We start from the raw sequence: 288,358 nt of genomic DNA, 5'->3' as shown, positions 1-288,358 counted from the left end.
AGTAATGGGGGCCTCCCTGCTGGCACAGGGGTTAAAATCTCAGCACTATCAAGCTATCACTAGCCACTGCATGAGTTCAATCCCCGGACAGGGAGCTAACACATATGGCACAGCAGCCCTCTCCTGTCTCACCTGCTGCTCCCCTCAGCAATGTTTTTCAGTCAATCTGCCTGTTCTGCTCCCCACTCTGTCTCTGGTGAATCCTCTCACCACACCCCCCAAACCTATGGCCTACAGCACAGTTCTTGTATGCATAAATAAATGAAAATAAATCTTTAAAAAAATTTCTGATATTCTGAAAATGTATTTATAACTGTATAGCACTGTTGTAAAGAATTCTTTCTTTCTTAAGAAGGAGGGTTTCTCTAACATGTAGGTTTTTTAAAAAAGTGACTATTGTTCTATGGATAATTCATTTTAAAATAAGAACCATAGTAGGATACTCTAAATATCAAAGATAAATATTTTAACTTACTAAAACACTAGATATAAAAGGTTTGTGTCATTACTTACAGAAAAAAAATTAACTTACATTTGAACTGTAACAACAGTAAAAATTCAAGAATTAGCAAGTCTCTGCAAAACTTTTTAAACTTAGAGGCGAACATTTCTACTTGCAGTATGAGTCCTAAGCCCTTTGTCCTGGTAGTCTAATTGAATCTATCACTTGCTCTCTCATCACTGCCCTGCAGAGAAAACCAGACTGAGCGTAAGATTTTGTGTTGTGCCTCCCTCGTGGCCCACAGGTTAAGTCTCAGCATTATAAATGCTATGGCCTGAGTTCAATCCTCAGCCAGGGAGTCTCACCTGCTGCTCTCCTTAGCAGTGTATTTCAGTCAATCTGACTGTTTTGCTCTCCACTCTGTTTCTACTGAATCCTCTCACCACCATATCTCTGGACTGCACCCCAGTTCTTCATAAAAATAAGTAAAATTTTACAAAAATATTGTTTTGTGTTTAGTTTGCCTTGGTCCATGATTAATATCATGGAAGTAAACAGTGGGACTGACCAAACAAACAGAATGTTATTTCATGGAGTGATTTCAAACATAAAAGGAAAAATTGTTTCCTAAACTTTCCCTACTGATTATCTAAAACTATATAATTAAAAACCTACCTAATAGATTATTGTGAGAGAATTAAATGAGTTGACATTTATAAAATACACAAAGCAGTGAGGTGATCTTTTTTTCCATTCCATTGACCTGCACTGTGTTTTAAGAGATAAAACATTAAACCTTATCATTCATTTTCACCTCAGGAATTTGTTTCATCAATTCTGTCTGCAGAGCTAAAACTAATAGGGAAAATTGGAGAAGACAGGAAAGAATTGGGTATTCTCAAGGCAAAATAAGGGTGTAGGGAAAGAAAACAACACTGAAGGTAAAAGACTCAGAACAAAGAGTACTCCTTCTAAAATACAAGTTACCAACATCCCCTACTTGACAAATTTGCCCAGTGTCAACCTGCCTCCCATGCAATCAGGCAATGTCAAGCAGCGGTCTCATAGCCTGTTCAGTTCTTCTGCAAAGCATGCAGAAACGCACATTCATCTCTGTATAAATTCAGAGGTTTAAAGGACAAAAATAGTATGTATTTCATTGACGCAATGCGTTAGTGCCAAATGTAGGTTATGTTAATTTTAATTTTCTTTTGATTATCAAAAACACCTTTCCTCACACAATTAGACATAAGGCAGAGCAAAATTGTCACTTATTTAATAGTAGGGTTAATGTGTTTGTACAGTCATGTACCATATACAGCAAACATAATTCCAAAGTACATTTCTTTCCATGATATTAAGGATAAAACTTCACACAGATACAGGCACCAGAAGCAAAAATAAATGGAACTACATCAAACTAAAAGTTTCTGTACAGAAAAAGTAACAAAAGTAAAATGAAAGACAATCTACAGAATGGTAAAAAAAAATTAAAATATGGGTCAAAAAAAACCCTATTTCTGATAAGGGGTTAATATCCAAAATATATAAGAAACTCAGACAACAAAGAATAACAAATAGCAAAAAACAAATAATTCAATTTTAAAATGGTCAAAAGGCCTGAATAGATTTTTTTTTTCCAATGACATACAAATGACCAACAGGTATATGAAGGTGCTCAGTGTCACTATCATCAGAGAAATGCAAATCAAAGTCATAAGGAGATATCACCTCACACTTGTTAGGATGGCTATTATCAAAAAGACAAGAGATAACAAGTGTTGGTGAGGATGTATAGTAAAGGGAACCCCTGTGCACTATTGGTGGGAATGTAAATTGGTACAGCCATAACGGAAAGTAGAGAGATTCCTCCAAAGAAAATTAAAAATAGAACTGCCCTATTATCCAACAATCCTACATCTGGGTATGAATACAAACGAAATGAAGTTAGGATCTTGAAGATATTGCACTCCCTTATTCACTGAAGCATTTTCCATAATAATTATAATATAGAAACAACCTAAGTGTCCATAAACAAATGAATAGATTAAGAATATTTGGGGGGTGGGCGTGTGTGTGTGTGTGTATTCATTCCATGGAATATTATTAGGTATAAAAAAGGAGGAAATATTGCCAATTATGGCAAAATGGATAAACCTTGTGGATATTATGCTAAGTGAAATAGGTCAGACACAGAAATACATGTATGATATGATTTCACTTGTATGTGGAATCTAAAAATGTTAAACTCCTAGAACCAGAGAGCAGAACAATGGTTGCCAGGGGTTGGGTGCAGGGAAAATGGGGGTGGGGGTTGCGGGTGGGGGTGGTGGGAGGAATGCTGGTCAAAGAATATAAACTTTGAATTATAAGATTAATAAATTCTGGAGATCTAATGTACAACATGGTGACTATAGTTAATAATACTGTGCTATATACTTGAAATTTGCCAAAAGAGTAGATTTTATGTGCTCTCTCTGTACACACATACACACATAATGGTAACTGTATGAGGTTATGAATGTAATTAACTTGATTGTGGTCATTATTCACAACATATATGTTTATTAAATCATCATATTGGAAATGTTAAATATACACAATTTTTATTTGTCAACTATACCTCAATAAAGCTGGAAAGAAAATTCATAGATAAAATGTTAAATTCAAGCACTGAAAAACTATAAATGTAGACTTAATTTCTAAAAATGTAAAATTTGCAGTATGAAGTGATTGTTTATGAATAATAATGCTATGATACCATGGCAGCTGAATGACTGATGAAATAGTCAATTCATTTTGTAGACATTAGGTTTCTTTCCCTCATCTGTTTTTTTTTTTTTCCTTAAATAACCTGGCATTTTGATAAATTATGAATTCAAAGCATTCAGGTTTCACTAATCTGAGATTTTCTTAATTATTGAGATAGGCAAATCATAATATTTTCCAATTGGAGCTTTTGCTTATTTAAATGTTTATACTTACCTGAATTTTATGCATTCCTTGTTTTGTCTTCCCACCCACCTTTTTTTTTTTTTTTTGCTTGTTTTAACTAAGTTTCCCAAGCCTCAGTTTCTGACCTTGAAAAATGAAGGTAACATAAAGCAAAAAGTTTTTGTGATTATTATATGAAATGACATACTTTAAGAACCCAACACAGTGTCCAACGCAATCAATAAATCTTTTCTTTTCACCTCTTTTTAACTTGCCAGTTCCAGAAATTGTAATGGGTGGGAAAGAAATGTTTTTTCATATTCTTGGTTTTTTCCCAATTTGGACACTGATTAGGAATATATTTGAGGTTCAAAGTTTTCTTTACAAGATGCTATTAAGAAACGACATTTATTTGCTCACTTACCTAACTGCATAATCCTCTATCTCCATTCTACTAGGGGATGCTTCCTGCTATCACTGCTATAAAATTTCCTCTGAAATTTTAGGGGAGCAGAGTTGCTCAAAGATGGACAATCTAAACGAAAGGACTAGTTTTAGAACTAGAGAGAAATTGACAGTATCACAGAATGTCTGATTTAAGTAAACTTATAGAAGGATAAATGGTAAGAATTAATTAAGGGGGGGCCTCCCAGTTGGCACAAAGGCGTTAAGCATGAGCACTATGAAGCAATCCCGCAGCTACTGCAGCACGGGTTGGATCCCCAGCCAAGTAGGTGACCCACATGGCATAGCAGACCTCTTCTGATTCGGCCCGCTGCTCCCCTCAGCAGTGTATTTCAGTCAATTTGCCTGTTCTGTTCCCTGCTCTGTCTCTGGTGAATCCTCTCACCCCCACCCCTCTGGCCTGTACCCCAGCTCTTAAATGCATAAATAAATAAATCTTTTTTAAAAAGAATTAATTAAGGGGGTTTCAGCAGAATACAGACATCAGTTACTAATCTGTCTGCTAACAGAAGGACTGTTTGGACATTGGGTCCGCTGCTGTTGCTGTTCATGTTGCAGTAGCAGGACTCCATTGGACCAATTTAAGGAGATACCGGCATCTCTGATTCCATGAGAACACTGTCCTGAATTTTTTGACTATATACATGTTTGGAAGTTAACAAGATTACTGATGATGGTTCAAGTAAAATTTAGAAACCAGCTAACTTGTGAGTGGAGACCACTAATTTTCTTGGCATTTTGAAAGTTGGTCAAGTACACAGGGTTGTGAGCAGAACAGTTTACAAATTATGCTATAGTTGTGAATAACTCAACAGTTCCGAGATACTTATTGATTTGTTTAAATCTGATCTTTGTATACATTTGATGTTGTATTTTAGAGAAAAATGAAATAGCAGAAAAATGTTCCTAAGTTCAATGTAATTATAATCTGAGCCACTATCACATAAGCAAAGTAATTCAATTTTAATTTTAAAAGTTTCCAAACTTTAAGAAACTGCTAGTAACCTCAGGGGAGTAAAACTCAGAGGATTGAACCTACTTTTTACTATATACCTCGGTGCAACTTTAACTTTTTAAAAGGATGTGCCTGTGTATGTTTTTTTTTTTAAATTATTATTAAGGTTGTTAAAGAGTTTCAGTTCTGAATGTAAATTCCCAAAACTACATTAAGCACTTGATTAGAAAACAATTATTTCTCCCAAGTATGATGTAGACAGTTAAGAAATGCCTTGAAAATAAAAATTTTACCTGATAAACTAAGTTAAAAATTTTATGGTACATCAAAATAGAAATATATTAAGTGTGAAAAGAAATATCCTTGTCAACAACCCCTATAGGTTGACAAGGTGTATATAAATTATAGTTACTAATAAGAAATTAGAATAATGAATTGAAATGTTTCAACTCCTGACTTTTTGGTTCATTACTATTCTACTGTTGCACCTAAAATATCTTAGCCCAAATTCCAATCGCTATTCTTGAATAACATAATTCCCCAGCCAATATCTCTGACACCTGTGATGACACTTCAAAAATATAAATTTCTATACAGATGTCTGATATTATTGCCAGGACTGTTTTATTAAATAAACATTCTGTCATGATGCAGTTTAAAAGGCTTGAACAAAATGTCATGCTGACTTCTAAAAGGCCTTTTAAAAAATGGACTCTGAAGTTTACAGAGGAAATACAGAGGAAAGAAACCATCTTCTTTATGAACTTGGATACATAATTATGGAAGCACACAGAGTCCCATTCATGTCATAGCGTCTTCCTCTCTATCCTTCCCTGTCTTTTATGTTTCTCAATAGAGAAACAAAAACATCAATATTTTTGTTGCTATGAAACCTATGTATGTTAATTAATCTTATGCAAATTGACAACTATATGTATTCCTTTATACACTAAAATAGTGAATTATACTTTTATGTATTAAGGTATTATTTTAAATATTTACTTCTTTCTTTAAAGATGGTATTTATTTGTGCATACAAGAACTGGGGCACAGGCCAGAGACGCGCAGGGGTGAGAGTATTCACCAGAGATGGAGTGGGGAACAGGACTGGCAGGCTGACTGAAATACACTGCTGAGGGAAGCAGCTGGCAAGACAGGAGAGGTCTGCTGCACCGTGTGGGTAGTTCCCTGGCTGGCTGGGGAATCGAACTTGTGCTGCAGAGGCTGCGGATACAGCAGATAGCTTCATAGTGCTGTGCTTAACCCCTTGCGCCACCAGGGAGGCCCTATTTTAAATATTTCTTCCTCAGGTAAGCCTTGCAAGATCACCCAATCTAAAATAAGCCCACGGGCCTCCCCGGTGGCGCAGCAGTTGAGCGCTGGGTGGCGAAGCTGCCTGCAGCCTCTGCAGCGCCTGTTCGATCCCCAGCCACCAGATGAGGGTCCCACACCTCTCCTGCCGCCCGCTGCTCCCCTCAGCAGTGTACTTGTCAGTCTGCCTGCTCTGCTCTCCCCTCTGACTCTGGTGAATTCTCTCACCCTCCTGCGCTTCTGACTGTACACGGTGCTTGTATAAATAAATAAATAAATCCTTTTAAAAAAATAAAATAAGCCCATGATCTTGCTTTATCACAACACTTATATCTGATATTTACTTGCTTATTGATTCTCTCACTTCTTTCAATATAGATTCCACAATCAAGATTAAAATCTATAGGACCAAGACAGTACCCTACACATAAGCTTTCAAGAGGTACTTATAAATGCAGGAAAAAGTTTAGATTTTTCTCAAAATAATTCTATGAACTAGAGCATATATTGGGTGACCTGGTAATTGTTTTACATGAAATCCTTATGAATCATTACTAAAATTGCAATTATTTCTGGAATTATCTGAACAAACTCTCCAACTCTTCTCCTTTTCTTTCCTTACTCCAAAGCAAAATGTTCTTAAATGTGACAAACTACAGATATTTTAGGTAAGAACTCTACTTATTTCAATAGTTGAACACACTAAAAAGCTAAAATTTAAGTTGTTTCAGATGGAAATTAATGAGAGTGACTGTATTTCCAAATACAAGCTAACCCATGGATGACACCTGCTTGTTCCTTCCACCAATTTCAGCACTGGTGCCTTGGTTTGTTACTGTCCAGTTTCTATACTCTTCATTCACAAAGCCTACATATTTTATGACTTTAATCCAGTCACAAATCTCTATTGATCACAAATCTCTATTGATGCCCACGTAAAATATATCACATTCTTACATCTGCATTTTCTTTTTTTTTTTTAAGATTTATTTTATTATTTATTTTATACAAGCATTGGGTTCAGTCAAAAGCGCGGGAGGGCGAGAGAATTCACCAGAGCCAGAGCAGGGAGCAGAGCAGGCAGAAGGACCGAAGTACACTGCTGAGGGGAGCAGCGGGCGGCAGGAGAGGTCTGCGCGCCATGTGGGACCCTCACTCCCGTGGCCGGGGAGCAGCCAGGAATCGAACCGGCGCTGCAGAGGCTGCGGGCAGCTTCGCAACCCAGTGCTCAACCGCTGTGCCACTGGGGAGGCCCTACATCTGCATTTTCTATGTAGCTATCTAACACTGCAAACTCAACACTTGAAATGAGTGACTCCTTTTTTCCTCTCCATCCTATTTCTGTCTTCTAGCCACTAAAGTCACTAAAGTCACTAAGACTTAAAACTTTTGAGTCAAAAACCCTTAGCTTGTTCTTTTGAAATGTTTCTAATTGTGTCTTCTCTTCTCTATTCCCAATTATAGGTTCCATCACCCTGGATTATTGCAATAGTGTCCAATTGCTTTCTCACCTCATTATGAGAACTACATTGGTCCACTTGAATAGTGATGACAATGAACCCTACTTTAAATACTACATTTTTCATTTTGTCTATTTGGTCACTTTTGCCACATAAACATTTGCTTCACTCCATGCAATCTCTTAATTCAACTATTACTGGTTTTAATTCAACTATTAACTGGTTTCCCTCACCCACTCTTGCCTTCATTCAATCCATACTACAGTCAGAATCAATTTTTTTTTTTTAATTTTAAGCAAGCATTCCCTTGCTTAAAATTATTCAGTAACTTTTACCATGTTCTATTTGGTTCACCTATCTAATTTTAGACCTCATTTTAGACCATCCTACCAAGTTTTCTGTCCTTTTGTAGTCTAGACATGACATGACATGACATGACAGGCTTCTTCCTGCCTGTGGGCTTTAACATGTGTTGTCCTCTGACTATAGAAACTGTCACTCCCTTTTCCCTTTGCTTAGCCATCTCTACTCCTCCTTTAGTTTGACTCACACATTAATTCTTAAAATTTGCTTCCCAACTGTCCCCATGATATGCTGTGCTATTTCTTGGCAGAATTCATCACAGCCATAATTAGTCAGTGGTGTAATTAGTTTAGCTTGCCTGATAGAATACAAATTTTAAGATATTGAGCAAGAGTTGAATTTGCCTACTTCCCTTGCTTAAAATTATTCAGTAACTTTTTACCACGTTCTGTTTGGTTCACCTATCTCTCTAACCTCAGTTTAGACCATCCTACCAAGATTTTTGTCCTTCTGTAGTTGAAACATGTCATGATATGACAGGCTTCTCAGCACTTGGCACATATTTTACACATAAATGATGCTCAATGAATATATCTTGGCTATATCAAAGAAGAATTCCAGAGTAACAATCCATAATTTCCATCACGATGTTTATCTCTAATGACCAAGTGCTAAGACTAAATAACCTGGCCTTATTCTACATATCCACAAATATTAATCACCATTCTTGAATAGGAATCTCTTTTCCCTTCTCACTCCCCAAAACATGCTATGTTCATTACGCATCCAGATCAACATCAATCACTTTGTTTTTCACGTCCAGAATACTTTCTCTTCAATCTGTCTCAATTCTACAACTCTTTGAAACTCAAATTCAACACTGCAAATATTATTTTATCTGCTAATCCTTCCTTGACTATTCACACTGATTTATCTTTACTGTATATTCCTATAATATTGTTAATTGGTATCCTACAATTAAATATTATCCTTTATTACTCACTAATCTTTCATACTTACTCATCCAGATCTTAAGTTTCTTAAAGTTAGCACATTGCTCATAGCACTTTTCCCTTAGCATTAATTCTTATACTTCTTCTATATCCAAAGCTATCCATTTCTGCATGTTCCAATCCTACACTCCCAAATATATAGTCTCGTGCCCTGTATATACTTATAAAGACAACACTTGCTGATTAACAACTTTTCTATTGAAAGCCCAGAAATTCTTAGTTCATTCCCTCACATTTATCTCTATCTTTAATGTAGCAAACAGTATGACCACTTACATAGTAGAGACTTCTAATTAAAAGACAAAAGCATGAAAATGACTCAGATAAGATATGTAATCTGAACTCTCTGCTTTGCTTTGTGATAGTCTGTTGACAACATGAGTCTGGACCCATATTTTACCATATTCAGTCAGTCAAAATGTTCAAGGAAGATGACTTGTAAAGGCTATTTTATCTCTCAGGGTATCATTTGGTGCCTATTTTGCACCAACATAGAATCCACTGTAGTGACCAAAAATATGTTCAGAACAAAAATAATACCTTAATATTCTGAAAGAATTAATGAAGTTAAAAATGCTTAAATCCAATTCCCAAATCAAAGCATTCTTTCTCAAAGGTAAATAAATAGAAAAGGACTGTACTTTTCTATAACTACCTGGTTTTGTGAATATATTTTCATGTTGCTTAAGATCTACCGTAGGTTGTTTTCCAAGAACTTCAGAACCTTATTGATGGAAACATAGTAAGGGCCCAAAAACATTTCACTGATTTGAGTTTCCCATCTTACATTTGTTACTTTAAACTCATGTTGTATGAAAAGACAAATTTTTACTGTTCATACCAAATCATTTTTCCAATATCTGCTTGGAAACACAATCAGTGGATTAAATTTTTCATTCAGCTCTTGGATTACAGGTTTTTCCACAAAATGGTTAATTTTTAAGTCTCAAAGGTAATTTTTAAGGCCCTAACTTAGTCAAAAGACAATGCAACTCGGTTTTATTTCTTCTATCATTTGTTAAAATTGTAAACATTTTAAGTCATTTATAAAAGTAAGCTTTCATGAACTAGGTATTTTAATCAAAGTAAAATAAAAATCCTAAAATTACTTGCAAATTAATTTTATTTAGAATGTGGATTTAATGGGGCCTCCCTAGTGGCACAGCGGTTGAGCTCTGGGTTGCAAAGCTGCCCGCAGCCTCTGCAGCGCTGGTTTGATCCCCGGCTGCTCCCTGGCCACTGGAGGAGGGTCCCATATGGCGCGCAGACCCCCCCTGCCACCCGCTGCTCCCCTCAGTAATGTACCTCAGTCCTTCTGCCTGCTCTGCTCCCTGCTCTGGCTCTGGTGAATTCTCTCACCCTCCCGCGCTTCTGACTGTACCCAGTGCTTGTATAAATAAATAAATCTTTAAAAAAAAAAAGAAGAAATTAAGCAGCTGAAAATATTTTAAAAAAAACAGAATGTGGATTTAATAATTCTATCTTCTAAGACTTAATTCCTATATACCCAGTTAACTTGGGCTTCTCCAATAAACTAATGGCTATTTTTTATATCAAGAATGGTATCACAAATACATACAAAATTCTTCTACAAATGGACTTTGACATCTAGTTTTGGAGTTGCTTGCAATTATCACTCACCCTCGAAACAAACAATGGTCTTTTTTTCTAGAAAGGGTAACCTCTTCAGCAAAACCAGGCAACTCCATATCCCCTATGTTGGGGGATAAACTGCTTCCCCAACACACAACCCTTAAATCCACAGGACAATAATGATATCAGAAAATGCAATCTGTGCCTCCCTGGTGGCCTAGGGGTTAAATCTCAGCACTGTCATCATGATGCCCCTGCCCCTGTGAAAGTGATTTTGATACCCAGTCAGGGAGCTAACTCACATATGGTACAGCAGACCTCTCCTGCCTTGCCTGTTGCTCCCCTTAGCAATGTATTTCAGTAGATTTGCCTGCTCTGCTCTTCATTCTGTCTCTGGTGTATCCTCTCACACCCCACACCTCAGCCTTGCACTCCAGTTCTTCTATGCACAACTAAATAAATAAATAAATAAATAAATAAATCTTTAAGAAAAAGTGCAATCTCATGTTTAATTCTCTTACTGACAAATAATCATTGAGCATATACTGTGTCTAGGCGGAGGATACTTAGCAGTGAGAAAGACAAGTTCCCTACACTATAAACCTTATATTTTGAGAGTCTATACAGAGGGAAGGGGGATGAGCATAATAAACAAAGAATGATGCTGGTTTTAAGGAAGATAAAATTAGAAATTGAAATAAAAATATTTTCAAATTAAAAACAAGCCATACATCAGGAGCACACTTTTGTTACACAGTAGACTATACACATATACCCATTATTTAACTAGCTAGCTAGCTAAAGCTACACAGATATAAATTCATATCTACACATTTAATTCACACAATCTTTCTAAATCCAAAATATCCAGGTATTCACTAACCCAGTTAATAACAGAATCACATTTTATAGATACTCTTTATATCAGTATCTATAAAAAATAATTACTTATAAAAGTAAAATGTTATAATTTTATAATATTATAATCCTTAATTAGAGAGCAATTTTTATTATAGATGCTATATAGTCAATTACCAAAGATAATTAATAAATAGAATCAGTAAAATGTTCTATATGAACTTTAAAAATGTTTGTTCATCAATTTTATTTGAATATATATACATGTTTATGTGTATACTACTTACTCACCTACCCTGAATTTTAACTATGTGAAATCCAATTAAATTCATACAAATTTACAAATATATGTACACAGTATAAATACATATAAAGAAAAGTAGTCCAGTGAGAATAATTACTTATAATAAACAGCAAATATTACATAAATAGTCTATTCCTGTTTTCTGTTTCATTTTATACCTTCGAAAATATATTTAGAGTCACATGCACTTTTGGCTAATTGTCTATTTACACAAATGTAGTAGAAAATATAAACTTGTAAAAAATAATTTATTACTGTTATATTAAATATCATTCACATTCCAAAAAAGAATGTTGTATTTCATACTGCACTAGACTAGGAAAGCCCACTTGCATTGTTAATGCATCCATACACATCTGTATACATGGTTTCATAAATACACCACTATATTAGAAAAATATACCCTCTTAAAGACGTTTTAATTGGCAGAAACACTTTTTAAGGAGTATGCAATTAATTTGTGACCATGACAGGTATATGTAGACTAGAAAATTAATGAAAAAGCATCTTAAAGAGGTTTTTAATGTTATCAGTTTGATTTTTCAAGAATACGTTATTTATTTTAAAATAGAATGGTAGAAATACTTTCTAGATTCTATCAATTATATTTAGAATTAAGATACTCATAACTTTCTAATACAGCTTTTACCAGTCATCACTTATCATTAAATGTAACTATATTCGAGAGCTTTCTAATAATAGCCTTTAATTAAACCAAGGACTGTTAGAGGGTTTCCGTTGCCCTTTGAAGTTCTTAATTATTACTTGTATCCAGCCTTTTATGGTACACTTAAGGTTAAATTAAATAATTTAAATATATCTTGAAGAGAAATATGAAGACTTTTGCCTGTTTTAATTAAATCTCTGAATATCAGAACTTGAAAATAATAACATATGTTTTGATCATTTTCATGGCCGAATGGTAAAATGTTCGCTATATCAAACAACAACAACAAAAAAAAGGTATCTTTTTATGGGACTAATCGCTAAGCAGATGCATGTAAATGAGCTATTTTCTATGCATGGCTTCCAAAAGTGCTAATTAAATAGTTGGTATTCAAGGCTATGCTCGCTCATTGTTTAGTGACACACAAATCCAGCGATGTGTGCCAGCAGACATTTTAAGTTGAATGTTTTCTCCTCTACGGCCTTTGTCATGAAATGGTGGCACCATGATGAGAACACTAGTGTAAGCAAAACATTGAAATATGCTTTAATAATGTTTTAACCATGTAGTGACACTAGTCTAGTTTTCTAATGAATTTTTAATTTCTTTTTTCTTATAAGGGTGGTATGAGTTATCGCTGATGCATATTAAATCATATACATGAGTCATTTTCTCTAAATTTGCATAAAATGGCTAAATGCTAATGCACCAAATGGAGCTTACTATGTGTAGTACAGCAAATATTCCCTTGAAGATTTTCTGCCATCAATCTCCTGTATTTCATTAGCAACCAGATAAGGTGTGGTCTGCAGAATAAAAAAGAAAAGTGTGTAGCTCATGAACTTATGAGGCTTCAGATGATTTCTACATGGTGATTAGAGTGGATTCTGCAATTAGAATTTATGTAGGTAAAACACACGTTTCATTTAAAGGCACAGTGCAACAAGAGTTCTGAACACGGCTTACAATGTGAAACAATGAAAAGGCACCCTTTGATTATTGTGATAAAGGAAAGCCATACTTTAAATTTTATATTACTTGATTGTATAACCCTTACTTGAATTTTATAATTTAAGATTATAATTTCTCCACTGTATTTATAAAAGAACTTAGACAATAACCACAGGCAAAATGCTTTTGTTTGCTAACTTTTCCCTTTCTCCTTGTCCAGTAATAGTGAGGAATTTTCTACAGTAATATTTAACATTTAAATATGGTTTCCTCTACTACCAAAATATCCTTACTGAACTGATCTTAAGATCTCTTGCCATAAAAAGCATCAGGGTAACAATATCAATATTTTTGGGCAAACCAGAGGTATTTACTTGAAGGATAAACTTGCTGCTTACTCAATCTACTCAACCATTTTTTTCATCTCTCCATATTTTCACCATCTGGAATACTTTTTAAACTGGTGCAGAAAAAAATTGGGGAAAGGGATGGCTATTTAAAAATAAATGTATGATTTACCCTACAGTTATTTTGAATTAGTCTTGATAAATAATTTAAGAATGCATAATATATTATTTAGATGCCATGGTCTTAAGAATTTGAGTGGTATTTCAAGTACAATTATAGTCATTTATTTATCAGTAGAAAATTTACATAATCACACTTCAAAATCCAGTGGACTGGAGAGATATCAGAAAGACACCCATGAATGTGGTAATGACGCTGAGCATTAGATTAAGTTAATAATGTATTGATGCACATGATATTCTGCTATCTGGCAGTGCAGTATTTGATCACTTAAAATGATAAAAGCATAAATATTTTTCCCTTTTTAAACTACATTTTATACAGAAGGACTCTTTATGATTTAAAATACAATCTGAAAAATCAAAATTGAATTAGACAATCTAGTAAAATGGAGCTAGTTGAAATTAAATAATGCCAAGTCTCTATTCCCATTGGCTAAGAAAATAATTTTGTCTTTATAGTAATTACTGGTTACAAAAAAATATTGCTCACTTCATAGATTTTGAATTGACAATATAGACATAGACTTTAAGGTTGAAGTCCATTAAAATGACAAAAATTCAAGTCCTCTCCTGTCAGTGAGCACAGCATGCAAATGGAAGGGTTACCTATTGGAAAGGTAACACACTTTCTGTTAGCTCAGTCATGCTATGGATTCTTCCTTAGCAGCCAGTCCATCTGAGACAAATTTGGCAGAAATATATGCAGTATTTGTACTGTGCTGTTTGAATCACTGGAATCTCATGTCATATCTGCAAACTCAGATTTTAGACTATAATTGAGCATGAATCTTCAGTGTGAAAATCTAAGCTACTCAGCAATTTCTAACTTTATTTGAAGACAGCTAGACTTTTTATTTCTTATATTAATCTAAATACCTGCAAATTGTGATGAGTTACTTTTAGAAACAAGGCAAATACAGTTTCATCGATTAATTCTTATTTCCTTGCCAGCTAGGTATTTTCAGCACTAGAATCGTGTAAGAGGCAAATAGTACAAAACCTAACGATGAAGACCCATTTCAAGTTATTTTTCTTCCATCCATTAAAATCCCACTTGCCATGAGTCGTGGTGATAACTTCATATTTAAAGCTCTTAAACAGTTTTTAAGCTATTCCACAGACCATTCAACATCCTCAACTTCAGATTCCCATCAGCCAATGCTAATTTAGCTTTTTTATAGATCATATAGTTCAAGGACAATTCAATACATTATATATATGTGTATATATATATATTGAGCAGCTACTATGTACAAGCTATGTGCTTTCTAGAAAAAATAAGGAAGGCCTAAAAATCCATTATTTGAATTCTTTTCAAAGACTTTTAAATTCATGCAACAGTTTCAAGTCCCTTCATAAATCTCACTGAATTAAAAATAAGGACTAAGTACACTTCTGTTATTACTATACAAGAGTTCTAGCTTTGACAGGAAGGAAGTCCATGGATTCTGAATTTCAATGATATTAAATCTATGATTGTCTTCATGAAGGTATTACTTCCACATAAATTACAGTAAGGTTTTTTTTATTAGACAAGGGTTGATAAATACATAAATTAATTATATTTGAGATATTTAGAAATTTTTCCATTTCAGCAAACTTCACTCATACATGTGTGTTTTCTTTTTCCCAAAAAGACAAAGACTTAAGAAATATCTTGGTTAATATTCTGTAAATCACTTTTTCTGGACTAAGTCACAGAAAATGGCGGGATTTTTTTACACACATCCATTCTCCCAAGTTCTTTTACAGGTTTTCATCAATTATTAAAGTGATTAATATGTATAATCATTTCCAATCTCCCACTAGCAATTAATGATATGAGACATAAACATTTTAATCTAGCCAAGTCTAAATCTGAAACTATAAAACAACTCCATGAGCCAGGTTGCAGTTAAAATTCTGATATCTGGTTTTCTCAGGGCCAATAGCTATTAAAAGAAACCCGGAGACCATAAGAAATCTGTTGAACAGCTACTTAGTGACAGAATCAAATGAATATTGTTAGATGAGTATTTTAATGCTGCAGCATTTTCGCAATTGGTCCTGTCATAAAGTAGTCGCAAACTGCCTTAAAATAGTAATCAGTCTGAAACCAGTTGAGCAAGCCAATGACAGGAAGTTGTTAATAACTTGCTTCAAAATTTACCTGTGAAATACGGAGCTTGACTACTCTTGTAAAAGCAGAACAGAAAGTAAACGACCTTTGTAGTGCAATCCATCAGTAATGAAAAGTTACCACCTTTGGAAACCCGCAACCTCTTCTGAGCTTGCAACAGACCTTAATGCACCCTTCGGTTATTGGAGTCAACCTGTTTTTAACACGTAGGCAGTGCCCTTCGGTGTAACTAAAACAGTCTCTGGGAAGCCTGGGCCCTGGGTCTCACGCTCTGCCCACCTAGTAGCAGGACCGCCCGCAGCCTCACAGGACAAGTCTTCCTGTTTCAGCCATCCTAGTGCACCTTCAAGACCCTCCAGTTTCCCAGCCTCACCCGAGGGCCACAGAGCCCGATCTGCGCGGGCGAGGTGGATTTAGCCTGGTTAGAGTTAAGATGGTATCATTAGCTGCGCACAGCGTGACTTCCCACTAATCCTCTCTGCAACTTACAACAAGTTTAAATGTCCATGCATGATGTTATTAACTGGCTTTAGTAAGTGCTTAAGACCCAGATCTCTTTTTAAAGTAATTTCTGAACAAGTTCTACTGTATCCATCCAAGAAGGAGATTAATTAATAATTCCAGCAAATCTGAAAGGGGGAAGATACATCCTGAGTCCCTAAAAGGCAATGGGTGTAGAGGTGAAAGTGATGGAGGGAAGGGGCCACGGGGGAGTCCGCTCACCAACTCTGGCTCTGGATTCACAAAACTTCCACCCTCAAGTGCTAGCCGGGTGGAGGAGGCAAGGGGAGGGCGTGGGGGGAGGGGAGGGCGAAAACAATTTTTCACCAAGTTAAAAAAAAAAAACAGGTTTAGGGAGGCGCGCACTGTTGCTTTATCAATGATATTGATCACACCCCGGAAAGATGCCTGGGCAGAACTTGAAAAACTGAGTGTCAGCAAAAGCAAGCCCCTTAATCACAAGTTGCCTGCTAGTCTGAGGAAGGGGCCCTGGAAAAGGGGTGGCAGCCGCGAGATGCCTGTCTCCAACGAAAGTGCTGGCGTGACTAAATCCCGACGCCACCCCCATTTCCAAGTCCAACCCAGGGATTCCCAAGCAACCGCCGACCCGAGCAGACGCAGTGGCGGGGTCGAGGCGGCTGGTCTGGGGCCGAGGGGCGGGCAAATCAAAAAGCACAGAACAACCCTAGAGCACGCAACCCTGCACGGCCGGCAGAGGCAGGCGGGTGGCCGCCCTCGCTCGGGGCCTGCGGCCTCGCGTCCCACAATCTCCAAGCCCTGGAGGGCGAGCGCCAGAACTTGTGCTCGCGCGCACCGGGGCGGCCTCCCAGCCCGCCGCCCCGGCCGCAGATGCTCCAGCCGCCTCGCCGAGCACCAGCTCGGAGCGCGCGCCGCTCACGGGAGCGCGCGCGCCGGCGCACCAGCTCCCGCGGCTGCAGCCCGTCTCCCGGGAAACACCAATCAGGCTGCCGCTTTCAGAGGGGGCCGCGGCGGCCGCGGCTGCGGGGGATTCGGGCTGTTGGCGGTCACCCGGGGGCGTCGTGCTGCCCGGCGGCGTCCCGGCCGCCGTCGCCGCAGCCACTGCCTCGCCGAGCCACTTCCTCAGCCAGTCACAGAATCGGAAGCTGTCTCCGCTGGGCACCTCCCACGCCCGGCACCTTGCTCTGCGGTTGCTAAGCCTGGCTATTTTTAGATCTCAAGAATACGTGGTGCCCAAGCTCAGCTAAAACGAGTCAAACTCCAAACACAGTGATGTGCTTCTTTGAACAAATAGGGCTTAGAACTCCCTAGCTCCCTAAATAAAGTCGATTATTTTCACTTTTTAAAAAAGTCCTGTCCCCTGTGTCTGACAGTTGACTGCAAAAAGTCACAAGCTCCCAAGCCAAAGACGGGCTTCACCTCTCCAAGCAAGTGCACTAGCTCTAAGCTCTGATTGAGGGGTGACAGATTTTTTTTCCTCAGCAGCAATTATAACTATGTATTTTTCATTTCCATTCACTATCTTTAGAATTAATTCCACAGTACGTCGAACAGTTCCCGGAAGGTATGAAATGGGTTCTCTACGCAGATGAGAATGGCTTATGCTGATTTCTGTGCTAGGTTGTTTAACTTGGGCTAAATAAAACCTATGAACACAAAAACAAGATAACAAAGCTAGCTATTAAATCCGGAGACACTGAAGAACTACCTTACACGCCCCAGCGCTGTAGGACTGTTTAACTGTCTGAAATACTAGTGTTTAAACAATTGACCCGCTATTATAGATGTCTTTTTACTCAGTAACTTTTAAAGGACAGCTTCTCGCGTTGCCCATCTTAGCGCCTCCACATGCATCCCCTATTCAAATGCAACATCATATTGGGTGTGTTTTACTTTAATCAAGGTAAAGAAGTTTTAGCAAGACAGGGAAAAGGATATCAATATTCATAAGCCAAAATGGCATTTCCAGAGGTACAGATTCATAGGAAAACTAGACATATGGATACATCTAATACATTTTCTAGTCACATTGGAAAATAAAACGTTTTAATTCATCCCTCCATTTTTATCAAGCCAAAAATCTTGAAATGCTAACCTGTTTTGGACTGTTTATACGTGATCTATGAATAGAAAGGACACTTATGAACTTAAAATGTGTTCATTCTTATCTCTTATTCAAAGTGGTTTCTTAATTTTCATCAGACTACACAAAATCAAATTAGAATTTCATATTTTTCCAAATAAGAAAATCATTTTAATTTAAAAAATAGACACATAGAGCACCAGTAGTAGAAAATTTAGTGGTCAGGAAGACTTAAAGAAAGGCCACTTTGGGGAAATAATTCATTTTGAATGTAAACAATGCATTTATCTCATTACCATGCATATTAATGGTACCTTCAGTAAGGGTTTGATACTGGTGAATGGATCCATTCACATCCTGCAAGGATATTGCAAAAGTCTCCTTATATACCCTTTTTTACTCCCTCTAACCAATTTCCACTTTTGTTGTTGTTTGGGTTTTTTCTATATAAATGTGTTTCATGTTATATCCTTTACAATTCTATTATAGAGTGATTTTTCATTGTTAATTTTCTGGCATAAAGTGGGACGGGGAAGTGAGTTGGTTGTATCTTTATATTTACTTTCACATGTGCCATTTTTGTAGGCCTATTTCTAAGTATTTCATGAAAAGATTCTAGATGTCAAAACCTGCAGTTAACATTCCTGTTTGGAAATACACAAAATAATACCTTTGACGTTGGCAACTCAGATGTATTATTCAGCAAAACAGCAATTATTCATTGTTTTGCACTTACATGTTAAGAACTATGCGACACTTGGTGACACAATAACAAAATTGCAAAGTCAATTATATTTAAAATAGACATCCTAATAAAACATACACAACCAACTCCTTTTACTCTTCTTGAACTGTTTTGTTTCCTTTTTCTGACTGTTTGCAGACAAATAGATTATGTGAATGTTAAACCTAAGTATAATAACTGATTTACACACATCATGAGAGAAGAAAAGTTAGAAAATGGGGATGGGTGTAATATAAAGGGAAGAGTATTCCTGGGGCCACCAAAACCCACCCAGGAAGGTGCCAGATGTTGTATATTTTTGGAAATATCCAACTACAGTGTCCTTTTGCTATGTCAGTCATAGTGGCAAACTTTGAAAGAGCAGTGTTTGCCAAAATGTAAAGCAAAATTTAAACTAGATTCATACTAGTAATGCTAAGCAGAAGTAAAAGCAATAAAACCCAACTAGAGTGTGTTTATATTTAAGGAGAGGATTTCAGATGGGACTAGTTGTTTGTTTTATTCTACTTTAATTGCACAAGAAGTATTTTTTGTAACTTGAACTTCCCGATAATGAATTCCACTTCTCAACCCAGCCTGCAGCTTGAATTGAAGTTCCCATCAGAAAATTAAAATGTTTGTTCGGATAAAATAACTTCTAAATGAACTCTCTATTTCTTTTTCTTTCTTTTTGTATTTTCTGCAATGTAGCCCCTCGCAATGATATTAGTTCTAGTGTGGGAAAATATTATAATTGAGATCTGGTAAGTTATTTGCAGACTTCAAGTTTTTCTTTACACTGTGCTGACATTTAGTACAGCCCTGGTGAGGAAAACAATACTACCATTCATAGCTCTAGACGTAGATTTCAATCGACTTAAGCGGGCACAATGAAACTTGGTCATTCACTGGTTACCCATATTGTGTTCTCAAATTTTCTCTCAGCAAAAGTATAATGACTCAGTATTGTATGGTTGCATAGACAAGGGCTCGGAACAAGAGACACTAGTTTTGTCTGACGGTGTGAGAAAGTCGTGAAGGGATCTTTTCTTCCAGATGGTGTTAAATTCAGCTGCCTTTTTAACATTGGCCTTGCACAGCAATCTGCTGCTCCCCTTTCACAAAGACTGTGCTTGGTTCCCACTAGTTAACATGCATACTCACGCAACCTGCAACTTCACTCCAACTGTTTTACAATGCAGTGGTATGCTAAATAAACTTGATCCGGTTTCTGCCAATGTTAAAACTAGCTTTCAAAGAACTACTTAACTGATATTTACACTTCTTTTGACTTAAATGTACATGCCTTTGGAATATTTCAGATTTCAAAGAAATATCACCTTATTATAAGGTCATTGTAGACATTACCTCCGACACCCTTCAGACCCATGCTCAGATACAGTACCTCTCTTCAACACACACAAATAAAACAAAATGTCAGAAATTTGATGTGTAATAGAAAAAAGAAAAATTGGGACATGTTGCAGCAAGAGCAGTGGAACAGCAAAAAATAAAATGAAAATAATAACATTGAAATGTATTTTTATTGATCGATAAGTCATGTAACATTAGTATGATACAAAGCAAGTTTGATATGACAATGGTAAACACATAATTATAATATTGTTTATTTTCCTTAGATGTTATATTTAACATATTTGCATAAAAGACCAAGATGTAGGCAAAAGCTTCAGTAATTTGACTCCATTGAGTGCTTTCAGTAAACAATAGGTTTCCCCAGCAAACATCTTATTGCCTTAATTGAACCTCCTTGAGAAAGAAAACCACACACTTTGTAATGTAAATGTTAATTGTAGTAGACAATGGTTCTAGGTAAATAGCACCCCTGGACATGAAGTAAATGAAAGGAATACAGGCACTTAACAATGAAAGGTTGTTTGCACAAACAGTGCTTCAAATGTAAATAAACAAGGGTCTTCTCAACGGTCACTACAGTAGTAAAACTTTGGCACGTGTTCAGCAGCCAAATTGGGAATTTACGTTAATAAAGTGTCTTGGAGTTTCTAACTGAAACTAACAATGGTTTTACAGGCTTTTCAGTCTGTAAAGTCTTCTCAAGTCTTATAAAGAATTGAAGCTACAAAGAAAAACATACTGTTTTTTGAAGAAAAATTATGTATTTGGGATTTGGGGTTGTCAGCAACCTAGACCACATGGAAGGTAACGTGCCATTTTGGGCATTTGCTTATTGCAATGTCGTGCCTGTACGAATACTTGCTTGGTAACACATGAAAAAAATGTAAGGACTTTTATGAGAAGATTACAGTGGGGACCTCCAAAGAGCCAAAGTTTTTGCTAAACATAGTCATTTTTAGATAAAATGCAAATGACTGTTTAGAACACATCTAGCTGGGACTATGCCAAAACAACTTTTATCATATTGTTATTGTAATGGCCTTTCTTTAGTTCTAGTGTGTGTACCAGCAGACTTAGGCCAAGTTCCTAGATTTATCAGGTTAAGAAGTAAACAGTGTGAGGAAGTGATAATAATGCCTATTGTCAAAAGATAGAGCTTTTTCCACAGAAGCCACCCAAAACAAAAACCAAAAGGTGGACACAAGGCCAAAGTACAGACTGAGAATTTGACACCAGGGGCAGGCAGTAATGGTCCTTTCTTGGAACCACTTTGCACAAGCTCTCTTTAAAAAATATTGAAAATCTCAACCAAAGAAGAAAGCCAAACTTAATTGTGGACAGATTAAGCAGCGGTTATAAAATTAACAGAAACAGACAGTGTGCAGCAGCTACAGACCAGTTGGTGTTGCCATTTGGGAGGCTGCAGATGGCTGTGGGTGGGAAATGCCTCTACTTTCTTAAGCGATGGAGATGAGTATGGTGTGTGTGCACTTGATGTTTTTTTCATACCCCCACCCCCCAACAGGGCTGTCTGTCATAGGCTGCCGGCCCGCTTTACCACTTGCCCCCGAGCGTGGGAATCGGAGCGTCCTGCCGTTCACATCTCCTGCATTCCGTTTAGCGGAATCAATTAGGCAAGACAGACCCTCAGATTCCCCACCCCCTTTCCATTTTTGTCAGGTCTATATACGTCCTAATTATTTCAGTTTGGGATGCCAGAGCTGTTTCCTGGATAGACCTGATCATCCTTAAACAAAAAGAGAGGAGGCGCACACGTGGGTTGTGGCGTAAATGTCACTTTCATTTCCAATGCTAGGCGCAGAGTAAGACAGAACATTTTTTTAACACTTTGACAAGAGGGGAGGCGATCTCGTCTCCATCATGTCTTTCTGCTTCAGTAGCTTCCTCAAGGAAACCCTCTTGGAACAGAGAAGCATCTGTCCTTGTATTTTGAATAGAAGAATAAAAATCAGCCTTTGCTTTTTTTTTTTTTTTTTGCATTTCCCTGCTAGTTCTATGTCCTTAGTAGCTATAAATTGTTAACCTTCCAGTACAAACTTTTCTGAAAGTCTAATTCATATAATTTGTCATACAACCCCAATACATGTAGTTTGGAGACATAATCTTCCGATTTTCAGGGGAGGGGGGCCCTCAGAAGAGAACTACATAAATCCACACATTATAGAATCATTTTTAAACTAAGTACCAGACAGCTCTACAAATAGCTTTCTAAAGAAAAAAAAAAACCTCATATGTAAACTTTTGCCTTAAAATAAAACAAACTGCACGTGCATCTTTTACTCATTAGCTCTATACAATTCTCCTTTGCAGCTGTAACAAAGTTACAAAGTATCTGGCACCTTTATGTTTTGGTATATGTGTGCCATTTCACTTCCTCTAATCCCACCTTTAATTATAAGGGAAAAACAAAAACAAAAACAAAAACAAAAACAAAGTTAGATTCAATAAGTATTCCTGACCTTTCTGGTTTTTACTGTCTGTTGGTTGGAGGCTTTCATTCTCACACGCTGCCCGGCGATCTTGAAGGAGTTTTTACTTTCGGTTATCTAGCTTTATGAAGACCAATACACTCATACAGCTAGATAACCAAAGATAACAACTCGCTTCCCTCACACACCTCTGTCTTCCTCTGGCCGGACTCCAGATCCCGATCCTTTCTGGCAGTACCGAAGAGTAGTCCTCCAGGATACTTGCCGCGCATCAGATTCCTCCTGGTGTGTAAACATGACCTGGGTTCTGTTTGTGTGTGCGGCTAAAACATCCAAACGAGATCTGTGGCTTTCAAAGTTTATTCCGAACTTTTTTTTCCTTTCAGCAAGTAATCTCCGCCAGCGTTAGCCAACAATTCAACTATTAATATCAGAAAATAAAACCAGCTACTAAGGTGCAGCAAGCTGTTAGGAGTGAGCAGCATCATCCGTCCCTTCACCGGCCTCTATTTGCATTGTAAATTGCTTCATTCTCACGCAAGACTCTTTTGCCTCCCTCTATAAAGATGTATAAAGCCAAAGACAATTTCCAGCGCAGGTTAAGGAGGAAGGAAAAAAAAAAATCCCATTCTATAGAAGAAGTGACAGCTGATTCAGGGATCTGCTCCAGATCCTTTTGGGTTAGGCTTTTTTACCAAGCGGTGGCAGCTTGATTGCACATATCTTGTGTGTGTGTGTTTTAGGGGGAAGATCCTCGATTTCACAGGGCTTCTAGGCTGGGGAGAAGATGCCGTCTTGCTGGCGTGCTGCTGCCCCCGGTCTGAAAGAAGGAGAAAAGGGCCATCATTGGAGGGGCTTTCACTGCCAAAATGTGGACCAGCCCGGCAAGGTCAAAGGTTCGAGACCGCGGGAGACCAAGGTAATGATGATGTCATGAGAAATCTCAAGTACACGGTTATTGATATGCATCAGTGATCAGCCAACTGCCCCACGCCTGCTGCCCGAGCAGCGGCAGCCGCAGCAGCAGCAGCAGCAGCGGCGGCAGCATTGCAACAAGCTCTCTTTCCTCAATCAACATCTCTTCGCTAGCACTACCGACTGCTCCTGGAAAAGCAACCCGCGGCCTTTTACCTCCGCACTGCTAGTGTAGATCGCTCTAATATCCAAAGACTGGAAGAAATCTCTCTCTAAGGACAGATAAAAGCATTTCAGTTCTGGGGAACGTCTTTGCCTGCATTTCTCTTCTGGCAGATTGCATAGGCAGACAGATGGAAGGCACTTTGCTATTGCTTAAAGCAAGGCCTTGCTTTCTGGGGCTGGGAATCATATCTGTATTACACAGTGAGTCGATGTGTGATTACATTGACAATTTGCTCTGGTGTTGTGTTTTTAATGGCTTCACAGCTCAGTCATGTTTGTATCTATGTACCATGGCAATAGGGCAGTGGATTTTGCTCTGTAAGTTCAAACTGGATGCTCTAAGCATGCCGACTTTATCTTTGTTGTTGTTGTTATTGTTGTTTTTAAATGACTCTATAACAGGATGTGCGTCTTTAGAAGGTTGCACAGGTAAACACTGCAGCAAGTTTCTAATTTTTATTATACAACTCTGCCGTCATAAAAAGGCTGAGCCTTTGTCTATAGTTTCAACCATCAGTTTTCATACAAATGGACAAAATACATTAATCTTGCTTATGAAGTTATGAAAAAAAAGTACTGTCATCTTGTGAAAAATAAAGGTAAAACACCTGGATGGTAAAAGCATTACTCTACCCCCCAACTCCCCCTCCCTTTTCCAACCCCCACCTTTCTTCTCTCTAGAGGGGTATATTGTTTTATTAATTAATTGGCCTCATTCCTTTCTATAGAACTTCTCAGAGTGTGAATATGATCACTTGAAAGAACTCTTCTGGCTCCTTTGAAATAGATAATCTACATCTATCACACCTATACCAAGTAGAGTTTAATAGATGACCTTTACCAGCACATGTAAGCTACAGTCCATATACGCATATTCACCGTGCGTGAACCTTAGAACTGTTTTCCAAAATTATGAGTTATGTTTAGTGGTGTTACTATTCTTTAAAATATATGCTAAAAGCAAATGTCATAAATCTTCATATTCATTTCACACATCACTAGTTTATCACAATGCTAACATTTCTACTATAGGTTGACTATTTCCCCAAATGACTAAAACACTTTCAGAATTAATCCACAGTATTTCATTAATTCAGTAATTTATCCATTCAAGAGACGAATGTGAATATGTTTACCCAATTACATATAAAGCGTACACCCTATAGAAAAGAGTGACAAGAAAATCAGAATTGCAAAGAAATGTCCCCAACCAAGGAGTTCAAACAACAATATTACATCAATTGAAGATGTGATTCAGTAACATGGCTGCCAACTTTTCCCTAGTTATTTATTTATTTACTTCTATTGGTGAGTTCTTGTGCTCATTATTTAGAAAAGATTAAACTATAGAATCACTCATCTATTTTTCTCATCAAATTTTTGTATGAGAAGTACAATCAGAAATGGCTGCACTGGACTATATATAAAATGTACATGCAAACTACAAAACTAATTCAGGGAAACACACTCCCAATAGTTTCTTCTTGAACTGTAAGGTCATGAGATAAACTACTGGATAAGAATTGAACACATCACTGGGGCTCATGCCACTTTTGACATTATGTAAAGCCCTAATTAGCTTTGCTGCCTTGGAAAATTGAGAGTATTTTGGCCTTGCTTTCCAAGATCTAGAAACAGAATCATCTAGTGATTTGGCATGTATTATATAAAGTAAGCATATGATCAAATGAATTCAGTTCCTTAAAATCCCAAGAAATGCTAGATATTTTTAGAAGAGCTTTTTGCTTTATGTATGTTTGGATGGGGGTGGTGAAAGTAGGGAGATGTGACGCATGTATGTCTGCATGTGTGTATCACTGCCATATTTGTGTGAATCTGCCAATTCATGTAGCTATATTTCCACATTTCACACTTAAGTACATTTTTAGACGCAAAGTAACTATCATGAAAGCCAAGACACTGAATATTTGAGGTGCTTCTACAATTAGAAGCTACAGAAGATACTGTCCTAAAATAGCATCTTTAAAGCAATGCCACATAATCATATCAACTGACTCCAGGACTGGCCCCATGCCTGTCACTTATATACTAGATTCATTATGAGAGCCCCTAAAAGTGAAAATAGCCAACAGAGTGATTACAGGCAGTCTGTTCATTAGCCACATAGCCAATTAAATATTCTACCTCTCCATCATCTTTCAAAATATGGAGAAACAAAAGATACATAGCAAGGCTTAACATTGAGCATCTGATTATTTTGAATATTACCAAGGTTCATATCATGGTTCATCATATACATTTCAAGGACCATATTATTATCTAGGATGTGAGACAAACTGAAATAATTATGCTACTCTACAGAGTCCTAGCAATATCTGTCACACATTGTTATGAGCAACTATTAACACCTATATGTTTTTATTTCAGATTTTTTTTTTGCTATTCAAAAAAGCTATTTAGCTGAGCCAAGCGGAACCCCCTTTTTGAAATCTGCATATTGAAGAATATACTGAATTCAGATGGCTAGCCTGCCCATACTCTAATAAATTCCCATTAAAGGCCAGTAGATTAGGACGTGATTGTCATGCTTGTTTTCTAATCTTTTTATAGGTCTCCAGATGGCTGAAACATGAATTGAAACATCCTGGTTTTCTTGGGAATAAACAATGTCTGCTTAAGTTAAAAGTGAAAAGTTATAATTTTCCACATATTTGGATCAGAATTATGCTATTCCATAAATGAAAATACACCAGGTTTGCCACCAATATTGAGAATACTTCTCTGAATCCTATTCAGACTATCACAGAGAATATAAAGAATTGACCTATCACTGAAATCCCTTTTCAATATTGAATTTGTATGATTCTCATACATGTAAGCACAGTCCACTAGTACAGTCAAGACTACCATTTTCTACATAAAAGCCATTTAATTTACAGCGATTTGTGTAGTTCAGGCAAGGTACTTGACTGGCTTACTTTCTAATAAAAGTGTCCCATTATTTCTTCTGTATCTCAAATTTCTCTTTATAGGCAGTTACAGGTTATGTTTGTATCATCCTTGATCTATAATATACAAAGGCTACCTATAGGGGAAAAAACTGTACATATGGAAACTCAGATTTTTCTGGAATTTCTATCTATTACATGGAGTGGGAGGTACACTGCAGGCCTGCTACCCAGTAAGACATATTCTATTTTGATTTTGTACATTACTTTGATTTGTACACACAAATATAAAATTTTGAATTACCTTTGATTGGCTGGACTGTCTATTCATTTTATGCTTCTTTGTAATGTCATCTGAAAAATAGTCAAAAAAAAAACAAATGACCACAGTTTTGATATACATAAAATCATATATAGATTTGACTTCATTTAAAGTATTACAATGACCACGATTCCTTAAAATGCCAAGAGATTCCATAAAGCCCCAATACAATGTGTATCAGGCTTCAGTATTCACAGGGTTAAATATGCTAATTTGCATTTAAATGGAGACATGCATGATAATGGGAATGCAAAATATGCAGAATCTGGAGGGGTTTGGGAAATTAATTTTTTCTTTCTTCTTTTATTTTTAGCTTGGGAGGAGGAGAGACTCTTAAGAAACATTAGGGATTTGAACACTGTAACCTGCCATACAAAAGAGGAGGGAGAGTTCTTCCATATAAGAATTTTTAGGTTGGAATAAAGTGTATTTTCTAAATGTTTAAGGGACCGAATTTCCAGGCCTTTCAAACAATGGGAATCCCTGGATAAATATCTAATCCATTAGAAAGATGCAAATAGTTTACTGTAAGGCCACAGTACGGTGAGATGTGCATTCATATCTAAGGCTCCTGATTGGCTATTTCCTCCAGTAAATCAATGAATAATGTAAAACCTGATTGCTGTAAAGTGGTAGATTTTTTTATTCCTTTCCCCCATCCCCCCACGACTTAATATTCCAGAAGTCTTACACTCCCGAAAATAGGTAGCTTTCCTTTTATGATTTTTAAAATGCTTATTGTTATTTTAGAGTGGTGGGGTGGGGCTATTGGTTTGCAAAATGAAAGTACTGCACTGGTTCAATTATGCAGACTGTGGGAGCTTGTGGCCCGAGACAGCGCCCTAATTACTGGTGCCAAGGCGGGGAAGTAGTGTGTCGCGTATAGGTGGCACCAAGAGAGGGAAGAAACTGGACCCGACCCCGCCATTCAGGGCCCAAGGCAGCCTCATCTCCAAGAGTCCCCGGCCGTGGCCGTGACTTGACAGGGCCTCCGGTCTAACTTCTGATCAATTCCACTGCTACCCTGACCTCTCAAGACAGTTTCCGATTTAAGCACCGCGGGTACATTTGCAAGAGAAAATGCTACAGATACTAATGCAGATACATTGCCTGAGTTTCCACTGCCCAAGTTCCCTCAGAAAATTCCAGGCCACCGAGGAAGGTCTTGCCTCTGGGTCTGAGCTCAGCAAACCACAGAGAAGCGGCTCCTCTGGGATACTAAGCTTCTGAAGCCTAAACGCACCAAATTCCAATCTTGGCGAATCCGAACTTGGGGTAACCCTGTCACCCGCCTCCCAGAATCCAAAGGGCAAAGAGAAAAAGGAAGTAGTAACCCACCAAGTCTGGTTAGTCATTGCACATAAGTTTCTACCAGGATCCAATCAGACCCTCACTTCATTGCCAAGTAATTGCAACTTTGAGGGTGGTTTAAAGAATTATTCAAAATGAGAATTCTGAAACCAGGAATACCAAACACAATTATATTTGGTTCTAGGTTTAAGAGGGAAAAGTCCCATCACCAACAACACAAAATTACATACAAAAATTCCCTTTCCAACGCGAAATTTTCCTGTCCTCTCTCTCCAATTTGGGGGGTCAGGCCACTGGATAATTAACAGTCCTGGTTCAGACACTCACGAGATCAACAGGTTTAGCAGCCGAGACACACAATCAATTAGCGGAAGCCAAGCGCAGGACTGGTCAGCCCGCGGCCCGCAGCGGGGTTCTGCGGGCACCGGCTCCCGGGCGAGGTGCGGAGCGCGGGCTCCTGGCCGCGGTGGGCACTGCTGGCCCTGGGCGGCGGGCCGAGTTGCAACCTGAAGGCCGCCAGGATACTCACTTGCTCTCATGCCTGCACCAGGCAGTGTTGCCCCCCAAATCCAGCTGGGCAGGAATCGAGGCGCCGGCCAAAAGACAAGATCCAGAGTCACAGGGCGGCTGCAGTACACAAACAGGCTCCTTTTGGCGTCTCAAAAAAAAAATTTTTTTTTTTTTTTTTTTTTTTTGCAGATCATCCCTCGCCTTAACACATTTAAAACTGCCGCTCAATTCCACACGGTGATTCTTCCTTGATTGCGTCTAAAATAGTTTAAACGGTCCTTCCCTTCTGGGAAGAGAGAGAACGGTGCAAAAGACGAAGGAGGAAAAAAAGCCAACTTTTCCCCCCCACGTCAGGTACTTGCTCCCTGAGCCTCGGAGTGGAGAGTGAAGTGGTGTGTGCGAGGCTCGGCAAGTTTTTGGGGGGGCTGTCCAAGGTCTAGTCCAGCCCCCTCTGCCGAGGAGGACGTGCTCTGAAACTCAACCAATTTCCCCACTGCTTTTGTTACTGATGAACTGAAGCCCTATTGTTCATCCATTGCCACGGTCTTTTTCAGTCCCCACACTACGTTCTGCGTTGCTAGAGATAATGAATTTGCACCCAAACCTCTCATAGTCCCCTCCTGACAGACGGAACAAATTAGAAATGTCTCGTCTGAAGGAGGGCAATGGCTACATTTTCCTATTGAACGACGCAAAGCACACATTTCTTTGGAAACTTCTTTTGCCTTTTCTACCTTTTATTTTCTTCTCCCTCTTTTTCTTTTTCCTCCAGTTTCCCCCCACCCCCCCGATTTCTTTAGACTCATTTTTATAAAAAGAATAGCCCTGGCTTGTTTTCCCAATGCATCATTTTATGTAACTTGTGGATCCTTTCTACCTTCCTTTTTCCCTTTCTTTTTTTAAGGATTCCCTTTGCAATTTTATTTACAAACTTGGAAAATGACCTTTTGACTTGCAGACTTTTTTTTAAAAGAAAGGTCTTTTGGTTCAACTCCCCCTTCCTCCCTCCTCCCACTGTTTTTGTTGTGGTTGTTAAATGTGTTTGACTAAAGACAAGAAATACATTATAAAGATTTTTATTCTTTTAATTCCAGCGCTATTCAAAAGGTACCAGGGACGCGCCATAGGGGTTATCTATTTGAGGGAGAAGAAAAACAGTGAGGGAGTGTGTGTGCGCGCGCGCGCGTGTGTGTGTGTGTGCGTGCGCGTGTGTGTTTTCCAGAGAACGGCAGAGATGTGGGAGGATGTGGGTGGGACTTTTCAGGGAGAGAAGGGTGGGGGCCTTGAGGGGAAGGTGGGCTTCCTGGAACACGAGCCAGGAGGTTATCAGGGGTGCAGGCGCGAGAGGGAGGGTGCCGGAATCCTTCGCGCTTTGGGAGACTGGCGCCCCGGGGCCTGTTCGCGCGCCGGGGCCAGCCGCAGCCTGGGCGCGGATGTCTGAGCGCGCGGGCGCTCGTTCCGAGCCTGCGCGCGTGCAACCGGGCGGGGGGGGGTAATAAATTCCAGAGAGAAGCCCGTATGTAAATGCGGCGGGAGCCGGGGGTGGGGGGAGCGGGAGGCGGTAATGAGAGCCTTGGGCGCACAGCCCCGCCGGCGGCCCCCAGCTTTCCCGCCAAGTGCAGCCGGAGGACAGACAGCCATGCGTGTCCTTGGCGGGAGGGCCCCCGCCCGCCGCGCGCGCCCGCCCCCCGCGCACACGCACAGTTTTTTCCTCTCGGAGGCGTGGGGCCCGGTGGCCACGAGCAAATCAGGAAAACAAAGCTCGGGCTGCGAGGTGCAAAGAAGAAACGGCAGCCTTGGCGGCCAAGGGCAGGAGTGGGAAGCCCACCCAGCGGCCTCCCTTCCTGGCCAGCCGGGCGGCTCTGCCCTCCGCCCCCGGCTTCTCGCGGCCGGGGCCCAGAAGAGGCCGAGGACCATTTCTTAGCTGCTCAGAAGCCGCTGGCGAGCAGAGGCGGGGGCGGATGTGCACAGGGAGGTGCCGGCGACCCCCGCCTGCTACGCGGGCACGCACACGCCGGCGCGCAGAGCCCGAGCGGGGGCGCCTGACGGCCTCGCTGCCCGGTGGCCGCGCGCCGCTGCCTTCCACTGAGCTCCGAGTGCAAACACGCCAGGCTGAGCCCCGCCGGGCGGCACGGCCACGGAAGGGCTCGTCTCGCCAGCCCCTCTCCCCGCACCAGGTAATCGGAAGGGCCTGGCTGTGCGGAGCGCGCCTTCTCTGAGCGCCCCCTGCACCCGGGGGAGACTCGAGCTCCAGTCCAGGAATTCTGGCCTGGGGGCCCCCGCAGTTAAGCCGCAAACCTGGCTGCGGAGAGATGCGCTGATCTCTTCTCCCGCTCCCGCGCCTGCCTCGGCGCTCCCCAGTACAAGCATCTCCCCAACACGCACACTCACACGCACCCACCCACACACACACCCCACTTCCACGACATGAAAGCACACGCTAATGGCATGATTGTTAATGAATCCGACGCGCACAATGAGGACAGGTAAAGAGGTACCGACACGAGAAGCCCCCTCCAGTCGACTGGGCGGTTTACCTCTCCCGACTGGAAACACGTGTAACTTGGCGTGTTTTAGGAATGATTTGCTGTTGTCTGAGGTCCCCCCCCCAACCCCCCCGCCTTCTCGCCTTGTGGGAGAAGAGGAGGAAGGGGGGAAAAAAAAACAACCCAACACGTTCTATTGTCAGAGTCTCTTTCTGATGAGCTGCCCAAGCATTGGTCTAAGACATTTGGGGTTTGATTGGGTTTATGATCTGTTGCTTTGGTTCGGGTGTTTTTGTTTGTTTTTTCTGAGAGAAGCAAAAGGACGTGTTTTGGGTGCAGCCGGAGGCGCAGGACACGAGCCCGGGCGCGCGGACGGAGAGCCGGGGGGCTGGAGCCGGCGGCGGGGCGGGGAGGCGGCGGCCCGGCTCCCCCGGGGCTGGCGCGGGCGCCCTCGGCCCTCTCGGGCCTGGACTCGGCCGCCGCGACGCAGCCGCCCGCGCGCGCGGGCTCCGCCGGCTGCCGCTCCGTGTTTTCCCCCATCCCGGCTTCACGTTCAAGGTTTAGCTGCGAGGTCACGTCCATTGACGTCAGCTCCCTGTCTCCCTCTACGTCCGGCTACATTTACATACATCAAGGAAATTAGGGCATTAAAAAAATATGCAAATCCTGCGCGAAGAGCAGCCCGTGCATTCCTGGCGCGATCGCCTTTTATTGAAGCTTTTAATTAAAGGGGCCAGTTGGCGAGCCCCTGAAACAACCGCCAAAACCCCCAAAAGAGAAAAATAAACGCCTTAGCCTTCGGGAACGGTTGTTTCGGCTCCTGTTCTGTGGGCGGCTGAGGACCGCCGGCTGCCCGGCTCGGAGAAGAACAGGTTAGAGGAGGCAGCTCCAGCCCATGCATAATCAGGGCTCCGAGGCGCCTCCATTCTTTCCTCCTCCTCCTCTCCTCCTCCTCCTCCTCCTCTCCTCCTCCTCCTCCTCCCGCTCCTGCTCCTGTTGGTTCCAGCGTGTATTATTTTTAATACTGATGCATATGTAAAGATATATTTGCATTTTTTAATTCGCGAAAAGTTCAGGTTGGATCGTTTTATTGATTCTACACCCCCTCTTTTATTTTGCTGTCTTATTATGTCTATCTGTCTCTCTTGTACCTTTATGTCTGTCTTTATTTTTTGGCGAGTGTCTGCTGCTGTCTCTTGCTAGATAATATGCCTCCCTGCTTCTGTTTATTTAAGGCTCCAAATATGCGCATCTGTCATGTATGTAATGCCAGCTGTGTAACCTCCTGGTTTGGTTATAAAAAAAAAAAAGACACTTTATTTTCTTTCTTGACATACCCTCACCATCGGCTGTGATGCCCGTCGCTCAAGGCTCAAAGTTTGTCTAATTAACTTCATATTAGCAAAAAAAAAAAAAAAAACAGTTCCGGCCAGTGCATTTGAGAGACTGTTGGTATAAAGGGAAGTGATTCTAAAGATTTCTAAAGAATTTCTGTGTGATTAACTGAGAGGTATCATCGCATTCACCGCCCTATTGCTTTCTAGCATTTCTTATTGCCGCCCCCCCTAAATATTTTAAAATGTGTAGACACAGCAATGGACAGCCTTCTGCAAGGAAGACATTTTCAACCATGTTGTATGTTGTACCTTATTTGCTGTATTCAACATTACTGAGTTTTCTTTTTTATCTTAATATGGCTGGATGTAAGACCATTATCTTGGCTGAAAAGACACCTAATTCCTGATTTTGAAATGAAAATAAATAAACATAGCATTAGACTATATTAAGTCAGTAGATTTGTCCTAAAATATACAGGCCTTAAGTTAGATTTCAAGCAATGTTTATAGTGTCCATAGGATCAGATTTTCCTTCCTGGCAATATATTTGTTCAGCACAATGGCTTTTGAGAAATCTTATATATGCATGAAGTCCACTTTTTAAATTCCCCCAAAGCTATCATTTTTAAAAGCCTGAATCCATAATTGCATGGCCACAAAGAACAGCAGAGATGCACACATGCAGCTTATTGAATTAAACAAGTCCAAGTACATGCACAGGTAATTAGTTTCTTATGAATGACTTACCTGCTCAGATACTCAGGGCAAGACTCAACCCTCCCCAATGACTTTCATGTATAAATATTCACATGTATTTCCCCCCATTTCAAACCTACAGCTATATGCCATCTTTCATGTAGGCTAGCCAGCATCCATTTTTAGCACCCTTAATTCTTATGGCATTTCCAGCCTTACCTCCGGCTGTAGTTTTTCCAAGCCTACACCAAAGTGCTCATATGATATGTCACCCAATAAAAAGTGGTCAGATGGCTACATGTAAAACATTAAAACGAAACACACTCATCCTTTAGGTTCACCTTTCCCTTGCTATACATAGCAAAATTATGTTTCCTAAAGTACATTTCCAGCAAATTTTATGAATAATTGCAAGATTTCACAACTGGTTTCAGAAATGCCGAATGGGGTGGGGGTACCTGGCTTAGTGAAACAATTCGGCAGGTTAAATGTCTCTTCGACTTTGACTGCGATTCAGTCGTGCGTGGCGGTTTGTTCCAGCCTGGACTTTAGCACATACCTGCCCGCCTTTATGCAGGGATCAGGACAAACACACCCGCAGTGTTGCAGGGCGTAGAGTGGCGGTGCATATATTTAGATGGTAGTAGCAAGGAATGTGTGCATGTACTGATGTCTGTGCATGCATGTGTGTACAGACCCGCGTGTGTGTATGTGTGCGCGCGCGCGCGCTGTGTGACAAGGGACACGGAAAGGTACACCTCTTATCTCTGATCTCGCTGTAATCTCCTTTTCTGTTCCTAATCTCCCTTATTGGCGCATGGTAGTAACCTGAAGCATCTGAACCATCACCGTCACTGCCCTTTGCGCGCTGTGGCTTACCCCAGGGGCCGGTGGCTCGGTGGCTCGCTGGTTCGGTGGATGCTGTGGCGGAGGGTGGGTAGCGCCGCTGCCACCACCGCCGCGGGTCCGGGCGCTCTGTCCCAGCCCGGCAGCCGAGCGCGCGGTGCCGGAGCCCCTCCACCCCGCCCTCACCCCCATCCTCCTCTCCCCTCCCTTCCGCGCCTCCCCCCCCCCCCCGCCCTGCATTACCATATGGAGGCTGAGTCCCTGCGAATCACAGCAGCAGCGGGCGGCATTTGAATAAGCCCCACAACCCGGCACAGACCCCAACTCCTCCGCAAGCTTCATGACCTGCACCAAGGGCCACCGCTCCCGCGGTAACCTGGCTGCGGTCGACGCCTCCCCTAAGTGCCCTGGGCGCACGGGAGAAAGGGTGTTGGGCCTCCCACTTGCTACTTTTATATTAACTTGACTGATAGGATCAAACAATAAATGGGGGGGGGAAGAGACAGAAATAAAAAGGGGGACAGCAAAAGGGGGGAGAAGGAGTGACGAGGGCAAGAGAAAGGATAGGGAAAAAAGAGGCGCGGGGTGGGGGGCGAGAGGGACAGAGAGAGTGAGGGAAAGGGGAAAAAAGGGCAAATGAGCCCAATGGGTTGAGTGAAAGAGTAAAATGGGAAGAGAGTGGGAAATGGTGAGAAAGGGCGAGAGATCCAAATATCTGGATTTGGACTTTGCAAGCTAAAAATACCACCTCACTGAACTTGACCTCCAATTAAACACGTGCCCCCCCCAACTTAACCAAATGATTAATTTGTCGTCTCAATCAGAAATAATTATTTAGAATTGTATAACAGAGTATTTAACAGAAAGAAGTGAGATGTATGAAAAACAGCAAAGGGCAGTGACATTTAAAGACGATACTGGCCACCTCGTTGGAAAAAACGAAGGCTTGTCTTGAAGACCCAGACTCTGATGTCCAGCCTTGTTCTCTGAGATAGTGAGACCTCGACCCAGACTTAGGAACCAGATATGTTCCAAAAGATTTTGGACTTAAAGTGAAAATTTGTCTACCATGGTCTTTGCTCTTTCATTGTTACATTTTTCTTCACGAATTGATTACTTTCAGATCCAGATAGTGTGGATCTTTAAAAAAAAAAAAATTCCTCCAAATTGTCCGCACATCTTAACTGAAGCTATGATTACAAACGTTGGTTTAAATACATAGACGGTTCCATTTTGGATCCTAACCCAGTAACTCAAGGTTCTGAATTTAGAGTACTCAACGTGGCCTCTCCTCCCTAGCTTCAAATCAGAGCAGTGATTTCCCTGTACAAAACAATCAGAATCATAATAAAATCTCCAGTCACCTATAGGATGTACCCAATGTAAATGCCCCTATTGGTACTCATAAGCCAGACCCCCCTCCTTTCGAGACATACACACAAAAACAACGCTTCTGATTAATAATCTCGTACGCGGCACACTGAGGCTGCAGGCAGAGAGCCGCAGGACGCCAGGGAAGGGCGCCGAATTATCAATACCTAGAATTTCAATACAGATTTCAAAGACGCGCAAACTGCTAGGTTTTCGAATGGGAATAATACTTGGCAGCAATGCTTTCGGGAAGGACAATCATCCAAATACTGACTCCTCCATGGGCCGGGCATGAGGGACTGTAGCGGTTACCCGGCATTTCTGCGGGCAGGCGCGTGTGTAAGATGGCATGTAGCTCACGCATGTTGCCAGGCCCAGATTTCATTCTCTCATTTTATTCTTTTTCTTCTATTTTTGCGGCTAGAAATTGAAACCAATCCACTTTTTTTCTGTGGCTAGCTCTCACGAAGCTGGGATTTCAACCTCTTGTTTGTTTTTAAGGCCCGTGTGGAGCCCGGTTGACTGCCCCGACTGGGAATGTTACCAGGATGCTCCCAGTGCCCGGCCTCTGCCAACAGCACGTGAGCAAGGAGGGAGACTGGTGACTGCGAGAGAAGCGGGGGCTTTGGGCCACTTCCGTCGGGGCCCGGAGTTTCGCCCAGCAGACCCCTCTTTTTTTTCCTCCCAGAGGATGTACCCCTAGGTCCGCCTTTGTTTCAGCAGTAGAGGCCAGGTGAGCGAGGGGACGATCCCGGGGTGCAGCGGCCCTTTCTTGGGAGCTCAGGCGGGTATGTGAACCCGCAGGGAACCGAAGGCGCAGTGGCGCTGGGGGCCCGCGCGGGGCTCCTGGCTCCGGCCAGCAAGGGGACAGCGACACCTACTGGCCGCGTGGGCACCGTGCGGGGACCGTCGGGGCGGCCCTGGCCTGGGTTTGACCAGCTGCTTGGACTTGGGAGGCCACAAGAATCTCTGTCTAAGGTCGGCCCGCCCCTCTCCGCCTTGCCAGTCTCGGAGAAGGCGAAGGCTCCTCTACTACAAGTCCCTAAGGGGACTGGAGGGTCGGATTGAACACTTGGGGGCATACACACCCTCCAATCCGCGGCTTTTTCTTCTGGGGACCCCAGGGACTCTTCAGACGCCGTTGAGCTCTCCTGGTTTTCTCAGAGACCCAGGAGGAGGTTGGAGCCCTGACCTCCTTGGGTTCATGACCCACCCCTATTTCAGAGCTGACTAAAGATGATATCTGTGCAAATTAGGAACCAAGGAGAGTTCATTATCGTCCCTTAAAAGGGGAAATGTGCGCCTTCACGACACAGCCACCCAGTGACTGGCGCCAGGCAAACGAACCAGCACAGCCCCACTGCTCGCCAACCTTGGGCACCTTGAGTGCGCCCTCGCTGCCAGAGAGGGAAATTTGGTCGCTTTCTTTAAGCATTTACAGTCTGCTTAATGACACCGGAAGTAAAGGCAAATTTTGGGTGTGGTGCTATTTTTGAGACTTAGGAGTACACACTCACACACACACACACACACACTCACACATAAATACTGCTAAATGGAACTGTTTCGGTTGTTGGCTTCAGTTGGAAAAGATGGGAATGTTAAAGAATGGCGAGACTCAAAGAAAACCCAGCAAAGATGAGAGAAAGAAACCAATTAACGTATCCCAGATTTACTTTCTCCCAACAATCCTTCCCTTTAAGCAAATAGCTATTTCATATGAAAAAGGAGATGTAGGTGGTCCCTGTATTGGGTGGAGAAAGGAGGTACCTCAGCCTCTTTTCCCTTCCTCCTCCCTAGAGGCCTGTGTTTCAGGTGTGATTCTGTGACTCCCCTTGGCCTAAGAAACCTGATTGACTGTGATTCTAGTATTAACATGCCTGGATAATAAAATATATTTCTTCTTCAAAAAGATTGGGGTATTTGAACTAATTTGAATGCTTGAGATTTTCATTTTGAAATTTAAAAAATCCCACACACAGACTTAGAAATAAAACTCTTTCATTGTAAGTTCATCTTGGAAATTACTCTCTGTAGGTATTAGTTGGCACTAGGTTGTATTGTGTTTTGAGGAAAGGTGGGAGAGAGACTGAATTTTTGTCTGCTTTATAACTGCCAAAGTTTTGCAAAATCAATTCTGTTTAAATAAAATTGAGACTTTTTAGTCAAGAGTTTAAGATCAGGACTCTTCTTTTTTAATTAAAAAACTCTAAAATGCTCAAGAAGGCTGCTCAAATCATTTTTGCAAGTATTTTTCTTTTTATCTTTTTCTGCAAGTGCATCCAGTTGTATTCTGATAATGCATGAATCCACAACCCAGTGCAGGCCCTTAGCACTGTTTATGATGTACAAATGAACATGCATTACTAGTAATGAATAAAATAGAGCTATATCCTAATGGCATGTCTCTCTATAAATTGTGCACCCCACTGCATATTACAGTCAACTTTCTTCCTATGAAATGGAAACCTTCATAGGAAAATAAAGTTATTGCAGAAAAATTAAATTACACTGGGCACACAACAAATACCTACCAACCAAACCCAGTTCAGAGGTGTCTTTGGGTATTGAAAGCACCTTGAAAAACACAGGGGTTAGACATTTTTTCCTTTCTTGGGAAGAATTAGGATTCTCGGATGTAGCTTAGTTTATGGCTTGAAAATGTTAGCTGCAGTGGGTTGTCCTTGTTGGCTGATATCCTTGGCTTCATTGACTCTAACTGAAATTGTTGACTTAGCATTAAAGAAGCTAGAAAAAAGGAATATGTGTCAAAAATGGTGGAATTTTTTTGTATACCCAATCACCCCCTGAAGCATAAGCATAATAACCCTAATTAAAGGAATTTTCTTGATTTAGGATAGAAAATTATGCCAGTGTCACTGTTTCTTATTCCATAAGAAATATGAATACATATTATTGTATTATATGTGTAGTATGTAGTCATGGTTGTTGCAGTGATGTGTGTGTTGAAGTAATGGTGGAGATAAGGCTTCTTTTTCTGTTCGGGTTTTCCTTAAGATATTTTTTTAATTCCTTATTTAGTAAGGAAATTAAGGACTGACGACAAGTTAAACTACCATTAGAGTATGTCTCTTTCCTTTGTCACACCTGCCCTCCCCTTGGGCTTGCCTGGGAGGGTCCCTTTCCTGTTCACTAAGGAACATGAAGGAAGGGAGGGATGCAAGGACAGGAATTATGATCAGAAAGACACATCACTGCATGTGAAAGGAAATGTATACATTTGGAACCAGCTAAATCTCAGCTAGATGTTTATCGGAAGCTGGGGGACTTGAGCATAGAAGCTGGCAGGCCGACTGCTTAAACAGCTTGGGGAGAGGGGAGAGGGGAGAGGCTCCCGGCTAGTGGAATGGCCTTCCTTTCAGCTGCAGAGATATCCGCAGGGTCTCAATGACGTTTGGCTTCAGGGAGTAAAGCTCCAAGGACACCTGTGTGCATGTGGTTGGAGACAGGGATATGTGTGTGTGTGTGTGTGTGTGTAGGGGGACACTAGATGCCTCATCAGAAATTCATTTGTAAAAATATTGGTCCTAAATTCTGCCATGTCATCAGTTGGGGTCAGGTATAGAGGTCACAAATGTCCCAGTTTCACTCATGGACCACGGAAACATTGTTGCTTTTGATGGTATCAATAAGACTTCTTTCATGTCTTTGCTTCACTAAGGTACTTCCTTAGAGTGGGGCAAGGCTCTAGCCTTCCCCTCCTCCCTCTCGATCCCTGCAAACAAAACCATTCTACCACTTGAGCCATCTGCCGCAGGTGTAATGGATGGCAGGGGGCCGACCTAACCACTCTTCAGTCTCTTCTAGGTCGTCACCGCTCTGCACCAAACAAATGAGTCCTGTTTCGCCACTAGGGTGCCGAGGTGGATGGTGGATGCCGGCCCCCGCCCCTGGCAGCGTTCAACGCTTAGAAACCAGAGCCAGTTGACAACACACGACACACAGGCACAGTAAAAACGCGGAGCCGACGCGCGCTCCCTCTGTCCCCTCCCTCTGCTCTCTGTCCCCATGTAGGACACGTACACAGTCTTTACACATTTAAAAGGCTTCGCGACTCCCTGAATTCTTGGTTGCTTAGGGCGGCCTCTCCCAACCCCCTGCACATAACCCCTGGGGTGTATGTGTGTGTGTGTGTATGTGTGTGTCTGTGTGTGTGTCTGTGTGTGTGTGTGTGCGCGCGCGCGCGCACGAATGTGCGTTTATGTGTTTAAAACGCTTATTGGTAGGTCATCAGCAGCTGATCAGACATAGTAATCCAATAATCTTTTTGAGGACATACAATTTTTCGTTAAAGGTAATTTTTTACGGAAAACTGTCTATTTCTGCGCAAGTGTCGGGTTCCCAGTTGAGGTTCCTGGGAACCGCAGAGCTGTGCGGCCCCCGCCTTGCCAAACTTTCCCTGTCCCAGATTTGAGCGAGGCGCAAATCACATTCAGTAGGGCGCATGGACTGACTCCTTTGCACGCGAGTGTGTAAAAGAAGGGAGCTGTTGGAACGCGTGGCATTAAGCGGAAAATAGGTACCCGGAGGCCCCCTCTCGCGTCGTTGCTTGGAACCCTGGCTGGACGCACAGAGTGCCCCAGGGCATTGCCTAGTTCCCAGCGGTTCTGGCGCTCTGTGTTCTCCTGGCCTCCGGCCTCGAGCTGGAGCCCTGCCCGCCCTCCCCCACCCCCAACCCGCACTCTCGTCCGCACCCCACCCCCACAGGCATCATGTGAATAACCCCAGGTTTTGATGCTCACTAGGTCGGGTGCGTGCTCCTAGTCAGGACCCTGCCCGGAATCGAACTCCGCGGCCCCCAGAGTACTTACCTCTAGTGAGGAAAGGCAAATGGTGGCCCAGAAGCGTCAAGTTTCCTCTCCCAGCCGTTGTGCCACATTCCCCTCCTGCCTGCCGCTTCTCTCGGCAAGCTCGCCTCCTCTTCTCTCTCTCTCTCTCTCTCTCTCTCTCTCTCTCTCTCTCTCTCTGTCACACACGGGGATTACTTGTGACTTTTAGAGGCAAAAGCTTGCTTATTCAGATAGAGGGAGGAGAAAGGGAGCGGGTAGGGAGGCGGAGGGAGGAGAGGGGAGAGACCAGGGGGTGGAGATGAAGGGAGGTGGATACCAGAAGGTAGTGCGGGCGTAGGTAGAGGAGGAGGAGAAGACGAGGTGGAGGGGTGGGAGGGGTAGGGTGGAATAGCCGAAGGTGGGCTGGGATGGGACGGCCAGGAATAAATTGCTCCCCACCCAACTGCAGTGCGACGCCCCCAGCGTCCCGGGGGAGCCCCTGCGTCAGCTCGCGGCTGGCCAAGGCGGGGCAGTACAAAAGCTCTCACCGCGGGACCCCCTTCGCGGGCTCTACCCCGGCCGACCGAGCGCCTGAGGCTGCTCCTCGCTCCAAGTCGGCGGGCTAAGGGTTCTCCTGCGTCCGGACGGGAGTGACTGTCTAGGGGCTTCAAGCTCCGCGGAACTTTGATTTCATTTCCTGGGCGCCTGGCCATCCTCACCCGCGTCTCAAACAAGAGCCGGAGGCCCGCGCAGCCCCCGCGCGTCCTCACCCTGACCGCGGGCGCCCACCTTAGCCACAGTCCCTGGTGCCGGCGCCGCTCTCCCCGGCGGCTTCCCCACCGCCCAGGCGCAGCCTCTGATCCGCGTCTCAGTTCACATTTGGGGCACCCCTTCCCCAGCTTCTTTTTATGGAGGGGTGTGTGTGTGTGTGTGTGTGTGCAGCGCGCACGCTCCAAGCCAGAGAGAAGGTGAAATCTCGGAAAGAAAAAGTAGCTTCGGTCTCCTGCTGCTTGGAGCCCACGACCGAGTTCCAGCATATTCAGTATCTGAGATTACATTTTGCAGCAAGGACCGAGGCTGGAGCTCATCGGATCATTTCAACTGCCTTCTCATACAGCAAGGATTGTTCATTATTATAAAGTGTGTAAATAGACTACAAAAATAAAGCGTAGTTGCAGGGGGAGAAGGAGGCATTTTAGAAATTGTCAGGAACCAAAAGTGGTTGGAATGGCTTTTATGGACAAGAGCACCCGTGATGGATAAAGGTGGGCGCCTCAAACCGGTACAAAACCGATTTATTACGTGAAGGGATTAAAAAAATAGCAGCATGCTTTTCGCCATCGACAACCCAATAGTTCTGTTACATGCATTAAGCCAACCCCGTGGAATGATTACATGTCAGCCTTTAATGTGCAAACACGAGGATACTTCAGAGGGTGCGCACAAGCGTTTGTAGAACTCTGTATGTACACACGTACACACACACATTTGCAAAGAGAAAAAGTTTGGACACCAATACCCTAAACTAGTAAATATGTATATTTCCTCAAATAACTATCCCTTAAATATGGTAATTTCCTTTTACATTTCCTACTTGATTTGTACATGCGACATTATAGTCGTGCGCTAGGCTACCATGATCGACATAATTCTGCTTACATTTATCGAGCATGGTACGTCATGAGGTGGCAGGGGGGAGGGGAAACCTGGAGGGGCGGAGAGAAGGCTTTTATTAACAATTATATTCTCCCATATAAACTCCCATAGTACTTTAATTTAAATAATAGCAATGATGTCACAGCAAGCAACCTTTTCTCGCTCTATTGAAACCACTGGATGGTATGGTGAACAGTACATCTGTATTATTATTTAAGGGGTTATTCTATTGCTATAGATTTATACACCTGTTCTGTAGCATTAAAAGATCTCCGGATATTAAATTGTTGCGTATTTAGCATGTTTTAGAACTCATTTACCTGCCAAATATTGTTCTAGAATAAGGATGATAAAATGTTGCAAGTTTGTGTCCACCATAGTTTTGAAGGAAAAGGAGCAAAGTTGTTCTTTAAAAAAATTTTGTTAGTTGTAGGCAAATAAAAATATTTGGCTTCAGCAAAACGAACCGGTTGGGCAATCTATAAATTGAGGACCACATTTTACCAATCTGAAATGAAGTCTTAAAAATTATTATGGACAGCGGTGATGGGAGAGGAAGTAGGAAACACGCAGAGCCCAGTCCAGCCTGCTCTCGTTGGTCGCTCTGCCAGGAGCTCACACTGCGTGCTCGACGGCAGCCCAGTCCTCGCGCAAAGGGATATTTGGGGCTTGGGTTCAGAGGATGAGAGTGCAGTCTCCCTGATCAGCTAGCTACACGTTTGGAAATGGGTATTGTGTAAGCGCAACGTTCAGGTTAAAGTACTATGGCATGGTGGAAATAAAATTCAATTTTTCATTAATTAACAATTGCTTAACAAACTACTCTGCTTATTCAGTACAATTTTAGCGAATTTGCCTTTCTTCCTTTGAAATTATTAGTCAGTGTGTGCCTCTAACGAGGCCTCTGGATTGGGTGCTCCTGAGAAGGGGGAGGAGGCTCTACAGAACACAGCTTTGTGGACAGAACAATTAATGTAAAAAAAAAAAAGTAATTGATTATCTGATAGAGGAAGACAAAAGAAACTTTGCAGTATGTTTCAAGAGGTCTTAGCAGTTTGCAAAAACTTTTCTTATTTAACATTTAAACAGTCAACTTTATAATTGCATTCCTTCCCACCCACCCCCCTTTAAATCACCTACAATCTTTCAGATTTCTTCTTCCTTACTAGCAAAATATACCCAAAGGCTTGAATTAGAATCCAAGTGGCCCTGTCCCTTTGGGAAGTTTGGGACCCTTTATGAGGACTCAAGAAAAAACCCCAAACCAAAACATTTAAATAGTGACCGTACAGACAGTCTGCCTCCAGGTCATCAGTCTTTTAAACACCATATAATTAAATAGGAAAGATACCTTGAAAATACAACCTGATTCTGGGGAAAAAAATGATTTTGTCCTTTTGGCATGAGAAAGTAGTTCTAGCCCCAAGTTCCACCAGGCACAGACGACCGCAGGCGTGGGCTAGTCCCTGCCCAAATCACTACAGGATGGTGAGCTGGCAGATGAGATCCAGCAAATGGAATTCATAAAGAAACTCATGTGTTTTTTAAAAAGAAAAAGGGGTGTGTGTGTAGGGGGGGTGCTGCTTCCTGAATCTTTTTGCTGAGAGCTCCTGTGATAACCACTCAATGGCTTAGGCAGTACCGAGGAAAGCAAGAATAATTCACCATCACTTTTGACCATGGCTTAATGTGGCTAGTCAAACTTTGTTAATTTTTTCCTACAGATATTACTTTTCTTCCTGATTGCCTTTTTACAAGATTGGATTTTTTTCACTTATAAGTGGTCATGGCTGGGGTCGTGCTACAATGAACACAGTTCAGGGCTACCTCAAAATCCTATGAATATCATGTAAACAGGTCCACCAGCTTTACCTGACAGCTTTACCTCTGTGAGTGGGATCTACTCCTGGGGCAGGCTCGTTATTTATTTGCATATGGAAGTCTGTTTTCAGCTGATTTCATCAGTCTGAATTAAGAAGTTGAGGTTCTTGCCCAAATCTCTTGTAAAAACACACACACACACACACACTTGCACATCCTGCCCCTATCTTCACAGTTACTGTCAAAATACACCCAGCCTTTGAATTTAACCTTCACAGCTCCTTTAAAGATATAAATTAGTCCTTTCCAACTAATTGCCTCTTTAAAAGCAGAGATTAAAATTTAGCCTTTGAGTTGGTCACTTAAAAATCATTCCTTATTTTATCATTCAAAATTAAGCCCACTTCCCAAAAATGAGCATTTGACACTTTGAGGTCCCTAAGGGTTCAAACGAGTCCTCATCGTGGAATTCCAGGAAGGCAACTATTTTGTGTCCACAAGTAAACTGACGTTTTGAAGAGAAAGATGCCAGCACGCCTCAATTTTCTTTCTTCCCTGCCTAATAAAATGGGGACTGGCAGTATAAGAAATCCTTTTCTGCAACTTACCAAAATTAGTAATGCGTTTTAAAATTCGAATTTAGCAAAGGTCAGTGGTCTTGCAGCTTAGCAAGGGTTCCGAACTGGCTCTTTTTGGTTGGTTTTTAGAGACCTGCACCCGCCGGGTGAAGACTGTAGCCTGCGAAGGCAGTTTTCTGGAATTTCCTGTTTTGTGTCCGAATCATACTCAGCTATACTCTCAGGGGAATCGGTAGGCTAATACAAGTCAAATAATCGTGGGGTAGAACCCCACGGTTTTACCAGAGGGTCTTTGGCCACAAAACAGAGAGCAAGCGGGGTAACCCCCTCTTTGACTCTGGCGCCAGGACTGCAGCCCACCTGCGGCTGCAGCCGGTGGCTTCAGGTGCGCGGTCTGGGGAGGGAGTGGACGGCCGAAGCTCCTGCCGAAGCTCTTTCCAAACGCCCCCCCCCACCCCCGCCCCATCCCCTTCCCCCGTCTGCCTCGGGCCCCCTCCAGCAGCACTTTGACCTGGGTGCCATTCTGCTTGGTCTTTTCCCGCAAAAAACACCTGCTGCCGCGGATCAAGTATACCTGACACCAGATGTAGTCAACAGAAAAAGGGAAAGAAAAGAAAAGAAAACCCCACCCTTCTTAATTCCGTTTGGTAAGAGCCCGGGCTGCCAAATCCATTACATAATGCCAGCTCAAGCTGACACCTGTGCCTGTGCTGGAGTTGGAAGGGCTTCTGGCGGCGGCTCGGGCCTGGAACTTGGCTCGGCAGCGCCCGGGCCAAAGGCCAAGGGGAAGAGGAACGAAGTTTGGGCGAGAGGGCGGTGCGTCGTGGGCTGGGAGGGGGCAAAGGAGGAGCCTGGATCCTGCAGCGAGGCTTCGAGGGTGGCTCCTCTGTACCTTAGGGCCGCGGAAAACCAAAACCGCTTTTCGTGGTCCCATAGTCCTCGCCAGGGACTTCCGACCCCCGCTCCAGTCAGGGGTGGGCTCCCAGGGGCGCCCCCTCTGGCTTCCCTTACAACAGGGCTACTCACCTGCTGCGGGGCACCCGAGAGCCCTCACTCCCGACTGCCTCTTGAGTGCTTTTGATGAGAACTTAGAAGTACCCACTGCGTGGCCTGATAATATGCCCCATCCCTTAAGAGGGGGCTTCATTTATCGGTCAGCATTAAGCCAGCCCAAGGGAAGCTATATACCTAAAGAGGGCGCGTCAGGTATCTTTTGCCTGTGACTGAGCAGTTTGGGCAGACGGTTGTTAATGCACTGGCTCCCATTCACCCGAAGACCTGTGTGTCCAGATTTTGGAGGACCGCGCCAATATCCTCCGGGAAATAACCCGCAAACTACTAGGAAAACCACAGCCGCCCCTGGTGCCAGGTCCTCCAGCTTCCCGGCTACGGCGAAAGAGCTCGGAGTGCAACCCCCTCTGTCAGAACCCATACTAACGTTTCCAGGATTTTTCTCCAAAAGAATTACAAGCTCCCAGGTGACCCTTCCACTCAACAGGACACCGTGTAAAAGGAATTTGTCACTACGGCTTACAAATATGAACATGGACAGTACAATTGGAATACACCCGGGCTTCGTTTCCAGCACCTCTTAGGGATTTAGTTGAGGCCCTGGGGACCTGACTCTGTCTCCCCAGTCCATAGTGGAAAGTGCTTTTAGGGCTTTGGTTGAAACAAAAAGAAGGCTAGACCTCAAGCTCCGTGTCGATCTTTAAAAACAAAACAAAACCAAACCATAATCATCGCATCCAGTAAGAGGCAGGGACCCTCTCTGGTCAGATTCACGCAGCCCCTTCTTCGCGAATTAAAATCAACTGGGTTGGTTCCTGACGTCTTCCTCAATACCCCCACCCAGTCGGCATCCAAAGGCACGAGAAACACCCCCGTTTCTCTTTCCTCTGCCAATGTCAGAGACATCGGGGCATTTCCCTGTAGTCCACGCCCTAAATAAATGTTCCTTTACATTCACGTGCGCCTAGGACGGCGTGGACCTGGGCGCCCTCCCCGCTAGCGACCGAGCTGCAGAGATCCGCTGAGGACCAGGGTGTTGCAGGGGCCAGGACGCGCGCTGCCCAGCCCCTGAGAGCTGGAGCGCAGGGTCCGGCCCCGCCGAACCTGCGCTCGCAGAGAATGTTATCTTCACCGTAACTTAGCAAACCCCGCAGAACAAAAGTTAAAGCGTGATGGCACTATACCTTGCCCCGGTTACTCAGGCGCCTGTCTCCCATTTTGGACATGCTGAAGTGTTGGGTTTGGGGAGGTTTGCTTTGGCTGGGTTTGGGTTGCCTATATAAGCCCTGCTGGAGTACTGTACAGAGAAACGCGCCTTGATGGACTCGGGTGTTAATTAACGCGCCGCTAATTTGAGCTCCAGGAGCGGGAGGCGGCTGGCGGCGCGGCGAGCAGCGAGGGGCCAGTGACCTCTAGTGGACACGAGGGGATATGCAGTTTGGGCGACTTTGCACGCAGAGCTTAGCAGAGGAAACTTCTGCCAGAGCGAATGCCTGGCGTCTTCAATACAGCGATGGGGAGGTAGACGAGTCCCGAATTTAAGAGGGAATGAGCCCTCAGCAAGTGGTGTCGAGGAAAGACTTAGCTCTTTGGAGGTATTAGAAATTAAAACTCAACGCAGTTTTAAAAATATAAATCGTTGTGGACCATTCTTTTCGGCAAGGGAGAGCCAATGGAAAGGGTTAAGAAATGCACTTCAAGACTTTGGTTTTTGCTCCTAGAGAAAGGCAGGGCGTTCAGAGTTCCCAGGGTCACCGGTTAGTCGGGAAAGGATTCGGGAGATGCCTTAGAAGCAAAGTGCATCAGAATTCCTAAGACCTATTTTTGCTTTAAAGAATGAAAAATAAGACGTTTAGTTGTCTCAAAAAGAGAACAGTGTGTTGAACAGTCGAAGTGCCTGAGTTCACATCCCTCAGGCAAGTGAAAATACTAATAACCATAAAAATACTAATAACAGAAAAGAGCCCTTTCACATAATTAAAGTGTAAAGGGCCAGAACTATAAAATGACCTGCTTTTTTATCCCTCTCCATCAGTTAGCTAAACGAGTGCAGTTTAGATCTTTCGGAAAAGATCGTCCCGGCACTACGTGGTTCAAAAACAAATCCCATGAAACATGGTAATTCATACTGAATGCCTCTTTTTTGAATAAATAGAATTTTGCATTTTATTATTCCTTATTCTGCACACCGCAGCAGAACACAGAAGCTGGCGAGGTCCCAATAAAATCCCCATAGTGAGGGTTCTGCGGTCTGGCAGTGGCTGAGCTAACCCAGCCGACCGCCCTGCCTGCTTGGGCCCTTCCTCTTGAGTGCTGCCTTCACTGCGTTTGAGGGTTTCTTAGTCTCTTTTCCTTACAGACCTTCTCCTGAGGACCGAAATCCGAATTAAGAGGCTCTCAGAGCTGGGACGAGAGTAAGATCCCTTTCTCTGGGTTAGCCTCCTGTCGGTCGCGGCCCTCTTCCCTCTGGGCGAAGGGTTCAGTGGGTACCTGAATCTGTACTTAAAGGCTGGCGTGGGCGGGGTGGGGGTGGCGGATAGGGGGAACCCAAGGCATTACTTCTCCGTAAACTATGAGTACAGCTTGCTTGGTGCTGCTTTCACGCCGCCTGGACTGAGGATTAGCGCCTGGAGCGCAGTCCTGGGGTTGTACCGGCACGCACCGCAGGAAGCGCGCCTGCGGCCCTATGCCAGGGCGCAGCAAAGTCAAAGAAGGGCTGTGGTGCCAGAGGAAAAGTCATCCCTGGTGCACAGAATAAAGTTTGGGTCGTGCGAGAAAGCAGAGCAGAACTGGGGCTGGGCGGGGGGTGGGGGGTAGGAGGGCGGTGTTTTTTCTGCCAACTTTTCCCGTTCCCCTTTGAGCCTTCGGAAAGAATGTGGAAGTCGGACACACAGGCCCGAAGGCTACGGAGGGAGCCAGGCTTCGTCCCGCTGACTCGTGGCCGGGTCTCGGAGTGGGTCCTGGGCCCGGGGGGCTCCGCGCCGCCGGGAGAGGGGGCGCCCGTTCCTGCTCCTCGTGACCAGAGACGTGCACGGCCCCGTGTTAATTGGTCGGGGTGAATGGGATCGTCCACAGTCGGAAGTTAGCCGCAGGGTGCAGCAGTGGGTACCTCGGAGCAAGGCTATCAGATCGCAGTGCGGGAACAAGTGTACCAGGCAGGGCGAGGAACGCGCTACAGCAATGAATCCATGGGACCGAAGGTCTCAGAGATCCGTATTTCATTGCAGACCCAGGTGTAAAGATTGCGAGTTGCTTCAGCGAAATACGAACATTTTAAGTTCTAAATATAAAATATATGTCACAACAGAAGTACAATAATAAAACAATAGATTTAATAGAATCGTTTAAGAAATGATCTCCTCAGTAAGGTAGCAGCAAACAAAACAACTCTAGCTTCAAAGCGCCCGACGGGACCCACACAGCGGCTGTGCTTCGGGTGTTAGGAGTTTTTCTAGACTTCCTTTCCGCAGTGCCAGGAGTTCCTAATAATCCCGGGCAGGAAAAAAGAAAAAAACCAAAACCAAACAATTTAGAACATCAGAGTAAGAGAAAAACTTGTAGCTCTCCAAGCAAGACCGACACGCATTATTTCTACACCCCTCCCTTCGCCCCCACCCCCCCAACCTCGGTGCCCCTAGGAAGTTGAGCAAATCACTCTTGGCACCACTTGAGGCGCAGATAGGAGATTGTAGCCTGCCGGTCAGGCGGCTGTATACCTGGAGTCAGAGGTGGGGACACCCACATAGTAGCAGTCTCCAAAATGGAGTCCTGCCTTGGGCCTTTGTAAACTCGGGGACTTACCTTTGGTCGCATGGCTCCCCTTTTCACTTTGCCATCAAAGTGAGTGCTCTTCTTCTCCTACATTACAAGGCCACACCTGAGCCCACCAATCCTAGGTGTCCCTAGTCTCAGGCTCGGCCACACCAGTTTCGACTTTGCTGGAGGTGCTCACCACAGCCTTCTTCGAGCAACTTCTATGTGGGTGCCTATGAGAAGCAGCCCTAGGGCTTCTTTTGAAAGTCCAACTAGAGAGCTGCAGGCACTCCTGTTTCTGGCTCCCCAAGTCACTATCTCAGGCCCTGGCACTTCTCCACCAGGCTAGCTGCGGCAGGGTTTAATTCCCGGTTTGGAATGTCCATCAGCCCAGCACTGCTATAAAGGGGTCACCCTTTTCTCAGTGTTCAGGATCTTTTACCCAGTGGGATTTAAGAAAGACTGGACTCCAATGGTTGGCCCCTGGAACCTCAAAGAACCCTGCCAGAGAGTGGCATCTTTCCCCCATCTCTCCTCACCCCTCGACTCTAGTGAACAGGAAAAGACTCAAAGGCTGGGCAACCCCTTTCTCTCCAAATCTTGGGTGACTTTTCGCAGGGAATCTGGGCGGCATTCTCTCCCAAACAGTTTATTTGGGAAGGGGTGGGGGGGTCTGGAGTCTAGGGTAATAGGTGACGCCTAGGCTTAGGAGGCAGCTTCACTGGTTAAGGGCCTGCGACTCCCTGGGGTTCCCCGGACCAGGTGTCCAAGGAGTCAGGTGGGCGCCTATTGCGGGGTGCTCCCCCCAAGTCAAACTCAGTGCGCAAGAGATGCAGGGTCTTTCTCCCGCATCCCGCCTGTTACATTTCCTTCTTGCTCGGGCTAGAGATTTATGTGGAGAGAATTTAGAAAGTATTGTATATAAAAAAAGAACCTGAAAAGCCTCGTGCTCATTTTTCTCTTGCTTTTTTCCTATTTTCCTTTTTTTTCTTCTCAAATTGCAAAATTTTGGCGCCTGGTGGAGGGTAGCAAGAGGACCTGCCGGCGCCAGGGCCATGAGATCCGAGGTTCGAAAGTGAATTTTTTCACTACCCGTTTTACCCTCGATGTTTCATTCCATCGTACCCGACAAGGACGACGACGGTGACAGCAGGAGCGATAATAGAAGTCTATTTCGCGGCTCCTTCGTACGGTTTAGGGAAGTCTAGGGAATCTAATCGCACGAATTTAGATTCCTATTCTGAAATTTTTGAATGAGGAAGGAGGGTACCCAGTCCCCCTCTGGGGCTTTGGTAAAGGGGACCGTCGGCAACTCCTCTGTGCCACCTCAGAAACTTGCTGATAATATTTCTCCCCTATCCCGGTGCTGCACACACCCTTCAACTTCGACCTGTTTCATATCTTCTATATGCTTTTTCCAGCCCTTCCCCGGAGCTGCTCCTGCAGAACAACGGAGAGCAACTCTACAGTGAGGAGCAAAGACACATTTAGGGCGATTAGGGAGGATGAGCTTTGGGCTGAGCCTGTCGGAACCAACCCGTCTCTGTAGCTAGGACCGGGCGCTGAGGACTCAACATCCAACCCCCCCCTCCCCCGCACACCTCCCCAGTCCCCAGCCCCCGGCCCCCGCCCCCCAACAGGACATCTGGGTGGAGAAAAGTGTGGGGTGGGTCAGCAGAAGCCAGGACCTGGGAAGCTCTGCTCCCTCGCCATTGCCTGGGAGCAGGAGCAACTGATACCTTCTTAGTCTCAGTTTCACCTTCTGCTTTAGATGAACTTTGAGGAGACTTATTCTTCTTAAAGTGATTCCTCCAACCCCGTGGATCTCTTTCTTCTTGCTCCCCCAAACCGCAAATCCCCCCCTGTTAATTTAGGAAAACCATACAACTATGCATAAAATGGAATGTACCTGCTCATCTACTTCTGTTGATGGGAAACACATTTGTTACTAGACTTAATTTTTATTCTGTTGATTAAAAAATAACTGGAAAGTATTTAACTCATGATCTAAGTACTTTAATAATTTTAAAGCATTAGGAATTGACTCAATGCTTTATTTCTCTCTTAAAGCCTCTCAACTACCAGAGTTTTTTCTTCTTGCCTTTCCTTCTTCTCTCCCTCCCTCTCTCCTTTCCTTCCCATATAAAACTGGTGCAGAGACCTTAAATGACTTTCATAAAGGTTCAGAACTACGTACTTACAGAGACAGAGTTTAAACACATCCACTGGAAATTGCTAGCAGAGGTCAGCCGGTTACCAGGTGAGGTCATATTCCTCAAATACTCTCTCACCCTGACTCTTGATTGCCCATTAAAAGGGAAAGCTGTGGGGCCTCCCTGGTGGCACCAGGGTTCAAGACATAACCTATGAAGCTGTCCTCAGTCACTGCAGCACTCCATCCCCAGCCAGGGAGCTACCCACATGGTGCAGCAGACCTCTCCTGACTCGCCCACTGCTCCCCTCAGCAGTGTGTTTCAGTCATTCTGCCTGTTCTGTTCCCTACTTGTCTCCAGTGAATTCTCTCACCGCCCCCCCCCATTTCTGGCCTGTATCCCAGTTATTGTATGCATAAATCATAATTTTTTTTTTTAAAACAAGGGTAAGCTGTGGTTAGAAGCAGAATTACAAGTTGTGGGTAGCTAAGGTGGAGCATGAATTGGTCTTGAGTTCCACTCAATTCAGTGCTTTCCCAGGGACAGCTAAATGTGGATGATGTTCATGCTGGCACTCTCTCTCATACCTCTACCTCTCATACCTCTAAAAGAAACGTAAACATTTTGCCACTCTCCTCTGTGGTTTTTTTTTAAATCTGAAATTAGAATTGTGAGAGATGTAGTGGAATGATATAGAGAGGGAACTGAAGTTCGGGAATAAAGATTACAAAGGAGCTAGTCCCCCAAAAGTTGCAGGTAATAATGCCAACATACAGAAAATTAAGCCATGTTTTAATGGAACTTCTTGGTTTATAACATTACTTTTAATTTTATTAGCTTTGATTTGGAGAATCTTTGTAATCAAGGATTTTTAAATTTTGAACTTAATTTATCTTTGTATTTAGTGGATCTGATTTAGAGCAAAAGAGATAAGATTATAAAGAGATTTATCCTCTATATATTATGACATATGATAATAAAGTAAATTTAAAATTTTTTAAATTAATGTGTCAAAATATGCATGTAAAGTATTCATCTGGGAGATTATGTACTTATTTGAATCAAATCACTTCCCACAATATAACTTAGATACTTTTTCTTCCCCCTTTTCCCTTTTGCTCCCCTATTTCTTTCTTATCATCCACCCGCTCCCTCCTTTTTTTCTTCTCTTCCATCCTATTGTCCTTGGAATCTATTCTTGGGACACATTAGAAAATGAGCATCATTAGGTTGTTTTTTTTTTTTTTCAAATAGTCTTTTTGAAAAATATATATAAAAGAAATATATCAAATTAAATATCATTTTTGTCTGCGGCAGGTATGCCTTGCTAAAGAAGGTCTTGTATGGTAGCTATTTTCTAAGATGTTGCTTTGTTGTTATAAATTTACCATTAATTTAATGTTAAATTAAAATAGATGCTACCATAATATTAAATACTGACATTTCAAAGTTACCAGTTTGAGGTATTTGGCATTGCCATTTTTTAAAAAGATTTATTTATTTATGCATACAAGAACTGGGGTACAGGCCAGAGGTGTGGGGGTGAGAGGATTCACCAGAGACAGAGTGGGGAACAGAACAGGCAGATCTACTGAAATACACTGCTGAGGGAAGCAGTGGGTGAGTTAGGAGAGGTCTGCTGAGCCATGTGGGTAGCTCCCTGGCCAGCTAGGGATTGAACTCATGCTGCAGACTGTGGACAGTTTCATAGGTTGTGTCTTAACACCTTGCTTGACATTGCCATTTTTTTAATTTAATTTTTATTTTTATATTCCCCATGCAATTACAACCCCCTTATTTTGACCCCAAGCCCTCCTTTCCCCGCCCCCCAGCCCCCATAGAGTGTCTCTGGTTCATAGTTGTTTGTTGATTTTGATATTTTCTTTCTTATAGTTATTCTTTTTCTGGTCCCTTATTTAACTTTTCTAGATTCCTGCTATGAGTGAGACCATCCGGTATTTTTCTTTTTCTTTCTGGCTTATTTTGCTGAGCATGATCCATTCCAGCTCCATCCATGTTGCTGCAAATTGCATGTGTTTATCTTTTTTGTTTTTTTTTTTTTTAATTTTTTTTTTTTAAGATTTATTTATTTATTTATACAAGCATTGGGTACAGTCAGAAGCGCGGGAGGGTGAGAGAATTCACCAGAGCCAGAGCGGGGAGCAGAGCAGGCAGAAGGACCGAAGTACACTGCTGAGGGGAGCAGCGGGCGGCAGGAGAGGTCTGCGCGCCATGTGGGACCCTCCTCCGGTGGCCGGGGAGCAGCCGGGGATCGAACCGGCACTGCAGAGGCTGCGGGCAGCTTCGCAACCCAGCGCTCAACCACTGCGCCACCAGGGAGGCCCCGTGTTTATCTTTTTTGAATGCTGAGTAATATTCCATGGTGTATATGTACCACATCTTCTTGATCCAGTCATCTATTTTTGGGCATTTATGTTGTTTCCAAAGCTTAGCTATTGTAAATAGTGCTGCTATAAACATAGGGGTGCAGGTGCTCTTTGGAATTGATGTTTCTGTGTCCTTTGGGTAAATACCTAGGAGTGGAATTGCTGGATCATAGTAGGTCCAGAAATCTCCACACAGCTCTCCATAGTGGTTGGACCAGTTTGCACTCCCACCAACAGTGCAGGAGAGTTCCTTTTTCTCCACAACCTCGCCAACATTTGTTGTTGCTAGTTTTTTTAATATGTGCCATTCTCACTGGTGTAAGATGGTATCTTGTTGTAGTTTTGATTTGCATTTCCCTGATTACAAGTGATGTTGAACATTTTTTCATGTGTCTGTTGCCATTTGCATTTCCTCTTTAGAGAAGTTTCTTTTTAGTTCTTCTGCCCATTTTTTGACTGGATTATTTTCTTTGTTTTTGTTGAGTCTTATCAGCTCTTTGTAGATTTTTGTGATCAGTCCTTTATCATTAGTGTTGTGTGCAAAAATGTTCTCCCAGTCGGTGGGGTTTCTCTTTGTTTGGCATTGCCATTTTTAAAATGAAGGGAGGCACAAGATCTGGTAAGACAATTAGCAGTAGGCACAATCACAGCACACACACACAAGGGCCTTGAGCGTTGTCATAGCCTAGGAAAGAATGTTCATTTGCTTTGTAGTCTCACATATTATAGTACTGCAAGGAAGCATTTGTATTCTCATGTAAAAATATTCCTAGACTGCCTTTTGGGGTGGCTGAGATTTTGAGTGTAAAATAGTTTTGTCTTCATAAGTTACCATGTATTGAGTTTTTCCTGCTTTTCTCCTTCACCTACCAGACCTAGCTAGCTCTCTTGCCTTCTTCTAGTCTTTCAAAGTCCAGCTAGCTCTCTTTGCCTTTCTAGGTAACAATTGGTTCATATGCTAAAATGAATCCACATGAATGTGTTGATGATTGTAATATGTCAAGGTCCAAACTAGGCCATAATCCCTGCAAGTATCCCAGTTCAGATGTGAATTCTAATGAATGTGTTGGAGGGAATACTCTTGATTTTTTTATTTATTTTTTTTTAATACTTGATTTTGTTGTCTAACTTCAAGTGGTGGCTGCATAGTTAACTATATAGGCTCCTGCTCAGGCTGGCCTGGTTTCATGCTTAAATTCATAATGACAATTTTGGAAAAAGCTCATTAGGGTAGGACCCAAATCATACATCTCTGGAGCCTAAGCCTGCTGAGTAAGAAAAATGCCAAAAAAAAAAAAAGTGAGGAGAGTTGGAAGACCAATTTCTAACTCTTAGACACTAATTTTTAAAAAAGATTTATTTATTTATGCACACAAGAACTGGGGTACCTACCAGAGGTGCGAGGGTGGGGCAGGGAACAGAGTCACTAGAAACATAGTGGGGAGCAGAAAAGGCAGACTGACTGAAATACACTGCTGAGGGGAGCAACGGGGGAGTCAGGAGAGTCTGCTGCACCATGTGGGTAGCTCCCTGGCCAGCAGGGGATAGTACTCATGCTGCAGAGGTTGCAGATAGCTTCACAGTGCTGTGCTTAACCCTTTGTACCACCAGGGAGGCCCTTAGGCATTAATTTTAAGAGAATATTCAATGACAATTTAAACTTTGGGGCTTGTGTTATAAAAACTACTTTCCTCCTATGTCAAAACCACATTCATTTCATTTCTTTTCCCAGAACACTTTCCTCATAGCCTTTACAATCGCTGTTCCTTATGCCTGGAGCACTTTTCCCAGAAATTCATATGACTACATCCTTCTCATTGCATTTTCAGGAAACATTCTTAGACCAAACTCACTATCCCATCAGTCTGCCTCTGTATATTTATATTTTAAAAATATAATCTACAATATTCTGAGGGAGTTGCTTCTGTATCTGGTTATACTTTAGGGCATCTGCTTCTCCTTTACTAGTATAGACATTCCAAAAGGTCAGAGATTTTGCCCCCCCCTATTCCCCCACATGCCAGTTATTCAGTAAATATTGAAGGAATGGTTACATGCATGGGCTTACCTGTATTGTTGATCAGATTTTGGATAGCTCTATCATTAGCCAGCCTTCATTAGAATATGCACCCAAACTCCTTGTTCAGGCTTGCTTTTTTTTTTTTTAACATTTTAAAAAAAAAGATTTATTTATTTATACATACAAGAACTGGGGTATAGGCCAGAGGTGGGGGTGAGAGGATTCACGAGAGAGAGTGGGGAGCAGAACAGGTGGATCTACACTGAAAAGAGCAGCCAGTGAGGCAGGAGAGGTCTGCTGTGCCATGTGGGTTGCTCCTTGACAGGCTGGGGATTGAATTCGTGCTGCAGTGGGTGCTGATAGCTTGATAGCGCTGTCTTTAACCCCTGTGCCACAAGAGAGACCCCAGGTTTGCTTTTTGTAGAATACATACACATTCCCCGAACTAAAAATGCTTTTGGAGAAGGTAAACTTGGTTTAGAAATTAATGCTGAAGAATAACAAATTGGAAGAACACATTGCTATGAATGTGTTCAGAATGTCTTCAAAAGTCAATTTCCCAGGGCCTCTCCTAGTGGTGCAGCAGTTGCGGGCTGGGCTGCGAAGCTGCCGGTTTGATCCCAGGCTGCTGGCGAGGGTCCCACATGGCGCGCAGACCTCTCCTGCCGCGCTGGCTTCTACCCTCAGCAGTGTCTTTCGTCAGTCTGCCTGTTCTGTTCCCCGCTCTATCTCTGGTGAATTCTCTCACCCTCCGGTGCTTCTGACTGTACCCAGTGCTTGCATAAACAAACAAACAAACAAATAAATCTTAAAAAAAAAAAAGGGAATCATTAAAAAAGAAAAATAAGAAGTCAATTTCCCAGAGGCAAAGGATCATGTTGGGTATGTAGATTATATAAAGTTTTAAGAACATATTAACTATTGAACACTTGCATTCATTATTCATTAATTCGGCAGACATCCAGAAATTGGCTGCTCTGTGGCTGCTGTTTGCATACAGAGACAACTTACAAGGTTCCTTCCCAGCCGGTTTAGAGCAGTGAGGTGCAATCACCACCCTTTCCTGCAAAACTGCAAAGTCAGGGAAAACTAACTGCAGTGCATCAAATACTTATTCATTTGCTTTCACTCCCCCTCCTTCTTCAGGTGCTCTATGTATCAGGTTCTACTTGTTCTTCAATCGTTTGTAGAAAAGAATATGATTAAGGTTCATACTAAAAGATAAGAATTACATTGGCTACCTCCTAGAGATATTTACATTTATTGAATTAGAAAGTAAAACACTCTCTGATGATGGATTTTCCAAACCAGAAATGAGAAAGTAGAATTAATTTTAAAGCCAGTGTCCTTGAAATCCTAGGAATATTTGGGAAACCTTGGCTTTTTCATAAACTTTGAGAACTTAACATTTAACAACAAAAGGATTTTCCTATGATATCTGATCTGTGAGCCTCCATGGATATATCTTAAGCCAAGTAAGAGTTTCCTCAATGCTTTTAACATTTGGATACAGGATACTTCTAGTTCACGCCCTTCCTTTTTTTGTTTTTCCTCTTTCTATTCCTCCCCTACCACCTCTCCTATTCTCCTTTATTCTTGTTCTCCCTGTCTCTTTCGGAAGCTACAGGAAATGTTTAAAAACAAAGCTGCTTCTGCTAAAGCAAACACACCACAAAATAGACAATAAACAAATTTTTCTAAATATTTATGTAGCTTACCAGTTGCAGAGATATTTTATGGAGGATTAATAGCAAATTTTTGCTAAATTAATTTGTGCTCATTCAATTAAAAATGTCATATAAACACTTCATTAAGAATAATAAGAGGTGTGGAAACTTACCACTCAAATATATTGAAAATCATAAGCTTGAGTATTGTCTTAGTTCCTTCAAGCTGCTGTAACAAAATGCCACAGACTGGGTACCTATAAACAATAAAAATTCCTTTCTCACAATTCCAGAGGCTGGGAATTCCAAGACCCAGACAAATTCAGTGTCTGGTGAGGATGCACTTCCTGGTTCATAGATTATAGTCTTTTCACTAGAGCCTCACAAAGCAGAAGGGACAAGGGATATCTCTTGGGTCTCTTTTATAAGGGCACTAATCTCATTCATGTGGGGTCTGCCCTCATGACCTAATGACCTCCTGGAGGCCTTGCCTCCATATTTCATCATTTTGAAGATTAAGTTTCAACTTTTAAGCTTTGGGTAGACGCTTTCAGCCAAGAGCAGTCCTATTTCCTTTTTCTTTAAATAATAACTCTTTTCCTTTGAAGGTGATATTCTGACATCTCTCATTTGGGAAGATTGGTGATAGTAACATCTCTGTTCCATTAATACCTTTGTCAATTTTAAAACATAATATCTATCACTGCACTCCTGGGCATTTTATTTTTCAGAATATGAGTTTGCAGAGAAATAGAATGAAATATCTTTCTGGGTACTGTGTTTCAATATTCAGACATTTCCTTGTGTGAATTTGCCAGAGGCAGATCTTGTATGTTTTCTTTCAAAGTCTTGCACATTCTATACACTAAACCTTTAAGCATTTGAAAACTTGGGGGTTATGAGCCATCTGTTTATTCAAACTTTGAAGGTGAGCAAGATGAACAAAAGGGGGTCTCCCCAGTGGCGCAGCGGTTGAGAGCTGGATTGTGAAGCTGCCTGAAGACTCTGCCACGCCAGTTCAATCCCTGGCCCCTGGGCGAGGGTCCCACATGGCGCGCAGACCTCTCCTGCTGCCTGCTACTCCCCTCGGCAGTATGCTTTGGTCCTTCTGCCTATTCTGCTCCCTGCTCTGGCTCTGGTGAATTCTTCCACCCTCCCGCGCTTCTGACTGTACCCAGTGCTTGTATAAATAAATAAATAAATCTTTAAAAAAAAAACCTAAAAAAAAAAAAATGAACAAAAGGGAATGAAGACAAGTGGAGAGTGAGAGAGGGAAAGAAAGCCAGAGATATTCAAGCCTTCACCAGTCTAAGTAGGCAGAAAGTGACAATGAAGGAATTGCTTGTGGGGAGAGGTCATCCTGGGGGGCTATTCAGTTGCAGCTTCCTCCCTTTGGTCTGACTAGGAAACTAGTTAGTGACAACAGCAGGGCTGTCCTAAGCCTCAGGAGTTGAATTATTCATTAATCAAATGTAAATTACCATTTAGAGGCAGGTGACACACATGTTTTCTTGAACAATTATTATCACTAATCATCATTTTCTACAGTAATTTGTATGCTCTCATTATTAGTCCTTGATTTCTATGTAAATCCTTTTCATAAAACTGCCACAAGATGGAAATTTTTTTATTGGCTCTCTTTACCTCTTGATGTGTTTCTTGGCATTTTTGCACTCCTCATCTGGCACTTGATGGTTGGGTTTTCAGATTAGGCTGACTGTTGACATGCCCAGATAAAACATTCTTTCATTGAGCATATTGCATTCATAGGGGAGGCCACCTTCTTTCACCTTCTGCCATATTGTACCCATATTTTTTTTATACCAATTGTCCAAACATTGACTCTCACATTTCCCCTTTTTGATTTTCATTGTGCACCATATTTGACACTTTAGCTACTTTTACTAGTTGTCCATGCCTTGTCATAAAGACCGAAACTGACACGGGCTTTGCCTAAACAGTGCCTTGAATAAGTACATTTGCCATACGGATTTCCCCTTCAAATCTTGTAGAACATCTTGGATATTTTCTGATTTGTCTTTTATTACAGATATATGGGTTCTGGAAGTTTACATGGAGATAACTATCACTGTCCATAACATTTCCTACCTCCTAAGTTCAATTTTTAGGTGAACTTCCAAAAGAACATTGGAGATTAGCTAGTTTGTGGCAGCATGGGTCCTGACTGGTGCCTGAGCAAATGATGAAGATTTGCATATAATTCCACTGGTTTGTAAAGCTCCACCCTGATCTAATATAATACCTAAAATTTTTACATTTATTTATTTATTTATTTATTTATTTATTTATGCATACAAGAGCTGGGGTGCCGGCCAGAGGTGTGGAGGGTGAGAGGATTCACCAGAGACAGAGCAGGGAACAGAACAGGCAGACTGACTGAAATACACTGCTGAGGGGAGCAGCTGGTGAGTCAGAAGAGGTCTGCTGTGCCATGTGGGTAACTCCCTGGCCTGGGATCGAACTTGTGCTACAGTGGCTGCAGACAGCTTCATAGGTTGCATCTTAACCCCTTGCACCACCAGAGAGGCCCCAATTCTTACTTTTTAAAGATTTATTTTTATTTATTTAGGCCAGAGGTGTGTGTGGGGGGGGTGAGAGGATTCACCAGAGAAAGAATGGGGGGCCGAACAGGCAGATCTACTGAAATACACTGCTGAGGGGAGCAATGGGTAAGATAGGAGAGGTTTACTGTGCCATGTGGGTTGCTCCCTGGTAGGGATTCAACGCATGCTGCAGTGGCTGGCTATAGCTTAATAGCACTAAAAGTGTAACCCCTGCACTACCAGGGTGGCCCCAAAATTCTTAATTTTTAGAATGAACCTCATTGACGGGGTGGGCAGGACTCCTAGGAAGGGCCAGTACATTATTCCCAGCATTACAGGTTGAGGGCTACAGACTCAGACCATTTCATTCAAGTCTGGGCTTTTTTTTTTTTTTGTAAGATTTATTTATTTATGCATGCAAGAACTGGGGTGTAATCCAGAGGTGTGGGGGTGAGAGGATTCACCAGAGACAGAGTGGGGAGCAGAACAGGCAGATCTACTGAAATACACTGCTGAGGGGAGCAATGGGCGAGACAGGAGACGTTTGCTGCGCTATGTGGGTAACTCCCTGTCTGGCAGGGGAATCGAACTCGTGCTGCAGTGGCTGCCAATAGCTTGGTAGTGTTGTGTCTTTAACCCCGGTACCACTGGGGTGGCCCCCACATCTAGACTTCTTGATTTACCTATCAGGTGACTGTGTGGCAAGTTTCTTAGCTCTTCTGTGCCTTAATGTTTCTCACCTTAATGTATCAAAGGTGTGGCAAGCATATGCTAGTGTTATCAGTCTGGAGGTCAAACTCAAAACTGAAATTGTATTTTTGAAAAGTAGGAAATTAACTGGAGATGTCCCAGAGGCACCATCATTCTTAAATCTTACTTAATGATGGTGCTTCCCTCGTAGTAGTGTGCTGTGAGGATTCAATGAGTTAATATGTGTAAAAAACGTATTGCCGGGCCTCCCCAGTGGCGCAGCGGTTGAGCACTGGGTTGCGAAGCTGCCCGCAGCCTCCGTGGCGCCGGTTCGATCCCTGGCTGCTCCCCCGCCACCGGAGGAGGGTCCCACATGGCGCACAGACCTCTCCTGCCACCTGCTGCTCCCCTCAGCAGTGTACTTCGGTCCTTCTGCCTGCTCTGCTCCCCACTCTGGCTCTGGTGAACTCTCTCACCCTCCCGCGCTTCTGACTGTACCCAGTGCATGTATAAAAACAAAACAAACAAACAAATAAATAAATAAAACATGCCTCTTTAACAAAAAACAAAAAAAAGTATTGTCTGGAATCAGTAAGCACTTAGTAGTTATTATTGTTATAATATTAATTATATTAAGGTAATAATTATACGACTTCCTATGATTATACATCATATACTAATTATAGTAATTATTACTATTGTAACATGGATTTGTTTCTTGGAACAAATAGGTGAAATGGACAGAGATGTTTAGATGTTTACCCCCGGAAGTTTGATGCGAATGGCCTGACGCACAAGTCTCGAGCAAGCATAGGTAGGGTGGCCAAGAGAAAGTGCTGGGTGGCCCCCAAATCCTTGTCAAATGCTATGTTGCGTGCCCTTCACAAGCATTCAGGACAAGTCTTCTGCCTAAGCTCTCCTAAGCACCATTGCCTAGTCAAAACGTGGAGGCGAGGGAAGTTTCATGAAGGCTTGATAACTTTTCACCTGGGGACATTTTGTGGTCTTAATAAAGCCATGCTTTCCACTCCCCTTTCTGGAACCAATGCTATGATTGCACATTATGTGCATCTGGACAGCTCAGTTAATTTCCTACATTTAAAAAATACTGTCTCTGTTTTGAGTTTTAATTCAAGACTGGTTGCATCAGGCTCTTGCTTGCCATGTTTTTGATTCATTAAGGCTGGATTCCAGCTCGTTGTTGAGTCTTGTCATTTTGATCAGAAGATGTAACTGCAGTGTTACTACACAGTCCTGATGGTGTCTTAATTTAAAATACAATTTTCTTAAACAAGGAAGAGAAACAACTGTAAAACTAGTGATACCAAGACTGTAAAGTGAGGGTTTTAACTTCAAGACCTATCCAAACAGTTGTCTGTGTCACCACACACTTGTGTGTGCGTACACACAGACTTCAGAAACACAGGCAGGGAATAACACAGGATAACATTCCACATTGTTACAGAGCTTCCAGAAACGTGTAGCCGAGTGACTCAATATTACATCAACGTAGACTAGTGTCACAATATCCAGCCTGCCCCTCCTCCTTTTGACATTTCTGAAGAAGAAAAGGAGCTCCTGCTGTTCACGGGTGCTGAATGAGAGGAACATGTACTAGATGTGCCCAAAGGGATTTGCAGAGCAAGCTGGGTTAAAATAACTTCGCTGCCTCCACTTGGCAAATTAATTTCTTTCTACATAAGATAAACACAACACAAAAATATGTCATTCTAGGAATGCAGTATTTCATAGACCCCTACATCATTGCCCTCATAATTTAAAACTCAGGGCCTCTCTGCTGGTGCAGGGGTTAAAGACAGTGCTTTCAAGCTATCGCCAGCCACTGCAGCACCTCCGAGGCCAGCCGGGGAGCTACCCACATGGCGCAGCAGACCTCTCCTATCTCGCCCACTGCTCCCCTCAGCAGTGTATTTCAGTAGATCTGCCTGTTCTGCTCCCCACTTTCTCCGGTGAATCTTCTCACCCCCCCAAGCCCTACCCCACACCTCTGGCTTACACCCCAATTCTTATATACATACATAAATAAATCTTTTTAAAAAATAATTTAAAATTCAGTTCTAGCATGCTGAATTGAAACACACTGGAAATAACCAGTTAGGAGTAGTACAAAGATACAAAAGCAAAGCATAAGAAACAACAATGCAGTCATTAATATACAGCAGGTAAGATTTCCTTAGTCAGATACCTTTGTTTTTGGGAAACTATCACTCATTTAACTGAAGTAGAAGAAAATAACCTGTAGCATTTTGTACACTAAAAAGCTTAGTTTTCTTTGTAGTTATCACAGTTCCCTTCTTGTTTAACTTTAAGTATATACTTATATATTTAATTTTTTATTGAAGTAACATTGCATTATAACATTACGTAAATTCCATTATGTAAATTCTGCATCATTGTAAGTTAACATTTATATACAGTGTATTATATTCATCATTGAAAGTCCAATAATTTTATATTTATTTAGACCTCCACTTTGATGATATTAGTTCTGATACCACCCGTGTGTTACCACTATTTGCTACCATACAAACTTAGTTGGTTCAGTTGGCAGAAGATGGGAGGAAACCAGCCAAGATGCTTCGTTGGATTCCTGTCCAGTAGAGACTGATTGCCTTGGCTCTTTGCCACACGCCAGATGAGATTTCTAATTCTTCATGACATTCCAGTTTCAAAATGCCTTGACAACAGGATATTTTATTTTCTAATGCACCTAAAATACTGGTGTTCTGCACCCAGGATTTGATAATTATGTGCTTATTGAGAAGAACAAAGACATAATCATCATAACCATCTCTCAGTCATGCCTGCAGGTCATGGTGACTGAAAAGACCATCTTTTCTTGTTCAGTCATTGCCTCCCTCAATAAAGAAAAAACACAAAATAAAACCCGCTAGAAATCCTTATAACTACCATCCACTTTGGATATATTCTTTGCTTAATCTCTCTTAAAAGGAATAGGAAGTTATAAATAAGCTGTCCCTTCACCTTCAAACTGCTTCTCTTCTCCTTTCTTTCCAGAGGTAACCACTATTCAGAAATTTGGTTTTTATATATCCAGAAATTTGATTTTTCTTCAAAAATTATATTAAGATTTTTCTGTGTTGATACATGTAAACTGTGCAGCAGTAGAGAAAGTAAAAAACTAGTTTATTTTTACAACATGAATAAGCGAGATCTGAATGTGTCAATATACTAAACTATTTTGGGCCTCCCTGGTGGCGCAGTAGTTGAGCACTGGGCTACCAAGCTGCCCGCAGCCTCTGCAGTGCTGGTTCGGGTCCCAGCTGCTGGCGAGGGTCCCACATGGTGCGTAGACCTCTCCTGCCGCGCCCGCTGCTTCCCTCAGCAGTGTATTTCATCAGTCTGCCTGTTCTGTTCCCCACTCTGGCTCTGGTGAATTCTCTCACCCTCCCGCGCTTCTGACTGTACCCAGTGCTTGTACAAATAAATAAATCTTAAAAAAAAAAAAGAAACCTTAAACTATTTTAACCAATTTAAAGAACTAAGGTCATATGATACTTTATAGAACTCATATATTATTGACTCAATAATTAATATATCTTTGTTGAGAGTTGATTCTATGCCAGGCACTGTTCTAGTAGCTTAGCATGTCTCAGTGAACTTAACAGATAAAGCCCTGTTTTGGCTTGGTTGCCATTGGGAGCATGTAACTGGTAGGCCAGTCTATGGTTATTATTAGAGTAAAGAAAAAAGTATCATGCCCGGTAATAGGGTGGAGTTCTAAATTCTCAAAACAGTATATACATCCTCCCACTCTTTTCTGATCATCACCCAGAATCAGAAACCTTTTTGTGGGGAGCAACATTCAGTGACTCCTCTCTTACTAAGATGTGTTAGTAAGGTGGTAAAAGTTGTGGAGTCAAAAATCTTTTGTGTTGATTTTTGAAAAGGCTGTTCAGGGCTCAACAGAATCAAATGTCTGTGAATGGTTTGGTGCATGGGCTATTCATTAAATACCTTGACTTTGGCCCATTGTTGTGTCATCATGGAGACATAAGGCCTACATTTCAGACTAAATGGTTTTGAAAGCTGAAAACTACAGTTTGATTCCAAGGGTCTCAATAATGTGATCAAATTATCTGGTTACCCTGGAATAGCAACTACATAATCGGAAAAGATATCAACTGTGGTCAAACATCAATAGCAATCTCAGGAGCAGTCAAAGTCTAATGCAGCTAGTTTTCGAGGAACAGGTAAGGACACCAAAAGACAAATGGGCCAACTTTTGTCAGCAGGCACAAGTCTGGTATCTGCACCAAAAATATTTCATTCTTTAACTTGTATCCCATTCCATACAGTGGCAATGTTGCTGTGTGTCAAATGCTCATGGATCCAGGTGACAATAGTAACTATCTGGAGAGTGCAGGCTTGATCAGAAGTTTGATTTAATCTCATAAGAAAATGGATCCTTACAAAGACATCTATCTGAGTGGCCCAGATTATTTGATTGACAGCCATAATTTGTTTCCATAGTTAGCGGCCCCTAAAGAGGGCTGTCTTTGCAGTCTGTAGCCTCCAGGTGCCAGACCAGATGCTCAGGCCACTGCCTACACACCACATGGCAGTAAAAATATTACCTCCTCCTTGCTTCTTAGAAGCATTGCTTAGAGCAAAGATGATGGTTTTCAGTTCAGCTCAGTGGTGACAGGTCCTAACCAGTCTTCCAGAGCTGGCCCTGAGCCTGGATAGTGGACATGATTAACTTTGAACTTAGCCAAATCACTGAGTTAGGCCCAAACACTTCAGGAAACTTCGATGAAGAAGACTTCATTGCGCTGTTGGTTTTGTTTTCTGCAGCAGCATGAGATAAGGGAGGCTCATAAAGGGGTAGCTGCCACTTTTCTTTCTCTTTTAAAGATTTTATTGATTTATTTTTGCATAGAAGAACTGGGGTGCAAGCCAGAGGTGCAGGGGGTGAGAGGATTCACCAGAGACAGAGTGGGGAGCAGAGCAGTTGGATCCATTGTAATGCACTGCTAAGGGGAGTAGCAGTCTAGACAGGAGAGGTCTGCTGCGCCATGTAGGCCAGGGATGAAACTCAGGCCATTGTGGTGGGCCCTCATGGTTTTAGTGCTGAGACTTTACCCCTAGGACACCAGGGAGTCTCCACTTTTCCATAGAAACCAAAATGCTACTAGAGCAGCATGGCCTCACTCTTGAATCTACCATTTCTTTTTTTTTTTTTTTTTTAAAGGAGATACACTTACTACACAGATCTTTATTTATTTATTTTTTATTTTTATTTTTATTATTTTTTTTTAGAATTTTTTTTTTTATAGAGGCATGCTTTATTTATTTATTTATTTGTTTGTTTGTTTGTTTGGTTGGTTATACAAGCACTGGGTACAGTCAGAAGTGCGGGAGGGTGAGAGAATTCACTAGAGCCAGAGCGGAGAGCAGAGCAGGCAGAAGGACCAAAGTACACTGCTGAGGGGAGCAGCGGGCGGCGGGAGAGGTCTGCGCGCCATGTGGGAGCCTCCTCCGGTGGCCAGGGAGCAGCTGGGGATCGAATCGGTGATGCAGAGGCTGCGGGCAGCTTCGCAACCCCGCGCTCAACCACTGCGCCACCGGGGAAGCCCTTTATTTATTTATTTTTTAAAAGATTTTATTTATTTATACAAGAGCTGGGGTACAGGTCAGATGTACGGGAGGGTGAGAAGATTCACCAGACAGAGCAGGGAGCAGAACAGCCAGATGGACCGAAGACACTGCTGAGGGGAGCAGCAGGTGAGGCCGGAGAGGTGTGTGGGAATCTCCCTGACTAGCCTGGAATGGAACCCGTGCTGCAGAGGCTGTGGACAGCTTCACAGCATGGCGCTCAACCCGCTGTGCCACCGGGTAGGCCCTGAATCTACCATTTCTATTTGACTGGTGAGACGTGTGAAGAGCTTTCTCACCTTGACAGTGGTCAAGCTAGAATTGACCCACCCCAAAGGGGTGATGACCGTCACAAGCTTGCAGGTCAGTCATTCAATTTCAGCAAGAGCTTAGTAGCAGGCTAATATCTTGTTTCTTTTAAAAGTAGTGTTTGCTGACTCTGTCAGGGAGGTTATGGTGTTGTTTTGAGAAATGATCTCTCTGAGTACTTGGCAGCTATTAAATTTTTAACTAAAACTGTGATTCTTTTTCTCTTTTTGCTATTTTATTGTTCTTGACCATGCTAAGGGAATAGTGCATGCAGCCATCACAGAAAAGATCTTGCTTATCACTTATGGGGCAGGGAATTGCAGGTATAAAGCACACTGATTCCATTTGACATTTTACATGCAGATGTGGAAGCCACAGTAGTACTTAGTACCGGCCTAAAGATCCCGTGCACAGGTCACTCTTCAGCTTATCTCTCATTGTGAACACTGCCCATAACCCATCAGTTGAATTCAGATGCAGTTTTCCCCAAGGGAAACATAAACCAACGAGTCTAATATGTGTCCATCAGAGGGTATAGTGACAGTCCCTGGAAGATCCTGCTGTCCCCTGCAGAGAGTGTAGTCTAACCAAGAAGGTTAGCCCAGTAACACTGATAGGAATGGTGGGGAGAAAACTAACTCTCCATAGCCTTTTATTCCCCAGCCTGATTCTAGGACTTATGTTTAACTTTGCACCAGTGTTGCTCTTGCCTTGAGTACCTTTTGCTTTGGGGAAGAGTCTCTATCCAGGGCCCTTGGCATGCCACTGCATTTTGTTTGCAATCTTCCAGCCACCCAAGATCCAATTCAGAAAGATCCCTGGAGGACTATCTCCCAATAATAATTCTTCATACAAGCCTCACTTTCCAATATTTTGGAAAACACTTAAAACTAAATCTCAAAATGCATAATTAATGTGCACTTACAATTACTTTAATATTTAGTTCATTATTCCTAGTGGTTGGTTGCAGGTAAGGAGAATATTCATTTACTATACCCATTTACTTCCTGGAACCTTTTAGCTCAAATGGAGATATAGTTATTTTTCACTAAAATGCTGTGAATAAATATGCCATATAGTGCACTAAAATAGTCAAGTAAACACTGAGTCCCTGATTGATATACATGTTTGTACCTGCACTATAAACACATGTGTAAGATAGGCACATATAACTATACATAAATGATGTATACACAGTTGTATATGTACATACACACCTATATATAGGATATACAATTTTTCATATCTTTGTATTTTCAAATGTAGCTATTATTCCACTTATAGATGATGAAAACAACCTACAGAGGCTATAAAATTTTCACAGAGCTTGTAAAGGGGATATTCAAAGATTTTCTGGCTTCAACATTTGTAATCTTTTGTGATCATATCATGCTGCTGCTTTACCAATGTCCACACGCTGTGGATGAGACCGTAAGGATTTAAGATATTTCTAAATACATAATAAGTTATGTCATGTTCCTAGGATTTAAGACATTACTTGTTACATAATAAACATAGCACAAGACCAAGACAAGAGACCATTTTAATGTATATGACAATTTAACATAACACTACTTGGGCCTCCCTGGTCACAGAGCCAGTAGAGCACAGCGCTGTGAAGCTGTTCATAGCCTCTGTAGCATGGGTTCGATTCCCAGCCAGCCAGGGAGATACCCACATGGCGTGACAGACCTCTCCTGTCTTGCCCGCTGCTCCCCTCAGCAGTGTTTTTGGTCCATCTGCCTGTTATGCTCCCTGCTCTGTCTCTGGTGAACCCTCTCACTCTCCCGTGCCTCTGTCCTGTACCCCAGCTCTTGTATAAATAAATAAATCTTTAAAAATAAAATAAAATAACACAACTGTTAGTCATTTTGTATTTCTGTGGGGCCCTTGTTTGCTCTCCCTTTTTACTCTTGTAGTCATCTCTTCTTTAGTGTGAAGAAGCAGGGTTTGTACAGTCTTTTAGTAGCAATAAGACAAAGGATGCAAAGGCCAACACAGAAAGTATTTTGCTCTCTAAGAGCTTATGTCCTGACTTAGATATTCAGCTGGACAAAATCAAGGCATCTTTTCTGCAGTCTTATTGTGTCAGTCTAATTCATGTTCATGGACTACATAATATACATTATTTTGATTCGTGTTCATGAACTATAGATACATTAATTATGTGTGTATGTATATATGTGTGTGTAATGGATGAATATAGACATATATATATATACATACACACATATATTTGGTTAGCGGCATAAAGTCTTTAATACTTTATGAAAATATTTTTATTTTAATGTTTTGGGATTTTTTTCTTAATAGTTAAGAGAAAAATGCAATGTCCCCTCTCTGGCAGCTTGTGTGTACTTAAGCAGATAGAACTTTGCACTTCATTTCACTAAGTGCACCTCGAAATGCACCTGAGCCCTTTATTTTCATCTGTACTGACCTTTATTGAATCTTCAAAGGATGGTAAATGGATGATCAACTTTATAGGAACGAAATTTATTATTATTGGTTGTATTGACTATTTTTTTTTAATACTACACATACTGCAGCTTGAAATTGTTTCCCTGGGTGAAATCAAACCTCTTTTTCAATAGTTTAAAGACAGAAGATAAACATTCTAGCTTTCTTATTCTTTCCTCTTTCAAGATTTAGCATTATATTGAGAAAGTGTTGGTAAGCCTATAAAGATCTTTGATAGTAAAATAATCCAATTATTTAAGGTGTTGCAATAAATAATCGCTTCATTCTTGAAGTAGACAATTCATTGAAGTCAATTTGTTGCATATCATCATCAGCTTCAGCATAATCACGTGAATTTCCTTCTGCTACCTTAGCTTTTGCCATCATTTGGTCAGGACTGAATGGAAGATTACCTACCATGAGCTATGAATGTTGGGGATATTTGCCAGTGAATATGGGAGAGTATGTTCAAAGGCAGAGAATGAATCATTTTGAGTGACTTATCTTGATTTGAATGATGGCTGATGGCAGTGTGACAGTTGCCTGTACCTATGCAGTACCTACTCTACCTCAACAGGAAGCATTGTGGTTAGCCTACTCACAGTTCTTATATACTGTTCTGAACTTGAGATTTTTCTTTACATAAGCATTTTAAAAATTTACAGAGTGAAATGCAGAGACCTTAGTTAGATGAATTTTGACAAGGTCTCCCAAATGAGTTATAGAACATATTTGTCACCTTAGAAAATCCCCTTTCCTCCTTCCAGTAAACCTCCACCCTCAAAAGTCAACCACTGTTCTGATTTTTATCACCATAGATTAGTTTTGTCTGTTCTTAGATTGCATATAAATGGAATGATATAGTATGCTCCTATTCTGGCTTGGCTCCTATTCTGGTTTATCTCATAACTAGTTGTACCTAGTTTTCTAAATGCATAAATTCAATGCATCATGTCTCTTATTTCTTGATTCTGTATGTCTTAGTGACTTTCTTCAATTCTCAGATTTTACAAAATGCATTACTAAATGCATACTATTGTGTATGTTTTCATATTGTTGTCATTACCTTTAAAGAGGATCCTGAAGGGAACACACTATTTAAAAGTAACCATTTTTCTGAATCCTTTCTTAATCATTGAATTCAATGGAAAAATACCATCACTGAGAATTTAGGGATAGAGGTGGTGGTATTATCCTTTTATTATCAATAGAACTCTGAAGTAGATAATGACTTTTAATTTGGCCAAGTAATTTCATTAACTTTTTTTTGAGATTTATTTATTTATGCATGAGAACTGGGGTGTAGGCCAGAGGTGTGGGAGATGAGAGGATTCATCAGAGTCAAAGTGGGGAGCAGAAAAGGCAGATGGACTGAAATACACTGCTGAGGGGAGCAGCAGGTGAGACAGGAGAGGTCTGCTGTGCCATGTGGGTCAGCTCCCTGGCTGGGGATAGAACTTGTGCTGCAGTGGCTGAGGATAGCTTCACAGTGCTGAGACTTAACCCCTTGTGCCACTAGGGAGCCCCCCAATTTCATTAACATATTTTAAAGGTAGAATTTTTTTAATGCTGAGAACATAAACCAGTGTAATAAATACATAGGACAGGAGGTATGGAAAAAAAATCAGATTCCATATCTTACTTGGAATTTAGCAGTGAAATAGGAAGTATTAGAGTGACATCCTCTCCATGCCATTTCTGATTGTTGGGACACAGAGTTAGTAAGGATGACATGCTTTCCGTGTTCTAATGATACAGCTGGGTTGGTCACATGTGAGAGAAGTTTGCAATAACAATGAGCAAGGCAGCTACAAGTTCGACAGAAATCCAGCCAAGATTCCTAGATTTTTCAGTCTTAAAATTGAATGGTTCAACAAGAGGGATTCTTCATTGGGCACAGCAAATGAAATACTAAGGGATGAATTCTGAAATCAGATAAAAAATAGGCAGGTAAGTGACTGGAAAAATGGCACAGAAAACCATAATATTCTTAAAAAATAATATTTGTGAATTATGGGAAACTGTTTTAGTAAGGCTTTTTGACCAGCTTGCCTATCTTGCATATTTTAAGGTTTTATTCCTTGTCATCCAGTGAAGTTGATAACTGAGGGCTTCTGTGTCTGGAGAATCCTTAAGGCAAGATCAACGGTCCTAAGGTTTGCCCTGTACACTGGCATTTTCCATTTCCATTTGCTTGAAAGATTTTTCTAAATTAAAACTTTTTTTGTTTTGAATAAGTGGCATGTTTGTATAGTGAAAAAAATCATAGCACAATTAAAAGATAGGTCTTGTAATCTTGTTTCTTCTACCTGTTTACTACTTTATCCACCCTCTTATCACTTTGATAACTACTCTGTTGGATTCTCTGTATATCTTTCCAGTATTTCTTTATGATTTGCAATCTGTATATACTGTTCTATTATTGCTCTTAATCTAATAATATGTTCTGAAAATTTTCCGTATTAGTACATAGAGGTTTTTTAAGTGTTTCTTTGAAACGGTTGCATAGTATTCTGTTGTGTCAATGTACCACAATTTATTTAAACTCTTTTATGACGGACACTTTTCCAATATTTTCATTCATAAATAGTACACTTACATACTTTCACACAAAAAATAGTTTTTCATTTTCTGTCAGAGCTCTCATATGAGAAACAAGTATACCATGTGGAAGTGCTTGGAAAATATCATTATCTTCCTGTAACTGTTGCTTCTAGAAAGTCTCTGATATTGATATATTTAGCACCACTTCTGGAAAGCTTTGGGATGGGTATCTGAAAAGCAAAGTAGTGCTTTTTCCATAGGTAGAGAATATGTTTTAAGCATCAGCAAAGCAGAGTATAGCAAACAATCTTTGAGGAAAGAATGTGATAAAAAATGTGAACAATTTAAAGACATATTGTTGTTATCATAGCAAAACCCCGACTTTTGTTGACTTCTTTTACCATTATTTTACAGAATAGGGTCACATTCATTTTGAATAATCTGGGTGAGAGTAGGGATTCTGATCTTTGTGGTAATTAAAATCTAAGAAGGTTTTTACTAGGCCTTAGAGCAAACCTGTGAATTAGCAACAAGGGAGAAAATCAGTGATTAGAGAGAAATAACGTGACAAATGCTACTTAACTTGTGAAAGGCAAAATGATCTGGTTTTCAAACAGGAGACCAGATTACTTCTGAAAAAGCTGTACCCAGTGTTATCAAATAGGTTAAATAAAAGAATGTAGGCCAAGTTCACTACAGAGACAGTGTTCAATATATAAGTGTCTTGCCCTCAGTTTCTGTTTTCCCAGGCCTATGCTTATGCCATCACAACCATTGGACATAGGGGCTGTTTTTGTGGAGTGGGGTAGGATGTTCTAGTAAAGCACTTTCTTAACTGCTTTCTTTTTATTGTGGAGTTGTTCCATGCTTTCCTTCTTGCAGCCTTATTTTTATATAAGTTACCATATGCAAAGTGGGACTGTCATCTCCATTTGGCTGAGAACAGAAATTGGCTGCTAAGAGTGGGCATTCAAGGTTCTTTCTCAAGGTTGAGTTGGTCAAAACTGGGGATGTGATGGAGCTGAAGATCTGACAAAGCTGCCGTCAGAACCAGAAACTATTCTAGGGTTAGAAAATAGGAACATTTCCCTAAATGTTTTCCTAACTGGAATTCTTAAGCAAAAGACCCTTGGGAAGAAGCTGTGCCTGGGAGAGGATGAATTAAAGGAATAGCTTCATCTTTGGTGATGGAGACATTTTTTCTTGCGAAAAAGAAATAGTGGCGGGCCTCCCCCGTGGCGCAGTGGTTGAGCGCTGGGTTGCGAAGCTGCCTGCAGCCTCTGCAGCACCGGTTCGATCCCTGGATGCTCCCGGCCACCGGAGGAGGCTCCCACATGGCGCAGAGACCTCTCCTGCCTGCCACCCGCTGCTCCCCTCAGCAGTGTACCTCAGTCCTTCTGCCTGCTCTGCTCCCTGCTCTGGCTCTGGTGAATTCTCTCACCCTCTCGTGCTTCTGACTGTACCCAGTGCTTGTATAAGTAAATAAATAAATAAATGTTAAAAAAAAAAAGAAATAGTGGCAATTCAAGGGAGATACACACAATAGGGAAGTGAACTTGAGGATTGTGTTTATAAATCAACCCATAAGGGTAATACATAAGACAGATGCTGTAGAATTATGCAAAGTGGAAAATGGATTTCCTCAATTCACAAATGATAACTCAGATTCTCTTTTCCACATAGTTTTTCATTATCATATTGGAAACTCTTTAATTCAGATTCCCAAACATTACAGAAATAATGAGTCCAAGGGGACTAAACGTATAATGCCTTTGGTTAAGATGGTTCATGTTTGTGTTCTGCTTCCTTCTTAGGTCTTTCTGGCTCATAAATAAGCTCAGGTACCACCTAAACTTTTAACAAACTTTCCCTTGCTCCTGGACCCTGCTATCCCTCATACCAACTTTTCTTTGAATCATCAAACACTGCAGAAGATTAATATATACTTGTTGCCTGAAATTTCACAAATCTTCAAGACAACCTCTTGTAAGATCTCTCCTCTTTCCCAGATATTTTTATTGAAATGACTCTCAGGATGTCACCCAAGGTCAACCCTCTTTGACCTCAATAAGGCATTTGATATTGTTGAATGCTTCCTCTTTTCCTTTAAACCTTTCTTGCTTTATCTTTGGTTTTCCTTCTGACTGAATAATCATTTAATCATTCTTGATATCATCACTGGTCCTTTCTCCTCTAAGTCCTCCTTTTTCTACATTCCCTTTGAAACCTACTTCTTCCTTCCCCTGACAAGCTTATTCACAGGCACGGCTTTCAGAATGATCATCTTGCTAGTAACACTCAAAACATCATCTTCATCTTTTAACTGGCATACTGAGTTCAAATCTGTATTTAACAACATTCTCACATTCCAGTTGGGTATAGTCAAACTCAACATGCTCAAAATGCTCACAATGCAGTGACCTCTCCATTTCCAACTTGGACATTACAATGTTAATAATTCAAGCTTTAACTGTAAACTTTAACAACTGCCACCTATTGTTACTCCTACCATTAGCCTAATTATTTGCAGAAGCTGAAAATTCCTCTGCTTAGTCTTTCAATTCAATTGCTTAAACCACATACCTTTAACTTGCAATTATACAATCTGACTCCAACTAACATTTGTTGTCTCTTAGTGCTCCTCATACATTTGACTACACTTTTTCTAAACAATGGTCCACCATTCCTGCAAATCTGTCTCATGATTTCCCAGCTCGGCGCCTTGGTATCTACTATTCCTCCTTGTTGAATGCCATCACCCAGGACTGGAGTCATAATTTTTTTTTTTAAAGATTTATTTATTTATTTACACATGCACTGGGTACAGTCGGAAGCATGGGAGGGTGATAGAATTCACCAGAGCCAGAGCAGGGAGCAGAGCAGGCAGAAGGACCGAGGTACACTGCTGAGGGGAGCAGCGGTCGGCAGGAGAGGTCTGCGCGCCATGTGGGAGCCTCCTCCGGTGGCCGGGAGCAGCAGGGGATTGAACCAGTGCTGCAGAAGCTGCGGGCAACTTCTCAACCCAGCGCTCAACCGCTATGCCACCGGGGAGGCCCTGGAGTCATAATTTGTAGGGAAACATCTTTGTTCAAAAAGCAGGAGCCAGGCACAAGTAAAGGTACTAAAATGAAAGTTTTTCACATTTTCCTGTGTATCTCCTCTGCTTGCATGCATACTCTATCCTCTCATGGGACTTTCTTACAAAGCCAAAGCACAAAGATACAATTAAGAATATCAAAGGGTGACAGAAGAGGATGAAATTAAGTGTGGGACCATGTCTGCCTGCAGAAGCACCATGTTCACAAATCAGCCCTGTTCTCATTCTTCTGAACCTTTCTCCATTCTACCTATTCCCTAAAGACAAGTCAAAGTTTTTGTCCCTGGGCAGATTATGAAGGATCCTTACCCCAGGCTTCTGCTCCACACCAAAGAGACCAAAGTGGAGCCCTCTTAGTACTCTGTAGATAAGTTGCAGGAGACTTTCTACTTCTTACCAGTTTACACATATTAAGAGCAAGGGCTACGAATTCACTCATTTCTACAGCCTGCCAGATAAATTACATATACCTAATTGCACAATAAATATATCTGTTAGATTAATCAAGAGAAACAAAGAGAAGAGCACTGCTGTTTTGGAAGCCACATGCAACATTTCCCCAAGCTGCCCTCCTTTTTTCAGAGCAGGAATGACTACTCCTGCAAAAGTCCAACTTCTCCAGTGGGCTGGCCAGTGCCTTCTCCTTTTCAGCTTCTAAATTAGTCTTTATGCTGATCTTAAGGATATTTCCTTTAGGAATTATCATGGAATTTTGGTAATGGATGTATTTTCTAAATTTAAAAAATGTATGAATTCACTAGTATTCTTATATTTAGATGTGGGCGTAAGTTTTCAACCATTTTTGGTTAAAAGAAACCACTGGTGAAGAAAAAATGATATAAATCTGTAACCTACACATTTTAGCTTGAAAAATAATTCAACTTAACACATTACCAGTAGTGTCTTTAACAATGACTTTGGAAAATTCTGTGTATTTAAACAAATTGTCAAAGTCTTCAAGGAATTGCTTTGATAAAGCAGCTGAAACCCTCAATAAAAACCTTGAACTTCTCACACTGCTTGGATACATACACCCCCCCCCCAAAAAGACAGGGACCTACTTCACACCTCCCTGTCTTCCAAAACACAAATATCCATTTTTTGTGTGTGTGTTCCGAGTCGAAAACTGAGTAAACTCACTTGTGCTTGCGAGAGAAGCTGCTTTTAAAGAACACGATAAAGTAGAATAAATTTGAACAGCAAAACAGTAATTTAAAAAAAATGCACCACGGACACTGCATCACTAAGAAAGCCAGTAACTTTACTGAATTGTCTGCAAAATACAAATTATACCTTATTTCCAGCAGGAGAAACTTTTGAAAATTTCCCACTTTTATTCACTACAGACAGCTGAATGAAGTCCCTTGAGATACACAGATGTGGTTTAACTTAGTTATAACATCTTGTCATCTAGTGGCGACAAAGTCCAGCTTATGCCGCTGTGAGCCTCTATTTGATTATTTGTTGCAAATGCTTGTATGCCCTCATTTACAAGCTATTTTAATAACTGTCGTTTAATGGAAACAAGTCCCCAGAAAAAGATAAAGAAGAAAAATGATACAGCAAACCATCTGAAGCAATCCAAGTCCTATGCCTACAGTGACCCAGGTCTACTTTGCTCCAAGAAAACACTGGTACTGCATTCAAACCACAACAGAATCCATTACTTAGCTGACCTCTCTGAATTAAACTGAGGTATGAATCAATTTGAGGTATGACAAGGGAAGGCAAAATGCTATACCCGATTATTAAAATAACCAAATGGGCAAATTTAATGTAGAAGATATGTGGCTTGGATTGCTCCACATCTTTGGTTAAAACATAGGAAGAAAAGCCTTTAATTACATCTGTAGTCTGAAGCATTCTAACAGACACCAGTATTCCATCAATCTTCAAAAGATCTGTAGTGGCAGGAAATTAACGCCATATAAGTGACGACATCACAGCAGATGGCACACACAGAAACAGATGAAGTGTGCCTTGCTTAGGCAACAGCCTTTATTGAGGGTTCAAGTGACTGCTTCTTTTTTTTTTTTTTAATCCTTTTTAAAGATAGAAATACAAAGCATTTACTCTGGAACAACAAAAGGATAAAGGGGGCAAAAATGCTATCTCTACGTGAAAAGATGGGTTATGTAAGAAAAACAAATACGGCAAAGTGTGAGAGGGCAGACATTCTTTTGAAAGTGTGTTGGAGTTTTTTCTCTAATTCTCACTTTAGTTGACCTTAAAATGATCTGAGGATGATAGATATTTTCGTATTCATCATTACAAAATGCTAAATTCCACTTTTGGGAAAAAATAAGCCATTTACTAAAAAACACAATTTTTAAAAAGGTTGAAATGAACAGCCTTCCACACACCAATGCGCATAATATACAGGTTGTGCTGTCTGTGTATATTGCATCAGTGTTACCAGGATTTTAGCTTAATATTACCAAAAATCTTTTAAAATAGGATTAGCTATAACAATAGTAGTAGCTGTGAAAAATGCCACCTTTTACTGGAAATGAAGAATGTTGCCTAAAATGTTACTCTAGGATGGGTTATGTAAAATAATACTCCCTTAGGGCTCTGCCCTTAACTTCTGAATACAAAGGATTTACTGTGATAAAAGTCCAAAACCATATAACTTTGCAAATACAGTAAGTGGTAAATTACAGATAAGGTATAAGGGTAAAGATAGACAGCGATTGTTTACAGAAAGTGACTCATCACAATTAAAATTGTGCTTCTTTTCATTAAATCATCTTTAAAAAATTCTCAGATTATCCCTTCGCTATCTTACCACCACTTTACGTGAATTCAGTAGTGGGAACAAGAGATGACTGGCATCCATTTTCAAGTGATTCTGTTCTTTTCATGTTCTTATAAAACTATTGTCAGAACTGCTATAAATAGCCAAGGCTTCTGCTGGTACTTTAGCTTACTTTATCTTCAGCAGTAGAAATTCACTTTTTCTTTGTTGCTGAGGCAAATTGCAGGTAAAAAATTAATATGGCTATTTTTTTTTTTCATCTTTTCACATAATGACTCTTTCCCACCCAGGGGCAAGTTTCTACTGATATTGATAAGATGTTTTGAAATGACAAAGAACGTCCATGACATGTTTGCATATTTTATACATATCAAGTTTCAAGGATGGGTTATAGAAGGATGGGATTGAGTCTATGGTGAGGAAAATGATTTTCTTTGTTCCCCCCCCCCCCAATGTGTGTGCATGTGTGCATTTCAGGGATGTTTTCTGTTGTATGATATCTGTTTTTCCTCTGCATAAATGTTTTTCTTTCATGTTCCATGGATACCTTGAGTACTAGGATATATGAAATGGTTGCATTTTTTTTTTTTTTTTTAGTATACAAAACGTTAGTACAAGGCAGGCTAGCATCCTATATGGATACAACCAAAGGTGCATTCTGTTCTAATTGTGGATTTCAGATCAAGTTAAGAAAAATATAGCCTAGCTAGTAAGGTTTCTTGGCTTTTGCCACCCAGCGGCAGCCTTTTACGAGAAACACTTAATCAATTACGCAAGTAAAAGAAAAAAATGGGTAAGAATGTCCTACATGTGATATAGCAGTGTCGACCTTACTGTCTATATCTTTTTGCTGTGAACGTCAATGCGTATGATTGGAGATGAATCGACAGATCTTCACATTCCAAGAGAAGGAAAATCATTCCTAGACTGATATCTCTTTAAAACACTATATCTCAACTTTTTTTTTTTATGGCACTCACTTTTTAAAGGGTCTGAAAATTAATCCCTTATAGACAATTATTAGACAAGAGTCATACTTGTTGAAAAATTATAAAAAAAGGGACATAGAGAGGTTCTTTAATGGGATTTCTTGAAATGGCTATTAAATCTCTTTATTGAAGAAAAAAATAGATGACATACATGCTTTATGCAGAAGTGACATTTGGGGGTCCTGACACACCGGGATTGTTCAACAGTCCTATATTGCTGACAAGATTGTTAAGGGTCAGTATATAAAATAATTAAAAACAGATGACAAAGCAACTATCCCTTTACCTGCTTCCTTCTTGTCTAGCACCCAGGCTTTCACATTTTTCTTCTGTGGGAATTTATAACTTAAGCATCGAGTAAACTCCATATCACCTGTTACTAGGGCCGTTATCTGCAGGACATGCGCCCCAACACAGCTTCTCTATTCTGGGCATGTTTCTAAAAAGCGTTATCAAACTTTAGGCTGAAAACCAACCAGATGACTTAGGGGACGGGCAAGTTAGGGTATGCACTTACTGAATTCCAAGATGCATGGTGAAATGGTGAGATCTGAAAGGGGCCCTGCATTTGATAAAAATGCAAAAACAAAAAAAAAATAGCATGAAAGAAACTAATTAGTATATACAATGGATGTCAGTTGACCCAATACATTGCCAATGTATTAAAAACAATTTAGGGTGCTGCAATGTGTTAATTCTAATCCCACAGGTTATCCTTTTGACAGCTGACCTTGAACTTTAAAAATGTATGCAGAGTAAAAGAAAACAGAAAGAAAATAGTTACTCAAATGTGCAACTGCACAAATATACCCCCTCCCACTATTAAGATAACAAAACTTCTGCTATTACCATAATATTATATATATTAGAAAGCTATACACAAGCATGTTAATTTCACAGATTTTTTAAAAGATTCTTAATATTTTATATAATTAGAAATACACATTTCAAAAACAAAACTTCTACAAAGAGAAAACAGTTATCTTGGTTAGCAAAGCATGGAGTTCCTCATGGCTTAGGGTAGTGCTTTCTATACAAAAAGTCCTTTTTGGTTTTTTACAGGACTGTTTAAAATATTAGCGAAGCTATCAAGGGGGAAAAACACATTTTGGCTTAATTTAACTACAAAAAGCCACAAATGCTTTGCAAACTCTGTCTTACCTTTTATATGAAAATAAGCAAAATGTAATGTACATATTTTTATATTTTTATTTAATAAGAGATGCAGACCCAGATTTATTTCTTTATTTAATTAAATACGTTAGCCCTCAAACTCCACTTTTTTTTTTTTAATAGGTATGGTCCTCTTTTAATGGTCATCGATCCTTTTTAATGAGTGCCATACGCCAATGATATGCCTGCAGGTTTGTGAGCGTTCTTGGGATGTTAGGTGACCTGGCGTGTTCCTAACATTTACCAGTGGCCACCCTTTGCCGGGTCTGTCCAAGACATCTATACATTTTTCTATATGTTGCATAACAGCTGCTCTCTCTTTCAGTAAAGATCTGCCGCTTTTGGCAAATGTTTCCTTTTGTCTATTTACATGTAAATAACGTTGAACCTGCAACATGACACTATCTATTGTAACATACATTTTGCAAAGGAGCACAACAGTGAAAAGAAGTTAGCCTTAAAATCTATTTTGTACAAGTGTTCTGTTGTACAACTCAAGTGCTAAGCTTATCTCAGCATTTCTGTTTATCTTTATACTGTATCACTGAGGCAATTTAAAAGTACTTTTACAAAACAGAGTACCTGACTTTTTTTTCCACACACAGCACATATAATGCATATCGACCCCCCGTCCCCATTAAGGTATAGCACACACACACACTGCAAGAAAAAAAAAAAACTATTAAGTAATAATCTGATCATGTTGCCCATCCTTCAGAGAGTCGCATGCGCTTGACTGAGGGACTTTCCCTTTCGTCCGGCGAAGGTCTGGTGAGTCCAATGGGGGAGTGGAATTCGTTCCGGTGATCCTCTCGGTCGCTCCCGTCGTACGAACTGCTACAGCTGCTCAAGCTGTCAACAGGAGATCTCCCCGCCTCGTGGCGCGTGTGTTGTGGGTATCTCGAAGGGGTGGTGGTACGGTCTCTAGGAGGAGAAACAGGTTCTGACTTGATGCTGAGGCTTTGAGTAGAAGGCAGGGAGAGATTTGAACTCTGAGATAAATGAGTGCTAGTGCAAGCTCTGTAGGAGGAAAGGAAACCCAGTTACAGATGGAGGAGGCCTGGAGCCCCCAGGAACTCACAATTACATAAAACATCATCTTAAAGACTCGCATAGACCCCCAGAGCATGCCCAGAGGGAAGGGGTGATCTTGGGGGCACTGTGGGACACTGTCTTGCTAGGCTGATTTGGGGTGTCTTTGTTGACTGGCCGGGTGGTAGGTAATTACAGTATTTAACTGGTCCTAACTGGTCCAGGCCTCGAGAATCATATCGTTAGTCTCTGACAAGTTCCCTAAACTTCTAAGTTACCACCTGAGAAATGTTTAACAAGATGCACTGGAAAAAGCATTTTCCGTATCTAGGGAATTTCTTCCTAGACTAATTCCAAAATATAATCTAAGGCTTATGATACTGTGTTTAGCTTTTGAATTGGACTTCTTTAAGAATGCCTGTTTGAAAATAATCATACAAAGCCTAATATGGACATAAATGTTTCCTGGATTTCATATGCATATACACTTTAAGTCGCCCAGTCCTCAGAGAAAGTGAAGAAAGTTCAAATTTCAAATGAAAAGAACGCATAAAAAGCTACCTATCACCCCAATGAGTGAAAAATCTGGGGGAAGGAATTTGAAAATTAGAGGCAGAAATTTTTTAAGCATCAACTTAAAAACTCTTAGACATTCTACCCCACTAAAACAGAATTTGACTTTCTTCATCCTTTCTCAGTTATAGAGGTTGAGAACTGCCATTTTCTGCAAAGTTCTCCACTTTCCCATTGCTAGTCACTTCCTACTGGGGCCGTTAGGGTGCCACTTCTCTCGGTTATAATTGGTATTAGTGGATGAGCCTGAATTTTCAGATGGAAGGGTGGTTGTAAAGAAAGATCCAGTGTGATTTTATTGTGTCTATAATCCTTAATCCTCACTTAATCCCGGAGAGCATAATTTGCCCTTCTTCCGAAATGTGGGAGAATTTAAAGACCTGAAATTCTGGAGGGAAAAGCATTAGCCCTTAAGTGTAGATTAGCAATTACATTGACTTTGATGAGGATAAACCAGAGTAACATTGCTGACATCAATTTAAGATGCTTGTATTTTCTTATATTCTAACTGTGCTGACACTGAAGGCCAGAGTCAGCGTTATTCGACCAGAGTATAGACAGCTCTTACTGAGGAAGAGTGTAGGAGAGAATTATGCATATAGAGACACAACCACTTTAAACAAAGGAAAGCAGAACTCCCCACTCATGTATGTGAGGAAGTTACTTTCCAGGGGAGAGAATTAGATGGTATTAAAAATGTCATAATAAGCTGTGAGAAAATGGGTCTATATTTCACAGGAAAAAGTGGAGTAACTTGGGGCTGGCTTTGGGGGAGATGACACACTGGCTCAAGATGTATAGATACATAAAATTAGTCAGGAATGAGTTTATCTTTGAGTGATGTTTTATACTAAAGCACCACCTACTGGCAAAAAATTACTTTTCTTCTCTTATTAATAGATGAACTAATGTAGAGAATAACATAAAGGAGAATTATTTGTTTCCCTAATAAGCCTTTCTTTCTCTGGCTTTTAAGATCTTAAAGATTCAAAGCAGTCTTAGCATTTGTATCAAGATATTAAATTGAATTATATAATTTTTTAGTCATCTATTTATACTTGGAGTTCTTTATTTGTAGTTTTTACTTTACAGTCTATATTAGCATACTGTTTTTCTAAAAAATTTAATTAAATACTTTTTTTTAAATCAAAAAGATATGAAAATGAAGGGAGACACCTGCATTTCAAAACGGTGCATAAGGGTGGGCTATTTTATCTCAGTTCAAAGTTACTTAGTGATTGATTTTGGTGTCAGAGGAAATCATCTTTTGATATCTCAAAGAAAGAATTTTCCTGCTCTGGGCAAGAAAAACTATTTCACTAAAATTTAATTAAATGCTGCTACGATGAATCACACAACTGTTTAATAATGAATGTCAATTAAGAGTATGAAAATAAAACAGCATTATCAATAAATACTTTTGTCTACCCGTTGACATTTAGACTATGTCTTCACAGGTAGGGTGGCATGGAAAATTAGAAAAGGAAAAAAAATTGCTGACCTGAGCCAGATTAAGTAGTCAATCTGGATAAGTTAAGCAAAAAAATAAAATCATCAAGATGCTATTTCTTTAACATAGCTTCTGGAAGCTCTACTACCTGCTTATTTGCTGCATCTCCCAATGTCAGTCAGTGTGTATAAGTTTTTGCATCTCTTTCTCAAAAAAAAAAAAAAAAAAAAGACAGCACTCTTGTTTTGTCCCTTCTTGTAAGTGAATAGTTTGTCTTTTGGGGGTATTTTATTTGACACTGAAAGCACATATGAAGCATTTTGAGTAGTTCCGGGGACACGAGATCCACACAGTAACAAAATGTAAGTGCTCTCTTAGGTTGAACTCCATCATACTGTAGTATAAGATTTGAAATGGAAAGACATTTAATTGACTCATCTCTTATCCAAGAAGTATTTTCTTGAAAAGAAAAATCACTTAGCTGTATAGATGCTAGACTCATCCGTAAGCATGTTGGTCTACTTTTTCTTGAGAACAAAATTTTTACCAACACAGATAATCGTGAAATGCATATCTATGTGGGTGATAAAGAGGTGGGTGAGGAGATAAACACCACATACGTAAGCTCTGCTGCTTATTTCCATCCACTACCCGAGTCCTCCAACTGGGAAAACACCTACCAGGCCCTATAATTGTTCAGAAATGAAGCATGACTGGAGAGTTGTATTCAAATATCTTCCTGCCTTGCCTGGAAATTAGACTATCCAACTATATTTAACCTAACCTTTACTCAATTTTATCTCTCTCAGTACATACTGAACACCCACACCAACAAAGATGATTTATACAAATGCTTTCAGAAAACATGTCGCCTTTTTTTTATTAGGTGGTGGGAGCAAAACACTGGAAAGTTGAGGGTCATATTCTCAGATGTTAGTATTTGTATGACTTTCATTAACCCTGATGTCAAGTTCCTTCTGCAATAATTTTTGCACTCGACATCAAATTATGCTGTTGATTTATTTTGGTTAGATAAAATCAGGTAATAGATAGGGTAGAAAGTATAGTTTTGAAGATGTAAAGATCTTTCCATGAACAAAATTTGAAGAGCTCTATTATACTGTTTTACTGCTGAGAAAGAATTGTGGTGACCACCTTGCGCTGCTGAGACTATCTACTCTAGTGGAACTGAAACATATTTTACTTTGTTTTGAACACTCTAGCCAAAAGAATATGAAGTCACCACTCAAGTGTATGAGACTACCACGGCTGGGAAAAGATCAGTTTTTAAAGTGGATCTACACTGCAAGGAATTAGGGAAGCTCATATTACTTACGTAACATAAATATTACAATTTAGGATTAAAAACAGTTAACGTTTAATTGTGTAAGCAGGGGTTAGGTTATTTGGAGAAATTTACTTTTGAAAAGCTACTGTGTGTGTGTATGTGAGAGACAGAGAGAGAGAGAGAGAGAGAGAGAGAGAGAGAGAGAGAGCTGGGAATTCGTGGTTGATAGGGAGGGAGGGAGGGAGGAAGGAAGGAAAGAGCCAAAATTAGAAGGACTGGAAGGGGTATCCTATCTATTTGAGGGCTAAGGGAAGTGATTAAGTGCAATAACAACTCATAGACTAAATTCAGATTCAATTTATGCACCATGAAAACTGGTGTTGAAAGAAACCGGAACTAAACAAAATGCTTCATCCCTGGCTGTTGTAATTCAGCCCCTTGCTAGCCCAAGGTATCACTCCTTTCTCATTTCCTGAAGTCTCTTTCTCAATTTTTTTTTTTAATTGAGGTAGCATGGGTTTACAACACCGTATGTGATTCAGAGGTAAAGTATCACACCTCCTGAGGCCTCATTTAAGGCAACAGTTTTCCCCTTGTAATAGAAGATAATCTAAGAATTGTAGTGTAGTTAAAATATGCAAAAATGCTTTATAAAGTAAAAGTGCTTTATAAAGTAAAAATGCAAATTCTCAGGTGCACTGAAAACAAAATAAAGTCACATTTTGTAAAAAAAAAAAAGGGCCTTTGCCATCAATCATTTCTAAGGAAATTTAGTCCTCTAATTGATGAATTTTGTGAAAAATGAGAGAAGCAGTTACCTTTACATTTGACAAGAAGTCTGTATAGTGGATTCACTGCTAAGCCATAGCAGTCCAATGACATTTGTGTGTATTTTAAGACTGACTGAATGGTATGATGGAGTTAATGATAATTACCTAAAAAGTTATTGTGACTAATGTCTATTTGGACAGTTAACATTTCACAGAAAATGGAAATGCCATCTTAAAGAGAAATTCTACTGCTGAGCAATATTCAGTGTATCTTCAAAGTTAATATTCTTTCAAGAAAGTAGGGCAGCCATGTCCAGTGGATTTATTTTATTAATTACATGAAAGACTAGATTTTCAAGGATGGGTGAGTAGGGTGAGCATAAGTAGCTGGTAGAAAGGCAAAGATGCCATAACCAGCCCATTAGCTGGGCAGGGGTGGGTTAAGAGATGAGGTTGTGATAGCAATCAGTGAATTTTATTTTAACCAGTCCTTTAATCTCATTATCTTTTTTAGAAATATAAAGACAGAACTAGTTAACTATTCTAACTCAATGATGAGCAGAAAAGTAAAAGATAGCCATATGGAATGTTTCTAAAATACAAACGCTTTATATTTAAAAAAGTTATAGCCACCTGAATTTTCCTTTAAAAATTCTTTTACGGTTTTGGAGTTATTAGTGAAACTTCAAGTAAGGTTGTTGATTATTGCTTTAAACCTTTTTTAAAAAAATTATTTGTCTTATAAGTGATGTGAATTGCAAATGTGGGACTTTTGAAAGATCCAAACATTTCCAGAGGTAAATGACAGGAGTCATTTCTATAAAAAAGACGTATCTCAAAGGTACCACAAGGGGGCAGAAATACACATCTTCTGATTTCAGAAAATGACAAAAATTATTTTTTGTACACCAATTTAGATAATTGGCAGTATGTACAGATACTTATATATTTATACTCATACAATATATAAATATATACCTATACACTGAGTCCATTATAAATATATGAAAACTGTCCATGGACTGGTTGGCCTATGAGTATTAGGTTAACATTAGCACAGATTAAAGTGGTTTATGTTAAGTGAAAAGGATTCGTAAATATCTCAAAAATTTAAAGAACTTATAAATGTTTTATGCCCCATGTGAAATATATGAAAACAAAATAAAAATTTATCATTATAAAAGTGAAAGCAAATATAGCCTGAAAGATTAGGGAAGTAACTGATCTTATTGTTGCAGAGCTCCCTGTCCTCTCAAAGAATAAAGAGAGTGATACTTAAACTAGTTGCAAGGTATTGATCATGTAACTGCTTTTAGATTTTGATAAAGCAACATTTCACCTTCTTTCATGAGACATTTGAGCACACATTTAGAGACCGTCAATTCAAAATACATTCTGAAAGCACATTATAAAATAAATAGCGTTGCTTACCCCAGCTGACTGAGGGCAGATGGCGGCATGTTATGTAGGTGTTGCTGTTGCCAACCAGTTACTGACCCAAGATGAAGAGCGCTGGCGGTGTTAAACCCAGACAAAGATGATAGGTCTGCACTGCTCAGAGAGTACTCTACATCAAAGAATAAGACAGTAATTGAAAACACTTAATTTTGCAAATTATCAAAGGACATACAGAATAAACATTTTCAATTTTTAAAATATCCTACTAGCATTATACAGCGATTTTTAGACTTTTTTATGTGGAAGTGAAGATAAAGCATCAGGGACAATTTTAAAAAGAGATATACTATATAACAGGATAAGTAACCCAAGAAAGCTTTGCAGGAGTACAGTCTGCATTTCTAGTTTATTAGAATTACAATCTGGTATTACAGTACACACATATTCCATGATGCAGATTTTTTTTTAAAACAATCCTCTGGAAATGAGTTTTCTTTATATCCAAGAAGTAACAGTTCAATTTCCTTGGAATTGTTCTTCTATTTTGAATAAAACTTTCAGTTACTAAGAAAGAAAAATGTGGATATTCACTTTGTGTTAGTAAGGAATGCTGATGGTATAGTGTTCTGGATACCACAGGTCCCAAATAAAGCTTCCTACCAGATTCAAAGGTGTAATCTTTTTCACCTTGCTTTTTATTTATTTTTCAAGATTTATTCTTATTTATTTATGCATACAAGAGCTGGGGTACAGGCCAGAGGTTGGTGGGGGGGTGTGATAAGATCCACCAGAGACAGAGTGGGGAACAACAGGCAGACTGACTGAAATACACTGCTGAGGGGAACAGCAGGTGAGACAGGAGAGGTCTACTGCATCCTGTGGGTTAGCTCACCCGGTCAGGTATCAAACTTGTGCTGCTGTAGCTGCTGGTAGCTTCACAGTGCTGAGACTTAACCCCTTGCACCAGCAGGGAGGCCCCTTTCACCTTGCTTTTTAATAAAAAGTATTTTGTCTACTATTTGAACATGGCAAAGCTACTCACCGGTACCATATGTTGTTGAAATGGCTGATGGATATCCTCCCATCCCTTGTCCTGGTAAAGTAGGAGTTGCTACGGAAACCACTGGGGTAGCCAATGACTGAGCAGACTGGGAGTTATTTATCCTTTGATTCTTTTAAAGTAAATAAAAAGACATTAGTGATGGGATTTTGTTAAAAGTTAAAAATATTAGATTTCAGTATTAGTTTTCCACATAAAGAGATAACTTGGTACAAATCTCATGAAATTAATCATTTAACATGTGTCTCTATGAACTCTGCCAACCCTATCATTTACAATCCTTCAAGAGACCAGTTGTTGCCATAGTAACCCATTACATCAGTATCTCCTAGGCAACTGAACTAGTAACAAGTACCATAGCTTTATTATGGGTAAAAACAGACTATGTTGAAAACTGATGAAATATGTATACTGTACTTCCATTGTTTCAGTTTTTATTCAAATGCAAATTTAAAAAAAATTAAAATCAACCATGGTGGTTTCTATGCTCAGTTCTATATACAGGGGAGAGGGTCATGCTATATCCTCACCAGCAGGTGGTGCTCTGACCACTTTTTTTCAGATTGGTCTAAACATCCCTCAAACTAGATGGCAAAGCAACTACCAGGCATTATTTAACTCCTTACAGCAAAGAGCTTAAAGACTCACATAAATGAGAGATCATGAGCCCTCAATTTTCAGAAAAAAGAAGTATATTCATAGTTTTTAAAAACTAAGGAAAGTTTTTTGGTGTAACTGATTATAAATTAAGTCCTAAAATAAATTGAAAACATGACCTTCACTTACAGAGGTTGATGCAGAAAAATAAATCACTTGACATCCTTTTCACAAATGAGTGATATTTAAAATTAATGGTATTTAAGTATAACCGATATGACACACTATGGTAACTTGTGTGATCTTTCCGAGTGTTCCCGCTCCGCCTGGAAGTTGCCTGGGGTTTTTCGCGTGCCTGTAAGGGAGCACTCTCGCCACTTACCAAAAGCAGGTCGACATCCTCAGACTGAGAGCATGGGGAAGGAGTTTTATTAATTAGTGTCTGTAAATATTTATAATTGGGCAAAATCTTTTCAACAATAGAAAAAGCGTCTTCTGATAGACACAACAGTTTAAACAGTTTTAAAACCCAGACTCTAAAGATAACTCCTTACAAAGCCATTCTTTGTTTGCCTTAATGAGCTGTTTGTCTCAAATGTGAAGACAATCCACCCAGTTTTCAGCACAGGTCAGTGTCTCGACATTCATTATTTCACCACCACATTTTGAAGGGGAAAAAAGATTGTACTTTGAAAGCCCACTTGCTGGAGAAGGGGGGAAAAACGATACCTGGCTGTCAGGGAGCGACCTAATGGACCACTCACAGCATCCCTGGGAAAGCATCAGTTTTAAGGGACTCGGAATAAATCTGCTGCCAGAGACAGCCTGCCACGCATGGCCCACACAGCTTGGCGATGGCCCTGTGGGAGGTTTTATTTATTAGACCCAGTCTTTTCCTAAGAGAATGCTGCATATTATGTGATTTTGGGGGGTTGATATTCAAAATTAATCTGCACTGTGCCATAATAAACTAATCAGCTTGCAGGACTGTTTTACCCTGAAGCTTGCCACAAAGCACAGAAAGAAAAAAAGAAATGTGTTTGCAGGATGATCTAAATTTGTCTACTGAATCTTGGTTTTAAATGTTCTCTCTCTTAAGCAAAGCTAATTTGGAGAACACTGATGTAAGTCTCTTTGTTGTGGAATTTGGTTCCAAAATATTATCTTCATCTTAGCCCTACAGATCCAGGAGAAAGAAAATGATAGAGTCCGGGGGTAATATTTATATTTTATATTTATTATTTTTCTTACAATTACCACAACTCGTTTTTGATGTGAAATACAACCTTTCGTCTCAAAATGCCTAGGATTTGAAAACAATTTGCTTTTGAGAGGTAGCTATTTGCGTGAAGCACGTAGATGGAAAGATGAATTGAGGCAGTGTGTAGGCATGCGATGTGTTAAATGCTCTCATTGCCATATACGTAAGAAAAGAATTGCCAATTAACAGGAGAAAGTTCATTTAGAAATTATGAAAAGATTTTTCATTGTCAGCACTTTGAGGATATAAATAGTTCAATATTATAAAAATCTATTATGAAATACCTCATTTCTGCGAGTTTGATTCTACTACTGGACAGACCATATGTCCCATATGCAGAATAAAAGGGAATGGCTTTTTTCTAACTATAAATTGGAGGTCTTAAAAATAAATGTTTTCTTTGCCCCAGAACACTATTCCTATAGTAGGGTTTATGAGATGTTGGTTCTTTTTTACACGGAGAAGGGAAACACAAACTAGTTACCTGCCATAATAACTAAATACTATCAGGGCTCCAGCAATAGTAGTGATGTATTAATTTTCAGGGAGCACTTAAACAATTCACACAGTTAGACAAGTACAAAATCAGCAAAACATACATAGCATTATCAACATTTATTTAAAATATAGTTTTGCATTACCACTGATGGCATCGTATTCTTGCTGCCTGGTGGAATAAGAACTCGGAGATCTGGTTTACGGTTATTCATCCCTAAATTCATGGGGGGAGGAGATTTTGCTTGCATATTCTTGTTCAAGTTACCAGGTGAGACCAGCAGACCTGGTGAGTTTCGGGGATTGCCATACCCGTTCCCTGTTAACACAAAACAGGAAAAAAATGAGATTTAAGTTATGTTTCTAGGGAACACACCGTATGAGATGAATAATAAAAGCTGAGCAGGATAAGACATAAAACAACGTATTTTGCTAAAAATCCATAAGATGACTGACTTAACTTCCACTGAAGGTGGAACTCAATCTCATTAAAAACTTTTTTTTTTTTTAAAAAGATTTATTTATTTATTTATACAAGCACTGGGTACAGTCAGAAGTGCGGAAAGGTGAGAGAATTCACCAGAGCCAGAGTGGGGAACAGAACGGGCAGAAGGACTGAAGTACACTGCTGAGGGGAGCAGCAGGCGGCAGGAGAGGTCTGAGCACCATGTGGGACCCTGGCCCGGAGGCCGGGGATAGAACCTGCACGACAGAGGCTGCGGGCAGCTTCGCAACCCAGCGCGCAACCGCTGGACCACCAGGGGAGGCCCTCATTAAAAACTTTTAACAGGAAGACAGAGAGTACACATCACCTTGGCTTGTAAATCAGCATATACTGTTGTTGATCTATTAAAAGGGTCTAAGAAAAGTGAAGAATTGGTCCCGCACTTTAATTGACGAGCTCAGCGGTGGCCTGGCTGGTATGACTCACTCTTTCAGTTCAATGGTTTGGGTTTTATTTTGTGCTTCTGTGTGTCCTTAAATGAAGAAAGGGCTTACCAGCAAGACTATAATTTCTAGGACGTGCAGGAGGTGCCTCTTACACATTTTGCCGTTCAGTTCCCCTTTTCTTTGGGTAATTTCTCCCTATAGTTTTCTTCCGTCTGACTCGCCCTCTTTGCTAAGTTCAGAGTATGCTCTCAAGGCTTGCTGTCCCGCACACACACAGCTTCATAAAGCAGGATTCCTGCTCTGGGGCAGAAATGAGGAAAAGACTAGGCCACTACAGGGCTGATTCACTACTAACTAGTGAGGGATACGAAAAGGATTCACCAAGGTCTCTGGTGTTCAGCCCCTACAAAGAGAAAAATAGGCATCTATAGGTCTCCACTTGTCAAAATTCCAAATATACTGCTCATATTTGAAAGGAGCTGTGAACAAATTCCAAAACTTAACTTTGTACGGTGATGGCTGATAGGCTTATTGTGGTAATCATTTTACAATGTATACAAATGTGTGATTGTTATGTTGTACACCTGAAATTGATGAGCATATTGTATTTCAATTATAGCTCAATAAAAAGATAAATCTGTGTATATATACTCCTTTGTGACAGGAAGAGCTACGGAGTTGACATTGACCTGAGCTGACACAAAATCATCTGCCAGTTTCCTCCACTGCCTCTGACTGGAGAAAAAGAGAAAACAACTACCAATGATCCTTGTTGGAAAACTAGATATTTGTTTTCTGAAGCGCTAAAAAGAGATGCTCAGGCTTCATTATGGCAAAACACAAGTATCTGTTACCCCAGGACGAATGATACTCTGTACTATCCAGCAGGGATGCAAAGTCAAGGTCCTGGCCCCTAAAGGCCCTGTTATCCCTTTTGCTAATCCAGTGTAGACACGGGCAGTGTAAACATACATCCCAAGCCAAGGCAGCCCAGTCAGGTACCCATAGGGTAATTCAGATTAAGTGTTACTGAATTTCCAGGAGGGAATAGATTATCCAATAAAGATTCAGCAAAGAGGCAGGTATTGATGTGGTTCTTGAAAAAAAGAGAAGAGGTAGTAAGAGGCCTGGGACTTGGGGGCTGGTACTGGCTAAGGGCCAAGATGGGAATTTATAGGGTCCCGTCAGAGACTGCGAGGAACCGGTGAAAAGTGAGCAGTGTCGAGACCCGCTGTGAAGGAATGTGGAGGCTGGGTGGTGTAGACCAAGAATTCAAAGCTAAGATGACCTGGTAAAGGGTGTGGTGAAGGGTATTTGAGCCAGTGTGACCATGTGTCACGGAATCACATACAGCGTTGTAAACTGTTACGTCAATAAAAAAATAAAAATGATGGAAATGCAGGCCCTTATAAAAGTTACAAAGCAGAGGTCCAAGACAGGGTCTAAGTGGACAGTGGTCCACTGGCATTGGAACACCCTGGAGTTAGTGAGGCTGGGGAGTGTGGAGCAATCTGGAAACTTCTGTGAGGGCTGGAGCTACAGGCAATGAGGAATGAGGAAGCAAAAGGCATGGGTTTATTTCAGGAGATATTTATGGACACATCTTTTGAGCTAGCATATATTTGAGGCACACTGGTAGAGCACATTTGTTCTTCATATCCCATTCATTTACCTGTCTCATTTTATGCATGAATAAACAGACTGAACGTATAACAAATAACTCCAAGATTAAATCTGTCAATCGGATTATGCATAAAATTCTCCACGTTACATGGGAAAAAAATAAAACAAACGAGACACCCCAAAACCTGTGTCAAGTACACAGTAGCTGCTAAAGAAGTGTTGGCTGAATATGAATATAATTTTGAATATAAGTGACTCATCTATAAAAAAACTTCAAGAAAATTAGTCAAATTCTCTACTCACTTAAATATGTCAAGAGTCACATTGTTGTTTGTTTTTTTACAGTTAATTTGGACAGCTTCTAGTGACAGAATTTATAGGAAACAAATACATTTACCTTTTATCACTAGGAGAAAAACAAAGAATATATCCATTTAGAAAAATGCTCCAGTAAGATGGAGTGTTGAGGGGGGTTTCTATTTAACGTGAGTGATTACTGTTAGTATTTTAGGGCTTTAATTTTAATTACTAGATTCGATTGGATTAAAAGGAGAAAAGGAAACCAAGACAAAATTTGCACTCTGCTCTCCCCTGTCAGCTGAAGTTCAGACCCACACACTGAATACACATGTCACTTATCTATGAAGTCTGCGTGAGATCTGGTTTAAATAAACAATCAAATGGAAAATTAGCAGGGTAATTTCAAAAGAAAGGTGGGGGGGGGAAGTCAGTTAGCAGTGCAATGAAGCTTGAATAGATCAGAAGAAACTAAAACCCCGGCTTGGTAGATGCCGATACTGGTTTGCATGGAGGAGTTATTTTGCTAAGCGGAAGTAAAACCGCTTCGTGAAATGTGTTGTCCTGTGATATGACAAGCACTAGGCCAGTGTGCGAAAATGGAAAATGCTTCACCGAGGCTCTGAGAAAAGGCTTTTTTTTTTTTTCTTTAACATTTTCTACAGTAAACTCTCTGAGAAAATGCAACAAAACCTACATCTTTTTGCCCATATTTTAAACAATGATTTGGGGCAGCTGTTGGGAACAAAAGTAAACATACATTATAGTTTTCATCCAATAAATGCCTGAAAACTAAAAAATTGATTTGCAAGGCATTCTATTTTTCTCTTGGAATACTCCCTGTTATTTGGAAATTATGCCATTTTAGAAGATTAGTCACATATTTGAAGATGTTTACATATTGAATGTAAAATGTTTTGAACCACGATGACACTTCTGAAATTCATATTTTTAGAGCATAAAGTTATTTTCAAGAACAAATAAATTCTGCCTTTTACCGGTGAATTTCTGCTGTTTTTAGCATATTGTGCCAGCTAGCATTTTGGAGCCGTATAATAACCATTTCTGTTTCCAGCCACCAAGTTGTTATTCTTTTGGCATAATATAGATTCAAGAAAGCAAGACTGTGGATCCTAAACCAGTGATATAGAAACCTATCATTTGAAAATCAATGATGAATACATGCGTGTGGTTTACTGCTAAGAAGAGCCTGCATTTAAACCAGCTCGGAAACCACGGCCTCCTCCCTCCCTCAGAAGGCTGTGGCCTGTGTTTGAGGCTGTTGTCCTTCCTACCTTAAGATAAATTCACCAAAGAGAACCGTCTCATTTAAAGTCAGGGGTCGGGGAGGTGGGAAACGCCACCTCGCAATAACCTTCTAATATACAGAGTCAACCTTTCTTCATGCTATGTTTAAAAATTACCCTCCGCCTAGACAATTATCAATTTAGATGTGACTGTATGCAGATGTCACATTCCCCTCACCACTTAAAAGCACAAAAATTATAAAGCACGAGTGAATGGATTTCCTGATTATAGATTATAAGAAAATGAAGAACAGGCCAATTTTAGAGTCAGTTTGTTTCATAGTTTCATTTGATTAAAAATATTGTTTTACATTTAAGAAAACAATCAGCGCATTCACGATATAATTTCTATAAAGAATAATAGAATCTACCTCAATTGGTTACAAGTTTCTAAACACTCTTATTAAAACTAGTGTAAATATACAGAACTTGAAATGTGGCATTAGGAGAAAAAAAAATTTTTTTCTCTCCAGTTAAGTTGAAAACACTTGCTGCCTTTTAAAATTGACTCCTATTTTAAGAAGTTGTAAATTTAAATAACATATTCCTGGCTTAAGATGTTGTGAGGAGGACATTTTGCCTTGTCTCACAGAGCTTGACTGAGCGTTCATTCTCCTAAATCCAAAGTTCTGAAACTTTCTCTTATTTAGATATTTAGACATTATGAGACTTTTTTCACTTGCTTTTTTTCCTTTCCTTTTCTGGGATTTTCAATTATAAATACAAGAAATGAATTATGAAACCAATAAGTTAAAAAAAAAAAAAACAGTCTATGGACCAAGGCTAATTTTTTTCATTGGCACAATTTTTTCCCCAGTCTTTCAAATCATTGTTTTTGAATATTCCCTCTCTCTCTTGCAACTTCATATCTAATCAGAGACCAAAAGTTGTTAATTTTTCTTCAAAAATGCCTCTCTCTATCTCTACTGCCACGATCCTATTTTAGGTTTTCATTGACCTTTGACTAGGTCTTTCAATAACCCCTCATTCAGGTCCCTGTTCTATAGCTGATAAGTTTTTTTCCAGGTCTGGAGATGGGCTTCAGGGAGGATGTAAGATCCTTAGAGCAGCATGCACACTTTTGGATTATGTATGATAAAAAATCTAATGTACTATCCCAACCCACCAGGGAAATCTTTCTGAAGTGCCCCTTCCATCATGTTCCATTTCGAATCATGCTTGACACTGTAGCAGTGCCCTGTGTGGTTCTCAGAACTGTGCATAGTTTCACCCATGCTATGTATCTAACCTAATTTCCAACAGTCACGACCAAGTTCAAGGTACTTGAATACACCTGAGTCTTTAGTCTTGCAAGTCAATGACCAGCAAGATTTGCTTTCCCATTTAACTCAAATTCATCTTTTAAGGATCATTTAATGACCCAACTCTTTATGATGCCTTCAGTCCACCTCAAATTTGCTCTCCTCTAAACTTCTCTGCAATTAAAGGCAGCGACATGCTGCAGAGTACTAGTTCTGTAAGTGTTTCTTGTGGATGCAGAACAGATAAACAGAATATGTTGAGAAAATTAGTAATTATTAGGAAAGGCACTACGTTACTGAGGGAGTGGGAAATGAAAACTGAAAATGAAATGAGTAGCTTATTAATTTCAAAAATCAAGGGTCTCTCCTCTATGCTACTTGAGAATATTTTCTATTTTAGATACTGTTTACATACTGATGACCAAATACATCATTGAGACAAACTGCTTATCAACCATGTAATATGAAAGTGAGAGGAGGGAATCAAGGCAGTGCTCGCCTGCTAAATTTGTTTACAGAGAGGTAAGTGATGCTTCCTTCTCACCTGTTAATCATTTCATAGCACATTACCTTAGCTATCCACAAGTGGTAGAATCAAATAAAGTAAAATTTTCCTTAATAAAAAAGAAAACTCAGAGACACTGGGCCTTTTCTCCTAAATGACAAGAGCTAACTGCATAGGTTGTTTTTACATCAAGATGAATCCCAATGATAATTTATTCATACAGAACTTTCCACCAAAAGATGGACTTCATGATATCCTAGGAAAAAGAATGATGGAAATGATGGAAAGGAGACAACTAGCATTTCATCTGATGACAGAGAGTGAGTTCCTGGTGAAAGGGTATTCATAAGCTCAGACTCACAACTGTATCTGAGGACTGGATGCCTATGACGATAACTTACCATGTATTTGAGAGTATGCAGCTTTCAGAAGATGGAAACATAGGTTTGACAAACATGAGTTTGTCAAATGGAGCTAACTTCACACTGTAGATTTATATTAAACTTTAGAAAATAAGCAGTCAAAGTTAGTTTGTGAGTGGTGTCATCATTGCCTCTCTGCATTAGGGAAATAATTGTGGCAGGAGAAAGGATGGATTAAGAATTAGACTGCTCTGGGGAAGCTAGTTAGGATGCCCTGGCTATAGAATACATGAGGACTGAAGTCTGATGAGGAAGCAGGATCAGAGATTTACAAGGCAGATGGGAGTCAAGGACAAAGGAGGATAAAGTAGATAAATCCAGGTTCTAAGTTATGTCCTATTAGAGTTTCTTCTACCATATCGAGCCTGAGTTCTCTCAATGCTAATTCATGATTTCATTAATAAAAGAAGCAAAAAAAGGATTTGGATTAGAGATTTCCATCTACCTGTCTAGGGCAGCGATCATCCTGAACACGCAATAATGTTAACACAGTAAACACTCTTTAAGTTATTATGTACCAACAATATTAATGTTAATATCAATATTAATATCATGCACTTGGAATACTGAGAACACTACCAGGCACCTAGCAACCGCTTTTGGAGTATTGGCTATTAGATACAGATATAAAACACCTTTAGTTCTCACGACGACAATTCTGTGAAATCCTAATAGTATCCTCGTGTTACATGATGAGGAAAGTGAAGAACAGAGAGGTTCAGTAACTTGTCCGCTGTCAACCAGCTATCACCTGCAGGAGCTGTGATTTGAACTCAGCAGTGTGTCCCAAGTCCCTCCTCTGAAGGACTGCACTGCTGTTTGAGAACTGGTCATGCGTGAGACTTTGAGAAGTCTGTGTGATATCTAATTCTAAAATGACAGGAATCCAAAGAAATAGAGGAAATAAGTGAAGTGTGAGATTAGGGATATGAGACTCAAAGGCTCTTCTAAGTCAGAGGTGACATGGAAGCTTAAGGACACGTTACATGGTCGATGTGGCCATCATAAACAACAGTTCTGGTTGAGAAGACACATGTAACGCTGGTGTTCCAAACCACATTCTGGTATCCTTTTGGATAAATAAATATTTACAAATAGGAAATATTGGGTTTAGCTACACTAAATGCCAGAGCAGTTGTTTAACTTTCAGTGTGCTATTTTGAGTGGATAATTAAGTATGCGTTTAAAGGTAGATTTTGTAGATTTTATAATATTTTAGCCAATAATTTTCTCTTTGTAATGGAGGGTAAAGGTGTTTACCAATGAGATCAGCTTCTATTAGAACCAATCAACGTGATCATGAAATGTCCAGAATTTTATAGTATCCACCAACAGTTGTTATCTGATAAGCAATTTCTAATATTAAGGTATAGAAAAATTACTTTGATTAGTAATTTGCTAGTGGCAGCTTATTTTTGCAAATTTGGAGCAAACTGCCACAAGAAAACATTAAGTGGGACATACAGCTGAATTGCCGCTGTTTTCCTTACTTTTTTTTTTCCTGTCATTAGAACAATTTTGAATACATTTATAATATTCTGCCTTGTTAAAACTATGAAGATGTCACCCCCATCAATTAAGATTTTTTTTAGAATTTTTATTTTATATTTATTTATTCATTTTTTAAAAGATTTATTTTATTTATATAAGCACTGGGTACAGTCAGAAGCACAGGAGGGTGAGAGAATTCACCAGAGCCAGAGCGGGGAGCAGAGCAGGCAGAAGGACCGAAGTACGCTGCTGAGGGGAGCAGCGGGCGGCAGGAGAGGTCTGCGCGCCCTGCGGGACCCTCCTCCGGCTGCAGAGGCTGCGGGCAGCTTCGCAACCCAGCGCTCAACCGCTGCGCCACCAGGGAGGCCCCAATTAAGATTTTAACATGAGTTAGTTTCTGATATCAGGATGTTGTTTTGTGTCGCAAATAAACATATGTGTGTTCACAAAAAATTATTTAAAATTGTACACACTGTAAACTTGCTCATACAGTTTACCACTCTGCTAGAAGTAACACTCTTATCAGAGGTTTTAGTGAAGAATTACTAAGACCTTCTAGACTACCCCCATACTACTTTGCCCTGAGTGACTGAATTCTGTTAAAAACACTGGGAACTGTAAGTTATTTAGTTGTTGTGACTCACAATTTTTTTTTTTTTTTGAGGGAAAGGGAGATCTTTTTCATGGGGATGACTGTAAGAGAAAAGGCAACCACAAAACATTTGGAGGTTAGAAATTTGGGAATGATGAAAATTTCAATGTCTACAGTAGATTGGGGGCAAATCAGATTTCTGATTCTTATCCTGCTAAAGACTCCTGATTATAGATTCTTAAATTAAAAAAATCCAAGTCTTCACTCTATCTGGGAGTTTCTTAGGGAAAAAAATATAATAATGCATAATGTTAGATGTGAAGTAAGTCCTGTGAAACCTCAGCACTTTTTGTGGTGTATTCTTAGAAAAATACCCCAAGAACACACCAAAGCCAAGACTATTCTTGGCTGTACCGGTTAGAGGGCAGCAGACATTCTAAAAAGAGATTTGTCTCTTCTGCTGGACCATGTCACCCTGATGTTGAACCAGATCTGCACGGATTTCACATCTACCCCCTTTGTCCTTGAGTTTCTTGGACATGTTTTCTTTAGTATCTTTTATGAAAATTAAAGGTCCATCTACCAACTAGATTCTTAACTGGAAACATTCAGCACATACAGTACACTCTGGGTTGTAAGGCAGAAGGGAATACTTGTACTGATTACTAAATTGCTTTTCCAAAGACGAAGGGTCTGTGTCTTTAAGTAGGTTTATCTTGGCAAGCGACTCTCATTTATCCTGTCATGTGGGTCAGGCCGTATCATCCTAATTTCTGTCAGATGAGAAAACTGAGGTTCAGGGAGCTTCTGTGATTTGTCAATAAAGGGGGAGCTTTGATTTGAATCCAAAACACAAGCTGCTTCCACACATTATTACAAAAGACAGATGTTTCAGATTTAGAATGTATCCCTGTATTTTCCCTCTCTCTGAATATAGGCTCCATTTACAAATAAAGAAGAAATTGACAATCTGATCTTTCCAGTACAAAAATGCACTCACACTCAAAATATCATTCAACTTTGAGTACTGATTTTCTGAAGGGATAGTTTTTAATTGCATTGTAAAAATTATATTGAACCTTGCTATCTTCAAAAAATTCCACTTAACAATGAATGATAGATTTATGACTCACTTAATTGTTCACTTCTTGCGATTTTGGGGCTGTCTCTTTGCTAAAAATGAGGGGGTGTCTTCATTATTGACACAATCGCTCATTCTTTCAGTCACTTTTATAAACAAAAATATTGAGACAGTATAAATTAGAGAGAACGTGACAGAAGAGAAAGAATAATTACTTGTGGTTTTAACATTAACACAACTGCTGCAAACACATCAGAAGATCATAATGTTCAAAGTGAAATGTGTTGCACTGAACTGTACTGCACTTCCAGTCTGCCTCAAATTTATTAACATACCCTCTTTACTCCCGCCCATGAGAGCAGGGCCCCACTCAAGGCACAGGAACCAGGATTATTGAACTGTATTAAGCTAAACTGTGCTTTGTTTAGGAAATCAAGATGACAGGCAATGGCAATACTAACAATAGCTAACATTTATTTTATTTATTTATTTTTTAAAGATTTATTTATTTATGCATACAAGAACTGGGGTACAAGCCAGAGGTGTGGGGGGAGAGAGGATTCATCAGAGACAGAGTGGGGAACTGAACAGACCGACTGACTGAAATATGCTGCTGAGGGGAGCAGTGGGTGAGACAGGAGAGGTCTGCTGCGCCATGTGGGTTAGCTCCCTGGCTGGGGATCGAACTAGTGCTGCAGTGGCTGCAGATTGCTTCATAGTGCTGGGAGGCCCCATAGCTAACATTTATTAACAATCACTTACTCTGGGGCAGAAACTGCCAGGTGCCTAGCATCATTGATGAGCTCATTTAATTTTCAGAACAATTCTGCAAAATGGGAATTCACACTTTTCAAGGGCAATAATGTCATCTCTAAAATAATTGTATATCATGTATTTTTCTCGGTTCATTTATTTTCCTAATTCTCTTCCTCTGTCTATTTTCCCAAATTGTTCCTTAAGCAAAAATTTCACTTGAGTTGTATTTTCAGTTGATGATTTTGTAGTTTTTTCTCTGAGTTGCTAACCATTAAGAAACAGTTCCTTTTTCACCATTGTTATGTAAATTAACATGTTCAAATATGTAAATTGACCACAGATTTAGATGTTCTATTTTTACTCTATTTTTATAAACTATATGATCATAGCAGGGTTCCCCCCCCCCACACTATAAATACAATGTAATTAGTTCTTTACCATAACTGGGGATCGTAAGTGGAGTCTGAGGTCAAAAAACTGTGAAAGGAGGGCCAGTGTTTAGTTAAGAAAATATTAAGTTCAGTTATAACAAATGAAATGGAGCAGTAAGAGGTAAACCCAGTGAATACCTATCCTGTGGTCACATCTGTAGCTCATAAAGTGGAATTGTTTAGGTGTTGGTACAACATTGTTTCCTTTAGTTTAATGTAAACTAAAGAATATATTTAATTTGATCTTTCAAATATGAGTCTGCTTCATGACTATATATTCTTTGAACTGAAATTCTAGTGAAGCATACTATGTAAGTCTCACTGTAACATTTAAATGACCAGCATAAGGTTTGTCTAAAAACAGCAAATTACACTCTTGGCCAACAGCCTTGAAGCCCAGAAAAGTCCCTGGGAGGTTAAAAAAAAAAATGATTTCAAAAAGAGGGGTTTTTTAACCACATCCCTCCTTCAGCATCTACTGTCTATTGGTGCACAGTATCATCACTGATCTTTTCTTCAAGTTTTAGCTCCCCCCCAAAATCTTAGGGGATGCCAGAAACAGGGGAGAGAGAAAGAATAGTGTACAAGGAGAACTGCTAAGAGTTCATCACAAATGATGAATAAACTAGTTTAAAATGACCAGTTTTATCAGATTAAATGAAATGGGATATGAGTGGAGACCAAGTTTCACAGACCAAGTTATTGAATATATTAGAAGGGTTGGGAATCAAAAGGATGTAATTTGTGAGATTGGAAATCATGTAGAAAGGACTCTACAGGCTGTTGAAACAGCCAGAATTTATAATTTGGAATTTCATTTTTCCCTCCTGAAATCAAACTCCTTAAGAACCACGTCAAAACCAAGAGGTTGAAAGCAGATTCTGTAGCAGCCTGACTTGGCCCGTAACATTCTTCATTTGTCTTTGCTTTGACCTGCCTCTCTCACTTCAACAATAGCCCTTAGAGAAAGGTGTCCAGGCACTGCTTTATTTATAATTTTCCAGGTCTTGTATATGGGAAATGGACACTGATTTTCCTGGCATTAGCTGTGATTACATGCTGTACATCCTCCAACTAGAAGACTATGTATTATTTTTCCTTTTATAAATCCAGATAACCTTGGTTTGGTTTAAAAATATCATTGTTACTTAATTTCACAGATAATAATAAAGCAATGCTTTATTTATAATTTGGGTGAACTCCCAAGGTAAAGCTGCAAGTAAATTCAGTGTTTTTATTCAGAATAATTCAAGCTAACTAATACTTTCAAAACAAGAATCCAGTACCAACAGATTTTTTACATGCCGCTTACTAATACTTAAAAAAGTAATATAAAATTATATTTTATATTAACAAAAATAGTGCTTTTTTTTTTTAATCTGAGAACAACGAAAAGATATCTTCCCCTTCCTTGAATACTGCAACTTAAATTTCTGTTGTGTTAGGCAACAAAAATGCAAACTTGTTATAGGCAATTCTTTTAGACTGAATTTTTAACCACTTCACTGGTATTTTAAATTACTGTGTTAAGAATTGCAGAGAAGTCCTTTTGGGTGATAAGAAAGTCAAGAATTTTTTGATAAGTATTCTCAAAAACAAATACTAGGACAATAATGGTATCAATACAGTCATTACGCATGCCCTTCACTTCTCACTAAGTCCTATTTTAGAATGTGCTCTTTTTTTTTCAATGCTAAATGAATTACCAAAAAAGCCAACTAAATTTTATGTTTATATGACCATAAAACATTGAGTGAAAATGGACTCTCAAGATATCGATGTTTATTTCCTTGTGTGAATACTAAATTCAAAGGTTCTAAGTCACAGCCTAAGGTCTCACTAGATGGAGACTTTACAGTGTGAAGTCAGCTCTCCTTATTTACCGCTCAGTGATTTATCCACAGCAGTACATTGCCACCAAGTCTCCATGTATTTAGCTGATATAAATTAAGCATTCCAGAAGTGACAATGCTTGACAACCAAATGCATAAAATAGTAAACAATTAACAATCAAAATAAGGAAACAGCTGTTAGTTTCTTTTTATATAAAATTATATCTAATTTACAATAAATGCCAATTAAAATTATTAACCAATATACATAAATCTCTTTTGCCTTATTGTCAAATAGCTCTGTAGACTGAAAATTCTTTTAAATTTTCAGAGATTCCTAAAGGCTTTCTCTCGCTGTCTTTTTCATCTCAATCATGAATCAGTAAATCTTTGAGCATATCTCCTGCTCAATACGAAGCAAGAATGAGGAAGAGATGCATAAATCAGCCTGGAATAATTAGGAAAGGATTTTCTCAGTGACCGAGCTGAATTTTGAGGGTGGTAAGGCATGCTCATTTGGTAGCATGAAGCAGGAGAGTGGGAGGAACATGGACATGAGGGTCAGCAGCCTCAACATTGGGAGGCAGCAGCACAACGTCCTGGTGAAAAGCAGGGACTGCAGACTGACTGCCTGCGCTCGACCTTGGACAATAACTTCATCTCTCTATGCTTGCCCCTGGTGTAGTGTATGAGTTCCTACTTTAAAGGACTGCTGTGACAGTAAACAATTTACTTTTTGTAAAGTACATAGCAAGAGCAATTTAAATGCTTGCTATTATTACAGTTGGAATACTAGGTTCTTGATAGTAGTAGCAGAAGTTAAGAGAGTTTTACTGGAGAGTAGGGGTGGGCCAGAGATGGGAGGTTTATGGTTCATTCTAATTGAACTGGGAAGCCACTGCTGGATTTTAGGTATGTGGATGAAAATCTAGAACTTGTTTAAGTCTCTGAGAAAGGTTAATCAGATGGGCGTGGGATGCAGTGTGAGGTAGGATGATGAATTAGGGGGCTCTGGAAATGGTCTTGGGCGTGGTTATGAGCCTGAACAAGTGTAGTACACAGAAATGGTAAGAAAGGGGTAAACTGAGGAAATACGTGGAGACAGAATTGGTAAGATGTGGTGATTCACGGTGTGCTGGGATGAGGGAGAAGGAGGGCTTGGAGGCTGGATAGGAAAGGTGCAATCCAATTAGGAAGCTGAGCTGAAAAAGAGAATGCTGACCTGTTTGCTCTTTTGCTATTTATAGACACATAATAAATGTTAAATTTACTCCTTCCTTCATGAGACTATCCCTTTCTACAAGTTGAGATGATCTGATTTTTTAAAAAATGAGAAAGACTGAAAAATATTTAACTTAATTGCAAGACTTGCTACTTAACCTCAGCGTTTCTAACTTCATTTGAGACCCTGAATTGCAATGACAATATTCAAAATTTGGTCATTTTGCTTTAATTTTCTTTTCTGAACTATAGAGACATTCTGGCTGGTCTTATTTGCCCCCTGATGTTATGTGACTCTCTGACATCAATACAGATATATTCAGCTTTGATGTATGATACTAGCCAGCATGAGAATGAAAGGGAAGATATCTGAGCTGGTCATCAGGACATGACAACCAAGCTCAAGACTTAGAAGCATCTGCAACAGGTGTTCCCTGGAATCAGAGTTAGAAAGGGCTTCTCCCTCTATTTTTAAAAAGTGGGGAATATCTCTGTCCCTATAAAAAGCATAGAAAGCATCACTATATATAGAAACTGTGAAAATTAAATATTTATGGATACAAGATTCAATGACCAAGATACAATACTTAATATCATGAGAGTGGAGCAACTGAGAATCTTTTTTTGTTTCCTTCAGTGTTTGAAGCTGAAATTCTCATGCCTATGGCAGAGGTCCTGAATTAGGAGGGTGAATTTGCTAAACTTGTAAGATGTTTTTAGTTCAATGATGCTATACCCTATTTGTGGTTAACTTTTATGCTTATAAGATTGAATGTCTTCTCGATCCCTGGAGAGTCATTAACTTAGTGGACTGTCTGGGAATTGACAATGACAGCATAATTGAGCAACCAAACACTTATTTTCAATCTAGGATTCTAAAGCATTATAGCTATTAAGCAGTAACAAGGCCACTTCCATCAAGTGGAATAGCCCCCTCCCCCTACCACATACTTTTTCAGTACTTTTAATAATTTTCATCACCCTACTGGTTGTTACTATAAAAGCAAGCAAACAGGTAGTGAGAAACTGAGAAAAATATTATAGTATTTTTCTTATATTATTTTTTTTCTTGGCCTTTGTGACAACCCAATTCTCAGTCCCAACCATTCCCTCTAATGATAGCGTTTGGCAGAGACCTGAATGCATGAAACAGTGGTCTGGTTTTGATCTGGTTTTGTAATTGTGAGACTACAATCTGGTCATAAAGTACTTTTAAAGGAAAAAAAAGCACTTTATTTCAATGTCAGCAAAATGATATAATGAGTTCACTCATTAATTCAACTCTACTTAACTTTTAAAAGATAAAATAGGAAGCACTGTCATCAATTCTGTTTGTTAATTCACTGTGTAGTGCTAACACTTTTCCTTTACTATTCACTGCATTAGTGAAGAGCCAAAATCAGAAGTGAGAAACATTACCCCTCCCATGGATCTCTCTCTCTCTTTCATCTACGTATGTATCAATGTTTTATATATTTTTCTTTATCTTCTTTCTTATAATTAACAGACTATTATATCTGACCCTGGCAAAATATTTTAATTAGGTTGTCCATGGATATTTCAATATACTTGAATTTTTTTGACATTTCAAAAATAACCTTGTGTCATTCATGTCTGCCTCCTACCATTTTAAATGTATAGCATGTTTCAGCTTCAGGAATTACCATGGTTACTTGTTATGCCAATAGTGAGCTGCAGTTAGCATTGGAAAGTTCTGTGCTATCTTGCCTCTGCATTGAAAATGACATCAATATCTCAGTAATCAAATAATCTGAATTAAAATGGAACCTTGGAGAGGTATGACTATGAGGCAATTGACCATTATGGAAGAAGTTCTTAAGAGCTGAAATATATCTGAGACTTTTTTGGGGCTCTCTATATTCATATTCTCTGAGGGCTCACTTAGGTGCCAAATGTAGTTTTAAATTATTAACAATATTGTTGATGATTATAATCTCACATTTCCTTTTCTGTATGTATTTTTTCTTCAGGAGTTCAGTACTTTTTTGAATAGGAAGTGATTCGTATTTAGCATTATACAATTAACAGAACACTCAAATAGTATGGCTTGCTAAAGGTACTCTCGTGCCCAGCAATAGGATTCATTTGATTTGATCAGAGCCCTAAATTTTCTGATTATGTTCACTAGCTGAAATTTTTTAAGGAACGCTCTTCTAAGTTACTATCCAATCACTCCTGCTTCATTAAATTGATTTAGAAATTCCAGGGGCCATTTTCTCATGCCTCTTACAAATCTCTCTGCTTTGTTCAAAAGACTGAGTTCCTGAAAATAACCCAGTACAGAAATCCTGAACAATGAATCACAGTGCAGTATAGAAATCTCCACTCACCTGCACTGGTGCCTGCACCGGATGTGAGGTCTCCACCCATCAGACCACCTATGGATTAAAGAGAAGGTCAAAAGGAGGAAGGCTAAAGGCCCACAAATCAACATAACTTACCTTTGGCAACCTCAGTATTTTATCCTCTCGCTAGAGTCCTGAATTTGTAAAGTATTACCTAAGTCAGATGGCTGACATTTGTTTTATTGTGACATGCTGTGCTCAAACATTAAAAATACATTCACTCACTGACATTTTGCAGAATATTTTTTTCTAAGTTAGATTACATTTTAAAAATCCAGTCTTTGAGTGGTTTCTGAATTGTATTATTTCCAAGTCTAGTTTTACCTAGTTTTATAGAAAATTAAGAAAAGAGCAAGGTTTATTATATGCTCAAATAGCCATGTATTTGATGTTTAAGTCTTAGTAAATATATTTTATACACATAATTTTGTGTAATTTTGAGCACTTTATCTATGTACCCGCAGCAAATGATTTAATTTATTCCCTGAATTTTACTTCCTGACAAAGAAAAGATACATAAAACAAAATGTAATTCATTGTTAACTTAATATGTATTTAAATTTGGCAATGTTTATTTAATAACTTGGGATATCTCAATATGATATTGAATTTAATAATTACTTGTAGTTATTAAGGCAAAAAAGTTAGCCGAAAGAATAATATGAGATAAATTATCTTCTAATTGCTTGTAAGTTATCCTCTAGTTTTGGAATTAGAAGAAAATGCATTTTAAGAAAATGTTTATTATTTCCAAATAATTTTTTAAAATAAAATATGACCATATTTGAGCATGAGCTCATCAAATAAGAAGTTCAACTGTAGGAATAAAATTTGTTATTGAAAATTCTTATGAAAAATTTCAATCATATTTAAAGGTATAGGGAATGATATAAAGAATTTTTTTATACACACCTCTCAATTCAAGATTTATCAAGAACTTTTTATTTGACTGATTTTTTGACTGAATTTTCTATATGAAGTTTCTGTGCTAGAAAGTTATACATGTTTAGTTCTAAGGCAGATATTTAAGTGCTCTAAAGAAAAAGTTCTTCTGTGAATAAATTGCTTCTAGTACAGTTATGTGTGCTTAAGACATATTAAAAGTTGCTTTTAATACAGTTATGTGTGCCTTAGACATATTAAAAATTTTAAAAATTTCCTGAATTTTTTTTGAAAATAAAGTGTAAATATATAGTGATTTGTGGCATATGATTTAGAAATACAATTACTTTTGATGCTTCTTTTGGAAAAATGAAGGAGTTGTTTAATTATATCCAATACACATTTTCTTAGTTCCTACTGGGAGACTGGCAAATCAAGAGGGCATTCTTCCCTTGGAGATCCTTTAATTCTGGTGCAAATTAGATGTACATGGTTACAATAATTACAATGGATTTAAGTATGAAGAATGGCTGAACTTTCCCTGAGTAAAATGTCTTTTTTCTGGGACATTGTGATTTGGACAACAGTAAGGTTATCCTAGAAGTTTAGAGATAAATTTGTGGGAGACGAACATGTCCTTGGAATACTCAACTTCATTTCTGAGTGAGTTTTATTTTTATTTCACACTTCTTTATAAATTATGCTATCCTATCACATTTCCTCTCTGCCTTAAATCTATTGTGCTGTAAAGGAAGTTACTGAATATATAAATAAAATGGCCCAAAATGGTAAATAACGAAATGGGATAAATGCTGTCAGAGAACTCAGGAGAAGGTTTCATGGGAGAGGTGCTATCTTAGGAGAAGGAAGAGGGAAAATGGCACTTTAGGCAGGAGAATATAGCAAAAACAAAAGCAAGCAGACAGGATATTCAACGTCCTGTTTGAGAAAGTATGTGGTTAAAACATAGCCACATGAGTAGATTGGTGACAGATAGGCTGAAGAGATAAATTGCAGATTATGAAAGATTTTGAAGGTTACTAACAGGGCTAGGCTTTATCGTGTAGAAGACCTAGCAGGGTGTGTGTGGTAAGCAATGAAGGGAACTAACACATGGAAAACTGGAAAATTCAACACTTTGTTTAATAAAATTGCCTTTTGCTAAGATTGGCTCTTTGCAGTGATTAGTTAACCCCATACTCTTTGAAGGACATACCTGTGTTACCTGCACTCGGAGGTCGATGTGTTACGCCAGGAGACATGCTATTTCTCTGCAGAGAAGGGTGGGCCAGTGGCAAAAGGTTGGGGTTTCCCAGTGAGCTGACAGGATTGCTGTATACCAAACTGTTGTGGCTGGACACTGGGATGGAGACCGGCATCTCAAAGTTTGGAGGTGGAACAGCCTGGAGAGCAAAGAAACAACGAAAGTAAAGGAAAAAAGCAAAAACCAGAAGTTCTCTAGTGCAGCCAGTCTTTATGTTTCCTAGAAAAAAATTCAAATTCCCAACTGCTCAGGGTCTAGAAGACCATTAGGAAGCGCTCTCAAGATATTCAGATCATAAATTGATTCCTTTAATGTGCTTGGAACTTTCTTTGCAACTATTAGAAAACGTTTCACTTTTGTTTAAAACAAAGCCCCATTTCATTAGACTTCATTGTCTTTGAATTCCATTCTATTAAGTAATAATTGTTCATTTGTGATATCTGAATCTGGTGCCAGAAATGACTGCAAGATCAAAGGTACATGATTGTGATGACTTCATAGAGAAAAAGGATTAAAATGCAAACCGCAGCCTTTGGTTTAATTGCTTATTGAAGCATATTTATGCAGAAGTTTAATGATATAAAATCATCTCCAGGCATGTGAATAGCACATATACTTTAATTATTATTTTAAAAAGTCTGTCTTTTGAAAGTAACTCTAAAGATAATAGACATTTTAAGATATAAGGTTCAGCAGAGCATGTATCATTCCGTAATATATTTTAAAATGGTAGTTCAGAATATGTGCTACACTTCGCATTTGGAGATCTACTGAGAGAGACAAATGGCAAGACCTGTGTTTCAAATCACAGAATTGGCAAATATTTAGTGAACCAAAGCTCTGTGGATATCTAATTAAAGTAATTCAGGATCTGATTACTAATGTTTTGCTATTACTTTGGCAATTTAAAGAAAATCATGCTTATTTTTCCTCCTTGCACTAACTTGATAATCAACTCTCTCTTTTCTGTTTTTCACATAATAAATGAAAATGTCATTTGAATATATAGCTAGAGGATCCTGGTGTCAGAACATAAGTGTTTTTCACATGAAATGGATATGTGTATATGTGTATAAGATACATGTTATAGGGCCTCCACGGTGGCGCAGCGATTGAGTGCTGGGCTGAGAAGCTGCCCACAGCCTCTGTAGCACTGGTTTGATCCTTGGCCGCCGGGCAAGGGTCCCACAAAGCACGCAGACCTCTCCTGCCGCCCGCTGCTCCCCTCAGCAGTGTACTTCATCATTCTGCCTGCTCTGCTTTCCCCTCTGGCTCTGGTGAATTCTCTCACCCTCCCGTGCTTCTGACTGTACCCAGTGCTTGTATAAATAAATATATAAATCTTAAAAAAAGATACATATTATATAGCTCATATACATTAGGGATAAGGATTACATAGACATTTCTTTTAAAAAGGCATTGTGCAAGTTTAAATGCAAATGGGCATATGGCTTGAGATCGGTTTTTTACTTTTTTCTTCTTCTAATCCCATCATCCACTTTCTTTTACTGGTTGATTGGCTGGCCTGCATAAGTCATACTCTGCAGTATTTCTAAGTTCATCCTGCTGGTGTTTATGATTTTAGTGCCTGTGGTCCCTTGTTCTTTCTTTTTCTTTTCTTCCATGATCTGGACATGTTAATTATGACAAGAGTAAATGTTTCATAACATTTTTTCTTTCCTGTCTTTGATTGTTCATTGTTTCAGAGAGAATTAAAAATGTTCAGGTGCTATATTTTTATATATTCATCCTTTATTAGGCTTTATCTCTTGTAAATTGGGGCAACAAAAAATAATTTGGGATAAACATCATAATATAATGGAATACAAATGTTTGAGAAGATTATCAATGAATAAACATCTCCCCAAATATACAGCGTTTTTTTTAATGACAAAATTTTTTAGTGTATGTTGTAAAATAAATGTAGACTGAACACTGTATTCCTTTATTAAAAAGCTAGATAAGATTGACTTTAATATGCCTAAGAAAAACAAAAGAAAATAACCGTGGCAGCTCTCCTCCATTGCTTTTCCATATCCTTTCTCCACCTCTTTTCTGCTCTGGAACCAGGAGGCCGACTGTCCTCTGACCACCAGCCTCCCCCTGACCTCTAGCTTCAAATCTTGGCCAGTGGAGGTACCAGCAGAAGCAGAGAGAGCAGGAGGAGAGAGGCCAGATTATTATTCTACCGCAGCATACCACGCCTGTGTTTGGGCTGCATTCTTCCACACGCAGATCTTGCTGTGCTCTGTCAATTTCTGCCCCCTCTTGTTCCTTTGGGCCAATAGGTGGTAATACCTCATGGGTTGTAAACCCCAACATACTCCTCTTTTGGGTTTCCATGAATTTTACCCACATGTCAAAAGTTCTTTTACTAAACTCTTCTTTAATTACCCATTTGAGTGTATCATTTATTTCCCACTTGAGTCATAACGATAACTCTAGACCTAGAATAGTGGTACTTTCCATGTACAGTTATCTCCTTAGGGAATATATTGGAAATTTGTTGACTGTTTTTTGATGTCACAATGATTGGGGGGTTGGTTGGCATTTTCTGCATGGATAGGCAGGTACGTTGTACATATGGCTGTGAGGGACAGTTCTACATGGCAATGAATTGTCTCTTACCCCATTCAACTTTCAAATGCCCCACTGGACATTCATATGTGTGTGGGAAAAAAAAAGTTTATAATGATCTGAGTCAGAATGAACTTTGTTCTGCAAACATAACATATTTTTCAGACAATGAAACAAATTTTATTATAGACTGAAATTTCCAGAAAAGCAATTCCCTTGTACTTTGGAGGAATACCCTACTGTGTTTTGTGTGGAACTTTACTAAGAATTGTTCACTATCTTGGAAAATTATGTCACCAATGGCAATTCTGCTCTGCAACTTGGGTTGTAAATGTAGCACATACCGGCTTCTCACAACCCACTCCATCAAAAATTTTCACTGTTTCACTGAAAATGCTCTGAACATTCATTGGTAAGCTTCTGGTTGCTAAATCCAACAGTAGCTTGTTAGTCCTCAACTTGGATACTGCTATTCTCTCCTTGTAAACTTGCTTTTCTTCCTCCCCTTGGAACTTTTTTTCTGCCTCAATGGCTGCTATTCTCTGCCATGTTGATGGTTCTCTTCTCTTCAATCTGCTCTCTAAATCTAAGAGTACCATAGTCCATTTTCTAACTCAAGTTCAGATCTTTCTCTTGATTCTAGCCTTGCATATTATTCAGTTACATCCCCAATATTTCTGCTTGATGATCTAAGTAGACAGCTTAACACTAACTCCAATCTAGCCTACTCATTCCTTCCCCTATCTCTAGTTGATGACAGTTCAAAGTTTTACTACACAGAATAAAATTTCTATTTCCCATACCCAGTCAATTTAGATATCCTACTTCCTAATCCATCTAGTCTCCAACCACTTCTCATCTTCAAATACCTACCGCCCTGGTTCCAGCACCATCATCTCTTGCCTTCATCGCCTCCTAGTAGTCACCTTTTCATTTTTCTCTTAATTCTCCCAATAGTCCATAAGGGCCTATAATTCTAACTTTTTGCTCACTTCCAGTGTCTTATTCCCTACTGTCCTCTTCCCTCCTTTATTCTTATCTCCTATTCATGGCTAGAAACCAGCTATTTCTAGTTTCTGCTCAAAATCTGGCCTTCCAAAGAAGCCCTCTCTGACCATTTTATTTAATCCTGCATCTTGCCCTGCCCCCACCCAACTCCTAATCTTTTTTCTTGGTTCTTTTTCCTCCTCTGTCACACAATCAATTATGTTGGCCAAATGTCCCCTTTCATCAAGGTGTGAAAGCTCTTTTACTATAATGTTATGCAGAATCTAAACTAATTTTTTTAAATATGAGTTGACAGTTTTTTTCCATAGGAGATTTTTTTCTAATGAAGTACTGTTGTTTTACATACTTGTTAATATTTTGACAGTATAGGAAATCTTCCCTTCAAATGAGAATTTTTAAGAAGACATTATACTAATAAAAACATACAAATTTACAATGTGTTTTATATTATTTATTGAGCAGGCACTGAACTGTGTATTTCACATGCATGGTATGATTTGAACCCTTTCAACATCCCTTCAATATAGATATAGTTCTTCCCTTTTTAAACTGTTGTGATTAAGGAAGTGGCCTAAGGTTTATCTAACTAGTAACTGTGTCTGTTGTCTTTGCTACTAAATCACTGTGTAACTCTACCCCTGGTGGAGAGCAGTCCCTGCCCACTGACTACCCAGAAAGGGAGAAAAGAAACCAGAGAACGCCCTTCTTTCATCCTTATTCAGATTTGGTACTTTAAAGCTATCATTTGGTCTCAAATGTTTTGATTTGTATTCACTATTACTGCATTAAAATGTTTGCTATTACTAAATATCTAAGGATTAGCTGTACATTCATGTCTCTCCTGAATAGTCTATAGAATGTTGATTATGTCTCAGGAGAGAGCAAAATCTATTTATTCTCCACTCCTGGAGATCGTATGCACATCCAAAATAAAGAGAATTACTAGTATTTGGTAGCTTTTGAGCCACTCAAATATCTAATTCACGGAAAGTTTCTCTACTTCTCCCTTCTTCTAAACACACTCCCCTCCCAGGGACTGAATAAAGACTTATTCAGTTTCCAGAGTCCTGGGTTGTAAATAATTTGATGATTATTGTAAAACCTCCTTGTAATTATTTAAACGACAGTCAGATATAAATCTGGTATCATAATATAGTTCAAAACTTCACAATTCACAAAATATACTGCTATCCTTTGCTTTCTCTTTTGCTTTGCTTTCCTAACTGTTTCAGGAACTGGATATAGTAATTTTGTTTTTTTATTATTTTTATTATTTTTAAATTAATTTATATATATTTTACATCATTGTTCATTTTTAAACAATGTTTGCTCCCCCCTCCCCAGGTATAGTCCCCAAAGAATTTCCTCCAATTCAAAAATGACTACACTGAAGCGGTATCTCAGAGAATCAACAAGAACATCAGCATTTATAGCAGAATCTCATTAGCAATCCAGGTTGCGTAATAATTGCCATTAAATGAGGCAGGTCATTTAATTTCCATCAACCTGAGCTGAAACACCAAGTGATTGTATTCATAGAGAGATCAACCAACTTGAAACACTTTGGGGATGATTGTAATAATATATGAATGTTTGTAAGACTTTGACACTAGACTGTTTCTTGTTGACTTTTCAAAATTAGTAAACTTTCAAAGCATTTAAATTAAAACTTTTTTTGGTCTAAAAAATGGAAGATAACAAGTTAAAAATTCCAAAATTGTTATGATCTTAGGACCAGGCTGCAAATTTTAGAATAGTCAAGACAGGAAGGATGAGGGAATTTGGGGTGATTAAATAAAAGTGGGTAGGGCTGGTTATATACTTTTTAGGGCCCAGGAAAAAATGAATATGGGGTCTCTTGTTAAAAAAGTTATAAAGAAATTCAAGACGGCAATTGCCAGCACATTAACCCAATGTGGCCCCATGAGAGCTGGGCCCTATATAAATGCTCAACTCACTCACCCATGAAGCTGGCCCTGGCTTTAAGTGATATGAGCACGATAGCTAAAAAGCTTTCAGTTTCTGTCCCTGAACAAACTGGCCCTGTTACTCAAGACAGTCCTTGTGGTCAGAAAAGTATCTGAACTCTAATCCAAAACCCAGTATTTTCCCAAACTTACCACAAGGAAAAGTCCAATAAAAAGTCAAATAAAATATTTTTAATAAAATATTTTTAGCTAATAGGCCCTGTTTTATTTAATGTGAATGATGGAACTGAATCCTTTTTTTTGGCCACTAATGACACCCATAATTTTTGATCGGTCGTTACCAGACTGCTGAACACACAACTCCTATACCTAGTGCCTAGGACTGTTGATACTCAAATTTCCTCAGGGCTCACTGACAACCTCAGCATGTACCTGTTCATTCCCTTGATACCCCCGGTTCCTGTCTACACCATCATCATTTGCAGCCCCTTTCAAGCATCTGCTACCCCACCTCAGGGTGTATAGATGCTAAACTCAATATATAAAAGAGATCATTAGGTGGCCATCCACTCAACTTCACTCTGGCCATCTAACACCCTAACTCACCCCCCTGGTTTAGATTCCATTCTCCCATCCTTCCTAGAGAAGCCTGCCTTTTATCCTCATTGCAACTATCTATTCTATCTTTCCCTCCCTCAAGCATTCCTCCTTTGCATATTCTAATCTCATATGTTTTTCCTTTTAACGTCTTCTTTGATCCTAGTTACAGTATTATTTATCTCTCTTCATAGTTAATAAAGCAAATATATACTTGCTTTCCACTTCCTTCCCATTCAATCTCAACCAATCTTGCTTCTGCCCCTCCTTCCTTAAGCCCATTTCCTAATTCCTGATTCCTGAAATGGAGCTGTTTTTTCTTGCTGTGAAGCCAAGCATGAACCACCATGGCAAACCCTGCGTGAGGAAACGCTGGTCAACAAGATTTCAAATCATCCATGAATTATTTCATGTAATTGAGGAATATGGACATAAATTATATTGTACCTACAGGTGATTGCAATATTAAATTTTCTATTTTAAAAGGGAAATGCTTCAAACTGGGTCTTTGAAATAGAAAAACAGTCCTGTAATGTTTTTAAAGAGGTGGAGACACTCTACATACAAAGGGCAGAGTGTCCTTGCCCTGCTGTAAATGTTTTAGCAGCTGTGGAAACTTTCAACAAAATTTACTTCCAGCAACTGAAGCAATGTGCGAAAACTGGGCTTTTCATCGTGGAGACTGAAGGAAGCACTTACTAAAGAGATGAGGACTCCCAGGCACAGCTAGGAGCGGCGTGGCTCCTTCTCACAGCTCTGCTTGTAAACGCCAATGTGGTTTTCCATTCCCTGCTTCGCCCCACTGCCCATCTTAAGAAATCATGTGTCCTGATTTTGAACTTTTTACATGACAGGGTGAAATATTGCGAGGGAATCCAGGTATGTATCACACCTCTTTCCCCCTAAAGCACGGAGAAAATGATCCAATGTACCAATACGGGCACTTTCCCAGAACTCTGGGGGCGAAACCACCACACACAGTTAGGCTCACTGCCGTGGAGAGGGATCAGCGCTGCTGCTTGCTGCCCTTTTTCCAACTGTGCAGGGAACTCCATCTGCCTGAGACACTTAAGATGCTTCACCTTAAAATCTAACACTCACAAATCTTTTTGCACAGCAGCTCTAAACTAGTGTGTTTAATAGCATTAAGAAAAAGTCAGGCCATAAGAACTAAAAATTAGCCCAAAAGAAGTTATTTTTTTCCTCTTCTGGGAAAATCCAGTGGATAATTAAAATCCCAGTGGATATTTCATCATTTAAGAATTCTGAGTATAACAGATTCTGTTTCATTTGATAAAGTGTCCACTGTGGATGCACTGTAGGTAGCACTTTTTAATGAAACCTTTAAGAATTTACAGCTCTGAGCTTTCCTTCACAATACACATTATTAGTAATTCTGATGAAATACAAGCTCTACTTTTGATATTATTTCAGCAAAATTATTTAACAAAAGAACATAACTTTTTATAGGATAAAAAATTTAATGTGAATGCACTTTATAGGTAAGTTTTAAGATGTTCAGTCGTGCACCCTAAGTGTTGGCTGGTCCCCTACTATGTGTAAAGCATTAATTTATCTTGTGAATACAGTCGTGAATTGGCTAGAGCTCTGTTCCTCAAATATCTGCACTTGAAATACTTCCACTGCTGTCTCTCAATCCTTATTTAGGCTGTTTTGCTAATAAATGTGCCTTTTGAGAAAGGAATTGTCTACTGACGAATTTGTATACAATGAGGTTTCAGATGCTAGTTATTCAGAAAGCTGTGAGCCTTGAGTTTTATCACCATGGACCAAAATTAACATCACTTGCTGATGACAACATAATAAAAGATATGTACTTCCCCCCTTTATATGTGGGCAAACAAAATAGTACATGCAGTTATTTCTCTTAAATATCTGACAAGGCATAGATGACTGATTGTTAGAAATCTTTTGATTTGGTTAAGACAAAATTTAGCCAAATGTTAAAGCATGGAAAATGTCGGTGTAGGCAAAGCAAATACTCTGATAAAGCTTTAAAATCACCCCGGCACACAAACATGTTGAAATCTTACCATTAGGTTTTCATGCAGTCTCTTTCCCTGCAGCGAGCATTAGCTTTAACCCTTCAGTGCTGCTGTGGGGTGGCATATTTAGGGAGGAGGTGGCGGGAGAAATGGGTTTTTATTTGGGTGATGATCATCAGTTTACACAGAGAACTGCAATCCCCCTTGTGGGTCTGGTCTCAGGACAATATATTACCATATGTTTCAGAGCAAAACTTCCAGGTTGCTCAGGGGATTCTAGAACTAGTTGTGCACTGTGATTTGTGTGGTGTGTGCGTTTAAAAGATTGTGTAAATTCAGGGTGTGTCTCCTAAGTCTTCCTCTTCCTCCTGTGAACTCCCTACCTCAGCAGGAACTTGGTGATGGCCATGCTCTGGGCTTACATAATTGAAGCACCCCCTCAGGGGTTGCTTTCTACGTGCCCTGCCCATGGTATAAGATGGCTACTAGATTGGTTTGACTTCCCAGTGCTTCATGGAGAAAGTCACCACTGAAAGGGTTAAGGTATGTTACTGCAGTAGCTATCAGCAGACCAGCCATGTACCTTTGGTACTTACAGGAATTTTATGACTCTTGATCATATTATCAAATTCTTCATTAATTTTTTTGTATTTTTCTTCAGTGCGTGGGGTGAGTGCATAAGAGGAGTCGGGATCGGGGCTTTCACAGCCTTTGTTTTCTTTCTTGTTCAAGGCCTGCCAGGTTCAGAGAAATATCAAGAGTAAAAAAAATGAAGGGTGTTCTGAGTACTTACACACAATCTTTGCCTGCTGATCATTAGATCAATATCTTCGTTAATTTTCCTGTACTTGTCCTCAGACTCAGGGCTGTGACCTACTGAATCGTCTGCATCAGGATCTGGGCTGTCACAACCATTAAGGCCCTTCTTTCTCAACGTCTGAAATACATAATTTGGAAAGTTCAAACCTAGATAAAGGCTGCAAGAGACATTCAGGGGTGTCACAGAAGTTCAAGCTGTCCACTCAAATTGTTATTACATAGGAAATATTACATGATGGTAAATAAACTGGAAAGAGAAACCAGTCAGTCATTGCAATCATGTGCCCATTAACAGTTAAACACTTTGAAAGGTAAATACATACATATACATATAATTTTGCAAGTAAATTCAGTTAGTGAACAAAGACAGTATGTAGGTTGACGCTTCATGAAATGGGAATCACATGAACTTCAATATCTGGTGAGAGACAATTACAGAAGACTACAAGCAAGATGACAAATTGCCAACACTATCTTCCCACAGAAAAATTCGAAGTCAGGACATTACACAATGATCTCAGAATCTGGATCATAACAAAAGCAGAGATGTTAGAAACAGTCCCTAATTTGAATTTCAATTCAATTGAACTGAATTGGCACTAATGGTGTCCTACACCCCCATTTGGATATGCAGAGGATAGCAAAAGAGGTAAGGGGAGGTGGCTAATCCTCCAATCAAGCACCTATTAAGAATGTGATCATGAGGAGGATTACTCTTGTTTAGTCAGGTTAGGGTTTTATATATGGGAAAATCTGTATTGACATTGATAACACTGACAAGTTATCTGCTTGAACAAAGGCTGAAAGGAAAGTTTAAGCAGCTGAGCTTAGGGCTTCATTACCATGAGACACATAAGGGAGCTAAAGAACACTGGAACAGGTAACCAAGTCAATCACTATCAAACTAGCACAAGTTCCTACTGCTTTCAGCTGAGCAGGATCGCCGGAGACTGTCTCTGGACGCATGAAAGTGAAGTCAGTGCCTTATTTTGAACCTCCTGTCTCCTGAATGTAAGTGTGGTCTAGTCGTAGCTGTCACAGAGGGATAAATGCTAGTGTAATACTGCAACAGCAAAAATACCAGAGTCCTCGGTTGTACGTTCCTTCTTTTTTTTTTTTTGACTGATAGTTGTCAACTTACTTTATTAGAATCCAGTTTACAGAGATAATGTTATGTTTTTAGAGATCGCAAAACTTCTATTTATTTACACAGCTTGTCATGTTAATTATTAATAGACCAACAACATTTCTGAATTTTCCCAGTACTACCAAAATTGTTTGTAAAGAGATGTGTACCTAAGTGTCTCTCATTAATGGAAAGTTCAGCTGAGCTCATCTTTATTAAAGACAAAAGTCACATACAAATAAAGCAAAAGCTGTGACATCAAGCTAAGGAATTCAAAGCTGAGATAACACTCCATCTTTAATTCATGCAATTGGGAAAAATAAATAAAACAACATGAGTTAAAAAGTGGGTGCCAGTCTTAAAATTCTAAACTTCTTGGCTCTTAACAATGTGTAACAAATGTAACATTATTTAAAATTAGTTTCTGAGGCACTGAAGATTTTCACTTAAAATCAACTATGAGAGCTACCATTTCTAATCCATCTATGATACACTGTGGTTCTGTAAATATTTATTAATGTTATAGTGGTATAATATAACAAATAAGCATATGGTTACAGCTTATTATGTGGTATAATGTTTGAATATTAAAATGAATATTTTGACACAAGATGATAAAATATACATTTACAATCTTGGGGAATTTAAATTGGTTAGGGCCACCTGTCCCCATTAAGGACCTACAGCCATCTTTTATACCCAGAATAACTATTCGTAGATGGTCCCTATAATAACACGATAGAGGGTGTCACATATATTAGAATAATAATTTTATTTGCTAACTTGATTTCCTGAGTTTTAAAACTCTTTTGTCAACTTATCTCAACCAGAAGGACATTCTCCTGGGTGGTTGCTATTTGTTAGAGCACGATGTGTTTCTGCTTTGATCTCCACATATCCTTGAGCTTTTAAGAATAATTTCTCAGTGTCTTGCATCAGACTTCACTTATTTTTTATAAAAGTTCACTTATGTAGAGAAAAATATGTAAGATCAAGAAAATATTATCTGACATTTTCAAAATGTATCTATTTCTTTCTATAAGGCATGTTAATAACATTCTTATATAAATCTTTAATTTATATTCTTAGCTCATATGATGTTAATTTACACCCTTATCTGGACAGTAGACTTTTCAATGTGTGCCCGAATCTTTTTTATCTAATAAATCTTATTGTAAAAATCATAGTTGTTTTGATGTGCAGATTTTTGACAACAGAACGCAAGGGTTAGCGAGGCCTATCAACTGTCATTACAACCCATCTGGCACATACATGTGTGCTAAATATTCTTATGAAGCTTTCGGGGGTAGATATCATGTTTGGTTTATAAAAATTCAAACATCAATTACACTTTATTGAAAGATCTTTCCATAAATTAACTCATTCTCTCTCTCACAAGCTTCCATAAAGATGTAGGGAGACCTGTGTCAGGTCTCAAACCAGCGTGCTCAAGCCTGTTATCCGTGAGCGACCACTTTTCCTCCCAGGCTTTGGAGAAGTGAAGGACACAGAACAGATCACTCTCATGAGCAATCAGGGTGGTAAACAGAACACTGAAATAAATTTGGTGGACATTTTTAAAGGTTATGTTGTGGGAAAAATGAAAATATGGTTGAAATATTGATACTTTTTAGACATCCTATTTTAGGTGGAGTGGGGATGCTTACTGGTCAATAAACTCGTAAGTTTATGGATTAAAAAACTCAGTTAAATTAACAGCTCACTATGTACCTGCAGAATTATATCAACTATTAGGCAAACAAAGCAGGTGGCATGAAGTCACAAAGGAAAGAGCAGTTGTTGGTGAGGGGTAGGGGAAGTGGCTCATTTTCTCACAATAAATTCTTCTATCTGACAACACTGTTTTATAATGAATATCACGAGAATAGCTTAGTAATGAAATATCTCTACAATTTAAAGCTACATTATAGTCTTACTTCAAGTTAAATTGTGTTATTTAAAAAAGGAGCATTTTGAGATACATAAACACAAAAGCCAAGAGCAAAGTAATATTGAGCTCCAAATTCCCAGAGTCACATTATTAGAACCTTGAAAAAATTGCTCAAAAATATTACCCTCAGCTGAGAGCTTGTAGAACACATTTCTGCAAAGAACAAATGATTATGGTGAAATTATGAAACTGAAAATGGAAGTGATGGCACCAACTTAAATACTGTCAAGTGAATGTGGAACTGTAAGAAAAGTCTTATCTTCATTATACTAAAAATCTATAGCCGTATGACAATGGAATTACTGATATTCAGTTATTACTTTACCACAGTAATAAATAGTTGGTATAAACTAAAGGCATCACTAAATAGATACAAAATTGTTATTCCACAGGTCTTTGTCTAGGTAATAAAAATGTCTCTTTCTGGCTTTCAAAGCTTCTGATCTTTGACAAATGTTACTGGTCAGGTAATTCAGGCATTTAAATCATTATTCTTTTTTCAGGGGCTAGAAATCCTGGATGTATACATTGCAAGTATCTTTAGGCCAACTATGTTTTGAAAACATTTATTCTGTATGCCGAGATAAGGCAAGAAATCTACTAAAATCATCAGCTTTTCTTGCTATGTATCTGAAGAAACTTCCCTTAGAGAACTCTGTAAATCCGTAGTGAGTCTGTACAGTGAAGTCAGCTTTCCATGTGAGAGTGACACTTTTGGGGTAGATCAATTGACTGCAGAGGCTTCTGGAATGTTTTCACAAGGCAGCAATTGTCATGCAGTGAGCTGAGAACAGCCCTGTCTTAGAGAAGTAATTAGATTGACAGAAGGTGACATGCTTCAAACAATAAATGGGAAAAGGAGTCCAGACAGGTAATGCAAAAACCACGTGGAATCTCTCCTCCCAGACATGCGGACATATGGCCTCTACGTTATTACATTTGTTCACGGGGAAATCTTGAAATACATATAAACTGCCAATGATAGGTGGCAGGTGCTTCAAAAATTCTAATGAAATAGAAGTAGAGAACAGATTCTATTTCATTAGTGAAAGGAATATAAATGAAAAGATGCCACATGGACCTCTCATTTCTTGTCTTAAGCATTCTGTTATCAAATTCCATCTGTATCCAATGGTGAAAGCTGGTTTTCCCTTCTTTATTATTTCTTGTTAGTAAAAAAAAGAAATAACTAAATCACTGGCTTTTTTTCAGTTATATGAGGTGCATATACTGTGCTATCTCAGTAAAATTCAGCTTCTTTCAGAAAACTACCATCACCCCTGAAAAAATTCCAACCATCCAATTTCCTTCCATGTCTGCTTTCTTCATCCTCAAGAACATGTATTTTCATCATCTTTTTCTGTGCTTACCCAATGCACAAAAGATTGAAATCCCTTTGTGAATATCCCCCCCAAACTCATTCTTTTTGTTAACATGCAACTAGTCACCCCTTTCCTCAGAGCTAGCATTACCTTGACTTCAGAGGGTTAGTGTCAAAAACATAGTTAGAAATTATTCCTATCAGTTGCATAAACATCCTGCTCACACAAAAGCCAAGAGAAAAAAAGACTTCAACTGAGAAAAGGTAGCTTCCTTTTCTCTGATACTAAATCATTTTTGTGCTTGTCTTTCACAGCTTTGTGAAGATAAACTGCTCTTACCAAGCTGAGTAACCTCAGAAAGCAGTAATCCACCTAGGCACAGGAGGGGCAACTGAACTGGATGCTTCCTACACTGAAGTTTGTGGGAGTTGCTCATAAACATTGTCCCCTACCTGTGTGTTTGCTGAAATAACCCTGTGCTTTCATTCTCTTTAGCAAATCACTCTAAATGTGTCCAAAGACTGACTTCATTTAAGATGTGCTCCACAAACAATGATCAAAAACCAACCATACAGGGCCTCCCCAGTGGTGCAGGCAGTTAAGTGCAGCGCTGTGAAGCTGTCTGCAGCCTCTGAGGTGCGGGTTCAATACTGGCTGGCCAGGGAGATACTTACATGGCACGGCAGACCTCTCCTGTCTCACTCGCTACTCCCCTTCGCAGTGTATTTCAGTCAGTCTGCCTGTTCTCTTCCCTGCTCTGTCTCTGGTGAATCCTCTCACCCTCCTGCACATCTGGCCTATACCCCAGTTCTTGTATAAACAAATAAATTAAAAAAAAACCTACCATACATCAGATATTCTTTTGTGCACTTGTTTCTTAGAGAATTAGGCAACACACATATTCAAACTATAAAACTCTGATCCAACCTACAATATTGTATGTCTCTTTTTTGTGTGTGATTTCTAGCACAGATTACTTAGGCTGAGGGAAGATCAGGTAAGAAATTTCTCCATAGGCTTTAATAATCAAAACTGTAAGCATTGCCTGTTCTCTCTCCTTGTTCCATAGTTCTTCTTTGTTCTTAATATAGCAATGAAAAGACATTAAAATACTGTGAATTTAGTATAATCAGTAGGTAGACTTTAATTAGACAAGCAAATCACATCTAGTACACAGTATGAAAAAATTAAATTTTACCAAAAATTATTCATTTCTGGTAAAAATTTTAATAAAAATTGAAAAAATACTTAAGCAACACTGCATTTTTCTAGATTATTAATGTTCACTCTAACCAGATATTAATTCCTACTGGGGAAAGTTAGGGAAAAGCTGGAGATTTTCAGTGCTTTCATTTTTATTCCTTTCCTCAAAAGATAATCTTAATACTGGACTTGGAATTTTTTTCCAATGAATAATTTTTCATCTTCCAACAATGGGAATAAAAGGCACTAATTAAAGATTTGAAGGCTTTTAATGTATGGAACATAAAGATACATCCTCCCACTCCTCCTAATGACCATACTTATACATTTTCAGAGAGTGAGAATTCTTAGAATCACTGGTACTTTCACCTTCTGGACAAGATCAACCAGGCTCATTTGGCCCTTCCTCACGCCTTCAGAAGGGGAAGAATACCCTCGAGTAAGCAGCTGTCTTTTCCACTTGCTGTCCTTACTCAAGGGGCGATTTCTTTCTGGAACGAGCCCACCAGTTCCCTTGGATGAGGACTTTCCTTTTTCAAGGTGGAGCTGACACATGATCTCCTCTCTGATCATCAGAATTAAATTAATTTCTTCTCATACAAGCACTCATTTTATTGTATGCTTCAGAGCCTTTATCACACATTACTGATTATTTGAGTGTCTGTCTCCTTTGCTCGATTGTAAGAGAATTAACAAAACACCTTCCTTTATTCACTTTTGGAGTTTCAATATAGAGCAGAGCCTGTCACACAGGAGGTGCTCCATAAATGCTTGAACAAACAAAACACACATTTCAACCTTCATTTCAATGTTAATGTATGTAGAGGTCTCAATGGGACCCAGGTTGTTGTTTGACTGGTTGGAGGCAGAGGTGGGGGTGGGATCCACCCCCACCCCTGCCCCCGTTAGACATTTAATAACTGCTCCTACGTGTCAGGCATTATCTGAGGTCCTCTGGATGCAAAGATCTTTTTCTGAATATATGATTAAGTGTTCACAATCATATTTGTATGCATGTTTTTCTTCCTGTGACTGTGAGCTGCTCGGGGTTAGGGATTATTAACTAATCATGTGTATCATAAAACTTGGCACTGTACCTGGCACAAAGGAGACACTGAGTAGTTGTCTGCAGCGTTAACGACAGACTGAACAGACAGATGAACGAACAGGGGAGAACATTCAGAAGCTGGAGAAAAAGTAGTTTCAGTATAGTATTTTTGCAACTGTATTTCATATTATTATTTCACATGCTAAAGCCAATTATTATCTTATTCTTTTTAAGTAACTTGTAAATTGGCTATTTTTTAATATATGCAGTTTTTAAGGCAGAAAGCAAATCAATGTAGGCATGATTTATACTTGGAATGAAACTATAACTCAAGAAATTTATTACCATTGAGTATATTAAAATTGGGGTATTGGTCTAAATATGGCATGTCAGAAAAACTGAGCAGTCATGGAATCCTTCAGGGAAAATAGTTCTGAGCACACACACTCAAAGTGGTCAAACTGGTAGCGGGAAAGAGGGCACAGAATTCAGGATGGGGAAAGAGGAAAAAACGTGTTGTTTAGGCAGAAGTATAAGGTCAGAAAAGGAAAACCAGATACTTTATAGGAAAGAGTGTGGAGAAATTTTTGTGAAGGTGAGTCAGATACTATAAATCTGAAATTAGCATGTTTTAAAACTCTTGGGCAAATTTCATTTTTTTCCCCATTTTTGGATGCTGGTATACTGCTCCACTCTTCTCCTGGGCTTTGACATCAGTCTGATACTGAGCCAATCTTAGCCTGGAAGATTCATGGAAAATCAGGGTGATGCGAGGGCCAATCAGATGATTCAGGCCTCTTTGGGATACATTAGTGCTTTGGCATTGTTCTTAAAGATTCTTCCACCACACCTCTTCTGGAACATGGGCCTGGGTGCATCATGAGGCTGTGCTAAATGGGATGGAGATGGCGGAGCTTGGCACACTTAGCAACGAAACGTTCTGAATCCAAGAGATATCTGAAGTAAAATACTGAAGTGGGAACATTTTACTATATAATGACTGAGATGCATGCTAATGTATGCAGTTAATGCTAATAATCACTAAAAAAGCAAGTTATGAAAATAAAAGACTAGATACAAAACATAAAGCTGAATAAAAAGGATCAAATTGTAGGAGGGTTTGAAAAACAGATATTAGTGATTTTTAACACAAGGAAGGAAAAGACAGACAGAGCTATAAATCAAACCAAGGTTGAGAAAGAGAGGAGTCAATGAACAAAGAGCAGGAAGCAGGGGTTTTCAAAGTATAAAATGTGGAAATAAGTTCACACTCCAACCTTTTTAGGCTGTGGCATTTTATTTGCAAATAGATTATAGAGACAAATAAGCAGAAACTTGGGGGCACTGATTCTTTAAAAAAATAGCACATTGAAGCATCTTTTATGAATCAATACTGACTAATCATAATATATATATGATCTCTTGAATAAAGTCAAATCATTATTTTTCTCATTATTTTTGCACCACGTAGGCTACTCTCAAGCTGGATAAGCCTTTTTATTCAAGGTGTGTCAGTGAATGAGTTGGACAATGTAAGTCTAGGCCCATGAAATGGGGCCTGTCTACACTGCCTTATTAGTTGGCTCATGTCTTTAGGCTTACCAAAATTTCTTCCACTATATCATATATTTCATTTTGTTGTTGTTGTTTGTTTATATCCTTTCTCTCCTTTAATCATCCCTTCAGTTCCCGTTTTCTAGCAAACATCCCCTAAGTTGCTCAAGCTGGAAATCCAGAAACTCATCTCTCTCAACTCACCTATCATTATTTTTTCTATTTGTTCTCCCATTCTGACCCCCCTTTCCATCAATCGTTCTTCCTACTTATGGCAGGATCTCAGCAAAATGTAAACTTAATTGTATTGTTGTTTTCTTATAAACCTAAAGCGTGGCTATACCTGGCAGCTTTCTCAGGCTCTCTCTCCACCTACTTCTTCAGCCTTAAAAGGCAAGGAGTCTAAATTCTGGTAGGTGAAAACAAAATCTCTTTTCTCCCTTGGAACCTGGCTTCCAGCTAAGGGGTGCATCTTTGTACTATTTCCCATGTCAAACAGTCTCTTCACTAACATTATTTTGATATGTGTCATTGATTCCTGCCTAGAATATCCTTGTTTATCTCTCCTTTCTGCTGCATAAACCTTAGTCATCCTAAGACACCGAGTACCTAATGCCATCATTTCTGTGTGAAGCTTTTCCCAAACTTCCTAGACATCTACGGACTCTTTTCTTTGTATCTCTTCATTTCTTGACTTTTGTGTGTGTATATATAATATGTGGCATATTATACTGTAATTTAGTACTTAAAATGTTAGGTAGTGAGTTGTAGAAGGACTGGTTATCTTTGGTCTACTTAACAGAGGGTCTGATTACTATTACAGGTTCACAGTGACTATTCACTGGATAAATGAATAAGTAAACAAACATGAAAGTCATACTTTTTAATAGACTAACTGAAATGAGTTGGGTGGCCTTCTAATATGACAGCAATGTTTATTTGTTTAAATAAGACTATTATGTCAAAATGCAAGGAGTCTAAGTTCTTGTAGGTGAAAACAAATTCTATAATCACTTTCAGGTAGAAGACAGTATATCTCTGTGGGACAGGAGGGAACAGTGAAGGTGACACAGTGGGGTACAAATGGGGGGGTGTCTCTATGTTTATGACTGTTCAGATTCCTGGACATAAGGGCTGTTCCTTGCCAGCTCCTGAGCCTTCGTGGCTACTGGTGTTCTGAGTAATCATCAGGAGGACACAAACAGATTGAGAACTGGAAGTGTTGCAAGAGATGGATGTTTTTGTGCATTCTATTCTTGATTTCTAGGTTTTCCCTCACAAACAAGGACATTACCTTGCAATTTGAAGAATTTGTTAGTTGGGATCTCTAGCCTATCACTAGCTTATCAGAAAAATGGAGTGTACACAGAACATTTAATAACACAATTGAAAAGATCTGAGGTTGGCACTGATTGACTTGTTTGACAATTTTGATCATACTTGAGAATGTTACTTAAAATACCAAAATCCTCACTTCTTAGACAGCCAAGGACTCGCAGATGAAGGCTGAACTGCTTTCCTTTCTAAACATCTCTCTCTAATGCCCTGGGCCTCTGCTCCAAGGGGCGTGACCCAGACCCACCTCTCTCCTGGGCTGAACCTTGACCTGATGGGGACACTCTCTCTTTACCATCTGTTCTTCGCGTTGTAGTTTCTGTGTCTTACCTCACAGTCCCAACATGCACCGAAGATAGATTTCAGTCTGGGATGTCGCTAAAAATACTACACCAAGTTCTTTTCTATTCTTCAATTTCTTAAATGTCAGGGATAGATAGTTTCAAAGAGCAATTCTGAATTGTAAATATAGATTTTATTTATGCTAACCTCAACTTCCTCCGCCAATATCTGACTTCCAAACCTTCACTCTAATTGATTTTTCTCTCTTCCTAATAACACCAGCCTGCTTTCTCACAAGTGGTTAAGAGTCATTCTCTACTCTAGAAAACTTGGGGTTTGGATTATTCCATAGCGGCTTGATAGCAGCTATCAGAAGAGATTCTTATATTCCCTCTTCCCAGTTGGTATACACTGGGAGTATGTCTGGTGAGGACCGAACTTGATGCTAATTCTGAGGGTTTTACCTTAGTATGATGTGCCATCTGAGAGACTGGTATTGACAACAGTGTTAGCCTGTTCTGCTCAATACCCATCAGAGGTGCGAGGAGTGCAGAGTATGGCTAAGACTGTGTGAGAACAATATGGAAGTCACACCTATTGAGGCTGCCAAGGGAGGGAGGAGTCTCAATGCATTAGGGTAAACTCCCAATAAGAGCAGAAACTATCTTACTACCTTTGTATTCACACCAACTTGAATGTGTCTCCATTATGGATGACACTCAATAAATACTTTTGTTGTTGAAAAATATATAAAAGAATCCAAGGCTGCAGTGACAGTGGTTCTTATTAAAAATGGAATCACATATATGACTCCTATTTTCACTGCAATCTATATATAGTAGTTAAGGTAGAGAAACAAGTGCACAATGACAGATGAGCTGATAAGGAATGTGATAATAGATACACAATGGAATAATGCTCAGCTATACAAAAAGATGGATCCTGCCATTGCAACAACTTAACTAGAATCAGAGAGGAATATGTTAAGCACAAAACATCACAAAGAGAAGGACAAAAACCAGAAAAAGATTTCACTTATATATGCAATATAAAGAAACAATACAAAGGAAAAGACAAAACTAAACTAAAACTAACCCTAGAAATATGACTATAATTAAGACTACAGGGAAGGGGTATCTCTTCTGATAGCTGCTATCAAGCAAAAGGGGGACGGAGCTCAGTGGACTGTGGTGGTGGATTATTGGTGGGTGTGGTGGTAACAAAAATCTGAGGAGGTGTGAATCTACATCTCTAAATCATATGCAGCATTGTAAACCAATGCTACCTCAATCAAAACATTTAATTAAAGTAATATGATAAAAATAATAAAATGGAAATACAGTGGGATCTAAAACCAGAGCTACTAGGTTTATACTCATAGCATATGCTGCATCCACCCTTACAAACCCATCTCCCTAACTATTATCTCCCATCCTCATACATGAATTGAATTAGAAAAGGAAAGAATCATGTGGACTAGACTGCTAATGGAACTGATATGTCTCTCTTATGTACTTCCTCGGAACTTTGTAATTAACATTTTAGCATAATGTTGCTCCAACTATTCTTGTTCCTGTAGATAGAAAATGGCTCTTGACATCTTTCAATCCTTGTCAGCTAGTGCAGTGTCTGACAGTGGAATGCTGCAACAAACTGCAAACTGTGGACAGGTGTCTCACAGGTGACTACTACCCAGGAAAGCCTGATGATATGTAAAAAAGGAGCTTCAAGAAAATTAAGCAAAAATTTGTGGGGATCAAAGATTTCCCCTTCCTTGAACCCTGAACCTTCTTACCTTCTCTCTCCTTTCAGCAAATATAAAGTTTGCTAGGTCTGTCAAAGGCAAATGGTTGTGGTCTCTAGTCTTACTCTTATTGCTGGTTTCTTTCCATATAAAATCCCACCTGGGATTTGGTTAATGCAGTATGAATATTTCTTTTTATTGGTTGATACATTGCAATAATTTTTGCTTAACAGAAAGTGCCCAAGATAGAGTGGGGGGGGGTGGATGGTCACAGGCCAGGGGGCTGGCTGCTCAGCCAAGAGGTAGGCCACTCAGGGGTGTATTAACAGGAATGAGAACAAGAAATCATGCATTAAATGTCAGGTTGATGGGCTGTTGTCAACTAGTCAGGAAACAAGCACTACTCACACTTCCAATGGGCAATATTAAGGTAGCCCCTCACACCAAATCTCCAAAATGCACAGCAGCATATTTAACAAAGAAGAAGTTTATATTGGTTTACACCTTACCTCTTACATCACATTAAAACTATTTGCGGGGAAGGGCAGAGCCTATCTATTTCTCCTCTACAGTTGTTATGTTATTATTACAAGCCTAGTATGTGAATTAGTAATAGGTGGGGGATTTTACGTTTAATTCCCTTCCAAGAAAGTTTGATAGAACAGTATTTTTTTATAATCGAGGTGTTTCAGGTAAATAAAAGGTCCTTAAAAATAAAAATGCTTCAGAATCTTCTGGTGGCTGCTTAGTTTCAGTCTTCCTTTCTAAGGTTTTTGCTGTATTTACAGAACACACTATCATCGTTCTAGTCAATTTTTTTTTTTCAAACTAGCTGGGCCTGCAGTCCTATCCCAGCTGTTCTCTCTGCAGCGCCCTTGTGCCCGCCTCACACAGATCAAGTCCCTTGAAGGAAAAGGCTAGCCCTTTTACCTGATATCCCTGGGTCTTGGCAGAACACCAGCCCTGGAATTCTATGAATTAATGGGAATTTTGGTTTCATGAATCAAAGGGCCTCATCTGCTTTCCTAATAATGTAATTTTTCTCTGCTGGTATTAGAAAAATAACTAAACAGATTATCCGTAGGACACTCATCAAAAGCATCAGGAGCATTTCAGATTAGGACTCTTTCCTTGATTTTCCAGAGATATGCATCTAGTCTTAGCTTTATTAATGGTGGTTGCTTATCTCCTGGACTCGTGCTCTAGTTCCTGCTATTTTATATAATTGATATGCTGGGTCCTTTCTCATTAGTGTAGGCAATTATGGATTGAATGTAATGATTAGAAATATATAAGACATAGGTCATCTACAAAGCAGATTCTAAAAATAACTAGTGCACATTTTGCTATGGCAAACTGGGATCTTACTTCTTGATTAAAAACATAAATAAAATGTAATTTATAAAAAAATGGTATGAAAATTCCTGTATTACTAATATCAAGTTATGATCCAGGCCTACATGGAGGTTACCTTAATATTTTACGTGCAAGTTTGTTTTTCTAAATTTGTTTTTCAATTAAATTAACTAATAATTAAAAGCAAACCCCTTTTTTTGATTTATCTTCCTTAAGCTATGAATGTTATCCAGGTATAAATCATGATCCATAATCTTGTGCCAACTCATAGTTCACAAAATCACATTTTCTGTGATTTCACACAAAGCTACAAAAGCTAGAAAGAGCACTGAGAATGAAAATAGAAAGGTGTAGAGAGTAAACGTTTAAGAAAAACAATGATAATAAGGGGGAGCGGGAGAGAGGGAGGGAGAAAGGATAGATGAGAGATGTACACAGAAAGGAGCAAAGAAAAGGGGGAAGGAGAAAGAGAGAAAAGGAAAGGAGGGAGGGAGGAAATAAGAATAAGTGTGAGAGAGAAGTTGAGGGTGTTGTGCAAGCAACAGGGAAAAAATAATGCAGTGAGCACACCAAGTGACTGCTCAGGATATAAGCTGGCCTCTCCCAGAGTCCGGGCTCAGCATTTAAGATTAGCATAACACTTTATCACAGGCCAGCCATAATTTTGCTCATCCTAACACCAGTCCCTTGAGTCAGCGTGGCCCCTATGTCTAACTCAGTGAGGCCACATGGTGGCTGCAGGCCCAACGGACCACCCTGTCCTCTGGTCCTAGGCAACCTTCACTGGCAAGTCCCTGTGGCCTTGGATTCTGGCCTCTGTGGCATTAGCTGCCGACTTGTGTGGTCTTGATGGCTTCAGTAATTTCAAGCATCATCATTGGAAATGTATACTGCAAACTTTTTTCAGCTTGGTGTTTCAATTTCCCTAACTTATGAATTCTCAGGGATTTTGTTAGTTCACTGGAGAATTCAGATTTTTCATTTGCACAATAATTTCTTCTATATTAATTAATTAGATAATTATAAAAACATTTCCTCTTCTATGATATTAAGAGGAAAGTAAATCAGTTTTCTCACACTATTAAAAAATTAATTTTCCCATTAATTGAACCTAGCCTTCAGTAACAACACCTCCATTTATTGAGCATTTACTATGTAACAGGGACTGATGGATCCTGCAGTTTTTCATGGATCCTTTTTAAAAAGCCCCACAATCATTCTTCCATTATGGCTCCATTCTACAGATGCAAAGTGGTTTAACTTCCTGAGGTCCACAAATCCAGTTAGTGATAGAAACAAATTAACAAACTTATTTATGTGAGTTTAGTCAGTTTACTCTCTCAGCTATTACACTATTCTATGTCTGTAAGTTCATCCAAGTTTAAAAACTGCCTCATTTCTACCTATGTGTTCTTTGATTTACTCTCAGTTGAAATTGGTGAACTGTTTGAAATTTTAATTTTTTTGTAAAGGGATATAACTGCAATGGAACTCTAAAATGTTTTTCTTATTGTTTTACTATAATATTCACTGAAGAGAGGGAAAGACCCCTTCAATAATATTTCAGTTGAAGCTACGTAGTTAAAATGAAGAGTAAGTTGTTGAAAACGTAAGACAAACATAGGTTACTTCATTTTTCAACTCCTACATTTTTAAGAAGAGGAAGGAAGTCCTTTGTCATTACAATTAGACTATCTACCCTGGTAAAATGAGTGTAGGTTTTCTCTAAGATAATACTAGCAAGAACTTTTAACAATAGGCTAATAATGGTGGACTAACAATGGACTATCCATGCTTTGGCTAGAAATAAAAACAATACATTTCTTTATAATAACTTTTAAGTCTCTACTACTAAGAGAGAAAAAAAAACTCTGCTTTATATTTTTCGATAACTATATTCTTTAGATGCACAAGCTACCTGCTCAGCTCTTCACTTTCATTGGCTTAAGGAGACAAGAGCTGTCAAGGCCTGAAACAAGATGGTATTTTTGCTGAGGGAAGGTTTAGAAAAGAAGAAGAAACATAATGCTCTTATGGAGAAACTATTCTTCTTTCTGGGCAAAGCTATGTGTTCACGGAGAATCCCCGTATGCCCTGTAAAATGTCTTTCAAAACATGGGTACGTTCGTTCTTCTTCCCTTTACTTTGTTTTCAAAGTGATCAGAATAACACAACACTGCTTCTTGAATGGATAGAAGGAAAAGTAAATGAAATGACTGAAAAATTTCCCCCTTTTTTTCAACAGTTAAAAGACATTGTAAGACATGATCTTCTAAAGTGACAATTCCCCAAAGTCCCAAGGAAAAAGGGTCAAACTGCAGGACAGCTTCAGAAACCACAAGACTTGGGTTTTACATCTTGTCAGAAAATCTGCACTGCTAGTAAAAACCTGGGGAAGGACTGGTATGAACCTGAGTCAGCAGAGAAATGCCACCCACAGTCACCAATTCGCCTTGCCTTCCGCTGTGGCTCAGCTGCCCTGTTTTCTCTGGAGGATTCCCCAGTCAGGCCAATGCATGAGTCTCTCAGACGAGAAACTAGATTTTTTTAAAAGTTAAAATTAAACAAAGTTGGATAGCATTTTTAAAAAGTTTACAGTGATGATACTGGCTTTTACAGGACCTAAAGTCAATTTTCTGTTGAATAAATAATATTAACCACCTAATAGTTTTTAAATGCCTCAAACAGCCATCACAATCATTCTGAAAAGAATCCCAATTCTTTTTAAAGACCATTGTTAAAAGATGAGGGGAAACAGTACCATTAAAAGAGGAAGCAAAGCATGGTTCGAGGTCTGTTTCCATGAGGTAATGCACACTATTGACTAATAGAGGAATCCAATCTATACTGAGATGAAGTATGAAGTTAAAGCAGGTGGCTAAGAGAAGTGAGACACCTTCCCGCTCTGACTTATTGCATTACTTTATTGCTGATGCCAAAGGGACAGAAAGAAATCAATGAAAGTTTTGATGTTCTGACACAGGAACTTGTGCTCAGTGACAAAGAAGTTATGTTATCTGAATTCATCTGCTAGAAACTCTCAGTCTCACATTAACTGCACTAGTATGTGTGTGTGTGTGTGTATGTGTGTGTGCACAGCACAAAGCTAAGAATTTTGAAAGGATCTTCCGAATTATTTAAGTCAATGAATTTCTGCATAGCTATTTTCTTTCTTGGCTCCAAAAGGAGATATTTCATAATTTAGATCCTGGAACAGTTAGGTTATTTTATTGTATGTTTACCAACTGAACTTTATTTTCTAATGGAAAACAATTTTCTCCCCCTAATCATAGTATAACAAATAATTTGCTATCATATAATTTAGTATATATATTTCTGTGTGCATATATATACATATCTCTGTGTGTGTGTGTGTATAGAAAACCTCTCATATTTGAAGGAACTCAATTGTGGAAAACACTAAAATATTTCAATATATCTTTCAAAGTTGATCAGCAAATGTTTTGATCTCAGCAGCCAGATATCTGGTGCAGAGTTCAGAACTTTATATTTTTGCATTCTGTGTCAGTAGAAGTAGGGGCCATGATGTTGACCATTCCTCAAATCACAGCTCATCTTTGCTAAGTCTTTATAGAGCAAATAGGTGTGGTTCGTAACAGAGTGTTAACACCAGTGATTCAGAAATGATATCCTTTCCACAGTAGCAATATACATTGTGGCTATGTGACTAGAATATTTAAAACACCTGTTCACTTGGAACTAAGCCAAATATGTAATACATTAGAGTGTGCTTGGCTCAATTCCAAGAGCATGTATCATTACTGCCATCAAAATACTGAGGGAGTCACGGCAAATATGCACACTAGATGCAATGTAAGATATATATTTTTTATCGTTAGCAGTATCATCACACTAGATACTGTTGACTGGCTAGTATTTTTTTTTTAATTTAAATTTTATTTTTATATTCCCCATACAATTACAACCCCCTTATTTTGACCCCAATCCCTCCTTCCCCCCCCGCCCCCCCATAGAGTGTCTCTGGTTCATAGTTGTTTGTTGATTTTGATATTTTCTTTCTTATAGTTATTCCTTCTCCTGGTCCCTTATTTAAGTTTTCTAGATTCCTGCTATAAGTGAGACCGTCCGGTATTTTTCTTTTTCTTTCTGGCTTATTTCTCTGAGCATGATCCCTTCCAGCTCCATCCATGTTGCTGCAAATTGCATGTGTTTCTCTTTTTTGACTGGCTAGGAAAGAACTAGCAGTGTAGAGACACTCTTGTCTCTGCTTTGTTAACTGCTTCAAAATCTCAGTCAACTTCTCCCCATCTCTCCTTGTCAAACAGGCTCCTCCCTGGTTACATAGTAGTTCAAAGGGAATACCAAAGGATAAATTATATCCTAACTCTACCAGAGTTCACAAACAGAACTTAAGCAGACCTATTTGACAGGAATTTCTTTTTTTGTTCAATTCTGTTTTGACTTAGTAAATTTGTGACTCCTACTTTTTACCTTTCTCTACTTTCCCCTAGTTTTAATTTTTATTTATTTGTTCTTTTAAAAAGATTTTATTTACCCATAGAAGAAATGGGGTATAGGGCAGAGGTGGGGGGTGTAAGAGGATTCACCGGAGACAAAGCAGGGAGCCGAACAGGCAGATCTACTGAAATACACTGCTGAGGGGAGCAACCTGCAAGACAGGAGAGGTCTGCTGAGCCATGTGGGTCAGCAACCTGGCAAGAGATGCGACTCAGGCTGCCAGGGTTGAGGATAGCTTCATAGTGCTGAGACTTAACCCTTTGTGCTACCACGGAGGCCCTTTTCCCCTAGTTTTAAATTCTTTACAGTGAAGATTTTATCTCTGAAGAATTTCAAAATCTTATTACACAAGAAAGTTATACATCATTATATTTAACAATTTAAAATATGTGAGTTTGTTTGAATGTACTACAGAATTGGCCTATATCAATGTCCAAAGGGAATGTGTAAAAGTGTAAAACAGTTAATTTTTGTGCCTAAATTTATTCACTCGGGAAGGAGTAGCAGAAAAGAAATAACATGTTATGAGTATTGTGTGCTGATAGCTATATAAGTAAATTATATAATTTATATCTTACACAAAGATCAAAAGTGAGATTTATTATCTTTATTTGCATAAGAAGGTGAAATTTTGGGGACGTTTTGAAATTTGTCCCAGAGTTTGGAGTTTATGAAAGTGGTTGAAGCCAAGTTTTTCTGATTTTAAAGCTTGTATCCGCCTCTTCTCCTACATACTCTGTCTTAAAATTGTAAGACTGGCTTTCAGATTATAGACACAAAAAAGTAAGGGAAGAGTTTTTATATTTGGCAGTACTGTATCTAGATCTTGACCTGCTTATGTGGTCATTTGAAGTGCACACACTTCACTAGAAACTTCTAAATTTATAGACTAAGTTCTTCTCAATTTGATCTAGAGTAGCTTATACAGCTTTGTTTTATTTTTGGACAATATATGATTTCTGCCTGTAGGTGTGGTCACCATAGTTCTCCTACCACAAAAGCACCTACAGTCCATTACCATATTCCCAGGTGCTCGTCCCCCACCTCCTGTTTTCACCCAGCTCAGACAGTTTAAATACACATCTTAAGGTCTCTTTAAATTACTCCTTTAACACACTATATATGACAGTCTTCAGTCACAGAATGCATGTCCATGTTATTAGTGCAAGCTAAATTACATGCACATTTTGCAAATAACTCATTTTGTATTAGAATCATCAGTGTTTATAGGATGCTATAAATGATGTACAATATGTAAGTGTAATGGATGAGCTTAAGCTTTTTAGCATACACACATACAGATGTGACTTTTAAAACTTAAAGTATTTCATACTTCCACTCTTTACAACTAAACTAATACCTAGTTACTTTCCAGCAGCATCTTCCTTCCTTAAGATTCAGGTGTCATCATGCTATTTCACTTCTTTAGACCATACAGTATTCTCATACCCTTTATATTCTGTTTAATTCTACAACAGATGTTTATAGCATTTGATTAACCTGTCTCCTCTTTCCCATTTACCTTGCCATCTTTCTTACAGCTCTCTCTGTATGTGAAGATCCCATTCACATTAAGTTAATATTTGTTATGTCCTTGCTCATTTCTTCTGGTGGATCTTCATTTATCTGGAATTTTGAAAGGCTTGCCCTCCTCCTCTTCATCTGTTCATATATATCTTTCTGTAGTTGACTTGCGTGAAGCTAAAAAATGACTATCATGACTGCTTCTACTGATGTTTAAAATATTTATGCTCTAGGGCCTCCCCGGTGGCACAGCGGTTGAGCACTGGGTTGCGAAGCCGCCCGCAGCCTCTGCAGTGCCGGTTCGATCCCCGGCTGCTCCCTGGCCACCGAAGGAGGAGAGTCCCGCATGGCACACAGACCTCTCCTGCCGCCCGCTGCTCCCCTCAGCAGTGTACTTTGGTCCTTCTGCCTGCTCTGCTCGCTGCTCTAGCTCTGGTGAATTCTCTCACCCTCCCGCGCTTCTGACTGTACCCAGTGCTTGTATAAATAAATAAATCTTTAAAAAATAAATAAATAAAATAAAATAAAATACTTATGCTCTAGTAGTTACTGTTTGATTGTAAGATATGAAATCATCCTCATCACTGTTTTCATCATCATCATAAACTTTACTATGTGTCAGATCCTGTTCCAAACATTTTATAAATGTTCAAACACTTAATTCTTGTAACCATGTACTAGGTACTATTATTAATCCTCATTTACAAATGAGAAAATTAAGACAGACAGCCTATGTAACTTGCCTGGGACATATAACCAGTAAGTAGTGGGATTGGGGTAAGAACTCTGGCCATCTAACTCCAGAAAAACTGTAAGTTTTCCAAGGTCACAGACCATTCCAGGAAACTTAGATCACTGCCAGCATCCTATAAAGATCTGTACATCCTAGGAATTTCATAATTATTGCTTGATTAAAAATACCTACTGATAAAGTAGAAGTAAATTTCTACAATTCACATACTAGAAGATCACTTCTAATTTTGAATGTAACAATGGAATTAAAACCTGGTATGTATTAATATATTTATAAGTAAGTCTAATGTCATTTATTATCACTAAGGAAATGGCTTTATTAGTTTCTTGGTCATTATATTTAATAATTCTTTACTGACATTACAAACATCTAATGCACAGAATAAACATAACTTCTTTTGTTTAAACTCATCTACTTGTGTTATTTTGACTTCTATTACAGATAAATATGACTGTAGACATTTCATATCCCCAGTGATTAAGAGGTAGTCAAATCAATATTAGCTACATAATACATAAAGGATGGATGCAAATTTTATAGCAAAGAAATTAATTATTCATTTATGTCTGTTTACTGTAACAAAAACTTGTCAGCTTTTTCTGAAGTTTAACAATTCTTCAGCCAAGATCAATAAATTTTATATGAAAGTATCACTTATGATAAAAATGCTACTAAAATAATTGTGTTACTTAATGTTTATGAATGTTATACAATCTGTTTTACATAGTAATTCATGCACTATTCTCCCCAACATGATAGTGTAACACAGTTACTATAACTCATCACTATTATATCTATCATTATTAAAATGATTTTTTAGCAATCTAAAGTAGCAAATATTTCCACATTTCAAAGGTTTTGCTGGAGTCAGAAATGAATAAAATATCAAAGGTAATTATTTTCAAAACTGAGTTTATTCAGCACAGCACCCATGACTGAACAATGAAAATTTTGTTCAAAAAGTGTGCATACAAAAGACTTTGTCCCTGGAATGTAGTTCTAAGTGGCTCACTATCTAGGTTGAAAATGGCTATGCAGGGTTGTATGTCCTATTTTTCCATGCCTGCAGTAAAGATACAATATGGGAATTCAGCTTGGTAATTACTAATACACCACACAGACACAATTACACCCTGTATGTGGCATGAAGGAATCACTTGTGGTCTGCATCCATTACAAAGAGCAGTAGGGGGCCACCATGCAAGCTGACAAAATGCTTTACAAGACGGAAGGAGACCAGAGGAGTCGACTACAGAGATACAAGGACCTTGATTCTTCTAGCAATGATTTAAGGCTCCTTCCATCAATTATCATCCTTTGTCTCAGGAGTCTTATCATCAGCCGCATTACAGGAACTGACACAACAATGAGCAACCCATGTAACCCCTGAACTGAGCTGACTTTCCACACCCTGTTGCTATGTTTGACCTGGTTATTCAGATTACTTCAGCAAAACAAGATGGGCGGGAAAAGTCGTCATTGGAAAACTGACCTATGTATTTTTTATGGCATCTTCTGAATTCCATTTCTCTAAATTGAAAACTATCCTACTCCTGAACTATTATTTTAAAAGTAGCTTCTACTTCATTTAAAAAATTTATAGTGAAAATCTGCATGAAAATTGTAATTGTAGGAGAAGCTAAATATTGGTATATCAAGGGAAGATGTACTTTAACAAGAGAATTTTATATCTAGGGGAACCAAGCTGAAATAAATCAGCTGCTCTCTTTAGCTACAATGAGTCACAGGAATAATTTTCTTTCTGTAAAACTCTTTAAAGTTTTGAGTTTAATTGCAAGCAGTAAGCGGTTTTATTAGAACAGTTTCGTCTTAATTATTACATGATGTACATTATTTCGCCAAACTTTCATTTAAGATGCTCTTTTAAAATACATCTTACAATTATGAATTTTTAAGACCTTAGGAAAGTCAGTTAGTTATGGCAGTTTGTCAGGTTCTGTGAAACAAAGCCTTGTCTTTCAGAAAATGTTTACAACCTATGAGAAAAAAAATGTATCCCGGGGCTAAAATGTTTATTGGCACCTAGAAGTCTGAAGAGAGAGTCAGGCCTGTGGTTTTTTGAGGGCACTTTATCATCGGCTGCATTCTCAAAGGTTTCTCTGAATGAATAGAACTGGATTACTCAGCCTTCTATTCCACGCCTATTCCTCTCCATTTTCCTTGGCACGACAGAGAGCCAGGCTATTTTTAGTTAGGCAGTTTTCTATTTTTAGACAACTACCAGTTAGAAGACATTTGTTAGGAGAAAATTTAAAAACACACACACACACACACACACACAAAGGGAGGAGGGAAAGAAGCTTCCCTTCGCATATTGTAAAGCAGCCTTCAACCTGTAACTCCAGGCATTTCAGCTGCTTTCAATCTTGAAAAAATAAAGAAAAATTCAGAGTTCAGGGTTTTAAAAATAAACCTACCCTCTGGCAAACAGACCAAAATACAACAAGCTGTTACTATGTGAAACAGTGATTACAAAAACAAAGAACATTCTCCAATGATTAAACTGCGAGAAAGTTGTAGAAAGATTAGGTTATAAGAATGTTACACAGGCATGTAGCAATTTTCCAGCTTTTCAGCCAGATGTATCATGTTTTAGAATTTGGGGAGGGGAGCTGAGGGGTCCCTCCCATCTGTAAAGTTAAACCAAAGATGTGGTATATAACTTCAAGGTTTCCATTCTCAACAAGGAAGAAACTTCATCACATTTAAAGGCAATTCTATTTACTGCATTTTTCTAGCTTTCATAGTTTACAGAATTTCTCTATAAATTATAACCATGTTACAGAGAAATGATATATTAAAAAATCCAGTGCCAATGGGAAACCGAAATAAAGGCTGATATGATACAAATACATATTCCGTGTGTGTATGTGTATATGTGTGTGTGTCTTCATTTAGGTCTCTATATAACCTTTATTAGTTTGACTTATTTAATTTATTTTTTAAAGATTTATTTATTTATGCATACAAAAGCTGGGGTACAGGCCAGAGATGTGGGGGGTGAGGATTCACCAGAGACATAGTGGGTAACAGAACAGGCAGACTGACTGAAATACACTGCTGAGGGGAGCAGCAAGTGAGACAGGAGAGGTCTGCCGTGCCATGTAAGTATCTCCCTGGCCAGCCAGTATTGAACCTGCACTGCAGAGGCTGCAGACAGCTTCAGAGCGCTGCGCTTAACCACCTGCGCCACCGGGGAGGCCAAATTTGACTTATTTTAAAAGGAAACAAATGCTTTGCAAATTGATTTGGCATATCAATTTTTCTACTATCAAGTACTTACCTACCATTCTAAGCCATGCTTTCATTTATAATCTACTATAGTAAGTTTTCAGGTGTTCATGTGCTAACTACTTTCTTTTGCCTTCTAATCCCACTGTACTCTGTTAGGCTGTGGTTCACACCATTGGGTAGGATAGAGACAGAGGGATCACAATTAACTGGGACAATGTTTGGCATATGGTCTTCATGTTCACATGAATATCTGCTGAATGAAAGAATAAACCCAGTATATGCTTTGGTTCATACTGGACTATAGACCATGGAGGACAGTAGGCATGTCTTAATCACTGTCACATTCATCACACTCTAAGCCCAATGCCTTACTCATACAGAGCATGTCATAAATGCTTGTGGAAAAAGAAAAATCAATTTATTGGGCTTTTGCCAGATCTTGTTAATGTATGCAAAATATGATTATCTAGTAGCCCTGCTGCATTCATTCATCAAATGTTACACTTATTAATATAAAATGTTAAATAATTATGCTAAAATTAAGAATTTACTTCTTTCACTTTTAGGTGAATCGCTTTTATTACCTGGACTTCTCCCTTGATGCTGAAAATAAAAACACCTTCTATAATTGAGCAGTTTACTATGGGTTCCGCCATCTTTTATAGCTTTTCATCATGCCAGAGCTATGTCATGCTATAGCCATGTCATCATGCAGGGTTAGTTGACAGTACTAACTCAGAGGAGAAAGTTGGAGCCCAGGAAGATTATGTACCTGATCCCATGTTACAGAACTACAACTCTCTCGATGTTGCTGTAACTAGAAGTTCACGTCTCTCCAAATGTCTGGGGCTTTCAAAGTTTTGTTTCCTAACGGTAAAATTGAAAAAGTGAACTCTCATGATAATGCTTTACCAATACTCTTTAGAAAACTTGCTGTATAGTTTTTTTTTTTTCTCCTGACATGACGTTAATTCAGAACCAGCATATTTAAGGAGAACCCAGTCATGAAACCTGCCTGAAGATAAAATTCCACACATACCTAATCAGGAAAAATCAGAAGCAACCATATACATGTGGGGCTCTTTTCCTTCCCATTGGAGAAATGCAACATTGTCCTAGCTTGTTTCTGCTTTCCTGTGACTTTCTTACCTGTCCCTACTTTTTGCTTTTTTCCTCAAGGAAATACCAGTTTCAGTGTTCTCTCCATTCTCTTGTCTTGCTCCACCAAAGTCTCATTTACTTTAACCAGTATGCTGTTCCTGGGAGCAAATACTGACTGAGTGACTCAACTTCCTGCTTGGATTTCCTGGCCCTAGCACAAACCCTGTACCCACGCTTGCATGCCATGAAAGCCCGGGTAGAAATGAAAGGTGAAATGGCTACGTGCATCATTTCCAGCTTTCATGCCCATTATTTCCAACTTGTACCCATCACCATCACTAGCTGCCTCAGTGACTAACAGCCTTGAATTCTGTTTTATGCTTAAAGCAGCGCTTTTCCATGGAGTTTCTGGGTTGATGGATATTCCTTTGACTGGAAGCCACCAGTCACATGTGGCCACTAAGCACTTGAAATGTGGCTGAGACTTAAGAAATGAGCTTTAAGTTTTTTTTTTTTAAATGACATAGCCACATGTAGCTAGTGGCTACTTTACTGATTAGTGCAGAACTGTATCATTTCATCTGAACTCTGGTTATAGTGTCCAAAGAGAATCCACATGACAAACAGCTGGATTTTTTATTATCAGGGCATACTCACTAAATATATCACTTATTTAAAAAAGGTACAATTTACATTACATTACAAAATGTAGGAACTTGAAAAGAGTTCGTTTTTGGAACTAGAAAGTAACAGATGGAGTTAGCTTTACTTGAGTAGCTCATTCTTGGGATAATCCTGACCTCACTTTTTCTCCATCACTACGGTCATGGTGACGGCCTTCGGTTATGACTTCGGAGTAATTTGCACATTATTTTGAGAAATAAAGCATTTGATTAAAAAATTCTGGGGTAAGAGTTTCTACTATTATGTCACATATCAGGTTTTTGGTAACAATGTTTTCTTAGATTCTGAGGAAAAACAGTCAAATATTCATTGTACAGTTTACTGTTTACAGAGTTTCTAATCCTAAAACAGTAGCTCTAAATAGTTACTGAGTTTATTTACCACAACATAAAGTTAAGAGATTTAATTGATATGAAGAGGTTTTCAGAATCTAATTAACCTCCCAGTTACTCATTAACTCTATGACCTTTAGATATAATTGACAGGGAATATTTTTCTTATTCAGAACTTCTATCAGGTGACTGTATTTCAGGATAAGATAGAATATACTAAATGCTGTTGAGACATGACTAAATAATTTGGCAAAGAGCTATTAGAAAAATGAGATATATTTCCAACAATGTAATCAATCCACCCAATCTGTTGTGTACACCATTTGCCTAATTACAGTCTTTTTAATGATTGAACTTTAGGTCTTTTCCCAGAATGGCCTATCAGTTATTTGACCACGAGGATGAGGCAGAAAACATAGCTGTCACTACTCTGCACCCACGGCACACTCCTAGTTCATCACATCATTCTTTCCCACTGAGTCTGATTTCAGATTTAGAATCTTCCTCAACAAGTGCTCCTGACAGACACTCCCAGCTGATGGCCACTCACCAGGGTGGGGACCAGGCCAGGAGGTAGAGTGCTCGCAACACAGTAACCTCATTGAATAATGACTAGCCTTTTATAGCATATATCAAGAAAAAAAGACATGTGCCTTTAAGAATTAGTTTCACTAAAAGTAAATTTAAAACATCTAATTTATAGTATGATTCTAACTCTCAATAAATCTATAACAAAGAAAGAATAGGGCCTCCCTGGTGGCGCTGTGGTTGAACACTGGGCTGTAAAGCTGCCTGCAGCCTCTGTAGCGCTGGTTCAATTCCTGGCCGACCGGCAAGGAACCCACATGGCATGCAGACCTCTTCTGCCATGCCCCCTGCTCCCCTCAGCAGTGTATTTCGTCAGTCTGCATGGTCTGTACCCCACTCTGGCTCTGGTGAATTCTCTCACCCTCCTGCGCTTCTGACTGTGCCCAGTGCTTGTATAAATAAATAAATAAATCTTTAGGGGGAAAAAAACCAAAAAACAAAGAAAGAATAAATGTGTCTTCAAACTCCAAAATACATGTTTGCTAGATCCTTGCCATTCAAAGTTTGGTTTACAGACTACAAGCATCAACAACACCTGGGAGCTTATCAGAAATATAAACTTTGACACTGTTCCCAACCCTCCTACGCAGAACTAGGATTTCATCAAGACCCCCAGTGATTCAGATGTGGTCAGAGGCATTTCCTTTGATATCCCTTAATCCCTCTTGCCAAATCCTGGCCAAACGAGGAGCAGATTGCTTCTCTCATTCCCAGGAATCAAAGCATGTTGGTCTGAAAGTCTTTTATATCAACACCACAAGCAGTAGTTCTATATGATGTCCTGTTTCTGCTTTTTTCCCTACACTCAACAATCTTTACTCATCTCTGGTTCACCTGAAAGATTTTTACTTTTATTATTATTAGAATATATCTGACTTCAAAAAAGAAAATTTGGTAAATTTAAATTTTATTTATACTAAAATGTATGCTATAGTGATCCCTAGTAATTTGCTAATACACACAATTTTCTATCTATTCACACATTACAGGTATATATGTATTGTGTACATATATATATGACCTTTATTGACTATCATATAGGAAGCTGGCAGCTAGAGTTACAGAGATAAAGAATCATTTCCTTCAGGGGAGGGAAATAGATTTACAATAAGAATTTTTTTAAAAATGCTGTGAGATAACTGAGATAATAAACACTCCTTTGATTAAAAGACTCATCATCTTTTATTCTGACTTCCACAAGACTCTGAAACGATTCCTAAAAGTTCATTTTTTTAAAAATATTTCATAGCGATAAATTCAGCAACCAGTCCCTGAGGAAGTGAAAATGTTCTGCTCTTTGATATCTGATATGACACCTTTGAAAGGCAAATAATGTTGCTTTTACTTAGGTAGTATCAATAACTAGAATGCAATCTTTACTTCAAATATACTGTCCAACACCAAGTTCAACATGCATACAAACTGTGGATATTATTAAAAATTGAAATTATAGTTCAGGCTAAATATTTCATCTTCAGAAATGGTGAGATAAAATGAGGACTTGAGGACATGAGGACTTTGGTTTGCTCTAATTCAAGGTTCATGTAAAATGATGATAAGATGGTGATGATTAATAATGATAAAGAAGACACATTAACAAAAAGACTATATTTTGAAAACCATTGTCTTTTCTGCTTCTATTTATTATTAAATAATTTTTTGTTGACTCTGTTAGTACTAATGCTTAGAAGTCATTAGAGCTGTGCAATAACAGATGTAAGGAAATTCAGTCTTAATGCCTGTACATATAACTTAAGTAATTGAACATGCACTTTATTTGTTCAACAATGATTATTTTCTTAATAAATGAGATGTGAAACAGCTCTTCATGTTTACAAAACATATGCAAATTAAGCAAGAGCATTTATTTTTAAAAGGAATGGGTCTTCATAAAAATCCACTGTGTTACAAGTAAAGTGAATGCATTTTCACAGCCATTTTCTTCTTTTAGATTTTGGGGAACAAATATGAATATGATTTAGACAGACTAGTAAAAATATTTTAAAGCTATATAAACAAAAATGAATGTTACAATTCATGAAAAATACACAAATCTTTTTTTTTTTTTTTTACAAAATCACTTTTTCCCTCTTTTCCTTGGAAGCCTAAACATTAAAGGTTTAAATTTTTATAGAATATATTAATCCTTTGTTCATTTTTCAATACTATTTATTGAAAATCAATTATATACTTGGTTTAACAGAGGACAAGACCAAGTTACTTGCAAAACAACTTCAATTATGTTTTATTGAAATCTCAGGGGCATTTTTATGTACCTCGAGAATATTATTTCTTGGGCCTCCCTGGTGGCTATTATGGCTACAGCCTGAGTCCAATCCCTAGCCAGGGAGCTAAACCACATATGGCACAGCAGACCTTGCCTGTCTCTCCCACTGCTCCCCTTAGCAGTGTATTTCAGTAGATCTGCCTGTTCTGTTCCCTGCTGTCTCTGGTGAATCCTTTCACTCCCCACACAGCTGGCCTACACCCCAGTTCTTCTAGGCAAAAATAAAAATAAAATAATAGTATTTCTTGAAGTTGTTCAAAAAGAAAAAAAAAAGACTGCTTTTCTGAAGAAAATAACTAAATAATTATTAAATACTGGTTCATGTTGCTTCAAGTAAATTTAAAAGAGGAACAAGAAAGGACCTATCATCTTTCCATTCACAAGCTCCAAATAGAAAAACGAAAAAGTGCACATTTCCCAGCTCAGGTCACAGAGCTCCTGGCTAGTTTGGGCAAACTGGAGGCACTTGCTGACCACAGGTTTATGGATAAAATGTACTTTTAGTATTCTAGTGAGTGTTCAATTCCCAACTGGTGCCTCTCAAAGCGAACACTTATGCTCTGAATACTAAAATCTCAAGGCTACACAATTCTTTACTTCTGCAATGGATTCCTTTAATCATATACTGAATAATTAAAATCTTGTTAATTTGATGACAAAATTCTCTATTTTTGACACTTGAAATTTCTACCTATGCTGTAATTATTTGTCTTGAATTAGATGCCTTTTGCAAATACACTCTTTATGCCTTTTAATATTAAATCATGAAATAGTCTTTTTCAAGGCAACTTAGGAAACAATTAGGAGCCAAATTTATACATTTAAATATAAATACTGAGAACACAATTAGTTTAAATACCTAACTTTTCACATTTCACTCTAGATCAGCGCTAACCCATAGAACTTTTTGTGATTATCAACACATTCTATATCTTGTCTGCCTCATTCAGTAGCCACGAGCCACTTGTGGCTATTTAACACTTGAAGTGTGGTTAAGCGTAACCCAGGAACTGAACTGGACACGTTATCTAATTTAATTCTTTTAAATGTGAATAGCCACATATAATTAAAGATTACTATATTAAACAACACAGATGTAGATTATCTTTTTTTTGATAGTGCTTTGATAAAATCGATCAAATTTTAACAAACTGTTTCACTGGAGCTATAAAAATATTTTCACACTTGAGTAACATTATGCTATGACAATCTCTTGAATATATGCTGTTATAACTGTCTCCTCCTGTTTTCTCTACAAATATATTCAGAGTGCTTAAAATTCTCTAGACCTCATAGGAAGCCCTGGAGATTATGATGGTAAACAGAATAGCACAGTCCCTTACCTCTAGAAGTTTAAAATCTAATGTGGAAAAGGCAATTGAACAGCAGATTCCACAGTGTTTTGAAAGAGGAAATAGAACATATTATGACTATAATATAGGAAAAGCACCTAAAACAAGTTATGGGCAGTTCAAGGATGGCTTCCCAAAAGAATAAATTTGGAACAGACTTGAATGAATGATAAAGAAAAGCCAAGGAAAAACGTAGTAAGTAATGCTGAGGACGAAACAAATAGGGCTTGAGGGAGTTGAGAGACATAAACATGTTAGGAGGCTTAAGTATAGGATGGATGTGGTAAGGGGAGTTTGGGAGGGAGGAATAATAAGGGTGAGGTTGAAGAGGAAGGGAAACAGTGGGACAGATCATGTAGGTCTTCTAAGCAAACTTAAAGACCAAGAGCCCTTGGGGGGTCTTGGCCATGGTGCTGTCTTGAGGAATTCCATGCTTCCTAGCAGATGGTAGGAATCAGCAAATCTTTGCTTAGTGAGTGTAGGAGAAAAATGAAAATTCAACAAATAAATAAGTGAATATACCTTTTAAGAAATACATCTGTGTATAATACATATCTATAGAGCATGCACAGAAATAACTTCATGTATCTTTAGAAGTATAAAGTTGGAATCTATTTAATTGGTTTAGATATAAAAGTTCAAGTTAAATAGACATGTTTTCACATCTTATATCTATTTCCAAATTTTATAATACAGTCTTAAAAGAAGCTGAATCCTATTACTTGCAGCATTTCCTTTCAACAAAAATGGCACTCATCAGTTTTCACCAAACTGTGTAAAGATAGTTAGCTTGTTGATAAATCTCCAGTAGCACTGTGAAGCAATAAAGTTTATTATAAGCGATTATAATAATTCAGGCCTAAATTATTACTATGGAAGGAAACATTTTGCTGGAACTGTTCTTAGATGTCTGTAAATTCAAACAGAATTCAGATGACAGTAAATAACCTCTTCCTTCCCCGCCTCCCCACACTTAGGCACTCTGCTCTTGCCTATTCTTATGTCTAAAAAAAGAGCCAGTAATTCTCTACTGGGACAGTTTTGAATCAAAGGTTTCTTCTGCAGGAAACACATCCATCATTTTGATTTCCTAGGGAGTTACAGAGGGATAATTGTTCTACTCCCCTTCACACTTAGTCACTCAACTACTTGCTTAGACTAAAGTAAGAGCTCAATGGAACCACCGAGTCACCCATGGGTGAGAGGTTCCTGTTTGGACAGGAGCTAAGTGACACTCCCATCTTATTTTTGGGTGGTTAGAAACCATGCTGAATATGGAGGGAACATGTCCGGAACTGTCCTTATTCCTGCCGTCACCTGGAGTGATCTGTAAGAACATAAACACGACCTGTCCGAATGAAAGTTTTGGTAAATTGTTTAGGCGAGGCCTTTATTTCAGCAGTTTGAACTATACCAAATGACTGTTCCTATGCCCTTCAACTGGTCCCATGTTGATTTATATGTGTATTTTATACCCTTAAGATGACTGCCTGTCTTCTGTTTCAGAATCCCTTGTACAATGCTAAGCATAAGCTTGTACTTGCCAAATCATGGCTAGATGATGGATGGCCTTGAACCATGTCCTGTGGAACCTGCGATCTTCAGGTTCCACAGCTGAAGTGCTCAACACCACACATGTCAGGAAGACAACTGTGAGGGTCAGAAGGCAGCTAAGAGAGCCAGGAGTGGAGTAAGAGAGTTGGCAGAGACAAAGGGGGCAGCTCCTTAGTACCATCACAATCCCTACTGAATCTCAACATCCTCATCAGTATTTTGGGTAAATATCTAGAACACATATCACAGAGAAAAATAAAAAATGGACTTTCTTCAAAAGAAGTGCTTTTAATACAATAAATACAATAACTGTTTTTGTTATTTTTTTAAACAAATGGATTAAAAATTTAACACATTTACTAAATCTGGCATATTTATATATTGTATCTAAACAGATATTCAAGCTGCATTATAATATAATAATAAAAAAACCCCATCTCACTCTGTCTGTTAAGTCTTTATAAGTCTTTGTGCTATTGTAACAGTAGTGCTAATTATCAAGCAAAGACATGATAATTACGCAGAGCTTTTTTGCTAAAAGAAGGAATCTTTGCAACACCCACGCGCTGCACGATTTCCTATGACCCTGTAACACTACTCTGGTATGGCCCAGAAATTTGTATTTCAGTCTACATGCTGGGAATCATATTATTTCTCTTTCCCCGCCAATCTTTTTTTTTCTTGTGAGTAAACTGTTTTCAGAGGGTTAAGGGAGAGAGGTAATGGTACAAATGGGAAATATAAAACTAATGACCCTTCATGAAACATATTATGCTCCTCATTAAACTTACTCAGTTAAATGTATTCCATTAAATTAAAATAAATAGGATTTAAAATTTTACTCAGGAGTAGTAAACTACCTTAACTCTCAACTTTGTGTTAGCTCCATTCTAAGAACAGGTTCCTCAAGTCCCTGATGTATCTTGGGTTGTTAGCCTCCAGCACAATTTATGCGTTAGTGCTGGGGAGGTTTTCAAACTTAGTGCTTAAAGAACTTCTTGGAAACCTTGTAATAAGTGCAGCTTCCCACCCAGGTTTCCTTTTACCACCAAGGATCTCAAGTACATGGATTTCAACAAACTGCACTTTGAAAAAGAGTCCAGGTAAGAGTGATGTAAATTTTATCAATCTTAAGAATTCCACTTTATTCCTTTTTCCATCATCTCTGTTATGACTAAAGTGTGGAGAAGACAAATGTGTGAAGAATGTATGATTCACGTAGTTGAACAGGACAGACTCACAAGGGGTTCTTATTATCTAAAGAATTATTTTCATCGATCAAATCTCTAGATTTGACCCAAGAGCTCAGGATAATTTTTTTAAGAGATTCAAAAATTTAATCTGTTGATGTTAAAGGTAATATAATAGAGCTGCTGCTTTACTTAGCCTCTTTAATTCATTCAGTAGCTTAATGATTTACTTACTCATTCATTCCTTTGTTTAGTTATTCAGTATGTATTGCTAGAGTGCCCCCACTACTGTCACTGAAAGATAAACCAGATGACAATTCTGCTTCTCAAGAAGCTTGGAATAACAGAGAATAGGAAAATATGTTATGAAGGACTTTCAGATTGATTATCTTCATTTTTAAGAAGAGAAAATTTCAGCCAGAGAAGTAGCTAACTTGTCATAGTCAGGCTGTGCAAGACAAGGTTCAAGCGCAAGCCTTTCTGGCTTTCAACCCAGCGCTCTTCTCCTGGCCTGCGGAGTTGATGAGCTCAGATGCCCATCTGTCCGAGAATATGAAAGCTTCACAGCATGTGAAGTTTTAAATCACTTTTAAATATATTCCCAAGCAAAGCTCTCAGAAAGTGAAAATTTTCTAGATTTTAAATTCCTTTGAGAAAACAAATGTTATAAGTCCACAAATTTTCAACTCGTTTAATGTGGTTCTACTGCATGTCACATTTCACATCATGTTAAAAATTGAACTGTTCAAGTCCAATGATAAATTCAAATTCTTTTGTTGCCCTGTAACGTTTGTTGTAGTGGTTTTGGCAATGACTGGAGTTTTGAATATAGTGATATTTTGTGTCTGAAATTCATGTTAAATGTGTGTGAGCACACACGTACACACATACACACGTGAAAGCACCTACAAGATTTAACAACTGACTAGTTCTATTCATAGTCAAGTCTGTTATGCATTTCTACATTTATATGTGCACATGAATAAAATTCTATCTGAAATACACAGCGGGTAAGTTTTATAACTCACCTTAGATTTCGAGATCAAGGTCAAGCACACAATTAAAATTATCAGTCAGTGAAAAACTAAAATGATGAGTAGTAATGCAAATCTGAAAAAATTTTTAAACAACACCACATAAAATCTATTCATCATTCACTTTTGTTTCTCTGAAAGTATTTGTTTGGCTTTGTCAGGCAAAAAACAAAAAACAAACAAACAAAAAACCCAAACAAACATGTTTTATCAGCCCCATACTTTTGAAAAACTTCCAAATAAAAGCAAAGAAATGAGAACTAGTTTTAGATAATTCTAACAGGTAAAGGGAAGGTGGGGGTGAGAGAAAGATTAATTTGATCAGGATTAGCACCAGTTTTTTTTCACGATTTGGAACTAATTGCAAGAATGACTCCTACTCTGGCAAAATAATTCTGAATACATTTGAAACATTTATTAATTTTCTCTCAACTTTGGGAAAGCAGTCACAGTCTAAGAAACCATGAGTATAGGTGAGGAAAACAGACAGAAGGATCAGGACAGCCATCTTTATGCCCCTTATTTTACAGTTTGGTATTCATTGCTAGGAAGGTACTGTAAAGCAATAGCATTTAAAGAGGATATACACAGGAAGTGTTTAAAAAGCTTCATCTAAAATTATGTGGCAATGCTACTTATGGTACAAATCTAAAACATTTTTGAGCTTTAACACGATACTTTCTTATTTTTGGCACAATAAAACAATGTTTGAAATCTGACTGATGAAACACTAAGCTAACATTTAGAAATTCATTTTCACCAGATTTCAGATTCTGTGTGTATTAACAGTTTTCACTGCTATATTAAATGGTATAATTTGGGGGAAAAACATTTCTAGGAGAATAATTGCCTTTAACTCTTCCAGCAAAAATGCACTAGGAAGATACGAAGTTAAAATTGGGATGTAAGGTTGGAGTGAGCTCATTTAAAGGAAATTTTTTTTTTTCTCTTTGACTATGCTTGGAAACTAGTCTATACTCAGACCAACAGAACTTGTCTAAAATGTGGGTGTGACAGCCATCTGGTCACAGTTCCCAACTCTGGGGTCCTGATATGGAGGTGAACCAGGATGACTCATGAAGGATACGGTCAATAATTCGACACGGGTTCTCGATTTCTAGCAAGGACCACATGCAAGTCCTTCCTATTATTATTATCACTCTAATTTGCATTTTTGAAAGGCAAAGAAAGGGTGGAGTAATAGTTTAGGTGATATCCCTAGGTGTACCTGAGGGGATGTGAACAGAAGGAAAAAGGTGTGTGTGTGTGTGTGTGTGTGTGTGTGTGTATTGGGGGGCACTGGAGGGGGAACAAGAGAGCTCCAAACAGCTCAAGCTCCACTGAAAGGGGTAAGGGGTGGCGGAGGTGGTAGGACAGGGAGGGGGGGTTGTCACCAACCACTCATGCGCTCTCACCTCCACGATGTCTGAGTTTGTCCGGCTCTCGTGCGGCTCGTTGTACTCAGTGTACTTGAGCAGCACCTTGTCCATGTCAGTGCTGGCGTACTGGAACAGCTTGTTGGTGCTGTTGAAGATGATCAGCGCGATCTCACAGTCACACAGCACGCTCAGCTCGTATGCCTTCTTCATCAACCCAAATTTCCTCTTTGTAAATGTCACCTGGAAAACAGAAAGCAGATTTTTTTAAAGAAAACAAAATTGTGCATTTTTAACAGTACCTTTTTCTTTCCTTTGTAAAGGATATCTTTGTCAGAACCCTTAGGCACGAACACTTTTGGAAAGAAAGCAAATAAATCCAAAAGTAATTTCTGCTTAGAATTTGAAAATGTGTGATTTCTAGCTTGTTGCTGAATGTGAAGTTGTAAATGCCAGATTTAATGCAGGGTACTTTAATGAAGGTGACCGGAGGCCTGTTCCTATTTCTTTGAGCAACTGAAGATTAAAAAAAATAATAATAATTTCGGCATGGTTGACATCTCCCCAAATTATAAGTTTGGAGCTTATATTTGACTACTTTAAAACTGGACACGAGATTATGAACATGACATTTTCGATTTGTGTTAAAAAATTCTTCAAATTGTTTTGTTTCATGCATTTTAATTGAAAACACTGGAGGGATATGACTGTGTTTTCAGACTGTGTTGTATTCCATTTTCTAGAAATCCAGCAGGAAATTGAGAAGTACTTAAGCTATCACACTGGTTGGTTAGCATTTTGGTTTCATTCTTCTGTATATCTTTCTTCTCCCAGGCCAGAAACCGTTATCTTCGACTTTTTCTTCTTTTAATCTAATCTATTACCAAGGCCCCTAATTCCTTCCCTGAAAATGTTTCTCAGGTTCACACTTTCTTGTCTATTTCTCAGGCAGCTCCATCATTCATGTTCTTATCAGTCTCCTGTCCTAGATGATCTCCCTGTCTGGAATCATTCCCTCTTCAATTCATCCCAATCTTTAAAACTTCACTCTTCGTAATGCCTCTTCCTGATGAGCTGTCTACAACAGCTCCATTCTGGTATTGAGTATTTCCTACTGGCCAATCCTACCTAATAGAAATATTGATTTCACTATTCCAATTTCAATCCTCCCTTGATTCAACTTGCATCTGTCCACCAAAAAACATGAGCATACTTAATTATAAGTATTTATATGGCCCAGTGTTTCCCAGGAGGTCTTCTGTAGAGTTTCATTTCCATAAAGTACTCCTTAAAAGTCAAATGGCCCAATGCATTTGGGAAACGAGGCACACTGGCATCAAAGGCAGAGAAACCTCTTAATCTTTAACTTGTTTCCCAAACCTATCGTTGACATAAGGTTTCTTTGGCTATATACTTATTTTAAGGAGCACTTATTCTCTGGAACTTGGATTTTGAAGCATATACTCTTGAGAAATGATAACTAACTTAATTTAGCTATTATATTTTCAATAGGGTCTATTTATTTTTTCCCACCTTCAAATCTAGCTCATCTTGCTAAGGCCAGCTGAATTTTCCTACTACCTATTTGTGTGTAATTTCTAAATGTAGATTCCCACTCCTTATCTTTATATTTGTCTCCAGACAGCCAAGGGTACCTCCAGTCCTTGTCTATCTGAACATCCTAGGAATCTCAACCCCCCCAGAGCTCAAACTCATTATTCTCACTTTCAAATCTGCTCCCAGTCCTGAATTCCCCATGTCATGGTAAATTCAGTCACCTGACCTAGAGAGCTAAGGGTGAACTTTGAACCCTCCTACTCCATCCCACATACTTAAAAAAGATGTGTCGACAGGAGCTGTAGACTAGCAGATACAAAACCTGGCCTCCCTCCTCATTCCTCCACACTTCTGTTAACAGTTAATGTTTTACCTAATACCCTTTATTTTTCCTTAATAGCACTTCTCACATTTTTATGATTTGTGTATTTTTGCATGTGATTATTTGTTTAATGTCTGTCTCTTCTATTACAATGTATGTTCCAGAAGTTTATATGTCAATTTGACTTTCCTCACTGCCAAATCCCCAGAGCCTAGGACAGGAGACACATACTGGCATACCATAAAGATCTGCAGTATAAAAACTAAATAGGGAAAATTACAATATGAACCTTTTAGAAATAGTGAATTGGCATATACTATATAAAATGTGATCGCTTTTCCCACAAAATTATCTTACTGACTCATAAATAACATTTTTAAAGGAATGTATCCTTTACTTAATAATAATGAGATTGTTTTATCACATTTGCATTGAAGGCAGCATGGCAGAAAGAGAAGAAAGTGGGGTTTGGATTCAGAGGTCCCTGTATTTGAATGCTGAACTAACAAATTTACTAGCAATGAGAAATTCATTTAATTATTTTGAGTGATTTTTCTTCAAGTTTGTTTTTCATCTATAAAAATGGAGATAATTTCTACACTTAGGGTTGCTACAAGGTTGCTGCATAAAATACGTATATACAGTTATCAAGTACAGTGCTTAAATTTCAATGAACATTAGTTCTAATCCCTTTTTTACTTGACTTACAAGAAAAGAAGAATTTCTATATATATATCTGTCTTGTTGGCTTGAAGAATATACTGATTAAAGCATTGGGGAATCTTAGTACTCCTGATTGAAGGATAAAATTGAAGAATGGGGGCCTCCCCTGGTCGCGCAGGCAGTTGAGCGCCGTGCTGTGAACCTGTCCGCAGCCTCTGCAGGGCTGGTTTGATCTCGGCCTGGTGGCAACAGTCCCACATGGTGCCACAGACCTCTCCTGTCACACCCACTGCTCCCCTCAGCAGTGTATTTCATCAGTATGCCTGTTATGCTCCCGCTCTGTCTCTGGTGAATCCTCTCATCTCCCGAGCCTCTGGCCTGTATCCCGGTTCTTGTATAAATAAATAAATAAATCTTTAAAAAAAAGCTAAAAAAATAACAAAAAAATTGAAGAATGGAATCCTCACTCATCAGTCTTTGGAATTATATCATTTAGGTATTTTATTGGCTCATATGAGCTAGTCAATATTTACTCAGCTATACTGCTATGTTTCAACTCCGACAACTGTTCTTTGTAATAATTGCCAATGTCTCACCTGTTTTACGTTTATTGATTGTCTTACTAAAGGACTTGTAATAAAGATGCTTTTTATTTTAATCTGTGATTATTATACTGCTTCAGAAATTTTGTTATTCTGTTTCAAGTGAGTTATAATTGGTATTAAGGAAGAGCTAAGTAAAGGCTATCCTTTTGGAATGGACAAAGAAGTATAGTCACTAATTACACAGATGTATACAAAATGTCTTTTAATATTTCAAAGCAATTTAGTTATGCAAATGTACCTGCACATTGGTATTTTATTTAGTGAAACTGACTACAGAGTAGGTTCAATACAGAAGGCACTGACCCAAAATACTTTCATATATCTAAAACCACTTTTAATCAGACTTTCATGACCACAAACTGTAGGTGGAATGTCTCAATACAGTATGGTTTCTGTTGTACTCAAACCTCAGAATTTAGCACGTTATAACACTCACCATCAAAGTATATTTCAGCACAAAAATATCATTAAAGCCACTATTTGTATTTACTTTTAGGTACTCAACTTTTGTGTAACCAAATAGGCTGCTGGATAATGCATACTTATTTAATAATACTTGTCATGAAAGTCAGAGTATATATTCTTTTTATTAAAACCGCAAACTGAAATGATGACTATATTCAAGCATTTAAGAGAATATCTTCAAAATCTACTCTTAATTGCTCTAAATTTAATTCTGTATTATGTTCATATTCTTCATAGCATACTCAAAATGTATTTTATAATGCTTTTTCTCATTGTTCATAGTTAGATAAAATTGTTTTTAAGCATTAAGCTTTCTAAAGAGACCTGGGATATTACACTTCGTTTAAAATATGCCACTCAGTGACAACGATTGCAATTCAGAGCTTTTATACTTAAATATAATAATGTATTGTAATGATTACATTTTTTGTAACTTGACAATAGTTTGTAATGGGGACAAGTCCATATTTCTGATACAATAACATATTTTGAGCTTTAGGTGAGATGGAAAACTGTTTTTACAGTCTGAGGAAAAGGATGCATTTTTCCAGTGTTTACATCAGTCAAGGTACACTGAAAACAGATTAGAGCCAGTATTATTAAAGTGAGCACTATAATTCAACATTTACTTTTCAGAATTAAAAATACTTAATATGTTATAAATGCATGGAAGGCAAAATTACTCTGTAAATACTGTTTATGTTTTTTTCTTTATCTCTTCAAACAGTCCAGCATGTAATGATGATGTTATATTAAGATGTGTCAGTATTTTTATAATAACCTTGAATTTTAAATTCTGACATAAGGGCAGGCATGACTTATCTTATGATGACAACTCTAGAACTTAATAGGTATTAATCAGAAATCGAAACTTCAAATTGAGAAAAGGTACATTCATTCAATTCAGTTCCACACATTTCGGTTATATAGATATTAGGAAAATTTATTCACAGAAACATAAAAATAATTCAATCAATTTTTATTGAGCATTTTTTATATGCCAGTTATTATGCTCAGCAGTATTTACTAAGCATTCTCCGTGTCAAATGGTTGTGCGAGGTGCTGAGGCTTCTATCACATATACATCTCCCTCATTCATGGAGAGAGAAAATAGTCACTTAATTTTTTAATGCTCAGAGGAATTTTCTTTATTTGAAAAAGAAACATAATTTGGCCAATATAATTATATATCCAGTCATGTGTAAAGGTCTGAAACTGTACTTTTATTTAGCATTGGGTGAGTATATTTTTTTGTTTTCAGACTTTTTCTCTAGACTGAGTAAGAAAAATAAGAGCTGTTAACCCAGTCAAGATGAATATGAAATGAAGTCTACCATATTGGTTAGTTCTTATCTGTGTTCAGTGAAAGCTGACTGTGGCATTATGCCCTCCCCCTTTCCATCTGGCCTCTGGCAGCCTCCCATCATTCTGCAAAGCTTAATTTAAATGCCAACTTCTATGAAGCTTTCATTGTCACTTTCGGATGAAACTCAATCCTCCCTCATTGTCATCCCCAGAACTTTTTACAAACCTTTGTCACAAGACTTACATATAGAGCTGGTTGTCTGAATTTGCTTCTCTTGTTGGCTTTTGCGTTCCCCCAAAATGATACACCAGACTTTGATCAGTGGATACTCAATGTAACACTTGCTGACCAAGTGGATTAAGGAATGGAAATATTCTATTTTAAAGTCTGAATGTCTCAGTCTCAGTGTAATTTTTTGCTAGATGTAGGTATTTTTTCTTAGCTGCTTGTTTTTACTACTTAACCTAAAAAATTAGACATGTAGGACTCATATAGGTATGTATATACATGAATATGCACATATGAATATGTGTGTATAGAATCCATATTAATTCAAATATAAATGTTTTAAGCAAAATTTTAACATGTTAGTGACAGGAATCTTAAGAAACGGTAATTGAACCATCTTGGAATCTCTAAGGAAAGAGCTAGAGAATGCAGGAGAGAAGTGTCTATGTACATATGCTCCAGGCTTCAAGAAAAAAATATTTCAAAGGCTCAGGGAAAAGTGGTTTTCCTTTCTTGCTGGGTAACTCATCATGAAGAACGGAAAAGTCTGAATATTAAAGTTTTATTTCACAATTACAGAATAGAAATAGAGAGATGATCTCAAGAGTTTGAGATGTCTGCATTCACTGAACAAAAATTTACTGAACTTTCTAATGAGTTCAGAGGTTTTAAAGAACATGTATTTGGCAAAGTATTAGATGAAATCCTCATTCCAATATCACAGATTTGAGACCAGCTAGAAGAGATTTAGATGACTTAAATATGAATGAGTTATCAGCGTTAAGTTTAAAGGCAAGTCTCTAGTATACAGCCTCCATTTTCTGTAGCTTTCCTGTCCTAGACAAAAGTTTTTCTTTGAGCTTGATGAAGCTGGAGAGATATGCTTACTTACTATGTCTGCATATAACATAAATCTGGGTGATATCCTGATATATAGTAGAGTTTCTATATCCACAAGTCCCTCTACAGACTAGGTCACAAACAAAAAGATGAAACAGACATAATTTCAAAGTCTGTCTTTATATTTTCAAAGACAATGACATAAGCTCAGGCTGAAGGAAAATTAATGCAGTAATTAATTTTAGGGAGAGGATCTAAAGTCATAGTGTTCCATAGTGGGAATTAATTTTGTTAGTCATAGTTAACTAGTCTTTCCTACTGTGTTCATTTCTGAGAACACACTGACAAAACTGAGCATCTATCGGTTTAAAAATAAATTGAAATAGGGTCTGAGAACAATTTTTCCTAAGAAATCAGTGAGAGAATTTGAAATGTTTAACTCCAAGAAAATGGTTAAAAATGAAATGCCAAATACTTTCTGAGATGTGAACATCTGTGAGCACGGGAAGAGGCAGATGAGTGATTCTAAAGAGCAGGACTAGAAAACACTGTTGAAAAATCATGAAGAGGTCCAAGATCGAAGAAAACCTAATAAATAAGAACTGTTCAAAAACAGACTTAGTCTCATGAAATAGGAAGCTATTAGTTCCTGAACATGTGAAGGAGAGCAGCATATCAAAGGACTACAGACGATATAACCTAAATTAAGCAGAAAGTATAGTAGAGACATTATTTATTCTAGAATTTTGATGTTCAGACTCTATGCCCTAGTGGCATAGACTTGGATCAAGGAGAGGATTGGAGGCAATGGTAATACTACTCAAACAAGACTATTTCTGACACTTCACTCTATAGACCATCTCATATTTTTACTCAATAGCATCAATACATTGTGTCATTAGCACTTCTAATTTCCACACTCTAAGAACTAAAATGTGGGCACCTTCTTTTTTAGTTAGAAGAGGCACAAAAGATCATAATGAACTTGAGTAGAAAATGTTAAACTAGGCAGTATTGAAAATGGGCAGGGAAATAATTGTGCAGATTGGTAAAATAGGAAATTCACATTGTTAAAATGTTAAGGAAGAAGTATACATACATCATTACTGGGGCAGTATGGTACAGGAATAAAACACGGGAATAGAAAAATCAAGTTTGAGTTTGCTGATTATGAGCTCTATGCCCTCAGTAAATTGTTTAACTTACCTGAATTCCAGTTTCCTCACCTGTAAAATGGAGGTAATAACAGATAGCTTACAGAGTTGTTAGGAGAATTTCACTAAGGGACTGGGTTGACTGTGAAACACTATACGAAGTAAGTAGCATCTTTTCTCTGCTGCATCAGGCCAGTAATTTCTTGCTATCTACTGTAAAAGACTGTTTTGTTAGGACCCACCTACTTGTGTTATCATTTTTACAGCTAGGTTAGAGTTTCTCTCTCAACTAGACCTTAAGCTTTTCTTGAAAACTGGGAACATCTTGTGTCTGTTCTTGCAACCAGAAGTCCCAGGACAATACTTATCTAAATACTTGCTAAAGGAATGAATGGATATGTGGATGGAAGAATTATGCATTTTTTGGAGTCCAAAATGAATGGCTAAAAATATTTTTTTTTTGCATTGCCTGACTATGTCCATAAGAAGTTTGCCACAGAGAAAGGAAAATTCTCTCGGTTGTTTTTTTGTCATTTTAATTTACATTAAAACTACATTTGCTTTTACATTGAATGGAAAATTTGTACTGTGTCAAATTTTATGTGTGTTGTGGGTTACTGGAGCATATAATATTTCTTATAATTCTGTTTTTATATAGCATATTGTCTTTGTTGATTTTTTATAGGAAGTTCATAGACTTTATGATGTTATTCACTACATTTGGCAATATGTCTTTGAACTTATTATTTGTTGCAGTTTATCATTCCCATTCCTCAGATAATAACTGAGACATAAATTGTGTTATCCAGGGTTACTGAACTAGTCCCTGGATAAACTAGAAAGAGAACCCTCTTCACATAAAACTCCTCAATCTTTATAGTCCTCCATCTTTTAAAAAATTGTGCATTTCAGGGGCTGAAGTTTGGCACAGCATGGTCACCATTAACCATTCATCGAGTGGTCACCATTAACCATTCATCGAGCAGTGGGCAGCTAGTGTCCTTTGTAAGGTTACACTAAGAATCGTCAGCAATTCTGATGAGTATCACAGGGTAGTACATAAGATATTAATTAATGTAAGGATAGCTTTCTAGGTTAAAGTAAAAAAATAACACTAACAACACTAAAATTGAGAAGTTGGTTTCTAGGTTTGGACAATAAGTCAAAGCTCCTTTTGTGTGGACCCTGCAGCCAGCTCTGCCCTCAGACCTCAAGCCATTCCCACTAAAGCGGATGAGAACCACATACATGCACTAGTGGGCACAAACTAGTTCTATATTTATGGATGTTTGTTTAAATTTCTCAAAATGAGAAGCATTTTGGTCAGTAGCAAACACAGGTCTGTTTGCAGTCAGAATAAAAAAGGTGGACCTCACCTCTGATTTACACACAGGCAATGTAAATAACAAGTTCTAAAAACAGAGGATAAGTTCTGTATCATTTCTTACAGGGTAGGGAAATTAGTTTGACTAGTGTATAACAAACAGAAAGGGCATTTCATCATGAGTCTCCGCGGCTCCTCCGCTGAACCTCCCCATCCAGTTTCATTCATAAAGTCACCTCAGAAGAACTTTCCTGCCATATTAACTGTGGAAGTCCCTGCATATCACAGGAAAGAGATCTGAATAAATGAAGGAAAAAGATGTCTGGAAACAGTAGTTACTCACATTCATAAGAAAAACTGAATCTTAGCTCCATGCGACTTTAGGAGCACCACTGTGGGAAGCAACATAATCTTATCTATAGGTCTCCGATACTTTCTAAAAAAATTGGCATATTTCTCATCCTATCTTAATTGAGCATTCGTCTGTTTATTTAGTGGAGAATTTTGTATTTATTTCTTTAACTCATTAATAGTAGTTGCTTTGTATTAGAATATATTTAAAACTAATACCATCAGATAATTCTATTTTCAAAGTTCATTTGAGGTTTTAGCCTTTTTGCTCCTAGTCATGATTACTATAAACCTCATCATATGAAAATATTTTTGATCCCTTTCTTCTCACTCCCAGTCTAGACTATCTCTCAGCTTCCTCCCAGTTAGGAAAACAGAGTGACTACAGAGTGACAAGATGGACAGCTCACGGGCACAATGCCCTCTCTAGTCCAGAACCAGGAGGTCCTCCTATGTGTTTAAAGGGTTAGGGATGGAGTCAGGAGTCTGCAACGACAATCTCTAATTGAAAAAAAAAAAAGGAAATGCCCTCTTAAATGCTCTTTTTCTTTCCCTGGCTTATTCCTGACAGTAAGTAATGGTACAACTGTTCTAAAGTATTTCTCTTCAATTTTATTTTGTTTAATTCAGTCTGTCATTAGAAAGGCTTGCGAGCTTTAGGCTTGATGATTACTCTCGGTGGGAGGAAGTAATGCCACTGCAGACTTGTGTTCTAGACAAGCGCCCCTTTATACAATGACGGGGCCTGCCATCGTAAATGAAAGGCTCTTTAAAGAGCAGTGAGGGACTCTTTTAAGCAGACTGCTACCATGTGCTGTAACCCTCCAGCATAACTTGCGAGGATGAGACAGCAGTGTGTTCTGCTGCAAAGAGGACTATTGTCCTCGTTAGCCTCAAGCAAATTGAGCCTGTTTCACTGCAATGCAGCAGGATTTCCAAAGGGTTTTTAAGCAGCAGTTCCTAAAATTCTGAACACGATAAAGGGATTAAAATAGGGAGCTTAGAGTGTGGAATTTGGACCGCTACCAACCCCTCATCCTATGTCAACACCCCAAATTCCAAAATGAAACTTCAAATCCTGTGCACTGGGCACTATTTTGAGGAAAAATAATATAAATGGGTTTGAGATCACAATGAAATAACTGAATCTATATTAATTAACTTGAGTTTACTGACAAACTCAGTGTAAAAATAAAATTCAAAACTTGTGATAGATGATTTCTGAGCGATCTGGCCACATAAAAAAAAGGAAAAAAATATGATTTACAATTATTAAGTTGCTCAGGAGTAAAAAGATTTTACTATGGTCCATTTTTCAGCCTAAGAATATTTTGGACATAAACAAGGACTATCACTTAATATTTTAAATTTTGATAGATGCTGTTCAGATGTGATTGATTTGTTAAAGAACTGATTAACATTTATAAATCCAACCTGCAGATGCCCTCATAAGATAAAGACCTCTATTGCTCTATTCTTCATACATGAAAAATATATAATTTGGATCTGAGAGGAATCAAATAAACCAGATTAATATTTTGGGGGCAAAACATGTTTACTAGTTTAACAAAGCCAAAATGTACCTAAGGTAAAGGTCAAAGACGGCTTCATTCCCTGCTGAGCAAATGCTCAGGAAGCACATTTGTCTACATTTCCTGTCATAACAGGAAGAGTGTAACTTCTTCCTTTCCACAATGGCTTCAGCTTTACCTCCTAACTCCAATATTTTCTCCCTGAGGGCCTTCCAAATCAATCCTTGTAAGACAGACGGCAGGAGGCTGTCTCCTTTGTAGTTTCCAAACAGTTGCATTTGTTGAAATGTTATTTAAATGGTAGTGATTTCTTAAGTTAAACTGTTCCAACTTAAAATTAAAACTAAAATTTCCAAATATTTAGAGAAGTTCTCTTATTACTGTTTGTGGTTCAACATATTTTGAAAGAAAAACAAATACATATTCCTTATTTTGGAATTTCATTTATTTCAATTTAATTATGCTATTCATTTATTTATTTGACCAAAGTCATTATTCCTTAGGGTAGGGGTGGGGAAGTTTTCAAATTGTCTTCAGTAAGAATAATTTGGGATGTCAATTTTAAAAATATTTTCACCATAATAACTTTTGAAGGAGCTCATCTTAAAGGAATAAATTACAATGTTAAAGGAAGTCTAGACTGCAAAGGATATGGCTTTTGAAACAATTAGCAACATGTTCTTTAATCTACAGTTTGGAAGAAACCTCTTGGTTTATGTGGTCTGTTTTAATGCTAATATTTTTAGTGTTGGTTTCTCAGTAATACAATGTCACACAGTTTGTGCATTTGCAAAGCAAAAGGTGACTTGCAGCAAACAGAATGATGTGTGCATGCATCCGCAGAGGGGGTCAGTGCCATTCAATGTCAGCTTTCTACATAAAATGATTGAGAGACAATACAAGCATCAGAACTTTCCTAAATTGCAATTTTAAATGGAAATCACATGAGCTACACAAATTAGAACTGAAACAACAACAAAATCTGAAGTCTTCAAGTGCAAAACAGCTCTGTCTTAAAGTGACAGAATTCGAGAGGAGATAGTTGTGTTTTTCCTTGTGAAAATGTTGACGCCTCTTGTATTTCCTATCGGAGGAAAGCTAAAATGAACGAGTTTGATGGCAATTAAGGCAATACATTGCTGTCAGTAAAGGAATAGAACTAGCTGACAAGAATTTAAAATGTTCCACACCATATGGGACAGAGTAAGTATGTGGTGCATATCACTATGAATCAAGGACACAGAGGAAACACTATTCGTGGATTGTTTCAAATTGCCAGAATAGAATAGAAATGAATAGTCTAATGTCAGAGTTATTAAGTACACCTCTGAACACTCTGGCTACTCCTTTTTTTGATCGTGAAACTCACAAAAGTACTCCCGATATCATTTTTCCCTCTGGTTTTCTTTTTCAGTCTTTTCAATAACCAGTAATTCCAATGCTTTGTACAAAAACTGTTCCCTTTGCTGATTTTAAGATTAATGAAAGAACGATTTAACTTACAGGCAAGGGGAACCTTTAAGTAGATAGTCAGAGTACGCACTAATGTACCCTGTAATTCAATTCTGAGATGTACTAAGTTCTAATATATTACTATGATACACGTTAATTTTATTTATATGAGAGTAATAAAAATTTTTATACAACCTCAGGGGAGGCAGTCAGTTCCTAAAAAATGATAATGAGGAAAAGAAGGCATAAGCATCATCATTATAAGGTATTTGCTGCTTTATTTTGAAGTTAGAAATGAAAAAACAATACTTCTGTACCAACTGAACTTTTCATTTATTTGATTTGAAACAAAAGTTCATATCCTCATTGACACAGATAACTCTCTTATAGTAAAGTATAATTTCCTCTCAAATAATATATACTTGCTGATATGCATGAGCATCTGACAAGTTTGGAAGTTCTGTTTGTGAGGATGGGAAAGGAAAATAGTTTGATTGGATTTCTCTGTCCTTTAACTCATGGCTGAAAATTCATCACAGCTATTTTCTTGAAGCAATTTATTTGTATTTCTAGATTATCCAGTCCTTCACATTTAAAGAGTGAATGCATCTCAATTTCAACAAATTTTATATTAGGTCAGAACGCTCAAGTTTAGAACAGAGATTAGCTTTTTCACTTTTGAGTCCTTTGAGACAATCACAACATCTCTTTATTTTTCAGTTTCATTCAGAAAATACCAAATTTAGTTTACAAACATCAGCATGTATACACTGTCAGAGGTTGCATGTATACTGAACATGCTTATCCAGTGCCTCCCCCCACCCCAAACTCATTTAAAATAATTTATAAGACACATAAACTGACAGGAACATAAAAAAAAGTTAGAAAATTTAACAGCTATGAATTTTGAATTCTCTTTAGTTGTAAGGGGATTCTCCTGATATATTAACAGGAGTATGTTGCTAATTTTCTTTAATTTGTGCTCCAGTTATTGCACTGATAATTACATGAAGTTTTGTTTGCTGGCAAAAACTGTTAGCATGCTAGATCTGGTGGAAGTAAAGAACTTAAGATGTCTGAAAATCTTTTATCCTTAACTTACTCCAATTGGTCCTGCAATTTGGCAAGGATTTTCCCCTTAAAATTATTCAAATATTTAAATATCTTTTTATAACAAGTCATACAAATTCAGGTTTACCTCTCCTATCCTTTAAAAATAGGAAAGCTGAATATTTTAAATACAAGCATAGAAATAAACAGGTTTTAAAATATTTCTTCCTTAAATTCTATTTGTAAGGCGAGTTATATAAGGACAAAACTCATTTAAAGACCTGACTGTTTCAGGAGCTTAGTAAAATCTAGTACCAGATGAAGGAGAAAAAGATTATTGCCTAATTGATAAAGGAACTTAAGTAGTAAAAAAAAAATGCAGAAGTAGAGACTGAAATTGGTATTAGAATAAGCTGAAAGTTTTAAGTACTAAAAATGGTAATAAGTAGTTAAAAATAATAGTAATGTGCATTTGAAAATAAGTCCCACAAACATAGAATTTAGGAAACTACCTGGTCCCATCCTTGTCACAAGTCCTGCCTTGCAAATATTCTGTATGATTTTCCTTCCTGTTACGAGCCATTCTCTGCCAGCTGTTGTCCTGATACCATCTCTACCCCCGCCCCACCTTAGCTCCCAAGGTTCTTTTATGTTCCTGCTCTGCTCTAATCCATTTTCCCTTCCATCTCTTAGATACCCCTTTAAGGTTAAACTTTCTTGAAATGAAGGTTCAGGGAGCAATCTTTAGTGTGCTACCCAGTACAGGAGTTGTTGTGGTGGAAACCATATTCATATTAACTACCGTAGAGCATGGTTCAAAGAGCACAAGTCTTAATAGGAAGAGCTAATAGGCAGATGTATTGAGCGCTTATTATATTGCTAGGTGTTTTCCATTCATCTTCTCACTTAATTATCTCAATGTCCTCATGAGGATAGTCCTATTTTTCAATCCCTACTCTATCGATGAAGGAACTGATAAGGCTCCAAGGGGTTAACTCACTTGCTGGAGGTTCATACAGCTAGGAGGTGGCAGAACTAGAACCAGAACTAAGTGTGTGGGTCTCTAAAAATCATAGTCTTTGTCATTATTTTATACTGGATGCAGTATGATGTAATAGGGAAAGGCAATGACGTGACACCATGTTTTCAGCTTTTACATTATATAGGATGCAGCAGGACAAAATTGAGAAAACGCATGTTTTGTTTTGTCTTCTTAAGTCTGAAAGCTTTGAGTTCAAATCATGGCCATGTCCTAGTATTAACTATTGGACTTCAAAGTTTTCATGATCTATGCCCAGCCCAGTGTTTAATCTCCTTGCTTCCTTTTCTGAATTCCTCTATATCAGGCTGAAGCTCCACAGGCCTTGTTTGGCGCCTAAGCAAAATCCTTCCTATCTCAAGACCTTTGCATATTCTGTTCTTTCTGGAATGTTGTCACCTGCCTAACTTTGAGATCTTTTACCATTTCCTCAGAGACCCTTTCTCCGACCCCCACCTCCTGTTATTTTTTCACAACACTCCATAGTTTCATTCATAACACATATGAATGAAATTTTTGTTATATGTTTGAGTATTTCAGGTCTGTTTCATCTCACTATGGATCCACATATTGGCCCACATTCCACATCCAGCTATCCCATTTTTGTCAGTAAAGTTTCATGTAAACATAGATATACCATTTGTTCACACACCATCTATGACTGCTTTCAAGACAAGGACACAGCTGAATAGTTAATAGTTGGCCTTGGCTTACAAGGCCAAAATATATTTACCTGGCTCTTTACAGAAAAAGCTTGCTGACTCTGTGGCAAATGATAAACTGATGAGATTCTTGTCCACCCTGAATACTTACTGTTAGACACACTGCAGCTTAGTAATATTTGTTGATTTAAAAAATAAATGAGATTAATAAGAAATAAGTGGAGTAATAAATATGTAGACCTTGGTACAAGTAGCTACTTTTATTAAGTTAACTGAACATTTCTGTAAGACACTGAAAATTCATGGTTTCAGTTATTTTTACATACTAGCTTAAGAAATCCATCTTGTTCAGGGTAGAAATTGAGAAAAAAGTAGTTTTCCTAACCTTGAAAACTCTGGGGAATTTTAACAAATAAAAGCTACTAATTTTCATTTCCCCAAAACTCTTTTATCTATATAATCAGAGATTTTGAAATTTAGCTGTTCTCTACTCTATTATGAAAGATAAAATAAGGGTGAAATTTGATTTGAGCAATTTGCCAATCTGATTCACCACAGTTTTCTTTCTTAGTGATACACAACTTATCATATCAGTTTTGTAATATTTCACTTCACACTCAAGTCAGTATTTCTTATTCTGGTAAAAGCACACCCTGTTCTCTGTATAGCCAAATAAACACCTGCAAAGGCGGATGGGGTCTTTTACTACCTGTAAGAAAAGATGACAGTGAGCCATTGTGTGAGGTTCTGTTACTTTATAGAATCTATGGTGGGGAAAGCTTCAAAAAGGAAAGAAGCTAACATTTTTCTTTCAACATGTGAACACAGTTTAAAGGAAACTCAGGTTAAGGGTATTGCCACACTTCATATGCCATGCTGTTGCGGATTTGCTGTGTTGATTATTAGAAGTGACCTACAAGTCTTAGAGTCTTTCCCAAATGGCTCTCATAGCCATTCCTGTAAAAGGTGAGAGGCAGGCATTGTAAACATTTGTAAGTAAGATGCCTGTTTAAAACTGCCAATAGTCATTTAAAATAATCACTGAAATATATATTTACACATGGCAGTTTCAATTTTACTAATTCCATTTAAGAGGATTGAGACTGGAGATAAGAATAAATGATCTAAAATTCTATAGAATGAAATCAAGGAATTCATCCTTGGGATTAAAGAAAAATAAGATAAACCAAGCTGAATTTAAATAAGTTTTCTTCTCCTAAAGTTATTATGACTTCTAACATGGGTGAGAGTAATAGCAATTGTAGATGCAACTATATTTAAATTAACAAAAGGTGTTTAATTATTAGCTCAGAAGTATGATGTTAAAATTCTTGTAATTCTCTGAGTTTTATATTCCTTTATAAAGCATAATAAAAGCTTATGAATTCAAGCTGCAAAAATTTTCTTTTTCTTTGCAAGCAAAAGGAAGAGACAATGAATTTCATGAACCTAAAAATTACCTGGTATTATTAATGAAGAAGTATAGGTGCTAATTCATATAAATTTTGACTGTACCTAAAATAGACTGGAGTCCAGATAACAGGGTCCTAACAGTCAATGGTACATGATGTTTAATATTTCAGTCTTAATTTCACTTTTAAGCTATAAACCCATTTAAAAACACTGTGGTTTCATATTGACAGAATTATTGCTTTTTTGCTAGGCCCATAGGAAAATATTGAAGGAATCCATCATAAATCTTAGCATTATTCATTGTGTAGCTAATTTTTAGCCCAAAAGAGTTCAAGTCATATGTACATGAAATATAACTTAAAGGAATAAAATATGGAAATCTAAAAAGTTTCTTTACTTCTTAAAGGCATGCTGATTTTTTTTTTTTATAAATTTTATTGTTATATTCCCCATACAATTGCAGCCCCCCCATTCTGACCCCAATCCCTCCCCTCCCGCCCCCGCCCCCCTAAAAGTGTCTCTGGTTCATAGTTTTTTGTTGTTTTTGATTTTTGCTTTCTTATAGTTATTCATTTTCCTGGTCCCTTATTTAAGTTTTCTAGATTCCTGCTATGAGTGAGACCATCCGGTATTTTTCTTTTTCTTTTTGGCTTATTTCGCTGAGCATGATCCCTTCCAGCGCCATCCAAGGGCATGCTGATTTTAATAAATAATAATAATAAATAATAATCTCACTCAGGTATAAATAATCTCACTCAGGCATAAATAATCTCACACAGGTCCATGAAGATAGGAAGGGACAACAGGGGAGATAAAGTATCTTTATTTTGGGAAATTAGAATCTTGTGGGCTCTCTCCAAGGCTGTCCTCTTATTGTTCCCCAGTGTGAATGGGCAACAGGCAAAGCTGTTTTGGAGCTTCCATGGTCAAGGAATGCCTGTTTTGCAGGTTCCAATACCACGTGCAATGATATTGCATGGACAGCATCATAATTTCTTTCAGGAATTATTATTTGATATTTAACATTAGGATGCATACAGATCACCCAGCTATCCCCACTCTATCACCCAGTAAACCCACTCTCGCCAAGTGTGAAGAAAAATAGAGCCAAATCACAATTCCTGATACATAAGTCTATAGCTGAATACAGCATTTGGATGCAGAAGTTCTTTGTAATAGATGAGTTGCATTACTCAGATATCATCATTGGAATTAGAAAAAAATTATATTATAACATCATCTGCCTCCATGTTTATAAAATTCAGGGTTTAAACAAAATGATGTGGTTGATGTCTTAACCATTCTTGCTGATGTCTTAAATTACTAGTATTTTGTATGGGTGTTTTCTTTGTTGTCAGCACAACATTAAATATTTTGGATGTATTTCCAAGTCTCTTACTGTGAATAGAATGAAAGACACTTTTATACAGAATATTTAGCCTATATTATAAACTTTTAAATGGATGACCACAAAAGGCCTGGTTCCCATGAATATGAGAATATCTTTGTTTGATGATGCATGCAATGTAGCAATGTTATGCTTATTAACTCTTAATTATTGAGCGATTCATGTTACTCTGTACAGCTCCCTTTTAAAATGTATGTTGAAGTAAAAAGTGAATAGGAATGTGTAAACTATATTTCTAACAGATAAAGTGATTTTTCTCCTCTACATTTAAGAGACTACTAGCACTTAAGCTAGCCACATTTAATTCACTAAAATTTCTCTTAATGGATGTTTATACAAGTTCAAAATTTTTCAGAACCATTAATATGTCTGAGGAAAATACAATAAATAGCTAAAGTCAGAAATGACTCAAAAAAATTTACCCACTCACCTGTCTGTTACGTTCATCCATAATCCTCGTAATCTGAATCTTTTTTCTCCCCATAGTCCCCGTTTTTCTTCTCTCTCTCGTTCCTGAAATTATGTATTTTTTCCTTCCTTTTCTTTCTCTTTCCTGTTTCCTCCAAACAAATCTCCTTCTTCAGCACTTGTACTGCTCAGTTCCCAAATTCCTGCATTCGTTCCTGCTGAACCAAAAAGAAAAATTAAATACCACTTTAACAGCAAGCCAGTTTCATAAGAGCTATCACATTCTAATTTAAAAAAGAAAATAAACTCTATGGAAGAAAGCCAATAAAATGAACAAAAATAAGTGTTTATTAAAGGTATATGGTATATCACATGCAGGAGCATATAAAGTAAGAATGGTTTGTTTTTATAATTAAAATAATCTCATAAGTAATTTAACAAGTCATTTAAATGATGAAAACTATGCGTTAAAGCCCAATTCTGTAAATGTATCTTTTGCAAAGAGTTTCTTAATACTTTTTAATGAAATTAGGTGACTATTTTCACCCTAATGTTATGAAAAATTACCTAAATCAGAGAGTTAATGAACCTTTATGTACCTGTGTATGCTAAGTAGGGCAGCTAATTCATTTCTGAAGGGAAAACAATCTCGTGTTTTGACAGCAGAGGTGATAACGTCCCTCGTTATGCAAATAGGATGGACTATTATGAAAGTGCTATTTGATATATGTAAATGTCAACTAATTTAAATCTAAATCCTTTCATCTTATTTTTCAAAAGTCACTGCTCTGAGAACACTGTAAAAATAATATGGGGTATTTAATCTTGCATAACAAGCCGCTATCAGTAGTGAGATATTCTTTTTCTTTTGAAAGCCCTTAAGCTATATCTTGAATACAAGAATCAAAAAAGATAATCATTCATAGAAAAAAAAGAAATGTGCAAAAATTAGGGTATTATTCCATTTATAACTATACTTTTTATGAGAAGCCATCAGTCCTCTAAATTTAAATATTTTAAGAAGACATATATCTCTGGGGAATAAGATACAATATTACAGAAGTTTGCTGTTACTGGAGATCTGTAGACCATGAATTAAAATTAAAGAAATGATCATAAATAACATGATAAACCCGAAGTGCCCAGAATATTAAAAGTATATATTTCACTTTGTTTTAAATTATATCTGAAAATATTGAATGTAATGAAAGTAAACTGCAGAAAGTCAACAAGAAAGTAGTCAACAATTCTTTTTTATGTGCCACCAACAGCTTCAATTCTTCTATCCTGTCTGATGGCAGAGAATGCAACTACTTTACACATCGCTCAGAATTTCCCTGTTGCTTTTAGTTGGTATCTGACAACCGACCTGATGACCTGATAAATTCACACGTGTATTATGCAAAGCTAAACCAATGTCCCAGCTATTTAATAGATTGTTTGGCTCCAATTCAAAGTTATTGGAACAGGAAAGATGTTATACAGTTGGGCTGATCTTTTGATTTCCTTACTTTCTAAATTCTTTATCACCTTGAGTAAATTTTTTTTAATTTAAAGTTTTCTGTGATTATCTAATTGCAAAAGCTATTATGATATAATTAGTTCTGGTGGGTTAAGTGCTGCTTAAATACTAAGACCATTCATTCTCCTTTGCCCAATGCTTTTCTATTAAACTGCAGCTCAGTTCTGCCTCTGAGAATATATACATTGAGTAACATCATGACCACAGTGTTCATCAGAAACTACTACTCCAGTAATATTTTTAAATATTGGAAGTAGTTCAACAGTTTTAAAGAGTTACATAAATAACTCACATTTGACAAATACACATGAAAAAATTAGCTATAATAAGATATACTAAAATCACATTAAAATATGAAAATTCACAAAGCACAATTGCATCATACAGTCACTGTTGCCAAACACTGTCCACCTATTTTTAGAAACAGCCTTAAATATCACTCAACTGGGCAATTTTCCTGTGTTTCCTATAGTCTTACCTTAGGAGCAAGCAGCACGTTAGAATGGTATTTCCCATGCATGTGCAAGACCCCAAAAGGACAAACAGGCTTCCTCTAGCACAGAAAAGCCAACCCAAGAAGCCACAGTAAATGCATATGGGACAATTGCCTTTCCTTTCATTTAGCTGAGGCCTGCCTGTGGCACTCTTGGCTTACAGGACGAGGTCAGCCCAAGCGCTTATTCACTTTAAGGTGGAAGGTCAGGGTGGACGGATGAAAGTGTGGTGACAAGGGGGGGTGGAGACAAAACCTCGCACCAATCCTGATTTCAAAACACAAATAACCAAAGAAGGAGAAAAACATCCCTGGAGAAAGATCTCCTCAGAAAGGCAGAATTCCTGATGAGCATTATTTAGAAGAGTTCCTCTCTAGCACCACCCCGTATTTCACAACTTTTTGAAGGAGAGACACTTTTTTAAAAAGAGCAGAGCTAGGATGGTTTTTAATTCTTAAAACACAATGGTAACAAAGTTGGAGGAAGATAACAGTTTATATACCAAAGTTGATAAAAAAGGCCATTGAATATATTTTCCTTTTGAAATATGCAAAGTGGAAAGAAGCACATTCAACTTAAATTATTTTCGTATTTTCTGGAAAAATAAGTAATTTCTTGAAGTGCTGCCATTTGAATATTTCAAAAATGCAAAATTTGATGTTACTACGTGCCTATGTCAAATACGATGCCGTGATGATGAGAAAAAGTAACTTCTCATGAAGTAAAATATAGCATGAAACACATCCCTTCAAACACTGGTTATGTGTCATCACATTTCAAGGCTCCTAGTAAATATTCAGAGTTAAGAAGGTCAACTTAGCATTCCTATATCTCTAACTTGATTTTTTATGCTAAAATGACAGTGTAAATCCGTTTCAAGTATTAATTTGTAGGAGGCCTAGAGAGACTGAAAAAGAGATTAGAGAACTTTAGTAATCTGTAAAATTGCTTTGTATGTATATGAAGAAAAGAATATAATAGCTGAACTACATGTAGAATTTCAAGTTATGTTGAGAACTTTCATTATGTACAATCAACCATAAGCTTAAAATAATTCCAGCAGCCTTGCCGCTACTTCTTTCCACATAAAAGCAGCATTCTTGGAAAATGACAGAGTTACATATAAACAATCAGTAATTAAAAAAAGAGAAGAAATGCTCTACCATAGTTACACTCTATAGAGTTATACTCTTGTGCATTCTTTTTTTTCATTTTTTGCCAACCTAAATATAAGAAAAATAAAATCAGGCTGCTTACTAAAAAGGGGAACTTCATTCTGGCAGGCTTCTGTTCACTTTGAGTTTGGCATAAGCAGACAGATGAAGGCAAAGTGGTTTGAGACCCAAGTAGAGAAGAATTTCTCGTGGACAGATGCTAAAGATCATTCTCCCACCCCACTCTGCTCTCTCATTTACAAACAAGTTCCCTTGAGTGACACACACCTCCTCTTCCCTGCCCCCTCTTTCCTCCCTCCCTTTTTCTTGCTTTCTCCCTTCCTCCCTCTCCTACAAATCCCTCCCAGTAACACAGAAGAATCTTGACAGAATGGCAGGAAACACGCACAGACTGGTCAGGGAAGGATATGATGTCAGCAACCACGAACAATAAAAGGTGTAAAGGTGCTTCCTTCCCTAAACTGTTCCAGAAGTGCAAAATGGGAACCAAAACTCTCCACTTCCTTCTCTGAGCAGAACTGTCTGAGTGTGCTATGCTGCACACCCCACACTGAGAGGCCTTGAGAGGTTCAGATAAGGGACAATAAGAGAAATCCAGACACAGGGACAAAATTTTTCATTTCTATTTTTGAAATACCTGAAAAAATCCATTTCAGCTCTAGGTTAGCATCTGGCATTATTGCTTTAAGAAATAAAAATAAGAAAGCTAACAAATTCACTTTGGTGAATCAGGAAATATACTGCAGTTGCCATTTATCGTGCCTCACAAAAATCATCTGACTTTGTTATTACAGTCATATAATCTTAATTTATCCTTCAAGACAAATGAAGAGACTGATGGACATGTTATATTTTTGGTATAAAATAGAATCACAAGAACTGGCAAAAACTCAACATTTGCTGGTAAAATATATTGATTAGTTCTTAACTGACCCCCCAGTTAAAAAAAAAGATATATTGGGACCAAAATAGATTTCTATTTTATTAGAGCACTCAAACTTCTTTAAAAAAATTCACTCTAAGAACCCAAGTAACTATAACCTAAATTTTCAGTATCTAGTGAAATTACTTATTTTAATCTCATCACTATTAGGGTATTTCTAACGTGGAAATGGCAGTCTACCATAAGGTTTCTGTAGGAAGAAAACCACGTATCAAGTGGATTTGAGTCATCTTCAGATTTCAATCATCTTCCCACAACACTTTGATTTAGAAATTAAACATAACCTTCAGTTATGTGTTTTGATCTTAAGAGTAAGACTGCCATGCCACATTAAAAGATGTGGGAAGAAATTAATTCTCTTCTGCTGCACTTATCTCTGCAAAGCATATATTTTGCTACAATAAGCACAATGCAGTCGCTTAAATAAAAACAGCCTATGAATAATGATAAAGCATTAAAATATTAGATGTCAATTTGCAAAGAAAAAATTCTGGTTTCCTTTTACCCATATTAACAAATAACTTTCATTACATTTTCATTAACACTAGTATCTTCATATAATGTTTGGGGAAAACTTGAGGCTGAAAATCAGCATACTGTATCAAATAACAAGATGGTATACCGGCAAACATATACAAGCTGGATATTTAGTAAGGCACAGAAATGAACATAAGCCCAGTTGCTGCAAGTCTGGTATTACTAATTCAAACAATTAAATGATTCATTATTATTTTAAGTAGAAAACTTTGTTCATTATGGTACACCTGAATACATATAACTCTCTATGAAATGTTTGAAAGACATATAAGGCATATAATTATATTTTGATTAAAAGGAACAAGTAGAAGTTAAGCATTTTTTTTCTCTTAAGAGATGTTCTGAACTTCAAAAGATAAAATAGTAATTATTATACCTTTTGGTACTTGACAAAATGATTTCTTATGAGTTAGGGAATATTTCCTCAGTCCTGAAAGTCACTCCCTCTAAGTTTACCAAATATTATACAGAATGCTATACTACCCACTTATGAATGTAAGCTGAGTTCACTGCAAAGACACAGAGCCAAGATTCATCCTAGAACAGCAACCTTTTCCCACTGGATGAACCTCATCACGCCAAACATAAAGCTATTTTTCCATGTTATCCCACTTCAGTGTTAATATGGTCAATTTTGAGTCATCTGTAGGTCTCAGTAACATCATATCACACACACAAATAATAACATTGACTGTCTTTCAGCTCCTCACATAGGTCCTGATCTCTTCTACCACAAGGGCCTCTGCATAGATAATTCCCTCTGCCTGGAATGTTCCTCCTGTCCCCTTGTGTCACCTCAATACCATCCCTTCTTTTCAGACTCAGGTCCAGCTTCATCTTCTTAGGAAGCACATCATGCTTTCCTGATGGCATCAAATTTCCCTATAAGGACTCATGACCCCACATACTCTTTGGTAGCACTTGCCACAGGTGAAACTGCACGTTTTGCCTGTCTTCCTCGCCATCTGTGGGTCAAGTCTGTACTGTCTTATTTTTTATTTCGCAGTATCTACCCAAGTGCCAGGCAGAGAGTAGGAGCTAATAACTATCTGTGAATTAACAGAATCCATTATTGTGTTTTCTTTCAGCTGAGGTATATTCTTCAGTTGCTATTTTTAATGACTACTGCAAGAACTTGTTTGTATTACCTATACCGAACCCGACTGATAACCTCACTTGGTCCTTTGTCATAGTTGCACAGCGTCTCATATGTGGAATAAGAATGATTTCTGCTGAGAAGTAGAAACTGACTGGAATTTGGTGTCAGGAAACTTAGGGCCCCAACTCCAGTTTGGTATGTAGCTGAGTGACTACAGACTGATTTCAGGACTTACTTTCCCTTGCCCTACAAAATGCTTGGTAGATACTTCTGATTCACATGGAGGATGTGATGGTCACTGAATGAGGTATTCTATGTGAAATGGTGGGTAGTAAGATGACAGGGGTCATGCCTTACTACTTGAAAGACTGCTTTAATTTTGAGGCATAAATAGAAAGTCATATCATACAGACAGGTTATCAAGTGAATTGTAATCCTGAATAGACCATGAAACCCTCCCTTTGCAAAGGTAGTGATGAGCAACTTCTACCAGGTAATGCTTCATTTACCTCTTACCAATAGTCACTCTATGAAGAAAAACCTGTATGGTGTTATGAAAATTAAGAGTTTCTCTTAAGTAGCAGTCATGGAAGAGCTTCAGGCTGCAAAAGTAGAAATAACTAGGGAAATATATCAATTTTCCCAATGACCAAGGCTGCTGAAAACTCTACATTAATGCTTTTAGTCCTACTTTAATATCTTTCCCCAAGGACAAAAGGAGATGAAATGTATGTCAGAAATATAATAAGGCTAAAAAGGAGCTCGTTTTGAAAACCCCTGCAATTAATTTAATAAGTGTGCCTCACCTGCCATTATCACTGACATAAATCATTTTATTTACACAGTTCTAGAATTTAGAAGTCACATACCTTTAAACAACTGTATTGCATTATAAGCAATTTAATAAACACAAGGGAAGCAAAGCTTCCCGGTCATGGTTATTCATGCTATATTTTGTTTGGGACTTTTTATTCACACCGCAGCTTATACAGCATTCCCCATGCCAAAATAAACCCCCCAGAGGTCTAAACATGCTAAAAACCTCGTGCTATTCAACCACACCATGTTTTGTTTTTTTTTTTCTTTCCACATCATACTAAATAATTAATGCAGGGTGCTAGCATGTCTTTGCTTTTCTAATTTTTCTTTTATTTTCTAATTGTTCACAACAGTGCAGGCACCATGGTTTCTTCCATCAGTCACGGAATGATGTGGCAGGGCTTCACAAAGGTAAATTCCCTCACCATCCTCATCACAAAGCAAGAGCTACTATTCAGCATCGCAGACTATATTCTGCTCCCCAGCTGTAACCTCTCAATAAGCACACGCAGCTGGATTTTTGGTTGTTGTTATTGAACAAAGCAAGTTAAGCACTATACAATACCAATATCAGTGAAACAAAATTGTCAGCCTTCAAAGCATGCTAGACTTGAAGTAGGAGATGTTGTTATTATACATTTTCATCTTATTATGACAAAAATCTGAATTATCAGGCATCTCATGATATGGTTAGGAAAAAAATCTTATATTCATTTTTCTTAATCTTTAATTTATCACATTTTGTTGTTTAAATAGAAAAGTTCTAAAGATTCAGAAGTCTGTATGTGTTGGCCAGTTTCTTGCCTTACTGATACATTTGGGGGTGTGTGTGTGTGTGTGGTGTCATACAAGCCTGTGTGTGTGTGTGTGTGTGTGTGTGGGCATGTGTATGCAGAAAGAACAAATCCATCCTGCACATGGGAAGAATAGATTTCAATCATTCAAAATGTACACATAAACAATGACAATACATGTTAATACACCCAAGTAGTCCTGAATATTATCACCAATATTATTAAGACTGTGATATGAGTGGTTAAAAGGGCATTCTAAGTAAAGGCTTTGTTTTATTCTCTATTCAAATACTATGTTAAATGATTGAAAATTATGTTCTTGAAAATAATCTGTCTCTGCTGTTATTTAATTTCCCAATTTATTTAACATTTAAAGACCTTGATATGGGAAGAAATACTATTGTCGTCATACCAATGTTTTCACTATATATTAAAGAGAATATACCTGATAAATCATCTGCCATTTGCACTGAACATCATTTATTTTTCCTGTGTGAGAAATTCACAAAATTTACATAAAAGCTTATATGTTAATATATAATATCCCAAGTGCCATAGTATCTCTCAAAATATAGATATTTGATCTTGCTATTACATCTGGCTCAACATGGAATCCAGTGATTCATCAATTTTTCTATTTCTCTTCATCTCTTTTACAGCATCCTAATCAACCTAATTAAGGCTTTGTTCATCTGAAACCTCCAATGACAATTTGTTTAACTCTATCCCACTGTGGTCTTCTTATAAGGAGAATTAAATCTGATCTTCTGACAGCAATCATTAAATGATCCCAACTGGCCCCAATTAAGCCACATGGCTCAGGGGCTTCCATACAGTCAAGTGCCAAGTTCTCGGTTTCATTTACACATCATTCTTTACCTTGGTTTATTTTCTTAAAGTCAATTAAGTATGTGTCTTATCAAGTGGAACTAAATTTCCTTGTGTACACTAGCTTGAGACACAGTGCATCCACTGGCTTTGCTCACACTGAAACACACAGGACTCCTGAAGCCATTCTCTCTACTGAGGTGCCATTAATGGAAAAAAAAAATTACATTTATTTACTCATGCTGAAATTGACCCACATGTACCATCTCAAAATAGTATACATGTTAAACAGTTTGGTTCACGTAAATCAATAATATCTTTTCATTTGGCTTATGTGCAATGATCTTTGCAGATTGGTATCTGCATTACCTTTTTTTTAACATTTGAATTATCTCTTTAAGGCCCACTGAAAGAGCAGTATTAAAGTAGACTTCTGAAGTTAACCTTTCTTACCCTTAATTTCTGCTCTAATTTTTTCACATATGCTCAATTGTAAGTTTTATAATGATGTTCCCAGGCCTTCCTATGAGCTCAGGTAGCCTCAGGATTTAGAGCTCATTGATTGTGTGCTACTCCAGGGAAATGGCTGATTAAAAACAGCCTCCCGAGGAAGAGGAGCTTCTATGCACATCTGGCTCATCTTAGTGTAAGCTCTGATACCTGTGCAAATGTGACCCCTCGCTCTGGCACGGGAGAACTGCAGAGTCCTTTACCTTACCTATCAAGACACAAATAGTTAAATGAATCCCGATATGACTGGCATTAATCCCAGCATTAATCCCAATATAACAAACAATTGACACAGTTTCTGAAGGCCTCAATCAATTACCCTGACTGCTTTCCTGTGAATATAAACAAATGCATTGTATTTTTATATCTGTTCTAATTATAGCTAGCACTGATCATCTGCTGGTATCTGATGCAAGCTATCTGTCACAGTTCTCAGAGCAGATGGATTAGAACATATCTGTTCATCCTAACCATACATTAAAAACTGACATTAGGATAGAGAACTGGAATGGATGCTATGCATCTTACAGGACATTAACCTTGATGGAACACGTAATTCTTTTTAATACTTGACAAACAGATGTAACTGCAATAAAAAAAAGAAAATACACTGGAATCTTGAGCATACCGATGTTAGGCAATGTCAAGAAAACAGAGTATGTGCAATTTCTTTGTGACAGCTAAATACATGCATGATCAGCTACTTAATAAAGAAGTTTTTCTCAAAGGTAGAAAATTCAAAGTATTTATTACAAAATGTTGGTGAATTAGAAAATTCTTACCAACCTCAAGACTGGCTGACTTTTATAAATGTGTAATAAATATACCTTTTAGTAAAGGAAAACAGACGCTGGGGTGTTGTATTATGAAATATTTCTCACTGTATTATAGTAATCTCCAATAAGATTTGATGTTAATTTTAGAGCATGCTTCTGCTAAAAAGGGCAAACCCAGCAACAGATTTAGTACAAAGAAGCTGAAAATATCCTGTGGAAAAAAAAATCTGTAGCGAAATCAGCCCAAATCCTGCCATTACTCAGCACTGCAGTGACGTGCGGATGTTTGTAGTGGTTTGAGGAGCCAGCAGGGGTGGAAACTCTACGTACTCGACTCCAACATGATTGCAATTGAACCTCATCAAAGTAAGAGCTCATAATTTGTCACAGAAAACAGCCAATTAACATATGTTAGAAAAAGGCTTCATAAAGATAATATATGATTAAAGACCCAGTGCAGCTGTTGAAAATCAAAACTATGCATTTAAAAAAGAAATCTCAGCCTGAGCTTCCGTATGGTTAAACTGATAATGGCTACTATGATTTTTTTTTTGTAAAGTGGAAAAATATAATTACAGTGCTCCTCATAAGTTTGGGGTTATGGCAAGGGAGAGCTGGGTACTGTGGCACTATTTACTACGCCTTACTTAGTTCTATAAATAGTTGAAGCCCTTGCCAAAACTCTGTAGTTACTTTGTTATAGTGCTATTTTAAAACACAGACCTTCATTGTGAGCTAAATGGCCTTCAGGATGCACTTTGTAGTTAGAGCATTCCTCTCAAAACTATATCCTCCCTTTATCTGTGCAAAACTCCAGGACAAGAGGGCTCTACATGACGGACCCCGTCACTGTAAAACACGCCGGGGCTGTGTACCACAGTTTTTACACTTTAGAACTTCTCTCCGAGTTGGCGGTCAGGAAGGGTGACAGTTCACTATCAGAAATGGGATTAGGTGCATGGCAGGGAGCAGAGTCTATAACAGGAGGCAATGTAGACTATCTGCACTGCAGCTAGCCTTTGGAGCAGGCGAACTACACGTCCTACTTGTATTTGGCGTATTCACATCACAGATTTCAAACTTTAACTGGAACCATCTGGGCAATCAAATCCTGGCTAAACTGCCTTCATTGGAGACTATGTGCCGAAATCAAGATGCTTTTTATTATAGGTATCACTGAAAAGGTCTGATCATTAGTCACAGGGGCGTAAATGTGTCAATCATGCTGCTAGGTGCCAGAGGCACCTGAGTGCATGAAACAGAAAAGGTCCCAAGCATCATGAAACTTACATGTTAAAGGGGGAATGAGGCAATAAATAAACTCACTAACAGGATGACTTTAACAGAGGAGTGCTTAAGTAATTACACAGTACAAAAATCTGGGGTGACTGCACAGAGCAGAGGTAGACAGTGCTCAGATGTGACAAGAAAATATGCAAGAAAAGAGCTGAACCACAGATGGAGTCACACAGTATTTGTAGAAGGAATCCTCTAGCACTTTGCCTGTCACTGCTGATACAAACTTGACCCATTCATAAACCTCAGTTACCTCATCTATAGAATGGGCGTAATCCATTTTTTTTTCCTGTGATACAGTTGACGCTCAAATATAAACAGAACTACAGTCAGCTGTAAAAATTCAGCAGGACACAGTACAACCTCATCAATTCACTATCAAACTTGTTTTTTTTCTCTTTGATTTATATAATTTTTAAAAATTATAAAATCTTTGAGTACTAAGAATACAATATAATGCAAAATGTTTCTAAATTGGTATTTAATCCAAAGATATATCTGTCTTTCCTTGAAATAGGAGTATTTCATGAAAGGAATGCCCCTGGTTGAAACAGCTCTTGGGGACAAATTCATTTTGCAGTGCTCAGTATTGACAGTGCCACTAACAATCTGACGAATAAAATGCAAAACATTGAATTGTATATTTTAATTGCACTTTCAATACTTAGAAACAAATAATCTTACAACATTACTAATGTAACTGAGTTATTGGGTTAGGTTGATTTACTTCCTCTCTCATAGGGCCCAACTCCCAAGCAATCAGCAGAGTTTTGATTAAGATCTCAGCGATATTTGAAAATCCCAGTGTCTCACTGTATGGGAAATATTCACATGTCTTTGGACATACCCATCTAATGAGAATAAGCTATGTAGCCTCAAGCCAAACAGATTAATTTCCATCTTAGAATGAATAGACAAATTGAATCACCTAGTATTTTTAAAATTAAAGCATTTTTAAGAGGGAAAATATGTTTAAGGATTATGAATTTTAATAAGTAGGAAATTAAAGGACAATAGACGCACTTTAATTTCAAAAGTTGTAAAATAGCAATGTTGAATGAAAAACTGTACTATTTTAAATAAAGGGAAAGGTAAAAATTTCTATGCAAAATTTTAAGGAGTAACATGTATATATTTTCAATTTTCTCTCCCTTGCCATTTTCTGGGCACAGAGGTATAAATTTGGTTCTTTATTCTAAACCATCTTCTTTCCAGCTCCTATTTGGTGAACAGTTTAACAATTTGAAAATAGAATAAATTGCATAAATTACCATGAATCCTAATTAACACTAATCTGTATTTTCATTTACAGTTGATAATGTCCAAAGAAGAATCATAAATTTGAAATTTGCTTTTTTAAAAAAATCACAAGTCTTTCCTCCCCTAAGTGAATCACAGTGTAAATATTTATTACAATAAAAATTAATATAGTGTTCGATTTATTCTTAAATTTCACATCGCATTCGCACCTCTTTCCCTGCCTATCTTGAAAAATGACCTCTGGAGGACACTTATTTCATCCTCCAGAATCCAGTCATCATTGCTTACAAAACAGGCATGTAAATACGAGTTTCTCCTTTCCAGTTGCAGCATTCCCCACCCGTTTTTCATTTCATCGCCTTTCTTTATCTCTTTTTCCACAGGTTTAGAACTGGGGGGATATGGAAAGTGAAACTGTCAAAGAGCTAGGAATAGAGGTGTTCTCAGACAAGTAGAATGCTTCCTCTGTGCTATCCAGGCAGGATGGGGCAAGCGCGCTACGGCAGTACAGGCAGGGGCTGCGGGTGAGCTGTGACCCTTCCAGGGCTGAGGTCTGGCTCCTTATCTCAGCATGTCTACACATTCTGTCCTGGGTTATTTTCAAGGATAGCCCAAGTCATCCTTGGCAGATAATAACACATGGAAAGTATTACAGTACTCCCCTGCCCTCTGTTAAAAAAAAAGACCACACTACTATAGAGCGTAGTTAACAGAAATAGAGGGTATTTTATCCCAAATCTGCAAATTTAGGATTTTAAACTGGATTAGGTTCTAAAACCTGGATTTAAAAATACCTGTCAAACCTGTAATCTAAAAGCGTCTATCAACAGAGCATGCTCAAGTCTCCTTTGAATTTCCAAAGTGGATTCCTGTTTCCCAAAGATGCTAACAAGTTATTCCTCAAAAACAAACAAACAAAAAAATCAGAAAAGGAAATTGGAAAATTAGGAAAAAGATGTTTTTCTCTTTTGTGCAGGACTTCTCAAATTTGCTAGAATCTGGAATATCTCTTAATTTATCTGGACTACTCTTTGGGAAGTGCTAACTTTAAAGAAAGGAACAAACTTCTTCCCTCTGAAGACTGAATACACCTTACTGCTGAATTGTCCCAAATCAGCACTTAGTTCAGTGCCTGGCACAGGGAAAACACAACGGTATTGTTCAATAAGTGATGTTAAAAAATGAAAAATATTCTTTCAGTTTTCCTAAGAATTATAAACATGATATTAGCTGCAAACTTCTGCTCATTTAAATAAAAATATTAATAAATATTAGTATGCATTTTGTTTCCAAAACCCAAAATACCAAAAAAGCAGCAGAGTGCAGTGGAGAGAAAGTTTTATTTGCAGTTAGACTTTCAGTTGGGTTCTGCCACCTGTGAGCAAATGTCTTTGGAAGGGTCAACTCCTCAAGCTCTATTTGCTCAGGCATTTAAAGGGAGCTTGGTTCAATTTGTAAAGATCCCTAGATGGTCTAAATTTAATAAAGATATAAAACAAAATGAGGATGAAATGCTTCCTCAAAGGAAATAGTCCTAGGGAAACAATAAAGTGGAAAAGAGTTTAATCACCTGGATAAAGAAAATTGTTTTTTTCCATATTTTTGCATCAGAAAGTTGATTCACTTCCATCTCAAGCAATATAAGCAGTTAAGACTAATGTAACATTATGTGCTTTGGGCCACTAATCATATTGATGTTTAATAAATAATAAGTAGGAATTATAAAATACTACAGCATTAAAGCTCTACATCTATCAGTTCTGGTTTTCACAACAGCCTGTGAAAAGGCATTTTTATAATTACCATTTTACAGAAAACAAAGCTGAAGCAAGAGGTTAAGTTGCCCAGATTCAGGCAACTAGTTTGAGAGTTATAATTTAAAGCCCTGGAAGTCCAGTTCCAGATTTAGTAACAGAATCACGTACTCTACTTTTCCATGTTTTCAGACAATATATAAAGAACACTTAAAAATTAAAATTCTTGCAGAGAATGTGATGTTCAGAAGGATTTAGAATCTAAGAAGTACATTTAAAATCAGTGATCTTTTACTTATCCAACATCTCTTACTCTTAATGCCAAAAAATTTACTTCCCTCAAGGAATTAAAACTACCAACTTGAATTAGATAACTTGATTTTGAGAATTTATGAACTGATCAGCATCAGTGGTCCCTATCTCACACCCTCCTTCTACAAATTAATGTGGTTGCTCACAAGGAAACCCAGGTGAGTGTGTGTGTGTGTGTGTGTGTGTGTGTGTGAATCAGCACATACTCATCACAACTCCTGGGAAAAACCATTCACAACTGGTGTTTTCCTAAGGATGAATCAGGAAATTCACTTTCATTAATGACAGAGATGAGAATTACAGAGTATGATAGATATCTTGGCTTGAAGCATTCATCTTACTCTACTTCAAAGTACTTTGGGTAGGTTTCTAAACCAGATCTAATCAACTCTGGTATTATCCTGATCATTATCTTCTCCTTCCCCCTCAACTTCGCCTCTTGTTCCCTTTATGCTCTTTCTCTTCCTTCTTCATCTCTTCAAATTATTTTTCTATATGCAGTGGCACTTCCATTTTACAATTTTATATATTTAACTTCTTTAGAACTGTTGGTGTTTGAGACCTCTGGTAAAAATGTACCTTTCAGACTTTAAATATATTATTTTAGAGTAATTTTATGATTGTCAGCTTTACAGGACACATACCTAATAAGATAGACCAATTAAACACATGAAAACAGTTGACAAAATTGGCAATATATTTGTAACAGTTAAAAAATCATACACTTTGGAACTCTATGGAATTTTACATCAGTTTTCTTCCACAATGTATGGTGTAGGCTGGCTCTATCAGCCCATAAAATGTGAGGAAGTGGTAGTTTGTATATTTTCAGCATGTATCAGATTTTCTCTAATTTTCATAGAACACTATGATGCACATAAATACATATATATTCACTATATATTTACAGATGTTATTCTACCATTTGATTGGCACCATGGGTCAAAGCCATTGAAAAATTCCATAAGCAATAATGGGACATTATATGTTAGCCTGGATTCAGCTGGTAGTTGAGTGTACAAAATGAAAGTTCAAAATGGCTGCTTTCGTATTCCATGCACTTTAAGAGGACTTTTGGTAAACAGGAAATCTCTTAGATTTCTAATTCAGTAATAACGGACAATAATAATAAAGGCAAAAACTTTCTTTCACAGTGAAGAAATCTCTGGAATAATTTTTCTATCAGTGTCTCTCATGCCACTCATGTCACTGAGGGTGGGGCAGTAACAAAATTGTTCTGAGAAGTGGAGAGGGAGTGTATTACTCTTAGTTGGCTAGAAATTGGACATCAAGCAACTACTCAACACACCAAAATCATTATTTGGTCATATTCTCAAAATTTCTAAAATTCAAAATTACACATGAAAACATTCATCTCTAGTAACCATGAAGTGGAAAACAATGAATATAGCACAATCTTTTAAAAAATTTAGTTGAGTAGTAAATAAATACTTCCCTAAACTTGTGGGAAATCTCAGGATCGGCTTGGATATTTCACTTGCCTTAAAATGGAAGATTGCAAAAAAATGATCTATTTTGCCCCACTAGCAAAAAACATTTTTCTCGTTTGGTAGAAATTATGTATCTATATTTATTCTTAGTCAAGGTAAAAGGAGAAATGCTGGATATTCATACTGGCAGGGGCCATGCAAGGTCATATCATTTTTCCCTCCTTCAGATAATATCATACTGAAATTATTTCACAAAGATTCCACCTCTCCTATTTTTAAGGCCTTCCGGAAAAGGAGCAACACAACCTTCCTCAGTAACCTATTTTGATATTTCACAACTATCCCTCTCAGGAAATTCTTACTTATAGCTAATCCCTCACAGAATACTTTATTCAGTCCCTTGTTCTAGTTTCTGCACTGAGAACATTTGTTGACCAGTCCTCATTTCATATACTTCCAGACCTTGTACTGAATTATACCTACTTCTGTAATCCTTTGCTTCCTGTGTTTCTACCCCATCTTTGTGGCTCTTCAAGTCATATTTGCCTATAGCTCTGCAGAGCAAAAATATACATAGTACCTCACACAGTACGAAGGCTTTTGCTGTACTTCTATCAAATAAATATTTTTAATTATCCACACACTGCATGAGCTTTAAAGTAAATATTTACCTTTGCATTTATTCTGATTTTGCATTGTTTCCCTTGGTAGATTTGTTTCTAGTCAACCCACCAGCTCTTCCACATTTTGTATCTAAAGAATTTATTTTTTTTTTTTCTCCTTGGCTTCATGATTTCTGACTGCTTCTCCAGATTACCAAGGTCATGCTGAGTTCCGATCCTATCTTTCAAGGGCCAGACCTCAAAGGCTCTCTTTGCACAGGACTTGCTAGCATTTTTAAATTTAATGAATAAATTGTTTATTTCATTATTCCTTCAGTTACCATTCAAATATGTGTGGTCTGGAGGATATTTTCCCAATTTGTGGATGGGGATGTCATACAGAACAAAATCAAAAGCCCTGGAGAGTTGAGATTATACCTATCCCTCTTCACACTCTATCAGGGAAGATTAAAATATTTTCACAGGAGCAGTTCTTTGATGATGCTGGGTTCACATTCAGACCCTGGGTATTACAGGATGTATAATAAATGTATAATACACATAACAAATCATTGTGATTTTTTCCTTGTATGTTTTTAAGTAGGCAAATAAAGAGAGTTATTTCTGGTGCCCTGGATCAGCCTTCATTTTCCTTTAAAAATGTTATCATTGTGATAGTTACCTTCTAGCCATTATTCAAAAATTCTTAAAAGTACCAGCTTTGTGGCCCTGCAATGGCATTATATTACAGGGGTTCCGGCTACTAAAATTAACTTAGGCTTTAGCAAGAACAGCACAGGAATTCATTGAAAATCTCCTTTTAGCAAGAACTGCACAGGAATTCATTGAAAATTGCTTTGATCCTTAGTGTTACTTGATTCCATACATTTTTGTTTCATGTATGTGATTATATGCAAGAGTTTTGTTCACATCTTAATAAAAGGAAGCAAGGTTAAGGAGTATTTCGTTCATTCCATTCAGCAAAGTTTTTTTTTTTCTTTTTTAATAGTTCTAGGTATATTCTAAGGGATCTATCAAGGAATAAAACAGATAAAAATTCATGCCTTTGTGGGACTTAGAATATTCCTTGCATTGTCTGTATTTCATTCCTGTCCACATGAAAAATGGACCATCTTTTACTTTATTCTTTGTTGTTTTTGGCCAAACTGAATGAACTTATAAATGCATTTTAATTTTGATTTTTCTTAGCAAACTTTTACCCTTCACCATTTCTTAAAACTTTTACTTTTATACTACTTTTAATTTCTCTTTTTCTCACAATGCTTTATTTCCATTCCTCATACAAATTTTTCTTTAGCCAGTCAGATACTTTCCTTCCTTTTTAATGTTTATGATACAAGATGAAGTGGTCTTTGACCACTTGAGCAAATTGTCATCCCACATACTAAATTTTCTGATACCTTAAATATTTCTAAGTCCTTTGAAATCTGCTCCATTAAAATTCATCTTTTTTCTATCCTCTATCACTGAATTGTTCAAATCTTTAATTTCTGCCAATAACTGGATCCTAAAATATATTGTGAATCTTTGGCTAGCTCACCATATTTGAGATCATCTTAACTATATTAAAAAAAATACCAACTTACTTTCATTTTCCTGACTATGCATCTGGGTAATCTATGACTGTAACATTTAGATATTAGTATTAAGCTAGGACAATAGCAAGTGATCAATATCTCCCTATCACATAATAAAAGAGAGTAGATTAGAAATGGGGTGCAATTACAGGCATCAACTATAAAAATACGATGAGAGGTACAGAGTGAGAAAAATACTTTCACAATAACTTATGAACATATATCAATCATCAAAATTCAATAAATAAATCGGAAATACTGTGGTGAATTCTTGGTCACAATTTGAGTTTCATTAAATATGTTGAAAAAACTTCTCAAGAGGAGAAAACATGAGAAAAAGGAGAACACACTCATATATAAACACCTCTATATAGTTAGATGTGTGCTAATATATCTGCTTCATAGGTAAACTTTTGATGCATTTATAAGAACCCAGATCATACGAATTTCTTAAGGGAGATTTTTACAGACAAGATCACAATGGTTTTTGAAGAAAGGTAACTTTCCCTTCCAGAAGGCTTGACCTTATGGATGGGCACTGTCCTACAGGGAAGTGTCTGAACACGCAAAGCCACCTACCCATAAGGACTTACACCACCCCCCCCAACCCTGCCTGAGAAAGTGAGGGGCCCGGTGCAGAGAGGTACACTGCTGGCAACTTGTGGGGAGACACTATAGACAGTAATTTTGGAAAATCCCAATATATGGGATGGTAATGCCTCCTCTACCTTAATGTTTTTCCTATCTCATTTCTGTTTTGGATTCAGGGTAGGGAAAAACATCTCTTATTTTGTATTTTGTTTAGATACTTTGTCATTTTTAATTATGGCATGTAAAGGACTTCTATTTGGGTCTGTGACTATTTGCCTTTTCCTAAAGACTTTAACTGCAGTCTATGTATAACACCCAAATATGCACATGTCCCATCACATACACACTTACAATTTTGTGTGTATTTAAATTCTATTTAAAAAAAAAAAAACACCAAGGGTTGAAAGTTGACTATAGAATCCGTCTAACTCTATGGAGGTGTTTATATATACGAGGTGTGTTCTGTAGTCCAGAGGTGGGGAGGGAAATGGAGTGTGAGGACAAAGGGAAAGGAGCACGTTGGACTATGGTGGTGAACAATGAGTGATTTGGTGGCTGGTGCACTAAGATGGTGATAGCTGGGGCAGGGGTGAGGAGTGGTGGGGGAGGGTCCTATATGTTCACACTACCAACAATAATGTAAGCCAATGTTACCAGAATTAAAAAATTGATCAATCAATCAAAAGGGGAGAAAACTCAAAGGTGAACCAGCAAATTGTTGGAATTAAGAAAGGAAAAAAAATCAAAGTTTATCTTTGGAATGCTATTTATACTTTGTGCTAAAATGAGACAGACCAATTATTAGGTAGACAATGCAAAAAAGCTGACAATACAAAAAAATTGATTTTTTTTATATTTCTGAAATTCAATTTTGGTATTTTACTCATTTCTAAGACTCACTTTTTATACAAGAAAGTAAGACTATTAACTAGATAATATACATGTTTCTTCTATTTCTGATGATCTATTGAAACTAATATCTATGATTATCTCTAATCCAAAAAATGATGTGAGAAGATTATATTTCATAATAGAAACATGAGGGGAAAAGAAGACTGTAAGAAAAAAATTTGAAATTTGGCAACCATCTTAATTTGTCTGATATTTTATTCCTGTGAAGCAATTTTTAATCATTCTAATGATAATGGTAACACTGATATGTCCCAGGAATATTATTTCTATGCTTTCAATTAGAATAAAGTTTGTACTACCATGATTATTTTTCCATATTATATATCTGTTCAGAAAAATAACTGAGGCAAAGAAAAAATGCATAAAAATTCGTGACTTGCCTAATTTTATACTGCAAGTAAGTAGCAAAACTGGGTTTTGAGAAAAAAGAACTTGACTGCATGTTCCAAGCATTGCTCCTTTCACCTAGTGACACATGTGTTAGTCATCACAATTTTTTTTTTTAAGATTTATGTATTTATACAAGCACTGCGTACAGTAAGAAGCACATGAGGGTGAGAGAATTCACCAGAGCCAGAGCGGGGAATAGAGTAGCCAGAGTGACAAAATACACTGCTGAGGGGAGTAGTGGGTGTGGCAGGAGAGGTCTATTGCACCATGTGGGACCCTCGCCCGTGGCCGGGGATCGAACAGGTGCTGCAGAGGCTGCGGGCAGCTTCGCCGCCCAGCGCTCAACCGCTGTGCCACCAGGGGAGGCCCAGTCCGCAAAAATTTCTAAGGAGCCATTTTCATAATATACTTTTTAAATGATGTCAAAGTCCTAAATCAGCCGACAATGAAGCAGATCAATTCAATACATCAGTGATAGAAGTTTTCATTTGAAGTAAACTTCAAAATTTAATTCTTACTAGATTAGAAAAAGTTGTTTCATTTTATTTCCGCTTGATTTCTTCACTTTGGCCTTTGAAAACTGGATTAAAATATTTGGCTATTTGTAGCTTGAATATAATACACCAAATATGATGAGTAACTTTTTCTCTGACTAAAATGTTACTTAATGTATTTCTAATCACAGTTATTTCATGGACAACTCTTTTCCATGAGTTTTATTTTAAGTATATAAAATCTTAAATTTTAAAATCTTAGTCTTTATTTCAAGAATAAAATATACTTAAAATTAACTATTTAAATAGTGTTATAGGAACTAAAAAACACTAATAACTTAGAGCTAGGGATACCTCTATTTTTCCATTTGGTGTATGCCATATTAATAACTTAAAGATAATTAGGAATTCTGATTAACTTGACAATAATTTGGAAATAGGTACTATTAAAGGTTAAATTTATAGGTGAATTGATTAGAAGTACATTATGCTGTAACAGTTTAAACATGCCTTACATAGAGCCTCCCGTGGTGGCGCAGCGGTTAAACGCTGGACTGTGAAGCTGCCCTCAGCCTCTGCAGCACCGGTTCAATCCCCGGCCACTGGCAAGGGTCCCACATGGCATGTAGACCTCTCCTGCCGTGCCCGCTGCTCCCCTCAGCAGTGTGTTTCCTTGTCTGACTGTTCTGTCCCCGGCTTTGGCTCTGGTGAATTGTCTCACCCTCCTGCGCTTCTGATTGTACCTAGTGCTTGTATAAATAAATAAATCTTTAAACATGCCTTACATAATACATTTCTGTCTTTCTTATCAAATGATTCTTAACAGTACTATGTATAAAAATATTCACCTGTGCATTTAAAATGACCTTAGATTGGAAGCAGCTTTCTAATACTCTACATACATGTGATACTCAAAAATGTTAATGACCAGTGAATTTTCTTTAGTTCCAGAAATTAACTAATTTGAACCACTTGTACAAGTTTAATCTAGAATGAACATAACAAATAATGAACATGAACCAAAACTGTCATATCCTCTAGTGTCAATAGCCCCTTTATGTTGTTGTCAACAGATGGTTTAAATTGCTAAAAGACCTTAAAAACAATTCAGAAAGGAATCATTTTTAAATGAATCCATATTATGGAAAAAAATGTTCTTCCTTTATAGTCATTGTTCATTTCCTGTATTGAAATATGACGTAAAAGCAACTGTAAGAAATTCTAACTTGTTTAGAGGCTTTTTTACTAAGCCCAAGTTCCACTATGTTAAACTTCTTTATTATGGGCATTTCAGTACAAATTATTACTAAGTATGAACTTACAAGGACAATATTTTAATAAAATTACAACTTTACTGTTTGCCATGATTTGTTCTATTCATTTACCCAGATCTTATACGCACCGTCATTCCCTTAATTGATACTCATCTAAATAGGAAATAATAATGCATTTGCATCTTTTACTACAAAACTTAAGAAGTTGTGGTTAAAATACATACCTAATCTAAGTAAATCCTACATGGTAGCAATAATTCTGATGCTGAGTTTTTATAAAGTATGTAATAAAGAAATTTCTTCAACATCAAGTTTTCAAACTATATTTTCTCTACTTATGCTTTCTGCTTTTTAGAACTTTGGTTATGAGTAGTATAAAAAAATCACTACTTATTTCTACCTATGATAAAAATGAAATCAACTTCAATCTTTCATGAAAGTGCTACCAAATTTATAGTTATTCCCTATAAAGATAGAAAAGAGATAGTAACAATACCTTGGAGCAAACTGTTATTCGAGAGAGCAAAGGGGAAAAAAAAATCATTGGGATCATCTAAAAACTATTTTTGTTAGGATAAAAGAAAATGAAGTGGTAAGGTTCTAAAGAGAACTCTCTTTGTGTTTAACATGGTAGAAGTATCATTCAAACAGTTCATTCCTGCAAGGAAAGAGATTACCTGTAATGCTGCCAAGGTCACTGCCAAGTTGTATTAATGGCCATGTTCAATATATGTCAGTCACATGAGTTAGAGCTGCCTTCTTCATAGTTTTCTACAGCATAATGACCTGCCTCTTAATGCACACTGACAAATTGAGGTGAGTGAGTGTTTTTCCAAAATATAGATGGAAGAGTTCCATCCCACCACGCTTCTATTTTAATTGTAGCAAACATGTGGAATGTAAAGGCTGGCAGGAAAAAGGTTTTAAATATTCTATTCTGAAAATTGAGCCTTTTTTTGCAAAAGGTACTTTGAATTTTAAAGGGAATTATTTGTGGCTGCATTGTGAATTTTCTTTCAAATGCACATTTGCCTATATTGCTGCAAAAGCACAAAATATTTTTTAAGCGTAGGAATGACATTTTCTTTATCTAGAAAATGTCATTGGAACACACAGTTAGTAACAGAATGATTTAGTATTCAATAGTTAGGCTCTATTGCAGATTTGTAATTTTCATTTATCAATATTATTCATCATTTACAGAAGAAATGTGAGAGTGTAGGCATATTGGCTTCTGAATACATCTACTGACTAGAGTGTAGCAGACATATTTATGTACTTGGAGTAACACATCTCCTTTACAGGGCTTATATTTAAATAGAATAAATCACACCCTCAAAGAATAAATGATATTCTAGTATGTTATAATAAGGCTTGCTTGTAACAGACATCTCTATTAAAATTTTACCACTTCAGTCCTGGAATACCAATTTAGTCCTGGTCCTGAGATTAGTAATTTATTAAAAATATCTGGGGAATTAGCAATTTCAACTCTCAATTTGATATTAGAACTTGGCACTGATTTCTTTATTTCACTTATATACTTTAATGCATCAAGACATTGCTGAAATGACTGGGAATGAAAGAAGGCATGAAGAAGCACTGCCCTGCTTACATCAGCTGACCTGAACAATACTTTATAACTATATTTAGAAAAAGATAAAAAAAGCTGAGTACAGCAACAATTCTCTATGCCAACTTCCTCTATTACCACTTTTTTTTTTTCATTTAGTAACTCATCTATAAAACAATGACACTGAAGAAAAGAAAGACTATTCCAGGATCTCTACCTAGAATTTTAACAGGCTAACTAGGAACATAATTATTTAAGAAACTAGATCAAATACCAATCTATAGATTTCACATAAGAACATTTATTTCTATTTTGTTTTTCTCACTTACATTTACACAATTTTCAGTAATGACTTAGATCACAAATGCATTGCAGAGTAGTTTCTCAAATTTGAAGTTGAACACAAACAACTATTATCTAAATTACAAAAATTAGATTCAAATAAACTGTATTTATAAAATACATGAATAAAAATTGGCAAAACATGGAGTGCAAATGAATTCTGCAAATTTAGGACTATAACTAGTCGTTGGGTACAGGGGAATATAAGTAACTAAAATTCATTATAATATTTTAGCTGAGATTTATAATAATCTTTTATAAAAGTTTTCTTTTACAAAGATGATGTAAAATAATTTGCTTTGTAAAAAAATTTCCCTAAAGGCAAGTAGCAGAAGGAGGTGATGGAAAGAATCTGCATGACTTTTAAACTTAAAAATAATACCCTGTATTTCAAAGTCCAAAGCTACAGAGACTGAAAATATTTTAGCAGAAAATAATGAATCTACTTATAGAAGTTTGGTTAACTGGGTGCAACTTTCTAGATATGAAGTATCTCTTCCTTTATAGAATACTGTATATTACAACCACTTTAGATAAAAATTCACATTTTACACTTTTAATCTTTCTACATAGTAATAATAATAGGCCATGTGAAAAGTGCTTTAATATTTTATTTAATTCTTACTGTAATTTCTTCAGTCATGCAGATAAACTGAGAAGTACTTGAAAAACTTAACTGGTCTCACCTTTCACTTCATGCAGTTAACTGTGATTTGAAACTCAGATAAGCACATGTCATGAATTCATCTCACCTATACTGATGAATGGGGCACACTGATGAGAAAAAATAAAGTTTAGACTTTTGGTGGAAAGAGACATACTTGGAGAGAAAATTTCTGTTAACCAATGTAATGTCATTGTTGGCTGTGAAAGAGGTGACTAAAAAGTCCTTCTGTCAAGAGACTGGTTATTCTGACTCCCAGGGGAGTCATGGAGTGTTTTGTTTTCTCAGATGGCACAAAAATTCTTGGATGCAGTAATTTATTTCTTAAAAGAATATAATTGAGCCAAGAAACTTAAAGTACTTTTATTCTACTTGTTTCTAAATCAGTTATTTAAAAAAAAACAAAAGCCGTAAATAAATTCACATACTCCAACTGTCTAAATCCTAAGATTCACATAGCTAGGAGTCAGTCATTCATGATCTGGCCTATTCTACTGAAGTCTATGGGAAATCTCACTTGTTTACTCACAAATATTGTGAAACCTGTTTGTTAATAAAAATAAATCATGAAAAATTATACTGGAAATTAACGCGATATTTGACTAGTATAAAATTTGCCTAAAGCTTAATTTAAAATATATAATAAAAATTTGAACACATTTGTCCTATTTGATTTGTGTCTAAATATTTAGCTTTATATCCTTGGGATTAATGATTGACCACTACTAAAATTCAGTTTTCTCTGATGTTTCAGGGAGGTTTTATCTATTGTTAATTCACATTTCAAAACTGAGAAACTTCCAGAAATTGGTAAATCTAGAATTCTACAAATCAACACAAAATCAGATAATATAGTCAGTCACCTTTAATGACTTCGGTTGGTAAGATAATATAAGTAATTATAAATTCTACTTCCTAGACTTTCTCTAGCAAAAGGACAAAACTAAAAACTTTCAATATGAAATTTCTTGACTGTAAAAGTAAAGAAAGGATAATGATTACAATTCATGTTTTGTACCTAGCACTGTTCTGTTAACTTTACTTACTTTAATTCATTTAACACTTGTAACAACTTTACGGTTGTATTATTACATCCCTTTATCTTTATCTATGAAGAAACTAAGGCAAAGAGGACTTCTCTTGCCCAAGTATGTGGTGGATCTGGGAATGGAACCTGCACAATCTAACTTCAACTTCTGTCCTTTAACTGTCATGCTAAAAGGAATCTAAAACTATAATGAAAAATGATAACAACTTTAATTGCTTTAGGAACACAACACATGAATGGTAACTTCCAAAGTAGATGAAAGAATGGAAAAATTTATAGTTGGAGCAGATCGTAAAGCCACTGCTGGTCCGTGCATGGTGGATGTTTAGAATGCCTTTTGCTTTAACAAAGAACAGTGAATAAAACTTCCAGATCTCATGTACTCATTCTGACTTTGGTGATCTCTTTGGGACACATACACACACATGAATATGTAAAATTCATAACAGAACTTACATAAAATGGATTTCTCGATGCAGCTTTACATTTATTATTTAATTTTACTATACTTATCCTATTAACTTTAGCTTTAATGAAGAACTTTGTTTCATTGTTAGAATAATGCCAAGATTTTGTTTTGCCATTCAGAGAACATTGATATATTCTGTTAACAGTCGACCTGTCTCAACAAGTATTGGACATAGATTTAGTGAATTCACTTATTTACCAGAATTTGGTGAATTTTTCTAACTTTTATTTTTTTTTTATTTATTAAAAAAAAATTTATTTATTTATTTATACAAGCACTGGGTAAGGTCACAAGCATGGGAGGGTGAGAGAATTCACCAGAGCTAGAGCAGGGAGCAGAACAGGCAGAAGGACCGAAGTACACTGCTGAAGGGAGCAGCGGGCAGCAGGAGAGGTCTGCGCGCCGGGTGGTACCCTCACCGGTGGCCAGGGATCGAACCGGCACTGCAGAGGCTGCGGGTAGCTTCGCAACCCAGCGCTCAATCGCTGCGCCACTGGGGAGGCCCTCTACTAACTTTTAGTAGGTAGTTCTTATATGCTAAAATCTATATACAACCATTGTTAATAATTTCACATACTTAACTGGCTAACTTTAAGTATGAAAATGTAATATTTAGTAATGTATACTTCTTTATGTTGTATTTTTAAATTAAAATATTTATGCATTTATAGTTTTGTGAACAGAGTACAGTATTTGTCATAGGTACTTGAAATTACAAAGTTTATTTTCAGCATCTCAAAAAAGATGAAAGCATTCAAACTATACTAATATGTACTGGGATGATGATCACTTAAAGCATTATAAAGTATCTCATACAGTCAGACAACTTGTAAGTGCTTTCAGATACCTAGAATATAAGCAAACTATCAAACTGTATTTGTATTTTAGGTTGAAAAATCTGTAACAGTAAATGGAAGTTGACATTAGCAAAAGTGACTGTAAAGGAAGTAATTTGTACAAAATTTCTACATTCCTTAGTATTGCAGTAACAAAGAGAAACTGCGGTGACATTCTTTAATTTTAAAAATAAAACTATTATTGATTTTTACCATTTTACAATACTATATGTATTTTGAGAGTACAGCTTCACAACTGGATATGTATGTATACTGCACTGCTTCTAGCAACATAATTCTAGTGTCATCACCATTATCAAACTGATTCAATCTACCCATTCCTCACCCCCTCCTTCCCCTGGCCCTCTGGTAAAACAATTTTATAACTGCATATTACAATGTGAGTTCAATATTCATTAGTTAAAAATAGTCAAAATTTATATTTAAAAAAATCACATTCTTTTACCATATATATCATATCTTATCTATATAATTAAAAAGTTGCTATTAAAGCTATTTCTATTAATAAATATCAGTAAAAACACATATCTAAGGATACCAGTGAGAAGATAGCCAGGATCAGATTCTAAAGTCAGTTTCTGTAAAACAACATTTAAGGCAATGTTCATTTTATTTGAACACTGACTTCTGATTTGGTTAATCATTGTATGAAATAAGCATACTGTTCAGCAAGAAAAAATTTGAACAAGGATTTTTATTATAATTAGTATATTTTCCAAATGATGATCAAAATGGTACTTATGCTGCCCTTAATATAGTGTTAAAATGTAGTTCCTGCTGAGATGGGTACCAAATGAATAATGAGTTACACCCTTATAAAAGAGTCAGTTATCAAACAGCTGTGTATGCTCGGTGACTAAATATGGGCCATTAGGACCACAGAGAAGAAATGCTTGGCTACTTACATAATACCTTGATGTTTAATAAATTGAAAACAGTAATAAGTCACTATAGGGAATTAAAAACTGCTTGAATATGTGAAATTTATATGAAATAAAAATGACTGTCATTTTAAATAATATTAAAACAAACACTATGAATAAAACGAAGGAAGAGTAAAACTTCATGATTTGATTACCCTTTTTACTTATTCCCATCGTATACTGATGCTAACTAGTAGTGGAATAGATAGAAAGACTCGAGTTAGCATTCCTTAGATGTCAGATAATGGGTTGATAAGGGATATAAACCCTTTTCAATGTGCTTGATTCTTCCTATATTTAAAGGAGTAAGAGATCAACCTAGACAGATACTTATTACCAAACAAAAAAGCTCAACTTCATGAGTGAGTAGGATAAAACTTAAATTCTAAACAGGGTCCACAAGATACACTAGGTCCTTTAGTGAGTCATTAGTGGGCCTTTCAACAGTTCAACAGATATAACAGATACAACAGTGTTGTCATGTCATGCCTTTCACTGATGGCGTAAACAAGAACCTCAAAAGTTACATAGGAGGCAAAATCTAAGATAGAAATATAACCTAATTTAAGACAAATGCAGAATACTTATCTATTACCTGCATACAAAATAAAGACCACTGATAGCTGTGTTTAGTGACTATATAAAAACCAGGCTTTCTAATCAGACTAAAGTTTTACTCTATATAACTTTTAAACTTCAGCTTTCCCAGCTGTAGAATGTGAATTAGGATACAGTAAAGGGAGATTATTACCATGGGTTCACAGAAGAGTGAGCAATAGCATTTGACAACAGGAACTGAACACCTACCTAAAGGAAGGATTTTTGGTTCTGCTCAACATTGTTCAGTCAGTTAGACAGTATAACAGATCTGCTGCAAAAAGTCATTTGCTAGTTAAGAGACTAGAAATCAATTAGACAGTGTATCCTAAATACAAAGATGGATAAAATTCAATTTCTCCCCCCAAAGAGCTTTATTTTTATAAATCGAGAAAGAAACTTTAAGTATTGATGTTAGTACAAGATGGAAATTAATAAATGTCATGAACAATATGCATATAAAGTCCTCCAAAAGTGAGATATGGGAAAGATAACGTCAGGGGAAAAAAACATGGTGGAAGTACATAATTATCTTTCTTAAGTCTCTCTCATTTGACTAAGGGATAATTCCTTCTCTTCATTAACTTGCTTCAATTTAATTCAGCAAACATTTATGGGATCTATTATGTACAATAGATTCATTTATATCCTAGAGAAAGCAAAAATGAGTAAGATGCAGTTCCCTAAGCTCAAGGAATTTACAATCTGATATGAGTTAAGAATAACTCAAATTTGTACAGTATTTCCTCTTTAACATGTATTGTTCATATATCATTGCATTCAGTCCTTGAGAATCATGGTTACTGAAGACACAAAAGTTGACATTCTTCCTATTGTAACAAATGGGACTTCAGCAAATCATAATTGTCTCAGCATAGTATTTAGGATTTTACTTTCATATTTTTTGAGAACACGTTCTAATTTTAGTACTTAGGTAAATGGATGGACCCATTCTAAATAGCTGGTGTGTGGCTTTCTCTCCACTGTGGATTATGAGCAGGCAGGAGATGAGGGAGTGGGAGACACCCTGGAAGGGTATGAGTCCCAGCACTGTCCTAGCTGAAGAAACCTGAAGAGCAGACACACATTTGTAAAGGAATTTTGCAACTTTTTCAGACTTATATTCTGAAATCACTGTTATTCATTTTTGAGATATGAAAGATTATTGATAAATGCTAGCTATGATGCTTTGAGAAGTACTTAAGAAATATGCCCCATATGCAAGCATATTTTCCTAAGTAGTCTGAAAATATTTTTATTCACAAACAAATGATTTCACTTCTTAGAAAAGCATCATTTAAGTTTTTAGGACAGGGCCTCCCCTGGTGGCACAGTGGTTAAGCATTGGGCTACGAGGCTGCCTGCAGCCTCTGCAGTGCCGGTTTGTTCCCCGGCCGCCAGCGAGGGTCCCACAAAAAAAAAAAAAGTTTTTAGGACAGTCCCACGTATTGGATTAAGATGATATATTTCTTTTCAATAATTTTGGATAGTTTTCCTTAACTCTTCTTAGGTTCCTTTTGTAATACAGAAGAATAAAATACCTAGTGGAGTTAATAAGCGGAGTAATTTAAGAGGCAGTGAGTAAAACAATGCACTTCATTTTGTCTGAATTTTCATTCCCTTCCTTCAGATTTCCTGTAAAGTAGGTGAATTTGTGCGGAGAAAAATCCCAAAGAGGATTTTAACAACAAGGTTAATAAAGCACCATCAACAGAAACTCTTTGAGTTAAATACATAGAGTATCATTTTTAGTATCATAAAGCCATGCAGCAAAGTACTCTCTTCCTATTAACTTAATTTCAACACATTTAGACAATTCCTGGTAATAGACATTTTGTGAATATCTATTTAAAAAAACTCAATGCATGCATGTCCACCTCACTACTCATACAAATCACTTGATGACCAGGGTTTAGAAGAGATTCTAAATTCAAGTTCCACCATTTCTTTTTTCTCAGTTCAATTATTCATGGATGGCATCCGTTTACAAAATATTTAAGGCACTTTCCCACCCTCGGTGAACCGCCCCCCCCCCCATAAGACTTCACAGAGATTATAATTCAGAATGAAGACTTGGCAGATTTCATTTGTCGTTCATTAACAGTATGGATTAGTCATGAGCCTGGCAGAGTCTATGTTTGGGACACATGGACAATAAAACTCAAAGAAAGCTGGAATCTGGATGGAGAGAGCAACCCAGTTTATCAGGGGCCTGTGTTCAGCAGCACAGCACAGACAACAAGGCATGGAGCCTGCAGCCAGTTCCCCAGTCTTGACACTGGTTAAGTCAAATCCTTCTTAGGTACTTTAATCCACACAGACATTCTTGCCAATCCTCTTTTCTTAGTGCTTGCTCAGTTTATTCTTTGGGGAATTCTTTTTCTCTTACGTTCCACAAGTTAGCTACAGATAAATAATAAGCAGTTAGGGTGATGCTTATTTTTAATCTTCATTAAGGAGAAAAAAGGGCTATTTTAAAAAGAAATTATAAAGAATACTTGAAATCTTTAAGCAGTAAACCCAAACTCCAATACAAATTCTAATCACCTAAATATGCTGAAAGGCTTCCCCAGGAATGTGGCGGGAAATCTACAATTTGAAGGAGCATTATATGATTCTGAAGCCTGGATGTGGTGTACTGTTTTTGAAACCTATGAATTGTTTTCATTATTTCTACAAAAAATGCTTTGGCTAAGCATTACTGGTTAAGAAAAAACTTGGAAAATCAAATGCAGTTATTTGTATCACCATACCTGTATGGCTTTCTACTACTTTATGAACTTTTATTTTAAGTATATGCAATGAGTTTTTGTGGGCTCATGTGAGATTATTACATTCATTTGAACAAATCACATGAAAAATTCAGGGTTTGCCAATTTTAAAATGAATTTTTGGGAGACAAGTGATTGGTGAGTTGAAAATGTGACAGTATTATGGTGTACACAATGGCATACTAGAGTCCATTCTCAAAAGGGAAGGCACATTCAAACTCTTCCTTTAAGATTCAGCTCAAGCGCTTTCTCCTCTGTAAAGTATTTCCTGAAGCCTCATGCAGTACGAATTGGGCCTTTTATTTCCTATATTATCAGAGAAGGTAGAGCCAGCATGCCAGAAAAATCAAGAAGAAAGTCCTTTAACACATGAAAGCTTCTATATTAAGTAATTGAAGAATGCAGTGTTCTATAATAGAAAGCATTTATTTTTTTCAGTCTCCTGCATAATATCCCAGTTCGGTTCACGGCAGATAAAATACCATATATCCACTGTTAACTCATCCTAAGAGATGACAATAATTTGGAAACTAGACTGACACAATTAATTGTACACATTCGAAAGTTGATCTGGAAGTTGCTCTTTTTGGCAGATAGGATACAGATGTAAAAGTAATAGCAACAAAGGCCTCAGCTGCTACTGCTCATCTAGGAACAAGTATGAAATCCTGAGTGTGTGTGTGTGTGTGTGAGAATGAATTCAGTAGTGTTCAACAAAAGATATGCTTTAACTTTTTTTCTTTAGGATCATGACAAATACATGGAATACTATGACAGTCATGAACACTTTTCCTTACACAATTAGATAAAGTTCTCTACTGCATTCCACAATAAAGTTTTCTAAGATATAGGCCTTATCATTTTATTAAACACTTTCTGTGAGTAAGAAAGAGTATAAATTTCCTTTATGTAATGGAAATAAGCTACATTTTTACAGCCAGTTGAACATTCAAATAATGAACAGAAACACCAATGAAACACTATATTCCACAGGTAGGAAAAAAAGCAGCACTTTCTTTTACATAATGGAAATATATCACATTTTACAGTGGATTCAATATTATAATGCTAAATGCCAATGAAATGAATGAATTCTAATTTTCTTCTACATCCCCAAGGTTGGAAAAAGAACAATCCCGCCATTTCTAATGTGAACAGGTGAATAACTGAATGAAGCTATTACTTTGTAAGTTTCTTTCCTTTTTTATGGTAAGGCAGTTCTTTGGCAACCTCTGCTTAATTACCAGGAAGCATGCCTGCTGGCCACGATGCTGGATTTGTCCATTCCTGTTTCCTTTAACATTTTACCCCTTTAAAATCATAAAATAAAGTGAACTGTTAAGTTGTTTTGTTTAAAAAAATTTTGTTCACCTCAAAAAATGCCATATTCAAGAGCATATCTTTCAGACACATTAGATCACGCCTGCGTGCCTAGTGTGGCCCTATCGGGTGGTCAGACTCAGTGAGCCAGCAGGTTGGCTGCTCATCACAGCCCAGCAGCCATGATGTGGAAGCGTGGGCCCCACCACGTGCGTGACATTAAGATGATCCACAGCAATCCTGCCGAATACATTTTAAGTAGAGCTTCCAATTTGCTGTGGTTGGCATGACCTAATTTTGGCTCAAAAGGTACATTTTTTCCCCCTGTGGGTTTTAGTGACTACACATTGGAGAAAAAAAAATTATGTTCTTAATTGTTACTCTTCCCTTTCTTAAGGAAACTTTGGGAATTTAACAACTGTTGGCCTCTGGCTAATACACAAACTGAAGTCTTTTTCCAGATTCGCCTACGTCTTGACCCCCAAGCCAAATATTTTAGGCAGTCTATTTATAAAGTTTATCACTTCCCCTGTTACTTCATCTTTAGAAATGCCAATAATTTAGAAACTGGAATGATGCAGCTGGTCTCATAAACTGGGAAAGGGAAGATTCTATAGAAGGGATAATTTTCCTGTTGTCACTTAAGAAATAAAATGCATTTGCTTCTCAATTTTACAGTTAGAAGGGAAGTAAAGCTAATGTTCTTTATTTACTTCACTGCAGTGTTCAAGGGTGATACAAAGTTCTCAAGACTTCAAATGGTAGCAGCAGTTCTTAATTCTGGCTGCACATTTGAATTAGCTGGGATGCTTTTTAAAAATATGGATACCTATACCCATCCCAGATCAATTACTGCAACTGGTTCCCCATGTTAATTTTTAAAAGATCCCCAAGAATTCAAATGTTAAAGCCGTATGTGGAATTCACTGATTTAAACTTCCTCAGAAAAGTAACAACCCTATACAATGCCATACCTCTATCTCACTTGGATATAGAATGTTCTTGAAATTTCTAAGTCTATCCACTTACAAACCAAGTGCAATCAAAGAGCTTCTCAGCTATTGTATGATATAAGAGAAAAACTCATCTGGACAACCTCGCTGAAGCTCAGTAGATTTATAAGTTGCAATTAAGGAGAGCACTGCCTTTCTGAGATAGAATTGTACTGATAAATATGCCCCCTTTTCTGCAAAACCAGCACTTGGGACTTTCAAGGGCTTAAAATCACTCATTTTCACCTGGATCATACTGAATCTTTGGAGGGTTTCCAGTTTCATTAAAAAAAATAAATTTCACCTTATGAAATTTACTCACTGGTAAATCTCTAATAATACGCTAATTGAATTCGTTGCTGTATACTTAATTTACTCAAGGTGATAATTTTCTAATTGCATGTGTGATGTTAATGTATTATCTATCTGAGATCAAATTACTACATTTTATGACTTCCAAAAAAGTCAACCCATTAGATCAAAGTTCTCAGTCTTTCATAACTAATTTAATTCTCTACTCCAGTCACTGGGAAATGATATAACAAGCAGAGCAGCCCAGTTCCCCCTCCTCCTTTTCAATATAAAATTGGGCTTATTTCATAAGGAATCTTATCAGTGGAGATAATCTAGGACCTGTAACAAAAGACAGTTTACAGACTAGGAAATTTATTCCATGATATAACTTATATAACTAAGACCACCATCTAATGCCTTACGCGAATTGGATGTGGCTCATTTCACAGTCAGGTTTCCTATGAAAGGATGCAACATTTTTCTATGTAATTTATAGAATTAATATATTTATTTTCCTGTCATGTCTTGCCATTTCTGTCTTCTGATATATACACAAAAGGTGGTGTATGTGTAGATGTGTGTGTTTTATGGCAACATAGAAGGAAAAAATCCAGTTTCTTGGATTCTGTTTCATAAAAGGTCATGGTTTGCTGTATCTTAAAGACTTAATTCCCCTCTACTAGAATACTTTAAAAATACACAAAAGTTTTCCCCTAAAAATGTGATATTCCTTAAGTACTTTTATTTTTGCCTTTTTTCATTTTAGAACAAGAAAAAGAAAAGAGGAACAGCACTTAAAGCTTTCCTAATTACTGTTTGTAAGAGAGAAGTTGACACTCCACCACATAAAGTATTCTCATGGTGGCATTTCATTGTTAGTGCTCTTCTCCCTCATTCAGAACTGGTTCCACATGCTTTATCAAAACAGGGAATTGCAGGGGACGACCTGGATCAGGCTATCCCTTCCTTTCAGCTGTGTCTAGGAACTAGGGCATGCGTGGGCATGGAGGCGGAGCAAGTCCTCCCAGTACCTCTAGGTCCATGACTATGAGATTTTCCTGTCCCACCAGAGAATGGAAAGGGGGATTAGTTAGGCCTCTCTTACTTCTGGTACAACCTTCAGAGTTTCAACAGAACCTGAAGTCCTGTACAAGTCCTAGGCAGCTTCTCCAAATGGGGAGACAACATTAAGAATATGACAGGTCATATAAAAATAACTTACATAAAAGTCTGTTATGCTTTCAGTAGTGAGGCTAATAAAAATTTCCCTTTTCTAGAATGCTGTCAGGATTTGACTCATCATTTAAGACTCACCTTGGGTGTGGTTTCTTCTACTGAAGACGGGCCTGAACTTTGAGCTCTGAAAAGTTGAACATTCCATCACTTAAGCAATCATTTTACCTTTAGCACACCTGTAGGGCACTGTTTATAACATTATATCCATGGTGGCATATGGCAAGTTCATCTCCCTCAACAGGCTGAATTCCTTAGGGACAGAGATGCTATCTTTCTCTTTTGTATCCCTACTACCTAGCAAGACATACCCTGTTAAACACTTTGTGAGTGAATTGAGTAATAAAAGTCATAATCAGTGTCCAAGGGGAATTGTGGGGAAATAGCAGTAGACATTTTATGGGCAGTGTCCAAGACAGTTTTTAAGTTTATATACTTGTTTGTTTCTTTAACTTTCAGAATGTGTGGTGTTGTGCAACCATTTTTATCTTCTATAGAGAGATCTCCACCCAGGCTTCACATTAAAATCACCCAGGTAGTTTTGATAAATAGCAGTGTCCAGCCAGCAGGCCAATTTAATCTGAATTTGGAAGGGGGGGGCGCTCAGGCATTGGTATTTTTAAATAGCTTCCCATAGAGTCAGAATTGAGAAGCACTACTCTAAAATAACTGTATGAAAGCTACCCATTGTTCTATACCTATGACCCTGTCATTTAACATGCACTCAGGATACATTACAGCACACAGTTTTTGAGTGGATTCTGTTTCTGAAAAACTCTAAGTTGACTTTATTCTTCTGATAATCAGAATTGTGGAAAAGAATTGCAATATTAACTATTTTACAGTCCTCTTCCAAAAATATTACTAATAACTTTATGTAATTGTCTTTTATAGAATTTAGCCAACAGCTCTGCCTTCCTCCTCAGTCTTTGGGTAAACCAGGCCCAAATAGTGAATACTTGTTTCTGTACATTTAGAACTCAAACAGATACTAAATATAAGCTTGGTGATTTGTGGAGTCTTAAGAATGTCTTTCACATTTGGAAGTTCTACAGGGGGAATTCAAACAACTCTAGTCAAAATCAAGTTAGGAAGTAAACATAAGTAGCCTCAGAGATTTCATTAGGAAGAGAGGAATGAATACAACATTACCAGTGGTGCTTAGTAATGCAGAAGCAAGCAAAAATGCCTGCCAGTGGACACCACACAGAGCCATGGAGGCGACTTACCCCTGTAACCAATTAATTTCAAATTACACATCTAATTCCCAAATCTCCAATTCATATTTCTAATATAAGCATTTTTTAAATATGGGGAATACAGATTATTTTGGTGTTTGCATGGTAATCCAAATGAGCATTTGATTCTCTTCAATAGTGAAATAAAGAGGAACCAACTGTAGTTAATAAAATTCACTGTGGAAATTTGGCAAGGAATCCATGACTTTAAAGGTATGGTAGCTATTAATTTTGAAATCCATAGCATAGACATTTGTTAATTCAGAAATATCTGAGTCCTGTATGACCTCTGACCAGGCTGTTATCATCACTGCTAGTCAAGAGCACAGTAATGCTTTTATAAAAAAACAAGGAAATTGTTTATTAGAAGAAAGTTCATATTTCCATAGTAAGAGTTCTAAATGTGATCCTTTCCTTCAAGATCTTTTGCTTAACACAGAAATATCCAGTTAAAGGACAAAATTCATGCATTTGATGAATAAATGAATAAACTTGATACCCTAATTTTCAAATATAATGCAAGTTGTTTTAACTTGTCAGTATTTCACCTCCAACTCTTGTTTCAAAGTTTTGTAGCTTGTTTTCTTCTTTAAATTCAAAGAGAAAGTTAAAAGATGGGGTTGAATTCAAATTCTTCAGAATAGCCATTAATTGATTAACTTAATTATTCCTGATAATCATTTAATATCCATTTATAAATTCTGTTATATAGCTCACATTCTTAAGTTAAAACTATATAAATTACTATTATTTTTGAATGTAAAGGTTGAAAATTAAAACAGCTCAAAAAAGTGACACATAGAGTTAACTGAAGATATAAAACTAGATACATTTCAATTTAAAGCTAATATTAAAACTAAAAAATATATACTTTCATGAACAGCAAAAATATATTACTTGTGAAGAGATCTAAAGTATATATATTTTCCTTTTAGGTTAACAAATATGTAATGGTACCACAGACCAAGAATTCACTTGTCTTTTAACGCCATCTTTAGCATATCACACAAACATAATGATAGTGTCATTCTTGGGCTACTAAGTACATTTCCCCAAGATGCCATGTGAAAGTAAGTTTGAACAGTTGAATCATTTCCTTTTTCTGGTTGAAATAACGTATGTGAGATTTTGGCATAATGGGTAAATGAGGGTGGAGACTGAATACCTGGTTGAGGTTCTGGCTCTACCATTAACAAAGTGCATAACTTTAAGAAAGTTGCTTACTTTTTTGTATCTTAATTTCTTCATCTATAAAATGGAGACAGAAACAACACTTATCTCCATTGGTTTTGAGGGTAAATAAGTTAATGTGTGCAAACCTTAGAACAGTGCCTAATTATGCAGTGAACTCTCAAAAAATGTTAGTTATGATTGTTATTATCTGCAAATAGTCAAAATTAACAATACTTTCAAATGAGCAATATAAATTTTTTACATATATCATGAAAGTTCTTAGACCTTTATTAGAGATTCTTGAGAAGTGATGCTGGATAAAAGTAAAAGTGGAATTCCTAAGTCATAGTTGAAAGTATCAATTATATTTATAGAAGATCAGTCTTACTTCCAACCACACCAAGCCAGCAAGAATTGAAAACCAACTGGTCAACATATGTTGATGCAGATGGAAAAAGGATACAACTGTCTTTAAATTCCCTAAAGAAAGCTGAGTGGAGAGCCTTCTGGTCACTGCAGTCCAACCTATCATTACATGTGCAGTGAGATGCTTTGATGGGTTTCTTAGTCTATGAATAATACATGTTTTAGGAACAGCTTTACAAAAATAATCTGTCTTTTCTCGAAAAAGACCTATGACTAAGCAAATGCAAAGAATTACCTCCCAAACCAGAAAGGAATGTGGTACACTCCTGTCCCATCCCCATCCATGTTGGAAACTAAGGCAACTAGCAAAATTCAGAAATTTTTTTTGAGGTAACATGACCTTAGTCCACATATGAGAGAACCAGAACATTTCAAATTTCAAAACTTTTTTCCCTATAACTTTAAAAAATAAAATTAAGAAAATATTCTGATTATTTCTATATAAGGCAGTATTAAGTAAAGAGCCTACCTTTTTAGGAGATCTGATATTTTAAAATACTTATAAAGTATTTTAAAGGCTAAGAGGGATATGCCTCCACCCTCCCCCCCCCCCCCCCCCGCTTGCAATTTAGGACTGGATTTGTACTTTAAGAAATAGGATTATTCTTTCGGGATACATATAATTACGTTTGCTTATAGAGCTTTGCCTTGAAATGATCCTGTATACATTCAAATCCTCAGAAAAGATTTTGGTTGTCTTCCAGTTCCTTTGGCTCCTCTCCCTAAACTGGTAGTAGTTAGAGAAGCTGAGTCCACCATCTTATCACCTACAATATCAACTCTCCTTTACCCCGGCTACTGATGGCCTAGAGGTTCCCACATTCCATGGGGTTCAACTGAACTTTCTATTCGGTTCACCACCTGTGATTCTTGGGGTAGAGTTGTCTTTTTAGCCCAAGAGCAAATATTCAGGATCATTAAAAACTCAAGCCATTTGAGTACCTACAATTAATCTGATAGGTAAGTAATATGTAAGTAAGTAATCTGATATGTAAAGTTATAGATAAAATCCTAGCAAGAAAAAGTGAACTCCAGATCTGTCCTTTATCACTCTTCTAAATACATCAGCCTTGTTCATATCATCACAACATTACAAATCAACTTATGGTAGACATATATAGTTATATTTGAAATATAATGAACAGGCCTTCCTTTTTTCAGGTATTAAGAAAACTCACTATCACAACTATGTGGTAAAACACCAGAAAGATAATTTAGTGATTAATCTTTATATTGGGACAACAGAGTCATAAGTTTCAAATTAATTACTTCCTTACTAATATGTGAAAGGTTGTTTTGAAAATTTATTCCATTTGTGTTGTTTATGTGACAATATATCAATTCCATAATCAGAAAATTTTCTGACAGAAAGCATGACTTAAATTTTATTTCATAAATTTTCTTTATATAGAAATATGAGTTTTCCTATATGAATATATATAATTTATGCTTAATTTGTAGAAGTGATCATTATAGTTTCTGAATCTTCATTTTTAGCTTATGTGAACTATAACTCTGATAAAAATATTTAATTTTCCTGAATTTTGAGTCCCTTATCATAGAAAATTTATTTAAAAAATCTAAAATTAGCACTGAAGTACAATATAAAACCTTCAATTCTAAGAAATATTTAAATATCCTTATCTGATACAAAATGTATACATGTGTATTATTTATCTGCAGGAGCATATCTATCTATCTATCTATGTATTTACTGCATGTACTTACATGTAAAACTTCAAATTCTGCTAACAAGTTCATTATTTCAGGAATGAATGCAGGTTTTCATTGCTCAAATTTTTAAAATTTGCAGAAAACCAGAAAAATTTTTCTATGAAGACCACAAAAGCCTGAATTTTTACTAAGAAGAGTTGACAGGACTAGAGATACCTTAATAAATTAAAATTAAATTCAGAAATATTTACCTATTATGCTTTTAAAATGTGAACAAAAGAAAACTGTCACACTATTTTGAGAGAGCACAGTTTATCAAGTGTCTCCAAGCTGGATCAGGTTGTGTTTGATAGTTTAATTGATTTTAGTTTAACTTGATGTCAGGGATTTACGGAAACCAAGATTATCAAGTCAAATAATTGATATTTATGATTATACCTTAGTCTATCACAATATTTTTAAAAATAAAGTCTTGATATGAGTAGGAAAAAAGGACTGTGATATATCTTTTTGATATTTCTACATAAGGAAAATTTATGAAAGACACATGTCTGTGATTATGCAGTAAAATTTCCAAATTGTAAATTTGATTCCTGTGAAATCTGCTTTATTTTATTTTATTTTTTATTTTAAACATTTCTATACAAACCTACTTTTAAATTTAAATACAATACACTTTGTTCATCATTAAAGATATTTGTGAAATTTTAGAAAAATAAATATTTGGCCAAAAACATATATGGAAGAACGCTTTTGGTTTATGAATATTATAAAAGTTTCTTAGAAATCTCTTAAGGGCTGAGTACAATAAAACTAGGGCAATGCATATATTCTCAGTTACTCTTAAAAAAAACCTGTAAAAGTGACTATAGTGGCATGTTCTGACACATTCTTTTCATAAACCGAACCCTGTTAGTGACAGCAGAACAGATTGTGTGCATCTGCTGGGAATGAGCCAGATGACAGTGGAAAAACGCACATGGATACCTTGGCACAGCAAATAAAAAATGGAGAAAAAAAAGACCTGGAAGAGAAAGTGCTCAACTTTAATTGAAACATTCTTTCCAACATGTGAACTTCATCCAACCACCTCGCCTAGCCTGTCAATTTTACATATACGAATCCGTTTTAAAGGGATCTTTTGTAAATTAGAGCTGTTTTGTCCTCTCTCAGCACTAAATATTGACTAAGGTTTTGGATTATTTCTTCAATTTATAGCAAATGTAAGAAGCATTAGAGTAGTAAAACAGGCCAAACCCCTCTATCAGTCTGGTACAAGAATACTAAACTTCTAAAAACCCTTCAGGTTCAAGTCAAATTTTAAATATCTGGGATAAGATTTGAATTATGTGGGTATTATATTGCCAAGTGTTAAAAATGCCACAATTGAAATATTCTGCAAATGTGACTATTGTAAACGCTGCTTGCACTCAATAGTGCAACAATATTTTATTTTATGCTGATCAACCACAGTATTGTTTAAACAGTTGGCTCAATAGCACTAGAGAGGTCCATACATAAAAACAAATGCGCTTCTATAAATCCTACCAGGAAGTTCTCTTGGATGCTGTGATTACAATGAAAATTTATTCTATACAGTATACAATGCAAATTTTAAACTGGAGATGAAGTTGTTTAATAGATTAGTAGTCTGACTGAAGCAGCTGCAGTCAAAAAAAAAAATCTGGTGATTAACAGCCATTTTCCAGTAATCATAACCCTGGAAAGGGCTACTAAGCAGGGGGAGGGGGTTGCAGATGGGAATAATTCTCTAAGCCCATGTGCCTTAGAGGGCTCCATCATCTTCATGCAGACTTATTATTATTATTATTATTTTTAAATTAAAGCTTTTAGAGGCATCCTTGATTGCAGTGTTGGGAGCTGTCCATGCTGTTTTACCATAGGGAAGTCCACTCTGCAAGTATTCCTTGCACTGAGCACTCTTTAGCCAGGCATTAAAACAGGATGGAAAAGAGAGCTGGAATGCAAGGTGCACACTAGAGGGGCATTATTCAAGAGCATGAGAATAATTTCAGGGGTTGCAACGCCACAGGCCGTCTAAATTGGTCAGGTCTCGTCGACATTACCTGTCATCCAAAATATGATTTTCTTTCAGAAATTAAGTGAATATAACAGCTGAGCAAAACAGCGGTAAACAGACTGTGGGACTTGAAATATCCCCATTTTCATCCACATATTACCTAAATTTATTTATTTGTGCCATCAAAAGTCATAATTTTCAGGTTAAAATCTGCATTAGTCTCACATGAAGAAAAATACCCAAATTAAAATAAGTTCATTCATGCATCCACTTAAAGTTGACAAACTATAATTAAAATGAACAACCCTTTAAATTTGGGATAAAGGATAAGAGGAATGCCATTTATTTATCTATTTAACTACTCAATTAAAAATGAATTTTATCTTTATGACTAAACACAATTCATCAATTTATTCAACATATATCTACAGAATACCTATTGTATTTAAGAGTGGTGGTGTAGAAATACGAAGATGAGTAAAATGAAACTCATTCTTTGTAAAATAATTCTATCTCCACATACAATTAGAATTTTGTTATGTTAAAAAATTAAGAATACTAATGTATTCTTCAATAATAGATAATAGTAATGCTAAGGGGAAAAAATCTTTAGTATTCTAGGTGAAGCTCTTTTCACTACAAAAACCAGCTATTGATAACTTTATCTACACCAAACATTTCCTCTAAACTGAACTTTTGGTAAAACAAAGCAATCATCAATCTGGAACTCAGCATTTTCAATAAATGATTTTTAAAACTCCTGGATGAAACTATTTTGTTTCTAGGTTCCATTTCTGGTTCTAAAAATAATATATTTATCTGTGAAAGGTTTTGATTTTCTTGAAAAAGACGTATACTGTACTTAGCAATCATCAGCATTGACCTAGCATTGCATCAGTTAGAAACTTGCCCTGAAATAGACCCAATTTTAAAGGTATGAAAGTATCACTAGGAAAAAAAGTTCAAAATAATCATCCCAACTAAGCATTTCTAGTGGTCACTATTGGCATCACAATGATTAAAATATGCTGTTGTGATAATAATTTACTAATTAATGATCACTGACACTGTGCTTTTATATGTGTTATCCCATTTAATCTTTACAGCTGTAAGAGTGGGTGACATATTATGATTCCCATTTCACAGATGCTGAAACTGAGACTTTCTGGCAGTTAAATAAACTGTTTAATAACACTAACCAGTAACTGAGGGGCTAGATTTTGAACCCAGTTTGTCGTTGCTTTTAATTATTACTCTCCAGGCCTCCCCAGTGGCACAGCGGCTTGAGCGCAGTGCTGTGGGGCTGTTTGCAGCCCCCACACTGCCGGTTCGATTTCCGGCCGGCCAGGGAGATACCCACATGGCACCACAGACCTCTCCTGTATTGCCCTCTGCTCCTCTCAGCAGTGTATTTTGGTCCGTCTGCCTGTTCTATTCCCCACTCTGTCTCTGGTGAATCTTCTCACCCTCCCGCGCCTCTGGCCTGTACCCCAGTGCTTGTATAAATAAATCAATCTATAAAAAATAAAAAATAATAATAATTATTACTCTCCATTGCTATGGACCTGTATGTCTAAAAGTACACACATATGTAATTAAATAAAGAGATCAAATATGGAAATGGGATCCTCAAGCTCTTTATGCTTGCAAATCAAAAGAACTGATTCTCTCTTTCTCTTGCATTCATCTCATTCTCTTATGCTTTTTTGTCTCTTATTCTCTCTAATCTCTTCCAGCTTGCACCTGCTACAAACACCAACATGCATACACATACACACACACTTTGAAGTTTTGGCCCAACACTTTACAGAACATCAAGAATGCCATAATTTGGTTTAACTAATCCAATAACCATATCACCTCCTGAGACTTCAAGATGCTGTGAATTTTTGCCGTGGATGAACCATCCACTGACTCTAAAGCTGTCGGTGGTTCCTTACAAAGACACCATCCTGTAGCCTTTGCTGTTTCAAGATCAGTATCTAGAGCTCTTTCATGACATGGCATTGGGCTATAATGAACCACATCAATCTCTCAAGTATAGGGAGATAAATGAACACCTGAAACAAATTCTATGATCTCACACATGTAGTCAAAACAAGTTGAAAGTACACTTGCTTTCACAATACCAGGTACTTTGAAGCAATAAGGGAACTCAGGAAAAAATCCAAAAACAAAAAAAATCCAAAAACAATAAAAACAATAAAAAAGGGGGGGGGAAGGGTGAAGTCAAGAATTTTTGATTGTTGAAGCTATGAAAAAATATCACATAGTGCTCACTCTAAAACAAGAAAGAGCAAACAGTCCTAGAAGGGACATTGGTGATGCATTCCACCAAAAGGTTATAGGGAAACAAGTTAGGGGTCCAAGTATCTCAGCTGGCCCATTGCAAAGCTATTCATGCCATGCTGAGAACTGCTTTTTTGGTGTATGTAAGGGGAGAAAAACTCAAATGTTAAAGGAAAGAAAAATATATTCAAAATTATTTCTTTAATCTATAACCTTCCCAGACAAAGTGGCCTTTCGATAAATACTAGACATGAACAAAATGGATACACCTTTTTTAGTAGCCAGGTTTGTTTATCCTCATTAAGGTAAGAAAAATAATCCTGATGGAATTAGTTCTGGTTTATACCCTTTTCACATATTAACTGTTAGTGTAGAAAGTTGGAAAGAGTACTTTCTAGACCACAAAACCTTTACTTCAAGACCACCCAACAACTTAGTAAGACCCCTCAAATGTGAATGGAAATGAGGTACCTTATAAAAGTACTTGTATTGGCTAGCACAGTTTAAAATTGTTTTTAATTCTTGCCCAGAGAATTACCTATTACAGGAAACTCTATGAGATTCATGTTTTAATCAAGTAGAGTTTTATAAGTTTTATATTTATATAGCAAAATTATCCATTTTCTAGTTAAAAAAATTCATCCAGAGCACATATTAAACCAACTGAACTTTACAATGTGTCTAACAATATTTATCGAGGAATGGTGATTCAAATTATCCTACGGTTCGGGAAAATTACGAGAAGATAAAGAAGTCCTAAACCATATTCTAAAGTAAAAGTGTAGATTTAAGGTTTAATCTGAATTTTAAAATAGAATGTCTAATCTTGTAAGAAATATATGTCAAAAATTTACTGACTCCTATGTATATTAACATATGCAAAAAACAAGTTGAACATTTTCCCCCTTGCTAATGGGCATTGAAACTGTGCCAGATGTAGGGCCTTTGCTCATAACACCTATGGCAAGAACAGGCCATTGTGGTAAGACTCTTCTCAGCTACCTGATGCAATTTAAAATGTGTGCTGTATTAATTTCTAGACACTTTGTTAGGAAACATTTGCATCCACAAAAAATAGTTTGGGATACTTAAACATAATTAAAATTACCTTTCTTATCTAGTTTAGTTTAAAGAGATATAAAATTAAATTACATGGAACCATTGGTCTGATTTGGTAAATTTTATATAGGCAATTAATAGCTGATTTAGTGGGTTAATGACTAAACTAGCATGTATACACTATTTTTACACTATAAAAATCAATAGTTTAAAAATAAAGTTGGAACAAATATTTATTATGTAGTAACACTTTCTACTTAGAGTTTCCATTTAATATATTCCTACAAGAGAAAGTTAGTTTTAGAAAGGTGTGCTGGCAATAATTTGACTACACTTCACACAAATGAGAATTCTGCTACTGATTGAAAAGACCCATGGAAGTTAGAAATTATTTTTTAATAGGATTTAAAAATAATCAAAATGGTAACAGTTGAAAATGTAACTGGTAATTAAAGATTGGTTTTACCCATTTTAAACTTTATTTTACAAGGAGAAATATGAGCTTTCAGTCTGCTCTATCAAATACAAAGAATATTATATACACAGTTAAGTTATTTTTCATGGTAATAAGCACATTCCTTCTACTGTTAACCTTTCAAATGAAGAGCATAATCCAACCTGAAAACTAAAGCCCATATTTTCTCTTTGTACTCTGTATTTTCACCTAGTAATCATTAAAATTGTGTTTATCAATAAAAATTACCATAGTCACATATTGTGGCAGATCATTGCTATTTCCCGAGATAAATAAAAAAAAAATTCAATGTTAATTTGCATCATAAAGTGACCTAACACATGTGGAATATGATGCACAGGCTTCATTGAAAAGAAAACATTATATTTTTCTTTCCAAAATAAAACAAAACAAAAATACAGACATTTGATTGGGCCTGCTTGTGTAGGGGTGGGGGGTGGGGGGAGAGGTCTCATTTTCTATCTTACACCTATCATTTCATGCATTCTAAACTGCTTTTATAGGGGAAAAAAGGGAAACGTACTGAATCCACTTTACAGTTATTGTCTTAGTGATTTAAGGCAGAATTTTCAAGTTAGAGAAGGGAAACATGCTTTTCCTTTCCCAAAGCAATTGCCCAGGAAGAAGGCCCTGTGCTCTCTAGCGTATGCAAGAGGAAAAAAGGACATTACTTGGGGCTGAAATCACTCGAGACAGAAGAGGGGAAGTTCACGATGTGGCAATGTGCACTGGATCTGGTCTGCAGCCAGGAAGTTTTCATATTGTAGCTCAGCTGCAGTACCTGCTCTGCATATTCAGAAATAAAAATACACCATCGCGCTACCTCAGAGGCTGAGGATGTTCTAAAGAATTAAGAGAGTTTATTTTTCTTTCTTTATTCTGAGTGTAATTACTGTTTTTAAAAAGAAAGTGCTGAAACTATAGTAACTGGAGGGTTTTTTTTTTTCCCTTTTTAAACTCCTCAAACTACCTTCCCACAAAGCCATTTAAGTTAAATGCTACATTTACAGACTCACCTACATGAAGGATATAACTTAAAACATCTGCTGAGACACGTATGTTCTGTTCGGATATAAAGAACGTGGCAATTTTTTTAAAATTTTGGTCCTCCATTATAATCTTAAAATGTGTGTTCTTCTGTATGTGTATATGTTCATTCATTAAAGAGATTTTCGACTGCAATTAGGTAGTGGGCTCTATAAAGGCTTCCTTGTGTGACTATGATTTCTAAAAATAAATGCTCCAGTGGATATTTCTGCTAAATAATCACATCTTCAAAATTAAAGAAATCCCAACCTCTCCTATTACATTAAATAATAATACCAACTTGCCATGATAACCAATGGTTGTACACCTTATGCATGGTCAACAATTAATTAGATGGTTTTAAAAAGTCATGTTTACTCTCTTAAGGAGTCATCTAATTTCCTTGTCTGTTCCCACTTATTTACATTAGCGGGTCTATTTTCTAACTTTGTAATTAAATGAGCACATCTAAAACCAAAGCTGCCCACCTTCAGGGTTCCAGGAAACGTGTATTCTCTTGCTGTCTTTCTAACTTGCTGAAAGAATCGCAGACATGTGAAAAAAAAGAGAGGGGTAGTTTTTAGCTGTTTGGGGGGAAAAAAACCTACTATCCTTCAATCAAAAAAAATGTAATCCATTATGCTAGAAATCCATAGTATCTGAGAATAATCTGTATGCATTCTTTACATGCATCTTATCTATGACAATAAGATACAAGAGGAAAACCAGACCACACTCAGGATGCTATTTAGGAAAAGGAGGTTTTCACCAGGGACTGCTTCACAGATCAGTTTCTCCAGATTCTAAAAACAAGTTCAAGGTACATTATTTAAATCATTATTTGAAGATTTGCACTGTCATTCTACATGAATCGCAACCAGTTGCAGGATGAACAACAGTGCTTCATTCATTTCAAATTTACAGCATTAAGAATTAATAAAGTCTCTACAACATCTGCATTATTAAAGAGTAATGATTCCTGCAGAAATCTGCCCATAATAGGCTTACTCTTTTTATGGCTTGTAATGTCACCAGTTTCCTTTATAATGTGCTCAAAAGATTCTCTCCATGTGTACTTGAACTTTGTTTACACAGGTTATAGTTAAAAGATAAATGCAGAGATTTAACTTAGGCAGTGGAATGACAATATAGAACAAATGCATTATGATGATGACACATGTTACTCATATTATCATCTGAAACCAGAAGATGAATTTATGTAATGGGTTATCACATGATTTCCCTAATTAATAGGAATATGACTTTTCTTTTTGCAGTTAAAATTAAAATAATATCAAAGAAATGTGAGGTAATACTACATTGGATAATCTCTTTTATAATCTTAGTTTTTCACAATGGTATTCTTTGTTATACAATTTTTTTTTAATTATTTTCCTTGCATACACAAAAACAACCGACAAAAACACTGATGCTATCTACTTAAGAGAAAGAGGTGGGTAGGGTGGGTGTTTCTCACTCCTTTTATTTCTTTATACCTCAATATATCTGCAAAACAAAATAGTTATCTTTGAATTCTTGTTTTGAGCAAAACCCAAACAAATTCTAGTCCACTTTAGAGACGATAAATGATATTAAAATTGCAAAACTTTCAGACATTTTCCAGCATTCAGTGTGAGAAAGGCTATTAATAAGAACTGCTTAAAAAAAAAAAAAAACCTGACGGTTTCCTTTGCTCACTAACTATAGCAGACCATTAGAAATTGTTTTTTCTCATGCTGTTATTCACTTACATACTGCATATTTGCTTCAATTCTCCAAGGGAAGAAATGTGGCTCTTGTGGGAAAGGTCCACCCCTTTCTACATGTTTGCTTCCTTGAACGAAAGGAACACACCCCCTTACATTCTTTGAAATGTGTCCAACATGCAAGAATTGTAATAGTACCGTATTGACCAAATGGGAAAATCTGAAATACGAGTCAAATACTGTGAAGATGCTGTGTGTTTAGACTCAGGAGGACGTAAGGATGGAAACAGTAATAGACATGAACTACATCTAGTCTAGTATCGATGTTTACATGCTCAGAACACTTGTTAAGTGTTAGAAGAAATTAGTGGAAGAAATTTGTCAATTTTTAGTGCACCTGTGTGTTGTCTGACAACTCAGGAAGAGGCCCAGAAATGTTAGGAATTTTTGAGTGCATCCCTTGAATTTTAGAACCATCAAGGGAATGTCTGCTCCTTTTCTAAAGATTTTAAAGAGAAAGAATCAGAAACTAAAGTATCCATCTTTGAAATAGAATCAGAAAGCTATTTGAAATCACCCAAGTACAAAGATATCGAAAGTCTATGTTCATTCTGTCCTAAGACAGAAGACTCACAGCAAAATTGGTATCCACTAATTTCTACTCATTAAGACAATATTCTGGGCATGAGAAGTTATATCTTTTACAAATCTGCCTTCTATTATGTCGGATAATATACTCCCAAGACAAGTTTTTTGTTGTTGTCTTCTAATAAAGTGATACACTCCATATTCGTGGGAATTTGTACATTAATCTTTACTTTTATCTTTTCTAAAGCCCTTTTCTTTATTCCAACTTTACAGAGAAATTTGCAAGTATGAAGACACAAAATCGGCAAAATTTTCTCTCTTAAGATAGTTTAGTGTTTAAATGAAATGGTTAGTCCCACTGCAATTTGTTCATCAGGCATTCACAGATGAACTGAGCTATGTAATTTTCAGGCCTACAAAATGGAAGCTCAGCTCTTCTGCCTATGTCTTTTGCCTTAGAATAAGAGTAAGTATAAACAGTGACTCTATAAACTGGAACTGATGGTGATAAACTTATTAAAACTTAGTAAGATATTGTTATGGTCAAAGAAAATCTGGAAGTTTATGCCACAAAACCAATTTGATGAAACATCTCATTCACTAGAATTTCCTACCTTGTGATAATAATGCACAGAAAATTAAACACATAAATATTAATTTTATGTATCACGGAAGATATAGGCAATGAAAATGCAATGTTTACATTTATGGGTGACTCATTAGTGTTTTATTGTGTGAAACACTAGGAGGCATCAGTTGGGTAAAAAAGGACTTCAATTTTCAAAGAAGTAAGAAATTATTGTGGTGTTAGATGTGTAAGAAGTTAGGCTTTTCAAATGTCAATATGTAACCCAAAACTTTATTCTCTGAAATAAACTCTCAAAACATCATATTCTCTTGTGAAGAATGATCTTTATATAACGCTCATGAAATATATATTATTTAACCAATAAACATCCATCAAGATGTACTTCAAATGCATGCTTTCATAACTATGTAATTACATGTTTTTATAAAGAATATATCTGGTAGCAGAATAACATAATGCCTATTGACTACTGTGCATTTTCGACCCAGTTTCTCAATACCATGAAGGATACATTTCATTTCTGTCATATACTGTTCGGTGCTCTCTGCAGCACCTCTGAAAATGTCTAACACAATTAAGCCTTATCAAAACTGCTTCACATAAGCAGCCAGAATTCAGTGTCTGTTCATAAAGAAGTGGTAGAACTTAAAATTTAAGCAATGAAGGTATTGTTTAAAAGGACACATTTTCTCTTACTTCACTACTGAAAGCCTGTCATTTGAAAACGGAGTTTTCCACTGTTTGAATGACTCTTCCTAGCGATGAAGCAACAGGGTTGTGGTATACTTATCTAACAATCATTTGAAATTGGAGTGTCTTGCCATTCCTCAACAATCAGCTTTTATCTTTGACCTATCAAAATAACATGTGAACTGCGTAATCCGCCTTTTGTAAGGTGCACAGACTGTGTTGTCGCTTCTAGTTTTGTGAATCGCCCCTGTAATCTGGTTTGATTTCCTAAAGATGACAGATTTCAGTGAACACTCAGGCTTTACAGAGTGCAGGGCAGTCCACGCACCCATGAGATTAAGGTACAGTGCAGAGGACGGGGATCTTAATCACCTATCCTTCTACATGCAGCACACCGACTGAACACCAGTGATTAAATCTTTCCTTTGTGTCCAGGCAATCACTATATTCATAAAAGGAGCATATGTCTTTGGTAAGTTTTAGATATTAATTAGCATGGTATTTTCTCAGAGGATGTGCTTTTGCAAAAAAAAAAAAAAAGTAGAACTTTGTCAATAAAGTCTACTCTGTGACCCCTAATTGCACGTGAAATTCTACCATGTTGTTTTGAATTTTGTCCCTGAAACCAAGGTTCTCGGGTTAATAAATATATTTTTGTTATTATGTAGCACAAATGTTGATGCAATGATATTTCCCCATTTTTGTCACTTTCTGAGATTTCACAGGCTCAAAATATACCGCATCTAGAGTTGGGAAGTAAAACCAAATATACTACAATAAACAAAAGAAAGTTTTGAAATACAATGTTCACATATGCCAGGGAGTTATTTAGCTCAGTTTTTTATAGAAGAAATTTAAATACAATAAATCATGTATTAGAAAGGTCTGACTGTAGTGTTATGCAATTTATTGATTCGATAAAGTGAGGGCCAAGGTTAAAAAACATAGACATCTGAAAAATATAAAACATAATGCTTTTTCAGGATTCAATTTTGAATCATCAGATAACCCTTTTCTCTATTGGAATGGATCATTTTCCCTAAATTTTGAAAATTGCTTATGCTTACAAAGAAGAAAACAGGCAAGGTGCAGCAAATTCTTGTTATTTAAATTGTATGTAATTAATGTTAAAGTGCTTCTATTTTGAAAAGTTTATATATCTGACTGCATACTTTTACAGTATGAACAGCCCAGAAAAAATGGAAAATTGGCTTTTTACTAAAAAGTGCTCATATGTCATTTAAACCTAAGAAACAAATGAATATTTTAAAAGTTGCAGCTTTAATATTGTCTTTCAATGTATTCCATATACATACACAGCAATCAGAACGTGACTAGCGTAACTAATGAATGAAGTAAAATACTGGAAGTCTGGAAAATATGACACAAATATTCAAAGACGTGTGAATGACATTAGTAAAAAACAGTCACTTTTATAAAGTTTTGTAAAACTCAAAGTAAAGATAAGTGCCAACTATTGTCTCTTTAACTTGACTGGGGGACCGTATTTTAAACAAACTGAATTTAAAGTCTGTTTGGATGAAAACCTTTATAATTGAGTTAGTAGTGGAATATATATCCAAATGTACTTTCCTACAAATAGAATGAGACATAAGAGATTTTTTCTCCTCTTGAGGTAGGATATTAGATTAGATACATCTCATTTTACCTGTCAAGTTCTGAATCCACTTGCTTTAGAGCTACTTCTTTTAACTTAATAATTTCATGAATACACTGGAAGACAATAATATGGCATATTAACTGCATTGCATTTAACCAAAACTGATGATGGAGAAACAAAAAAAAAAAAAATACTGTTTGTGCCGTTTTGGTGCATATGGAACATTTTCAAAGACTAACCCAAACTCATTATTTTAAAAATTAATTAAGATGGGTAAATCTCAAATCAGAGATTATTAATCTATTTAAAGTTAAAATTAGTATGCAATCCAGAGGTTAAATGGGGTTCACAGGTGGTCACATTTCCATGTCCTTCCAAGTCTCTAAGGATTGGAGTTATTATACGCCACATAAACATCTTTACTCTGCAACCACAATTCCACTGCAAGGTGCCAGTGCAAGAGAGGTTGGTCACTTTTTTTGACTGCCGTAATGAGGTGGCTAGAGTTCCCTTTATAGCACTTAGAAAATATATGCAGTCACTAACTATTTTACAAGACAATTACTATTAGAGTTAGTATCAGATTTACAATAGTAAAACGCACATTGTGTCAAAGCAATTCTCTACTGAGAACCAGTTAAAGAACTGGCAGAGAGCCTGATTGGACTTATTATACTGTCAGCATTTACATATAAAGGTATTTTATACCCAAGACACATTCCTAAAATATGAAGAAAAAAGGCTTTTCCCCGAAATGCTAACTACTGGACCTAGAATGGTCAGAAATGTTTCCGATAGAGTTCCCTTTAAGAAATCAATAACCATATGCTGGAGATTAACAGTATTAAATTTAAATTCTTGCATAATATTCAATAACACAATAAACAAAGTGCCATGTCTAGATAGACTTCCTTTGTGCCAAACTTTATCATTGAGTTTGGTAACTTTCATCCAAAGTCCAAAGAGAAGGCAATTGAAGCGACTTAACCTTGTTTGTTTTTAAACAGCTATGGATTTGACTTGACCTAAACAGCAATGCATACGTATACAGAAATCCCAACACCAACTGTGAAATGTATAGACTACCATGGCCAGGGTTCTACTTTTTGTCCAAACCAATTAAGTAAGAAGCCCTCTATCAAGGCAGTATTTTGGAGAGGGAAGGCGATGCACAAAGGTATCCTGACAGCCAAGCTTTCGCTCAAACTAATCCCAAGAATTAGTGGCTCAGAAGCATAACCCAGAGCAAATCAGTCTTTGGGGGGACTCAGAGGAGCATCTTCCCACAGTGAACTCACTGCTAAATCTTCCAGCATGTACTTCAAGGTCACAGAACATTCTGTGAAATATTAAAATCCACCAGTCTCCACATGCTCCACCATATCAAACATGCTAATGACGTGAACTAACTTCATGAAACTTTAAACACACTGGTGTGACAAGAACAAGTCAGGAGTGATTTCAATAGCTGATGGCGAACGGATACGACTATCTAAAAAGTTACTTTTAGCAACAAACAAGGAAATCATGGAATCTAACGAAAAGAATGAACAACAAGCCCCGATTTCAGTTTTCAAAAAGGCACAAGGGATAGACCCAGTGCCGCTGGAATATACTGATGCAGATGTCTGAGACAATACCCCGGCTACTTCTATTTCCTCGAGAAATGTCAGAGGTACTTACATGAAGGAAGACCGGATCAGATTAGTCCTTGGGATATTTTCCTTTCTTAAGAGAGGGGGAAAAAAAATAACAATAATCTTTACTTCGTCCAGCCTTGACGTGCTTGTCCACCTGATTCAAACATGCAGCCACGGCGACCCACACAGAACCTTCAAAGTCAATCCAATAGCAGCCCGAAGATGTCTGGGTGTACGCGTGTGCTCAAGTGTCTGTGACTGCGAGCAGAGCGAGCAGAGAGCTGGAGACGAGGTGTGTGCGCGCGCGCGCGGGTGGGGGGAGCGCGCGCGGGGGAGGCGCGCTCGGGACCGCGCATTCGCGCGCCCCGAAACCTCTCGGAGATGGAGGAGGAGGAGGAGAAAGTGGCTCTCAGTGGCCGGCCGGATTAAAAGTAACCAGACTCGTCCAGAAAACTGCGTCCAGGAAGGAAGTGACAGAAGACGAATGGGAAAAGGAGAGCCGCTCGCAGCCTTTGAAACATCGCGTAAAAAAGGCGGCGGGCGGGGCGGGGTGGGGGAGTGGTGGGGGGGGGGTATTGGAAGAGGAGGCGGGGGTGGGGGGTGGCAGGGAAAACCGAGCCCACGGGCGGGGGGTGCTTAACAGCACGTCCGACCAAGTGCCTCGTGCCTTTCCCCCCTTTATTGGATCTTGTCCTTGCCTTTGCCTCGCGCTGCCTTTTTCTCTCCGTGCCTCTCTCTCTCCCTTGCAATCCCAGACCGTGGACTCTCCTCGAGCTGGAGAAATCATCAGTTTCACTCTTGCAAAAGGGGGGCGGGACTAGACCTCGGAGCATTTTAATAAAACAAACATACAGCCGTTCCTCCTCACCCCTCCAGTCTCAACTAGATTGATAAATTACTCCACTACACTACTTTAATTATGTATATGGTATGCAGAATAAATCACTGAACATCAGTACCTCAATCAAGCACTTTTAAATGATAATTGCATCTTGGTGAATCAATCTTTCCATGCCTGACATTTTGCTAATTTTAGTTTTACGGTGGGGTAATGGCACATGCCATACGCAAACCTAATGACAATTCTTTATTGCACGAAATCAAGACAACACGGCGAGCAGCGGCTCCCAGCTCTCCTGGCGCCGCCGGGGAGGACGGTCGGGGAGCCGGGGCTCCGGCAGCCGCGCGCTCGCTCGCTCCCCGGGGGCGCCAGGAGCCAGCCAGCAGGAAAGTCCTTAAAGTCGGGATCTTTCCTCTGACCAATAGGAGCGCGACCCTAATAGCTGCTCTGGTGACTTTTCCCCGGTTTGAAGACGAGTTAACCACTTCATTCTTCCACCGGTTCGAGCGCTTCTCAGTTACTCACGCGTAAAAGCCACCGTCCAGGATGTCTGCAGCCCTCGATTCCAGCGCGCTTTTCCAGCACGCCCAGAAAATGCGTCTTTCGACGCTGGGAGGTTGCAGAGTGAGAAAGCGAGGCCGAACCGTTCCCCGAGTGTTAGTAGTGCCCAGAGTGAAAAATGAGCAGTATTGAAATCTCCACTTCATCGCGGGGCCATGAACTTTCTAATCAGTTTGGAGATAATTACCGAGGCGGCAGCTTCCTCGGAGATGTCGCCCTCCCTCCTCCCACTGTATCGCTTCCACACCTTACTGGATTTTAGCCAAGGCATTAACATGTAAACCAAACCAACTTCCCAAATGCATTAGGCTTCCCTATCCGAGAGCTCATGACTTCACTCATCCTGAAGAGTTTCAGCTGCACAGGAAGCAGAAATGGAGACTGATAAGGAAGATACTTAGGTTAAGGTTTAAGGGTAGTAAATACTTTCCTTACCAAAAAATAGGTTAATAATATTCAAGATTTAGGAAGGGCTATTAGAGTTTGGGCACCGCCCCCTCCTTGGCCAATTATGCCACGCCCAATAAAGCCAAAGATAAAATATACCATGAAATGACAAGATTGTATGCCAGCAGAGACAGATGATGTAAAATGTTTAAACTAAATTAATTTTTTAAATATCGTTAAAGGGAAAATACATTGGGGAAATAAAAATATTGAATGCACAAGACTAGACAATAGATGTATACTGAAATATCTAGCTAATTAAAGATATTTCCTCACTTAAAAAAATTCCTTTCGGCACCATGTGTTTAACCCAATGACTAGTTGCATTTCCTGTTAAGTTCTGCACTGTGCCTCTAGACTATTTTAATCCACAGGGACAGTGTGATTCAAAAAGCCTCCTGCTTCATTGTAGGGTCTATTTGATGGTGAGTAGCTTTTCTCAGAAGAGTGGGCTCAACATTTAGGTATCTGCCCCAAGGCTTCACTTGAAAGGGGAAGGTTGATTTTATAGACAAGTCAACTAGAGCTGAACATTCTTCAAGCTTTTGGCTCATCAGTATTGTGACTATCAGCACAGTTAAGCGGAATCTCTATTATAGGAAAGCATAGCAAACTGTCACAAAGCAAAAGTCATCTGAAATAGTATTATTTCTTGTAGATTACTATCTAAAATATGTTTGCCTATGAACTTGCTACTACCATAGATTCATTGAAATAAAATGGTAGAGAGAACCTACATCAGGTTTTCACTCAAGCTATAATTAAAAAAAAAAATCCCCCAAATTAAAGTGCATACACATTTTCAATGCTAAGACTTGTCCATCTATGGTGGCAGAGAGAAAATTAATATTTCTCTAGATTCACAAATGTCCCCACCAAGTAAGCCATTTGTAGGAACATCTGAGTTTTTTTGTCATAATGTCTGAGGTTAATGTAACGAACTGTAACAGCCTATATTACATGTCCAAAAAGACACAGACTACCTGATTTTCAAACATGCTATTTTTGATGGATAATATTTATACTTACCACAGTACACTTTATTTTTAAATAATCATCCTTCAAAAAGAAATTATCATTTAACATTTTAAAGAAGTCGTTCCTAGTAAACATGTTAATAAACTTACAATTATCAATGATAGTACTAGCATTCAAAAAGTATGTATAACCCCACACCGGATAATTTGAAAATAATTTGGATCTGCATTGTATCGCAGTTGGCCTTTTAAAATATAAGATTTTCCTCTCAGCAGATTTAGCCTCTTAATTAAGTGTAACCTAAGTTAATATTAGCATTAGTTTCTTTCCCATGAGCCTTTATAGTTGAAGCGGAAAAGAAGAGGCGGTACAGAGATATACAATAGAGTCACCTGAGATTTAAAATTAGTCATTGTAATCCACAAGGTGGTTAATCCAAAGTGTATTTTGTATCCTTTTTTAAATACTTCTGGACTTTTTTTTTCCTTCCAAACAAAATTATCCTGGTCCTTGAACCCTAGCGTTACTTGGCTCAGATGAGAATAGTTTCTGTTAGAGATAGAAGCTAGTAGTACGAGTGTTAAGGGGCCTGCATTCTCTGTCTGGATCAGAATTTGTGCCTAAATAATGAGTGTGTCCTTTCTGAACCTTTGTTTGCTTAATTGTTAAGTGACTTTTCCAATGTATCCTGGTTCTGTGATTGGAAGTAGAAGACTCAAAATATTTAAACCAACTGGAATCTAGTAACCTATCCTATTAAGAAAAAGGGGACACTTTTAGGGGAAAATGACATCGGGGATTGATGTACTATTAAATCTGCCTCCTCCCCACCCCATCACCAAATATTCTCTTTATGAAATAATTATTGTAAATGCTTTTTTATAAATGCAAATACATATATATGTGTTCTCCCCCCTTCCCCCCCCCCCGGAAAAAAAAAGAATTTTTCAGCAGTATATTTAATTAAAATGACACAGAAGTTACAGAGAGCATTATCCTTTGGATTTTAACTATAGGGAGAGCTCATTTCCAAGTTCTATTTAGAGCTGCATACCATTTGACTCCACCCTCTTCTCTTTAAGGCTTCCCTACATTAAGTCAGCAGTCTACTAAAACCCTGTACACTGGGTCTGCCTGCTTTTAAGCTTGGCCCACGCTGGGTGTAGCTCTTGAAGTGAGCTTTAAAAAATTATTTTAAAGTAAGCTGGGGTGGTTGCTACAGCAACCCACCCTGAGATGAACAAAGGCTATAGATTAATCTTGAGGGGCTACCCCTCAAGATTACTCAACTATACAGTATTTGTTCTGTAGTCAGAATACTTGCAACACAAACATGACCATGGAATGTAGAAGTTCAGAAAAACAGAAAAAGTAGTAAGATACAGATTCCAGTAACATTAAAAATACATTATTTTTTTGTAGATACAGTATAGGTGGTGTGTGTGTGTGTGTCTGAAATGGATTAATTGTAAAAGATTTGTATAGGTAGGCTCTGAATGGTAGTGTGAGCTTTAAGCAAAATGCTATGGCACTGCTTACCATATAAAGTATATAATGGCTATATAACTATCATTTTCATGTCTACATTATAAATACCTAATGTCGAAGAGTTTGCAGTTTTACCTTTATAAATGAACTTTGTGGACAATGATATAACAAATGTTAAGTACTCACCACATACACTTTACTGCCAGAGTCATTTGCCTTCCATTCTTTACTTCATCTCTTCATAGAAGTTACTTCACAGTTTGCAACTCTTCTTTGGCACCTTAAAAGGTGTAAGTGCAAAAAGGTATATAATTTTTGTTTTTTTAAAGAATGCTGACATATGTTAAAGTGCATTTAAGTAAGTTTTTTCTTAAACATTTAATCTGAATTAACACTTAATTCTAACTTGAAACCAAACCAATATACTGCATATATAATAATTTAAATGATCACTACTTATCATGCTTATAAACTTTTATGTAAGTAGTGACAATTATCTAATTTTTAAAAAATTTTTAGGCACAGCTTTAGCCATGCACAGGATATATCATACAGACTGTTACTGAGAATCCATAATATACAAAGGGTTTATTATTCCAACTCAACATTTAATCACATCCTTTATCTCACATGTAAATAACCTTGCTTTATATTTCTTTTTGTACTTTAAATTTTATATCTGATTTAGAATTACATGGAAGAACAGCAAACCCCAACACATCCCAAGTTAACAAAACTTGTCAAGTTGGGAAATGTTTGCAGTGCAACTGAAATTGCTGAAAGGACTTACTTTATATGTTGCCTAAAGGCCAATTTTAAATCCTTTGGGATTAATGATGTGGACTTAGTACTGTTTATGAATTCTATTACCAATAATACCTTATCTTTCCAAGCAGTATTTAACTATACTTAACATAGACAAATGCTCCTGTATTCTAATCTCTGTTTGAAACTAGCTTTCTGTGTTTTGAAAATGCAGATGAACCTTTCCTTGGCTTCCCCCTTGGGCCTAGTTCTCATGAGCTTGAGACCTATCAGCCTATAATGGGCAGTAATCATCTTCCCATTTGTATCAGTGAGAACACTTTAAGATTTATTAAAGCCTCTATATTTGGTTTGACATCCTTAAGATTTATTTTTATTTTTAAGTTGCTTCGGATTCAAGGAGAAATGAAGAATTTTGGCCACTTTTATTTTAACGTTGTAGCTCAGTGTTTTGTGATATGACCACAGCTAGTCTAAATTTGGTGACTGGTAGTACCAGGTGACCCACTGAGTTTCCTTTTTTCCAGCTCATCTTGGTTTTACAGTCTGCTAAGTGGGAATCATAATACACATCTCCCAGGGCCTTTTCACCTTACAGAAATGCAATCTCTGTGAAATAATGTCTGAAAGATATGTTAAGGCTTTTTAAAATGCCACTACAAATTATGATACATTTCTTCCTTTTCCTGTATCAGCATGCCCAAATAAGGCTTGATCAGTAATTTGCTTGCGAATGTGTGGCTGTTTAAAAAGTACCCACATGCATGGCTAAATTTAATGGACTTTACCTTTACTTACAAAATTGTGAAATGTTCATTGGAACATTGATTCTATTCCATTTCTCGAAATAGCACAGAAACCTTCAATTCAAAGAATGGATTTTCACACTTCCCCCTTTAACTATTTCTTCCAGATACTTCTATGTGTGCCCTTTAATTTTTAAAGATCTTTATCCAGGATTGGGTTGGGGGTGGGTGTTAAAACTCTTGTCTTGCGTTTTGGTGCCCACTTCTTTGTCTGGAAAGCAGAGGGCTGGTATTCAATCTGGACAGCCCCTTAAAGACCCAGACAGGGGACGCCTCTGGTTTCAGCAGCTCACTCTGCTGAGTTATTGATCGCAGGCAGCAACAATCTCTCCGGGTGATTGGTGTGGAAAGTGAATCTGCGCTGGCGGGGCATTCAGAAGAGGCGCAACAACCGCAACGCCATCCAATTATTGCCGGTCCTCCCCTAGAACACGGCTCTCCTCGCCACCTATGTACTCCTTTTTCTGCCTGTCTCCACTACCCCCCAAGCGCTCCCCCCACCCCGCACCCACTTTACTCCGAGCCGACGGTGCTGAGGGGGCGGGGGCTTCCTCCCGGGAGTGTTTCTAGAGCTCCGAGGCAGCTAGTAGGGGGTGAGTGCGCCACGTGCGTGCGCCACGGGCTAGCAGGAGGCGGGCAAAGGCCTTCTTTGGGGGCCTCCAGGCCTGGGTGCGCGGAGGAGGGGCCTAACAGTCTGAGCACGGGGCGGGAGGGGATGTTCCAGGTCTAGAAGGGGAATGTCACGGTTTGGGGGAAAACGGCCGCGGTTTGGCTGAGAGGCCGCAACGTGGCCTCTGGGGGATGGAGCAGGGCGCAACGGCAAAGGGTGGGCTTTGGAAACGGGCGGTTGGCGGCGCCAGGGGAGTTGCCCCGCTGGCCGGGTGTGGGGATCTTGGGGATATTTCCCTTAGGTTGGCGAAAGACAACCCCAGAAAAGCTGGGGATGAGATCCGAGTCACGCACAGTGCACAAAGCGCTGGCACACGGTGCGCGTCCAGTGGCGCAGGCTGCCAGGGTTGCTCTGAGCATTTTTGCCAGCCTCGGAGAGCGAGCGTAGGTCACGCTGGTCCAGCCGCCGCCCCTGTCTAGAGCCTACTGGCCTGTATTTTTCACCTGACAGACCTAAGGGAGAGGACGGGGTCCCGAAATGGATTTTATAGCTCAAGCGCGCAGATCTACCGAATTATTTTCAAAAGTAAAAGCCAACCACTGGCTTTAGTACTTAAGCTGCCTCGGTGGATTTGTGCGCGTTTTAGCAAGTAAAGGCCACAAAACTCCAAGGAGAAATGGAATACTAAGCAGAGAACAGACATCCAAAAAACTTCCTTTCTACGTTCACCTCCTTTAATTTGTTAGCTCGCAAAAGCAGTGCAGAGATCTCTTGCAAAAATGCCGTCACGAGATGCAAATGCCTGTGCTGTTGTTTGATCTGTCTGTGGCGCTGTACCAAGGGCACAGTGCCTGGTGGAAAGAGCGGTGCTTCAAAGACATTGTGGAGTACTTGGCTGAATAAAACAAAGGTGTAAAATGTTTCTCTTGTCATGTTTTCGAGGTACGCAGTTAGTAATGTGGTAGTGAAGCCGCATATGTCTTTTTTTTTTTAAGTTAATTAAAGTTAAAGAAAATTTAAACATTAGTTCCTCAGACTAGCCACATTCCAGGTACTCGGTAGCCACCAGCGGCTGGTGTCTACCTGATCTGACAGGGAGATGCTGAACGTTGGCTTCCTTACCCAGAGTTCTATTGAAAAGTGCAGCTCTAGAGTTATAAATGAACACTAGTTAAAAAGAAAGAAAACCTGCTTTATGATTGATATAGGATTGATTTTAGGATCTCTTGGCACTGGCATTTTTTGGTAGCCCTTGTGAAAAGCTTTAAAGTCAGAATTTTAGTATCTGCCTGCTGAAAAAGGTCTTGCAGAAAACTTAGGACAAGCGCCTAATCTTTCAAAGGGAAGGAAAGGCTCAGAAAAGTTAGGACTATCTCTCATCCCCCCACCCCTCAAGTCTTGCCATAAATCTGGAAAGATAGGGTCTATATAGAACTTGTGCCAGATTTGAGCACCTTGTCTGGCATCACCTACGCAAATTAACTCTACAAAAAGATGACCTGCCAGATTTTAGACAGCAGTACACTTTTGCCGGAGGAAATACTTCTAAACGTTCCTCCAGGAAATTCTATTCAGTAAAGAGTAAGGTATATGGGGGAATAATACAAACCCCAAAGTAAAAACATATTAGTAGTGCATATATATAATATATATATAGTATCTTTTAAAAGAGACTAATTGGTACTTATTTATGCTTATAAAATTCAGAGGAAATGAGATTATCCTCTTAAAGTAAAGCTAAAAAGCACTTTTTAGGTATGGAGCAAAAGGGTTATTAAAATATGTAAGTGTTGCTAGTGAAGCATAATCTTTTTTAAATTGGATAAAGATATTCTCAGATACACTGAATATACCTTAGACTGATATCAGAAATGTCAAAAACCTGAACAGAACTTAATTACAAATTATACTGTTTGAGACATACAAGGCAACAGAACACATCATAAAGATTTAAAGGCAAAGCATAAACTTTCTAATTTTGATACCTTTTCCTCTGGTCATGATTATCCCTTATATTGCTTACTATTTGGGGGAGTGAAATGTTAGTATGAATTCTGGTCATTAATGGTAATTAACTTTTAACTTAACCCTTAATGAAAGACCTCTAAGTGTTCAGGTAAAAGTACTCATGAATGATAATTCTAAAACAATACAACAAAGTGTTTTTAAAAAGTATGGACTTCTGAACTGATCCATATTTGATTGTTTTTATTTCTTTTATTAATTTATCATTTACATGTGGTTCATGGTAGAAAGAGTTCTTCCCATTCTCTCTGAAATTTAATAACCTAAAAGGAAAACTTCCAGTTCTTCAAATGCCTGCAGACATGCTTCAAGCCCTCAACCTCTCTATAACTGACTACTTACTGAAAAGGCTCGTCTGACTTGGAAGAGGTTAGGTGACCAAATGCTGGCTGGCCCTTTTATCTGGTAACTATATGATCACTTAAGTTATTGAACATCTCATGCCTCAGTTTCCTCATCTTTAAATGTGGAACATGATGTGCTAACCTTCAAACTTTGCTCTCAGAATTAAATGAGCTACCCAGTATATAGTATAGAGCTGGAAAAGTGGTAAATTACAGTGAAAATTAGCCATTCTTAGTCTCAGACAAAAATTCCTTTTATACAATTTATTTCTATATTTACTCATACTAGGATTTTCACAGCTGGAAAAGTAGACGTAGGTAGTCAGAGAAGTGGGAATTATTTCAGGATGAGAACTGTTCTTGAGTTTTGAGTTTGACCTTTAAAAAGTACAGATCTTTTCAATTCTAAAATTTCCCAGCTTAAGGGTTTACCTTGTTTTCTGTTCATAGATCACATGTATGGTATCCCTAGGATACTTTCAGGTTTCCTTTGTCTTTTTTTCCACCTCACCCCCCCCCCCCGCCCTTTTTTTCCCCCAGAAATGCTTCCTTATACTATCTGCTTAGTTGTGAAAAAGCCTTGGAAACCAACCCCAAGTTCATCCTTTTTTCACCCTGGTTGACCCTTGGCATGCTCTTGTCAGCCAAGAAGACATGGATAACTTCAGTCTCCTGCTAGTTGAATTCTTTAGAGCAGAGCCTGCTCAGATTATCTCCTGATGTCATTTCTAAATGCCTGATGGCTGCGGAGTGGGCAGAGGTCTGTTGTGAAGGGGGAGCCTGTGGACCATTCTAGTCTAGACATGGTCCTGTGTTGAACAAGTACTCAGCATTACAAGCTAAATCTAGAGGACTATTTGCCATTTCTTGAAAAATAAAAGCCATAGACATCTTCATTTTGTGTTTGGTTTTAATAAAACCAAATATTAAAAATATTAAAAATATTCCACATGCATGGAATATTTATGAATCCTATGGATTTCACAATTGATATAGCATATATTATAGAAAAGAGACAGATTCAGAGAATACACAATTTATACTGATACTCTTGATAACTCTCCTTCTTAAGAATGTCAAGTTAAGACAAAGGAGTCTAGAAGAGAGAAAATAAAGTGATTACAATGTAAATATACCTTGTTTTCTCTATTTTTTCCTAGGTAAATTCCCAAATAGAAGAGAACTAACAAAAATATTTCTAAAATATTTTACTTTTAACCTAAAATTTTAAGCCAATAAAGAAAATATAATTTTTTTTCTAAAAGGCAGCATCAAGCATACATTTATATGATTTCAATGTAACTAGATTTAAAAGGAGGCAAATAATTATATCTATATTCTGATTCACTGTCAAGAGCAAAAATTAATTTTTATTATTTAGGATGAAGTCATTATAAGTCATTTTGGAATATGGGGAGGAATAAAAGTAAAAGGCAATAAAACTTTAAAATTTAAGTCTGTGATTAAAATCAATTTATCACCAGTGTATTATAATTCATTGAGTCAGAGATCTAAACTAGCAGGCCTGATTTCCTACAGATTTTTTAAAACTAAATTTATAGTTAAATATATTTATGTCAGTAATATTAATATTTATAATATAACAATATTTGCCCAGAGCAAAAGTAGTGCTATCTTATTCGAATGTGAGTTGAAAAAAGTAAATTCAAAGTGCTAACATTTAACGATCACTTATCATTTGTCAGAATTGTAGTAGTAGCTTTCATTTATTTAATTATATTGTATTAGCTTGTTATAAACTTTACTTCTTTTTATCCAAACAACAATCTTCAGACAGGTACTACTGTTACTGTTCCCCATTTTCACAGATTTTAAAATCTGTAAAGAGAGGTGACATTACCTGCTCAGGGTTATATAGGTTGTGAGTGCCAAAGAACATGAAACGAGGTTTATTTATTTGCAATTTATGTCCTTAGCTACAATGCTGTTCTGTTTCCAATACATACACCTTGTAGTCACATCTAAGGAATATGGAATCAGATGATATGATTGATATCTTCTCCCCACCAGAAAACATTTCAGAAATACATGTTTAAAGGTGTGCTATCCTCTAAGTACACATACTTCAAGAGGCTCATTGCTGATTTCAGTAATATTGTCTTTGCATAAATCTCTATAGAAATCTTAGGAATTTGCTATGCAGTTTTCAGAACAGTCTGATTGTCCTTAATGCAAATCATTAGCATTAAGGATGAACTTGCTTCCCAAAGTAAATGTAAATGTAATGTACAAGGTTCTTGATGAAACTGTAATGAGATTATAAGCAACAAATTATTGATATCTGGCTTCTAAATTGACACTAATCACAGATACAAAAGAAAAATTTCAAGGGTATCCCTGATGTGAATGTGCAGCCTTGAGGGAGACATTTTAGTGTAGTAGCACTCACAAAAGTTCTGAATTTTTTTTTTAAAGACAGCTTTACTAATTAGTAGTTACACATTATGTATGAATAGGAATGTCATTTCAAAGAATGTACAACAGGCAGGAAAGGGGTAAATGGGAGACCCTGGATTACAATCCAGATTCAGACACATAATAACTATTTGACTTTAATTTTCTAAATGCTCTTATTGTAAATTGTGGAAAGAAATGTACCTACTTATGATGACCATTTTGTTGAGAAGAGAGTATAAAACTGTACTTCCATATACCCTTTTAGTGCTTGGTGTTTAAACAAGCTTAGCTTAATAAATTTCAGCTATCCTTATATTATTTTACTTTCAAGGACAATCCCAGATTCCTGAAAAACATCTCATAATAATATTTTAGGAGATATGTTCTATCAGGTTCCATGCTTCAAAGCCATTTTTATTGCATAATAGAGCATTTTGTATTTGAAATTAATATAAAGTATTAGTGATCCTTTGTTGGTTAAACCAATATATATTATACCAAGAAGTTACCTTTTTGACATTGCCAATTTATTATTAGTGTTCATATACAGGTGTCCCCTGCTTTTTGAAAGTTTCTCATGCCACTTTCCTTTATGAAAGACCTGCACTTGTACCTGTCGTCGTGAACCAAAAGAAATTTGGAAAGCGTTTTCAAATTCAACAAAAGGTGAAAATGGAAATAGTGTTCAGCATTTGTTTTGTGGTAGTCCATTCTAGAGGCAGATGGAAACTGGATCAGTGAGGTCGTACCTTCAAGTTCCTTCCCTGGGAACTATTTTATAAAGCCAGTGTAGATATCATTTCATTCCTACTTTTACTATATGTTAGTGTGATTTTAGGTTTTATGTGTTATTTTGAAGGTTATTTTTGGGTCCAGGAGTGCTCAAAATTTTTTCCATGTAAATTAATAGCATTTGCTTCTTTACTTTTTGCCCCTTCTTTACTTTGTGCTCACAAAAGTTCATAGGAATGTTCTACTTTGGAAGGGGCACTGGGGATGGTGGTAGAAACTGTAATATTCTTTTCAAAGACACTTTTTCTACATTCATACACAATTTTTTTGACCTATGAAAATAAGTATATATCTATTTGCTCAGAGTAAGTCTCCAAGATTTTATTTTTTAGTTATATCAGACAAGTTCTAAATTGCTTATTGATTACATAATCTTACACTTAAATTTAAGGAACCTCAGCATAACCATATAGAATTAGTGTGGCTTCCTATTAAGTCTGAGGTTTTAAATTCTTTTCAATCAATATTATCTGTGTGGTATAGGTAAAATTGTGAGGTTGCTGAGGCTGGCATCTCTATCACCTCCTTCCCTACACTCACCTTCAACATGTCCTTCTTTCACTCTGGCACAAGCCACTCACCCAGCTGCAATTTTAAAAATCAATAGTAGCGCTTTATTGAGTGCCTCTGTCTCCTCCTGGTCTTTCACTGATGTGACCTACAAGGTCCTTTCATGCCTCAGCAGCCTCTTTATGTCCAGAAGTCTCTCGACTATGTTCTATCAGGCCATCTGGCCACTCCACCAGCGTACTCCAAGACACAGTATCAACGTGTTACTTCTTTAAATGAACTTCTTTTCTAAAGTTTTCTGAAAGAAGTTCATAATCCAAAGTACGATATGAAATTACACAAATTTCACAAATTCCCTGCTGTACTGGTCAAGGAGAAACACGCCAGCATGTCTCTGGTCTCTGGCCATCCACTGCCACTTCATTGGCTGACATATCAAGGTAAGCCCTGATTCAAGTCAATGGGAAACCTGGCTCGTCCAGAAGAAATTTGACTGTTTTTGAAAAGTTCAGGATTGGAAGAAGATTCTGTATGAGTCAAATATTGTGATGCTCCTTGAAAATTGTGTACTTACCATTTTAAAAACTATTTGTAGTACATGTTAGTGCCTGTAATCTGAGTCCTTTTTTTCGAGTTCCTCTTTGCATGGGAGCACATAGTTGGCCTGTCTTTTGTACTATAGCGACCAGTTATCCACCGGACTCACCCTGTCTGTACACCTGTCTGCCTCCCCCAAATCATCAGAGATGTGATTAGTGATTTTTTCTCCAGAAACATCTTGAAGAGTATGTAAGAACTGTGTGATGACAATATTTGTCGCTTCCTCCACAAGGGTAAGAATTTGGAAGGGTTGTCAGTGGCTGAAGGTCGGAGGGCAAGATGCCTTCTACCAACTCTCTCCCCTACGAAATCACTGATAAAGCAACTTATGTTCAAAGATGGGCACATGAATCTTGCCTAACATTGTATTATACCTGTAAATATGGAATACCCATATCAAATAGAATTCATTTTATATTAAAATTATTCACACTGAAGCAATTCAGAAATGGGGAAATAATCTAAATAGAAGAGTTTGAACAGTAAAGATGTTAGGGGGAAAAGGATGTCCCAAAGCTATTTCCATATAGGCTTTGTGGACTCCACCCCCACCCCAGGTCAAAGCCAAAGACACTGGGAACTCCAAATCCCATCACCACCAAAGGGAAGGTGGCTGGGACCTGAGGGTGGGGTTAAGCAGCCAGGTGGATAGAAAAGGCAGACACGTGGGCTTTGGGCGACCCATTTTTGGGCTCTCCACCAGCTCGCAGTGTCCGGCCAACTCTGAGAGTGCCTTTGGGTTTCCAGGTCGTCGGATTGGGTAGGGCGCATTAAAGACTTTGTTTCCCTATTTTTCTCCCTGAGTTGTACATTTTCCTTATTTCCTTTCCTCTTGTAAATAAACCTTTTATTAACCTTTTTGTGTGTGTCTGTAGTAGAGTATTCATAAGTCCCTTTAAAGCGCGCGGGTGAGGACCACAGCCAGGAACCCGTTTAATATCGGGGTTGCTCGATAACAGCTTGGCGCCCAACATGCTTTGCAAGTTTCACCCGTGGTTGACCAACCCAAAGTAATTTTTCTTGCGTTGGTCACCATAACAAAGAGGGGCGAGTCAGAAACAATGCAGTTTCTTGTTCCATTTGACCCTTTAGTGATAATGAAACAGCCAGTTGAAAGGTTTACTTCATCTTTTCCATTTCCTTCCTTTTTTCCATTTTTTTCCTCTCCTAGCTTTCCTTCCATCTTTTGTCATTTCTGCTCCATCTCTTGAAATTCATTTATGAATTTTTTATTTTCAATTCTAAGCCCAGTAAGCCACGTGCATGTGAGTGTGTACACACAGGCACACAACTGGTTATTAGCAAGATTTTTAAAAATTGCTTTGGAAAGTTACATTTTCTGTTTCAGACTCATAGGATATCATTAATCTTTTCTATTGATCTGATTCACATCAAAATAAACTACTGTTAACATCAGAGCTTATTAACAAGCCATTGTGATATATGTTATAGACATTAGGGTCATAAACGTTTCTGTGATTATTTTTGTTATTAATTACCATAATTGCTCTTTGATTATAATGCTGTTTAGCTTACAACAAATAAAGCATGTGCTTGTACTGTTTCTCCAGTATGTAGGAAGGATTTATGTTCATCCATCCACATTCTTCCCTCACCCAAATGTAGCTGTGAGATGGTTGTCTGTAAAGTCTATGGCCACAAAATAACTCAAACACTTGAGGATAAAGCCTGTGGTTTCCTTACATTATTACTAGCTTGTCACCTTTTACATTTCCTAAGTCAGAGATGATTAACTGAATATTCTAAAATTGAATGTATGTGCATATATACTTCTCATAATAAGCATTTTTTATGACATTCCTGAAAAGTCTGTTCCAGTTCTTTTTCATATATAAAATTATTATTTAGCGCCTTAAACTCGAGTAGAACTTGAAAATAATTTTTGACTAGTCAGTAGCATTGGATGAAACTTATCACTTACCAACACAAAAATAATGAAAATAAATGAACTACTTAAACACAATTGTATAAGATGATAATTAAAAATGGGCAAATAATGTCTGTGGTTGTATCCATATGCTTCCTTTGTTCTCTCCGGATTTAGGATCACTAAGCGCTCACTAAGTGCTCATTTTCTTGCTACTGTAGAATGAGAGAACCAACACACTTGAAAAAGAGAAGGCTCTTAAGAGGAGGTGAACAGCATAGAGCAGAAAACAGTTCATCAGGTTATCTCAGAATCACCCAGGTTCCTGAACCCAACCTTAGGCCCACTGAGCTACATCCTCAGGAATTTGCATTTTAATTGTTAGTAGCTCTTCCAGTATTTCTTTTTCCCTATTGTTGCAAACCACAGCCTTAGGTAAGGGTAAGAATAAGATCTACAAAATCTTTTAACCTTATCTTTCTCCCTTATTCATTCCTGTTCTCTTGACTAATCTTAACAAGCTGGAACCTTTCAATTAGTGGATACCTTTCAAAACAGTAAGAATGAGAGATTAACAATGATGTAATTTAAATTTAAAAATTAAGAAAAATTAAAAAATTAAAAAAGAAACAAGTAAGAATATTTCCATTGCCTGATTTGGTTTAAAGTGTTAACAAACAGGGCTTCCCCTGGTGGCGCAGACTAATGAGCACAGTGCTGTGAAGCTGTCCACAGCCTCTGCAGTGCCGGTTTGATCCCAACCTGCAGGCGAGGGTCCCACATGGCATGGCAGACCTCTCCTGTCGTGCCCACTGCTCCCCTCAGCAGTGTATTTCAGTCAGTCTGCCTGTTCTCTTCCCCGCTCTGTCTCTGGTGAATCCTCTCACCCTCCCGCGAATCTGGCCTCTACCCTGGTTCGTGTGTAAATAAATAAATAAATAAATAAAAATCTGGAAAAAAAAAAAAGAAGAAAAAAAAATATGATAACAAACAACAAAGACACCACCAATATTCTTGCCTATCGTCATTTGAGAACTGTTCAAGCTATATGGTAACCTAATTCAAATTTCTATACAATTCTTCACCTGTACTCATCTAAAAGGTAATGCTTATAGTTTTTCGGATGGGATATGTTTTTTGCATCCTAATATCGCAACAAAACCTGTAAAATGGGTTTCAGATGCTGGAACTCTGTTGTGACTAACTGACCCACAGACACAGCTGTGCTTCAGTGACTGCCAGCAACTTGTGGGCCTAGTTTCTAGCAACTAGCACTGGCACTATTCATGATCACTTGAGAAATGCAGCTTCTTACTGCATCAATTTTCAATCGATATAAATGCTCCTTATGACATTGGTAATTACCTCTGTCTGCCTGCCGAGCAATCATAAGGGGGGGCCCTTCACAACATTATCATTCCAGGTAACACAATGATCCTTATTCCCAGTCCTTTCACCTCCCTCCATACCCAGCTGCTGCCATTAACCTCTCTTAAATCCACATATTTTTAATGTTTTTGATTAGGGGTGCTCTGGTGTGCCTATTTTCTGCTCCATTGTTTTTTTCTGATATGAACCAGCATGTTTGCATGTTGACATAGAGAAGTATCTGGTGAATACTTTTTTCCCTTTAATTTTTTTCACCCATTCTATAAAAGAAACCATTTTAAATGATTTATTTCAACTTAGCCTTATAGTACATATGGAAAAGTTCAAGGCTACATGTGATACTGTACTTTGGGAAGTGAGATCTTTCATGTTTTCTTACCAAGATAGCCAGTTGGGAAAAATATGACCAGTTAGTCAGCAGGGGATCCCAAAGTGATTTTGGCTTACCCCCTGATTTCCCTGGCTAGAATTTTGTGTCAGTTTTGATTATCTGGAATGCTTATATGGTGGACTTTGTATAACAATAAGGACTGGGCACGGCATGCCAGCAATATGGTCCAGTACTCCTCTGGGAATTCACAGGAGGCAGGGGGAACACCTATTTGAAAAACCAAACTTTCTTTCCTATGATTTAAACAGTCCAGCAGAGACTCAGCCTCACAGGGGTTACATGACTTGTTTCTAGTCACAAAATGACTAAGCACTGAAACAGAGACTATCATTCAGAGCTTCCCACTTCTGCTTGGGTGCTCAGCTCTCTTCTGCTTTAAAGAGAAAACACTTATAACCCTTCAAAACCAGATAAAGCACAAGTCACTTTTATTTGCTAAAACTTGCAAAGCAGGGAGATGATTGGATTTATTTGAAAGTCTTGTGATTTTGCATATTTACTTTGACACCCCTGTCTTTTACAATTGTTAAAATGGATATTATTTACTGATTATTTTGCTTGCAATTGATTTGCATAGTTATTGCATATTGTTAAATGGTTTGCTGATTAATGACTAATGTTGATTTGAACTAAATGTAATGGAATAAGGAAATACATTTGTAAATTTAGATATATAATTTAGTAGCTGAATGGTGTCTTTGAACTGTTGGATATTATTTTAGGCCAATCCCTTGCAAGGAAACCTTGTCTGCAATTTCCTACATATCTTATACTAATATATTAGGCCTCCCATTTCTTTTTTTTTCCTTTCTCCCCGTGCATTTCTTTTTTATTTCTATGTTTAGGTTTAAAGCAAATGGTTCTACAGGCAAATAATGCTTCAAAATCCAGAGTTGAGATAAATTATTTTAAATTCTAGATTGGGTAGATTTCACCAAAAAAATTATTTTTCTGCAGGCCCAGATAAGAGTTTAGTATTTAGTGTCTCATTTGAATATGTTTTAATGACTCTGACTGAATCAGTATGTTATATAGCAGTATCAACAAATTGCATAGCAATATGAAGTATTGATATAAATAATTATTTGAATAGATATCAGATACTTATATTTATATAGGATTAAGTCATAGAATTTCCCAGCTTTAGGAAACATTCACTGATAAGGCCTCTAGGATCCAGAGAGGTTTGGTAATTTATACAAACATGTACATACACATAAGCTAGTTAGTTGTTGAGCCAGTCATATGAACTATATTAATATGTTTAGGACCCGTGTTATATATAGGTTTATGCTTTGATATATTCAGTATTTTTAATTATTCCCTAATATTAAAAAAGAAAATCTAAACTTTTGATTTTTACATTTAGCTTCAAAATATGTAATTGGTATTGATGACTGTGTATTTCTGCTGTTATATGCATCATTAAGTTTTTCAGGTTTAAGTCACTTTAAATGGTAAAGAAAACTTAAAAAATAATTTACACCACAGTTTTAAAAGTGTGTTTACATTCTTCTTTTAAAGCTACTTTTAAATATGCTCTGATTAATATGTGTATTACTCCAAGTAAGGTGTTAAGTTTGGTGACTGAAAGCAATTCTCCAAAGGAATGTAGCTCACATGAATGTTCCATGTGCTTTTTTTAAAAAAAAAAAACTTGTATTTGATAGTCCGCTTGTTTAAAATAACAGAAAAGCTATCACTGGATATGAAGTTGAAAGATGGACCCAAGTCTTAATCTACATTCTCATGTTAGTAACCTTGAATGAGTTTCATTTTTGTGCTTCCATTTTATTTTCTTTAAAATGAGTGGTTGAAACTTCAAAGACTCCTTCCCACAACTCAAAGATTTCATAAGCTCAAAAGAATTGATTGAAAGAAATTTGTGAACTTCATTGCCTCACTGCCAAGTATTCTCATGGACACCTCTTGTTAGGTACATCTGAAGTTCTTTTAGGAAATTTACTCCTTACGTCTATGAGATATGGACTTCAAGAGATTTGAGATAATCAAGAAAAAAAAGGGGAAATAAATTAATCACAAAGAAGGATGGTAGATGGTTGAAATGATTCCCCATTTACTTCCTTATATCTATGGTCTAGTTATTCCTATTTGAAAAGCTCTTGGCACCAGGTATTATCAGCAGGGATGAGTAATACGCAATTTTTATCTTTATTGGGTTACATTTGGCCCACAGACAGTTGACAGCTGTCAGTCAGGTGACAGGTCAATGAGGAGATATATGTAAAGCTGCCAAAATATTTTTGTTTCTTTAAATACTTACAAGTAAATCATTTTAGCTGGAGACTTTGTTGTCCTGAAATTAAATAAATTGATATTCATAATATAATTTATTGAATTAGTTGCCAGGAGAATCAAGTTTTTCCTGATTAATATATAATGTAAACAAAATATTTTTCATGTCTTTGTGAAATAGGATAATTTTTATCCAGTATAAATAAGCTGTCCTCAAGATTTATGAAGATATATTAAAAAGCATATATTTTAAAACTAATGTTTTTGGGCACATATAAACCATTGCAACTTTAAGCCAGTTTCTAAGTCTTATCAAAAGGAAACTTTTCCAAACACTGAGGGCACTGGCATAGGTAATTTCATGACATGAAAGTTAGAGGTTTATTAGAAAGGATAAATATGTTGCTGCATATCAAACTAGTAATTAAAGTTTCTTCTAAAAATTAAAAGAAAAATATCACAATATTTTAGATTAAGTCCACAATTCAGGTAATGACTAAAACTGTAAATTTTAGTTATTTAGAAATATTTAGGCCATACTTACATTGCTTCTAATAGGTTCAATTATACTTAATAATACACAAGAACAATAAAAAGCAGTTTGGGAGAAACTTTCGCATTACTTATTTTGAGTGTTAGTGACAAACAGTATAATAATTATTGCCAATAGTCATACACATAAAAACTTAACAAATATAATATTGAAGTTGAGTTTAGAGTGTGTATGTTCAGCTTTATGGTACTGAGTCATCATCTTTAAAAGTAAGTGTTCTGACTGTTCAAGAATATAGTATTTAACCAACCAAATAAATTTAAAATATTGTCAAATGCATGGACTACATACTCATTGCTTAAGAGACTAAGGAAGTTACTTAAAGGATTTTTAGTGGCTACTCTTACCTACTTGCCAGGGTCAACATAATAAAGTATGACAAAATAGCATATGAAAATAGTTGTATGAATCATAATAGATTCCTTTAAAAAATAAAATTTGCTTTATTTAAGTCATGTAATAATTTATAATGAAAATCAGTCTGGGGTTTAAGTTTAAAAAATGTGGGTTCATTAAAATATTGATAAGATTATGTTTTAAAAATGCTAAACACTTTTGTTGGGTGGACAATTTCTGGTAATACTTTAAGTCATAAATATTTCATAATTCTAAAAATAATTAAATCAGTCTAAAAGAATATGATAATTTTACATATGTGGCATATCTGTGTCATCATTCATTTGAAAGTTGTTTTTTATATAGTGGTTTTTAAAGAAGAGTCAGATCTTATTTTTTCCCTCTATATGACTATGTATTAAGTATGTAGATTGAAAATTATTTATGGGATCATCAGAATAAAACAATTGCCTCATAGAATTAGTAATTTATATTGGTAAGAGCCTTACTTTTCATAAGTACCCATTCTACCCCCCACAGCCCAGTAAATTGATTTTATGCATAATAATTTATAGCAGTCTTGATCAATGTATGCTGTGTGTCTTTTACATTCATTAGCCCATGTTGCTTGTGAATATGGAATTTGGTTATTAAAATGGTTTCATATGTTTACTATCTATAGTCTCTAGCTTTGAGCTCCTTACTTGCTTAAATAAATGTTTTCAATTTGCTATAATACAACAATTTGTAGAGAAATGCTGTGAAGCATAGTGAAAAAAATGAGTCCTTGAAATAGAATCACTTTTTTAAAAATATGCCCTAACATGTGGTCTCATTTTTCAATGTTTTGCATTAATTAAAGTCCTATTCTGAAAAAAATATTTTTGCCCAAACTTTTGAATTCACAAAATAAAAATACCAAATATATAAATGTACTAATTTTGGAAAGCAGTGACGTAAAAACATGCTTTTGTATTGTCCTTGTTGTTTATTCCAAAGATTATTGTCTAAAGTAACTCTTTGTGAAGTAATGAGAAAAGATTGTTAATATTTTATTATTAAGTATTCTGACACATACTTTAAAATGTATTTAAAATAAAATTAATGTCTCTTTCATATTCCCGTAACATGCACACACACAAACTATAACACATGAAACATTTTTAAAGAGCATGTACCACTTCACATATTAATTTGGAGACTTATTGAAAAATAGCATTTTATTCAGACTTATGACAGAATTAAAAAGTGGTAACATGATCATTATGTGTTTAAATAGTCTATTATATATGTAATTAAGTCTTCATCTTTCATATGTTGAAACTAGTAATGGAGAAGATGAAGAGCAAAAATATAAAGTATTTTCTTAAAAAAAAAAAACCTTTTTAATATATTAAAAAAAATGTCAGATGGTAACAGCTCTCCATTCTACACCAGGCAGACCCGCTGTTGAGTTAGTTGGCTCTGATTCCAATGGTCTCATCAGCTTTCTGAAAGTAGGTACCTCAGCAATGCCTCTTCCAATATAACAAAATCAACTTTTAGAGATTAAAAAAATATATTTTGGCCATTGAAACTCACCAGTGCCTTTCTGCTTCTCCAGGAAGTTGTACCCGTCAGCACCTGCTGAGGGCTTTGTTGTCCAAACTCTGACAGGTAAAAAAATTCCTGTAGAATAAAGCCAGACCAGCTGGCTTTGAAGAGAAACCCCCCAGTTTGGGCTGCGTTTGCCTCCTCTCCTTTTCTATGAAGACCCAGGCTTTCCCCCCTTGATCGTCAAGCCGTAAGATGCGTGATCCCTGTGCACAAGTGTCTGGCAGGCCGAGGTGCACCTGTTCCTGTCACTCTGGAGTAAATTTAGCTGTAAAGGTATCACTGACAACCAGACCTTTGTCAGTGCTGGCAAAAGAACACAGAATTGCTTCCCTCCTCCCCCTTCCCAAGCCCCTAAGCTGCTAGTTCAAATGGAAAATATCAAATCGGAAGTCTATCCAAATATCATTCCTAAAAAATGAAATTGCTTTCATATGGCCAAAAAGTAAGGTTCTGCATTTTCACACAAACTTTAAAATTACATTTCCAAGAATAATCTTGGAACAAGACAAATTTTTGTTCAATTAATTGTGAGTGGAAACTTCTTAATGGAAACATTACACGCACTTCATTTCAGGTTCTTAAATTGTGTTAAGCATTCAAGTTAGTTGCCATTCTTTGCTGTAACTCATTTGTTCTTCTTGATCCGCAGAAATATTAGAAGGTTAAAACTTATCACAGAGGAGGGATTAATCATGATACCAAAATTAGAAGGCATGTTTTTCTGAGAGTCTGAATGTCAAAAGTGTATGCTCATAGTACAAACGAATGGGAATCTAGGATACCACTACAACATTTATAAAGCTAATGTTTTCTTATCCTTTGGTTCAGGTAAGGACATTTATCCTTTATTTGAATTTTTTAGATTGATTTCTTTATGATGATTTGAGAAAAATTCCTTTTGAAGGAAAATAGGAAGGTAGTATTTATTGATAAAATATTTACATCAATATTTACTTTATTGATATAACTATAGTAGTCAAGATAATATAAAGTCACTCAAGGAGTAATGTACTTAACCAAAGCATTCTGAACTTCTGCTTTAACAATTATGATTTAAGTGAAAAAAAAAAAAAACAGTGTGCTAAGACCTGTTCTACCATATTATTGTTGCTTATAAGAAAAAAAAATCTAGGTCAAAATAAAAAAAAATGTTTTGTAAAATAAACAAAAGTTCCTATTTACTTACTATGTATAAACAGCCACTCACCAAACCTCATTTCTCCACAGGGCACCACTTTCAGATAAAAACATAGACCTGAATGGCATCATCCAGTATCCAAGGAAACCATGTAAGTACCTCTTTCACTGTGTACTTCTCTTATTCAGAGTTTAAAAGCTAGCTGAGTACTGAATAAGTGTACTGAATAAGTGAGTGTTTTTATTTAATAATTATACAGGAAGTACATTTTAGGAGCTTGCTAAAAAGAAACAGGTTCTTGATTGTTACGTGCGCCATAACAAAACCCTTATGTTTTCATCATATTTCATAAAATTGTGTGTTTAGTCCCAGTCTCTCCATCAATTCTCATTCCTAGGTACAAAACAGTTACTCAAAGTCCTAATGAATTGGGAGTTTTAAACTTTTCCAAGACCATTAGTGTCTGAGAAACAATGTTCCAGAAGTCTTGTGCCAGGAGTAGTTTCCAAATTGTAATAAAACTTTAAAATTTTAAAAATTAAGGAAAAAATTGCTTGGAAAATATTATTTTATTGGTAAGCATTTACAGCAACTTGTTTGGTTTTAGACTTGCTTGGGGAATCAGCAAGTGAACAAAGAAATAAGGTTATATTTTCAAACACTGCAAAGTATCTTGAAAGCAAGTATGATTACCAAGATGCAAAAATCTGTTTGTAGAAAAGATTGGGATATACAGGTAGTCTTTCCTTTCCTTTGGCCCCAAGTGAATGTACATTTCTGTAACTAGTTTCAAGTTTCTAATGAATTTTTAGGAACTATAGAATCTACTGTGGTAATCTATTCTGGAGAAAGATCCATTTCTAAAATATTTGGAATATTCTATTAACTACCTAAATGTCATTTTTTTCATATTTGAACAGCTTTTATTAATTAATAATAATAATAATAATAATTATTATTTTTGTAGAAGAACAGGGGAGTAGGCCAGAGGTGCAAGGTGAGAGGATTCACCAAAGACAGAGTGAGAAGCAGAACAGGCAGATTTACTGAAATACACTGCTGAGGAGTGTAGTGGGGGAGATAGGAGAGGTCTGCTGCACCATGTGGGTTAGCTCCCTGGCTGGGGATGGAATTCAAGCCTTCTGTCTGAGAGCACTGAGACTTAACCCGTAGGCCCCAAACAGCTTTTAAAGTGAAATCATTTTCAAAACTGAATGATTATTATTATTTATTTTTTTATAAAAATACTTTCAACTCTGAGTTGCTTTTTTTTTTCCTAAAGATTTATTGATTTATACAAGAACTGGGGTACAGACCGGATTTGTGGGCGGGTGAGAATTCATCAGAAACAGAGCGGAGAGCAGAACAGGCAGACGGACCAAAGACACTGCTGAGGGGAGCAGTGGGGGTGACAGGAGAGGTCTGCCACACAATGTGGGTTTCTCCCTGGCTGGCCAGAAATCAAACCCATGCTGCAGAGGCTGTGGACAGCTTCACAGGCCAGCTTCACAGGCCACCAGGGAGGCCCAGCAGGAGTTGCTTTTATTTTATTTTTTTAAAGATTTATTTATTTATTTATTTATACAAGCACTAGGTACTGTCAGAAGTGCGGGAGGGTGAAAGAATTCACCAGAGCCAGAGCAGGGAGCAGAGCAGGCAGACTGATGAAGTACACTGCTGAGGGGAGCAGCGGACGGCAGGAGAGGTCTGCGCGCCATGTGGGACCCTCACCCAGTGGTTGGGGAGCAGCCGGGGATCAAACCGGCACTGCAGAGGCTGCGGGCAGCTTCGCAACCCAGCGCTCAACCACTGCACCACCGGGGAGGCCCAGGAGTTGCTTTTAAATGCAACTTTTTTAGGCCTGTATTTGGGAGTCATTCCATCTTATTTTCATTTTCTTTTGTTACTCATATATGTCTTTTCCTCTACGGCATGGTTTCTCGCTAAGAACAAATGGAAGTGATTATCTCACTCACAGTTTCTCTGTTGAATGATACAAATCCTATATAGTCAATGTATGAGAATTTTACTTTCTCACATGACTATGTGACCCTACATTGTTTTGTATTTCCATGTTTGTCTTTTTATATGTTACAAAATGCCTCTTTCTAAATTGAGAAACGAGAAGTTGTGTTAAACTTGGGAATTCTGAAAATTTGGAGGAGTGTTAAGAACTTCCTTGTCTAGTAGGAGGACCTGAGTAGGAAGTTAGTTTTTATGCTTGTTACAGATTTCAGAAGTGTGAAGTTTGAGGTCTTAGGTATTATTCTCTGAAATAGGAATTCCTTGCTACAAAATAAAGGTTAGGCTTCTGCTGGGTAAACTTGGAAGCAACGTAGTGTTAGAATAGGTATTTATTAAAAAAAAAAAAAGTGAACTGATGGGGAAGTATGGTCAATATTGTAGTTTCTATCTTGAGGAAGTGGAATCAAAACTTGATTCTCCTGGTAGGGAGAAGGAAAAAGATCTATACTGCAATGTTTGTGACACAATTTTAATTACTTATATTAGAATATAGCTACTTCAGAAAAATTATTTAAATTGGATATGTGACTTGATAGAAATAAGCTGATATATGGACATATATTCATCAGTAATAACCTAACGTAGATTATCATTGTTCCCTAGAACTTTCCATGATAATAGACATGTTCTGTATCTTCATTGCCTAATATGGCAGCCAGTATCTAAATATACATATTTAGCCCTTGAAAAGTGGCTAGTATAGTGGAAAAAATTAACTTTGATTTATTTAACTTTAATTGATTTAAATTTATAGATACCACATGTACTAGTGCATAATATAAAGGGTTGCCATTTAGAAATGTGGAGACATCCAAATATGTACAGATTTTCAATTATTTTTATATGCATATCAACTATAATTGACAATAACTAAAATCATTCCTATAGAAAAAAAATGTGCTTTAAAGGGCCCAGGTGGAAGAAGAGAGAGAAATAAGATAAAAAAGAAGCATTTTGAGAACTAGCAGTTTCTATTATAAAATTTAACAAAAAATAATGGGTATCTCCGGAGGGAAGGAGGGGGTGTCACAAAAAATGTATTTGAAGAAATAACATAGGAAAACTTTCCATACCTGGGTAGAGGAACTAAACATACAAGTACATAAAGGTAAATGATCACCTGGTTATCTAAATTCAATAAGACTTACACCAAGACACAGTGAAACGACCAAGAATTCAAAAGAAGGGAAAGAATACTAAAAGTAGCTAGGAGGGATAAAACAGGTAAATTCTGAAACTATCACCTTTAGGCTTTCCTCAGATGTTTCAGCAGAAACTGCACATACAGGCAAGAAGAGAATAGAATGACATCTTTAAAATAATCAAAGAAAAAAAAATTCTAGTCAACAATACTATGTCTTGCAAGAATATCTTTCAAATATGAGGGAGAAATAAAAGCATTCCCAAACAAACAAAAACTGAAGGAGTGTTCCCCCCAAATGGGAAGAATTTCTAAATAGATAATTCTCCAAAGAAGATATACAGATAGTGAACAGGCACATGAAATGCTGCTTATCATAATTTATTTCAGGGAAATACAAATTAAAACCCAAATGGGATCTGACTCAGACCAATGAGAATGCTCTTTATCAAAAACACCAGAAACAATAAGTGTTGGTGAGGGTGTGAATATAAAGAAAACTTTTATGCTACTGGTGGAATTTTTTATTTATTTTTAAAAAATTTTTAAAAAAGGTTGATTTATTTATGCATACAAGAGCTAGGGAAAGGATGCGGGGAGGAGAAGGGGGGCAGTGAGAGGATTCACCAGAGACAGAGTGGGGAACAGAACAGGCAGACTGAAATACACTGCTGAGGGGAGCAGTGGGTGAGTCAGGAGAGGTCTGCTGCACCATGTGGGTTGCTCCCTGGCAGGCTGGGGATCGAACTGGTGCTGCAGAGGCTTCGGATTGCTTCATAGTGCAGTGCTTAACCCCTAGCGCCACCAGAGAGACCCCTATTGGTGGAAATTTAGATTGGCCCAGCCCCTATGGAAAACAGTATAAAAATTTCTCAAAATATTAAAACATATCTACCATATAATCCAGTAATTCCATTCCAAAACATCTTCCTAGAAAATGCAAAATACTAACTGGAAGGGATATATGCATACCTGTGTTCATTGTAGCTCTATTTGCAATAATGAATTTATGAAAACCATCTAAGTGTCCAATAACAGATTAGTAGATAAAGAAGATTTGTGTATATATATATATATATATATATATATATATACACACAATGGAGTAATATTCAGCTATTAAAAAATGTGAAATCTTGCCATTTACAGCAAAGTAAGTGGAACTGGAGGGGATTAATACTCAGTAAAATAATTCAGAAGGAGAAAGAAAAATAGGGATGATTTCACACAATATGAAATATAGAGAAACAAAACAAAGGAACAAATAAAACTGAACCAAAGCAAGCTTTACAAATGTGGCTGGATTCAAAAAAGATAAACACATGCAATTTGCAGCAACATGGATGGCACTGGAAGGGATCATGCTCAGCGAAATAAGCCAAAAAGAAAAAGAAAAATACCGGATGGTCTCACTCATAGCAGGAATCTAGAAAACTTAAATAAGGGACCAGGAAAATGAATAACTATAAGAAAGTGAAGATCAAAATCAACAAAAAACTATGAACCAGAGACACTTTTTGGGGGGTGGGGGGTGGGAGGGGAGGGATTGGGGTCAGAATGGGGGGGTTGCAATTGTATGGGGAATATAAAAATAAAATTTATTATAAAAAATAAATAAAATAAAATAAAAAGCAAAAAAAAAAAAACCAAAAAACAAAAACAAATGTGGCTGGAGAAGTGAGGCTATCAGAGAAAGAAGTTGGATCCAAGGATCCAACGGACTGTGGTTTGTGATTATGGGCTCTTTGTTGGTGGATGTGGTCTTGTCCATATATCTGATAAGGTATGAACCTATGAATCTAAAGCATGTATAGTTCATAAAACAACATTACCTCTATGAAAAATAATTTAATAAAATATGTGTTCCCACATTTATGCAGTAATACTTTAAGAAATATTGTCATAGTGATTGGCTAAATTTCAAAGATAAGTATTTTGCTTTTCTCAGAAATTAAAAGACCATCTTGCATAGCTATTTTAATACTTTTTCTTCTATCATACCACATCAATTTTTAAAAATATTTACTTATTTACTTTAATATTTGATTTATCATTGCAGTGGAATTTCCTTATGCTATTTTCCCAGAAATGAATGTTTTTAATATTATTGATGGAAGACATTATAACATTGTCTTATGAAACCAGGGGTAACTTTCAAAATGACCATTACAAACAAGACTGTGTCAAAAAGCAAAATTATGAAAGCTTTAACTATGGTGATAAGTATTTTGAAAAGTTCATTTACAATTAATTACTGAAGTACAGCCTTTCAAATAATTCTCAAAATGTAACCAGCCTACAAAAGACTCACTAACTTTGATTTTCCAAAGTTGATTCTTCCACCAAAGCTCACATTTAATATTAACTCTGTTCCTATGAAATTTTTAGGCACTTAGTGAAAATGAACACTAAGGATGCATGGTTATATTTTTGGAATATTATACATTACATCATATATTGTTGTTATATAGATAATTCTAATACACTAAATATAATGTAGACAGAATAGTTACCTAAAAGGTAACTGAGAATTTAAAATTTAAATGGATTTTTTAAAGGTAACATTGCACTATAGCATTATGAGTTTCAGGTGTGTATAATTGAAAATCAATGTGTGTATATACTGTATTAACGGAAAGATTTTTAAAAATTTAGTAAATCAACTCTTTTCTTATTTAAGAAATTAGCTACATATAGTGTGTTGGTTAGTTGCAGGATATATTATGGAAGAGTATCAAGAATTTAAAAAATGGAAGCTATTCCACTTCTTAGGAATGTCATATATTGATTTTGGTTGAATGGATGCGATTGACAGAAGTAGGAAGAGAGGAGACTTCTTTGGTAAGCTATTCAAATTCCCCTTCTGTAAAATAACTAGATACTAGATAAAACTTAATTTCTGGTGAATATGTGATTTGACAAAACAATTTGGACATTTCCAAAGATCTCTTGCCCTTAATTAAAAAAAAAAAAAGTATGAGCCAAAAGTCAAATTGAGAGCAATAAGTAACAAGTAATCAGGAAATGTGGAGATGGCAAGATGGAATTAGATGAATTGTATTGCAAGGATGTTGCTGGAAAGCCAGAAGCTTGATGTTCTATTACATTTCTCATAAACCTAGTTTTATTGAAGAACAGGAAAATGTAACAACCACATTTCTAGAGCCATTTTTTGTCTCCTCTGGAAATCTTAGGTGTCTTCACTAGGTAGTTAGCCTTGCGTACTGGCAGATCTATTTTCAGAAAAAGGTGTATCCTTTTCTTAGAAGCCAGTTTTCTGTCTGGGGAAAACATTAGGGATTCCTACAAATCACAGCCTTCAATGATCTCATAAAATATCTTCCTGCCTGAGAAATTGTTTTCATTCAGAAACATGGACCACGACCTTTGAATTCTTAACCACCACCTGTGTGTTTTTTAGTATATTTTAAGTGTATTTATCTCAAATTTTATTATGAAATTTCCAAACATATTAAAAAAGGAGGAAAATAATATAATGAACTTCCGTACAACTACATCTACCCTCAAAAACTGTGACCTTATGGACAATTTTGTTTTATTATATCTCCTTTTTGACTTCCCACTGCCACCCCAAATTATTTTGAAGCCAGTCCCAGAGATTACTTTATTTAATCCATTAATATTTCCATTGGTATATTTAAAAGATTAGGACATTTTTTTTTAGCTGAAAAAATGTACCACAGCTAAAAAGTATTTAATTATCATGATCGAATATTTTCAATCAACATATTACTAACCCAATTGATTTTTGTATTTACTTATTTTTGTTCAACATAGAATATAAATAAGATCCATATATTGCAATTAGTTGAATTTTCCTCTTTCTTTTAATCTATAGTTTTTCTCGCCATCCTTCTTTGTTTTTCCTTATTCGTTGCAGGAACTGACTATGCAGTAGAGCTTCCATGGTATCTGTTTGCTGAGGCACTTCTATGGAGTTTTTTAATGAACTTTTCATCCCATTCCTTTCCTGTTAATTGGGAATTAAGACTAGGAATTTGTCCAAAATTCATTTGGAAGAGGGTGGGCAAGACTAGTGTTTCTCTCTGGTTTTGTGACATTACCGGTTTCAGTGATCATTACCTATATCTGTTTATTCTTTGGGTTTGCAAAATAGTGATTTCTTTCTTTGTTTTGATGTCTAGTTCTTTTCTGAGGAAAGAGCTATGAAACATGTTTTCTTCTTTTTAAGCTAAAATACAGGAGTTCATAGCAATACTACTTTGATCCATTTTCAGGCCAGTAGGTTTTAACTTAATCACATCAATCATATCTGAATGTCCTTTCTTCCAAACAATCCCAATTCATATTTATTATTAGAATAATAATATCAAGAATACCCTGCCAATAGAGATGTTCATATCCTGGGTATACCCGGCATACAGTTCCCCTGTGGGGATGCACACATTACTGAAGTTTCAAATCACCTGACATTGTTCCTTTTTGTGTGATTATACTATCATCTGGATATACAGTTAGATTCATTTGGGTTTTTCTTTTTTTTTTCTTTCAATTTTTAGGGATTACAATATTAATTAGGTGAGACCAGAGCAGTGCATAGTCTAGGGTGAATTATTTCCCACTACTGAGATTCTGTCTAATTGTATGTGAGTTATGAGATTTTCCGTTTTGACTGGTGGGAAAAGGTCTATTCCCAGCCCTATGCGAGTGCCAGGCACTGCTCCCTCTATAATCCTTTCAGAGGTTTTTTTCCCCACCTTAGGTAATTTTCTCACACATTTGCCCAGATCTGTACTCTGCTAAGCTGTTGAAGAGGCTCCATGCCGATCTCAGAAGCTCCTTTTCTGTGTTTTCTCTGTCCTGTGAAATCTAGCCACTTTTTTTCTCCCAAACTTTGAAGCTCTGTTTTCTTAACTCAGGAAGTTTGCCTCCATTGAGTTACCCTTCCTGTGCCACTGTGGAAGTCCTCAAGCCGGTAAACAGGGTAATGATAAGATCCACCCCCTTGGCTGCTGAACTCTCAGGGATAACTGTTCTTTGTTGCCAGATGTCCTATGTCTTGAAAATCACTGTTTCATGTAATTTTTTAGGGGTTTGTCGCTGCTGCTGATTTTGCGACTGTTTTAGAAAGAGGGCATATCCAGCCCCTCTTAGTTCTTGGTTAGAGTAGAAGTTATCCCAATTGTTTCTAAAAACAAACAAACAAACAAAAACTTTATTAATCTAAACAATATCTTGTTATGAAGCTCAATATTTAAAACAAACTGAAAAATGTTCCAAGTGAAGCATGTGCTGTGTGTCTAGGAAATTCTTTGGGAATAGTGTTAGAGTCTCAAGATTGCCAGTGCAACTTCTAGGACTTCTTGCTGACATTTTCTCTCAACCAGTTGTGCTTTTCCCACATGATGAAACCTACTTTATTTTCTGCCATTTAGAGGCAATTTTGTGATTCTTTCATTCATTCCTTCAAAAACCATTTTTGAATTTTTGCTAAGTGTTGTGTAATGAATAAGACACTATCTCCTTACAAATCTCACAATTTCATTTTCACATTGAAACTTATACATGAATGTTCATAACAGACTTTTTTAGTAATAGCCAAAACTGTAAATACCCAAATGTCCATTATGGATAAATGGATAAACAGACAGTAATATAGTCATAGAATGGGATACACCAATAAAGAATAACGAACTATTGATATGGGTAGCAGCTTTGATGAAAGTAGTTTATTTTACTAGGATACAGTGTCGCTTTTATCCCATTTATACAACATTCTTGAAGTAAAGTAATTGTAGAAATGGAGGACAGGTTAGTGGTTGTCAAGGGTTACAGGGGAGGGGAAGGAGTAGATATGAAAATAAAGAATAGCTCTAGGGAATTTTGTGACAGTTCAGTGAAGTGCTATAATTGTGGGTACACAAAGCAGCACATATGATAAAATTGCCTAGAGCTACACACACACACACACACACAAACACACACACACAAATAATTGCATGTGTAATTGGTGAAATATGAATAAGCTATATGGGTTGTACCAATAGCAAATACCTGGTTTTCATATTATATTTATGAAAAATTCTAACACTGGGAGGTAGTGACAGAAGGACTGTATGAAGTGTGTATGGCACAATATACTTCTTTGCACCATTTTGTGAACTTTTTTAATTATTTCAAAATAAAATATTTTTTTCTCAAAAATCTTTTAGTTTCATGGAGGATACAAAAAGCTACATAACCAGTTATAACACATTGTATTAATAATAATTTAAGGGAGTTACTACGAAGCATATGTATTCCTATGGAGGAAAATTTAATTTCATTCCAAAAGACATTTTTCAACTATTCCTTTGTCCCCGAAAACTCTGACCCCTCCACACACAGTGAGGGGCTGTACTCATTAAGGCCTCAGTAAAATACCTTAATCATATAAAGCAAACATTTTATAAGAATGAGTGTGTCTAAAGTAACAGGAGGCTCACAACCTTTTCAAATATAAGTTCGAAGACCCATCCCAAATCTAAATATCAATGAGTTTTAGACCACATACAGCTTTGGTTCTTCTCTGGCCTATCCCACCATCGGCACCATTAGCCAAAACCTGCCTCTGACCTGCTGGAAACAGCCCTGCCTGTGAAGACTTTCACAGCTGCAGTGGTTTTTGTACATATATTGTCACTTGTTCCTGCAGCTTATTTTAATTCAGTGACAGATTGTCACTTATTTTGAGTTTTCTTAGGTTATAAAAGTTTTTTTCCCCTGAAACTAAGTAGAAAACATATTATTGCTGATATGTTGGGGGACGTATTTTGGTTTTGTTGGTATTTAGTAGAAAGCCTAGAGAAATGATTCGATATGAATGTATGTTCTTGTCACATGCTGACAACTCAGTTGTCTTAGAATTTTGATTAGGCTATACCTAAGTTTCACAAATCCATGAAGAGGTAGGTTTACAACATTTAAGCTGTATTTTTAAAAATATACTGATGTAACATTGGTTTACAACTACATATAGGTTTCAGGGGTACAGTATTGTGCTTGGTCATCGGAATATACTACATTATGTTTCACCAGTTTGCATCTACCTCTTTCACCAATTTGCCCACCTTCCATCCTCTTTATAATTACTACCAAAAATTATAGTTTCCATTGATTTTTCCTCCCTGGTGTTGCAGAAACTCACCAGTCCTGCGTGTTGTCTCAGGAAGATGTCCTTGGAGTTGTTCTTGGGGCAAGGAGGGTGCCTGAGTCTGTACTTACTTGTGTTAATACCATATTCACTGGGGAGAAAACATACTTAGAGTTTTTGATCTGAGCTGAGTCTCTCCATAATGCAATGTTTGGGTATTGGCAGCTTTGGTTTGTGTCATTTGCCTTTATCAACATAGTAGTCAACTTGAAATCACCTACATGTACTTTGTGAAATTCACACTTAGTCCGACCGTTTGGACTCAGTTTTTTAATTAAGTGGTTCGGTCATGACTATCTCTTTGAATTTTGCTGTTATAGCAATAATGTATTTTAGATTTAACAGGATCTTTTTTATTCTTCAAATCCCAAGACTTCTGCAGGTGTTTGCTGCTATGGCCAATTGGGTACTACTTTTCATTTTACCATTTCACTAATTTTGATTTTCTGAAATATGAACTTGTTAATTCTATGCCAAATCTTTAAAACCATGTTAAGAAAACATGTAAGACTATATCAATAGTATAGCTGACTTAGAATATTTCTTTCTAGTCTCCTGGTAATTTGTGGTGACTGTATGTTCTTGATTTTTATAGACATGCTCATTTGTGTATCCTATCCTATCTCTGTACAACTGAGTAAATTATGAGTTATTTCTTTTTCTTATTTATTTATTTAAAATTGCTGTTCTAAACATTGTTAAGGTTATCTAACAATACACATATTCTATATTTTTCTCCAACCTTAAGATTGTACCTGAAATAGGCTAGATGTATAATATAATTAAACACTATTATAAGCATTCTTTGCGGAGAAATGGGAATTAGTCAGATACAATGACTTTTTCATGGATTTGAGAAGGTACTGAAATACTTTTATTTTTGGTCTTCTAAATATCCTTGAAACATTAACAGTGGATTAAGAGCTGCCTAGTCACCAATATAATCCTTTCCCTTTAAATGAGACAGGCACTGCTCCCCTCTCCTGTCTTTGCTTTGCATCTGCCTGAGTAAAGCAATGTACTGATGCTACTACCTGCAGCCAAGCCCATCAGCCCTTGAACCAAAACCATTTAGAAACTTTGGTTTTTTTCTTTTTCCTTAGTTTATCTAATGTTACACCCACAATGGGTGGCTCTCACATTATTGCTCATCCTCAACTTGACTCCATAGTCCACTGTCTGAGAGGTCACACTCTGAATCTACTCCCAGGGCCTATGTGGCCCTGTAGTCACAGAAATTACCTCCTTTCCACTCTTTATGGGACTGGGCCTCTGCTAGGTCTCCTTGGATCCTTTGATACTATCTCTATGTCTCCCATTAGCTCTTCTTATTTTCAAAGAGCTTTTAAGTATTTTATAATAAAATCACTAAAATTAGGGACAGGAACCTCCCTGGTGGAGCAAAGGGTTAAACAACACTGTGAAGCTATCTGCAGCCTCTGCAGCACGAGTTCGATCCCCAGCCAGGGAGCTACCCACATGGTGCAGCAGACCTCTCCTGTCTCACCCACTGCTCCCCTCAGCAGTGTATTCCAGTCAGTCTGCCTGTTCTGTTCCCCACTCTGTCTCTGGTGAATCCTCTCACCAACCCCCTCACCCGTACCCCAGTTCTTCTATGCATAGATAAATAAATCTTTAAAAAAATAAACTAAGGGACAGAGCCAAGGCAAGTAATAAAGAAGGGGTGGGGTAAAACAATCATTAAACCAAGGCCTTCCCCTCAAATTTACCCAAATTGAATTTTAGGCTCAACTATTCCATTAGTCAGAGGTAAATAAAGGCATAAAAAATGATGCTAATTGCTGTTAGACTGGGACAGGAGAGTCAGTTCATCAGGAGAACTATTCTTGTTTTCCTAAGTGTGCAGTTTTTGGAGGAATGTGTTGAGTGGCTCATTATAAAAAGTTTTTATATCAGATAGCCATTAAAATACCAGTGCATGTTGCTGAATATGATCCTTCCTTTCTAGCATGAACTACTTAAAATAAGTCTTCTTCAAAATGCATTTAGACTACCACTGCGCAATAATTTTTTAGTATCTATAGTAAAAAAATAAAAAGATACATAGAAAGTAATAATGTATGTATTATGCTCAGTACATACAAAATATATCAATAGGTAGCTGATCTAAAAATTTATTGTGACATTTGGCATTATTTTTTCTTTTTGATGAAAATTCTTCAATGTTCTTTGTGTTGGGTAGTCATTGATGCAGCACTTACTCATTTTTATATGTCACCAAAACTAATTTGATGAGAACAAATACATTCAAAAAGTAACTTATTCTGAAAATTTCAAATCCTTACTTTTAATTTCCTCAGCACTAGTGGATGCACAAATTTATATTATATGGGAAATTATCTTATGCTACCCTCTTCCTTAAGATGTCCATGATTTCACCAGCTTCTTTCCTGGGGTTCCAATGGGAATTAGTTTGCAACTTTTTTTTTTTTTTTTAAAAGGATTTTTTTTTTTAATTTTTTTTTTTTTAATAGAGGCATGCTTTATTTATTTGTTTGCTGGTTTGTTTGTTTTTGTTTATACATGCACTGGGTACAGTCAGAAGCGCGGGAGGGTGAGAGAATTCACCAGAGCCAGAGCGGAGAGCAGAGCAGGCAGAAGGACCGAAGTACACTGCTGAGGGGAGCAGCGGGCGGCAGGAGAGGTCTGCACGCCATGTGGGACCCTCCTCCGGTGGCCGGGGAGCAGCCGGGGATCGAACAGGCGCCGCAGAGGCCGTGCGCAGTTTCGCAACCCAGCGCTCAACCGCTGCACCACCGGGGAGGCCCTAGTTTGCAACTTTTTAATGACATTCATGACTTTGTGGGGATACAGTTACTGGTTAATTTCTCTGTTGGTCTCTCGTTGAGGACTGACACTTGTTGCCTGTCCTACTCTGTTTTAGCACATTGTGTGGAATAAATTGTAGTTAGTAGTAATGTTGAATGAACATAAATGCATTTTTTTCCTATGATTTACTGCCTGGAAGACAAGGTAAGCTTTTTATTTTTTTTGGATATATTTCTAGTTACTAACATAGTATGACATGTGCCATTGGTGCTTAATGAATGCTTGCTGATGGATCCAGGACTTGTAATTCACATTTTCATGTTTCACCCAAATTTTTATCCATCAAACTATTAAATGCCATACTTGAGAAGGAAATCATCTTTTTACTTGGAGGGACAAATACAAACATATACATTCACCAACCTTCTTCATGGTGCCTACTAAATGTATGTAAAAAAGAAAGGATGAACAGAGGTTACTACCTTAGCACCAATAAAGTATAATATGCAGGTTTTACCAGAAGAAAAAGTGTGATTATTATTATAGGTCCCACATATGGATATTTGAATGATTCTTTCTTTCATTCAATACTTACTGAACACTTAAGAGCTTAAGACTTTGTGTTGGGTACAGGATAGAAAAGATAATTTTTTTTTTGTCTTTGTCGCTAATAAATTAATTTCTTTTATTTATTTATTTATTTATTTATTTATTTATTTATTTATTACACTTTCTTACATCATTGTTAATTTTTATACAATAATTGACTTCTCCCCTCAGGTGTAGACCCCCTAATTTTCCCACCACGACAACACCTGTAAACTATCACCACAGTCCCGTGTGTTCTTTCCTCTCCTTCCCCAGCTGTATGCCTCAGATTTATGGTCTGCCTGCAAGTTTTGTCTTTTCCCTGACCGAAAAGGTAATTTTTGACCCTTAAGTTGTTCATATTTTAGTTGGAAAGTCAGATAATGCCAAAGACCTCTTTGAAAAATCTATAGATTTAGAACAAGCTATGAATGGGAAAAGATTCAGTAAAGACTAATTTGCACTCTGTTTTTCATTCAATGGAGTGGGCTGGCAAGTATTTTTAGACTAAATGTGCAGATAGTGGTTTGTTTTTTAAAAGGTTATATTATTTGGCATTTATTACATTTATTTATTCCCTTGATTGATTAATTGCAGTTAAATTACCTTAGCATACTAGAACAGATTTTACAGATTTTGACATATGATTAAACAGCATAAAGCATAACTAATGTGGTTTTAGTGGCATGGTATGTATTAAAGCATAAAATTTAAGCACACACTTCATCAGGAATTTTCGCAGTTACAGTGAATTAGAAAGATTCAAATATTGGAACTCCCCTCCTCCTTGCTAGGGAGGGGCAGGGATTTTATAATTGAGATTATTATAGAAGAGTGTCCTGACATAACTGATTGACTTTAGTGATGTGCCTTGAAAGTTCAAATTCAAGGTGTGCACTATTTCAGTCAGCTTATTCTGAATGTTTAAATAAGAAATACTATTTCTGGGTATTCTGAATAACTCGTTGTACATTTATTCCTAATAGTAAGCATTTGGACTAATGATGGATTACTAATGAGCATGTAAATGTACCACCTGATTACATTAATATATGATCTTCCATGACGAGGTCTGAAATGAACATTTCTAATATGTATTTCTTTCCCCCAAATGGCACTGTGGTGTATATTGAGCAGGGCCGAGACAAGGGTGTTTTTCTTAAGAGCCACTGATTTAGTCAATTATCAAAAATCACATTATAATAAATGCTGTTCTAAGAATTTTGATTAACCTTTAAATAAATGTTACTTTCGAAAAAAATCTGCCAAATGTGTTAATGATAAATTGTGAAGTGGTAGTAATTGCAAGTATGGCTTTGTAGATAATATAGTTAATTGATACCACCCTCTCAAACATATATAGCACATCAGCTGCTATGAGGCTGGGTGATCGTAATGGTATCAACAGCATTTTTGATGCATTGAGGATGACATGAGTAAAATAGCAACTTAGAGTGCTCACCAGGGTCATTCTCTCATGGACATCTGATGCCCATGGTCAAGTAAATTTTTAATGACACATAGTCACTACACACCTTTCAGCCTTCTGGAGAGGTAAGTGTACATTGATCTGTCCTAATTAGCCTTGCAGAGTACTTCAGACATCCCTGTATGAACACTATTATTTAATAAAATGGGAGCTTTTTTTTTTTTTTTTCACAAGCTCAGCACTTGCTTCTTGGATGGCTGTATTGTTGTTATTTTTTTTTAAACTCAAGTCTCATGTTCATTCTTGTCTTTGTCTGGCAATGTAGTATTAATGCAGCTGCATAAAAAAAAAGTAAGCAAAATTAAGGAATGGGTCTGATTATGAAGGTTCATTGCTATTATAAGAAACCCATAGAGCACACATCCATTCCTTTCCTAATGTATAGGGTGCTGACTGCATAAAATTGCTGGAAAAGACATTAAGGATACACAGCAATTCTGTTGAGGTGTGCAGTGGGATGCTTTTATCCTTGGCAATAAAGGTGGCTCTGGAATATCTGGTTGACAAAATAAAAGGTAACAAAAACCATTTGTTTGCTCTAGATTAGAACATTTAATTTGGGTCATCTAGTTTTATTTAGTTTTCCTCTGATAATGAAGAATCCTGAATTTGCTCATCATTGGAGTAAATCAAGTATTGTTTATTATTAGTTGATAGGATTTGGAGGTAGCAGTATTTCTTTTTTTTTTTTTTAAAGCTTTATTTATTTGTTTGTTTATTTATACAAGCACTGGGTACAGTCAGAAGCGCAGGAGGGTGAGAAAATTCACCAGAGCAGGGAGCAGAGCAGGCAGAAGGACTGAAGTACACTGCTGAGAGGAGCAGCGGGAGGCAGGAGAGGTCTGCGGCCATGTGGGACCCTCCTCCGGAGGCCGGGGAGCAGCCTGGGAGCAGCTGGGGATCGAACCGGCGCTGCAGAGGCTGCGGGGCAGCTTCGCAACCCAGTGCTCAACCGCTGCGCCACCAGGGATGCCCAGCAGTATTTCTAATGTAGATGCTTCTTTACAATTGTGAAGTTACTCAGCTCCAAATGGGATACATGGACCGGATGGTGTCTAATCCCGTCCCAGGGATAGGTGACAACCAGAACTTCTCAGAGACACAAATACCATTTGGTGGATGTGGTACACTGGTTATTGGATTTACTTGTATTTAAGAAAATGAAACAGGAGTGAGTTCCTTTTGAGTCATAGCACTGGCTATTGGTGTCAATGTCCAGAGTTGCTCTTATGTACAAGGAGATCAATAATTTCTCCCAAGGTTTCATGGTCACAGAGTTGGCTATCAAGCTCCACAAATGCCTCCTTTACCAGCCTGCAACCTAAAGTTGCAGAACTAGAGATTAAAATCTGGAGTTCGCAGATATCCTTAGAAATGATAATGCTTTGCGGGGCCTCCCCTGGTGGTGCAGGTGGTTGAGCGCAGAGCTGTGAAGCTGTCCACAGCCTCTGCAGTGCTGGTTTGATCCCAGCTGGCCACCGAGGGTCCCACATGGCGCAGCAGACCTCTCCTGTCATGCCTGCTTCTCCCCTCAGCAGTATATTTTGTCAGTCTGCCTGTTCTGTTTCCCGCTGTCTCTGGTGAATCCTCTCACCCTCCCGTGGATCTGGCCTATACACTGGTTCTTGTATAAATAAATAAATCTTTTTTAAAAAAAGGAATGATAATGCTTTGTTGAAGTCAGATCTATAGAACTCAGTATGAGTGGGCTTGCCATCTCTTCCTAGAGAATAGGTTTTGAAAATTGGTGTGGATAGGGAAATATGAAGACAATAGGTTACTGGAGTAAAAAGTAATCAACTTATTGGTATGAAGAGAACAGTATGAATTGTATACAATTCATAGTTTCATCATTATCAGATATTTTCTTTGAATTACATAGTTCAATTATTGAAAGAATATTTAATGAGCAACTACTGTGAGCTAAATAGTGTGTTGGATACTAAGGAAAAAAGACATGATTCCCAGTCATAATGTTTTATTGGTCACTATACCTTTAGTTATAGGTATCAAAAACCCAACTCCAAAAGGCTTTAGTCATAAGGAAACTTAATGACTCACACCACTGGAAGTCCAGAGGTATGAAGGAATCCAGAGACATTTTAATCCAGTAATTTCCCCATTCTCTTTCCTCATACTGTCTGTGGATCAGCTTCATCAGAGACTAGTAGCAAGATAGCTAGGAAGTGAAAGGGCTATTTTAGAGGCTTTCTAAAAGTGACAGAAAAGGAAGCCTCATCTTGGATCTTATTTTTCCAAGAGACAAGATTATACAGGACTTGTGGATACAAATATATACGGGTTCAGTGACTGATATTGAAAGCGGGGGCTTCCCGTCTAAACTGGTAGAAACAGGGGATTCGGAGAAAGAGTCCTTGAAGAGGTACTATGCAAACTGACTTGTCTTTGTGTAAGAGGATGAGAAGGAATGAGAGGTGTGTAGGGCATTGTAGGGACTGAGGGATGTGTGGGCAAAGATGCAGAAGTGAGCAGGTACTCTGCAGAAAAGCAGCCTCCCTTACTCCTTCTTCAGGTCTCAGCTCACCTTGTCTTCTCTAGAGGGTTTGGCAGAGGCTGCGTGGTCTCAAAGGTCCCCGTCTTAGCAATCACCACACTTCATTGGTATTCATTCAACTGTCTGCTATTCCCTAGACTGCATGTGGTCAGTGTCCATGACTGTCTAATTGCCCTTCTATTCCTGGTACCTAGCATGGTGCTCAGCATCGTAGACACTTAGTACATTTATACTAAATGTATGAATGAATGAGGAATTTATTATTTTTTAATTGAGTGAGAGAATTTGTATCTGTTCATTATTACCTTGGTATGAATTATAACTTTGATGGCCCTGAACATACTTCTTATAAATGGTCATGGAATATGAGCCATAAAACTCACTCTGAGGATTTTGAGCCCTTTTTTTGACTCTGATAGTTCAACTATTTTGAACAGAATTTTCTTGAGCATATTTATGTGTTTTCATGTACTATAGAATCCCAAAGCATAATGAGACCCTAAAGATCATCAGGACTCTTGGTTGGTCAATGAATTTTTTTTTTGGAAGAGTGAATGTTTGCTTAGCACATTCAAAAGATTTGTCCCATATGAGTAAAGCTCTAGCCAAGGTTATTCACTGATGTTTCTTCTTCTTTTCATGATTTTTGAAAATACTCATTAAATAGTATGTGATTTTATTGACATTAGTCAGAAATTACCTTTCTATGTACTCTGTTATGTGTAGTATACTAATCATAGATCATGGGAATTGGGAAATTATTTTGTTAGAATCCACTGCAATACATTTTCCACTTGAAGTTTTTTTTTTTTTTTAATAGAGGCATTTTTTTTATTTATTTATTTGTTTGTTTGTTTTGTTTATACAAGCACTGGGTACAGTCAGAAGCGCAGGAGGGTGAGAGAATTCACCAGAGCAGGGAGCAGAGCAGGCAGAAGGACCGAAGTACACTGCTGAGGGGAGCAGCGGGCGGCAGGAGAGGTCTGCGCACCATGTGGGACCCTCCTCCGGTGGCCGGGGAGCAGCCGGGGATCGAACCGGCGCCGCAGAGGCCGCGGGCAGCTTCGCAACCCAGCGCTCAACCGCTGCGCCACTGGGGAGGCCCTCCACTTGAAGTTTTAAATTAAGTCTCAAGTATTGAATTAATGAAAAGATATTTTGGGGTAGAGATGTGTATAGTACCTGTTATTCATTATCATCAGTATCATAATTTGCAAATATGAAACACACCAAATATTGAACATAAGGAAAATAATATATAAATGGAAACAAATATGATGATATCTCATGGTGAAATCAAGTCCAAAATTCTATTTGCATATTAAGGATATTTGTGGGGCAGCACTGTTGTCTAATGAGTGTCAAAAATATCAAAGACATATCTTGATGGTTTCCCATAGGATGTCACAAGACTGCTTTATGCAGTTTTCTGAATATTTAAAAAATTTATTTACACTTAAAGTTTTAATTCTCTTACTTTAATGTATTCCTTATGATGCCATCTAGACAGAATATTTTATTGGCTAATAACTCTTGCAAACTTTATTTAGCTTTGTCCAAATTGCAAAAAAAAAGTATTTAAGAACTAGAAATCTCCGTTTCATTAATTATATATAATTTTTATACATTTTAATGCCACCTGTAATATATTTGGGGCACTTCCCACTGAAAGATATTTTTTATGAGTTTATGTAGCATTACACAGATTAGAGACTTAGAATTCTGCTTCCTGGAAGAATTATGGGGCAATGTAGACAAGATAGTAATAAGGATTGCAAAAATGCTACCAATTCATTTTTCATTTAAGATCATCATTGAAGACAACTCTTTCCCTTATATAAAGAAATGTCATATTCCTGTAATAGCTTCTTTGTTGTTATTAAGAGTGGACTTTAATTTAAAGATAAGTTTGTGATGATGCAGTTACATTTAAGAAATAGAAAGATCTTCACAATTAACCAGAAGCTCAAATAATTTAATATTCCCCATGAAATCATCTTATATTAAAAGTAGAAGGTATCTTTCTCTTTAGTTTAAGGGAACAAAGTAGATGAGTGATTTGAACCACTACAAAGTATGATTGGTGGGAATAGCTCTTGCTTTAGAAGTCTGGGAAGGAGACAAAAATAACCTTTGTTGAGAAGTATGAGAGGTTCTGCTGCTGGAACCTTTTAAATCATGCGATTGAAAAAAATCTTTAGAAAGTATCTGGTCCACGTTCTCCTTCTTCTTTGGACTTGCCCAGAGTTGTGCATGGGCATGCGGAAGAGACAGAAAGGTGCTTCTGCCTCTTGATTCTCAGGCTTCGGAAAGGAGGTGCTTAGCAGAGTGTCTTCCTGCTCTCCAGGGCACTTTGATCTTGAAATTTAAATAGGGATGAGAAGTGAAATCCTTTTGTGTGAATTTTGAACTTACTGAAAAAAAATTAGCCTGGTTTTGCAGTTTTTATAGGGTGGAGACTTACTGATTTCAGAAAGTTTTAAGGAGTAAAGCTCCCTACACTCTTAACTTCAGTCTACTCATAATTTCAAAAAAAAAAAAACAACAAAAAAAAACAAGCAAAACTTATTTAGGAAACTTTTCCTGTCTAAGTTCAGCAGAGGCCCAGGCTCCTTTTGGAAAGAAAGCAGGTCGAGGCTGTTCAGTTCGGCTGTGCATTGTGTTTTTCTTCTCAGAGAGCTCGGGAGATTGGCACTACTCCGCAGTAGTGTCACAGCCCGCAGTCATTTAATGCCTCTTCTTGTGAGGCCAGGATTCCACGCCCAAGTGCATTTAGTAGGTCAGTACAGTAATTTTAAATGTCTTTCTTTCAATCTTTTGCCATCTTCAATTATACCTTTCCACCCTACTATTTGTGTAATTTTCTTCTGTCTGAAGTCTCTTTACTGTTGTTCTCTATTGCACAGCATGACAAATTACCCATCAAGCCATATCTTTTCAGCCCAGAAATGCGCAATAACACGGAGTCATGGCATTATCGCATGTTGTGCACTTTATTTCCTCACAGTTCATTCAAGTGTGTCACTTTATTTTCCTGGCTTCCTTTTGTCATCATGGAGATTAACCATTTTATCCTTCCTAAACTTTAGAGACAATTAGAATTTCATTATAGTGGAAGCTGAGAGTGAATGCTTGCTCAGTTCTACACGGAGTGTACTTTTCATATTATCAGTGGCAAAATTAAAGCCATGAATCCTGAGTCCTTTTCGAAGGAGAGACTTTAGAGGTTATTATACAGCTGAGTAACCCTGGCTCTGGGCAAGAGAGTTATTTGAGCCTGTGGCCACCAAACACATTAACCGTAAGAAACCATTTAGTTTGACATTGAGTACCTGATTCTCCTGTTCTCCTGGGAATTACCAAACTCTCTGGGGTCCATGTATTCTGTGCACAAAATCTTTTCCCCCCCTCTTAGCTTTAGCTAAATTCCAATAGTGTACAGTGTACAATGAGATACAATAGACATTGCAAGTATGTGTTAGAAAATCAATTGGTATTGATGCTCTAATCAGCAGGGCTGCAGCTGGTATATAGACACATCACTGGAAATGATGATTAAGATGGTATTCAAAATCATTTAAAAAAATGCACAATGTTTAGATCACTGTTCAGATAGATGGCTGTTTTACTGGGAGAATGACGAGTTGGGTAGCCAGACATACTTCTAGATTTTTCTGTGTGAATTTACAAGATGTTTCATAACTTTGTATATTTTATGCTAAATTTATAATTATTTGTAAGTTACAGTTTTATAAGATACACGATAGCGGTTGTTGATAAACAAAAGTTCAAAGCTCTTTTGCTACAGTCGGTCTACAGTCTCCCAGATATGAACACAGGCTGCTCTGGAGGAAGATAAAGGAAGGAAAGAGATGGAGTTACAATTTAACTTTAGTTTGAAAACACATTTCGTGAGGAGACTGAGAGGGCAGCAGGAAGAGATAGAGTGTGTGAGATAGAGATGGAGATGGAGGGAGGCAATGAGGGATGGAAGGGTGGAGGGAGGGAGAGGATAGTAATGAAGGTGAAGTAATCTGCAGGAGAAATTCAGGAAGAATAATGGTATGACAAAGAGATTAAAAGAATTGAAAAAAAGTGGAACAGAGAGTATGACCCAAGTATTTCCTATCCATGAGCAAATAACAAGCTAAAAACTATTAGCTAAAAAGTTCTTTCAGAAAACTTAAGGAGAAAAAGAAATTTGAACTAGAAAGGGTGGTAGTTTTCATGAAACTCATTTTTTAATCTAGATCCACATTTTCCTATGGACACCTTTAGGTTGTACCAGAAAATTAGCCATTGAAAACTTGACTGTATACATGATTTTTATGTATTTTTGTAAATGGAGAATAATGTGGATGGTAAAATAAATCTAGGTACAGATAACCTGCCTTTTTATCTCTACATTGTCTTTGATACTCAGCTAAGCTCCAGTCCAGAGTTATCAAAGCACAAATAGAATATGCAAGAGAAGATGCTTCACCAAAACAATGGAATAGCTTTCTGAGATAGTGACCATTGCAGAAAAGGCAAACTGCAAGGAGAAAAAGGCTGGTACTTTAATCATTTGATAGTCATTTCTTTTTTTTTTTTTAAGATTTATTTATTTATATATACAAGAACTGTGATGTAGGCCAGATTTATTTATTTATGCATACAAGAGCTGTGATGTATGGGGGGAGGTGTGTGTGTGTGTGAAAGTATTCACCAGAGACAGAGTTGGGAGCAGAACAGGCAGGTTGCCTGAAATACAATGCTGTGGGGAGCAGTAGGGTAGACAGGAGAGGTCTGCTGTGCCATGTGCATCACCTCCCTGGTCAGGAATCGAACTTGTGCTACAGTAGTTGCAGATAGCTTCACAGTGCTGACGCTTAACCCCTTGCACCACCAGGCAGGCCCCTGATAGTAGTTTTTTAAAGCATAAAACACATTGAGATTTCTTATATATGATCTTACCTAACAGGCAGTAAGTTAAAAGGAAAAGTAGGAAAGTGAAGGAATTCTAGGGAATGAAAGGAAAAAATAGCAATAGAATATGAAAACTGTGGGGCATTCTAGTTTTCAATTTACTTTTAAAATGTATTTTTCCAATGTTAATCACAAACTAAATGTGAGCTAAAATAGGAGAGAAATTATTAAGCACTGTTAATAGTTGAAGAACATTGCCCTCAATAGAAAAGTGACTTATATAGAGTCACATAAGTAGTCAAAGATGCACTAGAACACTCTAGAACTCTGCTGTTCAATGTGGCAGTCACTTGCCACCTCGGGCTATTGAGCACTTGCAAAGTGCCTATGTAGTTCTATTTGAGATGCGCTGTAAGGCTGTAAGTATAAAATACCTACCAGATTTCAGAAACTTACTACAAAGAAAATATAATAGTTTTATTATATTATGGATATATTGGGTTAGAGAAATGTCATTAAGATTAATTTTATCAGGCCTCCCCTGGTGGCACAGCAGTTGAGCATTGGGCTGCGAAGCTGCCCACAGCCTCTGCAGCACTGGTTTGATCCCTGGCCACTGGCGAGGGTCCCACATGGCGCACAGACCTCTCCTGCCATGCCTGCTGCTCCCCTCAGCAGTGTATTTCGTCAGTCTGCCTGTTCTGCTCTGGTGAATTCTCTCACCTTCCCGCGCTTCTGACTGTACCCAGTGCTTTTTTTTTTTTTAGATTTATTTATTTTTACAAGCACTGGGCAGAGTCAGAAGCGCGGGAGGGTGAGAGAATTTACCAGAGCCAGAGCAGGGAGCAGAACAGGCAAAATGACGAAGAAGTACACTGCTGAGGGGAGCAGCGGGCAGCAGGAGAGGTCTGCACGCCATGTGGGACCGTTGCCTGGCAGCCGGGGATAGAACCAGCGCTGCAGAGGCTGTGGGCAGCTTTGCAGCCCAGCGCTCAACCTCTGTGCCACCAGGGGAGGCCCTAAATAAATAAATCTTAAAAAAAATTAATTTTATCACTTTATATTTACTCTTTATTATGGCTACTAAAATTTTTAAATTATTTATGTGACTTATATATTTCTATTGCTACTCTAGGCTCCTCATCAAGAACTCTTCCAGAAAAATGAAAGAATAAAAGAAGGGAGGATTGAGTATGGAGTTAGAAGCAGAGCATTCATTCTTCATTGATAAAAGTGTATCTCTGTTTTATCTGTTATTTCAATTCAATATTAAAAAAAATTCAATACCTAATACATTTAAATATGGTTCTAAGCATTATGTTCAGCATATTTTGCGGACAGAGGAAAAAGGATCATAACAGAGACAAAAAACATCTCTTCTGGAATTATCTAACCAGAGTCACAAGAGAGGAGGCATAAAAAAGAAAGATTCTCTTGCTAGACATTGTCAAATCTGTTATAAAAGGACTGTAACACTAGTGTAGACTTGAAGAACTTGAGATTCCTTGGCTGGGTTAATACTCAGGTCTTGCGCACACAGGGACATTTTGCAAGGGCCATGGTGGCCGACCATGTGGTCTGTCACATAACGTGTCTGAGCAGACTTTACCCACGCAGAGGAGGACCTTGGCTGAGGACAAACGAGTGACGCTCATTAACGCATAACTGTATGAAAAACGCGGCTCAGAGTAGAAATAAAGGAAATGTTGAAAACTAATGAACCATGAGATCTCTACAATCTTCTGTTAATAGGTACATTGTTGAGTAATACTGGTTTGTGCTAGGTTGGTTATAACTTGTTAGATCTGGTTTCATGGGTTGTACGGCAACGTGAACCTAATTCTGGAAGGAAGGACTGAACCTACTGTTGTTACTTAGAACACACCCTAGTAATTACTGCTACTGATTCGAGTTTCAGAAAATATATTTTTACAGTAACAGTTTTCAAAACCCAGAGTGTAGAAAAGGAAAATCGGGCAACTATCGTAATATTTCAACATTTGAGTGGAAGGGGGAAATACATTTGTGTGATATTTTAAATGAAATTCCACTTTTAAAATTCTAGATCTATTTGAAATCTGTCATTTTAAAATTAATAAGTGTTTTCCTTTAACGCAGTCTGTGTAAAGAAACCAAATGCACTTCTGAACAGTTCTTCTCCTGCCTTCCCAGATACATGGAAATTCGCTACTGTTGCTGACAAACAAAATGCCACAAGATTTGTCATACAAATCACATTATAAGAGGTTCCAAAAACTTGACAACGTTGACAGTTGTTTTCAGCAAATGGCTGCTTTACTCTGTACTGTCAATGTTGATGTCCTTGTGCACATGTAAAAGAGCAATGTGATTAAGGCAAGCTTGTCCACGCTATATCTGAGCCAAGTTTTCCGTCTCCGCGTGGCACTGAAAGATTGCTCAGCTGTTGTAGATAAGGCAGGAATAGCTAGCAGATTTCTGCCATTTAAAAAAAAAAAAAACATTCTCTGGGCATGCATTTCTGTAGGAATTTACCAACATCTGCTGCTGACCTAAAGTTTTCTATAGAAGTGGCATATTTAATTTATATAAGTAATTCATAATGGTATTGGTCAGGACTGATTTTTGTAGGAAATAATGAGTTGTGTTCACCAAGAAGAGATGGGTTGAAGTTTAATAACGTTTATATGCTCTGAATTGTCATTGGAGATTCAGGCCTCATACTTTTTTGGCCCATCTTACATTTATTTTCTGCATGTTCTCTAAATTATATTTCAGCAGAGAAACTTTTTAGAAAGAAGAATAAAGAGCTAAGAGATTTCGGTGATTCCACAGAAGGCCTACACTTCACACTTATCTTTTTTTATAGGCTCTCTGAAAATGTTTGATTTTAGGAAGCTAATTTATTCTGGGAGAATTTTGTAGTTGAATTTTAGTGTGATTTAAAATTGTCACATGTGCTATCCTCAAAAGAACATATAAGATTTAGGTACTTCCCATTATCAAGGTAACTTTTGAAAACCTCTTGTTTCTTTGATTTTTGAACATCAGATTATTTACCATTTTATTTACAACTGTTCATTTTTGAAATTTGTTCTCTGTATGTTTATATTATTCTTACATTCAATTTATTTTGAACTATGAATGCTCTTCAGGTAAAAATACAAAATGCATGTTAGTCCTAGCAATTCAAACCTGGTTCGTAAACATTTGTTATTTGATTCATCTATTCTTATTCTTGGTCACCTTCTAGTACAGCTGCATGCTTTAACTGTCTGACTTGTCTTTGAAAATCTTAAGCCACATTCTTTGGAACAGTTGCTTCATGTTGGTTGAAATTCTCTGTGGCACTTTTTTCCATTCACAGGAGCCAACAGCCACCATAGCAGACACATAGTTTCCAAGAACTTAGGCATGGTTCATGATTCCTGAATCCCAACAATTTCTCATAGGAGTTGGAATATCGTGTACAGTGTCCAGAACCTCTGTGTTGTAAATTACAGTAAAAATTTACCTTTATGCTATAAAGTTAAATTAGCATACATAATTTAAAAATATTTTAATTTTTTTAGTTAGCTCAGGGATGCAATTTGAAAACCTACTAATAAAATAAAATGAATTCAGTGGCCATGAGAAAGTAATTAGTTAAAAATATTAGCTAAAAAATTCTTTTAGGAAAAAATTACACATGAAAAGAGTTTTGAATTAGAAAGGAAAGTAGTGGTTTTCATAAAACACTCTTTACTTCCTAATCTAGATCCACATTTTCCTGTGAACTCCTTTAGGTTGTACTAAAAATACAGCATTTGAAAGTTCAAATTTTAAGTCCCAAATTACTGCCTTTCAGATCCATTGAGGCAGCTAAAAAATGGGTCAAGGTAGCAAAGTGTAATTTGCAAAGTTAACCAAAAGTTACTAATAGAAAAAAAAAAAAGAAAATCAACATACTTTTGGTAACCTTTAATACCAGTCTTTATTTCTATTGTCAAATATTTTAAGGAGCAGAAATCCTTGTGAACTACTTTCCACAGCAAGCATCTTTATTTTCATGTAGCCAAGGGAGAAGAAAAGAGAAATTACCCATAATGTTTAGCTCCTCTGATTAAGCAACTGATTAAAAAAACATGAGTGTTTATAAAAAAAAAGAGTTGGAGCAAATACAGAAAAGCAAAATGTGTATCAATAGGGAAGGGTATGCAGGAAGGAAAAGCATGGACATGCTTTTATTTTTTTTTTTTGTGCTGATTTTCTTTTCCACAAATTTTTATTTTGTGAACTTTCATTGGGATTACATTGATACTGACTTTTTGTACTTTAATGACATCTATCACTGGAAACTTGATAACTGTCTCATCTATGAGATTTATGAAGTTCTGGTCTTAGGCTCTTCTTTAATTTTGATTTTATTTTTAATTCCAGAAGCTCATCATCTGTCTGGAACTCAGATTGTCTCACTGATTCCAAGGCTTTGGTTCAAACCATGTATAGTTATGTCCTTGATAGACAAAAGCAAAGATTCTGGGGAAATATAATACCATTATTTGCAGATACAGTTTAAAAAGAAATTTCTTTCTCTGAGTAAACATTTATAATCATGCTCTTCAGTACACATTTTGAGTTTACTTCATGACACAATCATTATCAGAGAAAAGTGAGGATAAGTTGTTCTTCACAGGGCTTCTGTAAGGTATGAGAAAAATATCACATAAGTAGTTCCAACAATTACATTTCCCATTATTCTGTCACTTCTCAAGGCCCCAAAATGCTGATTTACAAGGTGACTTTTTTTTCTGGCAGATAAACAAGGATGTGATGGTTTCCCTTTTGCTCTTGGACTTTCTCATGATACTGAGAATTTCATGAGACAAAAGTGATGTTATCAATCATTCTATAAATACTTATATGAAAGTTTTATTATGTTTTTCTGGGGTGCATAAGATAAAAGCCCTTTAACTGTATATTCCTAGGGTCAGGAAATAATTTACTGCTGGGTTGGAGTCGATGTCATTTGGGTATACTGAAAATATTAACTGGGGTTTGGGAATAAAATTAAGATTAAAGTAAACGGCAGCCTGAGGATCGAAGAATCTTTCTCTAGGGCCCAAATCTTCAATGAGGAGCTCAGGGCCACTCTACTCTGGTTGTATTTCCAGGGAGTGATAATATGCAGGGTCTTGTGAAGGAGGTGAGGATGAAGGGCAACAAGTACGTCACAAAAATTTTAAATTGTATATTTAGTTCTTTTGACAAGATTATCAAACATGATTAAAAAGCTCTCATGGCCTGTTTTTACCTACAGGCTAAAGTCTAGTTTCAGTGTGGCAAGGGAAGACTTTAGGCATTGTCTGCTTTTCAGATTCATCTACACAACTTCTTCATAGCTACATTAAGCAATGAATGACTAAATGTTAATCATGTTCTGACCAGAACTGGAATGTCTTTTGCCAACAAGACATTTCAGTTCTATCCACTTTTGGAAAGTGGATACATTCACTCTTTTAAGAGATGGTTCAAATGACAACTCCTTGGAGAAACATCCCCTGACTCTCCATGGAAGTCAGTAGGTCCTTCTCTTTTATCTCTACTTCTGGCATTCATTTCTACTATTTCACACTGTACAATGCATGAGGATATGTTTATTTCTCAAGCTAGACTGTGAGCCTTTAAGCATAGGGATTATGTTGATTCATTTTTGTATGCCTTGGATCTTGCATAGTACCTGGGCTATGATAGGTGCTATATAAATAGTTGTTGAAGGAGATGTAGCTTTGCACAATATCGGTGACCCAATTTGATCATTAGTGAGAGTTCACCTAGTATCAGAATTTCTCATATCAGACATGTTGGGAAATCTGTCTACAAATAAAACATTCTCCATGCATATCATTGACATTCAAGAGCCCTTACAAGGTCCATTTACCTTAAATAATGTGTTTGTTTTCCTGTGCAGTTCATTTTTGTTAAGCCGGCATAATTGCTTAGCATCACACTTCATATAGAAGAACCAACTCATTACAGTGAAACTCATGAAGAAGTAACACCTGCCCACCATTTTTATTTAAAAGTATTGCAATTTAGAACTCAAGTTGGTAGAGAAAATGTACTATTAAAAGCTGAGTTGCTAATACCTTGCCTAACAACAGGTTGATAGTTCAAACATTCAGACCATAACTAGGAATTAATAATCAAACAGGCATAGAAACATACAGGGAAAAAAATTTGCAATGTCAATAATGGTAATGCAATTTCTAATGCAATGTCATTTTTCTACTCAGATACAGCCTACTTATTCTTATTTTATAAACCTTTTCTTGTTTCCATGCTCTTAGGAGATTAGAAGGGACAATTCAAATTTGGGATACTGGTATTTCTGATTCAGGCAAATGAAAGAACAAACTGACAATCTGATTCTGCAATATCAGAGAAAGGAATGTAAAGAAAGTAAAAGATAAAAAGCTTAATAACCACTGGGACATTTCAGTACTGTTCTAGCTAATCCTGCATCACCTCTGAATCAAGGACCAATCTTATTAGGTATTCCTTGCCTCCTTTGCCACTCTCCCACACTCCTAGTCATTTCTCCCCTTCTCGTCTCACATGATCCTTTGTCCAGCTTTTGTTCTATTACATATACATCATCCAATTCCCAAAGACCTTAGTGTGAGACTTTAGGGGTGAGCACAGATGAAGATACAGGCATGCGGTTAATATGTGAACTAAGCCTCTCAGTATTTCACTATCAAGTCTCTCTCATTCATTTTCTCTCTGTTCATACAAAAACTTCTAATTCTGAATCCCTGCAGCTCCCAGTAGTTCCCCATAGAGCTCCCCATTATCCCTTTCATCTGGCTTCTCACTATACCTGCTGCTTAGGTGCCTCCAATACTGTGCTCCTGACCAGTGGTTTGTCTGGTCTCAGATATGGCTCATCCTATCTGGGAATGCTAATCAATTCTAGACAATCTGACAATAAAAGTTTGGACTTTGTAGCTGACTCACTAGAAATTTCTAAGGGAATATACAATGACGATGGTTATACAAGCTCAAGGGAATAGTAAACATTTTCTCAGAAACCATGGAATTTTCACAGCAGTATTGTCCTTTAGGTCAGGAACTACAATGGAGACAATCTCTCCTATCCAAAGCATGACTCTCCTTTGAAAAATGAGTTTCTTTGCTTGTCTTGTTGGCTGTCACTAACCTCTACAGACAGAATTCTTCAGTGTGGAGTATGTGGTTCTGTACCACGATACCACCCAAGTGAAGAGAATGCCTGAGGCTTTAATTTGTGTAGCATTACTTTGCTGACTATGAATTTTGAACTACTAGTATTACCACCTTCCACTTAGTGATAATTTACTATTCTATTCCACGCTTGTGTTTTAGATCAAGTTCTTATGGTACAATTTAGGGGCTTTTATGTGCATTTCTGCTTGCTTAGATAAAATTACAACACATGGCTTAATTAGTAAGATGTGTATGTTCATGAGGGAAGGCACATTTCCCACCGATCTCTTTCCCCATTCAGAGCAAACTGCATCATGCAAATGTTTTGGAGAAGGAATGGGGATATTCTGCAAGTGGTATTTATGACTATTTGGCTGTCTATGCAGTGGACAATTAATAATTGAGTAACTCTTAACAAAACTGTGCCATTCATCTTGGTTGCAAATGTCATCTCCATAATCCAGTTAACTTCTATCTTCAGGACTGTCACAGGTATGAAATGAGATGACAAACCCTGTGGACAAATTTGAAGCCTTTTTGGGGAACTTAAACTATTTTCATCTTGTATTTTGTATTTTCTTGAATGCTCATTTTATGCTTGTCCCTTGAGGTTTGGGAACTTGTAGTCATCAATGAAAATACTTGTTTCAGGAGAAATATGCTAACCTGCACTAGTTAGTACTTGGAATGGTTGGTCAGTTGGGAAAAATAGGCCTCAGGAAATAGGATATGTTGGTATTGCCTGAAAGAGACAATGAAAGAGGGAGAGAGGTTCTGACAGGGAGAGCTGGAAACTATAACTTTATCTATTATCCATTTTATCTAAGTCACAAAAATTGCTAACCCCTAGTTATGTAATGAACTTACTGAATCAAACTGGAATAAGCCTTTTTTTTTAAGGACCTGTATTTTCAGCATACTTTATATGATCTTATATATTCATTGCTTTTTTCAATAATAAAAAAACTGTTTTTTTCAACATATTATATTCCATGCAAACTGGTGATTTCATCACCAATGACATCTAAAGTTTCTTTACCCACAACTTCCTGTGAGTCTTTCTTTTTCCTTTTTTTTTCTTAGGAAGTTTGGTTCTGGTTTTCATTTGGGTAGTGGTGCCAAAGTGGAGGCTTATCTCTCTGAGGTCAATTTGGGCACAATCTTGATGGAGGGGACTGATCCCACAAGATAACTATTCAGTAATTTTTTTTTTTGGCATTCGTCTGAGATTTCTTAATTATAGTTGGCTCAGCATATGGTATTGTATATAGATTTTCTTGCCTTTTTCTCTATTGTACTTCTAAATCTTTAGAGGTAAAAGGAAGCATTGACACCTTTAAGAGGGACTTTAATACTTTCACTGATATTTCTTATTATATTTCTTAAAATATGTATCAGAAAATACACTGCCTAGAACTAGAACTTGGAGATACTTAATTTTAAAAATCTAATGAATGAATATTGGTAGATATTCAGAATGTGTTCTCATATTAGAGTAACTCAGAATTTCTCAAAAGCGTGTGCAACTTCCAATAATGCAAATTCAATATTTAGCATGAAAGTTTTTGGAAAAATTCAGATAAAAATGGATTTGCTTTATGAAAGCTATTTATTTTATGGTCATACAGTGAAATGTGTCATAAATAGTATTTTTTATAGATTTAAATAGGGATATAGTGTGAGAAACAAACCCATCAGATTTAGGTACTTCACAAATAGAAATCATATAACTTGCATTTCTTAAAGACTTAACACTTAAGTATAATCAGTGTGACTTCTAAGTATTAAAGGACAACTGTCAAAGATGTAAGAAATTGTGGATATTTACTTTTTAAAAATAAGTGTGCTTTGACTAAATGCACAGAATCAACTGTGCTATTTTGCAGAATAGTTGTGTATGAAAAATAATTCATAAGAAATGTCCACTGAGTCAAACATTGGAACTTTTAACTGATATTTAAAATATTTTGGTGTAAACTTTCTATGGGTCTTCTGCTTTAATTCTATGATGAAAGTCAGTAAGAAAATATAATTTTATTTAAAAGCATTAATATGAAACAAAACTTTTTCAGATTATGTTTGGTGCATAAATTGGTAAATTGAAGTAAAGCCACATGTTTTCCAATCATAAGCCAGTAATACAGTTTCCCTAGAAGGAAGACAGGGAACAAGTTTTCAAACAAGTGAGCTTTTGCCTACAGTGGCTTCGATGACTCACTTTCTTCAAGGAGTAATTTCACTGTGACCATTGAGTTTTTTGTTATTTTCCTTCTGAGAGAAAGAATAGATGGGTTTATTTTAAGGATAGGGCAAAGGGATTGTTAGTGGGAATTTTGCATGAAACTACCCAAGATATGTGCTGGACAAGAATCATTCACATTCTTAAGACAAGTTCCTTCAAAATATGAGTATAATTACCTTTGAAATGTTACCTTTGCGTGTTTGTCTAAACAAACTGCCCCCTCCTTTTCTTTCTTTGAGGGTAAAGGAAACACTTAAAATAATGACTGGGGTTAGTGGTATTTATAGTCTAGAATTGTCTGGCAGTCCTTTTCATCTTCAAATAAACAAATGACCGTATGTAAAGTAAACATTATATACTGTGAGCATTTAAAATCTGACTTTCATGTTTGGAAAACTCCGGCCATCAGCTACAAAGAGTAGTCTGCTAGCCTTAAGTTTCTTTTTTTTTTGATTACTCACAGAGGTTGTATGAAGTGAGATTTCTTTCTTTACTCCTGTCTTGGGTTCAACAAACCCCCCTTAGGCTAATGAACGTAGAGACAGATAGTTATGACTCTAGATTGTCAGCCCACACCTTGGGATCATTTGGGGGCCCTACTGGGCATCTCTGGGTTTACAGCCCCAGACTATCTTGGACCATGTTTGTTTTGTGACCTCTGACCTGTTGCTAAGCAGCTCGCTTTACGTGGGGGGGGGGTGCTGATTTGCAGAGTTAGTGGCAAGTTCTCCTTTCCTATGACCATAGTGCTGCTTGGGTTTGCTTTCCAGAAAAACGCATGGGTACACTTGCAGCTGGTGGGGGCACTCCTTATTGCCCATTGTGGAACGCATTCCAAATAAAAACAACTGCAATTTGGAATAGGCAATCTTATATGCTTTTTGGGTTACTAAGATGTTCAAACACGCATAACCAACCATCAATATAAAGAAATTCTCCTCCAAACTGTTGGCATATTACAGTCTGTGACTTTTCAACTCAGGCAATGATACTCATTTCTCTATCTGTCCCATTCAGAACAACTTCTCCTTTATTGCATTTAGAACAGTGTAACTGAAAGGCAATAAGGAAAGGCAATATCACAGAGTGGTTCACATTACGCTGAATTTTATTGTAGTCTGACATTGTAAGTGAACCTTTGGAATCCTTGAAAGCAGCATAAAGGCAAAACCTGCTTCTAATGGACTGAAGAAAAATATTCTGACATAGTGATAAGTGGGGTGACTTCTAGAAATCATGACTTGAAAATATTTCAGAACAAGTGTTATTTCTGTTGTTCCAATTCACAGAATGATTTTAAAACAGTCAGCCATTGGCTGGATCTACTAATTTTTTTCACCTAAGGGCAGAGCTTCATTCTCAAAGATATAAAGTGTTCTACAATTCTCCAAACTCCAGCTAAAAGAATACTTGTCTGCCATTCTTCAACATGATATGCCAACAATATTAGAACTTAGGTTGCATGATAGTATTCAATGTATTTTCCAATTATAAAATATACATGTTAGCCATATTTATAATTATTTTTATTTTTAAATAAAATATTTGTGTAATTTTTGCTATCTTCATTATTCTTTTCCCTTGGAATATATAGAGGGATAAGTTCCTTCAAACCCAAAGTTTATTCTTTGAGTTTGACTTATTTCAGAGAGCCAGTATAGATGCATTTTTCTATACTGTGGGAGTCTGGGTAAGGATAATACCAAAGGATCCATTAACAGGGTGCCCTTTCTCCAGAATCTAGGAAAAATGGAATCTTAATTAATATGACCGACAAGTCAGAATGAGAGTCAAAGATTTTTCCAGAATGTCAGGAAAAGAATCTCCCCTTTTATTAGACAAACACAAACTATTTTTTCCTCTTTCCTTCCTCTCTACCAATGCCATGTCCCTGTTCTTCACTTTTCCCCAATTAACCTCCTCTGTTGTTGTGCCTGGCACATAGTAGGTGCAGGGTAAATATTTGTGTGTGTGAATGAATGAAGGATGTTCAGGATACAAGAGCTTCTTGGTTCATTTGAGTCAGCTGGCTCTTTGCAGTGTTCAGTGTATAAACTGGACGTGTTGTTGACAACTTTCTTTGCTCTTTGTGTGCATAAGCTAAGAATAAACAGCACAGAAGGGAAGGGAGTGCTTCATTCATCGGAGGATTACACCATCATAAACTCACCAAAGTGTAACACACAGAGCCAGTGATCACAGAAGACAGGCAACCCAGGGCCCGTCATTAAATATAGAAGCCTGTCTTCACTGTTTTTATCCAAACAGACTCTGTATTTTGGAAATTTCCACCACACTTCCTTTTGAGTCGCTCCTTTTTTCAAGATACCAAGACTGGGGATTTATAAAAGTAGACTTGGTCAGGGAAGCTGGTAAAATGATGGCTATACTTTCCCTTGTGTCCCTGAGGAGATGGTGGTGTTACTGTTTCTTGGCTAACTTTTCTGTCTTTGACCAATTTCTATCTTTTGGTTGAGATTGTTTGTCTGTGAAAAGTGGTCTCTCCTAAGTGAAAGCACCTCGTGTAAGAGAGTGCTCAGTTTGTAATCAAGACAAAAAGCAGATTGGAAACTCTGACTTCCCAAGGACTGAGCATCAAGAAATAAATGATTCCTCTTCCTTCAAACCAAATAAAAGTGATAACTTTTCAAGTTAATATCTTTAATTGTATACCAACCATATAAAAAAAAACACAAATAGAATTGGTAAAGTGATCTTTGGCTTACCAGGAATATTTTACTCCCAAGCTCAATATTTTTTCACTAGTGAATCATTGTGTGTGTGTGTGTTTTAAGTATTGTCTTTATTTTTGGTTACTTAAAAGATGTAGCATCCAATCCTTTATATGATATTGAAATGTTTTTATAGTTGTTGCTAAATGGTACTTTTTTTTAAAAAGATTTATTTTATTTTTATACAAGAGCTAGGGTACAGGCCAGAGGCACGGGAGGGTGAGAGGATTCACCAGAGACAGATCGGGATGCAGAACAGGCAGACGGACCTAAATACACTACTGAGGGGAGCAGTGAGCACAACAGGAGAGTTCTGCTGCGCCATGTGGGATTCTCGCTGGCTGGGATCGAACCCACAGAGGCTGCGGACAGCTTCACAGCCCTGTGCTCAACCTACTGTGCCACCGGGGAGGCCCCGCTAAATGGTACTTGATACAGTACCTTTTTTATTGAAAAGGTATTTTATTTTTATTTTTTATTTATTTTATTTTTTTTAAAGATTTATTTATTTATTTATACAAGCAGTCGGTACAGTCAGAAGTGCAGGAGGGTGAGAGAATTCACCAGAGCAAGAGCAGGGAGCAGAACAGGCAGACTGACAAGTACACTGTTGAGGGGAGCAGCGGGCAGCAGGAGAGGTCTGTGCACAATGTGGGACCCTCGCCCGGTGGCCGGGGATCAAACCAGCACTGCAGAGGCTGTGGGCAGCTTTGCTCAAACGCTGCACAACGGGGAGGCCCTGAAAGGTATTTTAAGTAGTAAAATATTTTTAAAATATTTTATTAAGTAGTTTCAAATATTACTGAGAATTTACTAAAATAAGGCAATATGTGAGATACTGGCAAAGTATTCTCAGTAATGGGAGAAGTATGTTCTTTCTGCTGAGATGACAAAGTGATAACCAGATTGTATGGATTCGCTGTGCCTGGAAAATGCTCCTTTCACTGAATGATATCCAGTGTCCATTTGGCTTGTCTCAGAGATGGTTGTGTTCCTTATTTTCCTGTAGTGCCTTGTACTAATGTAAGATAACTTGACTATATTTCAATTCCTGTTGCCTAAAGAAGCCAAACAAACTCTTTAAAGAAGGTAAATGGGATAGAACATTATGTGGACATTATTTGTAATCTGTAAGCTAATGTTCAAATATGAGATAGGATTGGAGAGGCTTAGGATATCAATTAGTCTCAAAACTTAAATGCTTGTTAAGGAAAAATTCACTTGGCAGTCAACTCCAATTTCCATTGTACATGTATTCATGACTTTTTGAAGTAGTCTAGAGGTCATCAGGACTTGTGTATGACAGTAACTCCTTACTTGCCTGGCTACTGATTTTTTAACAGCTTTAGTTTTTTGGCAGAGAATGCTGTTGCAAAACCTGTAGGAAATATATATATATAGTTGGTTTTACATTCAGAGTCATATTGATTATTATTTAACATAAATTAACAAATTTACATCTCTTTTTCTCTCTCAGAACAGATTGGAAAGAAGAAGGTGAAATGCCATTAGACATAGGTACAGCAGTGGAAAAGCTTTAATTGAGAGCCTGGAACAAGGGAGAAAGCAGTCAATAATAAGGGTGAACATGGCACAGTAGAATTCACAATGATGACATAAGACAAAAAAATTTTAATTTGCATTCTAAATTTTTTTTCTTATGGAGGCAAGGGATTTTGGAAAACATTTTGTAATCTATTTAATAAAAGTAGTTAACACTGAAGTGTTTAGGTTGTATAATCAGTAAATATTTATTTGCAAAGTGCGTCTCATATATGAGATAGTACTGTGTTGAGAATCGAAGGCCAGGTGACTCTGGAATGTGCTGCAAAGCTCATTGGACTTCCCTAGAAATGAAGGCCATGCCCATCCATCTCTCAAAAGTGAGCTTCTTTATCTCTGATATGACCCCCTTCAGACTTAATTCTCAGAGTTTGTGACATAAATCAAAACATCCTTTAGTAGCTCTTAATATCTTAAAATCCTCATCAAAAGCACAAAAATAAATATAAGAGATATCTGGAAAAATGTATAATAAAACATGTACTTCTGCACTCTTTGATGTTGATGTACTTACTATTATCCTGATGTTAGCTATGTAGGTAAAATTTTATTTTATTTTTTAAAAGATTTATTTACTTATGCATGCAAGAACTGGGTACAGGCCAGAGGTGTGGGGGGGTGAGAGGACTCACCAGAGACAGAGCGGGGAACAAAACAGGCAGAGTGACTGAAATACACTGCTAAGAGGAGCAGCAGGCGCGACAGGAGAGGTCTGCTGTGCCATGTGGGTATCTCCCCAGCTGGGGGGGGGATCGAACTCATGCTGCAGAGGCTGCGGACGGCTTCATAGGTTGCGTCTCAACCCCTTGTGCCATCAGGGAGTCCCATAAAATTTTATTAAAACCAATGGCATCTGAAGAGAGTATGGAGAGTCAGCAAATATGACAGAAAACAAACAGGTTTGCGATATTCTACTGAATAAAAACGAATTCAATATGTAAATACAGGGCACCCTTGAACAACACTGGTTTAAACTTCATGAGTCCACTTATACACATATTTTCTTGGTAACAGATGACATAAATTTACAGTATTGATAAATACAGTATAGTTCTGTAAATGTATTTTCTCTTCCTCATGATTTTCTTAATGACATTTCATTTTCTCTTTTTCATTCTAAGAACATAGTATATAACATATTTAATTTACAAAATATGTGTTATTTGACTGCTTATGCAACTGGTACTTCTGTTCAACAGCAAGTCATAATAGTAATTAAGATTTTGGGGAGTCAAAATTTATATGCAGTTTTTCACTGTGTATGTGGTCAAAGCCCCTAATGCCAGCAATGTTCAAGGATCAACTCTAATGTTTTAAGTTCATGTTTAAGTTCATGCTTCATTTTATTCCTTCCATGTCACAACTTCCCTGTAACAATAATGCTTGTTTATTTAGTATTTAAAGGTTGAGAAAGGAACTAGAATGATCTAAGGAGTCCCCAGCTGCTCATCATGCTACTGTTTGACCAGGAAGGCATGCTTACTCTCTGCTCTCCTCACCCTGACACGCCAGCCATGTTCTCTTGGGAAATCTACCTCCCACATAAAATTATTCCTGAAAACAAAATAATGCCACAGTACACAAAGGCAAAATAATGCCTACACAGAGGCAGCAGGCCTCTAGGAAGAGAGGATGAACTTGATGCCCACATGGTCTCCTCCATTTCCCTTTTCTTAGTCAGGACCTGGGTTTTTGGCTGCCAATTAGAGAGGCTTGATGTAAACCACTTTGTTTTCTGGTTTCAACTTGGGAATTTGTTTTTGATGGAGATGATCCTTTTCACAGAATGCAAATGTATTATAGCAAAAATTTGGCTGAATCATGAAGGAAATTGTAAGGAGAATCTACCAATGATCCTGTAAAACTCTAGACCTCTGTATATTCATTTCCACGATCCTATAACCTTAACAGGCTCTTCCAAGTGACAAATCACCACTGTGACTGACTAGAGAGAAATTGGCCACCAAGATGCCTGCCTCCAGCAAAATTGATGCTGTTAGTTCTTGTTATCCAGCTTGGGCTTAGAAAGGAAAGGCCAAAAATCATGTAATTTTTATGGTAAAAAGTGCATCAGGAGGGCAGCTACAGACTAGGTTAGCCTCTCTGTTTGACCCCTGTCCTTAGGTTTTTATTGCCTAAACTGGCACCAAAGAAACTCCTTGAAAATAACACATTCCTTGTCCATTCAGTGGTTAATGATGCTTAAAAAAATCACAGTTTGTGACTGTGACCTAAATTATGCCAGAAGCTGTAAAACCAGGGTTTCTTTAAATTCAAATATGACCCACATGCTTTAAAACCACTACACTGACCCTATAGTACTGTTGCTGAGTGTGCGTGTCCTCATATAAACACACGCACACACACACACACACTCACACACAAAAAACACTTGGCATTAAATGACTCGATAAAAGAAATGGTATTTTTCAGACTTCCATGTTAAAGAAAAGGCTCATGAAAGGGATGTAAGTGAGCTTTAAGCCAAACATTTGTTTGGCTTTGCTGCAGCAGGCTGCAGGAATGTAAACTTTTTTTTTTTCAATGACTTCAGCTCCTAATTTGAAAGCTAGGATTTTTAGGAGTGAGCAAGAGACTATATTTGGCCAAAAAATTCTGCTGGCTTTACTTAGCCACTCTGCACATTCAAAACAATACTTCTTTATCAAAAAAACAATAGTCTGTTTTATTCACAGCACATGTAGAAGTTGGAACATCGACTAAATTCCACTTTCTTCTCTTGCAGTGTGTCTGTAACCAGCTAATGAGCTGCAACAGAGCCTGGCCTTCATTTTCAGCAAATTAAGTTCATCCCTCATAGGAATTGTGGTCTGGCTGTGGCACCGCTCCTAGGTATGGGTGGGATTTGTTTCTTCTACCAGTTGTAGGTTAGCCACATGGGTACGTGCTGTCGCACCACACAACAAAATCTTCTCTATAATAACCAGTCTAAGTAGCCTTTTACCCCACAAAAGTAGATCCTATTTAATTTACTTTGTGTTTATAGCACTCCCTCTCAAACCACATCATTGGCACAGGCTGATATTTATACAACTTTTTATTTTAAACTATTTATTTAGAGTTGAGACTTCAGTAGCACTCTCTGTCAAATTCATTGAGCATGCTTAAATTCTGGATACTGAAAATGTAAATTGGGAAGAGTGATGTGTGTTCGTGGGATGCTTTTCTGCAGCACAGGGACACCCACACAACTCTCACTGAAGTAAAGGGTGGTTACACATGTGTTGGTAACATTTGTGATACAAATTGCTGGTAGGAAACTTTACCTTGATGGGTTATTAAAAATAATTGCTTTTGCCAATTTTTTTAAAGCAATATAGTTGATCAAATCAGTTATGTAACATGCATCTAAAAATTTCTAATTCAAAAGGAGAAGTGTCATTAGGAAGCTCTTTTTATCCACAATGTAGTATTTGGTTACTCAATTATTCTAATGGAAGCCTACAGTAAATATGCACTTGTCACAGAAAGAAAGGAAAATTGAGTTCTTAATTTTCTATCTGACCTCTCCTTTAGGACCTTACCCAAGTTATATTTTTCTTAAATAAAGATTTTTGGTTTTTAAATTTATGAAGTAAAGGAAAGGATGTGAATCTCAAATAGACACTCAGCCATGTAAAATAAAGTGGTATGTGGCAAATTTTTCTCCTCTTGGTGCACATTTTACATTATTAATGACACCGAATCTTTATTTCCTATGAGCTTCTGCATGTTGTTCTTAAATCCTATACCATTTCATGATTTAATATTACAATTAAAGTCTTGTTGGCATTTATTTCTTCTCTTGGTGAACACCTACTTATTTTCAAAGACCTATTTAATTTCATGTTATTGTCTCTTCAGTGAAAAATGCCCCCTCTTTTCAAAGAGGAACATAGCTTGATTATACTGGCACAGTGTTTTAAAGATATTAACCAATGTGTCTGTCTACTTAGCAGTTACTATAATGCTAACAGTACCTCCATTTTCAGGAGGCTGGGCTACTTCAGGAAAGGAACTAAAAATAAAACAATTGTCACTAAGGGCGTCAACTTCTTTGCTTTTGTAGTTTGTAATTAAGGTCCCAATATAGAAAATAGAGTTGAAAATGTAAGGGGTCAGTTTCTGTGGTGCCTTCCTGGGTCCAAGGTAGGTAAGGATTTTCTGTGTCCAGGGAAGGGGAGCTAATTGAGAAGGGAAAAGAGGGACAAAGGTGCTGCATGATCAATACCTGCAATTGTCAGGAAGCAGAAAAATGGGAGGGAGGAGTAAAAGGGTAGCTGTGAGAGACCCAGAAGACGGGGATCTCCGGTCTTCTGGAATGCGGAGAAGGCCCTACTACCAGCACTGACCAGAAGAGGCTTTCGCATAGACTCCAGTGAGGTGGGACAGTGAGCACTGGATTCCTCAAATGACACTGCTCTCCGTGCTCCCTGGCACTTTTTACTCCCCTTGGAAGTTAGAGGTCACGCAGAGCAGAGTGGTCTAGAAGAAGCCTTATTTCTGCCGTTGTGTGAACGGTGGCTTCAAATAAAAAATAAATTGTTATAAAAAAGCAAATTTTTTTTTGCACCTTCAATTCTGGCAATTCCAGGTCCGTATGCATGTGAGGAAGGAAATATGCCTTCTTCACAGTCCTACTCCAGTGTCAGAGTGCGTGACACGTAGTAGGCACAAAATTTTCATGCTGCTGTTAACAGAATGAGTCAATACTGGAGAGCCGGGGTTGGGTTGCATGCCAACAGCTCCATATCTTTGATCTGGTTTCTCTGTCGGGTCAGAAAAAAAAGTTCTGCCTTATTTTTGCCTGCTGCATGCCAGCTTGGCCTGTTTACTCCTGTGGTTTCCCGAATTCCAAAACAATGCGGCATTGCCTGAAATTACACTTCAGCTCTTTCTGGAGCTTTTCTTCTGCCCACCCTACATGCAGTGACTCCACTTCAGTTCCTTGTACGCCAGCTGCTGCGATGGCTGCCTGTCACTAGCCCTCTGCGGAGTCCACCCCAGAGGAGTTAAGTGGGACCACATCAATGCTGGGGAACTGGCTGTCTTCCAGAACTGCACTGTGGGTCATTCTGTCTTGTGCTTTGGTGAGGGCTATTTTCTCCCTAGCTCTTCACTGGGGAGAGGGGCCTGGGATAGGGCACAGCCCAGAAAATAGAAACAGAATGCCCAGCGTGGGTAGAAAAAGTTCCCTTTCCCTTTTGTGGAAAGGAGATCCGTTGAGAGGATGTTCCACTTCTATTCCCTTCTCATCTAATTTTTCCCGCAGCATTTTTTGTTTCTGGCACCTGTAAACCATATGGGATATCCACTGACATACTGAGTTGTGTAGGCTGAGGGGGGCTGTTCTGTTTCCTCCTCCAGCCCTTTTAAAGGCATCTGCTGTTTCCCTCCCGCACTGCTTAGACCTCAGTAGCCACTTCTTCTCAGTCTTGTATGTGTGATTCAAAAGGTTCTCAAGCACTTTCAACCTTTAATGTATGAAGCACTAATATCACTTTGATGACTTTTACATGTGAGTCTGAAATATGTAACAGTGTAAACGGTCCTTCATTCTTCTGTCTTCTGTCAGTTCATTTATTTTTGGTTATAAGCAGTAGAAGCCCCAATTCAAACTGGCTTAATAGGAATTTAAGGGTCTCTTATCTGGAAGGTGGTGTAGTCAGCCCAGGGAGTCCATTTTGTCAGGAAAACTTAACTTTTTCCTTTCTCCCCACTCTGTCTTCCAGAACCTCCCTCAGGGTCACAAGGTGACTCTTAGCAGCTGACACCAGGGCTTCTGTTTCCTGTTCATGTCCTGCAGAGACATGGGAGTTACCAAGTAGCCTCCTTTTCCAGAAGACCTCAGCAAATATATATATCCTTAAATGATTTCTTTTCAGTGTTGAAACACACATCATACATGCAACGTGTCACTCTGCTCTTTCTCTTCATTTATCACCTCTACCATCTATTTGGATAAAGTAGATGAAAGAGAATGAGGACAATATGACATATCAAACTGGGCCTGGATGAGACTGCAATGAAGACTTTACTCCCAGTGACACAGGCTCCAGCTGCTTGCAATTAATCACTCTCACTTAATTAATCAATTAATTGAAGCTGATTGGGGCTGTGATAAGAGTTTAGTGAAGCTGTATTCAAGCTCCAGCATTGCTGTTTACTAGATGTGTAATCCTAGCCAATTTGTTTCACCTCTTAGAAACCCAGCTTTCTTGGGAGGATCAAATGAGATGCTTGTAAAACAATGATGATAATGAGTACATTCTCTAAATGCCAGGTATTGTTATTATTATTACTCCTGCTTAAATAAAATAAGGAGACTGTTCTTCATTATGAGGCTAAGAAGGGTATCCAGTATCCGGATGTATAGTGATAACTTTTACAAAGGTTCAGGATTGCAAGCTGATTACAGATCTGAGGCATACAGCAGGGGAGGAGGAAAAAGAGGGGCTACAATAGGGGAGGGAAGGGCACAGGGACTATGGTGATTATTCGCAGATGCTATGGTGGTGGGAGAACTATAGGATCTACACCTGGGGGGAGAAATCAAATACTGCCCCCAAATTAACAATGATGTAAGAAAATAAATAAATTTAATTAAATAAAAAGTTTTATAGCATATCAGAGTCTTCATTCATTGAAAAATAAAAGTTTATGGGCAATTGGCAATGGGTAAAGCACAGTGCTAGATGCTAGGAATATGGTCTATGTAATTAAGTATACTAATCTTTTTTATAGAGAAAATTAATATAAAATGACACAGGAAATTGACTTGTATTTTCCAGGGCATGGCTAAAAAAATAATTTTTTTATCTCTTTGAGTAATCACCTCTTATTTGTTTGATTTTTTTGCCTCTATTTTCTTTTCCCAGTATTGAGTTTAAAAAGGAAAATTTAGTTAGTAGGGATTTAAGTCAACTAGATTCTAATTAACTGAGTTTCTGATACATATATATACATCTCACACACATAGATAAAATGTTAACATAATCCAGTATTTTTTTGATTTATAGATAATGTTGCAATGTGTATTACTAATCTTTCAATTTGTAAAAAATTAGAAAATTTTAGTCCTTCCTTAGTAAATATTATTCTGTGACTAATTTCAAGTTTTTTGAAACATAAATATGAAATGTAAAATTAATTGTTTTAAAATTTTGAGTTCACAACCACCACAG

The 288,358-nt window shown here is 37.6% G+C and overlaps 1 protein-coding gene across 1 annotated transcript; it reads right to left on the bottom strand.

Moving 5' to 3' along the window:
* Positions 1 to 80,705: 80,705 nt before the first annotated feature.
* MEF2C (myocyte enhancer factor 2C) lies at positions 80,706 to 222,153 on the bottom strand (the record flags this gene model as incomplete). Its single annotated transcript, XM_084233540.1, has 11 exons — positions 222,113 to 222,153; positions 169,343 to 169,538; positions 151,581 to 151,784; positions 117,148 to 117,207; positions 116,867 to 117,004; positions 108,107 to 108,293; positions 105,994 to 106,041; positions 90,078 to 90,250; positions 87,561 to 87,690; positions 86,552 to 86,687; positions 80,706 to 81,027 (listed from the first exon to the last, which is right to left on the bottom strand). The coding sequence occupies exons 2-11, from the start codon at positions 169,394 to 169,396 to the stop codon at positions 80,706 to 80,708; spliced, it is 1,452 nt and encodes a 483-aa protein (XP_084089666.1). The 5' UTR covers positions 169,397 to 169,538; positions 222,113 to 222,153.
* Between the last annotated feature and the right edge of the window lie 66,205 nt (positions 222,154 to 288,358).

The sequence above is a fragment of the Talpa europaea genome (genome assembly GCF_964194135.1).
Source record: "Talpa europaea genome assembly, chromosome: 5".
NCBI classification, from domain to species: domain Eukaryota; kingdom Metazoa; phylum Chordata; class Mammalia; order Eulipotyphla; family Talpidae; genus Talpa; species Talpa europaea.
This window is presented reverse-complemented; position numbering and strand designations above follow the sequence as displayed.